Source organism: Schistocerca americana, chromosome 4 (genome assembly GCF_021461395.2).
Source record: "Schistocerca americana isolate TAMUIC-IGC-003095 chromosome 4, iqSchAmer2.1, whole genome shotgun sequence".
In the NCBI taxonomy this organism is placed as follows: Eukaryota; Metazoa; Arthropoda; class Insecta; order Orthoptera; family Acrididae; genus Schistocerca; species Schistocerca americana.
In genome coordinates this window covers 473,789,877-474,078,234 of record NC_060122.1, presented here as the reverse complement: position 1 = coordinate 474,078,234, position 288,358 = coordinate 473,789,877, and the positions used below count along the sequence as shown (strand labels likewise).

The 288,358-nt window shown below is 40.3% G+C and overlaps 3 protein-coding genes and 1 long non-coding RNA gene across 6 annotated transcripts in view; 2 read left to right on the top strand and 2 right to left on the bottom strand.

Moving 5' to 3' along the window:
• Nucleotides 1-95,079: 95,079 nt before the first annotated feature.
• On the top strand, nt 95,080-223,397 carry LOC124612632 (armadillo-like helical domain-containing protein 3). Of its 3 annotated transcripts, none has more exons than XM_047140930.1 (16): nt 95,080-95,102; nt 114,594-114,714; nt 127,765-127,827; nt 136,707-136,847; nt 137,001-137,142; nt 138,745-138,878; nt 138,968-139,123; nt 140,832-140,980; nt 156,358-156,576; nt 175,170-175,390; nt 190,708-190,940; nt 198,571-198,697; nt 209,485-209,560; nt 215,435-215,513; nt 215,689-215,805; nt 223,056-223,397. In XM_047140930.1, the coding sequence occupies exons 2-16, from the start codon at nt 114,601-114,603 to the stop codon at nt 223,146-223,148; spliced, it is 2,064 nt and encodes a 687-aa protein (XP_046996886.1). In that variant the 5' UTR covers nt 95,080-95,102; nt 114,594-114,600; the 3' UTR covers nt 223,149-223,397. The 3 variants fall into 3 exon arrangements, with proteins under 3 accessions (XP_046996886.1, XP_046996885.1, XP_046996884.1); XM_047140929.1 differs by lacking the exon at nt 95,080-95,102 and adding an exon at nt 105,797-105,820; XM_047140928.1 differs by lacking the exon at nt 95,080-95,102 and adding an exon at nt 105,801-105,987 and having other exon boundaries at nt 223,056-223,396.
• LOC124613558 (E3 SUMO-protein ligase ZBED1-like) lies at nt 100,569-103,533 on the bottom strand. The gene is made up of 6 exons (XM_047142271.1): nt 102,808-103,533; nt 102,028-102,696; nt 101,877-101,946; nt 101,636-101,706; nt 100,917-101,146; nt 100,569-100,768 (listed from the first exon to the last, which is right to left on the bottom strand). Exons 1-2 carry the CDS (start codon nt 103,531-103,533, stop codon nt 102,043-102,045), a joined length of 1,380 nt encoding a protein of 459 aa, XP_046998227.1. The 3' UTR covers nt 100,569-100,768; nt 100,917-101,146; nt 101,636-101,706; nt 101,877-101,946; nt 102,028-102,042.
• On the bottom strand, nt 103,682-104,808 carry LOC124612633. The gene is made up of 2 exons (XR_006979556.1): nt 104,759-104,808; nt 103,682-103,817 (listed from the first exon to the last, which is right to left on the bottom strand). It is a non-coding gene; the product is annotated as an uncharacterized LOC124612633 (long non-coding RNA).
• Nucleotides 223,398-271,805: 48,408 nt separating the features above from the next.
• The window catches only part of LOC124612965 (deoxynucleotidyltransferase terminal-interacting protein 2), a 24,646-nt gene continuing 8,093 nt past the window's right edge, over nt 271,806-288,358 (top strand). Inside the window, exons 1-3 of the mRNA XM_047141494.1 lie at nt 271,806-272,008; nt 276,947-277,220; nt 279,559-279,772. Coding sequence (XP_046997450.1) covers nt 271,897-272,008; nt 276,947-277,220; nt 279,559-279,772 — 600 coding nt within the window. The 5' untranslated portion in view covers nt 271,806-271,896. The remainder of the gene's footprint in view (nt 272,009-276,946; nt 277,221-279,558; nt 279,773-288,358) is intronic.

Sequence of the window (288,358 nt, the reverse complement as noted above, 5' to 3'; positions counted from 1 at the left end):
TTCCCATTTTTTGTCTGTATCCTAGATATTTATAGGCATCTGTTTTTTCCATCGCTTCTATGCAGTCGCTTTGGTTATCCAATATGTAATGTTCTTGTTTAGTGTGTTTTCCCTTGACTATGCTATTTTTCTTACATTTGTCTGTTCCAAAAGCCGTATTTATATCATTGCTGAATACTTCTGTTATCTTTAGTAATTGGTTGAGTTGCTGATTTGTTGCTGCCAGTAGTTTTAGATCATCCATGCATAGCAGATGTGGGTATGTTCCAATAATATGGTATCCATAATTCGTATTATTTAGCATGTTGGATAGTGGGTTCAGAGCAAGGCAGAACCAGAAAGGACTTAATGAGTCTCCTTGGTATATTTCACGCTTAATCTGTATTGGCTGTGATGTAATATTATTTGAATTTGTTTGGATATTAAGTGTGGTTTTCCAATTTTTCATTACTATGTTTAGGAACTGTATCAATTTAGGATCTACTTTGCATATTTCCAATATTTCTAGTAACCATGAGTGGGGTACACTATCAAAAGCTTTTTGGTAATCAATGTATGCATAGTGTAGCGACCTTTGTTTAGTTTTAGCTTCATATGTCACCTCTGCATCTATTATCAGTTGCTCTTTACATCCTCGTGCTCCTTTGCAACAGCCTTTTTGTTCTTCATTTATAATTTTGTTCTGTGTTGTATGTGTCATTAATTTCTGTGTAATGACTGAAGTTAATATTATGTATACTGTTGGTAGGCGTGTTATGGGGCGATATTTAACTGGGTTTGCTGTGTCTGCTTGATCTTTAGGTTTCAGATAAGTTATTCCATGTGTAAGTGTATCAGGGAATGTGTATGGGTCTGCAATGTAACTGTTAAATAATTTAGTTAAATGTGAATGTGTTGAAGGTGAATTTTTTTAGCCAGAAATTTGCTATTTTATCGTTTCCAGGGGCTTTCCGATTGTGAGTAGAATTAATTGCTTGGGTGACTTCATGTTGCAAAATTATCACTTCAGGCATCTATGGTATCATCTTGTACGTATCTGTTTCTGCTTGTATCCACCGTTATTATTATTATTATTATTATTATTATTATTATTATTATTACTGGCCTACATCCACTTGAAAATTCGCGCCAAATTCAAATTCCAACACGATAATGGCTGCAAAACCGTACTTCTCTTTATTATTATTGATTATTGTGTATTATCATTCATCATTTATTATTATTTATTATTATTTATTGTCTACCTCCACTAGAAAATTGCGCCAAATTCAAATTCCAACACGATAATGTCTCGAAAACTGTACTTCTATTTTATATTATTTATTATCATTTATTATTATTTATTCAAGATGTCCGATTTTCGCTGCGAGAAAGCCATTTGCTTTACACCTATAACAAAAATCTATCACAAGTTCAAATCCCAACACCATAATCGATCACACATACGAAATATTCCACATCCTACGAACTTTTGTGGTCACTTATCTTTTTTCACTGCTAACCTATCAAAATCGCGTCAAATAATAAAGTACACTTATAGTAACCTAAGTCATATCCTTTGATTTTGCAGGGGAAATGGACTGAAGTCATTATTTGAAGCAGTACGGTCATCACTTGTTCTCCAACACAATCAGTACACATCTTCGACATCGCGGCAACACCCAGTGCAGTTACCACGACAGCTGTGATAAAACTGAATTAATTCAAATCGTCGCCACCCCCTGGCCCAGCTGGCCATGTGTGGGCTGTTGCCGAAGGCGGTCATGTGAGGCGGCTGCTCGCGCGCTGGGGTTAGGCCCGCGCTAGCCTCTGGACCAGCGATTGCTCCCACGTCGTAAACATGTTTTCGCTGGACGCGCTGAAACTTTCTGAGGTCCCTTGTCCGATCACCACGTGTATTCGTCACCTCCGCACGTTTCCCACCAAATTTGTTTGCCTGGGAGTGGAATCACACAACGGTCGGCCGTTCGGCTCAGCATGTGGTTCGGCAAAGAACGCCCTGCCACACTTTTCGCGCGAAAGTTGTTTTCCTGGACACGTTCAAACCTGTCGATGTCAACTGTTCGCAATCCAGCACGTGTCTTTGTGCGACCGAGAACGCCGTGCTACACTTTCGGCGCCAAAGTTTGCTCAAGAGTGGAACCCTCCATGACTGTACTACAGCATGTTTGGTTGCCACGAGACACCTCACTAAGTTAATTGACTCTCTCTCCCGTTTATGTTATAACTGGACACGCGCCACGCCACCAACCCGCTGACATCCGACTGCTTACGTCACACACCCTCGATTGCCCCCTCCATACACGCAACGGACATAGTCTTCTGTAAATATGCTAACACTCACATCGCGCATCTAACCTATCAATTACGAAAGTAGTTAATTCTATTTCCATTTTATTTATATTAAATGATTCAATTTACAATTTTATAAATGTATGCAAATGTGTTCAACTACCTAATTTCAACTACTTTTCGAGGAGCAGACCGCCACCTCTTCCTAGGAACCCGCGCCGAGTTTAAATTCTGTCAGTAAACAAACGTCACTTGCGCTTTCGCTACCAACCTAAGAAAATTGAGCTTAAAGAAAGAGCACTTGCACTAACCTCATCCACCCAACCACCACTTTCTCCTAGGATCAGGCACCAAGTGTGAAATCTGCCAGTAAACAAAGCAAACTTGCGTCTTCGCTACCACTGTAAGAAAATTGCCGGAAACGAAGCAACCACACCACCACTACCTAGGGGGCGGGTGGTAAAAGGACTCAGCCCGCACTAGGCTGATGGAAGGAGGAACGAGTCTACTTTATTTATTTGGGAGCAGTTTGTTTAGGGATGGAGTATATGTATCACAGAATACACGCTCTGACATGCCCCTTAAGCATACAGACCTGCAAACTACTTCTACATAACTCATGTATAAGGCTCTACACACACGCTTGCTAACTGTAAACCGTCAAAAAACTCACTGCACAGCCTACAAACATTTGAAGCACACCTAAATAATTCAAAACCTTCACGCCCATAGAACCGAACAACTCTTAATTTCTCTAAATAATAATCCATCTAAAATACGCTGCTCGCTAATCGTCAAGTTTTCAAAATCATACACCTGTCCTTATTTAAACAATTAGAGAGAGATAGCACCACCACACTCAGTCCACGGTCCAACTGACTTAGTACACAGACCCATCTACACAGGACACCCCCCTGACATCAGATCATTACCCAAGTACAGTTATCCATGATGTCGGCAAACAGACTACTCTTTCATCCTTTTCTTGACGTAAACCAAGATCCTCTGCTTTAAAATAGCGCAGAAACCACTCAGACTGCGCTGTACTGATCGGGGAAGTAAAGAAGGACTGCACTCTATTTATTTTGAGCCCTTTTATTTAGGCATGGAGTATATTTGTCCCACAGTCACAAAACACCCGCACAGATCTGCCTGTGGTCATGTGAAACAGCCCACAAACACGTAAACAACTCCGAATTTCATCACACAATAGCAAACTGCTCTTAAATAATCCAGTACACCATATTCGCAGACGAACTCTGTACTCTTATATTCTCCAAATAACGCACAGCACAGTCCACAGACATGCTCGCAAAATAGTGCAACAGACGCGCCCAAACACCCTCACCTAATACCCTGCCCCCAGCTGCCAAACCGATCAAAAGTCTCCGCTCTGCCTCCCCCAAACACGACCTCGTCACAGTCGCATGCACGCTTAACACCAGAGAAATTCATATCTCCTATGCGCCGAAGATTACACTCCTAGGCAGGGGGCGCGCACGTGCGGTCGGCGGGAGGGGGATACAGAGCCTCCAGCCAAGTTCAGCTACCGCACGCTCGTGACAGCCGACCAGAAAGGGCACTCTCCTCTAACACATATGAAAGCTGTATTGTTCTTCTCATGTATACCGACGGTGTCTCAGGTCTGGACCTGCCTTCACGTCTGTTGTCATAATAACCCATAGCTCATTGACACACACGATTAATGCAGCCTCGAAAACAGTTACCACTCGCCTGCTCACTAAAAAAAAACAGCGCTCTCCGAATGTGGAGGTGACTAGATACGCCTGGGTTACATTTACAGCCAATTTTAGAACACAGAACGGTAGGTTATGTCGCGGTCGCATGTATGGATCTGACATAAAATCGAAAGAAATGCGAAAACTGATTAGGGCATACGTATAAACTAACCTAATATACGCCGAAATGCAGTGAAAATGAGGACATGCTTGCTTATCTTCTGGTTCACAGGGAGCAATTTGTGCATGGAGTCAAGTATGCGGCAACAAGAGGAATGTAGATTGAAGCGAGCGGAATCGGGAAGGAGTCAATTTTTTCTTTTTGAGATCGTATTATAGTGCATGTCTACTGAGATAGCAGTGACACACGCGAGTTGACTACTGTATTTGATGCTTTTCAGGCGGACAGAGAATCATTCACGTCTAAACTTACTCACATCTGTGTTAAAGGATAACAGAGAGTGTACGGGATGATCGATTAAGATAGAGCTGTAACTAGGTACGATTTAAACGTTGACTGATTTATTCTAGAGAATGACAAGTTGCTGAAGGTCAAATTTCTTTTCGAGTGCTCTACCTGGATGCTTTAGTCACGTGATATAGGCTGCGTTCTAGTCGTCTGCAGCTACGTGTTCCGTATGTGGCTTAAAGCACTGTCTACTTGCGATCGTTAATGGTGAACCAGTCGGACATCAGAGGACTTCCATCTCATGTGTGATGAAAGTTGACATATTCCTCTAAACACACTTTGATTTACGCGATCCCCACCTTGTCGCATCCTTGGTGTAAAATCGAGACTTCGGCGTTATAACTAAGTTAGCTGTGGGCGTTGTAATCATTGTGTACACATTTACCCGACAGATGGGTTGTTTACAGAGTTGGTGATGGAATGACTTGTAATTTTCACATGTTGGACGCTGCTGTTATGAGCATCTGTTTCCTTGTAGAATGTACCGCCCACTACTAACTATCATTTCTATGTAGACCTGATGGAGTAATAGTATCTACATCTACATCTACATTTATACTCCGCAAGCCACCCAACGGTGTGTGGCGGAGGGCACTTTACGTGCCACTGTCATTACCTCCCTTTCCTGTTCCAGTCGCGTATGGTTCGCGGAAAGAACGACTGTCTGAAAGCCTCCGTGCGCGCTCTAATCTCTCTAATTTTACATTCGTGATCTCCTCGGGAGGTATAAGTAGGGGGAAGCAATATATTCGATACCTCATCCAGAAACGCACCCTCTCGAAACCTAGCGAGCAAGCTACACCGCGATGCAGAGCGCCTCTCTTGCAGAGTCTGCCACTTGAGTTTATTAAACATCTCCGTAACACTATCACGGTTACCAAATAACCCTGTGACGAAACGCGCCGCTCTTCTTTGGATCTTCTCTATCTCCTCCGTCAGACCGATCTGGTACGGATCCCACACTGATGAGCAATACTCAAGTATAGGTCGAACGAGTGTTTTGTAAGCCACCTCCTTTGTTGATGGACTACATTTTCTAAGCACTCTCCCAATGAATCTCAACCTGGTACCCGCCTTACCAACAATTAATTTTATATGATCATTCCACTTCAAATCGTTCCGCACGCATACTCCCAGATATTTTACAGAAGTAACTGCTACCAGTGTTTCTTCCGCTATCATATAATCATACAATAAAGGATCCTTCTTTCTATGTATTCGCAATACATTACATTTGTCTATGTTAAGGGTCAGTTGCCACTCCCTGCACCAAGTGCGTTTCCGTTGCAGATCTTCCTGCATTTCGCTACAATTTTCTAATGCTGCAACTTCTCTGTATACTGCAGCATCATCCGCGAAAAGCCGCATGGAACTTCCGACACTATCTACTAGTATAATTTCTGACTCGTGATCGGATGTGACCAGTGGGCCCTACACGTGTCCGCAGGGCTATATTGCGCTCGTATCATACAAAGGACAAGTTTTACGATTGGGGGAAAGATAGCTCAGCGTAGGGGAACTGGAGAGAAGGATGTATGTCTGACAGGACGGAAAAGTAGGCGATCTAAGATTATCGTCCGTTTTTAAGTGCTGAATGTTCTAGTCTTAGGAGTGCGTGTGTTTATGTTCTCTCTCTCTCTCTCTCTTACCAGAACATTCGATGCAGCGATCCTAGACTCTAGAAGAATACTTTACACATGATAGATTGGATGATTTACGCGCCCTGCATTGGAGTGTAATCTTAAGCGCATAGGTGATATGAATTTCTCTGGTGTTAAGCGTGCATGCGACTGTGACGAGGTCGTGTTTGGGGGAGGCAGAGCAGAGACTTTTGGTCGGTTTGGCAGCTGGGGGCAGGGTATTGGGTGAGGGTGTTTGGGCGCGTCTGTTGCACTATTTTGCGAGCATGTCTGTGGACTGTGCTGTGCGTTATTTGGAGAATATAAGAGTACAGAGTTCGTCTGCGAATATGGTACTGGATTATTTAAGAGCAGTTTGCTATTGTGTGATGAAATTCGGGGTTGTTTACGTGTTTGTGGGCTGTTTCACATGACCACAGGCAGATCTTTGCGGGTGTTTTGTGACTGTGGGACAAATATACTCCATGCCTATATAAAAGGGCTCAAAATAAATAGAGTGCAATCCTTCTTTACTTCCCCGAGCAGCACAGCGCAGTCTGAGTGGTTTTTGCGCTATTTTAAAGCAGAGGATCTTGGTTTACGTCAAGAAAAGGATGACAGAGTAGTCTGTTTGCCGACATCATGGATAACTGTACTTGGGTAATGATCTGATGTCAGGAGGGTCTCCTGTGTCGATGGTTCTGTGTACTAAGTCAAAAAATGGTTCAAATGGCTCTGAGCACTATGGGACTTAACTTCTGAGGTCATCAGTCCCCAAGAACTTAGAACTACTTAAACCTAACTAACCTAATGACATCACACACATCCATGCCTGAGACAGGATTTGAACCTGCGACCGTAGCGGTCGCGCGGTTTCAGACTGTAGCGCCTAGAACCGCTCGGCCACTCCGGCTGGCTGTACTAAGTCAGTTGGACTGTGGACTGAGTGTGGTGGTGCTGCCTCTCTCTAATTCTTTAAATAAAGATAGGTGTATGATTTTGAAAAGTTGACGATTAGTGAGCAGCGTATTTTAGATGGTTTATTATTTAGAGAAATTAAGAGTAGTTCGGTTCTATGGGCGCGAAGGTTTTGAATTATTTAGGTGTGCTTCACATGTTTTTAGGCTGTGCAGTGAGTTTTTTGACGGTTTGCAATTAGCAAGCGTGTGTGTAGAGCCTTATACATGAGTTATGTAGAAGTAGTTTGCAGGTCTGTATGCTTAAGGGGCATGTCAGAGCGTGTGTTCTGTGATACATATACTCCATCCCTAAACAAACTGCTCCCAAATAAATAAAGTAGACTCGTTCCTCCTTCCATCAGCCTAGTGCGGGCTGAGTCCTTTTACCACCCGCCCCCTAGGAAGGGGTGGTGTGGTTGCTTCGTTTTCGGCAATTTTCTTACAGTGGTAGCGAAGACGCAAGTTTGCTTTGTTTGCTGGCAGATTTCACACTTGGTGTCTGATCCTAGGAGGAAGTGGTGGTCGGGTGGATGAGGTTAGTACAAGCGCCCTTTCTTTAAGCTCAGTTTTCTTAGGTTGGTAGCGAAAGCGCAAGTGACGTTTGTTTACTGACAGAATTCAAACTCGGCGCGGGTTCCTAGAAAGAGGTGGCGGTCTGGTCCTCGAAAAATAGTTGAAATTAGGTAGTTGAACACATTTGCATACATTTATAAAATTGTAAATTGAATTATTTAATATAATTAAAATTGAAATGGAATTAACTACTTTCGTAATTGATAGGTTAGATGCGCGATGTGGGTGTTAGCATATTTACAGAAGACTATGTCCATCGCGTGTATGGAGGGGGCGATCGAGGGTGTGTGACGTAAGCAGTCGGACGTCAGCAGGGCGGTGGCGCGGCGCGTGCCGGTTATAACAAGAGCGCGAGAGAGAGTCAATTAATTTAGCGAGGAGTCTCGTGGCGACCAAACGTGCTATAGTACAGTCATGGAGGGTTCCACTCCCGAGCAAACTTTGGCGCCAATGGTGGATGGCGAACAGGTGACATCGACAGGTTTGAACAAACAACTTTCGCGCCAAAAGTGTGGCAGGCCATTTTGTGTCGAACCACGTGCTGAGCCGAACAGCCGACCATTGTGTGATTCTGCTCCCAGGCAAACAATTTCGGCGGGGAACGTGCGGAGGCGACGAATACACATGGTGAACGGACAAGGGACCATTGTGACGTCAACCTCGGCAAGTTCCAGAGTGTACAGCGAAAACATGTTTACGACGTGGGAGCAATCGCTGGTCCAGCGGCTAGCGCGTGCCTGCCCCCAGCGTGCAAGCAACCACCTCACATGAGCACATGACCACCATTGGCAATGGCCCGCGCGCTGACCGGCAGGGACAGGGGGTGGCGACGATTTGAACTAATTCAGTTGGAGCACGGACGTCGTGGTGACTGCACTGGGTGTTGTCGCAATCTCGAAGATGTGTGCTGATTGTGTTGAAGAACAAGTGATGACTGTACTGCTTTAAATAATGACTTCAGTCCATTTCCCTCTGCAGAATCAAACGATGTGACTTAGGTTACTATAAGTGAACTTTATTATTTGACGCGATTTTGATAGGTTAGCAGTGAAAAAAGATAAGTGACTGGGGAAGTTCGTAGGATGTGGACTGTTTTGCACGTGTGATCGATTATGGTGTTGGGATTTGAACTTGTGATAGATTTTTGTTATGGGTGTAAAGCAAATGGCTTTCTCGCGGCGAAAATCGGACATCTTGAATAAATAATAATAAATGATAATAAATAACAAAAAATAGAAGTACAATTTTCGAGACATTATTGTGTTGGAAACTGAATTTGGCGCCATTTTCTAGTGTATGTAGACCAATAATAAAAATAAATGATGAATGATAATGAATATTAATCAATAATAATACAGAGAAGTACATTTTTGCAGCCATTATCGTGCTGGAATTTGAATTTGGCACGAATTTTCTAGTGGAGTTAGGCCAATAATAATAAATAATAACAATAACAATAATATTAATAATAACATATGCTAATAAATGATCATCAATAATAATAAAGAAAAGTATGGTCTTGCAGGCATTATCTTGTTGGAATATGAATTTAGCGCCAATGTTTTGTGCAGGGTCAGGTTAGTGGAGGTAGCCCAATTGGCCTATTTTCCCGCCAAAATTCAAATTTGCCGCAATTTTTCTGGAGGGTTAGGTTAGTGGACGTAGCACAATTGGTCTATTTTCCCGCCATCTTGGATAACGTCATGCACTGTTTCCAAGTCTACATGCCGCCATCTTGGATGACGTCATCGACGCCATCTTGATTAAATTTGGCAACAATGCAGAGTGGCATTGTACGACCCTTGTCCTACTACCACAGACCTCAGGCAAACATGACCTTCTAGTCCAGCATCTAGGGCGTGTGGTCACATTAGTGTGATTGGACCACACACATTCCCTTGTAAGTCCGCCTCCGGTAGCTGAGTGACATGCCGGCACGGTAGCTCAGCGTGTTCAGTCAGAGGGCTGCTCGCCCTATGTAATAAAACACTAAGTAAAGGAATCAACGATCAACGTGAATGGATGTCTAGTAACGTCCGCGCAGACCAAACGCAACGAAAAAGAAAGAAAATAGTGGTCAGCGTGACAGAATGTCAATCCTAAGTGCCCGGGTCCGATTCTTGACTTGGTCTGAGATTTTCTCCGCTCAGGGACTGGGTGCTCTGTTGTCCTAATCATCATTTCATCCCCATCGACGCACAAGTCGCCGAAGTGGCGTTAAGTCGAAGGACTTGCATCCGGCGAACGGTCTACCCAACGGGAAGTCGTAGTTAGACAACATTTACATTTTTATTAGTTCCCTTGTAAAATCGGATGGTTCTTTCGAAAGCTTGAGTCAGCAAGAAAGCTCTTCATAAGAAACCTATAAGTTAAACGAATGTGCTCTGATCATGACAGATTATTTTCAGAACACTTATTAGTTGAACAAGAGGTACCCGCAAGAGGTTTAATATTCTTCCGGATTCATATACGAGGGTTGCATCTTTAATAGTGGCAACTATTTATTTACAGCTCGTACAAAATAGATTCGTGTTCAAAGTTTCACTTACCTTCAAATTGGGCACCAGCATTGTGTATAACCCGTTGCCAGCGATGTGGAAGTCGTAGGATACTTTTAGATTGACAGTTCGAGCGGCGCGGTCTATTGCCCGACGAATCTGTAGCAGTTCTGAAGCGAATGCCGTGAAGTGTTTTCTTCAGTTTAGAAATCGAGTTGAACTCACGAGGGCTTAAGTCAGGGGAGTGCAGTAGGTGGTACAGCACTTAGCAGCCCCATCAGTCAGACAAATCAGTAACAGCTTGCACTGTAAATGTTTGAGCATTGTCCTGCAAAATGATGGTCAGGTCCTGCAGAAAGTGTCATCACTTCTGTCTCTATGCTGTTCATTTTTGGAACACAACCTACTACCAGCTGTGCAAGCTGTTAGTGATTTGTTTGACTGATAGGGCTGCTAAGTGCTATACCACCTACTGCACCCCCCTCACTTAAGCCCTCGTGAGTTCAACTCGATCCTAAACTGAAGGAAACACTTCACGGCATTCGCTTCAGAACTGCTACAAATTCGTAGGGCAATAGACCGCGCCGCTCGAACTGTCAACACAACTGGCACTGCTAAGAGTATCCTACGACTTCCACATCGCTGGCAACGGGTGATACACAATGCTGTTGACTACTTTGAAGGTAAGTAAAACATTGAAACACGTATCTATTTTGTACGAGCTGTAAATAAATAGTTACGACTATTAAAGTTCCAGCCCTGTATGGCGGAATATGCAAAGAGTAATTTGCTACCTGCTCATGCTCGAGATTTTACACCTCTATTCTCTCATACCCATACCTTCCCTCATACACATACTTCCTCCTTTCATATCTGAAACAAAAAATAAATTAAACAATGAAACAAAACAGTACTCCATGCAGCCAACCTGTCTGCTCTCGCCGGCTGTGTCAGCGTCCGCCTTGCTCTGTGCTACTCCTGGTGAATCTGTAGCCTCTTCCGACAGTGCCTCAGAGGTGCTGGCCCGCTGCCTGCTGAGAGCCACTGTTTCAGACCACACTTGTACAGAGAACTCAGAGTCACCAGCACCAGATCGCAGCAGGGACTGCTGAAACTCTGCTGGCGTCTCTTCCTGTTGCTTCTTCTTTCCAGTGTCAGATCCCGCCAAATGCCTGTCAGAACCAATTATAGATTGCTCAACTTTTTCGCTCACTTCCATCACGTCTCCATTGATGTCTATATAATCTTTCTTCTCACTAGAAAGTGGCGAGGCTGAACTCTCGACTTTCAGCTCCTCAGGTACACCCGGTTTCTCATCTGACGCGTAGGCGTTCACAGTCGACAGGCGCTCTTCTCTTTCTTCCGACTTTCCTTCGCCTATTGTCTCAGACTCATCCTTCTCCGAGATATTTTCTTTTTCATTCTGGTCTGTACCGCCTGCCTTGCCTTCAAGTGGTTCCGGTGGGGTAGAGATTGCTGTCTCATCGATTTCACTATGGTCAGAGCTTTCTTCATGGATTTCTCTGACGGGAATAGCAAATTCTTCAATATCGACTGGTTCATTTATTGTAACCATGCGGTCTGAAGTTTCACAGAAAGCAGAAATATTGCCACATGCATCTCCCCGCGTATATGAAGACTTTGATTCGTCATTCGTAGCTATATTTCCTTCAGTCATGGCAAATTCATCAATATCTACAGTACCTTTGGACACATCTATGAGACATGTAGTTGGAACTGAATCGATCGCGTTTGCAAACTCGACGAAAGGAGAAAGCCCAGGCGCAATCGTTTTTCTGAACTGATCAATGAGGCGCCTGTCCGCCTCCTGAACAAGTTTTCCTAGCTTAGCGCCGAGATCCAGAGACTCTTCGTCGTCTTCATGGTCTGCGAACTGTCCAGAACCAGGAGCTTCTGCGAGGTCGCTGTCGCTTTCTTCTGCAGTAGACGACCCTCCAGCCAGGTCGTGGCTTCGCGTGCTTTGCTCCCGAGATTTCTGTGGAGTCTCTTCCCAATACGGCCGTGATGTCCTGAAGACAGCTAGTGCGTAACCCACAATGAGCTCGAACAGGTGGCGCAGCAGCGTTTGTATTGACTTAAACCTGTAACAGATGGAGATCTGCATTAAAAATAGTACTACAGCAGACTCTTCGTGCAAGAATAATTATTTACTTACTAGCTGTTACCCGCGGCTGCGGTTGCACATCATTATTTTTGTTATCATCAATGATGGTGAGCAAGCAAGCTAATAATTTATAAATGACTGTGTATATGGTGGTGTAAAGACGTATGTATCCAAATTATGCAGTGATGGTATGTATGTACATAATGAATGTGTTTCTGTTATTTTGCTGCATGTCCAATCTGAAAGCATGTAATTTATTTCCCAATGACATTTAAAAGATTCCTCGATTCGTTACATTCGTACAGAAGTAGAGTTTTAGGGATTTCATTGGCTCTCACAGTGCTGGATGTTATATTTTTCCACAAGAGTAACAAATACCAGCCGTTCCTTCCTTCAATTTCAGTGCATTATGGTACCTACATTTTTGATCCATCCCCTAAGACGTCTAATTTATGATTATCATAGTCAATATACATTACTGGCCATTAAAATTGCTACACCACGAAGGTGACGTGCTACAGACGCGAAATTTAACCGACAGGAAGAAGATGCTGTGATATGCAAATGATTAGCTGTTCTGAGCATTCACACAACGTTGGCGCCGGTGGCGACACCTACAACGTGCTGACATGAGGAAAGTTTCCAACCGATTTCTCATACACAAACAGCAGTTGACCGGCGTTGCCTGGTGAAACGTTGTTGTGATGCCTCGTATAAGGAGGAGAAATGCGTACCATCACTTTCCGACTTTGACAAAGGTCGGATTGTAGCCTATCGCGATTGCGGTTTATCGTATCGAGACATTGCTGCACGCGTTGGTCGAGATCCAATGACTGTTAGCAGAATATGGAATCGCTGAGTTCAGGAGGGAACGCCGTGCTGGATCCCAACGGCCACGTATCACTAGCAGTCGAGATGACAGGCATCTTATCCGCATGGCTGTAACGGATCGTGCAGCCACGTATCGATCCCTGAGTCAACAGATGGGGACGTTTCCAAGACAACAACCATCTGCACGAACAGTTCGACGACGTTTCCAGCAGCATGCACTATCAGCTCGGAGACCATGTTTACAGCATCATGATGGTCGCATCCGTGTTTGGCGACATCGCGGTGAATGCACATTGGAAGCGTGTATTCGTCATCGCCATACTGGTGTATCACATGGTGTGCTGGTATGGGGTGCCATTGGTTACACGTCTCGGTCACCTCTTGTTCCCATTGACGGCACTTTGAACAGTGGACGTTACATTTCAGATGTGTTACGACCCGTGGCTCTACCCTTCATTCGATCCCTGCGAAACCCTACATTTCAGCAGGATAATGCACGACCGCATGTTGCAGGTCCTGTACGGGCCTTTCTGGATACAGAAAATGTTCGACTGCTGCCCTGGCCAGCACACTCCAGATCTCTCACCAATTGAAAACGTCTGGTCAATCGTGGCCGAGCAACTGATTCGTCACAATACGCAAGTCACTACTCTTCATGAACTGTGGTATCGTGTTGAAGCTGCTTGGGCAGCTGTACCTGTATACTCCTTCCAAGGTCTGTTTGACTCAATACCCAGGCGTATCAAGGCAGTTATTACGGCCAGAGGTGGTTGTTCTGAGTACTGATTTCTCAGGATCTATGCACCCAAATTACGTGAAAATGTAATCACATGTCAGTTCTAGTATAATACATTTGTCCAATGAATATCCGTTTATCATCTGCATTTCTTCTTGCTGCAGCAATTTTAATGGCCAGTAGTGTATCATAATCAAATGTAGCGTCACCAAAAGCCTCCCACGTTCCACATGCTTGTTGCACAGCCTTTAAATGGAGCCATTTTTGTGGGTCTTCAAGTGCCTTGCAAGCTGTAAGAGACGCTTGGCGCTCAGCGTATAAAATGCGACGGGCTTGTGACTGTTCTGCTGTCCCTGTAGCTCTTACGGCCCCATGGCGTTCTGCATCCAAGTTCCGGCGGACCTAAGATTGCTCCGAGGTTTGCTACGTTCGAGTAATTGCCACAACTCGTGCTCTCTTTGACCTATGCGCTAAATCAAACTTATCTTTTCAACGCGTATCGAAATACTCGCAGTTTTAAATATGGTTCTCACGCTTACCGTCGGATTTTACTGTTTTATTTCCACAAATAAAACCTCCAGTTATGTCAGATGGTTTAACAACTATCACAAACTGTGTGAACAGTACCATTGGATTCGTACTGTCACGGAATAATCTATAAACACTAAGAGTCGCCGACCATCGCGCAAGCGTCGTCTGTATACCACTGACGTGTACCACATTAAACATTTTAATAATACTCAAACAGATAACACTTCTTTCTAAAGTAGCCCTTGGTCTCCCTCAGGGTTCAAGCTATCTCATACCAAATTTCATCGATATCGGTTCGGCGGTTTAGTCGTGGAAACATAGCAGACACAGCTGCTTGCGCATTTATAGCATTGGTATGACAGTTTGGACTAGTAAGAATTAAACACGTTGAGAATTGTATAAGCACTTTATTCTAGTTGTTACCCGCCGCTGCGCTCGCTTGTCGGTAAAATGAAATGAATTGTGCGTACAGCTTTATTGGGCGATAGTCACCGGTCGGGATGTTCGGAAGCTTGATGCAAATCTTTTTATTTGACGCCACTTCAGCAACTTGCGCATCGATGAAGTTAAAATGATGGTGAGGGCAACACACACATTCAGTCGCGAGCGGAAAAAAAATCCGAACCAGTATCACATGACCAAGAGTCAGTAATGTAAACACATGACCACGAACTGCTCACGTAAATCGAAACGCGTCTTCGAAGCTATAAGAGAGATGTGACGTCCATCGGCTAAAAGGCAACGGGCTTTGGACTAATATTAGTAAGGAAGTGCGGATAAATACACAAAGGATTGCATAAGCATTGTGTTCATTCGTTGAATCTTATTACGTAGGGCACATGAAATAAAAAAACGTATTTTCACAAATGCGTTAAAGTTCAAAAGTCAAAGAGTAATTAGCTTTTTAAAAGAGTAATTATTGTTCCACATTTCGCGTTATATTTTCAAATCAATGAATATGTTATACTACACATTTGCTAAAGTAGCCTTCGTTCTTCCTCAGCTTCCAAACTATCAGCACACCAAATTTAATCAAAATCTGTTTAGCGGTTTAGCCGTGAAAGCGTAACAGACAGAGGTACTTTCGCATATATGTAGATAATGTTAGCATAGATTTAGCCTAACCGTGTTAGAACCTTAAGACCCTCTCTTAAATCGGATCAGGAACAACATATACCAAAAAAAAAAAATCACAGAAGCATTAGTAATTTTTATGCATACTTCTGGTTAAGTTGTGTATTCTGAGGAATTATTACCGCAATAATTATAATTATTAACACAAATGATTGTTGTTAATAATAAACCAATGACGACAACAAAACAACGACCCAGAAGGAAAGAAGGAACATGTGTAGAATCCATCTGAAGATGGGTTTGTAATGTGGCCAAAACAGTAATAGTTTTATTTAAATAAATTTTTTTAAACTGTACTTATGGTTGGTTGCTGTTTCAAGCTGTAAACCTTATACTACATCCACAGTTCTCATAACGTCTGCTTTCGACAAGATAGCAATAACAGTAATAATTGGCAATACTAATAACAATAATATTTTGAGGAATATCATTTCAAAGTTGGATTCCTTCTACAGAAAGTGATTTTGTTTCAATAGAGAAGATTTTTAGTTTGTTGAAATCAGTTTTTCTACTTTACTGTTCAGATATCAGTGTAAGGGGCGACGATAAAGTAGAGGGAATGTAACGACCGAGAAGACGATACAGCATACGTAGGGTACGATAGTCTCTACGATTATTGGCATGTAATCATGAGAATAGTCCGTAACCAGGAGCGATATGGCCGAAATAACGAACGTCTCAAATGTATCACACACAAGCATTCAATGCCAATTTCAGCTCGCCTGAGTTCTCGAGCAGAATCTTTTGGAGAATAGAGTCACCATAATCAAGTATGTAGAGTATTAATAATTCTACGAGTTTGTTTTTAAGCTCAAGAGGAAACAGTTTTTGTACACTGACTAATAAAAAATAAAGAACTCAGAAGGAGAAGAGGAAACGAAGTTCAAACTTCATGGATTGAAAGGGTATGTGACGTCATTTCAGTGATTACAAATTCGAGTCACATTTACAAAGAATCCCTTTATCAGTGTCACGTCGCACCCACTCTGGCCTCAATGCATGCACCGATTCAGTTGGGAATGTTGTCATAAAGCCATTGTCTTCTATCGTTAGGCAAGATGCCCCACAATTCTTTAAGCTTGTCCTTGATATGTGGAAAAAATCAGGGGATCTCGCACGCCACAAGAGTAGCTCAGAATCACGCAGACATTTTACAGAGACTGTGTCTCGCGTGCGGACGAGCATTGTCCAGTTGATAAATACCATCACGATACTGCTGCAGATAAGTAACATGTGAGGACTCACGATGTCCACGTCCTACCGTTGTGCCGTCAGATATCCCTCAATCGCTTTCAGTCATGTTCGGATGGCATCCTATACAATAAAGCCAAGAGTAACATCGTTATGCCTTTCCAACACATTGGAAGAACACAAACTCTCCCGGGTTGTTGCCACACTCCCCAATGATGGTCATCTAGGGTAGTGCAAATTGTGACTCATCGCTGAACACAATGCGACACCATTCATCAGCAGTCCGTGCTTCCCAGCCACGGCACTACTCCAAATGCAACTACACGCATCAAAAAAAGTTTTGGATCACCCCAGTTCCCAGAACTCCTGAAGATAGACATTGACTGTATCACAGGCACAGTCACTTTGACTGCTCAGAGATATCACTACACCCGCCCAAAGATGTAAACAACCATGCATGAGCAGCGCCTATTAGAAGGAGACGATCCGACAGCCGATAAGTTCCAGTCATTCCACCAGGAAGGAGGTACACGGCTCGTGTTGTCTGTAGTTCAAACATGCCTAGACGGTCACTACCGCGGTTCGATCGCGTCCGCGTTGTTACTTTGTGCCAGGAAGGGCTCTCAACAAGGGAAGTGTCCAGGCATCTCTGAGTGAACCGAAGCGATGTTGTTCGGACACGGAGGAAATACAGAGAAACAGGAACTGTCGATGATATGCCTCGCTCAGGCCGCCCAAGGGCTACTAATGCTGTGGATGACCGCTACCTGCGGATTATGGCTCGGAGGAAGTCTGACAGCAACACCACCATGTTGAATAATGCTTTTCGTGCAGCCACAGGACGTCGTGTTATGACTCAAACTATGCGCAATAGGCCGCATGATGCGCAACTTCACTCCCGCCGTCCACGGCGAGGTCCATCTTTGCAACCATGACTCCATGCGGTACAGGGGGGCCCAACAACATGCCGAATGGACAGCTCAAGATTGGCATCATGTTCTCTTCACTTATGAGTGTCACATATGCCTTCAACCAGAGAATCGTCGGAGACGTGTTTGGAGGAAACCCAGTCAGACTGAACGCCTTACAGACAACTGTCCAGCGAGTGCAGCAAGGTGGATGTTCCCTGATGTTTTGGGGTGGCATTATGTGGGGCCGACGTACGCCGCTGGTGGTCATGGAAGGCGCCGTAACAGCTATACGATACGTGAATGCCATTCTCCGACCGATAGTGCAACCATATCGGCAGCATATTGGCGAGGCATTCATCTTCATGGATGACAATTCTCTCCTCTGTCGTGCACATCTTGTGAATGACTTCCTTCAGGATAACGACATCGCTCGACTAGAGGGGCCAGCATGTTCTCCAGACATGAACCCTATCGAACATGCCTGGGATAGATTGAAAAGGACTGTTTATGGACGACGTGACCCACGAACCACTCTGAGGGATCTACGCCGAATCGCCGTTGAGGAGCGGGACAATATGACCCACAGGGCCTTGATGAAGTTGTGGAGAGTATGCCACGACGGATACAGGCATGCATCAATGCAAGTGGACGTGCTACTGGGTATTAGAGTTACCGGTATATACAGCAAATCTGGACCACCACCTCTGGAGGTCTCGCTGTATGGTGGTATAATGTGCAATGTGTGGTTTTCATGAGAAATAAAAAGGGCGGAAATGATGTTTATGTGGATCTCTATTCCAATTTTCTGTACAAGTTCAGGAACTCTCGAAACCGAGGTGATGCAAAACATTTTATTGGCGTGTGTATTTGTGGTATGTTAACGACAGTCTACATATGGGCCTGCTGCTAGTCTCTGAACATTGGTGCAAGATGACACGGGATGTTGCAGGTATCCCATCACTTGTTGTCAGATGGGAGGTGCAGGTGTGAAGAGATTATGATATGCTTGGTGCACAATATGGCAATCGTCGCTTGTGGTGATCAGACGTGGTCGACTGCAACCTTGATGACGAGTATGTTTGCTATCACTTTCCCATGCAGTTCAACATCAGGCAGTTGTCACATCTGAACGCCCACAAATGAGCATACTGCACGATTCTACTAACCAGTCAAATGGAGACACACAACTAGCCCCTTTCAGAATCTGTTTCGCATGACTATGCAGCATCTCCAAGTTCTTCACAGTGACCACTGGATACCTGATAATGCCGATATCCTTTAAATAACCTGTCAAGCTTGGCAACAACATTTCGCAAAAACAGTATTAATGCAATCTAGCGGCCATTCCACCATGTCATCGACAATTGCAGTTCTAATAATTTACATGCCCACTGAGGCTGTGTACGACCGTGTATGAAGTTACACTGACATCCAACCATGTCCTCTGGCAGCTTCTCTTTTTCTTTGTCGAGCATGAATTTCTGTAGTGAATAAGGTGACGCTGACAGCGTACAGGCTGCAGAAGGTGCCAGCATTTATAGAGATAACGTTCTTGACGGGTTGTCTAAACTGTGGAACAAGTCATACATTTTCAAGTTATTGTCTTGTAAAGCACATATTGCATCATAGTTCATTTTAAAATTGTCATATCACGGAACTGTTTCTCCTTTGCAGCTTTTATCAACACTCTGAAACGTCCCTATTAAATGAGAAGTAGAAAAAGTACTTAACTAACACTGGTCACTGGTTTTAAGAAGAGGGAGTAAACAAACCAGATGTAGCGCCATCATTATTTTTCGCTGCTGCTGCGTAAAATAGCAGCATTACCTTCTCGGTTGCTGCAAGAGGACTGCAGAGTAGTCGCATTCAGAGTAGATTGAGGCACTAATGCCACCAGACTTTTGCACGTGGCGGGCTGAGCTGGGCGATGGCATCGCAATATCATCGATGTGGCAGAAATGCAGTAAGACTGCAAGATCAGTAGGCCAGTTACTATCCCTCCGAGGTAGGGCCGTGTTTTGGAGTATGTGATTGGAATCGATGCTCTGCCAAAATAAGTAGTCCCTCAACCTGTATGAATGCCCAACATTTTTAGCCAAATGGATCTCAGTGTGGCAGCACCATATGTGAGGAAAGGACTATGCCAGGCATCAGAGTGAAATGGCTCTGCAAGCATCTGCCACAATGCTTGGCATCCACTAACAACACGCCCACTACGGGTTCTGAGTACACCACCATGGGCTTTTAGCTGGTGGTCACCCCCAGGCTCACTTCAGCGGCATCCCCACGCCCTGAGAGCGGGCAGCTGTCCGAGTACATGGTGTGCAGCTGCTTTCGTGGCAGCTGCTTGGGTGGTCATATGCTGTAACCTTCCGCTCTCAAGGACAGGCACTAGTGCAGGGTGCTGTCTTCTGCTACAAGAACCATGGCGGATCTCTTCATTTACTGGTGCGTCCTCCTCTGAGTTGCAGGGCTGCTCTGAGACGGCTGACGTGTGTTGCGGATTCCGCATGCCAGCAATCCTGCCGTGCTGCTGGCGTCAAGTTGGCCAATGGCCGCCTGTTACACAAGCGTAACAGCACTACATACTACTAGCATATGCCCAGGGGTGCCTTGCAGCCGCAGAGCTTTGCTATAAGAGTTGTAGTTGTTTGCTAGTAAAATTATGACAATTATGTTTCCTTACATAGTCACCAGTCATCGTCCTGACGTTAACCCGGCACCATAGGGGTCATCCACACTGGCTCTCCACACAGGGCAGGTGGAAGTTTTACAGCAGGCATCACGAACGCAGCTCAGGTGCAGAGGCCTCGGAAAAACGTGAAGCCCTCTGCCCCTCGACAGCACGTGCTCACTATGAACTAGACAATTCTAACACCACATTCTGTGTGGGTACTGGACTGACGGCTCTATTCCGCGCAGATGACACTTTTACGTGTCGTTTGAGGGTTCTATTTCTCATTTTGTTTTGTGTACTACCTTTGTAAAATAGCTGTCTCTCCTGTTTATTCCTGTATAACCTTTATTTTGTAAGAGGCTGAACTTGTTACAGAATTTAATTTCCTATACTTTCACATTCTTAAATTAATTCACATAATCCACATTTGTAACTTGTAATCTGATGAGTCTGAATTGTCTAGCTTTGTATCTTTTGTATACAACAAAGTGTTTGCATTATGGCAAACTTCAAAATCAGTATTAGCATTAGTTCTATTCTTTGTGTATGTTGTTTACATGAAGCTTAGATTTTTTTAGAAGTTCGTAGGTTACCGGTAAGCATTAAGACACAGTTCAGAATCGAAAAAAAGTCATGTAACGGCAGTGTCATGAAAAATATTTCCTTAGTAATGCGAGCAGTTATTACCTGGCAAACTGAAGGCCTGGCAAGGGTGACAGCAATATCCTGTTTATACCCAAGAAACAGAAAGTGTAGGTAGTATCAGGGTCAGTCAAAAAGTAGTGTGTCCTAATCTTTTATTTTTTATTTCGCAAAAAAGTAAATGCCATATACATAGGATAACAGATACAACATTTACGATTAATTCGTCATTTTTCACCTTGAAACAGAAGCATGTATAGGCCTTCCACGTGGTAAAACTCATGGTCTTGATTCCTCAGCTACTGAAAGATTGAATTTTCAGTCTCCACACCTTCAAAGTGGTGCTCCCAATTAGATTCTCTGCGCGAGCGAAACAGATGGTCGTCTGATTGTCCAATATTTGGATGTAATGTTGTTTTCCTTGACTGTTTATTTTGGTCAGTCAACATTTTCAGTATCTACCAAGTGTGCATATATCTTGTAGTAGCCCAGTTTTACTACAATGACCATCACATTGGATTTACCGATGGATAACTGACGACACAATTCATTTCTTGTCACCTGGTAGTCGCCACAGATGATTTGGTACACACCCAGGATGTTGTGGGAAGTCGTAACAGCTAGTTGCGGGCTAGCCGCTCTGCGAGCGCATTAGACAATTGTGTTCGCCCTGCATCTTCTCTACGGCGACGAGCTCATCGTATTACGATGTTGACTCCACAATACCTTTTCTGTAAACCAGCTTCAGTCTTTCATGTATGTGATTCGGCCTTTCTCTTTCTGCAGTAAGAAATTTAATCAAAGGACGCACGCGAAGAAGGCACGTCAGTGTCGGCCATTTTATAAACTTATACAGTGCTGCCATCTGTTGATGTAGAACGCTGCCAATGGAGGGGCTGTGGAAAATGGTTTGCGGAAGTGCGTCAAATTCAATTTACTACTTTACCAACTTTTAGAAACTTATACAGTGCTGCCATCTGTTGATGTAGAACGCTGCTAAAGGAGTGGGCTGTGGAAAATGGTTTGCGGAAGTGCGTCAAATTCAATTTACTACTTTACCAACTTTTATAAACTTATACAGTGCTCCCATCTGTTGATGTAGGACGCTGCTAATGGAGTGGGCTGTAGAAAATGGTTTGCGGAAGTGCGTCAAATTCAATTTACTACTTTACCAACTTCATGATGGGAAAAAAATAGAAGACAATACTGATGGCCCCTGTGATAGCTTATGCACACACTCCAGTTGAGCACTGCAACATGCTACAAGTCTATATGCCAATGACCTGCATAGCATAATAATTAAGCACTGACTGGCGCACAATTTAACAATAGTTATTCACAGCATCTACATCTACATCTACATTGATACTCCGCAAGCCACCCAACGGTGTGTGGCGGAGGGCACTTTACGTGCCACTGTCATTACCTCCCTTTCCTGTTCCAGTCGCGTATGGTTCGCGGGAAGAACGACTGTCTGAAAGCCTCCGTGCGCGCTCTAATCTCTCTAATTTTACATTCGTGATCTCCTCGGGAAGTATAGGTAGGGGGAAGCAATATATTCGATACCTCATCCAGAAACGCACCCTCTCGAAACCTGGCGAGCAAGCTACACCGCGATGCATCCATGTGATTTGTACGAATACACGTCATGTCTGTTATGAATCACTGCCTGCTTAAATTTTGATGCCTCACTTGTTCGTAAAATTTTCATGTGTTATGCCTTATTGAAATCAGAAACGGTCGTCTCGTTCACACGCAAGACGACTTGTTTATTCCAGCACCATCTGAAACCAAATCCCTTGGACTGAACCATGTTTTCTGTTTGTTTGTTTTTTCCTCTTGCTATCCATTAAAGGGACCACACCCTGCTTATCTAACCCATGTTAATTTAGGCAACTATTTGACCCATTTCTGAAAAAACTTTTTGATGCAGGACCTTAATATTTTTACTGTATGTTACATGATGCGAATAGAATCAACTGTACTTAAATCTACTTTATCCATTTTATAGTTTTTAAGAAATACTTTTTTAAATTTATTAACAAAAAATATTAAGTTTTTTCTACAGAAAATATTTTTTTATGAATTTCCTAATGGAGGAATATCAATGAATGTAGTACCAAAGGTGGCTTTTTATGTTATGCAGAGTCTCTGAAAATTTCATTCATTTATCTATGATAATATATAATGGGGCATATGTACTGAAAATTTTAGTTTGTGGGAAATTGACTTTAAAGAAAAAACTTTTGAAATTGTTACTTACAGGCAATTAAAACTGTCCTGCTGCATGTTATGGCCCTTCTTTGGCCTCTAACAGGTCTTCCAGCTTCTTCTCCTGTTTCTGCGTTACCAAGAGAATGACTTATTGTTTGTTTGATAAGCTGGATGTTTGTCTTGCATTCTTGGCCATATTTTCACCAGGATTAATTCCCAGGTTTTTCAGTACCCAACACTTTCCAATATTACCACCACTGTATGTAATAACAGCATCATGAACTCCTAGTTTCATTGTATGCATGCCTACAAATACAGTTTTAGGCAGGCGGTTCCAAATTATGCTGTTGAAACATTCATTTGGGTTCTTTTCTTAAAAGATCAGTATCAGGTAAGTCTCTGAAAATAGGTTTAATTACTGTAATAACAGCAGCAGGAAGAGAATGCTGATGAGAATAAGATTCTCCATTTGCCTGAGCCCTATTGTACTGTATTTGCTTCTCGAATTTTCTCCTGATGGACACAATCCATGACATGGCTTATCATCAGTAGAGGACGTTAGGCATAGGCTTAACTTGCAGGAGCTTCTATATAAATAGCTGTGAAAGAGGTGAGTACATTTGTAAACAAGCACTGCAAACGTACGTATAACAACTACTCGCAATCACACTTGAACAAAACTAACCGCGTGTTTGAAAGTGTGTTGTTCACAAACAGCAGAAACAAAAGAATAACGACCGTTGCATTCCAAGGATAGCCAACACACTCGGGGGTAAAAAAAAATCCCTAAAGTGCAGTGTAGTGGATATAAAGATCTAAAATATATGCAGAAAAGTGGGAGACAGAAAAGTGGGCGTGGTAGATAAACACACGTGGTAGAAAATTGCTCTTTAAATGTTCAAAAATTTTTTTTCAGCAAAATACTTTTCAGAGTACTTAAATAAAACCTTAACCTATCAAAATATGATGAAAACCGAAAATCGATTTTTTTCGACCTGAACCACAGTGTGGTCCCGTTAAGTCGGTTTCTGTTCAATGTTACAAAAGCTGTGACCCTTTCGCAAGGTTGGTAGGTGTTTTTTGTTGCCTAATAAAGCATGTATCCATGTCGCCAAAAGAATATATACTGTATGAAGACATTTCCCACAACGGCAAATCTACAGTTCGCTTTGTCGAGTAATATATTCGTTTTGTTGGTATATGTGTATTACGGGGTACATTAATTAGCTGTAGTGAGTCGGCGTAAGTTGATTCCTGACATGTGCGGCACGCTGAGCGTTGCAGTTTCACGGGGCTGCATCAACCAGTCGCGCAACATGATTTTGCAGCCACTAGCGATTCACAGTCGAATGTTGGCAACAGTGCTACTAGCTATCAGGTATCATCTTACGCAGCCTCGGCTATAGTACAGACTCACCAGCTAACGTCAGGCAGAGCATTGTTTTTGCTGTTGATTTCCTGTTGCAGCATGTATCCCGCAGCACACAGATAGCGGCGAGCGGCCCTGCAAAAACACATACACACTTTTCTCATTCCAAATGCGTCACTGGAAAAGGAAAATTTGTGCTAGATCAAAGGTGTGCCAGAGTGGAAACATGTCTAAGTTCCTCACGACGGCAACCACTACATTGTTTCTGAGCCATCTAATCGCGAACCCAAACCTTTGTTTTGCTTTCTTCTCCTGTTTCTGCGTTACCAAGAGAATGACTTATTGTTTGTTTGATAAGCTGTCCTGACTTTAAGCAGGCAATTGTGCTTAGTTTCTGTTCTTCCTAGATATTAAGCAAGTGCAATTGTAATTAGGCTCTCTACAGATGAAACAAAAAGACAGGACTGAAGCTGCACTTCAGGTCCCAAAAGTGTGCCCAAGCAGCTCCGCATCCGCAGCTGTCGGACAACGCTCGCTAATCTTACACGAATATTTTGTCCACTGCACTAACATAAAATTACATGCAACTACATAGCCTCTAGTATCAGTGCATAGGTTGGGTGTGATGGTCCTGGGGAGCTACATATTGAGACAGGTAATGCAGACACTTAGGGATGTAATGCAGGTATTGCACACACAGGTCGAAAAAGAAGACCATACCATTCGGTATGGTTGCTACGATGTGTCGTTCACGACGTGGTCGAGGTTCTGCTAAGACTGTTGATATTTTCTAAAAATATCAGGAATACGATATATCGATGTTTAAAAGAGCACGCTTATACGTTCGACAAGTCGAAAAATTATCGATATATCTAAGGAAAAATTTCAATGTACAGGCCTATAAAAATATCGGCTGCATATTGTAAATATACTGCCCGTTTTACAGCTGTGTATCTGCGTGTTGACTTGTTATTACACTTCAACAAGCTAGTTGCCTGCTTATTCCCCCCAGAGCAAGAACTGAGAAGAAAACGAAGCACGTTCACACTTGGCGATAATCACTTTGCTAACAATGGTAATTGCGTGTAAGTGCCACAATAAAAGGTGTCCGATGGGTCCGCGTTCGGTTTCGTCACATATCGGATTTGTCTGGAACACTTCACGTCTACTTCCCTCTCTTTTTTCATTTCTACGGAAACTTGGCGCCACGCGCTCTGATTGCCCTGTTGCCGGATGCTCTGGCCAGCGCATGACCGCGAATGCTTTGCCTGTCGGAGGTCGCGATGTATCCAAGGCGGTTCCGCACGCTCGGTGGTAGCGCGGCAGCCTTCCACTCTGGGGGCCTGGGGTAGAATCCGCCGGGATCCCGACACATCCATTGTAGTTTCATAATAAGACGTACGGGTGGTAGGGACAGAGCATCGAGTGACATTATACTGAGTGCACTATCCGAAAATTACCTCGAGCAATTAAACAGAGAACCGACTCGTGGAGATAACATCTTGGACCTACTGATAACAAACAGACCCGAACTTTTCGACTCTGTATGTACAGAACAGGGAATCAGTGATCATAAGGCCGTTGCAGCATCCCTGAATATGGAAGTTAATAGGAATATAAAAAAAAGGGAGGAAGGTTTATCTGTTTAGCAAGAGTAATAGAAGGCAGATTTCAGACTACCTAACAGATCAAAACGAAAATTTCTGTTCCGACACTGACAATGTTGAGTGTTTATGGAAAAAGTTCAAGGCAATCGTAAAATGCGTTTTAGACAGGTACGTGCCGAGTAAAACTGTGAGGGACGGGAAAAACCCACCGTGGTACAACAACGAAGTTAGGAAACTACTGCGAAAGCAAAGAGAGCTCCACTCCAAGTTTAAACGCAGCCAAAACCTCTCAGACAAACAGAAGCTAAACGATGTCAAAGTTAGCGTAAGGAGGGCTATGCGTGAAGCGTTCATTGAATTCGAAAGTGAAATTCTATGTACCGACTTGACAGAAAATCCTAGGAAGTTCTGGTCTTACGTTAAATCAGTAAGTGGCTCGAAACAGCATATCCAGACACTACGGGATGATGATGGCATTGAAACAGAGGATGACACGCGTAAAGCTGAAATACTAAACACCTTTTTCCAAAGCTGTTTCACAGAGGAAGACCGCACTGCAGTTCCTTCTCTAAATCCTCGCACAAACGAAAAAATGGCTGACATCGAAATAAGTGTCCAAGGAATAGAAAAGCAACTGGAATCACTCAATAGAGGAAAGTCCACTGGACCTGACGGGATACCAATTCGATTCTACACAGAGTACGCGAAAGAACTTGCCCCCCTTCTAACAGCCGTGTACCGCAAGTCTCTAGAGGAACGGAAGGTTCCAAGTGATTGGAAAAGAACACAGATAGTCCCAGTCTTCAAGAAGGGTCGTCGAGCAGATGCGCAAAACTATAGACCTATATCTCTTACGTCGATCTCTTGTAGAATTTTAGAACATGTTTTTTGCTCGCGTATCATGTCATTTCTGGAAACCCAGAATCTACTATGTAGGAATCAACATGGATTCCGGAAACAGCGATCGTGTGAGACCCAACTCGCCTTATTTGTTCATGAGACCCAGAAAATCTTAGATACAGGCTCCCAGGTAGATGCTATTTTTCTTGACTTCCGGAAGGCGTTCGATACAGTTCCGCACTGTCGCCTGATAAACAAAGTAAGAGCCTACGGAATATCGGACCAGCTGTGTGGCTGGATTGAAGAGTTTTTAGCAAACAGAACACAGCATGTTGTTATCAATGGAGAGACGTCTGCAGACGTTAAAGTAACCTCTGGCGTGCCACAGGGGAGTGTTATGGGACCATTGCTTTTCACAATATATATAAATGACTTAGTAGATAGTGTCGGAAGTTCCATGCGGCTTTTCGCGGATGATGCTGTAGTGCACAGAAAAGTTGCAGCATTAGAAAATTGTAGCGAAATGCAGGAAGATCTGCAGCGGATACGCACTTGGTGCAGGGAGTGGCAACTGACCCTTAACATAGACAAATGTAATGTATTGCGAATACATAGAAAGAAGGATCCTTTATTGTATGATTATATGATAGCGGAACAAACACTGGTAGCAGTTACTTCTGTAAAATATCTGGGAGTATGCGTGCGGAACGATTTGAAGTGGAATGATCATATAAAATTAATTGTTGGTAAGGCGGGTACCAGGTTGAGATTCATTGGGAGAGTGCTTAGAAAATGTAGTCCATCAACAAAGGAGGTGGCTTACAAAACACTCGTTCGACCCTACTTATACCTCCCGAGGAGATCACGAATGTAAAATTAGAGAGATTAGAGCGCGCACGGAGGCTTTCAGACAGTCGTTCTTCCCGCGAACCATACGCGACTGGAACAGGAAAGGGAGGTAATGACAGTGGCACGTAAAGTGCCCTCCGCCACACACCGTTGGATGGCTTGCGGAGTATCAATGTAGATGTAGATGTAGATGTAGGACTGGGAACAAACCCGTCAACAGCTGTTAGTTCGCGTACAGAAAGTGTTTTACAAATTATGTCGGCCCTGAAAAGAGCCTTTTTTGTAGCTAGGACATTGTTTGTTAAAGCAGGTGCTCGAACTGGCGACCCTCTGACGCGACATAGGCTTGGTAACGTCGAACTGTGTTTTACCGGACTCTTTCAAAGATTCCTGGCACTGTCCTGATGTGATTGGCAGTATGTTGAATGCGATCCATAAATTCCTCTTCGTTTCTAGGTGGTTCGCGTCCGGGTTGGTGAACTAGAACCTTGAAGAATCCCCACAGGAAAAAGTCCGTTGGCGTGAGGTCTGGTGATCGTGGGGGCCATGTCCTACGAGTACCTCTGCCAATTACCCGGTCGTTGAAGAGTTCCTTTAAATATCCGCGCATTGCACGACTGTTATGTCCGGAAGCCCCATCATGCAGCAACCACATGCGCAGTCGTATGTCGAGGGGAACATCTTCCAGCAGGCTGAGTAGAGTTTCTTGCAAAAAGTAAAGGTAATTTGCCCGGTAGGTCGAGGAGGTAGACGGACCGAACCAATCAGATGGTCACCCACAATGCCTGCCCAAATGTTGAGCGAAAATCGTTACTGGTGTCCTTGGATGTACGTGACGTGAGGAGTTCACCTCGCCCAGTAATGAATGTTTTAAGTGTTTTAATAGCCATTCGGATGGAAGGTGCACTCATGGGTACACAACACAATGGTGGTGAAGTCGGGATCTCGTGCAACACGTTGCAAAAGCCACTGGCAAAACCTTAGCCTGTGTTCATAGTCCGCCACAGGATTCAGGTCTTGGACAGAGTGGAAACTAAATGCATGCTGGCCATCATCCCGCAAAACCTTCCAGACTAACCGATGAGTGACCGCCATGTCGTGTCCAATCGCTCGAGTGTTTGTCGCAGGTGCTTCCTCGAAGCGCTCGAGAACAGTCTCTTCAAATGCAGCATCCCGCCGTGTTCGAGGTCTTCTAGCATCACCATGATATCCCGCTAACGAGCCTATTTCACTAAGTCGCCGGTGAATTGCTGTATACATCTGCGGGTGTGGTTGGCGTCTCGCTGGGTACCGTTTCTCATACAACCGTCGAGCTTCATGCGCATTACCGTCGTCTAGTCCATAAACAAAAACCATATCCCGTTGTTCTTCAAACGAATACTGTGCTACCATGCTTACTGTATGACTAAATCGCAGGTGACGTGTGTGTGCTCCGAAGCGAAGCTTATGAGTGAATACGTAATGCGTCTGACGTGAGGTGGAGACAAACGGCAAGACCCATTCGACACGCATGCGTATCACGTTGGGGTAATGACGGGGAGAGGGACGTGTGTATGTGTGAATCGACAACCATAGCGCTGCCCGTCACCCGACGAAAGGCAACAGGGCAATCCCACGGCCAACCGGAGTGCGTGGTGCCAAGTTCCCGTATTTAAAAATGGTGCACAACATTAGAAATTTTGGTTCCTACTGGTATCAGCTATCCAGCGTTAAAATTTCGTGACGCAATTTTTCTCCACCCTGTATGTCAAGGAAAGGCTGCTGCGTTTTGTTCACCAACAAAAACTTGATAGTATCCAGAGGTAACCAAAGGCTCCAATTGTAAAATAATCCAGGAAAATGTGAGTGTCAATGGTGGGTCAAAAATGGTAACTGGATGCATTTATAGACAATGTTTCTCAAGAGTTGCTCGGAGGTAAGATACTTTAGAGACAACTCGGAAAATATCAGACATAATTTTCCTTATAAATCTGGGGAAACTGAGGGAGGTTTCATCTTGATTGCTTTAGATGGGTAGAAGGGAATGCAGCAACGAGGGGAGGGACCGCAACGACAGGGTGAGAGGAAGCAATCAGATGTCGTAAGACTTGCTGCTGCATACCTATAGGTATTAAAATGAATGTTAAGAAAAGCAGAAATAAGTTTCTGCCTAAAAAGTCCCACAAGAAACGGATTGTCGGTTACCTAATCTGTCAACATAAAAAAATATTCATCTCTGTGGATGAAAATGTGGAGTAACATATGATAAAATTCAAGAGTGTTAGACAATAAACTTAAGACACGCACGTACCGTGCCCACGTGGTTCAGTAACCATGTAAGAAAGATGCTGCTAAAGAAAAGAGAGCATTTTTATGGATGTACACGAAGTCAAAGCATTATTGACAAATGAAAGCCGATGAAGCCAAAATGATCATCAGACGAGAAATTCGAGACACATCCAATCAATTTAAAAAGTGTTCTCTTGCCTATTGATGTAACATATAATTACAAGAAATTTTGATGTTATGTAAAATCATTAACCAGATTAGAGTCATCTACATATTCTCTCAGTTATCATACCCTCTCAGAAATGGAGGCTATCACAGAGAAGACTGAAATACTAAATTAGGTGTTTTGAATTTATTTCGCTGCGAAACATCGTAATACGGTTCATCCTGTTCATCGTTGCACAAAAGCCGCAAACATAAATACTATGAAAGTAATAGGGAAAGAGTTAAAAGTCTGACTGGAGGCTCTACAGCTCTGACTAAATTATCTGAAACTGCTCTCCTTCTATCAGTAATTTACCGTAAATCACTGGAACAGACGAAAGAGGTAGCTTACATTCGGCAGATTCTTCAGTATTGTTCATCACTCTGGGAGCCTTACCTCGTAGAATTAGTAGAGGAGTTGGAGAAGATATAAAGAAGAGTTGCACGTTTTGTCACGAGTTAATTTAGTAAGTGTGCGACCATAACCAAAAGCTGATCCAATTCCAGTGGCTGCCTTTGCAAGATAGTGGTACTTGCAGTATCGTCCACCACAAACTATAAGGTGCCTTGAGAATGACATATTTAGATGTAGTTATCTAATTTGTTGATCAATCGTGAAATACCAACAGTGTCCTAACATAAAGTAGAAGTCTTACCCATGGGTTGATCTCGTTCTGCGACATCTAGTCCAACACCGTACATTATTTACGTCTATACTAGCTTATTATCTAACTAGCTACAGTCACTGTAGAGTAGCAATAAAGTGTGAACATGTTTCAAAGTGGATCATTGTGTTCTAGGGTTGTAGGCATCCCAATTCCAGATTAGCATTTTGAACAGGTCATTGTAGTATGGGGCTTTTGCGCAATCACATCCCACAGCTCATGCTGCATCAAGTACCTCTTCATTTAGATGTGTGCGCTGAAATTCTGAACTTACCACTGATGAAATACAAAGAACAAATGCCTCAACAATACACTGCTGTTACAAATCAAAGGTAATGAAAGGGAGACAGGAGTTAAGAGTAGACTGAGACAGGCTAGTAGTCTCCCCCAACAACTTGTTATACTTAATCAGTATTTAAGTAGTATAGCTGGGACGGTACTGCCGTGTTTTCCATTTTTGCCGGATTTCTGATAATGTCATCAATGACGCCACCATGTGCTGTTGCCAGATTTCCCCCCTCCAAATCCTCTGGCATCACGAGCCAGCTGTTTTATGTATAAAATAGCTGTAAATTAAAAAATTGTTGGGGAAATGCAAAGCAGCCAATTGTACTACAGTATTTTCCCTCCCCTCTGATGTCATATCCCAGAGCCCAATTGTACTAAGTGTACACTGGCAAGAGATTCAAAATGAACAATTGTCCTGTTGGTAGGAAATCCTTGTAGTTCATTTGTGCTAAGTGTAGAGTTCATTATTGTTGACTGAAGATGCTGGCCCAGCCTATATGATTGTCAGATTCCCTCTGCCCTACGACATGAGAATCAAAAATGGTGAACTTGGTGGGTACTGGCCCAACCTGCGTGGACTTTGCTCTTCCAACTGCTTGCATCATTATCATCATCATCTCTCTCTGTCTCTCTCTCTCTCTCTCTCTCTCTCTCTCACACACACACACACACACACACACACACACACACACACACACACACACACACACAGATACACACAAATAAGCGCAAACTTTAGATGAAACTCCAGCATAGTAAGCGCATAGAGACTGTAGTTAGTACGAATTTTTGTCATAGCACGCAATTATTCTTTAACTAGCGTCGAGTTTTCTTATGTGACACAAGCCCTTCATAAGTTTCCAAAGGTATATGATGTCAAATGATTGTTGCAATAAGAAAAATTTTTTAATATTGATCTTGTTATATCAATGTAATTGTGGCTCTGAACGTCATCTTCTTGTTGTCTATTGGATGATGTGAAGGTCCAAATTTTTTCGTGATATTATGGTTTATTTCCCATCCACACACTACAAACAGTGGCACTTATGCATCAACTTTCTGCACTTTGCTAAGCAGAGTCTTCTTGCAGACTTCCACAGATTTCTTAATATTCACTGATTTGAATTAACAATTTCGTTAAATTTTTAGGTGCATATTCCATTAAAAATCACAGTTCCCAATGTACATGATGTACAATTTGTTCACAATATAAAGACTAACTTACTATGCAGTATCTAGACAAAGATTGTTCTATTCTATTCGAAACAAAGACTCACCAACTTTTGGTGCATATGACGTATGACGTATTACAACTTGAAGTCCTAATTTGTTTCAGAACTGATAATTGGTCAAATTAAATTTTGTACCTATCTTTCTGCATATATGAGTGAACATTTATAAAGCAATCACACGTCTTAGTGTTAGCAAAAGTTTTAAAGATAGAAGTAATTATTATTAGACATAATTTAGAAATAAAGTTTTGTTAAATTTATGGAGTATCTCACATTTTCAATGTAATAAACGTTTCGTATTTTCTTCCATAACACTGTTTTTATGATATATTGAGTTCACTTTTAAAAACTGATAATATTTCTTAATTTAATGAAAAATAAAATATTATGGGAAATTTCGAAACCAAAATATTTGCGAAGTGCGAAATATATTCTCGTTATAGTCGAATGAAATAAATGGAATTTTTAGGATGGTGCACTTCTTAAAATAAACATAATATTCCAAAGAATTACACAAAAGACTTGGAAAACAGATGAATTTAAACAAATATTTTCAAATGGTACATCGATTTGATAATATCCAATTCGGTACTTCAGACTTGCAATTTTAGCTGAAATACAGCTGAAGAAAGAATGTAGTCGCAAATTTCATCAAAAAAGCTTAGCATCACAATCTACTACTATTCATAGACCCCTATAATCCTGGTTTAGTATTAGAGCCACAGACACAAACTATCTAAAACGACAAAAGTAGAAATGAGCAGACACAGTATTCTGCATACATACAGCAAATCAGTCAATTTTGCTTCGAAATAAACAAATTTCGCGACGAAATCATTTAATTTCATGTTGAGATCAGTGAGTTTTAAAGAAATATGAGCAAATTTCTTATCGAAATTCAGCGGATTATTCAAGTGTTCCTTTGAAATCAGGGAGCTCAGTGTCCAAATCAATTTTGTTTTGAGACCAGAGACTTTTACACTGAAATAAGCAAATACTATGCCTAAAACAATGAATTTTATCTCTAAATCAACGAATTTTGTGGCAGATCTACACCACAGCAAGTGAACCAGTATAGCAAAGAATGCATGTAGTCATTTGTTCATTTTACAATCTGCAAATGACACCTCACAGCAACATGTTGCAGAACATTTACGTCTAAGTGTTCTTGCTTCACTACGTGTTTTACATTATACATATGACATCAGACGTTTCCGTAAGATTTCTGACGAATGCGTCTAGGACTGAAAAAGGAAGAGTTGAAACAGCCTGCTGGAGACATGTCTACTTGGTCTGTTCAGAAAATAATCGAACTTTATTTTTTAAACTTTGTTATTAATTTTACAGACTGTTGTATCTTGTTCCCTTTAAAATAATCCCCTCTCTTAGACACAAACTTCTCCCAGTGGTTTCCTCATTTCACGAAACAATGCTTCATATCATCAATTGAGAGGGCATCTAAGGTCTGGGACGGATTTGCTTTGATGTCATCAATGCTCTGAAAACAGTGTCTCTCAGCGCTGACTTTAACTTCAGGAATAAAAATAAATCACAGGGAGCCAGGTCAGACAAGTAAGGGGGCTGTGGGAGGTCAGTTATCTCATTTTTGGCGCAAAACTAACGAAATCACAAAGCTGAGTGAGCAGGCACATAGTCATGGTGCAAGAACTATGAGTTGTATCGTCAGAACTCTGGCCTCTTTTTGAGGATTAGCTCATCTAACAACTGTAAAATGCTTTGTTAGTACACACAGTTCATTGTTTCACCATTTCTGAATGTGTGAGTCATCAGGTGAAGTGGAAGGACTTACTGATCCACAATCATCTTCAATTGACTGACGACCACCTTCAAATTGCGAAAACTATTTGTAACATTGTGTATGATCCTGAGCATCATAATTGTAAGCTTATTTTAAAGAAATTTTTCCCAAGTTTTGAACAAAATTTTACCTTGTTACCTTGTGTTACTCCACAAAATCGCATATTTTAAAAATCGTCACCAACCCATTAAACACGTTGCAGTCAAATAATCTGGGAAATTAAACGAGATAGTAATAAACACATTGTTAGAAAGGAAATAATGCTCAAGGCAGTGCAACCACATATCACTAAATACTTCCCTTCACGTGTAATTCAAAATGTTCTGTTATTTTCTGGACAGATCTTATGTAAGTGCGACATAGACATCTGAAGTTTCTATTGGTGTTGTTTCAGAGAGGCAAGGGAGCTGCGAAGAAGTGCTTCAGCCACAGCACATGCTTGTGCTATGGCGAGATATAGAGCAGAGTTGTTGCGTGTTGTTCTCACGACACAAATTATGTTGTTTTCTAGCGCCGCAGCATGGGGAGAGGAGGAGAGAAGAAATTAGAAGCAATGAATGGGTTTTCGAACGTCGAACTTGGGGATTTTGTAGATCAACAGAGGAAAGAGGACTCCCTGTTCCACCCCTGTACATAAAATGCGGAGACGCGGGACGGTCAGAAATTTACGATACGATTTTCGGCAGCTGTAATCAGGTAGTCGGCATCAACTCAGATGCTGCTATCAAGCTGCAGGCAGCCACTATGGCCAGCGACATCGCACTCAAAGTACTGCGGCCGCCCTCACCGTGGAGGCACCAGGGAAGAAGTGGACGATGACGCCAAAATTGTGAAAGAAGATATCCAAGGCTCTTCTTCATGGGTTGTCTTTGGATCTGCGATGAGATAGCAGTCAACGACGGATTGTCCCGCTCTGGTTTTAGAAATGTGGCCAGGAATTGCATGTAACGAAAGCGGGCTACATGCACAGGGGGGCCCACCATCATGCTGCTTGACCCAGTGTAGAAAATATCCCCTTGTTATCTAATGAAGCAGTACACATCGACAGTCGGTGGCGGCGCCGACCTGCGCAGCCCCATGCCTGCCAGCGAACCGGAATGATCGAGACATTCTTTGCCTGGTTTCGGCGCTCCAGTTGGCTACTCACAGTAACGTTTCCAACCGCTGTACAGAACCCCAACGCCATTTTAAAAATAGAGAACTGGAGAAATCGGCAATTGCGGAGCACGGCCTCACGAAAAAACATAAAATTTTGTTCGATGAAACAAAAATTCTGTCCCATGACTCCACGTACTGGGATTCTGTTATTAAGGAGGCTGTTGAAATAAGAATGAGCCAAAATAACTTTAACTGCGATAGCGGATACCGTCTGAGCTGTCCATGGAAACGAGTGCTTGATGCCGAAAAGCATCAGAGACGTTCCTTCCAAAGTTTACGTTCCAACGGAAGCGGTGGCGCCACCAGGGGACGCAGTGACATCGTCTGCGACAGCAGTATGCAATCACCGACCAATCATAAACCGACCAATCAGAAGCCGTCCACGGGCTATAAATAAGGTTACCACATCTGCAGTGACGACAGTCAGCTCCTGACGATGACGATGGAGGTAATCGTTGAAAGCTCGAGATTTTATCCAGGATTGACACGGAAAGAATACGAGAATATTTTACATATAAGTGCCGTCGCGAAAAACTTCGTTCCCACCACCAAGATGTTCGCAGCTGCAAAACAGGCTGCAACAGCCCATGAGAGGGTGACCGCCATGCCATTGTGTGTTGAGGCAGCCGCACAGATCGAGCAGCCACTCACTATTGTGGTGCCTGCAGCGATACAGAAGACACAGGAGACCTTAGGGGCAGCGATTGAGAACTGAGACGCTGCAGACCTCAGGGCCTGAAGTTTAGACAGGGCTGGTGATTATAGAAACGTCCACACAAACGCCATGACAACTCGTCCCAAAGAGAGAAGAGGAGATGAAAGACATCATAGGTCTGCTCAAAGAACTCGACGCAAGAGCTCAGTTCCTCTCACTAGAAGCATAGGGCAATGAAGCAGCAGCCATCCCGTGTGAGATGGAGTGCTTCATTTAGTTCCCAGCGAAAGTCGCACTACAGAAAAGGCCTGAGAAGAGCTAGAGCCCCTGTCCCAACCTGCCCAGCTGTAGTCATCACCCTTCCCTACACAACACAATTGTGATTCCTAAATTGATCTTTCCAACCTCGTAGCTCCTCCTAGTAAAACAGGGAATTATCTTTAGATAACAAGGGAACACTCCCTGAAATTTGCCATCCAATACATCAAGAAACATATTTCCAGAAGTCAGACAGGCAAAGTCCCATGGTGCTTTAGAGGTGTATCATTAAAGATAAGCAGAAGTGGCTGTATCTACAGGATTTCTAAATAATTTATGACGAACACAGGTGTGGTTTCTTCAACAAGGCGCTCATGTGGGAAGTCTTTCACCCACAAAGATTGTGGCCAGTAATGCTAGTGAGGGCCTGCAGTTACAACTTACACCACACGCCACAAGACGGCTTAATATGTTGTCAGATCAAACACACTAGTGGAGCAGTGTTACAGTGAGTCTTCCATATTCGCAGAGGTTTTTGGCACTGCATGTTTACTCAATTCCTGTAAATTTTGTATGCAAAGCGGATGTACAGTGGCGCCCAGATGTATTCAGATCAGATGAAATTGATGGCTAACACATCAACATTGTAACGGAACTGCTCAACACATCACTTTTTCGTGAATTATCAAAGTACATGAACAATAAAGATTAAAGTATTAACTCTCACAATACATCGTTAATAAATTATTAATTGTATTCTACGACCATTCTCAGGAAGATAAAACTGACAAGGCAGATGCCTTTCTTAGTCCAATATTAAGTCTATAAACAGGGTCTGTTCAAGGACCAAGCTGCCACATGGAGTGCCAAGGAGAGAGAGGCGCCTTAACTATAAGATTTGTGTGCAGGACATATCACAATTAGGGTAGTGTTTGCTCAGGATACCAAGCTGGAAGAGAAGCCAGGGGCACCAAAGTGCAAAATCTGTATACAATGTGTATCACAATTAATAGTGAAAATTGACATGGGTGAAAGAATATGAGAGGAAAAGGCAGATGATGTTCCACATGATAAGCTGCTAGTGAGCAAAAATAGTCTTGAACCATCCCCGACTGTATCTCTTTGGCAAAGAAAAATCGATTATATCGACAGTATATGCATATCTTTGTATGTGAATTTTTTTATATCGCTGGAATAACAAACATGTATTTGGTTGGAAATGGCATGTAAGTAATGGTGGTAAGATGGAAGCAGACATGAGGTGCTGGATTGTAAATTCGTTTTGTAAATCACTTTATTAAATTGTAGACAAATATTCCGAGTGTTTTGCAATCTAAGATTTGATGATCATTAAAAGCTGATGTGAAATAAAATAATCTAGAGCATTGTATCATTTTGAAGCACATATGTATGCAACCAATCACCCTGTTGTCTTGCAGAAACAGACTTGTCGATCTAGATAAACAGTCATACAATAATTTCAGCATCAGTGAGTACAAAAGTAAGTAATTAACATCGTTAGGTTTCCACTTACTCATAATAACTTTCTAATTATCACACAAATGGGAACATTGTTTATACAATGCCTATCTTGATCATTTCTTTAGTGCTTGGATTATTGAAGTCAAAAAAGAGCGAGGGGGAGTTTAAATGTGAATGCTTCCAAAACCATTGTTGTCTGATTTGAGCATTAGATCATGGACAATTATAAGGACACTTTTGCAGGATATCTTTTACTAGTCAGGGTTGTAGATGGACACAATAGTGAATGTTGTGAGATGAGATGTGAAATGGCTACATGTGCACACTTGGGGAAATTCTATGTCTCCTATGTTGTGAGCACTACAATATACTTGACTATAGTTAAACTTTATGACAGTTCTCAATCTTATACAGTTATCAGAGGTCATGTAGAGTCTGATTTAGGGAAGTTACTCCGAAATGTCTTGAACGAGCTTCAGGCTTTGAATATTTTATATAAAGTGGGAATATGGTGAGAAATTGAACAACTTGTGCACTATACAATGGAGACTGCATAACACTTTACCCCCCAGATCTACATGGTACAGTACAACTGTAGAAAATTTCCCCACATTACAACAAAATTGTAACAAACAACACCCATGCTAGTGAAAGGGCAACAAACTGCCCCATGTTACAGTAAAAATTGTAACAATGTACTACTGTTACAGTTAAATATGATCAAAATGCTTCACTTTACAGCAAAAATTGTAACATAATTCGTGAGAGTTGTAGGGCAGATCAGAAACCCAAAATGATAAGTCAGTACAAGCTTTGCATCACTCACATACTGATCGTCATGCTAGGCAGATATTTACACTTTTTGATCCTATGTAATGTCGAACAGCAGCAATTTGAAACATGTTATCTATAGCTCAACCAACAGTGTAGATATTAAGGATAGGGGAAACTCGAAAGTGTGGAAACAGTACTGTGTGCTGACTTGAATTTCACGCCAACATGTTGGCTGCACTAATCAATGCTGGTAGCTCAACAATTGGTGCAGACATTGGATATAATGGACACTGGGAGTCAGGAAGCAGTTCAGCATGTTGACACATGTGCACACTAATGCACTGGAACCTGCACCAGAGAGCGTCTCTGCACGCTGACTTGATTTCCGCCGCTGTGCAAATATATTGCATTGTATATGTCAGGTAGCTGCTGTGCTGATGGAAAATAAATGGAACCCATGGAAACATATACATACACACCATAATTAATAAACATGAGAGAGTGGAATGGGTAAATACTGGCAATCGACTGTGCAAGTTTTTTTTCTGTCTGGAGGCAGTTCAACTCTGATGAGCCTTTCTGAAGACGATCAGCCTTTCACTATGGTGCGCAGAGAATGAGTGGTGAGTCCATCTGATGGCTAGTAAACTTGGACTCTGCAGAAGAGCAGTAGGAAAAGGCAACTGCAACATCACAGAATTTGGAAAAACTATTTTGGACTGGTAACTTAGCAGGCTGCATCCTTATCCCTAGGTCAGCCATCCTGGATCGCCATGTTAGATTCTTAAGCCATCTGTGACATCTTTGACTGTGACAACATAGAGGTTTAATAACTGCACCAAGCACTTGTCAAAGCTATGACGTTGCATCTATTAATAGCCCCCATATCAGCATGATTGGTATGTGAGTGATAAAGAACTTGTACTGACCTGTCAGGCTGGGTCTATGGTCTGCCCTACAAATCTCACTGAATCTTACAGCTTGCAGGCATTCAGGAAATTTTGCTTAACAAGGTAGTGTAATACAAGGTAATACATTATAATTTTTGCTGTAAAATGAGGCATTTTGCTCATATTTCACTTTTTTGTAACAGGAGCACATTGTTCCCATTTTTGCTGAAACATGGGGCAGTTTGTTGCAGTTTCACTAGCATGAGTGCTATTTGTTACAATCTTGTTGTAACATGGGGAAATTTTCTGCATTTGTACTGTACCATGTTAAGAGGTAAAGTGGTATGTAGTCACCATTGTATCCCACTTCACTTAAAATATTCAAAGTCTGAACTTAATCCCAAACATTTTGGAGTGGCTTCCATAAATCAGACTCTCCATCACCTTGAATAATTTCGTAAGTTTAAGGACTGTCAGAAAAATGTCAAAGTCTAACTACAGTCAAGTATATTGTACTGTTCCATAACATAGCAGACTTGCAGGTTACTAGCAGAAAAAACTTCCCGTTAGAGCACCTCTATAACTGGTCATGGTATAAGGTTCAAATTAGGCTACAGTGGTTTCAGGAGCATTCACACCAATGTGGTAGCCATCACATTCATCTGCTCTGAATACATCTGGGGCCCTATCAGGTATCAGCTGTGCATTCGCAGTTTGTATGAATTGTGTAAACATGCAATGCCAAATAACTCTGGAAACCTGGAAAAATCCACTATAACACTGCTTCACTTGCATACTTTTTTTGCTAACATAGTAAGTCATCATGTAGAGTGTCTTTGAAGTTGTAACAGCAGGTCCTCACTATCAAGACCATCTACAACCTTGGAAAGTGAAAGACTCACCACATGAGCACCTTGATGAAGGAACTACACCTTCATTCATGATAAATTATTCAGAAATCCTGTAGAAACATATGACATCTATATAACACTTACAGATGTAACTCCACCAGATTGATGCGACTCTTCTTTTTCAATCCTAGATGTATTTGCCAGAAATCCTATGAAAATGTCTTATGCCATACTTCCAATGTAAAACACAGCGAAGCAAGAACACTTAGATGGTAATGTTCCATGACATGTTGCTGTCAGGTGCCATTTGCAGACCAGAAAACTGAATTAACAACATAAGTTTCTTTGCTGTACTGACTCCATTAATTTACGTATAAAATTCATTGATTTAGACACAATAATTAATTACTTCAGTATAAACTTAACTGATTTAAACACAAAATTCAATGATTTCGACACAGAATTCGTTGATTTCAGTGCAAAAATTGATTGATTTATTGGATTTTAACACATAATTCACTGACTCAGCTATAAAATTCAGCGATTTCAACACGAAATTCTACGATTTCGAAGCAAAATTCGCTTATTTCGAAGGAAAATTGACAGATTTCCTGTATGTGTGTGGTATCTGTACATGTTCATTTCTTTTATATCGTTTTGATTAGTTAGTTACATCTTCTATGGATCATTTTGGGCAATAGATCATAATGGTGTGAAACAAGTCATTTTACATTCACTTTGCAAATTAATTTGTAGATACATTTACATTCTGAATATTTGAATATTTCTATATCTTGGTTCTTACAGCTATATATACATATATATATATATATATATATATACGAAATATATCCAGTGGTAATGTTACCACTGGATATATTTCGTAAACCACATCAAATACTGACGAATCGATTCCACAGACCGAACGTGAGGAGAGGGGCTACTGTAATTGGTTAATACAAACCATAAAAAAATGCACGGAAGTATGTTTTTTAACACAAATCTACGTTTTTTTAAATGGAACCTCATTAGTTTTGTTACCAGATCTGAACATATAAACAAATACGTAATCAGTGCCATTTGTTGCATTGTAAAATGTTAATTACATCCAGAGATATTCTAACCTAAAGTTGACGCTTCAGTACCATTTCTCCGCTGTTCGATCGTGTGTATCGGAGAGCACCGAATTACGTAGGGATCCAAAGGGAACGGTGATGGACCTTAGGTACAGAAGAGACTGGAACAGCACATTACGTCCACACGCTAACACCTTTTTATTGGTCTTTTTCACTGATGCACATGTACATTACCATGAGGGGTGAGGTACACGTTCGATGGGCGTTTCGTAGGACGTGGAGGACGCATAAATTGGCCAGCCCGTTCTCCTGATCTTACACCTCTGGACTTCTTTCTGTGGGGTACGTTAAAAGAGAATGTGTACCGTGATGTGCCTACAACCCCAGAGGATACGAAACAACGTATTGTGGCAGCCTGCGGCGACATTACACCAGATGTACTGCGACATTGATTACGTATTTGTTTATATGTTCAGATGTGCTAACAAAATTAATGGGGTTCCATTTAAAAAAATTTGATGTGGTTTACGAAATATATCCAGCGGTAACGTTAGGTGACTCACCCTGTATATATATATATATATATATATATATATATATATATATATATATAGACAGATGCGAGCTAGTAATTTCTACCCACCACACATTACAATAATAGAAATTCTTCTATGGAATAGAAGGAGTTGTCAAGGAGAAATTTTTCAGTTTGTTATCAAATTTTACTTTGCTGTCTGTCAGCCATTTATATCAGGTAAGTGATCAAAAGTTTTTGTTACAGCACTGTGTATTCCTTTTTGTGCTGAAGACATCCATAATGCAGTGTAATTAATGTCATTTTTCCTTCTGATATTGTAATTATGTACCTCATTGATCGTTTTGAACTGTAGTGGATAATTTACAACAAACTTCACAAGGAAATAAATATACTCTGAAGCAGCAGTGAGAATGCCCAACTCCTTAAACAACTGTCTACAATATGATTGTGGGTGAACACCACATATCATTCTTATGGCATGTTTTTGGACATTGAATACTTCCTTTCTTAAACATGAGTTACCCCAGAACATTTTTCTGTAAGCCATTATTGATTGAAAATATGCAAAATGTGTCATCTTACTGATTTGTCTGTCCCCAAGATTAGAAACGATTCTAAGCGCAAATGTGGCTAAACTAAGTTGTTTTAGGGGTTCCAAAAAGTGTTCTTTCCCATTTAAATTCACATTAATATGTACATCTAAGAATTTTGAAGTTTCCATCCTGTTCATTATTTGCTCACCAAGTATTACACCTATCATTGGTGTAGTACCTCTAGATGTGCAGAACTGAATATACTGTCTATTTTTAAAGTAGAGGGTGAGACCATTTGCAGAAAGTCATTCAATGACATTTTTAAGAACTTTGTTTACCATTTCTTCTATTTCTGTCAATATGGATAAATTGATTACAATACCATGTGTCATCCGCAAAAAGAGCTTATTCTGATTGTTACATACTAGATGGAAGACGGTTTACATGTATGAGGAACAGTAGTGGACCTAAGATTGAACCTCGGGGAACCCCAATGTCATTTCCTCCCAGTTAGAATTATGTCCCTGGACTGTATGCTGGAATTACTAAGTACAACTTTTCACATTCTTTTGGGGAGATATGACATCTATTCACTGGCTATTCCATCACTGAATTACTATTTACCTTTACAAAATACAGCTGTTATTGAAAAGTATTACACATTACAGGATGTATGATTTTACGTATTCCGCTCAATTCAAGACATAATGATGTCATCAGCAGTGACTTAACACCAATATTTCATCTTGTGTAACACAGAATCGGTACTGAATTCCATATTGACATGCTATTAAACAATCATTCACTATTTCAAGTACAGTCATCGAAGTGCTGGTTAAAGACTTATGCTGTTATCCATTAAATACTGTGTGGTCATTTCAGTACAGACAGTTGAAATTCTAGTATATCTAGGTATGAATCTACTACTACTACCACATCAAGATGCAAATATATTTTGACTCTATGGTACGAAATTTCATGAGCATGTTTCCCTCTGTGATTACTTCGTTGGAGTTTCATCTCCCTTAGGTTTACTCCTGTTCTCATATATACGTTGCTCTCCAGGAAACACACTTCACTAACGATCCATTATCCAAATCTTCCAGTTTACAGCGCTTTTTGTGAGAATGAAAAAATCGTTACTTCCAAACCAGATTCTGACATGAATATCGTAAGCACTTGGTGTCACATACCAAGGGCTTGTGTCATACAGAATAGACACTATATTGTGTGCAGAAGGTTGATCTAGACGCTGTTAAGCAGTCATTCCCATTTTTATGAAATGTCACAACGCTGATACAGACAACTATATACATATACTGCTAATATCAATCACTGTGGGATTTTGGGACATGCCTTATGCTCCTGTATCATGACCCTACAAGGAGACTGAATATCAACACCCATTCCATAAATAATGACTGTGTGAAATCAAAGTACCTGTATATGTTCAAGAGCCCTGAAGGCAGTAGATGCACTTGCCTAGCCATTCTGTCAGAATGACAGAAGAATACCATAGCTGCTGAATCTTAATCAGACGTGAATTTGGTAAATATTTGATACCATAAACCTCTAGAATCCTATGGGTGGCTTGTGACACACAAGGAAAATTGATGCTACATACAGAATAATGATGTCATATACAAAAAAAATACAACTATCAAAAAAATTTGTAGTTGTTGCAGGTTCTATGCGTTTACTATGTCAGAGTTTCACCTGAAATTTGCTTTTTTTGGTCTGTGTGTGAGAGAGAGTGTTTGTGTGTGTGTGTGTGTGTGTGTGTGTGTGTGTGTGTGTGTGTGTGTGTGTGTGTGTGTGTGTGAGTGTGTAGAAATAAACTTTGATAGGTTAATCAGTGGAATGTTAATAGCATCACAATTCAGATCTCTAAGAGACTAGAAACTGTCCACCTCTAAACAGAGTTAAGAGCAAAGCTGTGTAGTCTTAAAGTGCACCAACTGTGGTGGGGTGCGCTGTCCACAGTGTGCAGTTGCGTGTCACGCATCTGCCCATATTCCTAACTGCGTGAAGTGGCATTACTCTGCTGCAACAAGCCTAACACTGGTGAAAGTAGGATGATACATGAGCAGTGCCGAAGCCAGTGGGGCACATCGATGATGCCAGACGATGTGCCAGCTGCTGCCATATCCTTACAGCCTTCCCACACTGAGTTCCTGAGTGGTCAAGATGCATGCAATTGATAACTGCCTTGCTGAGTAGTTCATCACAGTATTGGTGTGGTGCAGTGCACACAAACTCTTAATGTATGTCATCTACCCTGGCGACATCTCTTGACATGTTGTACGGGGACTTGCGGCTGTGTGTAGCTAGTCATGGTACAGCCACCTGTCTGGGGAGGGCAGCAGCAGCTTATCTCTTAGTAGTAGAGTAGTAGGTGGGTGAAGTCTTTGGAAGTTCTGTGAGTGGACTGGCTTAGCACGAGTTCCAATGTTTGAACAAATAAAACATAAGTGCACAATTCTCCCATTCCTGTCCTATTACACTCAGTAATGACAACTGTTTTACAACCATGCAGGTTGCATCACTGATCTGCACAGTTTTCAAATAAGGAGAAGTGGTATAATGGTATAGTTCTAACAACTGTGTAGGTTGCACTTGTGGGCCTTCCATCACTTTAAAGTAGGGGCATTGATTTTTTAATTGCTTACCATTTTAAACTTAGATCTGGATTCTAAACTTAGCAGAAGTGACCTGCCAACCACGCAGGCTGGGCCATTATCCTCATTTCAGTAATTTTGGATTCTATACTTAGCACAAATGACGTAATTGGATTTTCTACTAATAGGACAATTAATAGTTTGCTTCCTAGCGCTATGTTGAGCTGTTGTTTGCATTTGTGCAAAATATTTCGATGACTGACTATTCAACTGAACACTCAGAAGCACGCTAGTGATTATTAACGCCAAAAAAACCTGAGAGATCACAACAGGACAGTTGCCCTTTTTGGCTGTCTACAATAGGTTTCCTGTGGTTATATCATTAAAAGCTGGATTAGTTTCTTACTAAAGTTAGGGCTGGATTCCTCACCTTCGTTATTCAGTCCACATCTGTGCTCAGTCTCTGAACTGAAGATGCAGACCTCGAGGCACAAAACCCCTTTTCTGGAACTCCATATGTTTCAGAAGGGCATATTTGGATACCCACAGAAAGGAAGATAAACTTCCACTGAATACCAATGGGTACTATGGTTTCTGCTGATATGTCACCCACTGAACACATCAGAAGTATTGTAGATTGGCAGCTAGTTCATGACAGTTCTCTGCCACTCACCATTAATTATCTGTGGACTCTCATTCAAGAAGTGTGGACAGAGTCGTATGTAATACAGAGTTCACGTCACTCATAAGTATGCATCTTGGTGTTAACAGTTATCACAAACATTAGTGTAGTGTGTTATGTTCTACGACCATTCTATTTCAATGGTTTACCTGAGTCTGCAGCTGTCGATGAAGCAGGCAGCGAGAGACAGAGCGGCGATGGTCCAGCGCCTCCGATCAAGGTGTGCAGAAGGCCAGAGGAGCTGAACACTAAGTGCATGTTGAAGGAAAGGCTGGTGCAGCACTTGGCATGTCATGCGGCCATGTCCTATGGCCAACAGCAGTAGTGCTGTAGAAACTGCCTCCCGACACTCCCGCTCGGTGTCACTGTCTCCCAACTGATGTCCTGTTACTAGGTGCAACAGCTGCTCACCATTTAGTTTGCACATCAATAGGCACTGTTCCTCAGCTTCTTTGTAGTCCTGCAGACCATCAACATGGCATGTCCAGTATTTCCCTGTTACTACCCAAATCTACATAGCATCAACAGATATAGTGAAATATCTCTCCTCTATAGAAGGATAAATAATCATAACAGGATTTATATCTTATCTATCTGTCAATTAACTAAGCACTGTTTAACAATATGTGTATCACTAATTCATATTTTTGGTACAAGTGAAATTGAAGAGAATATACCTAGTTTACTTTCCTACAAAACCTTACTCACAGGATGTTCCAAAAGGAAGACCTAATAGTCATTCAGAGCAAAAAGAAGTTCATATGAACATATGTTTACTCCGATTGCTTACCAAGACAGAATAAGTTTCCCATACATTAGTTTCATTGCAGGCGGTGTGAATTTTCTACCTTTCAGAAAATATTTGCCTGCTGGTTTTGGGAAACACAAGTACATTAGTTGAACAATTAGAATAACATCTGGTGGCCACATGAAAGTAATGTATCTGCAATGTGATGGAGGTCCTCCATATACTGTCATACATGGGATGCTACATCTCAATATTGTGTTTCTTAACAGGTGTATTATTTGTCAAGGAATGAAAGCCAGCACATTTCTGTTCAGATCGTTGATTAAAGAAAGAAGTATATAGAAGAGTGGAACATACATAAGATGGACTGTTTTGCCCTACCATCAACACTGCAGCCCTAATAAAAGAATATACAGGTACACTTCAGACAGAAGGAAGGAAGACAAGGGATTAACGTCACACATAAGACAGAAAAAGCAATATATTCTCCTGCAAGTACATAAGCACCGTGAAATTGATAGTGAACTTCATGAAGTTTTATTAGAAACTGTTTGAAATTTATTTTCTTACAAATTTACTGCACTCTCTTAAACTTATATTGTAAACATTCGTAATTTACTGTGCACTGTTGACAGTGTATTATAAAACATGATGAGTTTGAATCTGACTACTAAAAATAATTAAAGCATAAAAATAAAAAGCAAAATAAGACATTTCTTAATGTCAACAGATATTTAAAGGAATTTATCTTAGAAATCATCTGAAGAAGAACTGTAAATAAGCATTTCTGACATCTCCTTGAATATTAAACTTTCTAAATCCTACATACACAGAGTGAGGCACCAAAGGTAGACCATCCCAAATACATCCAGAAGGAATACATCAATGTGCGATTCTCGCCAAGTTTTACATGACAATATGGCAAAAGTCCTGAGGTTTGCAAGTAATTTTTATCATTCATAGTGACGAATTATGACTCCAACTGTGTTATTTTGGTATGGAACAAAATATTTTTCCCCATAGCACCTCATTAACTGGGGTACAATTCTCTTTAGTGATGAACTCTGCTTCGAAATGAGCCTTAATGAGAAGCAAAGACGTGTAAGGAGACGCCCCAGACACCAGTGGGATACCAACCTGACTGTCGCTCGCCATATGGCCTGACAACCAGGAGTGATGGTCTGGGGTGATATTACTTCCCATAGCAGGACCCCTTTGGTTGTCATCCATGTCACCTTTATAGCCCAGCTGCACATCGACGTTATTCTATGCCCCAATTTGTTGCCCTTCATGGCAAACAATCGTGGGATTACGTTTCAGCAAGATAATGTTCACCTGCATACGGCGAGAGTTTATTACTGCTTGACTCAGTGCTTGCCAAACCCTAACTTGGCCAGCAACGTCACTGAATCTTTCCCAGTTGAGAACGTTTGGAGTATTATGGGCAGGGCCCTGCAACCAGCTGGGAATTATGATGATCTAACGCGCCAAATGGACAAAATATGGTAGGATATCCCTCAGGAAGAGATCCAACAACCCTATTTATCAATACCAAGCCGAATAACTGCTTCCATAAGGGCCAGAGGTGCGCCACCACATTACTGACTTGCTCAATTTGTAAAGCTCTTTCTCTTGAATAAATTGTCCAATTTTTATAATATTGTAATTATTTTTTCATCTGTACATGAATGTCACATCTACTGATTTCCGTGCCATTTGGATAATTTCTTTGTGGTGTCTCTTTTTTTTTGTTTTGTTTTATAGTGTATTTAGTCATTATGGGTATATCTGGAGTACCCTGTTTAGCTGCCAGTCCTGTATATGAAATGACCATCACATCATTCACGAAATTATTTTTTAGTTTTTTTACATTTATTACTTTGGATGCATTTGTAATTTTTTCTTATCATATACTGTAAAAGTAAATGTTTATAGCTCTGCAGAGCAGTCTGTACCTCCACCATTTTTACTATAATTTGGCGAAAACCACACCTCAATATATTCACTGACATGGGCAGGAAATGTCTGTACAAGATCGTAGTCCATGGTTGAAGCACTCGCGAAGACATGGTGTATTGGATGTGGTATGCTCTGACTGGTGCTCACTGCACTCCAAGGAATGGGACTCTGATTGTAGATTCGCTTGCATGATCAGCTCCTAGACCAGAGAATCGTAGTTATGAACTCCCGATGTCAACTGACTGACGAGCAGTAGGGTAGTGTCCTATAAAGCCATTCTGCACAACAATACCTGGAAACCGTGATGTCATGAGACTTATGGAGGTGAGATAGTTCCAGCAATAGCAGTGCTGTATTTGGTGGCTGTGGCACCATCAGATACCACAATGGCTGCTACAGGTGTGACATGCTGCAGTTAAGTTGTGGTGCCTTTGCAGGGTGGCAAGCTATGACACTCTGCTGTGTGGCTGTTGGTTTGATCTAATTGTGTTTGCCATAGTTACTGCATCCCTTTTCCCCACAGAGGAGGTGGTGGAGGCATCTTGTCATGTAGTCAATGGGTATGCCATAGGTGCCTGCACAGTACACAGCATTCCGCATTCCCCAAGAGGGAGATGCTAGCACCATTGGGAAGCGGCGAACTTGAAAAACAAGAACCACATAAGGTCATAATGTAGAAAAGGGCAACAGTGGCTGCTTAAGTCTGTGTTACCTGGCAGGGCCTGGAAAGTGGCGAAATTTCCACAATTGGAGAACAGGAACGCCAAGAAAGACCAACTGAAGTCCCATGCAAGGTACCCTGAATGGAAGAGTCAGGCCTCTGTGGGGAACGGGAGACCCTGGATGTCACAGGAGACAACATGAACAGAGATATCGGGGACTAGTGACAAGGGCGGTGTGGAACAGAGCAGGATCCAAAAGAAAACACTTTGTGGGCTGGAAAGGTACTTGTTGAAAGAGAAACCAAGTGTATGAAGTGAATGTACTACACTCTGAAGCTAAAAAGCCTGGGAGAGGAAGCAGGGCTGTCAAGACATGGCTGAGTGGCGGCCATAGGCAGAAAGGATGGCTGAACCAAGGGCAATGCGTCTGGAGGGCACCAAGTGGGTTCATCGCTATTGACAGAGGATGGAGTGATGTCACCATCAGAAGGGCAGGTCACAAATGGGACAGAAGGAAATCACACAGAAAGCACAAGTGAGAGTCCAATGGAAGGGGGGTTGAGTGCAACAGAAGTAAGTGTGTCAGTAGTGCTAGAACCTGAAAGCTCTGGGATCAGTGGTGAATGCACCAGTGGTGCAGGAACCAGAAATGGTGCCAGAGCTGTAAGAGATGCTGGAGCTGTAGGAGGAACTCAAGTCTGAGCAGATGCTGGAGTCCAAGGCGGCTATGGAGCCCGAGAAGGCACTGGAGCACAAGTAGGCACTGCAACTGGTGGAGGTGCTGAGACTGATGGAGGTGCCAGGCCAGTGAAGGCACCACAACCAGAGGAAGCCCCAGGGCCTGTGTAGACACCAGGGCCAATGGAGGTGCTGGGTCCAGTGGAGGTGCCAGGGGCTATGGAGGTGCTAGGACCTGTGGAGGTGCTGGAGCCAAACAGGCAGCACAGGATACTGAGCTACCAGAGGAGAACAGAAGACAAATGACAGGGAACTTAGGGACCTGGGGCCATGACTCTTAAGGTGTTGTTATATTCCAGAGGATAATGACTCCATGACTACCATGCCAAGGCTAAGGAAGAGCCAGGGTGGGTGAGCTACCAGACAAGAAGCTCAGAGGCATGCTGTAAGAGCCTAGAGGAAGTGTGTCAGCCACACTTGAGCAAGATAGGCCATGACTCTTAAGGTGTCATGGTAATCCAGAGGAGATGGACTCCAAGTCTTCCATGGCATGGCTGAGGGAGAGACGAGGTGGGTGAGCTGCCAGAAAAGAAGCACAGAGGCATACTGCAAGAGCCAGACTGGAAGCAGAAGCTGGAATGGCATGTTCCACAGTTGATGGGATACACAATGAAGCAAACGAGTGAAGGTATGCGCCTCTGTGATTGCACAAGCATTCATAATACTTGTGGCACTGGATAAGTCATGACAAATGAGCAAACGATACTAGTCGCTTTGCCAACAGTGGTCTTCTTGTGCAGCTACTCAGTCATATAATGTCCAAAACCTATAAGGGCATGTCCAAAAACAGTTGCACAGACTGTCTATGCAAATACACGATATCAAAGTTAATTGTTGTCAAACCATCAGTAGCTACCTGTGATGAACCGTTTCATTTGACATTGTTTCGCCACAGACAGTTATCTCCAGAACAAAAAGGAATAGCTATAGCACATGTGGTAATCCACATCCATGTGGCCCACTAAAATGCAACAAATGTACACACAGAGTTAAGTCATGACCCACACAAAAGAGTTTGCAATATTTACATTAAAGCAACAGAAGCGGAAAGAGCACACTTAACATCACAAGTCTCTAACCCAGCAAAACACCATAACAAGTTATATAATGAACACTATCTCTAGACAGGAACAAGACAAAAGAAGTAATACTATGGTATATAATCGTGGAATGTGATAGAGCAAAAACTGTGCATACACAAATGATGAGGCAAGCACTCTGATCTAAGAGCAAATAGTAAATGGCAGGCATTGTACACAAAGCAATGTCTCTCAGAGAACATTGGGTTAACAAAGAATTGGAAAGCATGAAAGATGCAATAACCACATATAACTCAGAAGCGACAGGTAGTGAAACTAACTAGCTAAAATTCCGCAGAACCTACAAAGGGATGCACAAATGCAAGTAAGCCAAAGAAACCAGCCAAAAATTGGTCTATGCCTGAATGTAGAGCAGACTCACAGAAAAACCCTACACGGAGGACACACAAACAGCAGCAGGAAAGTTATCTGGATGAGCACAAAGACACAGGGAATGAAGTTTCAAAACCAAAACAGTCGTCCCTAAAAAGTTTACCCTCATCATCAGTGTTGAGATGAGAGCATTACAGAAAACAAGCTTTTACCTCGGCGTCACTGTTGAATCCCATTGTGGGAGGTGTAAGTATCGTTTCTGGCACTGTGGGGCTCTAGGGCAACCAAAATAACAATATAACTTTGGTATACAGTACCTAAGAAAGTACAACAAAAAACAGCTACCAAAGTAATTTAACAAGAACACTGCCCTGCGCCGGTAAACGTTGATAACAAACACAATGGAAGCTTCTTGAACATACAAGCCACGCCGTTGTGCTAATTGCCACTGAGTTATGTACACTGTCCATCCTAGCAAGGTAGTACTGACGTAATCAAGAAATGCCTATACATGAGCATGATTGATTGACTCTGGAAAACTCGGCAGTTTGGAAATGGAATGTGAGACTGTACCTTCCCAGTAGATTGCACCGCGCTCCGACGAATGGAACACTGATTGTGAGATTGCTTACGCGGTCAACTTCTAAATGAAGCTGTGAACTCCCGATAGCTACCAACTAGCGAGTGTCTGGGCAGCGTCCTATAAAGCTCTCCGGTGGATGAATACCAATAAATCGCGATAATGTGGCATGGCTTGCAGAGGCGAGCTAGTGCCAACGCAGGAGCGTCGTATTCAGCTGACGTGGCGCTACCTAATACTGCTGCTGCAAGTGTGATGTGCTGCAATTGATTTCCGCCGGCCGCTGTGGTCTAGCGGTTCTAGGTGCTCAGTCCGGAACCGCGCAACTGCTACGGTCGCAGGTTCGAATCCTGCCTCGGGCATGGATGTGTGTGATGTCCTTAGGTTAGTTAGGTTTAAGTAGTTCTAAGTTCTAGGGGACTGATGACCACAGATGTTAAGTCCCATAGTGCTCAGAGCCATTTGAATTGATTTCCAGGCGTCTTGACAGGGCGGTAGCCTACAGAACTCCGCTGTGTGGTTCGTGGCTGGATCAAAAGGTGTCAGATGCAGTTGCTACACAAATCATTCATTCTTAAAGTTTCCATTTTTGTACTCATTTGCCCTATAGTCCCACAATGCCGGCAATGATACATATATTTCGATGCAGTCTAATAACGACACTCTTTCATCTTTTGTTTTAAACTCATTTTCAACACAACAACAGTCATCACAAACACAAAGTTATCCAGAGACGGTAGCGCGTGAGAGACTTCGAAGGATTCGTCAATATTATCCACAGGTGGCACAATATTTCCAGCCTACACAATATATTTCAAACGTTTTTGATATAGTCAATATGATTGTGCAACCTCTTAATTTCATCCCTACCTCTTCAGTATTATTGCACATCTAAAAATATTGCAGAGTTGTATTTACCATCCAGGGGCCACTTGAAGTGTGCTTGTCTGCTCTTAATGCAAACATACAGAATTCAACATCTCACACTTAATTTACAAACATATCAATTATGGACCCATACAACTCTTTACCCTAAAATGATCTTGGAGAGATATATAATCTTAACAAGACAGTTGCCCACTTTCCAACATAGCTATTAACCCTGTCTTTTCATTCTGGCATTATTATCTGCAAATTTTTATTAATGGAGTTTTCAAGAGCATGCATTTTTGGGAAAGATATGTGAAACCTCATTTCATTCACAATCCATCGTTCATTGAAATATTGTAAATCCTTCCTTCATCTAACTTTTAGGTCAGCTAATGAAACCAGTAACAAAAAGCAAAAAGTAAGAGTGACGCCAGACTTAGTAAAACAAAAGCAAGTGTATTGATGAGAATCTATATACCATGTCCCATTAAAATATATTAAACAGCATAGTACTGAAACTTCCTGACAGGTTAAAACTGTGTATTGGACCAGAACTCAAGCCTATAACTTTACCTTTCATAGTCAATGCTCTTATCGAATTAGCTAAATTAAGGTAATTCACAACCTATCCTCACAGTTTCAATTCAATCAGCACATCTCTCCTACTTATGTAGATGTCTCAAATCGTGAAAATCTTTATGTGAAAGGTGCGTTTTCAGATTCAGATCCCACTCTGACACACAGTTTTCATCTCTCAGGAATTAGAAAAAGGAATACATCTGACTGCAAAGTGCAAGATTCATTATGGAAACATTATTATTAGTTTATTAATTTACTTAAATGTAGACAAACTTTAATATTACTAAATAAAATCAGTAACAATTTAATAAATAATACAAAAATAATTGCAACCTTTTAGAACATAAAATACGTGGTATCAACTATTAATGCTGCCCTGAAGATCGCTTAATGGAACAAGAAAGCAATAGAACATACCCTGTGCAACGTCAGGTGGCCGCAAATCACCTGGTGGCTGATCATTTCAAATCCAGACACAGTTGTAATGATTATCAGTCTTCACCCGAAAGTTTCATGACTGACTTTGAACATCATATATGTAAATACAGAATGCATATCCAACCCCAAAGAGGAACTCCTTCAAACCCAATGTCAAGAATACAAGTTTGATTGACATCTTACGTTTCCAGGAGACCCATAGGGACACAAAACAAAGAAGATATAAGATACAAGGCAAGAATCTTGTTACTGAACAGTATGGCAGAGCAATATTCGTTAAAATGACTTATTGGTGCTTCTTACAGTATTCACTGAGGAAGATAATACAGAAATCTTGAGCATGGAATTAAATAAATGTGTAGCCACCACGGTATACAGACCACCCAGTGCACGCTTCATCTTTAAGGAACCATCTAACATTCACAATCAAACAACCTTGTTAATGGCAGTCATAATAGTGTCTGGAGATATGAGGAGTAATACAGTGGTCTGAATCCAGCAACTTAAGCTAAATCCATGATAGTAAACTACTTCCAACAGTGGACGATAGAGGCAAGGATACAATCCTAATCTGATTTTCACCAGTGAAGAAACAGCTTCACAATGTGGCAAGAGCATAAGACATACATTTCAAAATATTCAACTTAGATATAGCGTATGTCAGATTATTGTGGCGCCTAACAGTTCAATTCACAAGATTATACATTTTCAAGAAAGCAAACTGGAATGTGTTTCCTGGGACTCTATACAGCACTGTGTCAATAATAAAGCCTTGTCCCGAAGCACATGATGATTCTGTAGCAGTCATTCAGAAGTCATCTAACATATCCTTCCCATGAGGATGTCATACCAACTACATTCCTATTCTTAGTAAATAAAACGTCCATCTGCTGGAAGAATACAAGAATTTTTTCGAAGAATTCTCTTTTATTAAGCATATATCAGGTGCTGCTTTAAAAATTATTCAGTCTGTGGCAGAAGGTAAGATAAATCAGTTGACAGAAATGGTAGACTGGTTAGACATAACCAAAAGTACTTCAATAGTTTTTTTAAAAATGACAGTACAGACAAATATGGCAAAGGGCCTAAGATTAGGAGGCAAGAATATCTAGAAACAAATCATCTCTCAGCTCCAATTTGCAGAAAGGAGTTGCAAAAAGCTGTACAACAGTGCAAGAATAACAAGGTAGCTTCCTCGGACGATATATGCATAGAGCAGATAAAGAAATTCGGAGCAACAACACTGAAAAAGCTTATGGAAGCCTACAATAACTGCTTAAAATAGAAAAATATTTCACAGCAAATGGAGCGAAACCAAGATAACGCTATTCTGAAGCCAGAAAACTAGCCTTCTGATCGCTAGAGCTATTAACCTGTCTCATTATGATGTCATCTTAATAACGTATTTGAAACGGTGCTTTTGAACAGTCTATCATGTGCTCACAAGAGCACTGGGAACATTTTCTAACTATTGTAACAAGAACCACTTGAAGTCAAACCTATGCAGAACTCCTACAAAAGAGAAAGGCAGGAAGAAAACAGAAAGTTATTCGGGAAGGTACTGAGTGGGAGCATTATTTTACACCCAGATACCTTGAAGTTACTTTGGAAAGATCACTCAATCACTGCCAGTGATGATGTAACACCAAACATAAAGTGTCAGTCCAATACCATATCATCAAGAAACTTATTGGTAGTAGTTGGGGCACCCCCCCCCCCCCCCCCTCCTGGCCAGCCCTTTTGCTATGGCACTTTGTTTCTCAGTCGGTGAATATACCTACCCAGTGTGACATAGACCCACCCACATGAAATAAGTAGACGCAGCCCTTAATGAAACTGCAAGGATCATTACTAGAGATCTGAAACCAATTCCTGTTGACATATTGTAATGCATGGCCGGCATTGCTCTTCCTGAGATTTTCTGCGAAGTTGCCGCTAATGCTGAAAGGAAGAAAGTGATGACAATGACTTACACCCACTGCATGGTTGAAGTCTAGGAAGTGCACTTTACAGTCAACATCAACAATAGATACATCGACCAACAGAGTAAGAGAAAAACTGTGGATAGTCATTTCCAAGCATGGGTAAAGCCAGCAGAATGCTTGCTGGCTGGGTACAACTTGGACTGGACCACATAGATATCACTGAACAGGTTAACGAAAGGGCACAGGTAAATCAAAGAATGACCTAATGAGCTGGGGATACTTCAAAGTGCTAACAATGTATGAATGTGGAAAAGCATGTAACGGGACATCCTCCCCTAGCATTACTTTTGCTCAACGGTAGTTGTCAATACCAGTATTATATCTCGAATTTTAGACAGGTCAGTATTATCTCAGCTGTTTTTTTGGAAACTTTCATGCAATTTTATACACAATATGTCATATATCAAGCTAAAATTCATGAAAGGTAATTACGTTATTTTCAATTATACAATCGATAAGTACTAGTTCTGAATGTACAGTTAAAATTATGATTTTAGAGACATTTGAAATTACAAATTATTTGGCACACTTAAAATTTCTATTGTCAATCATGCAATCTAGTTTATTATGTTTATTTCTGGATTAATAATAATAACAATAACCTAAACTAACAGAAATTCATTTGTCAAGAAAAACTGTAAACCCTTTGGAATATTGTTATTTCCTCTGAGTGACGCAGTAGTAAGCATGCCTCTGATGTGATCGGACATATTTTCGTATTTTGGATGAACAATATACACTCCTGGAAATGGAAAAAAGAACACATTGACACCGGTGTGTCAGACCCACCATACTTGCTCCGGACACTGCGAGAGGGCTGTACAAGCAATGATCACACGCACGGCACAGCGGACACACCAGGAACCGCGGTGTTGGCCGTCGAATGGCGCTAGCTGCGCAGCATTTGTGCACCGCCGCCGTCAGTGTCAGCCAGTTTGCCGTGGCATACGGAGCTCCATCGCAGTCTTTAACACTGGTAGCATGCCGCGACAGCGTGGACGTGAACCGTATGTGCAGTTGACGGACTTTGAGCGAGGGCGTATAGTGGGCATGCGGGAGGCCGGGTGGACGTACCGCCGAATTGCTCAACACGTGGGGCGTGAGGTCTCCACAGTACATCGATGTTGTCGCCAGTGGTCGGCGGAAGGTGCACGTGCCCGTCGACCTGGGACCGGACCGCAGCGACGCACGGATGCCCGCCAAGACCGTAGGATCCTACGCAGTGCCGTAGGGGACCGCACCGCCACTTCCCAGCAAATTAGGGACACTGTTGCTCCTGGGGTATCGGCGAGGACCTTTCGCAACCGTCTCCATGAAGCTGGGCTACGGTCCCGCACACCGTTAGGCCGTCTTCCGCTCACGCCCCAACATCGTGCAGCCCGCCTCCAGTGGTGTCGCGACAGGCGTGAATGGAGGGACGAATGGAGACGTGTCGTCTTCAGCGATGAGAGTCGCTTCTGCCTTGGTGCCAATGATGGTCGTATGCGTGTTTGGCGCCGTGCAGGTGAGCGCCACAATCAGGACTGCATACGACCGAGGCACACAGGGCCAACACCCGGCATCATGGTGTGGGGAGCGATCTCCTACACTGGCCGTACACCACTGGTGATCGTCGAGGGGACACTGAATAGTGCACGGTACATCCAAACCGTCATCGAACCCATCGTTCTACCATTCCTAGACCGGCAAGGGAACTTGCTGTTCCAACAGGACAATGCACGTCCGCATGTATCCCGTGCCACCCAACGTGCTCTAGAAGGTGTAAGTCAACTACCCTGGCCAGCAAGATCTCCGGATCTGTCCCCCATTGAGCATGTTTGGGACTGAATGAAGCGTCGTCTCACGCGGTCTGCACGTCCAGCACGAACGCTGGTCCAACTGAGGCGCCAGGTGGAAATGGCATGGCAAGCCGTTCCACAGGACTACATCCAGCATCTCTACGATCGTCTCCATGGGAGAATAGCAGCCTGCATTGCTGCGAAAGGTGGATATACACTGTACTAGTGCCGACATTGTGCATGCTCTGTTGTCTGTGCCTATGTGCCTGTGGTTCTGTCAGTGTGATCATGTGATGTATCCGACCCCAGGAATGTGTCAACAAAGTTTCCCCTTCCTGGGACAATGAATTCACGGTGTTCTTATTTCAATTTCCAGGAGTGTAATTTCGGTTTTGTTAATATGAAAATTCAGAAGATTGAATGATATACTAAAATCTGTCAAAATATATTAATGTAACAACAGAAATTCTGCAACAACAATCTTCAAATTTATTTAGATTCATTCAACCATGTGGACCTAAAATTTGAGAATTTTAGCTTCAAGAATCAGACCCCTAAACAAGAAGAACTGGAGCCAACTCTACACGAAAAGCTAAGTAAACTAGAAAGTTTATTGTAATTTTCACTCCTCTCAAATTTTTCATAAAAGACTTCGCTTATTTTGGACAATAACTGGAATTAGAAAGGAGGGGGTAATTACAAGCACAAGATAACAAAACATCTGCATCAGTGTTTATGTTGTCCTGACTTTTGGAGTGAGTAGGAGCTGTTCAAGGGACAAGGAAATGCGGCAGCAATTGTTTGTTTCTGGACAACTACAATTTCAGGGTATTCATTTCATTGTAATTTCAGTTCAGGTTGCTATGCACATAGATAAATAAATTCCTTCTATTTCCTCATCTGACATTGTAAATATTTAGAGCCCTGCATGCACGCTCCTCACTCCAGTAAACAAATAAATGCCTTATAAGTTGATGAAAGGAAGACATGTATAAAAAAAGACTATATTTTTAATTCTTAAAAGTAGTCCTAGCAAGTGAATTAAAAGAAACGTTAATGCTTAGTAAAAAATAAATAAACATATTTTGAGGAACTGCTGCTTCCAGTTTTTAAAAGACGAAATTAATAACAACAACATATTAGTATTCCAGCAGAACGAGATGAGTAAGTTCAGATCCATTAAACTGGATATTAAATAGGCCTCACATAATGTTTCCAGTCTAAATCTAGAATTGCAGCATTCATTGTGCTTTTACTTCAAAGATCCAAGTTGTTAATTTTTCCTACATATATTTTCTGTAATATGACTTCATTTCCCTATTCCCATACCTCCTATGGAATCAGCATTTTTATACAGACTGAGGCAATGTTAATTGTAGCTGGTGGCTGGATTCCCTTCCTAGCACCACCACATTCTCTACGACATAAATTGTGTACCTTATCTGTCTGCACCTAGAGTACACCTATATTCACCAAGTGACATGGAACAGTGGTTTGCATACTGGACTTGCATTTGGGAGGACGACTGTTCAAACCCATCTCTGGCCATCCTGATATAAGTTTTCCGTGATTTCCCTAAATCATTTCAAACAAATGCCATGGTGGTTCGTTTGAAAGGGCATGGCCAACATCCTTCCCTTTCCTTCCATAATCTAACGGGACCAATGACCTCACTGTTTGGTCCCCTCTTCAAAATCAATCAGTCAACTGACCAAATCTATGTTCAAGTGTGAGAACATTTTCTAAATGTTTGTGTAGCAGTCCATGGGTGCCAGCCAGGTATTTACCTGCTTCAATGTGGAAAACCCATAAGACCCACATACACGCTGGTTGGCTCATGTATCCCAGAATTGGCGCTTTAACATAGTCAGCTATCCTGTTGCTCCTGTAATATGTCAGGGCATATTATATACAATTTACTTAACTGTTAATGGTGTGACATGGTTTTCTTCAGTCTTGCACATTCAGTGCATTCAACCTACCTCGCTCATGTGTACAGAATAACACCAAATAGTATTATGATAAAATAAGACTAATAGAAATTAACAGTGCCAATAAAAATTTAAAAATTTTAAACAATACCTACTTTACTTATTCGTTTTGACACTAACAAATTTTATACTCCATGAATATTTATTACTGTCCCTAAGAATTATGCAACGCATATCGGCACAACAGTAAATTACAGAGAATAGTACATCACATTACATAAACTTAATTCCTAGATGTTCTAGTTGTTTCTAGTTCAATACATAGCTACTATGAAGTAATACATTGAAATTAAAGTCATATATTTATTATGCAGTTTTCTATGAATTTCTTCTCATCTACATGTACTGTGTGTGTTACATCTTATTTTTTAGATCACTGGTAAAAATGTACAAAAGAGGCATCCATTTTCCAGTGTTTGCTGCCAGAAGAGAGCACACCTTTTGCAGCCAATTAATTAATTAATTAATTATGGCATTAACTAGAAAGCTAATGTGGTGTGCTTGCCTTAAAGAGCTATTCACCAGGTCCTACTTCCCAGCTAATTTATCTTGATTTCAGTGTTCCAATTTTTATCCACATTGCAATTGAAAATCATTATATTATGTTTTAAACAAGTTTGTGCAGTATATCAGTTTCACTAATATTCAGTGCTAATAATGGACTCGAAAACGAAATACTTGATACCAATTTGAACATGTACTATGTCACAAAAAATAAAATGTAAATAGTACTGTCTTAAAGTTATAATGATTTGTTATTTCTAGATTGCTAAAGACTTAATAAAATTAAACAAGAATGATGCTTCTGCATTTTGAGTCATTATAACAGCAATGGACACTTAATCTATGTTCAAATAATCCTCTATCATTTAGTTACTTAAGCCTTCTCAAGTTTTTAGTTTTAACATATTGAAAACAATAACAATGAAGAACAAAAAACTCCTGCACAAGTAAGCTGTTCATCAGTAATCTAGAACATAAACCGATAAAATAATTGAAATTAACTTACAATTATATTGCATCTGCTCTAGTACACCTACAGTCAGAAATAATAAGTGCCTATTTGCTAGTTTAGATTAATATGATGTGATTAGCATAGAATTGTATTTAATGATTGTGGCATGTTATAAAACTGGGATTATAACTGATTTCTGATAAAGGTAACTGAACAGAGAAAAATTCATTTTGAGAGAAATTGTCTTTATATTAATCAGTGCATTTACTATCAATTTTTCTCTTTTCCAATACAACCCTAGGCAAAGCTACTGGTAACAGATTATTAATTAGCGATGAATTACAAACAATCCTGTTAGATGAACATCTGCAACTGAGCATTATACCAAAGGTTGAAAATACAAGGCACAGTGTGTTATCTATGAGCCTAGTACACGTCCACTGTGGGGCTCAGGGGCCACAGCACCAAGTTACGACATCAGAAGATGAGCGTACTAGAGCCCAAAATTGGTAATGTGATAATAAAATAACTTTACAACTGAAGTGGTATTTTCAACCTCTGGTAGCAATGGAGCGTTCATAAATTTAATTGAAGTATGTCAAACGCTCAGATCTCAATAGCTGCTATTTGCAAATACTGCAAAGGAAAGTATTTCTTTCTCTTTGAGTTCCCATCTTGACTACTTAATACTATATAATGCTTGCATTTGTATACATCTTCAATAACTGTAGTTCTTGATACCCTGCAGAGTACTTACTATTTCCTAATATCTCAAAATAACTCAGTTCTTTGTGGAGTGCCATACTCTTAACTGTACGAGAGCAGATATAAAGCATTGTAGCTGGCCCCTAGGCATGCCACTACAACCATCAATGTTACACATGCATCCTGCAGGTTTTCTGCTATGCTGCATGTGCACCACTGATAGTGGCACTGAGATCATGGAACAATTTTCTTCGTCTGGGATATCTGTGTGAACACCATCTATAATGACACTGCAGTTAGTCAGATGATTACACTCACATCTACTGCCTGCCTTTAAAGGCTATAACACGGCCGCCAGCAGGCAGATCGTTTTCTCATTCTGGGGAATTACACTAGCCACCACTTGTGACCCATCAGTCAGAGCTTCTTCGCCCATCTCGCTGGCCATTCGATATTGCCATGTCCCCAGAGGGCAACTGTTGGTACCCAATGCCTGTCGACGTCGTCACTGTCTCAACAGCTCGATGACATCACATTACGTCGGCCATTATGCATCTTCACGTCCTCAGGGGCCGCTGTTGGTTGAGCACTGCCTCCCACTGATCCCAAGGCCTACCAACGTCGCCGCCGCCTCATTGACTTAGTGACATCATCTCGCCGACATGTCGATACAGTCACTTCCTGGGTGGCGCCACTGGTCGAGTGCCATCTCCGAGCTGTTCATGACACCTGCCAACGGCGCCATCGCCCAAACTAACATCACCATTACTGGCCCATCGCCATCGTCACGTCCTGAGCAGTAGCTGCTGGTTGAACACTGCCCCCCACCGACCGCTGACGCCTGTCGACGTTGGCTCATCAAGTTACCAATACTGTCGGTATTGCTGGGGATCATGGCATGTCTAGACAAGTACCCGAAAAGGCCTTCTATACTGTAATACCACATGTCATGTTAATGTTAACCTTGTGCAATAAGCCGCTGCAGATGTTACTGGGAACTACTGTTTACTTACTGTGCTTGTGACACCGTGCAAGGATGCAAAATAAAGTTTAACTATGATCTCAGTAAAATAAAGTTACATAATTAATATTTTGTTTCTTCTCAGGTATATGTTTGTAATCCTGGTACAGGCTGAAATCACTGTACAACAGTGCTGTAGCACACTAGTGAAAGAGCCAAAACAAAATGGGGCAGCACTCTGGTCAAGTGGAGTTTTGTGCAATAATATATTTTCTGCTTTTGTTAAGGAACAACACCTGTAGCAATCCATGCTGAGTTGTTAGAAGTGTAGGGCAATAATGCACCATCATATGACATGGTGGTTAGATTGCACTGGCTATTCCATTGTGGTCATACAACTCCAAATGATGATGAACAAAGTGCTAGACAATTTCTCTGTGTAGAACTTGAAAATACAAGAGAAAGGTCGGCGAATCACAATTAAGGCAATAGTAAAAAGATGAAAGTCCGTGAACGATCGTTTTCAAGGTCTTCCATAACATTTTGAACAAACATTGCTGTGAGCTTTGTTCTGTGGCAGCTTATATCTATTCAAACAGCCAATAAATCCTGCAGCTATATTACGCCAATCCATACGACTTCTTCAGCCACCTAATCATCATAGAGAGCTGAGTGTATCACTATGAGCCAAGACAAAGCAAGCTGTGGAAACTTGGATTCAGAACTAACATTGCTGCCTACTTCATTCTGTTGCAGCTTATGTCTATTCAAAAAGCCAATAAATCTTGCAGCTGTGTCAGGCCAATCTATATTACTTCTTTAGTCATCTAATTATTATAGATTGCTGAATGCATCACTATGACCCCAGACAAAGAAGCAAAGCAAAAATGGAAACTTGGATTCAGAACTACTAGAACAGCCCAAGACAATCATCATTGTACAAGTGGTACTGGGTATGTTTTGTGACTGGCATGGTGTGGTATTGCTTATTTGGAGCAAACCGTCATAGGAACATACTAGCTAAATGTCGTCCTGACGCGGTCTCGCAAGGTAATCACGACTAAGCGTTGCATAAGTTGTCAAAGGGAGTGTTTTTACTTCAGTACAACACCTCAGCTCATTCTGCACAGGAACAGTCACATATGGCAACCCATTGATAAATGGCTGATTTTCAGGGGTAACAATAGATCCCATGGAAGTCATTCACCGAGTGCATCTTCTCCTTTGAACCTCCACTACAAAACTTTGCCTAACACGCCTGTTCCTCTGACACCCCACCCAATCGGTTTTTCGTCTTTGATCAGATGAAGAAACCATTCCATAACAGCTATTTCCATCATTGGAAATGTGGATTCATGACGATGTGATTTTCGAGGTTGAATATTTACTGGACAGTAAAAATACAGATGTCAACAACTAAAGCCTACACCAAGTCATCCATCATCGGGAAAAATGTTTTACATTGAGGGTGAATACATACAGAAGGACAAACGCTACCTCAAATTTCATGTTCATAGCTTGGTTTTTTTGATAATTTGAACGTCATGAGTTTCTCTCATACACGTTTCAAAACTGTAACACTGATTTATGGCAAACGTCCTCAAAGCGGAAGGCGCTGACAGTAATTGGGGGTCGGTGGGGGAGGGGGCGCCGGCTCTGAATGACATATTTAGATTTCATATTATGTAAGAAAAAGACAAAGTGAACAAATATTGCTAGTTTAAGATTCTCATTTCCATGACTCAAGTTAGGAAGCTGGGCAATCGTTAATTTGCTTCTTAGTTCACGAAACTGACCAGTAGATCCTGTCACAAGGAATGTTGAGAAAAGTCGCGAGATGTATTTCATCACACAGGCCCTGTCACCAATTACCAGCTGGATTAGCTGCTTACCAAATATTTACCAGCCACTAATGGCAATATGCCGCTTGACAATATGACCGCCACTTCTTTACAACACTGACTACAAGAACAGATTGTTATTCACATCCACTTTGACAGCCCACTCGATTTCAGCCAGGCTCTCGCAGTCAGCTCAAGAGTAGCGAGATAGGTAGCAATTGAATTCTGGAGCGTGTTCATTGGAAGCAATTAACCGGATTTAAAATAAAGTCATACAGGTTTCGTCCTTCCCATTGATAAGTGGCTGGTTTTCAGTGGTAACAATAGATCCCATGGAAGCGATTCACCAAATGTCTCTTCTCCTTTGGACTTCGAAAGCATGTAGTTCTAATTATGAAAAACATTCGAATTAAATGAAAGTACATTCTTCTTTCGCATCTTCCTCTACTCCTATCAGCAACGTTAGTTCTAAACGCAAAATCAAAGTGCGTAAATATCATGTTGATTGCCTGACATTAGGCTTTAGCAGCATTCTTCTGAATAATGGCAAACGATCAAAATGTGTTCTTTGTTTGGAGATTTTAGCTAGCGATAGTTTGAAGCCTGTTAAACTAAAGAGACATCTGGAGACAAAACGTCCAGACAATGTAAGTAAACCCATCGAACATTTTTAAGAGTCACGAGCAACAACTGAAAGGAAATGTAAGCTTTCTCAAAAAACAGATATCAGTTCCTAAGAAAGCCGTAAGATCATACACAGAAGCATCCTACCTCGTTGCAGTATTAAAATCACCGCACATTATTGGTTAAAAATTAGTCCTCCTGCAGCCGTAAAAATGTGCAAAATCATGTAAGGATACAGGTTTGGCGAGAGTCTGAAGTCAATCCCACTCTCACATGACATTGTGGCTCGTCACATTGATGCAGCAGTCGCTGACATGAAAAATAAAATGCTACCACACCTTCATGGCCAAAAACTCGATCAGCAAATTGTTGACAGTACTAATATCGGAAATCTTCGCAATCTCTTGTTTTTGTACGCTAATGTTATGAAAATGAAATGTATGAGGACTTTCTATTTTTGTAAATCTCTGGAAGGGAGGACTACAGGGTAAGATGTTTTCTTTCTTGTGAATTCCTTTTATATTGACAACAATCTGTTATCGAAAAATTGTGTTGGTGTATGTACCGAAGGTATGGCAGGATTTACTGGAACTAAAAATAGGTTCATGTGCTGTTTCTACTTCTCTAAAATTCACACACTGTTTGATACATAGGAAGGCATTAGCTTCTAAAGTAGTACAATTGGAAGTCAATTCGTTTCGAGGAGACGCAAGTACTAGCGGCCACAAGCGGATATTACGAAAGGCTCTACAGGGAGGCAATCGAAATCGCTAAACACCCAAATAGTTTCAACCGAAAGGAGGAGGGCGTGAAATTAAACGGTATATGGATGCCGGTGTTAAAGAAGATGTGTACCACCCGTCCACTACTGGGTGATGGCAACGGCGATCGACGGCGACGGACAGCGGCCAATTGCACTGACGTTTTCAAAACACGTGACGTCACGCCGCGGCACGGGAGCGCGCGGACACGGAATTTAACGGCAGTCAGTAGCGAGCCAGTGGGTGTGTTGGACCTTCCATCGAGCTACGGACCCCCTTGAAGATGTCTCCCGTAGTCGGAGACGAAACGTTGGGAATCACCACAGAATTCATCAACCGACCACGGCATAACAGCCTGGATAATTGTAATGGACATAATTATAATGGACATAATTATAATGGACAGTCAATAAAGTGCTGAACGATGCAGTCAGTGTTGTAAATTTGGTGAAAGCACGAGCTTTAAACAGTAGGCTATTTACCTGTCTTTGCGAGCAGATGGGCTCTATTCATGATTCACTTCTATTGCACTTGGAAGTACATTGGTCGCCTCGTGGTGAAGTTGTCAAGTTCTTCATCGCGTGGTGGAGCTAAAGGATGAATTTTGTGTTTTCCAATTGAACAGCAGTCCCACAATTGTGGCTCAGTTTCTGGATGAAAAGTAGTTTCTAATATTGTTCTACATGGCCGACGTTTGTGAGAAACTAAATGATGTTAACACATCACTTCAAGGCCGAATTAGTAAAATCATCTATCCAAGAAAGAAAGTGCTTGACTTTAAGAGAAAACTTGAACAGATGGAGAAGAATAACTGAGAGATGTTTTGTTATTTGAATGATCTCGTAGAGGAAAATGAGGTGGATGTAGGTAAAAGTAACAGAATTGGTGTAGTACTTCTCTAAGACCTTCGTCAATAATTCTAGAATAAATTTCCAGAACCTTCAACTGAATATGACTATATCCACAACCCGTTCGATACGATCATAACAGGCCACTTGTAACCAGTAGAACTGGAGTTAGTAGAATTCTCAAGTGAAAGAACACTTCTAAATGAATTGAAATCGAAATTTTTTGAAAATGTCTAGGTGCAGACTCGGAATGAATATCCCAATTTAGCAAGGAAGGCAGCAGATATCTCATTGCCCTTTGCATCAACTTACTGGCATCAAACAAGACGAATCATCGGTTTCTATTGTGGCTGGAAGGGGATCTCTGAGTTGCTGTTTCAATGATCCAACCATTACTGGATCTGCTTTCATCTTATGAAGAATTTTGACCCATTTGCATTTTTCTCTTGTTTATTTTCTTTTTTGGATGATCAGTTTGAATATAACATTTTTTAAATTGGCATTTAAATGTTGAACATTGTTCTGTCGTTATTTGAAAGTCATGATCTTTCCAATATTAAAACTTTCTAAATGAATTAAAATATAACATGTGTAAACAGTTAAATTTTAACTAACTAATGAATTTAAGAACTGATATGTAAAAAAGGACGTAGTGAAGTACACATATTTACTCAACTCCAATAATTACACTCACAGCCATGGTTATTTATAAACTAGTTGCATTTGTCATCTTACATGCCTTTGAATAATACAAATGTGTAATAATTTTTTAAAAAAAGTATACATTTGATGAGCTAAAAATGACACTAATTATTATTATTATTATTATTATTATTATTATTATTATTATTATTATTATTATTGTCATTGTAACTGACAGATGCTATAACTAGACAGAAGTAAATAGATAACATGAGCCATTTTTGTGCAAATTACAGGGTGGCTATGATTGAAGTGTGGCTACTGATGGAGGCCTAATGTGGGTTGTATATTCCACCTGAACTGCTGTGAGCAACTGTTGATCTCATAGTTTTACAGGTGCAGCATCTCTTTGTTGTCTCTGGTGCTCATATTGAACAGATTGTGTAAGTAGTGATTAATAATAAAATCGCCATTATGCCTTTATCACTTGTTTGACCTTTCCTGCCCATGTCCCACTTCTTATCAACACATATGGGAACATTTATGTATGTCTTTCTTGCATTCACAGCGCCAGATTTGCATCTGGTACCCGAAATTGGAACTACTTGTTTTCCAGTGTAAATCAGTACCACATTGACACATCAGAATATCTATCTAGTTTTGCTGCCATATGATAATTAGAGCCTATTCTTGGCCTCCATAAGTAGTTGCACTTTAATTATAACAGTGGGGTGGGGGGGGGTTAAAATAATATGTTTCAGAGAGGGACACTAAGGAAAAAGTTTGAGGATCCTTGGTTTACAGAATGATCGTAAAATTACAAGATACACAAATAACGTACCAACAGTATGGCAGTGAAACTTGGTAGATATGTTAATGCATTTATGAGGAACCGATTTATGCTCAAAAACAGATTAGTTCCAATTCTGCTAACCAGGTGCACATTTGGCATTCTGCACAGTTTTTATGATCGTATGACACCCATGCTGTTATCTGACAAGCCATAATGTGAGTGAACAGTATGGCTAGCGAGAAAAGAGACCATGTAATGTTAATAAAGAGTTTTATATGAACAGCAAAAATTAGTGCTGCATCGAGAGAGTATCGCCGACTAATAGGTCTGAGGCAAGGCCTGATGTCATTCAATGTACTTTAAAGAAGATTATAATGAAATTCGAAAATGTGGGTGGGCATGTAGTGCCACCTCAAAGAGGAAGGCATCATATCCTGATGGAAGTTATTGATGTTGCTGTTGCTGTAACTGACCATGCAGCACATGCACATGGTAGTGCTAGTGCTTGTGCAGTGTCACGAGAATTGTCCATCCCATGGCCAACAGTATGGAAAGCTTTGTGGTCTATTTAACAATGGCACCAGTACAAGATCCAGTTTGTGCAGCAACTAGACCTCTTGATCTGCAGCAACGTTCTGAATTTGCTTTTCGGTATCTGGCATGGATCGAAGTTGATGACATGTGACTGGGTATTATTCTATGGAGTTATGAGGCACATTTTACACTACAATTTGCAGTGAATACACAAAGGTGCTGAATTTTGGTTACTATTAAAGCAAGTGTCATGCTCGAAGAACCCTTGCAATTGCCATGTGTGACTGTGTAGTGTGGATTCACAAGCACCTATATCCTCAGACCATTCTTCTATGAAGAGAATACACCCAGAGGGCCTGTCAGGCGTACTGCGACGTCTGCACGTCATCGAGACCTCCTTTAGGCATGTCATTCCTGCTTTGGAAGAGCATAACTGTGTGAAGGCCATTGTTTTCATGCAATATGGGGCAACACCTATTGTCGCTCGCCCAGTGAAAGATCTGCTTAATGCAACCTACCGCATACGTGTTATATCCAGAGGTTTTCCAGATGCATGGCCCGCAAGATCACCTGATCTTAATTCATGTGACTTTTTGGCTCCAGGGACATCGAAAAGAACACGTTTACCAGGGATACATTTGGTCTCTACCTAATTTAATGCCAGTATACAGGAATATGTTGCTCATATTCCACCTGAACTGCTGTGAGCAACTGTTGATCTCATAGTTTTACAGGTGCAGCATCTCTTTGTTGTCTCTGGTGCTCATATTGAACAGATTGTGTAAGTGGTGATTAATAATAAAATCGCCATTATGCCTTTATCACTTGTTTGACCTTTCCTGCCCATGTCCCACTTCTAATCAACACATATGGGAACATTTATGTATGTCTTTCTTGCATTCACAGCGCCAGATTGGCGTCTGGTACCCGAAATTGGAACTACTTGTTTTCCAGTGTAAAGCAGTACCACATTGACACATTAGAATATCGATCTAGTTTTGCCGCCATATGATAATTAGAGCCTATTCTGGGCCTCCATAAGTAGTTGCACTTTAATTATAACTGGGGGGTGGGGGGGGGGTTAAAATAATATGTTTCAGAGAGGGACACTAAGGAAAAAGTTTGAGGACCCTTGGTTTACAGAATGATTGTAAAATTACAAGATACACAAATAACGTACCAACAGTGTTAAGATATTCAATATTGTTTTTCCATTATGAATGGTTTTGGTGATAAAAGGGTGTAAGCTTCAGCAGCTAGTGTCAATCTGTATATCATCATTTTGCACATTAGGCCACATCATTTTAAAACTGAAGCCACTATTAAAACTGTGCAGAGCTAGTTGGCATATAAACTTGTACTACTGAGCAGATAGTTATGTTTTCATTTTCGAGCAAGTGTACTTCTAACATGGACCTGGGCCCATAAGCGGCTGAGATTTACTGAACTACAAACAAACTTTCATACACTTGAAAAAACACATGAAGAAAACCTAACCTTTACATGCTTGAGCAACTCATGCTTTATTCAAAAACCGTGCCACACAAAGGCACGTGACAAAAGGCAAAAGATTACACACTTGTACTGCCAATTTCTGAATAAAAAGATACAAAGTTCAGTTATTAAATAATCCAACGATGGAAAAATACAACAAATGGAAGACATTTTTCCACTGAGGTTCCGTATCTTATTAACATATGGAAGATTTACAAGAAACAAAAATACTATCCAGACAGCTTATTTTTGTTCTTAACCGATCAACTTTATGATCATGATGCAAGGTTGCCCTAAAGAAAGTTTAGGATTGTTAGAGTACTAGTCAAAATAGTTCTTTGACTGAGAATTAATAAGGCTTTCTCAGGACTGCAGATGACGAAGAAATTGAAGAAATGTATGATGAAATAAAAGAAACTATTCAGATAGTGAAGGGAGACGAAAATTTAATAGTCATGGGTGACCGGAATTCGTAGTAAGAAAAGGGAGAGAAGGAAACGTAGTAGGTGAATATGGATTGGGGCTAAGAAATGAAAGAGGAAGACGCCTGATAGAATTTTGCACAGAGCACTGATGTTTTGACAGTTTAAACATCGCCTTTTATGGTGGTTTTAATTTCAAAATGTTGAAGCGTAATGCCCAAACGGTGTTTACTCCTGTTTAGTGACAAAGAAGAAGCTATATTGGAAATAAGTAACTGGAAGCTAATTAATGAACTTCAAGGTTTTTGTTTGAATTTGATATCAGATGCATACATTTCAGGTACTACAGAGTCATTTTTAATAGTACACAGTAATGTGGCCACCTGTGAAAAGCCGGTATAACCATCTTTTGTAGTGCGGGCTGTTGTGACACGTGCAGGAGTAGAGTCAATGAAGTTCTGGAAGGTACCAACATTGCTGTGCAACCATGCCAACTCCAGTGCCATGGACAGCTGTGCTGGGATTCTTGGCTGAGGATCCATGACACAAACAGTCCCATCAAGGTGGTCCTTCAGACTCTCAATTAGCTTTAAACCTGTGGAGTTTTGTGGCCATAGGAGTATGGTAAACTCATACTGGTGCTCTTCGAATCATGCATGTGCATTGTGAGCTGTGTGATATGTTGCATTGTCCTGTTGATATATGCCATCATGCTGCAGTAAAGAAACTGCATGTGGGGGGATATAGTCCCCAAGGATACATGGATACTTGTATTCATCACTTTTGCCTTCCAGAATGACGAGATCACCCAGATATTATATATATATATATATATATATATATATTATATATATATATATATGGGGGGGAGGGGTATTTAAAGAAGTGAAACCAAACTCTAAAGAAAAATTTAGTTTTTGATGGTTGTAGATAAATTTGTTGCATAGAGATCTAAACTGCCTACACTGCATAAAATACTCCTGGGACCAGTACAGTTTCTTTGTAAATATAGATGTAAACCAAGGTGTCTGCTAATAACAAAGCAAGCTCTTGAGCAACAGTGTCAGAACACACATTTTCTAAGATATGTTGTAATAAATTTTCTGTATTTGTCTTTTTATAACTTCTTTAGTAGGTACTTTACTACAAATATGTAAAATTTAATCGTTATGTATTTGCACTGACCCATTTCATCATAGTACAAAGAAACCTGTTTCATTTAAGAAACACTAATGATGTTTCACATGTAAGAAATACTAGGGAAAAACATATAGTATCAAAAAAATCAGCAACTTAAAATATTAAAATTCAAATTACTTTTTTATTATTTGTCCTATTCTGCTACAGCTTAAAAGACAAATTTGCAAGACTCCAACAAATGTTAATTATTCCCTGTTTTTGAATGATTTAAAGTTACTGTTTTAATAAACTTTTTAAAAATTTCACAATGAAAGAAGTTTATAATTTTTATGTCGTCAGTATTTTTATATTTACTATGTTATGAATTCATCTTGATATTCCTCCAAACAGGAAAACTGTCTTTCGTGTTAAATTGGTAGTGTTCTACATAATACTAACCTAATACGATGTGGTAGTAAAGTTCACTGGAAAGATACTGCCGTAGAATTGGTGGTGAACTCGAACAAATGGTATGGCATGCAGTTTTTGGTGGAAAAGATCATGCTACAAATGCAGTGTTCTTTTAAGAGGTTGCTGAAAAAGAGAGAAACTAGTTTGGGGTGACATTTTGCCGAAACATCAGGATGAACAGCTTAATTCTTTATTTGATACAATATTCATGACATCCATGCAATACCTGACACTCACTCTCTACACTGTTTGCAAGCCCTATTCTCTTAGAGAACGATTTATAAAGAGCATTCTATCCCTAAAAATACTTTTAAATTTAACTTTGTTTCAAGAAAAGTCCCAACAGTGACTTCTCAAAAGACTCTAAATATTGAAGTCAATAGTCAAATTGGTGACAAAAAGAAAGGTGCCAATGTTGGTTCCTTTGTTTTTATTAGATTAACTACCAAAAGTTCAATTAAGCTCGTCATAGGGCAATTTCTAATTGACATTGGTGATCTAGAATTGATCTTGTTAAGAAAGTACAATGTAGAGAACTAATTTACATTTAAAGCTGATGATAGTAAATGAGCCCCAATGTCTCTTCTTTGTCAAATTCTTGAGATTCCTGATATTGATCACTGACAAAAGATTTCATTTGTTTCCTTAGATATCAATATATTCCATAGGCTGGTGTATCTTAGTTAAAATGTAAAATCTATTTGTGTTGGAAACCAATATTTTCAAGATAAAATTGATTAAAATGAAAGTGTTCTGTATCAGTTCTATTCAGTCACAATGTATGTCCCATTCTGCCACTTGAAGAAATAATTTTAATGTTAAAATAATGGATCGAAATAAAAAATTACTAACACACACTGGTCTATTGACTCTACTCATCAAAACACAAAAAGTTTCAGAACCCAGTTGCGTATAGCTCCAATGGAATTTTTGGGCAAACCAAAGTTTGCAGTGTCACTCATCTGTTTTGACCAGTGACATAACTGTGTTGTGACATGTGACGTTCATTGTGGCGAAGAGCATTGGAAATGGTTTGTGTTCGCAGAGACCTTGTTTTAAAATGTGATGGCACTCTCTAACATAGTATGTTTATTTTTCTATATTGTTTTTGAGTGACATTAATGCTTCATTGGACTGTTTTAGTGCTGTTTGTAAGAATAATATTAGAAGCGTTTGTGGCGTTTTTAGTGAGTTTTCTTGACGCTGACAGTTACGGAAGTAGATTTTTTTTGTTTGAAGTTAATAATGTAGTGTGTTGCTTATGGTTGAAGATTTAATTTCATGTTATTTACTTTTTTGTTTTGCTAATGTGACAACAAAGCTCTCTAGCAGGTCGCTGCATCTCGCAATGGAGGATGACGTGTTGATTTCAATTAAGTTCCCACAGTTGTTCAGTCTAATCGACAAGTATGTGAAGTGTTGTGTATTTTTTACCGATATTGGTGTGCAATTTTGTTAGTTGTAGATAATTATGTTGGATTGTGATTGGTAGGTATCATGAAGTTTGTTTTACCTACATTGGTGAGATTATATCTACATCTATATGCTCCTCAAGCCACCTTGCGGCGTGTGACAGAGGGTACCAAAGTCACTTCCACCCATTCCCATTCCAATCCCAAATGATTCGCAGGAAGAGCAGTTGCCAGCAACCCTCTCTATGGCTTCAGGCCTCTCTAATTTTATGTTCATGGTCCTTTCATGAGATGTACATATGAGGAAGCAATAAATTTGTTGACTCTTCTGGGAATGTACTCTCTTGGAACTTTAACAGTAAACCACACCATGTTACAGAAAGCCTCTTTTGCAGCATCTGCTACTGGAGTTGGCTGTGTGACACTTCGTGCTTATCAAATGGACCTGTAACGAAATATGTTGCTCTACTTTGGAGCTTTTTTGTTTTCTCTTAAAATCCTATATAGTGGAGATCCCACGCTGATGAGCAATATTCAAGTATTGGTCGAACGAGAGTTTTGTAAGCCACCTCCTTTGCTGATGGACTACATTTCCTAAAGATTCTACCAATGAATCTCAGTCTGGCATCTGCCTCTCCTGCGATTGGTTTCATGTGATCGTTCCACTTTAAGCTGTTGTGTACGCATGCTCCAAGATGTTTTATGGATGTAACTTCTCCAGTAATTATTCTGCAATTTTGTAATCATACAATAGTGGGTCTTTCTGTTTCTGCAATTGTGTAGTCATATAATAATGGATCTTTCTGTCTATGTATGTGCAGTATATTATATTTATTTAATTTAAGGGTCAACTGCCACTCACGCAGCAAGCGTCGATCCCCTGCAGGTCTTCTTGCATTTCGCTACAATTTTCTAGTGTTGTGACTTCTCTGTACAAAACAGCATCATCCACTAAAAGCCTCATGGAAATTCCGATGTTGTCTACTGTGTCATTTATAGATATTGTGAAAAGTAATGGAGCTATAGCAATTCCGTTGGGTATGCCCACAGTTACTTTTAAGCCTGAAGACTTCTCTCCGCTGAGAATGACACGTTGTGTTCTGTTTGCTAGGAACTCTTTAATTCAGTCACACAGCTGGTGTAATATTCCATACACTCGTACTTTGTTCAACAGCTGGTAGTGCAGAGCTGTACCGAAATCAAGGACACATCATCTACCTGGAAGTCAGCATCTACGTCAACTGTACCCAGTGAACTCTGCACCCAGTGAATTTTGCAATCAGAAAAGTCGAGGAATGGTTGACTGATACCCTGGCTCAACTATGTGACCTGTCCCACGCTCCGCCCCTTTCCCCTGGCCAGCCTTTACTTGGTGTGCTGCTGAAGAGGAATGCTGTTCGAACAAGAACTGTAGCCCCTAAATTTTTACAGTCGGAAGCGATTATAATTCTTTTACTTACGATCAGATCTTCAGAAAATACAGAGGGAAAAATTAGAAACGAATTTTAAAAATCGTATCTCTTTTACTCGACAAATAAAATAAAATATGATTGACCTTGTATTACCATATGGTACATGTAACGTACATAAGATGTGCTGTCTTCTAACGAATAGGCCGTAATGTATTATACAGAGTGAACCAGAGCTCTACCTACAAAATTAGGATTTTGTCCAGGTATCTTTTTGGGTATTTTGGCGTATAGGACCGTGGCCTCTGCTGGCTCGTCACTGAGTAATTACATTTAGTTTTATTTCTACCCTTTGTATCTGTACTGCATTGAAAATACTTGCACAACTGTGAAAATATTGATGGTGTGAGCTGTGTATCTTATTTGGAAACAAACTTGTTCCATACATGCTGTTGACAACACTAGAGACTACTTTTTGTCCTCGTGCTTGCATTCACTACTTCTCGAGCGGCTAGTTTAATCTGGCAGTGTTAGTTGTACTTTAACATCGATACATAACAGTATGGATAGGTTAACTGGTGAAGAATCGGCAGCTGCGCATCTCGTGGTTGGGTTCACTAAATGCAATGGAAAAACGGCACGCCCAACATATGCTCAGCTGTTCCTGCAGCAACAACAATCACATAATAGTAGTTCCACATTTGTGCACTGTCACCCACGAACAACAGGATACTTTCGTGTTATTGGTGATTCGATATTACAGGTTTTTTCACTATAGTGAAAGTACTTTCACAGAAACAAAGTAATTCTGGTAACGAAGTCAAATGTCATAATTACATTATTACTTTGTCACGAGCCACCGGAGGCCATTGGTTCCTTACACCAAAAGACTTAAACAATATTCCTGCACAATCTCCAAAGTCTTGTCAGCCACCCTGTATAGGTTAAATGAGTCGGACGCAACTTCTTCTCACACTCCTAGCGCTCTGTGCACGTATACTCTGTATGTGATTTAAAAGCATGAGAACCATTTTCTTTACAATAATAATTCTACATCCACATCTGTACTAAGCAAACCACTGTAAGGCGCGTGGGAGAGGGTACTTCTCATTGTGCCAGTTATTAACATTTCATAACATTCCATTCAAATATGGAGTGCAGGAAGTATGATGGCTTAAATGTGTCAATGGGCGTTGTAATTAGTCTAAACTTGTCCTCGCGATCCTTACAGGACTGATACATGGGGTTGTAGTATATTCCTAGATTTCATCATGTAAATCTGGTTCTTGAAACCTCCAAAGTAGGCTTCTTCGGGGTAGTTCACCTCGATCTTCAAACATCGACCAGTTCAGTTCCATGAGCATCTTTGTGACACTCTGCCATTGGTCAAATGAACCTGTGACTATTAGTACTGCCCACCCATTTATGGTCAAATACACTCTACTTGTTCTTTTTGTATGGGTCCCACACACTTGAGCAGTATTCTGGATGAGTGACACGAGACTTTTGTATGCAGTCTCCTCTGTACACAGATTGCATTTATCTAGTATTCTACCAATGAACTGAAGTCTGCCACACATTTTACCTATGACTGAGCCTATGTAGTGGATCCATTTCATACCCTACCAAACCGTTATGTCCAGGTATTTGTATGAGTCGACCAATTCAAATTGTGACTCTTTGATATTGTAGTTGTAGGGTATCACATTGCTTTCGTTCTGTGAAGTGGACAATTTTAATTTCTGAATATTTAAAGCAAATTGCCCTTCTTTACCCCTCTGAAAACTTACCAAGACCTAACTCAAAATTTGTTCAGATTTTTTCAGATAGTACCTCATTATAGAGTGTGTGTGTGTGGTTTGAGGTTTTCAGGCACTAAACAGCATGGTCTTCAGCGCCCGAACGCATAGAAACAGGAACACATGCGGTGAAGGGACGAAGACGGACAGTGAACAAGGAGAACAGCTAAAAGACACAGACTTGATGCAGTTCCAAATCCTCACATGCAGAGGCAAAACAAGAGGAAAAGAAACGCACTAAAAAGGAAAGGAAACACAAGGAAAAGAGAACAGAAATCGAAGTGAAACAAGTAGGTAATCGTGACTGGCGGACCTCTTACCTAAAACCTGGATGAGCCAGTCACCCAGCAGCACATTAAAATCCTCTCCCTAAAATCCGAGGCAACAAATTGGACAGGACACGAAACTGTAAGACCTTAACCACAGTCGTTGTGTCGTCTTGCAAAATAGAGGGCAAATCCGGTGGCAAGGAAACCACCGCCCTCTGGTCAGAGAATAAAAGGCAGTCAAGTAAAATGTGACGGACAGTAATCTGGGCGCCATAAGCACTGCAGATTGGGGGGTCCTCCCGTCGGAGTAAAAAACCTAACGTTAAGGGACTGTGCCCGATGCGGAGGCGACTGAGGAGAACCTCATCCCACCTGCATGACTGGTAGGACGTACGTCATGGCCGCGTGGTGGCCTCGACCAGACACAGCTTATTTTCACCGACTGCCAGCCACTCCTCTTCCCATTGACGCAAAACACAAAAACGCAAAAGGGAGGTAACAGCATGGAGGGGGACGGCACATTCAACAACGTGAGGGAAGGAACATGCATCTTTGGCAGCCACATCTGCCAGTTCGTTTCCCCTAATACCCATGTGCCCCGGCACCCAGCAGAAAGAAACCTCCTTCCCCTGCTGTTGCAAGTGGAGTAGGGCAGCATGGATGTTCTGGACGACCGTATCCACTGGGTGCAAGTGTTGCATGGTCTGAAGGGTACTCAGGGAGTCAGAACAGATGAGAAACTTAAGACTGGGAACACATCTCATCTGCTCCAATGCCCACAACATCGCAAACAATTCGGCATCAAAGATGGTAAACGCCGCAGGAAGCCGTAACTTGACGACTCGATCAGGGAAAACAACAGCACAACCAACAGAGTCCCGCTGTTTATAAATACTGGTACATGGTCGGGATGCTGGTTTATAATATCGTAAAAGAAGGAGGTAAAATCAAACGCAGGTACTCTGACAAGTCTAAAAGGACGCTGGGCCTCTGGAGCAACTAGGGAGGCAGGCGGGTAAAACCCTGGAGTTGGGGTGCCACACGCTCCACACCAAGGGACTCTAGCAAATGCTTGGCACGAATCCCAAATGGTCTCGTTGCCCTGGGACACTACATCATCTGCAAAAAGGATGACTGTTACTAAAATATTGTCTGCATGGTAATAACTACACAACATTAAACAACCGGGCTCCAACACACTTTCCTGAGGCTGACTAGATATTACTTCTACATCTGTTGATGACTTTCCATCCAAGACAACTTGCTGCGTCTTCCCTACCAAAAAATCCGCAATCCAATCACAAATTTTGCATGATACCCCATATGATAGAACTTTTGATAGTAAGTGTAGATGTAGTACTGAATCCATTTCTTTCCGGAAGTCGAGATAAATTACATCTACCTGACTGACCTCATTCATGGCCTCCAGGGTGTCATGCGAAAAAACTGCGAGTTGGGATTCTCATGCCCGATGTTTTAGAATCCATGCTGTTTAGCATGAGGCAATATGTCATTACTTTCCTGTCTGATTTGTTATAAGATTCTACAATAAATGAATGTCATAGCTATGGGACATTAGTTTTGTGGTTCACTCCTGATACGGTTCTTGCAGATGAATGCTTTCTTCCGACTACTGCGCACAGGTTTCTTTTTTTTTTTTTTTCGAGAGACCTGTGATAGATTACGATTAAAGGAGGGACTGACTGGGATGGAAATATAGTATAGAGTCTGATGAAGTTTCCAACTGGTACTGAATCTTTGTTAAATTTTAACGATTTCAGCCATTTCAAAACACCACTTTGCACTGGTTCGAGGATTATGTAGGAGCAGTGCTCCAGGGTAATTCTGCATATCATTTTCGTTATTGCGAAATAGAAGATACATGAGTATTAGAGAACTGTATAGCAAGGAAGGTACACTTTAAAAGAACAGGGAATTGATCACAACTTACGTAACTCATAGCTTACATAAAAAAAAAAAAAATTTACGGTGACAAAGCATAACAGGTTTTCACATTAGAACGGAAAATGCATGGTATTGTTAGCGATGACAGTGCCACTAAAGCGGAGGTACTAACTACGGTTTACCGAGATTCCTCCAGCAAAGAAGATGAAGTAAATATTCCAGAAATGAGATCAAGAACTGCTGCCATCATAATTAGCTTAGAAGTGGATATCCTCAGTATAGTGAAGCACCTCAAGTCATTTCATAAAGGCAAGTCTTCCGGTCCAGACTGTATTCCAATAGGTTTGTTTCAGAGCGTATTGTTGTAATAGCTCCATATTTAGCAGTCATATACAACCACTCGCTCGACGAAAGATCCATACCAAAAGACTGGAAAGTTGCACGGATCACACTAATACATAAAAAAGGAAAGAGGAGTAACCCACAGAATCACAAACCTATAGCAATGACGACGATTTGCAGCAAGATTTGGAATATATGCTGTGTTCGGACCTTATGAATGACTTCCACAAAAACATTCTATTTACATACAGTCACCATGGATTCAGAAAAATTGTTCTTGTGATACACAACTGGCTCTTTGTCTGCACTAAGTAATGGGTGCTATTGACAGGGGACCTCAAATTGGTTCCATATTTCCATATGGCTTCCGTCATTGTTCCTTGTAAGTGGTTTATAATCACATAGCATGTTCAGTTGTGTGACTGCACTCATGATTTCCTTTCAGAAAGGTCACAATTTGTAGTCATCAACTGAAACAAAAGCGATATATGGCGTTTGTCAAGGAACTGTTTAAGATCCCTTGTGATCCTAATCTACACATAGGATTTGTGAGACATACCGTCTAGTATTGTCATCAGAAGGACAAACTAATTGCAAATAACAAGCAAATGGTGTGAAAAGTGGCAATGGTGTTCCTAAACAATGAAAAGTATACGACCATTCATATGAGTACTAAAAGGAATCCGTTAAATTTAGGTAACACTATAAATCACTCAAATTTAAAACTCTCCAGTCAACAAAATATCTAGGAATAAGAGTTATGAACAACTTAAACTGGAACAATGACACAGATAACGTTGTGAGGAAGGCGAACCAAAGACTGTATTGTATTGGCAGAACACTTACAAGACGCAGCAAATCCACTAGAGTGCCTACACAAAGCTTGTTTGTCCTCTACTATAGTATTGCTGTGTGGTGTGGGATCTGTTCCAGACAGGATTGACAGGGGACACCGAAGACGGTCAAAGAAGGGTAGTTCATGTTGTGTTATTGCGAAATAGTTGAGATGGTGTAACGGATATGATATGCGAGTTACGTTGGCAATCATTAAAACAAAGGTGTTCTTCGTTGTGGCGAGATCTTTCCTCGATATTTTAATCTCCAGCTATCTCCCCCGAATGCTAAAATATTTTGTTGACGCCCACTTACATTGAGAGGAATGATCATCGTAATGAAATAAGAGAAATCAGAGATCGCACGAAAAGATTTGGGTGTTCATTGTTCTCGCGCGCTGTTCGATAGTGGAACGGTACAGGAGGAGTGTGTAAGTGGTTCGATGAGCCATCTGCCAGGCACTTAGGTGTGAATTGCAGAGTAGACATGTATATGTAGAAGTAGATGTGCATCATAAAAGAAAGGAAAGTAGGATAGGAACGTTAGAATAAGGAGAACCAGTGTCATATGCTTATGTAAGAGAGAATATTGTAGTACGTTATGTTGACAGTTGTTGCCTCTTGTTGTTCTTCGGGAAGTAGGATGTTTTGTTTACGTCGTCCGTTTGCAAGGCGGCATCGACGCTGCTCTGACAGGGCCGCACAGCATCCCAGTGCGGGTGTAGCAAGGAGGTGGTGAACGAGGACTCGGGATGCAGGGAGGTGGTGACGTAGTGAGCAAGTAGTTTCCAGGTATACTGGATGCAAATTTCACAGATTTCTGGCTGGGTTCAAATTTCACTGGGTGCAGGTTTCATGTATCCATACCTACCTCCTTTCAGGTCTCGTGGATGAACAGAAAGCTGGGTTTCGCATGCGTGCTGTTTTTGGAATTCAAGTCGATTCCTGCAGATGAGATTTTCTGTCTCCAGAAATATCATGAAACGTGAGCATGAGAAATGCTCCAAAATTTTACAACAGAGCGACGTCCGAGATATAGGTCTATACTTACGTGCATCTGTTCGACGATCTTTCCTGGAAATGGGAATGACCTGTGCTTCTTTCCAATCACCAGGAACACTTCCATCCTCCAGAGACCTGCAGTACATTGCTGCTAGAAGAGGTGCAAGTCCTTTCAGACATCCTGTGTGGGATAGTATTGGTATCCCGTTAGGTCCAGTGGCCTTCCATCTCTTGAGCGACTTCAGTTGCTTTTTAATCCCACGGTCACCTATTTCGATAACAGCCATTTTTTCGTTCGTGCGATGATTTAAAGGACCCACTACAGTAGGATTTTCTTATGTGAAACAGTTTTGGTAAAATACGTATATTATTTCGGCCTTTTCTGAGTCGGCTTGCGTTTCTGGGCCATTATTGTTAAATTGTGTCTGGACAGATGGATTCGATCTGTTTCCTGATTTAACGTAAGACCAAAACTTCTTAGGATTTTCTGTCTAGTCGGTAGACAGAACTTACTTTCGAGTTCGTTGGACGCTTCATGCATGGCTTTGTTTGGTTTTTGTTTGTCTGTGAGGCTTTGGCTACGTTTAAATTTGCAGTGAAGCTCCCTTTGCATTAGTAGCATCTTTCTACAACGGCTGCCGATGCACAGCGGGTGTTTTCCATCTCTCACAACTTTACTCGATACATATGTGTCTAAAGCGTATTGTAAAATGCTTTTGAACTTCGTCCACTGATGTTCAACATTTTCAGTGTTGGAGATAAAATTTTCGTATTGACCTGAAGCCTGTATCTTATATCTCTTGCTAAATAGAGAGATATTCCTTCCTTTCCGTGCATTCCTATTTTCAACTGTATTCAGTGAAGCTGTAATGGCCTTATGCTCACTGATTCCCTGTTCTATGCTGAGTCGAAAAGTTCGAGTCTGTTTGTCACCGGAGATCTAAGATGTTCCTTCACTAGTCGGTTCTCTGATTAATCACTCAAGGGAATTTTAGGTTAAGGCATTTAGAACAACTCCACACGATTCCCCGTCCCTGTAGCCTCAGTAGCGGTCTCCCAGCATGTAGTTGGTATCTCCGCCTAATACTATAACATGGCCAGGAAATTTACTCGAAATATTCTCCAAGTCCCCATCAAATGTTTCTCCACTACTTCCCCTGAGGCAGGGGCCTATAAAAGCATCCGATGACGACGTTTGATCCACCTTTAACACTTGTCTTCATCTAAATTATTTTGCATTCTCCACCATCAGTCGGTGTGTAGAATGCCATTGCTATTGACATCTGGTTTCAGTCAGCTTTTTATCCCTAGTAGACTGTGGGCATCCATAGACGCTCCTGCAGTTAACTAATACTCGTACCCTGCTAGACACTTCATACGTATAGTCCACGTCTGGCATATAAAAGGGGCCCTACAGTTCTCCACCTTTTACCAATGGAGGAGAAATGCACATCGCACAATCGCCTGAGCCTCTGGTGTAAACCTTCCATTCAGCTCCAAAGCAGATCAACTGCCTGAAGAGATCCCTCCACACCTCAAACGAGATTGCCCATCAAGCAAATAGAGTGGACATTGGCCTTCTTTCGCGACCTGCTTGCTATTTCACTGGGAGGCTCTGTCAACCCCCCTACAATTGGAGCTCCAAACGACAAGCAGTCCTAGCCTCTGTGCTTGTCCAGATCTCACAGGAAGATTGGCCACAGTCCTCACAGGTGAGGCGCCCTGTGCTATCTCAGATATACTTTCTGCAGTAGGCAGTATCTCAGACCCGTTTTTAAGACGTAAGGGAACAGCCATGTTGCTGGTGCCCACTGCCGCCTTCCGTTCAGAGGTTTGCGACACCACCACTGTTCTCCAATCATCGTCAGGTAATTGGCAACCAGAGAGCATATGAATCGGAAGACGCAGCAGCATCAGCGATCTCAGGCAACGCTATATTCTTCAGAGGTACAAAAGCTATCATCTCATGTGCCCCAACGCCACCACAGCCCATGGCAGCAGCCTGAAGCCTGTCGACCATGGCCCACAAAGCTTCCAGCTATGGCCAACTCCCTCTGCATACTTGCACAATAGGTGTAGCCCCTATCCACCATTAATAAATTTTTGTCCATACCTCAGGTAATGTAACACTAACCCAAGAATTTAAAGTCAGTCTACACAAACAAATGAAAAGCAGGCGAACTCTCCCAAAAAATAGCCATACTAAAACAGATTGATAAACAGCTACTGTTCACTTCTACACAGAAACAAGTATGAATACCACTAAACTGAGTGATACGTATAATATGTATTCAAACAATAAGCTGCTGCTATTGAACTCTGCACTGCTATGAGTCTAGAGCTCTACCACTTAAGTTTTCGGTGTCAGGTATACGAGCAAGTTTTGTTGCTGTGGTACTGCAGACTTCAGTTTAGTTACATAGATCAAGTGAAGTGTTTGATACCAGATTTGTCGAGCTGTGAACTATATAGGTCAAGTGAAATTTCCAGTATCACTTTTTTCAGGTTATACTACTCAGGTTTTGTTAATTATAGAGAAATTCGTTTGTTTGTTTTTTGTGTAAGTAACTGTTTTGTTATGTCTTCATGTCATTTCTGCAGTTAAATATTTTTTGTGTAACTTACATCTGTTTGCATGTTGTATAAGGTTGAAATAGGGGCAGTGGGCGTCTGCCATCTTAATGATCTCATGGTTCAAAGCCAATGGGTAATACCACAACCTTCAATAATACTGGATTTCTATAATATATTACCACAGATGGATACTGTACCCTGCTTGAGTCCCATTCCTTTACACATCTCTTCTTAATTATCTGCACAATACTAAATAACATTTCTGTAATCTTGTCAATAAAATTATATGTAGGCCTGTACTATTTTATGGTCGGAGCAGAAAGTTCCTGCTTCAACAAAACTTAATTCTGAAATGCTAAACCCGTTAGAATTTAAAGTAAATGTCCCATTGCGTCACATGGCCCATTGTGTCGCATGGCCCATTTATCGGGTTTTTAAAGTCTTGGTGTCAAATGTGTAGGAGTGATAGATCACATAACGGGTCATGACTTTTACTAGAGACAAGATGTTCGCTGACACTTATCGGCGAGCCTAGGCATGTTTTATAAGTAGCAAAACGAAAAACCAGTCCAAGTTGCAAATTTTTACTTTTTATTCATTCTATGACTAGTTTTGCACTGAGACCTATTTTCAAACCATCATAACAAAGTTGAAAATGGCACTTTTTGAAGGTGTCAGCAATGTGCAAAGAACATTTACAGTGTACTGCAGATGATCATTCCATGTTTGTGACATCTTCAAAAAGTGCCATTTTCGACTTTGTTATGATAAATGAAACCTGGTCTTGGCCCAAAGCTAGTCACCAAATGAATAGAAAGAAAAAAAATTGCAACTTGGACTGATTTTTTGTTCTAATGGTTAACCAAAGTAGCTGACCCAAGCTACGCCATCATTCTGGAAGTTCGTAAATGTTTTATAATTGATTACGCCCCTGAGAGGCAACAGGATACAGATATTCTGTGGTATTCATAGGCAGTGTGTGTTGCCTATTATCAAGTCGTCTGCTCTGAGTGAAAGGTTGTAGTTGAAGCTTCTAAAATATCTTTCTCCACTTACAAACACTCATTGTTAAGGTTTCTTTGTCGAAAATCACTCTATATGTTTCCTGGGGTATGCAAATATAGTACGCCTGATTAGTAGACCCGGTTAATTAGCTGAAATCTTGTCTCACCCAAGCTAGGTGAATTCAATAAAATGATGCCTATCATCACTGGAAAGCATTAGTAAACATTTTGGCTTTAACAGAGGAGTTCCCAATGACAATATCAGTCACCACAGCATGTATGATGCAAATACAGTATATACAAATTAGGGTACATTTTACAAATATCTGGATGATTCAGGAGAAAAAGAGGGGGAAAGAAATTCTTCATAAAATCTGAGATAAGCTTTCTAGATAATAAAACAGTGTGGATGCTGGAGCTGTTAACCATTTCTTCTGTTCTTATTACAGTTCTTGTCTTAGAGCTGTTGCATAATACTACCGATAATATAATTCCGTATGTACTCTAAACGCTATTGTAAAGCATATTGTAAGAGTATTTGGTATCATTATTCACTCAGCACGTTCCTGGTCCATTAGTGAATGGAATGTTAAAAAACGAGTTGTTTATACACCTTCATACAACACTAAAAAATGTAAACATTCTTATTATCGTTCTTAAAAGTAGCACACAATCCAAGCAGCAGCTTTTTCTGTGTGTTCTGTCTCTTACTTCAAAGAAGAACTGGCAGACATAAAGCTGTAAGGGTGTCTAGTGAGTTGGACTAGGATAGCTCAGGTAGCAGAGCACTTGCATGCAAAAGGCAAGAGTCCCAGGTTCAAGTCCTGATCTGCTAAACAGTGTTAATCTGTCAGGATGTTTCTAAGTAACAAAAAATAGATTAAAATTGTTTCTTGGCCAAGACCTGAACCTGCAATCTTGTATTTAGTAAGCAACATTCTTAGCAAATGAACCACCCAGGTACAAGTCATGACCTGTTTTCAATTCTGCCATTAACCCTACTTCTCATTTTTATTTTTCATTCTTCAGATGGTAGAGAATTGCCTGCAAAAGGCAAAGCTCAAGATGTACGTCATGAGTCAGCATACAGTTTTAATTTCCCTGTGAGTTTCAAAACAACAAACACCCCTCTGCAGAGTTCAAGATTCTTCCTTTGGATAGTCCGCAATTAAGATATTGTAAAATATAGTTCTGGGAAATGGAGCTTCATGGTTATACGAATAATGATCTCTTGCATCATCCAGAAAAGATAATAAAATACTATACAAATCATATCAATAACAAAAATTAAAATTTTGCTCTATTTTAACTGTGTTTTTTTTATAGGAAGTTAACAACAGTGAGTGATTTATAGAGTTAAATGGTTAAGTTGTCCACAAAACAAAGACTGGTTAAAAACCAAAGTGCTTTACTAGGCATGGTACCACTTAAGATGATATTTCCTTGCCTTCCTCCAAACATCAAACTGACTTCGCCAGCTAGTTTCGGGCAGACCTAAGTTTAACATGATCTCTGAACCACAGTACCACTCGATGTTGTTGTTGATGTGGTCTTCAGTCCTGAGACTGGTTTGATGCAGCTCTCCATGCTACTGTATCCTGTGCACGCTTCTTAATCTCCAAGTACATACTGCAACCTACATCCCTCTGAATCTGCTTAGTGTATTCATCTCTTGGTCTCCATCTACGATTTTTACCCTCCATGCTGCCCTCCAATACTACATTGGTGATCCCTTGATGCCTCAGAACATGTCCTACCAACCGATCCCTTCTTCTAGTCAAGTTGTGCCACAAAATTCTCTTCTCCGCAATCCTATTCAATACTTCCTCATTAGTTATGTGATCTACCCATCTAATCTTCAGCATTCTTCTGTAGCACCACATTTCGAAAGCTTCTATTCTCTTCCTGTCCAAACTATTTATCGTCCATACATGGCTACACTCCATACAAATACTTTCGGAAATGACTTCCTGACACTTAAATCTATATTCGATGTTAACAAATTTCTCTTCTTCAGAAATGCTTTCCTTGCCATTGAAAGTCTACATTTTATATCCTCTCTACTTCGACCATCATCAGTTATTTTGCTCCCCAAATAGCAAAACTCCTTTACTACTTTAAGTGTCTCATTTCCTAATATAATTCCCTCAGCATCACCCCACTTAATTCGACTACATTCCATTATTCTCGTTTTGTTTTTGTTGATGTTCACCTTATATACTCCTTTCAAGACACTATCCATTCCGTTCAACTGCTCTTCCAAGTCCTTTGCTGTCTCTGACAGAATTACAATGTCATCGGTGAACCTCAAAGTTTTTATTTGTTCTCCATGGATTTTAATACCTACTCCAAAGTTTTCTTTTTTTTTCCTTCACTGCTTCCTCAATATACAGATTGAATAACATTTGGGAGAGGTTACAACCCTGTCTCACTCCCTTCCCAACCACTGCTTCCCTTTGATGTCCCTCAACTTTTATAACTGCCATCTGGTTTCTGTACAAATTGTAAATAGCTTTTTGCACTCTGTATTTTACCCCTGCCACCTTCAGAATTTGAAAGAGAGTATTCCACTCAACATTGTCAAAAGCTTTCTCTAAGTCTACAAATGCTAGAAACGTAGGTTTGCCTTTCCTTAATCTAGCTTCTAAGATAAGTCGTAGGGTCAGTATTGCTTCACGTGTTCCGATATTTCTACGGAATCCAAACTGATCTTCCCCGAGGCCGGCTTCTACTAGTTTTTCCATTCGTTGTAAAGAATTCGCGTTAGTATTTTGCAGCTGTGACTTATTAAACTGATAGTTGGGTAATTTTCACTTCTGTCAACACCTGCTTTCTTTGAGATTGGAATTATTATATACTTCTTGAAGTCTGAGGGTATTTCGCCTGTCTCATACATCTTGCTCACCAGATGGTAGAGTTTTGTCAGGACTGGCTCTCCCATGGCTGTCAGTAGTTCTAATGGAATGTTGTCTACTCCCACGGCCTCGTTTCGACTCAGGTCTTTCAGTGCTCTGTCAAACTCTTCACGCTGTATCATATCTCCCATTTCATCTTCATCTACATCCTCTTCCATTTCCATAATATTGCCATCAAGTTCATCGCCGTTGTATAGACCCTCTATATACTCCTTCCACCTTTCTGGTTTCCCTTCTTTGCTTAGAACTGGGTTTCCATCTGAGCTCTTGATATTTTTCACATATACAAATAACTAACAGAGGTGGAAGAAAAGATAAATGACAAGGAAAAAAATCCAGATAAAGACGAGCCAGCCGAAGTTGCCATGCGGTTCTAGGCACTTCAGTCTGGAACCGCGCGACCGCTATGGTCACAGGTTCGAATCCAGCCTTGGGCATGGATATGTGTGATGTCCTTAGGTTAGTTAGGTTTAAGTAGTTCTAAGTTCTAGGTGACTGGTAACCTTACATGTTAAGTCCCATAGTGTTCAGAGCCATTTGAACCAGATAAAGACGAATTTGTGCTACTTATCATCAGCCCGAACAAGTGACATTGTAAATATGTGACACATATTGTAAACAACATGGCGACTATAAAGCCACATCAATAGCGATTTTTTTCAAACATGAGGAACACAGACAGTTTTGATTACGAGAACTTGCTATATCATAAAACAAATACTTTGAATTACAACTGTTACGATCAATCACATATAAATAAGAATAATTTCGCAAAAAGAAAAAAAACGAATTTAGTACTGGTATCATAAAAACAAGCTCTACAGCTGTAATGAACATTACAACACATGGTACAAAATAAAAAGAAATAGATTTTGTAAGTAAATGGCAGCTAGAACCAGAAAATAGACTTTACAGTCAAGAGGGGAGAGCAAATACACAGTTCTGAATATATGTATTTTTCATTAGTAACTAGAAAGGATCTTGACAAGATGCACAATTATCTGTAATGGTGTTTCTCAGTCTCTGCTAGAGCCACATAGCAAAAGTGTAGTGTCAATTTATTTTGTTCATACTGCAAATTCTGGTTCCCACTACAGTTATTTATGTGATATTCGACTCAGTTTCTTAAATAGATGATGTGCATCTTGTCAAGATCTTCAATTTACTATTGAAAACTATGTATCTTTGAAACTGTGTATCACAGTCTTCTCTTGAGCTATACAGGTAAAGTACATTTTCCGATATTAGCTAATATTTATTTACAATAAATATTTTTTTTACCTCCTATAGTCTACTGTGGTTTCCACTATAGCTGTTTTTACAATATTCAAATCAGTTTTTCCACAGGTAGTTATACTTCTTTTCATGAAAATGTTTTCGATTTTCTACTGAAAAGTATATACATTCGAAACTGTGTATCGTCATCTGCTCTTCACTTACATACATGAAGTCTTTTATCCGATGCTAGCTACTGTTAACTTACAACACATATTTGTTTGTACTGTGTCATAATGGTCATCACAATTGTAGAGCTTGTTTTTATGACACCAGTACTCAAATGCTTTTTCCCAAGAAATGTTTCTTTAATTTATATGTAATTAATCATAACAATTGTAATTCGAAGATTTGTTTTTAGATATACTGAGTTCTCTTAATCAAAACCGTGTTATGTTTGAAAAAATCGCCTTAAATATGACGTTATAATCGCCACGTTGCTTACTGTGTTTATCACATATTTATGACATCACTGGTCAAAGTCAGTGACTAGTATAGCGGACTCCTCTTTGTCCCGCAAATGATTCAAGTATCATAGAAATAAGTTTGCCTACACAGCGTAAGAGGAGACTACTGTATGTATTTTCCAATACTTGTACTTTTTAGCAGTAAAACGAAAATAGTTTAACAACAACAGCTTTAACTGTGTGTTAGAAAGAAACCAAATCGATTACCATGAAAATACTGATACAGCTGTAGTTAGTACCATGACATACAGTACAATTTTTTAAAAAATCTATCATAAATATATCTACACTAGTATTGGAAAATCTGGTTTAGCTACATGGAGTCTACAATACACAGTTCCAAATATATACATGAAAGCACAATGGTTAACACAAAAGATGTTTAACTATTTATCAGAATTAAAATTAACTGAGTCTTCTAAGAAAACACTTCACCTGTAGTGAAAATCAGCCTAAACAGTTTAAATTAAGAAAATAGTTTAACGAAAAAACGACTGCAAGCCCATTCGCACTACTGTCATGTTGAGGTCCGTCACATTGAGCCACCATCACGTCAGTGTGTATCCACAGTGTCTGTCATGTTGCGTTACATCGATTCACTTAGCCCAGTACCAAACAGTGAAATTTAGGCTATGTGTTACCATCTGTGATACAAAAAGTCAGAATACAGAATTGGAATGGAACAACTACAATAACGTTTCTTAATGGTCAAAGCAAACTTCTTGACCACTTTCATGTGGTAAAATGCTGAAAAGTGAAACATTTCGAAACATCTGTGTGTGTGTGTGTGTGTGTGTGTGTGTGTGTGTGTGTCTGTATATACTTCAAACAATATTTATATGGGAATACATAGAAACTCTTTACCTTATCCATTGTTTTTTCGTTATTGAACTAAATATGTCATAAACAACCCTATTTTTCTCCTTTGTTAGGGCTGACTTTTTCACTCAAGAATGTTATTTGATAAAGATTACTTCATCAACTTATATTCTTATTCATACACAGTGTGAGCATCAGCTGTGTTCTATTATTGTAAAACCTAAATCTTTTTTTGCTTCAGATATTTAACCCCACTTGTGGAGGAACATTGACTGGAAAAAATATGCAAGTTGCCATGGAACACTTACAATTTACCACCAAAGCAAAGCACAATCATTAAATTAAGATTAAGAGAACACAAACGCAGGAAATCCTCTACAACATCAGTGAGTGCCGCGAAAATAGGTTAACTTCTAATGTTAGCAGATGACACCATGGTCAAAACGTTTTTCGCGACAAACCTGGACATGACGTGACGTGGCGTAACAGTCCATTGACACCCTGTGTGAAAGCACCATTTGAAATGCATTGTGGAATATTTTAATGTGACGTGATGTGACGGTTAAGTGTGAATTGGCCTTGATACCAGTAACAGACTAAATATTATTGTTTCCTCTAAGACAGAACAGTATTTCGTTTCTCTATCATGTCAAAGTTTAAAAATATAGTTTCTCCCACAAACATGTAGGTAGAACTAACAAAAATGTAACAACAGAAAGCAATATAAAGGACAGCAAATCAAAATGCACGCCAAGAAGTCACGCCACAGCACCGATTACCGTTATTTTACTGGTCAAAGCTGACGATTAGTACCGCACATTCCTCTTGGTCCAAAAACCCACAGATAGAATGGGGATTCAACTTTACAATGCCATATTTTTGCTACAATGTTTTCGGAATGGACTACCAAGCCACGTTTGCAGAACACACTGACTGCTGTGTGGTCGCCGCCATCCAAAGTAGAACCATATGCTTGACGCTGAGTGGCATCCAGTGTTCACAACAGAGCCTCATGCCTCTGTGCCTGGTGGCGAAACTTCCACCACTGTACTGCGATTAAAATTAGTTGCGACTTTTGACATTTGGCTCACCAGAGGAGTGTGACGCCATTGCCCAGGTAACATGAATGACAAGTCGGCTTTCGCTAGCACGCTGCGAGCATTTCAGTTGGTAAAGCGCCCCTGTTGCCATGCCATGCTTAAACAGTCTGACGTAGAATCACGTGTTAGATGCACCTATGATCATTAGCTCTCGTTGTAAAGTGCTACTTTCTGGCTTTGAAATGTTCTGCAGTCGTCAGATATTGTGAACAAGTGTTTCGTGTTGGCATTGCGTTAATCATAACAGTGCGGCACGTCTGAACGCGAGATTCGCAATAAAAGTGGTCGCTTCTGAATTCGACAATAGCAATAAACAACGCGCCATGCGACTCCATTGTGGTGGATAGAGCTCCAAAACTGCGGTGGAGGAGAATGGATATTTTGCTCTGGGTACAAAGACATGATCCACAGAATAAAGTTGAACTAGCTTATATAAAGTGAAGTTAATGAAACTTGTAGTGCGTCACAAGCCAAAACCTCCATGCTACCAGGTCTATGAACTGGCTTACGCTAAAGGGCATAGTTTAATCAGGCTTCTTCCATATCATGCTCATTTAAATCCGACTCTGAATATATGGGGCTAGGTGAAAAGAAATGTAGTAAAAAACAATATGAATTTACACTCAGTGAGGCTGAAATGCCGACAAAAGAAGCCATTGCAAATGTTGCACCACAGGGCTGGTCTTGACTTGTCAGCCATACCAAGAAGACAGTTGCCAAAACATGGATTCATGAAGGACTGTGACAAATTTTGAGTAATACGTAACTTCTTTTGTTGTCATGTTAAAATCGTCTTCTTTTGCCAAAACACAACAGAGCTTACGAATATTCTTTTCACTATCATTCTAGCATAGTTGAAATTGTGGGACTAGTGCAGCAGGGGATACAACCCGTCGGCTTTGAACAATGACGTCACAAGTCGCCAGAGAACATGTATTACAGAGATGAAAGAGCTGAGGAGAATGTTGAGAAACAAAGGAATGCGAGAGAGATAAACATTGATCTTGTCAAAAGCATAAGTGTTTTTTGACTTAAAAAAAAAAAAAATCTCACGAGATAGAATAAACTGATCCTACTTTATTAAGCAATATCTTGTCAAAAGCCGAGAAGCGATTGTTCTTAATGTTCTAGCTCCCTTCAGTACGTAATAAGTGTTTTTTGACTTAAAAAAAAAAATCTCACGAGATAGAATAAACTGATCCTACTTCATTAAGCAGCTCCCTTCAGTACCTAATAAGTGTTTTTTGGCTTTTTTTTAAAAAAAAACTCACGAGGTAGAATAAACTGATCCTACTTTATTAAGCAATATCTTGTCAAAAGCCGAGAAGCGATTCTTCTTAGTGTTCTAGCTCCCTTCAGTTCGTAATAAGAGTTTTTTGGCATTTTAAAAAAAAAAAATCGCACGAGATAGAATAAACTGATCCTACTTCATTAAGTAATCAGTAAAGAAACGAAACTGAAACATAACAGCAAAAGCTTTTAGATTTACATTCAATTATTTTAATGATAGTGCTTATTAGAACACAGAACTGCTTTATTGTCTATGCCTCGAAGTGAAGTCTTTACGATCTATGACTAAGGAATGACGTCATTGTTCAAAGCCGACGGGTTGTATCCCCTGCTGCACTAGACCCGAAATTGTGACAGAATTCTGTAACAGTGTCTTATTATTGAGCAACTGAGGGCCAGATAGGTTAATAGCTACGAAAAAACCCATTGTCAATTTAAAAATAAATGTGTAACTTCTTCACTTTTGTTGTTGCAAAACCCACAGCAATTCTCGTTTCACCAGCTATTGATGGTAATTAAAAATTACATTGTTTCATTAAAAAATTGTAGTCGCTTTAATATCGCTGTAGCTATGGAAATTTCGCATATTAATCATATGGCAAAATACTCTCCTCTCAGCATGCTATCATTTGCCAAAATCTTGATTTTAAGTCTCACACTGTTTATGAGATATGAAGGATTTATGAATACTTAATTCAGGCTTTATCATTGGCACATGCATTCGTGACAGAGTGGTTTAAATACATCTAATTTTCTCGACAGTGGAGACAGATAGCGATATCCTTCCAAGTTTAAAGAATAATTCAATATTTCATCTAAATTTCATATGCAACAATATACGACCCCCATTTTTCACTGTAAACTTTAAGAATTTCTTGCAGTAGTTTAACTAACATCAAAATATCACAATGACAATAACCACTGACGAAATGATATGCAATTCATCATGAAGCTGGCGAACGACGCTACAAAATGTGTGAGAATCGGAGTTTTAAAATCGTTTGAGAAAGACTGCTGATTGATCAGCTTCTGCGACTTCCAGCTAGCACAGTCGGGCAAGCCTGACAGGTTTTGCGCCGAGTGGGGCAGGCGTTATCTTAACCCACAGAGGTATATATTGTTAATATAGGTCTTTGTCGTCACTTGACGCGTTCAGCTTACACCTCCTTCCACTATCTCTGTACTGAACTTTCAAAAGTTGCAACTAATTTTAAACGCACTATAAACATGGGGCAGTCATCGCGTTAAACAAGGTCGCACAATAATTCTTCATGCCACCCCACCTCGCAATAAGCCCTGGAGTGAACGCTGTAATAAATCATCACTGACATCAAAGGAACAAAACACCCACAGTACTACATACTGTGAATATAATACCTTCGTAAATTAATGTTTCATTATAAAGGAAAATGAGGAAAACTCTTGATCTATTTGTTTTTGTTTTTTCTTAAACATGTGCAGACATAATAAGTACCACTCCGCTATTAAGCTGTAAACGGGGTGCAGCGGCTCTGGTGACAGAGGATGAAGTGCAAAGATTAATCTTGATTTGATGTAAGGACGTGTTGGTATTCGCATCCAGTTTTTTTTTTAAACAATGAAAATGTATCATTACCCTGAGAACGGTGATATCACAGATAAATAACACAAGACTACAAGGAAATTTAATATCATGATGAGCCAACGGTGGAAATGAAACGCTATTATCATAGACCGAAAGCAGACACCAAAAATACATGAGGGAGCTCGTTTGTAGGTTGTCAAATCAGCTGGAAAACATGGGTCATTGCGTGTTTAAACGCGTCGAGCAACGTAAATTATCTAATCTGTTTTGAAATACTTGATGAAATTGCATACTGTTTCTAACTTCAAAAGCTTTCTATTTTTAAAAAAGTGTTTTGATACACATACCTCTACTGCTTTTCTGACTACCGAAGCAGCACCTTCTACAGATCCATTGTCATGGTGGATGAGAAGTGCAGCACATACATTTGCTGCCCGGAGACAGATGAGAGGAAACTCGGTACTTCTTATTTCACTAGCGCGAATCGCATCAAGAAGAATATTTGCACCTTTTAATTCGTTACCACATCTGGTTAAAAATTTAGCTTCTTCAGTAGATATGTGCAACATTATCGCCTGAAGTCTCGATTTACACTCAGCATCTAGGTTGCCCAAATCCATCACGAAATTTAATTTGTTGACAATAGCTTGAAAAAGCACCTGAGTTCCTTTTAAATCATTGTTTTTGAAAAGTTCGTCCCCCTCATTCTGAAGAACGAATTTTAATTTTGAATACTGCTCTTCAATAATTTCAAACGTTTCCTTGACTTCTTCCATTTTTGTCCCGTTTTGATGAATCACATATCAATCATAATCTGTTGACCATAAATACACAATAATGGATTCTTAGTCACAACGACGTTTGTGCCAGAGATAAGATTTTGTAGGAGCATTCAAAATTATGCACTTAAAGTTCCTTCCTTCTTGCGTGCTGTCAGTGAGACTTGTGTCTGTGTGTTTTATAAGAAGCATATACCTGGCTAAATGACGGATATTTGCTGGAAGCCAAATAAACAAAATTGTACGCTTGTCTAGAAGTTTCTATGTATACCGAAAGAAACCGTCCTACATAAATATTTTTGCAGAACAGAGATGCAATAATAAAAGCAAAGCAACAAACATTTCACTTAGAAAACAGTATCTTGTTCAACTGATACAGATCGTATTTATTGTTAGACCTTATTCTCTCCTAACATTGTCCCCAGCATTAGGGTGCAAGATCACTCTAAATAGGTTATTCAACCGCACAGGCATACAGGAAAATAAAGATTGTCTGCCTTGAGACCTTTATTGTAGCATGGCATCTCGACAAGCATTCCAATTTTACAAGTAAAGATGTACCAGAGACTCATGTCTTTGCGACCTGTGATGAAGTCTCTGAACTGACATGAGCTTAGATAGTCGGTGTAAACATGCGGTTAGAGGTGGGCCAAACGGTTATTCTGGAGTAACCGTTATCACAGTTCCAGTTATTCTTTGATAACCGTTATCGTTAACGGTTATTAATAACTGCCAAGTTATTTTTCGCTAGCGAATACCGATAACTCAGACAGTTAAATAACGAGTAACGACATAGTTGGAATCCATCAGTTTAGTTATCAGTATAACTGCGAGTAGTGTGAAATAGCAGGAATGTCGTATGAATCGTGTCATAACCTCAGCTTATTAACTCCGGGTACATTTTAGTTGATGTTAGAACGATTATTAGTGTTTCATATTAAATGTATGTAGGTTATCGGCCGCTATAAGAAATATTATCTTCGCAGCTGCAACAAAAAGTACGCGGAACTTCGCCACAGCACTGTTTAAGTAAAATGTTAACAACGTGCGTTTTTAAGTGTGAAGAAATATGTAAACTGAATACTTTAGGTTAAATTCGGAGCTTAATTTCTTGTGTTGTTTACTTAATAGAATAAAGTGTACTGCCTTGTAATACAACACAAAAATATACGTAATGTGAAAGATTCGTTTACTCCTCTAAAAGATAGTCATATGGTTGAAAGTGTGAGTACGCCAGTTGGAAAACTGCTCGATTTCTCCAGCTGCAGCATGTGTATAACATAGGATGAATGGAAGCGTCCGATTCCACCCGTCTGCTTTGACCTGTGACGTAAGGTTCGGTAATCCCATAACATATAAAGACATGCAGATCGAAAAGATTTACAGTGTTAAATTTCTGGGATTATAACTCGATAATAAATTCAGTTGGGACGGGCTTACCACAGAATTGCTAAAGCTCCGAAACAAATCTGTATTTGCAGTTAGAATGGTGTCAGATGTAGGAGACACAAATGTAAAAAAGTTAACATACTTTTATTCTGTTATGTCATAAGGGATCATACTCTGGGGCAACTCATCAACGGAGCAAAAGTTTTTAGCATGTAAAAGCGTGTAGGCCTAATAAAAATCGTTTGTGGTATAAATAAAAGAACACCATGTTCTGTTCAAGGAACTTCATATTCTAACCACTGCTTTATAGTATATTTATTCTTTAATAAAATTTGTTGCAAGTATTTCCAACCAATAGCACCATACATAGTATCAATACTAGGAATAAGAACAGCTATCTACATAAAGATCTAAAATCACTTACCTTGGACCAGAAAGGGGTTCAATATTCAAGAACACACATTTTCAATAAACTGCCAGCAACCATTAAAAACTTGGTTTCAGATAAAGCACGGTTTACTGAGAGTTTGAAAGACTTTTTGATAGGCAACTCCTACTCTATAGATGAATATCTTAACAGGGACTGTTAGACCAGCTTAAGTAAAAATTCTGTTACCAGCATATTTCAGTTTTGACAGCACTTGGTCACAACAGTCAAGATCAGGTATTGTGTGTGTGTGTGTGTGTGTGTGTGTGTGTGTGAGATAAATTTATTAAATGTGCGTAACTATGTTTTGTTCTGGCAGTGTATTAATACTGTACATATTAGCAACTCCAGTTTACTGCAATATTTTGACAATCTCGTGACAGATGATGATGGTGGTAAGTATTATACTCAAATGCTTTATGTTATACTTTGACATGTTGCACATCCATGAGAATCATCTCATTTTTGTGTCCCTGGGACAAAAACAGGTTAATCTAATCTACAGTGAGGGTTTTGATTTTGTGGTGGGAGAATGACTAATGCGTATGCCCAAGCCTTCAGTTTGTTGTGTATCTCTCATGTTTGGCATTATTGTATACAGAATTCCAGTTCTGAATGATTAACATCTCATAAGGCTTAATGTATCAGATGTCATTACAATACATTTTCACTCTTTTATACAATTCTTCTTTGGATATCCAGATTGTGAGAGTATGAATTAATGGTATTGCGTAGGTAATACAAATTTGCAGTAATTTTTCAGAAATCTGATCTTGACTGTTGCAGTAAAGTGCTGTCAAAACTGAAATAATACTTTTTACTTAAGTTACTCTACCAGACCCTGTTAAAATATTGATCTACAGGAAATACAAAATTTCCTTTCCTGGGGAATGCTTTACCTGTGGATTCCACGTTTTGCTTTTTTTTTCTGTCTCACACGAGGCAATAACACGAATCCTTTCGAAACACTTCATCTGTCAATGCCAGCTGCTTGCTTTGATCTTTTTGCAGTTTAATATCATGACAGTTAACTGTCTGAATAGGTAAGACTAATTCATGAACAAGACAAGATTAGCACTCAAAATGAAGGGCTAAGTCTTGCATATAACAACCTCAACATAGCAATGAGTGCACCTAACAGAATTTTTCAGTGTTGCTTAACATAACAGAAAATAAACTGACTTGAGCTCTTTGAAAACAAAAAAGCATATTTTATTCAAAAATGTTCATGTAGTATGCACAAGTGTTAATAGGCCCAAATGTAAGTAAATCTATACTTTTATTTAAATACACTGACAAAGTATCTGACGTGATTATTGTAAGCATATTGTATTCATGCCAAATATACCTCTGTGAAATGCTTCAATTGCAATACATATGTTTGAAGTGTACACTGGACAATGTTCCTGCATAAAAGTGATATGCTCCAAACTATGTATAAAATGTTTCAAAGTCAATGGCCAAAAACTAATGAAATGAAAAAAAGCCTATTTGCAATGGATGTGTACAAATTGAGGAAACTCATTTTTCTCTCACTAATGCCACAAAGCTAAGTCTCACCAAATTACTTAAGTTTCTTTGTATTCAAGTTGACCTGATACAGCACTGGCACTTTTTCATCATGATGCTACCAAGCATTAGTGATGGGGGTATACTTGGAGAAGATACTCAACTATGTTCCATTTTTAGATCACCGCCAATACTCAAGGCATTTCAGTAAGTTTAAAATCCCTAGAAAGTATTAACATGTTGCACACACACTACTACACTTCACTTCATAGCTTTCCATACTATGTATGAGACAGCAAGTGTTTGTGCTCACAGTATTGCCACAAATTGACATTTCTTGAGAAGGTAGGAGATGTGATACATGTATCACTTGAGATAAGTTTCCTATCCTGCTCCAAAATTAAAATATATTCTTACAAGATTACTGCACAGCTGTTTAATTTCTGTATGTTCTATGTAAGACACCTATGTTCATGAGACAGTAATATCACCTCAACAAAGACATTACCATGCCACATGAGAGATTACCATATTTGTATATAAAATATATCCTAAAATGGTAGTAAGTGCTCGTCTTTGAGCTCATGGGTTTTCAACAAATTACTTAAAGAGTACAGGGAACAAAAGGAAGGAAGATAAGTTAAAACAAAAAATGGTAACCAACACAAATGTATGTACATGTGAGATCAATTTTATTCTGACTTTTCCACAATGATATGTAACACTTAAAACATTGCAGCATTATAAAGAGAATGAATAAATAAATATTTAACATGTCAGAGACTGAGCAGAAACTCAGATTGGAAATGGCAGGTAATCTGCAATGGCCTATTCAGTGGAACCAACAAAAGAATTTGCCTAAAGGAATTTAGGGTACCCACATAAAATGTAAATCTGGATGTTCAAACAGGCGAAGGGTCCCAATGCACCTGAATGCAAATTCGGTGCCAGAACCACAGTACAATTTTCTCAGTAATTTAACATGTGACCACAAATACAAATGTATGAACTTTTTTATTTCATCCAAGAATATCTCAACATAATACAACAAACATCAATAATTCAAAATTTGGGTATACACACAATGTTTAAAGGATCTCTAAGGTTGGGACAGGTGGTCAGCCGTGGCCTTGATGAAGGAACCATCCCGGCATTTGCCTTAGCGATCCAGGAAAACCATGGAAAACCCGAATCAGGATGGCCAGACAGAGCGAACCCCATCCTCCTGAATATGATGGTCAGTGCTGTTAATAGCTACACTGCCTCATTCAGTTGTTACCTATTGTACAATGTTCTGATTTACATGAAAATAGATCTTACCACTAGCAAAAATAATGATTAAATATATATGCAATTACACTTTAACATTTTTCTTTATCACTTTACACAAACAGACCACACAACACTTTGTTCACGGAACTTCAATAAACTGCCAGAGGCTGCTTCAGCAGTTGCTGCATATATGAGAAGTTATCTGAAACAGAAGAGCAGGAAACAAACAGCAGAAATATCCTTGTCTAAAGACACTTTAGAAACAACATAAAAACTTGCAGCAACTACTTAGCTGACTCACATTAGTAGTAAACATATTCACTTAAGGCATGTCTAGCAATTAATTTAATATGTTCTTCAAACTTCTAAATGTATGCTGATAAAACTACACTAGAGTGTGACCACAATGAAACTAACAATGTAAGGGATATCTTTTACACAAATTCTGGGATGTTAACATCTGAATAGCTGTTCTCTGCAAAACACTTTTTTATAGTTGGAGGGTCCAGCATGTGAAGCAAGATACTGAAACTTGCTAAAGACTTACTGAAATTTATCTTTTGATGCAGTTTTAGATTTGAAGTTAACATTTAAATACCTCGCATAATGACTGACTTTTTAAGTAAACAAAATGTCCATGAAAGCCTCTAATAATAATTCCATGTCCCACAATGTAATTTCATTTTTTTAAAGAGTGGAGCCCCTCCACACTGCCACTAGCAAAAGTTCTACAATCACCTCTGCATTGATTAGTTTTTTAATCAATACAGGTCCATCAGGAGATAGAAAATGGATGAAAAATGTAACAAGAATTGAGATTTTAAGGGCAGAGGGCAAAACATGTCATGGCAAGCACCAAGGGTAAAAAATCCTCCACAACTGTTGAACAGGTAGTAAGAGCAGTAGTGGATATCTTGCTGTCTGCAGCAGATCATGCAAGGGTAGGTCACATTAGTAAGTGGGTACCATGCAGTTTGATACTAGTGTTATAACCACCTGCACATCAGTACAAATGCATGTTGGAGCACATCAGGCTACAGTGGGAAAGGCCAGTTGCACCCTTTCTGTACTCCAACGTACTTACATTTAATGCCCGATTTAATAAAAATTATACTCTTCCATTTCTGGCACCCTTTCTAGAATACAAACTAGCAAAATTGAGAATTTGTTGTGTTCCACCACAAAGATAGGAAAACTTCTGTGTTTTGCAAATGAAATTTAGTATTGAGCACAAGAGGTTTCACCAATTCACATTTGGCATTTTCAGTGGTATTCCTTTCGGTCCTATTCAAAGAAACCATTTCTTCCAGTAAATATTTCTCAGCAGGTAACCTATACTGCAAGTCTACAAAGGCTGAAGTGTTGTTATCATTATAATAAAACAATTTCAGTTAACATCTGAGGAAAATAGCATATTAACAATAATATATGGATTAGTGTTAACACACATGAAACTGATGTCAGTATTATTTTAAGAAACTTGAAATTCAAAATAATTAAATTTTTAAGTAAAGCAGAAAACAAAATGCTACTGTACTTACAAACTTTGAGGTGCCACATGCCTCGACACAGGCTACCAATAACCCACAAGTATTTTTGACATCTCATGCCTCACAGGTACTAAACTGGATTGCAATCTGATGATTGCTGCTATCAACATGAAAGATAATATAGTTGTATCCAGTGACCAAATTTCAAAGCCGATACTGAAATTAAGTTCTAAGTTACAAATTCCAGTATTTACATATACATCACTGGTAATCCATTCACGTGTCATAACATTAAACTCAGTGCAAATGTACCTCCATTTTAAGTGAAAGGTCAAGTTTGCCATTCTATGCAAAACGCTATTACCTCATACTTCAAGTTTGCCTCTATAGGACTGTGTAACATTTGCTGCTGCTGGAAGACTATCGGAGCCATAACTGGAACAAAGAGCTCCGAGTTACCACCTGCCAATATAAACAAACTTCAATTTTAAACTGAAGGTGAAATATGTCATATGTATTCAAACCACTACCACATTATTCTTCAAGCTTCTCGCATTATGGCTGTGTGATGTCTGCTGCTGCTGACTTCTGGAGCTGTAACAGGAACAAAGAGCTTTGAGTTACCATTTGCCAGTTTGCTCTTAAGGACTGTAACTGTACCATCATTTTAAGTGAAAGGTGAAATTTGCCAAATGTGTATCCAAACCACTAGTACCTTATTCTTCAAGTTTCCCATTTTATAACTGTGACATCTGCTGCTGGTGGCGGTTTTCTGGAGCTATAACTGGAACAAAGTTCTATGTGTTACTGACTGCCAAACTACATTACACACTTCAAATGTACCTGCATTTTAAGTGGAAGTTGAATTTCCCACACATGTATCCAAACCATTAGTACCTTGTTCTTCAAGTTTCCCATTTTATAACTGTGTGACATCTGCTGCTGGTGACTGACTTCTGGAGCTGTAACAGGAACAAAGAGCTTTGAGTTACCATTTGCCAGTTTGCTCTTAAGGACTGTAACTGTACCTTCATTTTAAGTGAAAGGTGAAATTTGCCAAATGTGTATCCAAACCATTAGTACCTTATTCTTCAAGTTTCCCATTTTATAACTGTGTGACATCTGCTGCTGGTGACTGACTTCTGGAGCTATAACTGGAACAAAGTGCTCTGACTTACTGACTGACAATATACATTACACTTCAACACAAAACCACTAGTACTCTTTTAATGTAGCATAACAAATATATGTTATGCCGTACAGTTATATCTCCATTTTAAGGGAGAGATTAAATATGCTAAAAATGTACCCAAACTAGAATTACCTTACTGTTATAATATCCCAAGTATTAAACTGAGACTCATCTGCTGGTGTTGGTGTGCCTCTCGAATCCACTACTGAAACAAACATCTAAGATAAGAAAACCATATTTTGGGACCAGTAATCTCTCATTAAATACAATAAATAACACGTACCCTGTAACAGGAAATTCAGGAGTTAGTACTGTTCATATTTAGAAATATAAGTTTTTCAACTTTGGACGCCTTCAGCCGTGTTCGCCTTTCATTTATAATGATACCAGTTTTAGAAAATATTCTTTCGCACGGCACAGAAGTGGCCACTATATTGAATTTTTCCCTCACCACTTTAGCAATATGTGGGAAAATATATTGATTTTCACGCCACCATGCCAGTGGATCCTCACTTCTACTAATAACTGGGCTGTCCATGTACCTTTGTACTTCCACAATAGCAGCTGACTGAGGAGTGCCCTGGGGCTGTGTTGATTTTACAATTGCATCATAGACACCCCATACTGACAAGGGATCAGTGGTGGTTGAAGTTGACACAGTTTCATGGCTCTGGCCTGTGTTTGTCAGTCTTCTGTCACCCATCTTTTGTGCTACTAGTTCAATAAGCTGTTTCTTTGCATTATCTGCTGCAACTCGGCTTTCAAACACAAGAGATTTAAACCGTGGATCTAGTAGAGTGGCTACTCCTATAGATTTGCTCATCTCTACATTGTGGAAACGGTCCTTCAGGCCTTTTGTTAATTCTTCAATGATAGTCCTTGTCACACTGTTAAATGGCCGTTTCAAAAGTTCTGCACACACTGATAATAATCCCCTTGTCAGAACAATAACCTGAAAATTGGAATAAGTTCAATGTAACACAAACAGTACAGTATCTCAGAAATGATTATGCCATAATACCACAGCTAACATTTTAGCAAGAAAAAAAGCTGCTTAACTTACTTGGCTGCCAGTAGGATATGACTCAGCACTAAGCTGTGTTGAAACCTGTGCAAATGGCTTCAACACAGAGCAGAGTTCTGAGCAGATGTTCCATTCCTCGTCGGTAAGTTGTTCAAAATCAACTGTGAATAGTACAAGTGAAGTCTTCACTGCATCTTTAATTTCAACTATTCGCTCCAACATATACAGAGTAGAGTTCCACCTTGTTGGCACCTCCTGCACCAGTTTTTTAACATGACCTGCCCCATTATTTTGTTGGTATGTCAGCAGTCTTTCTGTTGCCTTGCAGCTTCTCTTGAAGAATGCTACAATAGTTTTCACTTTCTGCTGAATTGACACAAAATGTTTTAGTGCGTTCTGAACAATAAGATTCAATGTATGTGCATAGCACCCAAAGTGTTTCCACTGTAAAATGGATACTGCATTTTTAATATTTGGTGCATTATCCGTCACAACCAGCAAAACTTTGTCTGTCAGCCTGAAGTTATCTGTCGTGCCTATTAGAGATGCCGACAGATTTGGAGCAGTATGTGCACCAGACAATTGGGAACATCCTAACAACACCGATTGCAAGGTGAAATCTTCAGACACAAAATGCCCTGTCACCGCCATGTAACCTTCATTTGCTGCCGATGTCCAGCAATCTGTGGTCAAACAAACTGTCTTCGCAGCTGACAGTTTGTCTACCACTTTCTCCTTTGCTGCTGTGTATGCTGCTTGCAGCATTACATCTGAAATATGCTTCCTGCTTGGTAACTCATAACCAGGATTAAGGGCCCGCACAAAACCCCGAAACCCTGAATCTTCAACGACTGAAAATGGTTGGAAGTCTTTAGTGAACAGCTGAAGTAGTTGCTCATCTATCTTCTTTTTCTGATTCACTCCGATCCTTTTGGAGAGGTACGATGTCATAGAACTTTGAACACCTTGCTGCATTGAGGGGGCTGGAGCAGCTCGCTCCTCTTCCACACTACTGGTGCCAAGGATCACCTCTACAGGAAGGGATTCACCTAGAGAAAAATAGGTTTCATATCAGCATAAGCACAATAGAAATGATGCCATATTTTTGGTGATATATATTACATTGTTTGCGTACAGTATTCTACATGGTACTTGCAGCTTGAATATTTACTTCATGCAAGTTGACAATTGACTCAGTTTTAGTAATGACTATAGCTTCAAGTTTCTTCTTTAATCCTAGCAACACCAACACATTTTCATTTTCAATAATGTGTATTGGGGGGAAGGGAGGGTACTGTATTTCCACCCTAAAAAATATCTTAATTGTTGTTGACATATCATATTTTAAACAAATACTGATGTATAAGTAGGGCCCTGAACTTCAAAATATTCAATATGACTGTCACTGTGGAAAGTCACATGTACTATTAATGTGTCAAATTTTTGGGTTAAGTTTCACCACAAAATTTAAAACATTTATGGAATTCAGTTGAAGACTCCATTAAAAACAATTATCCTTTTCAAAATTTTAAAATATGAAACGGTATCTAATTCTCTCCCCTCCCCCCCCCCCCCCCCCACGGGCATCGTCAGGGTTACAAACAAATGATACACAGGAATGAGTGCTGATACAATCCGCTATCCGATTAGTTACTAATAATTGCGAGACGACAGTTCATATATCACACAGTGGAATTTTATTAGCACTATCGTTATTACACCTGTAACAATAACTTCGAATTAAATAATTAAGTATTCCGGCACCATATGCAACATAATTTAATGTTTGAAAATGACAAGGCAAACAGGTGCGGTGGTATCGACAGCTTAAGTAGTCACGACAAATGAAAACTTGCGTGTAAAAATGCACAAAGCACCACACTGTATAGCATGCTCTTATCTTAAAAAAATTAATAAAATAAAAAAATAAATGATTATGCATGCACTGAAATAACCGTAATTGCAATAAATATATTTTTTCATTACTCACCCAAATCTAGCTCCGAAGGTCTTTGTGAAGAGAAATCCACAATTAAATGTTATTTCTGGAGATGTTTCTTTAAATTCGTCGTCGTCGATTTGTACGATAATTTCTTACCGCACAAAGTACATTTCGCAAACTCTCGATCAAGAATTTCGAAATATGACCACATTTCGCTTGTCCTCGACCTCTTCATGTTGGCAACTATTGGTAGTAAGCAACAACACAAAGAAAAACAAGAACGCGGAACGAAAGTCAATACCCTCTAACGCAACCAAAGGCCGGAAAGAGAGTGACACCTGTTCCAGTGTTCCGGAACACCAAGAATTGCAGAGAAATGAGACAATAGATTCCCGTTATTTGCCATCCCCTCTCCCCGATGGCCCAGTACGAAAATATTTGTTCGCTCCAGTTACTACCCTCTCTGGAAATATCACCGGGATCTACGACCCTTAACTGAAGTCACCGAGTCAGGAACGTCTAGACACACAGTTATTCCGTTACCAACTTCCAGGTTATCTGTGGTGGTAGCCCGATAACTGCCAGAGAACTAGAACTGCGAGCCAATAACGATAACGTCGATAACTGTCAGAGCAGAGGAGAATACCGATCTCTGACAGTTATTTCCATAGTCGCTCGAATTCCTTAGTAACTCTCCTTGTACTACCCCTCCAAGCTAAATTAACACGTAAGGCGGTGGCTCAAGGTATCGACTGTACTTGTTAATGCCTGTACTGCAGCTCCTATCAGCCACGGCTCGGACATTAACTTTATTTAATTGTTTATACTAAAAGTAACGAAGGCCCACGAAATACTACACAGTTCCTATCAACAGATGGCGCGCAGTCTCACAGTTATTCCCATGGTCTATAGAACGCCTTCCAAATGCGCAGTACGATCTTCGGTCAACAGATGGCGCGAGGCACTGTTGACACTAAACAGTTATTGAAATAACTGCCAGAATCAGAGGAACGGTTATCGCAGTAACCGTTACTTCTCAGTAACCGGTTATTTCTATCAGTTACGTTATTTTTTGCCCACCTCTACATGCGGTACACCTGCGATAGTGTAGCAAGCCGTTATTGTTAGTATGTGGATTGCTGTAACCCTTTGATGACTATTTCATAATAAGACCACACACTGACTCGTGTAAAAAGTTGTTTTGTAGAGCGTGAAATGTTGCGCGTGTGCTGTGTTTGTTTACATTGTACCTAAATGTCGTGGGAGTGTGTGCAAGTGTAAGTTACACGAATACGTACGCAGGATTTAATTATTATAAATATCATCCAAGACACCCAATGACCTACCCAATCGTGATCGATTTCTGTCAACAGAACCGAAGGACAATGACTACCTAATGCCTCTTTTTAAAAAAGGGCGAAAGTTGTGTGCTCTGTAGTGCTTTCTAAAACTTTATTTCAGTCTAGAAGTGCAACAGCCTTCGTGAGATATGCAAGGAAGTTTTTATTTACCGTCGTTATTAGAAATCAGTTATTCGGGACCGAGAGAACACAGACTAAAGTCAGACATACAGCTGTTTAGCCTGTGAGCAACGCATATACTATAAAGTGAACAGAAAATTCATGTACTAGTTGGGGTTCTATTTAAGTTTAACTGAATTTTACTTATTGAAAAGACACGATGTAAAGTTCTTAGGAGATGATGCCACTCACGCCAGTGACCATAGTGCCCTGTCTTGTAAACCAAAACACAAGTATGACTCAGATTGTGTGAAAATTCTGCAATACATTTGAATCGGTTTCTCAAGCTTTAGAATAAAAACTGATATATCGCCTTTGAAATTTTTGCGCTGTTTTATACCCAAATTTTGCCTTTATTATTGGACAGAAAGCTCGTTTTTGCGAACTACTTGTAGTTTCATTTTATTGAGCTCTTTAATTTTTGAGTTAAATTATTTTTACTTCAGTGTCACGTTTCCATAGTAGCTTATGTCAGGAGAAAAACTAGCAGTGACTGCAGTGTTAGTGATGTTTCCAAATACAGTGAGTAACAGACAGACATCATATTCAGATGGTTTATGATGGAAGACCCCCATCATAGAGATTTAGGTTTTCTGTAGTTTTTCCGTATTGATGAAGGTACAGCGATGGCTTCTTTGAAAAGGACAGCCGATTTTCTACTCCTTCCCTGTCATATACGAGATTCTGCATCTGTTGATGTTGTTCATAACAAGATCTTGCTCTTCCTTTGAGTAACAATATATATGTAAATGTATAATTTTCTTTGTGTGGCGGTTAGAAATGGTGTGGGGAGGGGGGTGGGTCATAGGAAGTTGGTAACAGGATCATGGTTAAGTCAAGGCAAAGGGGTTTGCAGAAACCAAGCAAATATTACAGAGCAACATCGCACCATCAAAGTACTGGATCTGCAAGCAAGAATTAGAGTAGAGTTTGCAAAAGAAGATTACTTGCAGTTGAGGTTGGCTTGCGACAGCCGCTTCGCCCATGTACTTCCAGCAGTTACATAACGCAATTTTGTATACACATATGTGGCGATACTCTATAGACGACTGTTGTTTTCACTTGCAGCCATTTGCACTCCGCAGCTGAAAGCTGGCAACAGCGCTTCCAGCTGTCAGCATCTTCTGCTATAAACTGGTGTAAGGCTCAGTGTTGTTGTGTTGCAATGTTTACTCAGTGACAGGGCACAAAAGTACCAAAAATAATATTTAAAATAAGGAGACCAGTTAGGCCGTATCATGATGTGGATATTGCAGTTGTGAGAGTGATGTTTAAGTTGGAGAATGGCTTTGGGTGGAAGAAGGTAGGGATTTTTAGGGAGACATTCAGACATTGACCTGAAGTAATTTAGCAAACCTATGTAAATCTGAGATTGTACTTGCCAGATGTGTACAAGTTAAGTTTTTATATCACTGCACTATCACACTCAGTTTCATACATATAAATCTTTGTGTATGCACTCATTAACATATGGTATGGAAAGTTTGGCGTTACGGGAGTGTCCAATTCCACCTGTGTTCTTTGGTCCATGAGATCATCTAGATGGCAAGCACCCCTGCTTCCAGCGTATATAATATGGTGACTGTGAAGTCACCACGTACAAAAATAAAAATGACACGAGAATATTTCACTCCAGCAATGAAATGAAAATAATGGGACAGCTGCAGGAAATAGTGGGTTTAAGGTGAGGCAGGCTAAATATACGACAATATGATAACCAGCACCATCCTAAAACAGATATTATCCACAAAATCAAACATAAAAATTCTCAACATGTGATATTATGCTACAAACACGAAAACTTTAGGAATCATACATTTCACTTTTCCCATATAGCTCAAATGAAGCCATTGATACCTAGAAGCCAAGTACATGTCACAAATCTTTGTATCGTATATTTCACATGTTCTACATACCTCTAACAAAGCCAATGATACCAAAACCCCACACTCAAATCAAAAACCCAAAACCTTCAGATTCTTTTGACCGATTAAAATACAAACAAATAAGAAACTATACACCAAATCCATTAAAAACCAAATAAAACAAAAATTGTCCACTAACCAAAGCCACTGACGAATACAACTAGGTTGGCCATCCTTCCCCCACACATGCGCTATACTTCACACATCCAGTACGCACTTCCCTGCAGAAAGGAAACCGATCCAACACACATCAAGCACTCAATTCTGTCTCGTGCGTATAAAAATGTAAAGGATCGTTAACCTAGAGCTCTTGAACCAGATCCCCCATAGGATAGACCACCAAACATTGTCACAGTGACGCTGTTATATATACAAGTCTGTGATCTGAGTAGCCAGGGCACGCTACAACTTTCTGGTCGTGGTCATATCATCATCCATCGCAACCTAGAGTGAATAACACTGATTTTTCTGTTATATCCATTGCTAACAAGAATGAAAAAAAAACCTCTATTACATTTCGGTCAAAAAACAAAGTATTCATGCCTGACACAAACATGAGCACATGAATCCCCAAAATAATAAATCATAGTAAGTCATTGCCGACACAGCGCTCTCTTCCAACTACTAATTCAATGGATGATTACACAAAGCCAAATGACCAATTATCACACACATCACAAACAGTTACAAACATGAACATCCACCACAAGAGTGGCCACCAAATACACCAACACACCATCAGAAAACGTGCCCTGACTCAAAAACACCACACACAGCACAATGCATTACACTTATATCATGGGTCAAGGTGGTGGTGGTGGTTAGTGTTTAACGTCCCGTCGACAATGAGGTCTTTAGAGACGGAGCGCAAGCTCGGGTTAGGGAAGGATTGGGAAGGAAATCAGCTGTGCCCTTTCAAAGGAACCATCCCGGCATTTGCCTGAAACGATTCAGGGAAATCACGGAAAACCTAAATCAGGATGGCTGGAGACGGGATTGAACCATCGTCTTCCCGAATGCGAGTCCAGTGTGCTAACCACTGCGCCACCTCGCTCAGTCATGGGTCAAAGCAGGTGGGTAGAATTGGATGATTTAATTTAGAAGTGAAAGTAACAGCTCAGCAAATAGCATAGGCACTGAGTCATTGACAGGCGGATAAACAAGGCTGAAAAGTTTGCTAGCTTTCAGATGAATTCTTTTTCGTATTAGGGTACTCAATGCCTCTCTGTTCGATTAGTTGTTATCTTGCTCCTAAATTATTTACATATATACAAGCAGATGTAGCTGCATGATTGTCAGTTTGACTACTAGTTGGCTCCCGTTTCTTTCTGTCTTTGTCAGAGGGAATAACTAACATTTAATGATGTCAGTTACCTGCATCTTATTTTCTCTGGAGCAGTGTCAAAATTACAACGATGGGTGGAGATTACACGTGGAGGCAAATACATTAGTACTTGCACGTTCCCATTACCTCTTATCAGTTTGATTAACATTACTTTTTGCCATAACTTATATTTCTCAGTTTTGAGTCATGGTGTCTTAGAATATACTCTGAAAAAAGGAAGTATTGTGTATAACAAATACTTCCATATTATACTTGTGCAATGAATGGGCATAATAGCTCTCTTGTTAACTTCACCTTTCATAAATTTCATGGATTGGCATTCATGTTCGCTGCAGATTATGCTCATATGGATAATATTGGCAAACTCCAGGCAAAGTAGCCTCACTTCCTGTGTTTCTGAGAAGAGTCCTGGCCTTATTAAGAAAGGCAGTGATGACAGTGTTGCTGTGCTGCACTTTTTTTATCTACTATTTTTGTTTGATCAGGTGTCCTGTTTAGTCAGCATGCTTCACACACTTGTGGCTCCAGTCAGAAGACATTTAAAACTCAATCCCTGCAACACAAATAACCTAAAATACAGTAGGCAGAGTTTTCACAAAAGCTTGTTGATACTGTGGAGCAACAGATTTACTGAACTGCTACTATTTGCCACATAACAAGTTTGTATGTGTACACCAAATCACAATCTTGTGCTGATGTGAGCACAAGATCAGGAGTTTGGCTGTTGTCAGTGTTTATTGGTTTAATTCAAGCAGCAATTTCCTAAATGTAAAAAATAATTTTATATATGGAGGATCATCATTCATTCATCCATAGTTGACTGATGGAGGAAGGTCTCCCATGTGTTAAAGTCTTCAGCTGCACGTATTCATGTTGCTTCTGCATGCTTTCTAATGTCATTCACCCATCTCCCTGTTGATTGTCATAATGGTCTGTTCTTATCTTTTGGAACTGGCATAGACCTTCCTTAGCCAATTCACAATCCAGTTGCTTGGCTACATGATCTACCCACCAGCATCTCATTTTCATTACAATGAAAGTTACATCTTCCACTTCATGGAGTTCAGATATCCATTTTTTTTATTTTCCTTTCTCTCCTTAATAATTTCCAGTATGCAACTTATCTCTTATTTGCTAAATATCCCTCACTTTTTAAGTGACTTTCGGTTTAACAATCCGTACCGCATTGCTGTCAGCCAAAACTAGTAATACACACTGATTATAAATTTTCTTCATCAGATCCATTGAAAACTTAGTTCTGATGACACTATTTAGTTTACCAAAAGCAGTCTAGACCATTTTTACTATTTTGTGCAATTCTTTTGCTTTCTGTCCTGTTTTTGTCTTCAACTTACATTTTATCAGAATGTACTGTTAAGGCCTACTTTCCAGTATTTTTTCAATTTTCCATTGTTGAAATTTATCTGTACTATGAACCAACAGTAGGCCTATACAGTAGGCTAAAAAATAAAATTTTATGAAGTCCTATCCTTCTGCTGGCAGATGTTACACTGCAAAGATATAAAGAGTAAAAACCGACAATAATCGCAGACGAATTGACAGTGTGTTCTGTCAGTATAATGTAGCACAACAGAATGGTAGAGATCATACAAAATAATGTGCCCACTGTGCAGACACGCATTCATATTGTGAGTGCTGGGTGATTTCATCCTGTTGTTCCAGAGGGGTCACCCTGCCTCAGTTGACTGTCACCTGCACTCTTGCAGTGTTCTAATTGCTATCTCTTTACTATGTAGAGTGCATCACAGTTTCCTTGCCTTATAGGTGCAGGCAAAGTTCTTCATAATCATACATGTGTAATTATATCCAATGCCACTAAAGTTTGTCAGAAGAGGTAAACTAGGAAGCAGAAATCTTATTTAAAAACTGCTTGAGAGGGTGTGCAAGAACGACTAGCTATTTTAATCACACAATAAAGAGAATAAAGAAGGAGGGGAAGTGCAGCTGCAACTACTTACCAATGTTTCACTATTTAGGACAGATATGAACAAGGAAATATTTTATTTTTAACTAGCATAGTACTGGTGGACAGGTTGTCAGAGGACACACACACAATTTGCACATGACCTCTATTCATTGTTTTACATAGTCAGTATTGTAGTAAACAATGTTGTGTGCTACGCTACATTTTACCCCCTTTTTGCTTTATCTGATTTCCTTCTAGCACTGAGCTTGTTTCTGTAGCCTATGTTTTTTAATTAATTAATTTATTATTTTTTGTTATTTACTCTAATGAGAAGCTATTTGTCAGAGATCTATATTTGTCACATTATTGGTTGTACTGACATAAGCACTTACGCTTCAGCTGTTATAAACTGCAGCCACTCCCCCCCCCCCCCCCCCCCCCCTACAATGCCGTGGTCAGTCACACCAGAGCCCCCACTACTACTGCTGTCAATTCCCTAATTGTGCCTTATGCACAGTGCACAGGTACGGGCTAAGTTATTGTGGGCTCTCTTTGCCTATGACATTCCAGATCATATGGCACATAGTTAACTGTAAAACTGCTTCAGCCTCATAACCCATAGCCTCCTAATTGCAGTGGTACACTTACTGAGACTGTCTTGAAACAGATGCTGAAAGAGGAGATGTTAAATGTGTGTGCATCTTTATTGCTTCGTTACAATTTTGTTCTCACTTCAAATGCATTGTTTTAGAGCTATTGTTGCCTGTGATTTCCTCTTTGCGTAAAGTTTTGTGAATTTTGTTCATCACTTTTGTTTCACTGCTAGATGACATACAGATTAATTTGCTCAATGAAATGATGATGTGCTGGATACTGTTTAACACTTCTGTTACTTCAAGTCAAGCCTCAACAGCAGTAGTTTGTTCATGTGTCATGAGTCAGCACATACCAACTTGTCATCCTGTTGTGACATGTTTGTTTGAAGGTTTATTGAATTACATCCAAGGAAGCTGCCAAGCAGATCAAGAAATCACTTCACAGACTGACTTACCTTTCACAACATGTACCATAAAAGCTCTCAGCTGCTAACCATTAGTAGTCATCACATGATATGCCAAGTATACCAGTATCTGGACTGCAGTGAAGTTAATGTCCTCAAAGTGCTTTTTAGGTGACTGGAGAAGTAAGCAGATAGTTTGAAAGAGTTTAGAGTAGATAGGGTGGAAAGAGATCCAACACATTCCAGTGATTTTAAGCATTTTCCTAGACAGTGAACTTGCCAAAACAGCTGTGGCACACACTACTGCTGGAGGAGTTACATACCCCTCTCAACATAGCATGAGAATGAAGATCTCTTGTTTGCCAGAAGACTGACTTAGAGTGTAGGGAAATGAATGGGAGATTAAGCAGCACTCATATGAGAGAAAATCTACAGGTATATCACTTCCTTCTCTCATGCTAAGTCAAGAAGAGTAGGCCTTCATAACAGAAAGAATAACTATTGGCATGTATCCTCACTTACATGTTATTTGTAGTAGATCGTATAAATAAAAACATGAATAGTTGCAGAAAACCTCAGTGTAATACTGTCAGCAAGTAGGCTACTTGGCTTCATAATGAATCTTTCGCTCTGCTGCAAGTGTGTACAATTTAAAAACTTTTTGGCAGACTAAAACTGGACTGAATCTAACTCAACAAGACCATTACCGGCAAAGGACAATATTCTAAGTTTGAGTCTCAGTGCAACACAGTTTTGATCTGCCAGGAAGTGTTAAGGGTTTGTTTGTTTTATCATTTGGGTTGTGTGAATATTTCTCAACTCAGTTTTATTCATGCATTAATGGTACCAACTCTCTAGGTAAAAACCCTTAAGCAGATCCCTCAATCTCTCTCATTTCTCATTTTGCCTTATTTCCAAGGTTCAGGTCTTTCGTCTCTCTGTTTTTGTTATTTCATTCCCTAAAGTTTCCCCTTTCTCCGTATATCTAGTTGTTTTCAATAGTATAAACTTATGTCTCCTTTGTGTTAGTGTCTTCTGTAAATTAGTATGTGTTATGGGATTACTCTTATATTACAGGTTACTACTATATCTGACTCTTCCCTGTGTGTGATAGTTGTTCTGACATCACAAGCTGTCATTCCTTTCTCCTTGTGTGTTTTTCAGATACTTTCCTTTTAATCTGATGTGCATTTATTTTCAAATACAAAAAATCGTGACAGTTACACCCATTACTTAATATGTTAGGAAATATTATGTCAGAGTCATAGAGTTTGGAAAGTGGATATATTCAAATGATATTTACACAGATTGTAGCTTCATGATATTTGCATTCGGAATGCAGATGAAACTTAATAATTCCTTGTGGCATAAGATAGAAATGCTTTGTCATAGCTGTTAACACCTCATTTAAATGTAATCTTACTGTAACTACAGGCAAAAGGGTGGCACAAGTATGCTATAAGTATTTAGCAATTTCATTTGTGTAACAGCTACAGTTCGATGAGGCATTCTCTAAAGTGTATCATTAATGTGCATCTACATCTACATCTACATCTACATCTACATCTACATTGATACTCCGCAAGCCACCCAACGGTGTGTGGCGGAGGGCACTTTACGTGCCACTGTCATTACCTCCCTTTCCTGTTCCAGTCGCGTATGGTTCGCGGGAAGAACGACTGTCTGAAAGCCTCCGTGCGCGCTCTAATCTCTCTAATTTTACATTCGTGATCTCCTCGGGAAGTATAAGTAGGGGGAAGCAATATATTCGATACCTCACCCAGAAACGCACCCTCTCGAAACCTGGCGAGCAAGCTACACCGCGATGCAGAGCGCCTCTCTTGCAGAGTCTGCCACGTGAGTTTATTAAACATCTCCGTAACGCTATCACGGTTACCAAATAACCCAGTGACGAAACGCGCCGCTCTTCTTTGGATCTTCTCTATCTCCTCCGTCAACCCGACCTGTGCTCATAAAGTTTGCTAACATTTTGTCAAAGAAAACGTTGTAGCCTACAAAATTCCCTAAAAGTAATTTTTCAATTATAGTGACTCTTCTGTAAATGCACCCATCACATATTTCATAACTGTGGAGTCCAATAACATTTACTTGTGCTAAAGTTGAACCATTTTGACCTAATTTAACTCTTGTTATCCTGTTTTCTAGATACTAAATGCAAGTGAAAATATTTGTGAGTGAAAGTATGGCATCGAGAAAACGCAGTGGATCAGGTTCCAAAAGGCAGTTGAAGGAGAAAGTAGTCCAGATATACGAGTCTTTCTTTAGGGTAAGTTATGTCTAATATTTGAATATTCTCTTTCTTCATGATGATATTACAGACTTTCAGGGATGATGGACAAGGGTAAAAGTATTGATTTGAGGCAAAGGACCTAATACCTCTGGCAGTGGACCTCTTCCAATGCAAGCTCTTTGCTTTTAGTATTTTGTGAGTACGTAATATGGAACAAAACAAAGTCTATTTAACCTAGGGCCTGCAGTGCGTACCTTAAGAACCATGAGTGTTTGTTCATCCTTGCTGCTGTGAAACACATCTCTTCTGCTGAACAAGTGTTCGTAGTTCTTAAGGTATTCATTTTAGAGCTGATGTTTACTAGACAAGTTTTTCTTGTTTTGTTCCCTACTGGCTCCTCCCAAAATATGGAAAGCAAAGTTCTTTCAGTAGAAGAGATTGTCCACTGTCAGAGGTATCAGAACAGTTTACATTTAACTTTAGACTTCGCCAGTTCCAGAGTGGGCTCCCTTAACTCAAATTAATACATTTACCCTTTTCCATTAATTTTTCTTGATATCTCCCTCCTCTCCCGCTGTCCTGTCCTTTCTCTCATGTCAAACCTCCCCCCCCCCTCCCCCTCCCCTGTGGGTTTGGGGGTTAGAATAGGTCCGAGGTATTCCTGCCTATCATTATAGGTTACTAAGAGGAGTCTCCCACTTTTCAGTCTAATGAGTTATGGTCCCCTTTTAGGGTTTGAGCTACACATCTTTCCAAATTATCTGAAGTGCGGGCTATTTGGGGAAGGATGCCTAATGTGGTACGTCATATATCCAGTGTACAATTAGACCTTCCGCACCTCATATTGTCCTGGATCTGCAACTCCACCTGCAATCCAGTTATCTGGACAAGGACGCCATATAGGGTTAAATCATCTACTTCCATAGTCCACTGCCCTCTTTTGCCCCCATGACAATATTGGATTTTTTGGCACCTAACATACAGCATGATAGCCAATCAGTTGCAATGGGGCCATGATGTACTCATTTGGTGGTAGCCCCATGACAACACTGGGATCGCACTGCTGATGCCTGAGCTGTAAACTCACCACGTATGCCAAGGAGTAGATGCCCATCTTCTTGGGGCGTTGGGACTCCCAGCAACAGCCATCATGCCAGGTGGCCTTTGCTGTGGCTGGGTAGCACCCATGGGGAGTGCCGCTGATCGGAGTGGGTGGCATCAGGGTGGATGACCCACAATGAAGCAGACCAAGTCATCTTTTGCTGGGGACTGAATGGCCCCAGCACTCTCTAAAAAAGGAAAAGTCGACTAATGCTGAGAGATATGACCCTAAGTCGTACCCCTCCCTATCCACACCACTGGAGGAATGTAGATCTACAGACCAGAGGGAGCATTACTCACCAAGGTATTTAGTCTGCAGCAGAATGGGTAGGGACTCCTTTCTGGCTAGAAAACCTCAATTTTTTGTCAAACACCTGGAGGACAAGTTTGGGGTAGTGGCAGTGCTGTCGAAAATGAGAAGTGGGGCAGTCCTAATTCAGACAGCATCCCTGGCCCAGTCACCGGCATTGCTCGCTTTTGACAAGGTGGGTGATATTCCCATTTCCGTCATTCCCCATACAAGCCTCTACATGGTCCAGGGGATTATTTTCCGTCGTGACCTACTTTTGGAGTCTGACAATGAGTTCTGCGCCAGTTTAGAATGGTGGGGTATTCACTTCATGTGGTGCGTCTATAGGGGTCCCAAAGACAATAGGGTTGCTACCGGTGCCTTCATCTTGGCCTTTGAGGATGATTCATTGCCTGAAAAGGTCAAAGTGATGGTTTATCGATGTGACATAAAAGCATACGCCCCTCTTCCTATGCAGTGCTTTAAGTGCTGGAAATTTGGCCACGTCTTCATGCTGCAATTGCAGCGCCACATGAGACTGCGGACATACGCTACATCCAAATACTTCATGTGTGCACTTCCTCCCATGTGTGTCAGCTTTGGAGAGCACCACTACCCCTGCTCGTCAGGCTGCACAGTACTCCAAAAGGAGCGGAAAATTATGGAGTACAAGACCCCGGACCAGCTGACTTACCAAGGGGCTAAACGTAAATTTGAATGATTGCACCCCATTCACTTGAAACCTACATATGCTGCAGCTGTGTCGACATCGCCCTCACTTGTGACTGCAGTTGCACAATCTCTGCCGGGTATAGTGGTCCCTCTGGGCCATCCAAATACACCCACCCCCTTGGTGGTTGGGTGCACCTGTTCTTCCGTTGCTCCTAAAGCACCTATTTCAGGAACACTACCCCCGCCAAACTCCGGGGACATCGGGCCCCTCCCGAAAGCTGGAGAAGCCACAGCCTCCTCTTACACTGAAGGGATCCCTTGGGACTCACCCGCCCTGTGAACCCGGGGGTTAGAATAGGCTCAAGGTATTCCTGCCTGTCGTAAGAGGAAAAAGGAGTCTCACACCTTTCGGACTTCATGTGATGATCCCCTGTAGGGTTTGACCTCCATTTTTCAAAATTTTCTCGAAGAGCGAGCCAATTGGGGAAGGGCACAATACATGGTTCATTGTGTCCATTGTGCATTGAGATCTTTAGCCCACTTTCTTGTTCTGAAATTGCAGTCCCGCTCATCCTCCATCTCTTGAGCGAGGAGACCTTCTTGTGTGCATTTTCCTCTACCCTCTATGTAGAGTTGTTTCGCCCACATCTCGTGGTCGTGCGGTAGCGTTCTCGCTTCCCACGCCCGGGTTCCCGGGTTCGATTCCCGGCGGGGTCAGGGATTTTCTCTGCCTCGTGATGGCTGGGTGTTGTGTGCTGTCCTTAGGTTAGTTAGGTTTAAGTAGTTCTAAGTTCTAGGGGACTTATGACCACAGCAGTTGAGTCCCATAGTGCTCAGAGCCATTTGAGCCATAGAGTTGTTTCCTGCGCCGAAGATGACGATGGAATTCTTAACACCTCATATCAAGCATGGTAGCCAGTCCATTGTGGTGGGGCCACCATGTACCCTGTTGGTTGTAGCCCCCTGACTACACAGGGATCACTTTACTGATGTCTGTGACGTTAACTCCCCACCTATGTCAAGGAGTAGATGCCTGTCAGCCTGGGGCATTGGGACTCCTGGCCTTTGCTGCGGCTGGGTGGCGTCCGTGGGGAGGGCCCCTGGTCAGAGTGGGTGGCATCAAGGGGATGACGTGCGGTAAAGCATACCATCTTTTGCAATCTGACAACAAGCTGCGTGCCAACTTAGAGTGACGAGGAGTTCATTTCATCCGGCGTGCCTTTCGGGGTCTGAGGGATAATCACTTGCTGGTGATCAAACACCAGTAGTCTCTAAGCATTCCAAGTCTCAGTACAATGCAAGGAAGTATGATCCTAAATTGTTCCCCTCTTTGGCCACACAATGGAAGGAACGCCAGGCTAAGGACAGCAGCGAACCTTATTCGCCCCGGTAGCTCGTATGTACGTGAGCTGATGGGGACTCCTTTGTCTCGATGAAGCCTCAGTTTTTTGTAGAGCGTTTAGAGTACAAGTACGGAGAGGTGGAGGGCTTGTCCAAAATGCAGTCAGGGTCAGTCTTGATAAAAAAAATCCTCTGCCCAGTCACAGGCATTACTCGCTTGTGACAAGCTGGGGGATGTTTCCATTACACTTACACCTCATAAGAGCTTAAATATGGTCCAGGGGATTATATTCCACAGGGACCTTCTTTTGCAGTCTGACAATGAGCTGCATGCCAACTTAGAGTAACGAGGAGTTCATTTCATCCGACATGCCCTTCGGGGTCCGAGGGATAATCAGTTTGCCACCATTGCCTTCATCTTGGCCTTCGAGGGTGACACATTACCCGATAAGGTCAAGGTGATGGTCTCCCACTGTGATGTCAAGCCATATATCCCTCCCCCGATGCCATGCTTTAAATGCTGGAAATTCAGCCACATATGTCTTCCTGCTGTACTTCCAGCATCACATGTCAAGATTGTGGACATACATCCGATCCCAATATTCCATGTGCCCTGCCTCCCATCTGTGTCAGCTGTGGAAAACATCATTCTCCTTGCTCACTAGACTGCAGGATTATACAGCGAGAAAGGAAAATCATGGAATAAAAGACCCTGGAGCAACTGATCTACACTGAGGCCAAGAGAAATTGGAACACCTACATCCTGTGCCTATGACCTCTTATGCCACCGCTACAAGAATAGTTGTAGCCCCATCAGTTCCACAAGTTCCAGTCGGCCCTCAGAGCCGGAAGACTACACCTGCCCCCTTGATGGTGGGGGACACTTCCCTCCCTGTTGCTCCCGCACCACCTACCGTGGGAGCACTGTCCCCCCCCAACCATCGGGGACACAAATCCCCACTTCTCAGCTGGAGAAGCATAGGTCTTCTTTGGCTCCTCTCGCTAGGAAGGGGTTCCTTGGGTTGCTCCCTTCACAGGTTTCTGCTAGTGGGAAAGATGATACTCGCCTGTGGCTGAAGTGCCTAAAAGCAGCTAGTAGTAGGGCTTCAGGATCATCTTCAGTCCCAGCCAGAGAAACCCAAGAATCAGTGAGAGAAATCCAGGAAGAAGACCCCCCCCCCCCCCCCCCCCCCAAGACCAAGGGAATTGCGGTGGCACCCACACCACCACCGCTGCTGCTGCCTATAAGCTCTGCGTTTGAGTATGAGGTGAAGATTCTGGCATCCGCCGAGGACCTAGATCTCACCAGACCCTCAGACATAATGAATATAGCCTGTTCAGCAAATAATTTGGTGGCAGCAGGTGACCCTGAGGCATAGACTGCCTCATTGAGTGTTTCATGCCTTCCCAGTCTCACGATTACGCCATCCTCCAGTGGAATTGTGGCGGTTTTTTCCACCATCTGGCTGAGCTACGGCAGCTGTTAAGCTTTACACCTGCTTTCTGCATTGCCCTCCAGGAAACCTGGTTCCCGGCAATGCGGACCCCTGTCCTTCGTAGCTACAGGGGATATTACAAGAACTGTAATGAATATAATAGTGTGTCAGGTGGAGTTTGCGTTTATGTCCTGAACTCGGTATGTTGTGAACCAGTGCCCCTTCAAACTCCTCTTGAAGCTGTGGCTGTCAGGATACAGACAATGCAGGAAATAACTGTCTGGAATGTATATCTCCCTCCAGATGGTGTGGTATCCCTGAACGTATTGGCTGCACTGATTGATCAAGTCCCTAAACTTGTCCTACTTTTCGGAAATTTTAACGCCTATAACCCCTTGTGGGGTGGCACAAAGCTTTGTGGCCTTGGCAGAGATGTCGAAAATTTACTGTCCCAACTCGACCTCTGCCTCTTAATACTGGGGCCGCCACACATTTCAGTGTGGCTCATGGTAGTTACTTGGCCATTGATTTATCAATTTGCAACCCAGGACTTCTCCCGTGTATCCACTGGAGAGCACATGATGGCCTGTGTGGTAGTGACCACTTCCACATCTTCCTGTCACTCCTCCAGCATCATGCCCATGGACACCTACCCAGATGGGCTTTAAACAAGGCAGACTGGGTAGCCTTCACCTTGGCTGTCACAGTTGAATCTCCCCCTTGTGATGCCATTGATGTTGTGATTGAGCAGGTCACAACGATAATTTCTGCAGCGAAAAACACGATCCTTCGTTCTCTAGGGTTCCCCAAGCGAAAGACAGTCCCTTGGTAGTCGCCGGAAGCCACTGAGGCAGTTAAAGAGCGTCGGCGAGCTCTACAGCAACAGAAGCGGCACCCTTCCCTAGAGCACCTAATAGCCTTTAAGTGGCTCCATGCCCATGTATGGCTGCTTATAAAACGATGGAAACAAGAGTGTTGGGAGAGGTATGTGTCGACCATTGGGTGCCAGACATCACGTCCCCAAGTCTGGACAAAGCTCAGAAATCTCTTTGGGTACCAGACCCAAACAGGTGTGTCTGGGATTAACATCAATGGCATGCTCTCTACCGACGCAAACGCGAATGCTGAGCACTTTGCTGAGCACTATGCTTGAGCCTCTGCGTCGGAGAACTACCCCCCAGCCTTTCGCACCCTCAAATGGTGGATGGAAAGGAAAGTCCTCTTGTTCACTACACACCACAGTGAACCCTATAACACCCCATTTACAGAATGGGAGCTCCTCAGTGCCCTTGCACATTGCCCCAACACAGCTCATGGGCCAGATCGGATCCACAGTCAGATGATTAAACATCTCTCGTCTGACTACAAGCGAAATCTCCTCATCATCTTCAACCGGATCTGGTGCAATGGCGTCTTTCCGTTGCAGTGGCAGGAGAGCACCATCATTCTGGTTCACCAACATTCTCTGTAAGCTGTTGGAACACATCGTGTGTCGGCGGTTGGATTGGGTCCCGGAGTCACATGGCCTACTGGCTCCATGTCAGGGCGGCTTCCACCAGGATCGCTCTACCACTGATAATCTTGTGTCCCTCGAGTCTGCCATCCGATCAGTCTTTTCCAAACGCCAACATCTTGTTGCCGCCTTTTTTGACTTACGTAAACGACCTGGCGACGACATATCCTCGCCACATTATATGAGTGGGGTCTTCGGGGCCTGCTCCCGATTTTTATCCAAAACCTCCTGTCATTCCATACTTTTCATGTCCAAACTAGTGCCTCCCATAGTTCCCCCCGTATTCAGGATAATGGTGTTCCGCAGGTCTCCGCATTATGTGTATCTCTATTTTTAGTGGCCATTAACGGCCTAGCAGCAGCTGTAGGGCCGTCGGTCTCCTTTTCTCTGTATGCAGCTGACTTCTGCATTTCGTATTGCTCCTCCAGTACTGGTGTTGCTGAGCAGCACCTACAGGGAGCCATTCACAAGGCGCAGTCAGGGGCTCTAGCCCACGGCTTCCAGTTTTCAGCCACGAAGTCTTGTGTCATGCCCTTTTGTCGACATTGTACCGTTAATCCGGAACCTGAACTTTACCTTAATGACAATCTACTCACTGTAGTGGAGACATATTGATTCTTAGGACTGGTTTTCGACACCTGGTTGATTTGGGTACCTCACCTTCATCAGCTTAAGCAGGAGTGCTGGCAGCACCTCAGTGCTCTATGCTGCCTGAGCAGCACCAACTGGGGTGCAGATCACTCTACGCTGTTGCAGCTCTGCAGAGCCCTTGTTCAATCCCGCCTTGACTGTGGGAGTCTGGTTTACAGTTCGGCAGTGCCCTCATCATTGCATTTACTCGGCCTAGTGCACCACTGTGGCATTCTTCTAGCGACAGGAGCTTTTAGAACGAGTCTGGTGACCAGTGTCCTGGTGGAGGCTGGTGACCAGTGTCCTGGTGGAGGCTGGTGACCAGTGTCCTGGTGGAGGCTGGAGTCCCAGTGTGGGTCTGACGTGTGCAACTACTTGCCAGTTATGTTGCACACATTCGTAGTTTTCCTGAGCATCTGAATTACCGTCTCCTGTTCCCTCCCGTTGCAGTTCATCTCCCAAATTGGCAGCTTAGGTCAGGACTCATGATTGCGGTTCGTGTGCGATCCCTTCTCTCTGAATTGGAGTGCTTCCCTTTATCACCTCTACTTGGGGTCCATTCACGTACACTTCCATGGTGTACACCTCGACTGAAGCTTCAGCTGGACTTTTTGCATGGCCCCAAGGACTCCGTTAAATGCTGCCGCTCTCCACTGTCGCTTCCTTTCGATTCTTGACGTGTTCCAGGGCTCTGAAGTTGTTTACACTGACAGCTCGATGGCTCATGGTAATGTTGGTTTCACCTATGTCCACAGAGGCCATATTCAACAGCATTCCTTGCCCGCTGGCTGCAGTGTATTCACTGCAGAGGTTGTGGCCATATCTCGTGCACATCAGTACATCTGTTCCTGTTCTGCTGAGTTATTTCTTCTCTGTCCTGACTCCCTGAGCAGCTTACAAGCTGTCAACCAGTGCTAGCCTCACCATCCCTTGGTAGTGAACATCCAGGAGTCCATCTCTGCCCTGGAACGGTCCAGTCATTCAGTGATGTTTGTATGGACCCCAGGACATGTTGGAATCCCAGGCAACAAACTTGCTGACAGGCTGGCCAAACAGGCTATGTGGAAACTGCTCCTGGAGATGGGCATCTCTGAAACTGACCTGTGTTCTGTCTTACGCCGCAAGGTTTTTCGGCTTTGGGAGATGGACTGGCATAACAGTATGCACAACAAACTGTGTGTCATTAAGGAGACTGCGAATGTGTGGAAGTCTTCCCTGTGGGCTTCTCGCAGGGAATCAGTTGTCCTTTGTCGGCTCTGCATTGGCCATATGTGGCTCACACATGGTTACCTCCTCTGTTGTGAGGACCCACTTCAGTGTCGCTGTGGCTCCAAAATGACAGTCATCCATCTCTTGCAGGACTGTCCACTTTTAGCTGCTCTGCGGTAGACTTTTATCTTTCCCAGCACCCTACCTTCGGTGTTGGCCGACAATGCCGCAACAGCAGTTTTAGTTTTATGTTTTATTTGTGAGGGTGGGTTTTATCATATGATCTGAGTTTTAGCACATGTCCTTTGTTCCTCTGTGTCCTCCACCCTAGGGCTTTTAGGGTGAAGGTTTTAATGTGTTGCAGAGTGGCTGGCTCCTGCTTTTTTATTCAGCCAGCCATAGTAATCTGCTTTCATGTTTTTAGTCTCTTCTCCATGTTTCTTGCATCTCTCTGTGGTTTTCTTGTCCTGTTTTGTCCATTGTAGTGTTTGTTGTCCTGTCATTTTCTGGTTCTTCCTTTCTCCTGTTATTGTGATCCATGCCTTGGCCACAACTTTGTCTGAATGTGTTGCAAGGCCCAAAGGGGTCAGTTCCACCTGGGGCTCTCCTCCGGCAATTTTTCTCTCTTCTCGGTGCGTTCCAGGGCTCAGAAATAGTCTACACCAATGGATCAATGGTCGACAGTCTTATTGGCTTCGCTTACGTTTACATTGGACATACTGAACCGCACTCCTTGCCAGATGGCTGCAGTGTTTTCTCTGTAGAGTTGATAGCCATCTATTGCACTCTTGGAGCATATCGGCTCCTGCGCAGGTGAGTTCGTCATCTGTAGTGACTCCTTAACACTTTCACCGCCATGTGCATTATGTACGATGCACACCGCTTTTTCCATTTTCACCTTGTACATCATATTCGATCATGCAGGGGGTCATGAGCACTGTTAGCGAGTGGCTGTAATTCTGTCCCAGACTATTGTGCTCCTTCCTTTAGCAATAGTAGCAGTGAAGATGAAATAATTCTACTGAAGAAACAGAAGGTACACATGCAAGTTACGAATGATGTGGCCACAAATGGGCAAACAAAGTTTCATCTTCCATTGACACAAACAGTGAAAGTGAGCTTTCACCTGCAGAGATATCTTGTACTCGTGGGATTCCTACTTTACAAGGAAAATGGTCTAATGTGTAGGAAAAAAAAAAATATTCGTATTAGGGCCCATCTACTAACTGTGGAGTAGGCAATGCACTTTTGGTCGATCTAGCTGCAAACATTCATACCATTGAAGTTTAAAATTTTTCTTGATGAAGATATGTGCAGTTTCATAGTGAAGGAATCAAAACGTTATGGTGAAAAAAAGATTGTTAGCAGAATGACTGCAGAGACATTATTACTGTCATTAAGATTTACCTTATGGAGTGATATAAGTGCTGTTGATTTGAGAAAATTGTTGGGACTTATGTTGTGGATGGGGCTTGATCATAAGCCAAGAGTGGGGGATTACTGGAGCAGGAATCTGCTTTACAAAAACCAGGTGTCTTCTACTACATTTTGAGATATGTTTTGATTTGTTGTTCCATTGCATACATTTTAGCGGCAATGAAAACATAGAAAACATAGATGAACATGACAAGGTGTTCAAAATTAGAAAGCTTGTGAATCATATAAACACAAAATTCCAGCAAGCTTTCATTCCAGGTGAAGTTGTTTGTATCCATGAAACAATGATTCAGTTTTGTGGGAGTTTCCACGTTCATCACTACATCTCTGGAAAATGCAGAGTGAAATTATACAAAGGGTGTGCTGTAGGTGGATATACCTTGAATGTTAAAGTGTATTGAGGAAATGAAATTACTGCTATAGACATAATAACAAGAATTGTTTTGAAGTTAATGCAATCACTTTTGAATTCTGGAAGAACACTCTTTCTAGATAACTTCTACGCTTCTGTGAACTACGCACTCGTTCTCCTGGGGCGGGGGGGGGATGGAAACTGATCTGGGTGGGATCTCTCCACAAAAAAAGGAGGAGACATCCAAAAACTATTACTATAAAAACATTGAAGAAGGGGAAATGGCAGTTGTGGAAAGCAACACAAAGATGGTTGTCGGAAAGTTGCCTGATAAGAGGGAAGTCATTTTTTTTTGACAGTGAAGGACACACCTGAACTTTTGGCAAAGAATACAAGGAGAGGTCAAGTGAAGAAACCAAATTCAGTTCCGGATTACAATGCAGCCAAACACTTCAATGGTCTTTCAGATCAAAAGAAAACCTATGGCTCATGATTTAGGAAGTCAGTGAAGTGGTATCACAAAGTGGTTTTTGAATCACTATTCAGTATTACTCTTGTGAATGCTCATGCTCTATATGTTCAAATTACAAGACAAAAAAATGTGTATCATTGCTTTCCATTAGACAAATGGGTTACACGGGATCGACAGTGTTCAGGAGACACTAATGAATGGGAATCACAAACTGGTTGAAACTGCAGTGAGATGAAGTTTGAACGGCTGTTACCAGAAACCTTCCAATGCAGGTGGGCGAAAGCTTGCTATCAGATATAGCAAGCAGAGGCCGTTGAAATGCCAAATTTATCCTCAGAGGTTCATGTGATGTACTGTTTTCCTGTAATGCACAAATGTGTAAAAATGGAAGTTTTTATTTTGATAATTAAAGCAGTTATGTAGCAGTTAGTTGGCGTTTTTATTTGCCAACAATAATGTCTTCCTCAGGTATACGAGTATGCATCAGAAGTGCTGCACATGGGCATATAAAGCTTCTAGTTGCATTTTAAGTTTAAAATGGGCCATGTGCATCGTATTTGATCACACCATATTTTTCAGGTTAATACTGATTTCTTACAATTTCCTTCATGATCAGATATACTAGCCTAATTTTTTAAAATAACATGAAGGAAAAAAGTCACAGCCAAACTGAAAAATTTACGAAAATGCTGCTGGCGGTCAAAGTGTTAAGCGTCTACAAGGTCTCGACCAGTGCTTCCTCCTACATCCTTTGGTAATGATTATCCAGGAGTCTGTTTATGCCCTCGGCAGTAGTAGATGTTCAGTGACCTTCATTTGGACCCCAGGACATGTCAGGATACTGGGCAATGAACTTGCTGACAGCCTGGCCAAACAGCCTACTGGTAAACCAACTCTGGAGATCGGCCTGCCAGAGACTGATCTCCGATTGGTCTTCTGCCATAAAATTTTCGCGATCTAGGATACTGAATGATGCACCCTCAGTACACCAAATAAACTCTCTGTTATCAAGGAGACAACCAATGTGTAGTGGTCATCCATGCGAGCCACTTGCAGGGACTCTGTTGTCCTTTGCTGGCTTCACATTGGGCATACTCAGCTAACACATGGTCACCACCTCCATCATGAGGACCCACCTCAGTGTCACTGTGGTTCCCCTGTGACTGTCATCCACATTTTGTTGGACTGCCCAATTTTGATGTTTGGTTTGTGTGGCGCTCAACTGCGTGGTCATGAGCATCCATACAAAGTCACAATTTGCACACAGTCCCATTTTTTTAACAGTCCAGTCTTACCACTGTCAGGAATGATGATGATGACGATGACAACACAAACATCCAGTCCCCGGACAGAGAAAATCCCCAATCTGGCTGGGAATCGAACCCGGGACCCTATGATCCAGGGGCAGCAACACTAACCACAAGACTACGCGCTGCGGACTGCCCAATTTTAGCTGCTCTGTGATGGACTTTTAACCTTCCTAGAATGCTACCTGGTGTTGGGCATTGATGCCTCAACAGCTGATTTAGAGGTTTTTATCATACAATCTTAGGGTGGCCTCCACCCTCCCTCCATTTCACCTCTTCGTTACTCTTTCTGTGCATTTTGTTTGCCTTGGTGTTTGTCTTTTTCCTGTGTGTGTTCATCTCGCCTTGTCTTTTAAGCTGGAGATTTTAGTGTGTTGCAGAGTGGCTGGCTCATCCTTTTTAATTTTGTGATCAGCCAGCCCAAGATATCTGCTATATTGTTTTAATACCTTTCATTACTTTTTCCTTTTGGTGTACGTTTTCCCCTTTGTGTTAGTTTATGTCATTCTTGTCTTTCAGTGTGTTTTGAAGTTACTGTAGTTTTATGCATTTTAACTTCGCTGACTCCTTTTGGGACTGTTTTTAACTCGAGACCTGTTTGAATGAGGAAAAAGGGACTGCTGACCCTGTAGTTTGATTCCCTTACTCCCCAAATCAACCAACCAGCCATCTCAACCCCTCTCCCCCTACGTCCTACCTTTTACTCTCAATCCCTTTCTTGCTTCACCCATTTTCTTACCTAATGGTATCCTTAATTTTCAGTTGTGATACTCAGCCTTCCCTCTCCTCTGTACCTACCACACTAAGCTTTCATTTGTTTCCTTCTTAACCCAGCTGTTTACATTGTAACCTTTCTCTTTTCCTCCTCAATCCCTATTCACTCTCCATCAGTCTAGTAATTCTTGCTCAGCCTTTTTACTTTTTACCTCATTTTTGCCCTTCTACATTGCTTCCCCATCCATATTACAGTCTGTCTTTCCATGGTCAATCCACCCTCCTTTTTGACAACTGCCCCCCATCTGTCCCTAGACCCCTCTCCCTTTCTGCCTCACTCCTCAGCCTCTACTCCTTTCTCTCTCCTGAGCCCCAATTCATCCCCCTCCAATCATCTCCACCCCTCCTCAGCCACCCACCACCTCCATCTTTCCTTAATTCTTACTCAATTTTTTGTATCCTCTACCAGTGGGTGGAATTATTTTTTTCTGAGGAAGTCCTCTCTTTTAAATTCACTTCATTTATTTGATATTGGTAATTCAGTTTATGAGTATTAGTGCTCAAGGTAATAATCGGTAGCCAATTTAACATGGAACTGAAATTTTTTTTCCAGGGAGAAGATCCAACTGTGGGAAATCCAAATTTTTGGGAAGAATTTTTTCTTCTGAAACCAAAAGTGAGTGATATGTGATATATTAGAATAATGGAGATTCCGTGATGGAAATAGTAAACAAAAACTATGTACAGGCACTGCTCATCTTCAGATGTATGAGTATGTGAGCTTTTGAGATGTTCTGTATTTTTAAATGTAAAAACAAAACACACACACACACACACACACACACACACACACACAACTTACTTACACTGCTCTGCAAAACTTAAGGGCAAGACAGGTAAAGTAACATAACATGTATTAATCACTTGGTGGAATTGAATGAAAGTGTGTGAACATGTTGCCAGAGGTCTCCCAGTCATGCACAGACAGCTGGGGATGACACATGGTATGAGGTCAAAGGTAGTATAGAACTAAATGTGGCTGACACTGCAACATGATTCAGTTGAAGGAATGGGAAAAGACAGTGTATGCTAGTTAGGAAGTAGTTATGTCACAGTGTGTGGTGGTCTCCATGACATCACAGCTCTGTAACAACATTTGAATAACTTCAGACAAGGAACAATCATCGGGAAACTGAATGAAGGGTGCAGTGTAACAATTGTAGCCCAGGAGTTTGCTGTTGTGCACAACATTGTTTCATGTGGATGGAGAGTGTTCCGAACCACAGGTATTGCTGCCTTAAGAAGAGGAGGTGGTCATCAACAGTCAACTGCAGCAGCAGATGACTGCTACATTGTTCAGTTGGCAAGAAGGGATTCACATCATACAGGGGGTGCAATTGCAACTACATTTAACAGAACTGCAAGGCACGCAATCTCGAGCTCCACAGTGGCACAGATTCTGCATGTGGTTTATATCATTGCTAGATGACCATTATGTTGAGTTCCAATGACACCCACACCTCAGAGGCATCATTTGCAATGATGCAAGGAGCATAGGGACTGGGTCAAAGAGGAGCGGGGCTGTGTGCTCATCTCAGGAGTGCACTTGGCTCTCAGTTGAGTAAGAGGATATTCAGCGAATGGAGTAGCCTGCCAATTCCTCCATGACTTAAATCCCATGAGCCCACATGGGATGCATTGAGGAGATATATTGCAGCATGTCCACATGTTCTAGTGACCATCCAGCAGTTGTCAACAGCGCTGGTGGAAAAATAGAATGCCCTGCCATAAGGACATTGTATTGCCATCTGCAGTGATTACATCCTATTAAGAACCATGTCCACTTTTTCCAATATCTAGGGGGCCATCATAAATTGCAGTGGCATCAATGTAATTATTATCTTTGAATAAAAGTGTCATTTTTGTTCGTTTCATTGTGTATTTCTTTCAATTATCTTCTGTGCTATATTTTAGCAGTTCTTTCCATGTGTGGTACAAGTTTCATCAATTTATGTTAATTGGCAGTGACAGATTGTGCAGAAGTTACTTTTGTCCACACCAATCTACTTATTTTCAATAACACTACTACTATCATTATGTGATGTGATAGTTTTTGTCTTTCTGTGGCTTGTATATAACTTAAATTATCACAGCTTTTAGTTTCTATTCCTTTTGAAGGAGTGCATCATTTATTACCATGTATGGGCCCCAGTTCCTTCCATCGTCATTTTCCAAGTTCGATCTGGTGCTGTGGTAATAGGACCATATTTTTCTGATAAATGAACTGTTCCTCAACTTTGACTGTGAGTTATGGCATTACTCAGTCTGTCAACATATCAGGCTACACAGTTTGTGGCATTTTTACTGACTGAAGTGGCACCGTGGTTAAGATGCAGCAGCAGCTTTCAGGAGAGTTAGAGTTCAAATACAAATCAAGCCATTCACATTTAGATGTCTCCCTTAGACTATTGAAGGTGGATGATGGTATATTGCCTTTGATAAGGACACAGCTGATTTTCTTCCATATGCCCACATCTTGTGCTTTGACTGTAATGTGTAATGATCTCCTTGATGGAAAGTTAAGCATTTAACTTCCCCCCTTCATACCTCAGTATATTTCTGTTAGTCTAGAAAAATCAGTCAAACACATATTTAAAAATTGCATGAAACATGTTTGTTATTTTAACTGTCACAATTGATCTCAATAACAAGTGTTTTGTATGAGTCTCTCCACTTGGATATTATGCCTGTTGGCACAGTTAATGAAATGTCACTCACAGTAGCTTATTCTGACACAACGTCACTGTGTTCAGTAATTTCCATAATTTTTTTCCCAAAAAGATCTGTCTTGTTATGGGCTCACAGGCAAAAGTTTGTGTAGAATCCATTACAATCGCTTCCTTGAACTCTACCCCACTTTTGTTGACTAGAGCTGTCAAGTGGCTCTCTACATTGAATTGTATGGGCTCCTTTATGAACCATATCTTTTCATGCACTAATTTGCTGAGAATCCTTTAACTTCCACTAGTTAATTAATATCTATTTGCATGTAATAGCCCTATGTGGATTTATTGAGAGGGGAGTGAGATAGTAATTTTGCCACCTCAAATTGTAGTAAGGAGTCATTATTAATTCTGATGATGAATTTTTTTTTTTTTCCATTACCACATAATACCATGTAAGGTACAGTTTATTCGGATTCTTGGATACATTTTTAGTTTTTTAGATTGTATCTTCACATACACTTAACTTCCTCTAGCTACCTAGTAGATAAGAAACAAAGGAAACAAGTTTCCTCTGTAACAGTACCAACAAGTTGAATCTTGCGCACATTTCATAAAAATTAGTTGTGCTTTGCTACTAATGCTGCATTACTTGGTCCTACTCTGTCTATTTAATACTTTTCATAGCTCAGTGACTGTGTATACTGTTTTCCATAACACTTACTGTGTGTATGTAATACTTTTCATAGCTCATTGATTGTTAAATGTTTTGTGGCGGTGTTCGTAGCGACAAGCAATTCGCTGTAGAAACGGCTTACGAAGTCACCGCCACACTTTTAGTAGCGGGCCGACCGGTCCGCTGGAACAGTGAACAGAAAGATGAAAACCCAAACACTCTGATTAAATAAAAGTCGGTACTTATCTTTATTAACGAAGATACAGAACACAGTAGTGAACGCTGTGTCTACAGAGATCTGTCTAGTTAGAGTCGGAGCGGCTAGGTCAGCGTCGGCTGACGACAAACAACAACTCTGCTGCGATGAACACACAACTGACTAGCAAGTACACAATTCGGTGGCGAGTATACAACTGAGCGGCGAATACAGAACTGTCCTAGCGCTCGCGACTCCAGCGCTTAAGAACCCAGAAGCCAGCGGTGGCGCGCGCAGACTTGCGGCGATTTCCTGTCTCGCTGGCGCTGCTTATGCAGACGGCGTCCGGACTTTGATGCTGCCAACCTTTTGGCAGCGGGCTTGGGTGGCATTACTGGCTAGGATATAACACTCCTCCCCCCCCCCCCCCAAATCGCCGCACCGTCGTTGAATAATGACGTGGCGAGCGTCGACGGCAGGGGAGGGGTCTGGCCGCAGGCGTAGCGGACGAGACCGGGGCGGAGACTGTTGTCGGTGGCAGTCCCCGGTCCGCACCCCAGCATTGGCTGCGCGGGGCCTCGGGAAACACCGACGGAAAACCTAGGTCAGGGTGCACGCCTGTGACCACGGGCGCATCTTCTGGTACTGGACGCGACGGGGCGTCGGGACCCACGAAGAGAGGCAGCGTCTCCTGACGCTGCGTCGACGGCTGCTGAGTGGGCGCCGGACAAGGCGCTGCGGTGTCAGACTCCTTGGGGGCGCCCAAGGAAAGCGGCTGCAGGACAGGCGGCACAGCCACCGCTTGGGAAGGCGGCCCGGCGGAGGGGTCGATGTCCATCAGCTCCGAAGGCGGTGGCGACTGAAGAGGGACCGCAGGCGCCGGAGCGACCACCTGGGGCGCTCCCGGAAGAAGCTGCGCGGGAGGCATCAGCGGGACGGGCTGTCGGCGTGGTAGCGGCGACGGCTGCTGCTGCTGCCCTGGGGGCGGCAGCGAAGTCGGAAGGCGCGGCTGGAACCCGCCGCGGACCAAATCTGTGGACAAAGAACGAGCGGCAGCATCCGGGCGGCCAGCGCGGCGCAACTGGGTCTGATGCCTCCTGTGGACCCCAGTCGCACCTTGAACAGTATAAAAACCGCGACCCTGGACACTTATCACGGTACCACGTTCCCAACGACGGCGACCGTGATAAACTCTGAAAAAAACGGCGTCGTTGCCCTGAAAACGCGTGTGATGCTCAGAAGCGGCGGGTCGATCCGGGGGGTGCAATAACCGTAGTAGGGTGCGATGACGACGGCCGTGGAGAAGCTCCGCAGGCGAAGGGCCGTCGCGTGGCGTGGTCCGGTACGACGACAGGAACGTGATGAGGGCCTGCTGACGAGAGTGCGTAGCACGAAGGCGGTCCATATGATCCTTGAATGTGCGTACAAAACGTTCCGCTGCACCATTCGATTGAGGGTGGAACGGCGGAGTAAGAACATGGTGAATGCCATTGGCAGAACAAAAACTTTCAAATTCAGCAGAGGTAAATTGTGGACCATTGTCAGACACTAAAACTTCTGGAAGACCCTCAATACAAAAATTTGAAGTCAACGCCTGTATAGTTTGTGCAGACGTTGTAGACTGCATGGGCACAACAAACGGAAAATTACTAAATGCATCTATCACGATGAGCCAATGAGAATTCCAATATGGACCAGCGAAATCAATATGTACTCGCTGCCAGGGACCGGCAGGGCGTGCCCACTCAAAATAGCTTTGAGGCGGAGCAGCTTGGTGTTCGGCACACGTCGAACAATCTGTAGACATCTGCGTAATCTGCTTATCAATGCCGATCCATGTACAATGACGGCGGGCAAGCTGCTTGGTGCGGACCACTCCCCAATGACCTTGATGCAACAAGTCGAGGACTTTGGGTTGGAGCACTTGGGGAACCACTACACGAAGCTGGTCATTCTCGGTGCGTAACAGCAAAACTCCGTGCGAAACAGACAACAGATGACGTTGCGGATAATAGCGACGAACCACAGGATCCGATATGTCCTTTGCCTTGGACGGCCAACCACGTTGAACAAAACGTAATAGTAAACTCAGATGAGGATCCGTAGCTGTCTCACGTGCCACCTGACGATAATCAATCGGAAAATCCCGGAGGGATTGATGCTCATCGGCGTCAATCTGATGGCAAGAGTCGTCAGAGGAATCGAAGACATCATCCGCAGCAATCGGCAATCTAGAAAGCGCGTCAGCGTTTGCATGCTCAGCTGTAGGGCGATACAGTATCTCATACTAGTATTGTGATAACAAAAGAGCCCAACGTTGTAGTCTCTGAGCTGTCCGCTGAGGAACTGGTTTAGACGGATGAAACAGTGACGTCAGGGGCTTGTGATCTGTTACTAAATAGAATGGTCTACCATAGAGGTAGTAATGGAATTTTGTGACACCGAACACAATAGCCAACGCTTCCTTGTCCAATTGGCTATAATTACACTGAGCTTTGTTTAGCAATTTAGATGCGAACGCAATAGGACGTTCGGTGTTACCGACTCGGTGAGACAACACAGCACCGAGGCCGAAAGAAGAGGCATCACAAGCTAACACCAGAGGCTTGTTAGGGTCGTAATGGACCAGACAACGATCATTCAATAAAGCCTCTTTAAGCTGCTGAAAGGCTGATTGGCAATCAGCTGACCACACAAACGGAACATTCTTACAGCGGAGACGATGCAACGGTGCAGCAATCTGTGATGCATTAGGTATAAACCTAATATAATACGTCAATTTGCCAAGAACTGGTTGCAATTCATGCAGATTGCGAGGGGCGGGCAAATCACGAATAGCTGCTAAATGTGACTGGGAGGGATGAATGCCTTGAGCATTAATAACATGTCCCAGATACTCCATCTCCGTAAGGAAAAATGAACATTTATCGATGTTGCAACGTAGGCCTGCCTGAGACAACACTTTAAACAAACACTCCAAATTACGGAAATGTTCAGCAGGCGTCCGACCGGACACAACAATATCGTCTAAATAGTTGCAACACGATGGCACATTAGCCAGAAGTTGTGACAAAAAATGCTGAAACACAGCTGGAGCTGACGCACAACCAAAAGGCAAACGCAGAAAACGGAACAACCCCAACGACGTGTTTATGACAAAATACTGTTGTGATTGCTCGTCGAGGGGCAATTGCAAATATGCTTCACGGAGATCAATTTTGGAAAAGAAACGAGCTTCCCCTAACTTATCCATCAGCTCGTCCGGTCTAGGCAAAGGAAAAGAATCAATGACTGTCTGAGGATTAACCGTCGACTTAAAATCAGCACACAAACGTAACTTGCCAGACGGTTTCTTTATAATAACTAAGGGAGAAGCCCACTGGCTCGCTGAAACGGGTTGAATAACACCGTTGTTTTGCCAACGACGAAGTTCATCTTCTACAGGTGCCCGGAGGGCGTGAGGCACTGGACGAGCACGACAAAATCGAGGCTGAGCATTATCTTTTAACGTAATATGAGCGGCAAAGTTCGTAGCACAACCTAGTTCGTCTTTAAATATGTCACTGTATCGTTTACACAAATCGGTTATGCTGTCGTGAGGAACAACAACAGAATTAATTTACAACACATTGTCTTGGATAGACAGGCCAAACAAGTCAAAACAGTCTAATTCAAAAATGTTTACACTGTCTGTAGCGCGGAGCACTGTGAATGAAACTGTTTTTGTATTGCCACGGAATGTGGCTGGCACGCTACATACACCTAACACAGGAATTTGTTCTCCACTATAAGTAGCCAAAGAATGTTTTGCCGCTGAAAGTTTAGGGTGGCCGATAGCCGCATACGTAGCACTATTTATGAGAGTCACAGACGCACCAGTGTCTAATTGAAAATTGAAGGTCTTATCCTGGATGCGTAGCTTCACAAATAGTTTATTACACTGTCTCTGGATCGGTGCAGTGGAGGCGGAAGACACAAAATCAGCGCGTTTAGCGCGTGTTCGCTGCTTACGACAACTCGTGGGTTGGGCGGGTGGAACAACAACTCCTGCTTCACTTGCAGTCTGTACATTACTTTTTACAGCGTTTGAATTACGCTTGGGTCGCATAGCAGAGGGCTGGGTGGGTGGCTTATTGCGAACAAGTTTATTACCCACACAAACCGTGGAAGAGTCTTTAAACGCGACCTTCTGGGCAGGCTGGCTTTGAAGAACATGAATATCCATGGGCTGGGCAGCACTAGAATTGTTCTTGCGTTTACGCAAACAAACAGTCTGGATGTGTCCTTTCCTTTGACAAAAGTGACAAACCGCGTTTCTTAACGGGCAACGTTCACGAGAATGAGCAAGAACACACTTAGGGCAAGACTTAACTCTATCATTTTGCACACGCGGCTGACGAATGTGTTTAACACGACGCGGCCGGCTAGTGTTTACAGTCTGACTCTGCCGGTGGGGCCGCGGGCGTGACATAACTTGCTTAGCACAGGCAATTTGAGAAATACATGGCTGATCTAACTCACACTCAGCATAGTCAAAAGTATCTTGGGCTTCAATGATGTTCATCACAGTCTCTAATGACGGGTCAGGCAACTTTAAGATAGCAGCACGAATACGAGAATCTGCAATGTTTTGAGTAATAGCGTCTCGTAACATGACATCACTGTAGGAAGCTCCACACACACAATTAAATCGGCACTGACGGGTGAGGCCCCGTAAATCTGTTAACCACTGTTTATTAGATTGATGTGGCAGTTTCTTTAATCTGAAGAACTTGAATCTGGCTGCTGCCACATGAACTCGCGACTCGAAGTACTCAGCAAGCTTGTTAACAACAACGTCATAGTCTAAAGCTTCTGGCTTGGATTCCGGGAACAACTTACAAAGTAGTCGATAGACTTCCACGCCTGCAGTGGAAATTAAATAAAGCTGCCGCTCAGTACCTGTGATTTTGTAGACTGTCATGTGCGCCTGCAACTGCGCGAAATATTCTCGCCATTCTTCTCTGGATGCATCAAAAGCACGGAAAGGTGGTGCTGCCTGTGCTTGTTCCTTTTGTGTTGGAGGATTAGCCGCTTGTTTGGCGATTGCTTCCACCAGACTTTGTATTTGCTGACTCTGTAACAAGATCAACTGTTGTAATTCGGCAGACATAGTGAACACAAATTAAACCAGCCCCCAAAATTTTATCGCTATAATTAGTATAACCAGAAACAAGTTGAACCAGCCCTGCACACGAGTTCGGAAGTCCTCGTCGCCAGTTTTGTGGCGGTGTTCGTAGCGACAAGCAATTCGCTGTAGAAACGGCTTACGAAGTCACCGCCACACTTTTAATAGCGGGCCGACCGGTCCGCTGGAACAGTGAGCAGAAAGATGAAAACCCAAACACTCTGATTAAATAAAAGTCGGTACTTATCTTTATTAACGAAGATACAGAACACAGTAGTGAACGCCGTGTCTACAGAGATCTGTCTAGTTTGAGTCGGAGCGGCTAGGTCAGCGTCGGCTGACGACAAACAACAACTCTGCTGCAATGAACACACAACTGACTAGCAAGTACACAATTCGGTGGCGAGTATACAACTGAGCGGCGAATACAGAACTGTCCTAGCGCTCGCAACTCCAGCGCTTAAGAACCCAGAAGCCAGCGGTGGCGCGCGCAGACTTGCGGCGATTTCCTGTCTCGCTGGCGCTGCTTATGCGGACAGCGTCCGGACTTTGATGCTGCCAACCTTTTGGCAGCGGGCTCGGGTGGCATTACTGGCTAGGATATAACAAAATGTATACTGCTTTCCATAACTAAACTGTCAAATAACACCAAGCTCTTTTCATGAGATTCTTCAATACTATAATTGAACGGGTGTTAGTTGGTTGCCCATAATGAAGACCGTAGTCAGTTTAACTGAAGCGACTGTAGCCCATAATATGGTTCGTATGAAACAGGGTCAATTTTTTGTTTCAGGTTTCACATTTAGAAGCTGAAATTCAAAAATTAAGTGGTGAGCAATTGGTGGCACTTAAAGACAATATAAATACACTTTTTCAAAAGTGCATTGCAACATTAGACCATGAACATAACATCCGTGTTGTCTACTCACTACAGGTTTGTTTCAGTCATATTGTGAGAAGCATTAATAATAATAATAATAATAATAATAGATGTTGTACTTTGTACTTCAGCATAATCCAGAATAGATACTCTTTTTTTTTATTATTTCATTCTAGTGGTGTAAAAATTGTGATTATTTGTTTTTAGACATTATGTGCGGTCATCCACAGTATATACAAGAAAACATCTGGAGAATATGGAATTGATGTCATCAATGTTCTCATGGGTTTTGAAACTGCTGAACAGCTAATGCAAACACTACTGGATCATTGCAATAACTTTTTGATTGGTAAGACCAATATGTAAATTTTGATACATTCAGAAGTTATCTCCACAGTAGTTACGACAAAGACAACTATTGCTTTGTTTTACAGTCAGAGATTTAATATACAGTTGTGATGATATTGCATGGGAATCACTTATGGGGAGGATGTGGTCAGCTATGCCAGCTTATTTTATTTACCATATTTCAAAAGGACTGCAGTATTATCTGCATATGCTGACATCTGTGTTCTTCCATTTGTATTGACAAATTTCACAGTTCCATTTAGCTTTTAATGAAATTCCTGAAGCACAATCTTAACACCCCCATTAACCCCTTTTGTACTCCATATTCCCTGACAATTACTTTGTTAGCTCATCAGGTGGACCCTGTTACGGTCTGTGGAGAAATCCACAAAGATTGTAAAAATGTAGTTGTTGAATTCACACTAATCTCTGAAATCCATTGTATGCTAAATGTCTGTAAATAATCTTTATACTCAAAACCCTATGTAGTGATGCCAATCTGTCTTCATTTGGAATTCCTTTATATATGTCTACCAGTTTACTGAAAACTGTGCCTAACATTTTTATAAGTATCTGCCACCTTCGAAACTTCATATGAACTTTGTTTTCCATTTGTATTATTACCCATGGACACTTACTTTACATGTCTATATTTCTCCTAAGTTTTAATTGACAGAATAAATTAATCAATCTAGTTTTAACTGTTTAAGTGTTGTAGGAATAATTGTTATATTACAGCTGAATTATACTGAAAACAACAGGATTCATTGACATTATAAATTAAACTTTGTTGCTTCAGTGGAATTTCCTGTGATGCAAATAATGGAATCAGACACAATGGTTTTTTATCACAGCTCTTATTTCTACACCCAAATGTCTTTACCACATTCGTGTATCTCTATTCAGTATAACAAGCCACTTTCAGTAAAACGTGAAGCCACCATTGACAAGTCTGATTACAGATATATATCATTTTGGGGAATTTTAAAAGTGGATGTGCACACCTAGGTTTAGTTTTGTATCCGCTACTTAACTGGTTTTGTATGTTTGCTTCATTGTCTTCAGAATGTGATTATTGTTTCAGGATTTTTGTGTGTGTAGAAATCTGAAACTACATATGTAAAAGTTTGGTGGAAATAATACACATTCAGTTTTTTTAATTTCTGTATTCTTTAACTATTTAAACAAAAATAACTTCCATCTGTTCCCATAAACTACAAATCCCACATACAAAACTTGTCTACCCTATACAAATGACTTCACACAACTCCCTCTTAGAGTTACCCTTCCTGCAAAATGAGAGAACAGTGATTGTGTTTGTAGGCAAAAAATCTAATTATTTACATTGCGAGTGAAGATTAGCTGGTACATATTCTTTACATAAAGTTAACAGAATGTAGTGGTAATAATATTTACATAGTTTCATGTGAAATAGCTGTACGAAAATAGTTTTGCGTGAGGTTATTGTTGTACAAATGAAATGTTTGGTATCCACCAGTATCGGAGAGTTCATAATGTGCATTAGGCTGAATTACATCACAACATTTATTAGATTAATTTTTTCTGATATTATTATAATAGTAATAATTATTATTTACTCTAGGTGATTACTCATCTAGTCTTAAAGCCCTTTGTCTGAAGCTGTTGCTTGTTCTTGTCACGGGTACGGACAATGTCAGTCAAAATACACTCCTTGAATATGTTATGATCAACAGCATATTTGAAGCCTTGATTCAGGTAATGTTTGATAAGTTTTTGTTTATGATGATACCCAACATTATTATATTTTAATGACTTTTAAAATTTTTTCAAATTTTTATTTATAGTTATTATGTGACCCTAGCACAAGAGCCCAACATGGCCATGATGCAGTGCTCTTGTTGACATTGCTTGTGAATTACAGAAAGCATGAAGCAGCAAATCCATATATTGTGAAGCTCTCAATCTTGGATGATGAATTAGCTCTTAATGGCTATGGACAGGTTTGTAATTGGCTAGTTAATATAATTACATAATGTGTTACATAGCAAATGAATAATGTATAGAACTCAGTTATTATTAATTTTACTTCTGTTAGTCCATTTATAAGGGGAAATCAATAGGTTTCCATTTGAGGGTGTTGGTGCAGCATATATGTAACATAGCGCGACCATGATACAGGTATATAAGTACCAACATGTAAGTAAGGGATTAGCATGGAATTCATGTCATGCTGATGTGTGCACAGTAAATGTGGAAACTTGAACTGTGATGAGACTATTACCAAATGCATCCCAATAGGACCAGAGTGCTGTTAATTTTTATTTTTTTTTTTTTTTTTTTTTTTTTTTTTTTTTGGGGGGGGGGGGGGGGGGGCAATCCATTGAAAAATGAAGACTGTGTGTGTGGCAACATGTCTGTCAAAAACTGCTGTTGTGGAATGGCGCGCCAAGTTCTGTGCTGACCGCAGTTCAGCACAATATGTCATTCAATCCGAGACTTATTCAGAAGTTACACCAACTCAAGTGGGAGATACCCAAGCACCCACCCTAGAGTCCTGATCTCTCCCCATGTGATTATTGCTCTTTCGGTTCCCTAAAAAAGGCCTTGTACGTTCAACGTTTCCTGTCTGATAAGGATGTGCAGCAGGCAGTTAGAGACTTCCTCATGCAGCAGGACACAATGTTTTACCTAATAGGCTTCTTCAACCTGGTGCTTCAGTGGAATGATTGGCTCAGTGCTCACAGTGATTTTGCCTGTTTGGCATACTGATTCTGGACTGTACCACCTTTGAATGGAAACTCTTTGATCACCCCCTATATATGAAAATATGCCATTACTTAGTGACTAAAAAGAAAATCAACTTCCATTTTGCCATTTCTCTGCTTAATTTGGTTATTGCAATATTTGTTGTCTCAGAGATTTTCAACTTCAAGTAAATCTTCTTTAATTTGTCAGTATTTCACTTGCACTGTCATGTTTGTTTTTTCCTCCATTTTAATTCCCATTATCTTCTTTTTCACCACATGAATTAGACACTGGTTCTAGGTTTACACAGTGTCTCTGTTTATATCTTCTGAATTTCAACCCCCATTTGTCACTACTAGTTCCTGATTGAAATTAGTATTTCCATGTTGTTGTTCATCCTAGTTCATTATGTGGTTCATATCTCTCTTTCTGACATTGTTGTGAAACAAACTTCTATAGTGTCTTCTGGTTTCTTCCAAGTAGACATTTTATTGTTGTGACTTTGCAAGATGACGTTAGTTACAACTAGTGGAAACCTAACACAACTTGTCTCAGCTTTATCTCCTGTGATTTCTTTCCCCACGTCCAAAGTCTCCAATAATTTTCAGTTTCATGTCATTTCCTTCCCACCGCATAGCATTATTATCCCCCTTAAATTCTCTATCTTTCATCGTTGTCGGCTTTGGTAGGTGCATGTAATTCCATATCATAATCATTGTTTACTCTTTTTTGAAATTGTAGTAATAATGATAATACTAATAATGTAATAATAACAGTAAGAAGAAGAAGAAGGAGAAGAAGAAGAAGCCACTGTGTGGCTCACAGTAATTCACTTTTATGCCAAAGAATATCAGCAGGTTTCATTATTTAGTTCTGTAATCATATTCCATTTATTAAATAATAATGATATAGTTATTGCTTCTTTTTCGGGCACATTGTTGAAGGCCTGCAATTTTTGTACAGGTCATAACAGCATGCTTAACGGACTTCTGCAGACAATTCCAAGCACAGCATGCAGAAACTCAGTCTGGTAGCTGGCTTTCATCTATCACTAATATTGTTGGAAATATGTTTGTTTCTGAAGAGGGGGGTGTAAGAACGCAGCAAATCAGGTAAGCTCAAATTATAGAACAATAAGTTACAAACTCTGCAATTTGATGTAAGCTACACAGCTACTGATTTGTGTAAAAGGGAAGACTGTGATAATCTGTTAACATGTACACAAAAGAAAAGATCCAGTCCATGCTTAATGTACACAGTGTAAGTATCCTTGAAAAGGGTCAAGTTACATCGTAGAAATTCTTGATGGGGATTAGTAGAATGGCAACTACCAATAGGTATAATCCAAAATTGCGATTCTGACACACGACCTAATAATGTAGATGTTTTTCTATATGCATTTCATTTTTGTTTATGCTGGCTACCTCCTGTCGCCTTACTCTGTTATTTAGTTGTGCTCAACTGTGTAAGACTGCAAAAATTATGAGTTCTGGGATTGGGTAGTCAAAAACTTATCAGTTTTTCTCCTCTTATGATGTTTGCCAGTAAACACACTAAAACAAATATAATCTTAGCAAGTTAATGAAAGTTTACAATTAGAACTGTATCAATCATCTTGTGGTGTTGCAGTTCTTGTTACGTCCGTTCTTGCTAGAAATGGGAAGAGGAATTTCACCTTATGCAAGACACCTTTTCTCTGTTTTGTTTCACCCAGGCATGTTTCAGCACATTTTGTGCTGTCTGCAGTGGGTTCTTTTTCTTTAACAGAACCTACTGGAGATAGCACAAATTGTGTTGAAATATGTCTGGGTGAAACAAAACACAAAACAGAAAAAAGGTGTCATGCATAAGGCAGAATTCCTCTTCCCATCTCCCCTAGAACTGTATTCCTTCTTTTGTTATAGGCCTCAACATTAATCTGGACCTCTCATTAGCTATTTATCTGATTACACATGTCCATAGCTAAGGTGATTTTGGTACATTTTTTTTTGTGGCAACAGTTTCTCATAAAGTGCGAGGCAAGGAATCATTGGTATTGAACCATTTTTTTCATATCGGCAACTGAAGCTTCACACACACTTGCTGATATTCGAAAGGTAGATTAGTAGGACAGGAAAAAATTGTCGTGTTTTATGGCCAAATTCAGTGTTTATTTTTGTGTGTTTCAGTGTAATTTTTTGCCAATTTTGGTGTTATTTTTGTAAAATTCAGTGCTGTTTTGTTGTCTATTTTGATGTTATTTTTTCCTCTTCCATGTTATCTTTTTCCAATTTCAGTGTTATTTTTTTTCAAACTTTGGTGCTATTGTTTTCCAAATTTTGGTGATTTTTTGTGCCAAATATGGCAAACTTTGTTTACCAAATTTGGTATTATTTTTTGCCATTTTTTATCTCTTTTTACCATATTCACTGGCCTTTTTTATAATCTTGAACATGGTTTTTGCCAATTTTGATGCTATATTTTGCCAGGTTTGGTGCTATTTTTTACCAAATCGTGTTAGTTCTCCCATCTGCACTGTTTATTGCCAATTTTGGCGCTATAAAATTTCTCTTTTTGGTGTTTATTTTTTCCAATCTCAGTGAAATTTTTTGCTGAATTCGGTCTTATATTTTGCCAGATCCTGTGCCACTTTTTGCCAAACTCAGTGCAATTTTTGTCAGGTTCGATGTTACTTTTCTACTGGATTCTATGTACTTTTTTTGCTAGATTTTTTATCAGATTTGGTCTTCTTTTTTTTTTTTTTTTTTTTTTTTTTTTTTTTTTTTTTTGCGAAAATCAATGTAATTTATTTGACACTGTCACTTATTTTTTTGGTGTCTCCAGTGCCAAATTTGGTATTTTCTGCCAATTTTGGTGCTATTTTTAATGTCAGATCTTATTCCTTATGTGGTAATTGAACTGTTATTTGAGGATCCTTGCAGAAAAAAGAAGGCAAAAGGCAATTTCATCGTTCAACAGCCATCAGTTATGAAAATCGGTAAACTTTTGCTGTCAGATTTATGACATTTTTGTACACGGGAGGATGTCAGAGTGCACAGTGTTTCATAAAAATCGTCAGTTTTGCATTATTTTGCTAAAAAACACCAATTTTTTATATATTTTCCACACTTATCATTTTGTGAAATTTTCCTGTCCCTAAGGATTAGGCTATGTACCAACAAGAGGTTTCATCCTTTCATTTTCGTGGTCATTTGTGAAAACACACATAACTTTAGTATGCTATCACCCACACAACACAGGTTGTAGAGTTACAATCCAACCCTGCTGACAGTGGCTTGCCGATATAACAGTGCAGTTTTCCTGTTGAAGACCATATTACATGATGCACCTCAGGTGTCCACCTGTGCAGCAGCTCCATAAGCATACATGTTTGGAACGGCAGACTGGTTCACACCACCCGATTACGTGATACATATAGGATATTCCTGGTGTGAATCTGTGCATGTGCACTAGAAGACAATAATGTGAGAAATTTGAAGGGGAGTGTCTGCTTTCTTGAAAATTTGTTTATTCAGATTAAAAAGATTTGAGAGTACAAGGTTCCTATTAGTTAAGTAATTGTTTTATATTGTTATTGTTATTATTATTATTATTATTATTATTTATGTATTTATTTATTTATGAAGCAATTGTTATTCTCTTGTGTCGTGATCAGGGATTTATATTATTACTGTTTTTAATTATGGGGCTCGACTATTCATTTATATTATGGAACTTGGTTGCAAAACCATATGTTTGTCTATATTTACGTTTATACAGTGTTTTCACATGGAGAACACAGTTGTTCTCGGAGCTATTGCCTTGGCAGTGTGTATAATCCTTAAGATTAGGGCAGCACAGTGACAATGAAAAGCTAAATAGTTTTTCCTTTCTGGCATGCTGAAATAAATCAAAAGATGTGATCAAATAAGGTGTAAATTTTCATCTATTAATGTGCTATGTATACAAATTGAAAATCACACATGTAAAGATATATTCATATTTGTTCAGAAATAACGGCAATGTGTGAAAATGTAGGTTGCTACTTAAGGCAAAGTTAACATGCTAAGTTGCAGACAGGTGTAATTAAAAGACACTTTCACATTAGCTTTCATCCACAGCCTTTGTCAGGAAAAGAGAGACACACACACACACACACCATTCTTTCACACAAGCAAGCACACCTCATGCACACATGACTGCCAACTCCACCAATGCGGGTGAGAATCTTTTGTGCCCGAGCTGCCGGAGTTGGCAGTCGCGTATGCATGAGGTGTGCTTGCTTTTGTGAATGAATGGTGTGTGTCTCTCTTTTTCTGACGAAGGCTGTGGCCGAAAGCTTGTATGTAAGTGTCTTTTAATTGGACCTATCTATAGCTTAGTGTGTTGTCTGTACAGGAAGTAGCAATCTGTCTTTTCCTACATTCTTGATATTCCTACCTGGAATTTCCATTGTTTGGCAATATAACTTATCATGAAACAACAGGTCGTGAGGTTCGTTCAGTCACCTTTCCCCACTATACACCAAATTAGGTTGCTTAAAGCTTGTTTTGTCCAATTGATTTCTAGAACACAAAGCATTCAGTGCCTTTCGCAAACAGCTTGTATAAAAGAAAGCCTGCCAGCACTAAATATTGCTTTTGTTTAGTTACTGCAGTTATGAAAATTCTTCCACTGTAAAGTGTACAAAATCTCCAATATGGAAACCTGAAATCAGCTACTGTGGCCACAGATGTCTACAGTAACAGTTAAACATATCCAATAACAAGCAGAAGGCAGTTGGAGTACTCTCTTCTGTGCATGCATGCGATATTGGTATCTATTGCAGATTTACAGAAATTTAGAACTGCTGTCTGGTTCTGCACTCAGCTAATGTGTCTGCTATATCTCTTTTATTTAGTCATTGTGTTTCTAGAGCTTAAACAGCTTCTAGAAAATAGAGTATGGTTTTCAAAGTATTTATTTTTGTAGAAGACTAAATCTTCTTCAAATGCATCATTCTGCTGTTGTGAATGAAACTTGTGTTGCTTTTCTTGCAATTATTTCATAATTAGCAAGTTGTCTTGAAATTTTGTCATTCCTAGAATATATTTTATACTGCTGCAGGCTTTTTAAAATAATTCTGAATATTAAAATAATTCTGAATACTGCAATAAACAACACCATCAAGCATTTGCACAATTTATATGGAGAGTATTTTGCTCTTGTGGCAGTTCCATTATAATGACATATGTCGATAAAAGTGCTGCTGCTTGTGATAGTCATGCTCTGTAGATGTCATTATCACTTCCTTATATGAATGTAACTTATCTATCAATGATGCATGTGTTAACAGAACATTTTCAAAACACATGTTAAGTAGTTGATCCCACTGGCTTCAGCCCTAGAAACCTATCTTCAAAGGAGTTTGATATCTTTCTTCTATCAGCTTTATTGGAGATCTGAAACCCTCAAACATTACTGCTGATGAAATGTGTGCGGTAAATTAAATAAGTAGGAAGCTGAACTGTAGAAAGCTACTATTTTCAATTTTTGTGTTGACGAGCTATAAGAACTGTGATTTTGATTAACAGATACTGAGGAAATTAAGCATTGTGTTGTAGAACAAATATCTTAATGACAGTTAGACCATGGTTGTTTGTAGGAATAGTATAATAATGTCTTGAAAGTGAAGAATGTGAAGGGCCCTCAGGGGCTCAGCATTTGAAGGGCCCTCAGGGGCTCAGCATTCATTTGCTGAGCATGGGTGTGGCGACCCCGGGTTTCTGAGCTGGGGACTGATAAGTGCTCCCAGTTCCCTGTCACCATAAGCTCTGGGCGTGCTTCAGTGACCACTGTAAGGCACAACAGTGAAATATTGTGAGTCACAGGGAATGAGGATCTTGGCTTGAATGTCTGGATTGTGAGGATGATAAAAACCTCTATAAGGAAACTCTGTCTCAAGTTGTACCACATGCTGATGAGATGCATGGGTATTGAGGTGGAACAGTCGTTAGCGGGCAATCTCTGTGGAACCTGCCGTACCTCAGTTGTATAAGGCTTACATAGGCATGCGGGGCTCTGCCTAAGTGGACTTTTATTTCCCTAGCTGCTTGTGGGACTGAGATGGATCCTGCAAAGTTTTCTCTTCCACCTCCCGGTTGAATGGGTGGATCACTGGTAAGTACTAACACCCAGTCCAATAAGAGAGCCCATGTAGCCAATCTTCCAGATTCAGGGATAGTCAAGAATTCTAGTGTGTTTAGTAACAGAATGCTTGCTGCTGACCAGAGTGAGTTTCTATTATTTTCAAAAAAAAAAAAAAAAAAAAAAAAAAAAGGAAGTTTTGACGGTGTCACCTTGCTACATGTTGTTGTTGTGGTCTTCAGTCCAGAGATTGGTTTGATGCAGCTCTCCACACTAATGTATCCTGTGCAAGCTGCTTCATTTCCCAGTACTTACTGCAACCTACATCCTTCTGAATCTGCTTAGTGTATTCATCTCTTGGTCCCCCTCTGTGAGTTTTACTCTCCACGCTGCCCTCCAATATTGAATTGGTGGTCCCTTGGTGCCTCAGAACATGACCTACCAACCGATCCCTTTTTCTACTCAAGTTGTGCCACAAATTTCTCTTCTCCCCAATTCTATTCAATACCTCCTCATTAGGGTACGTGATCTACACATCTAATCTTCATCATTCTTCTGCAGCACCATATTTCGAAAGCTTTTATTCTCTTCTTGTCCAAACTATTTATCGTCCATGTTTCACTTCCACACATGGCTACACTCCATACAAATACTTTCAGAAATGACGAGTCTGCATTTTTACATTCAAAAGGATGTAAAGCGGATTGCAGGTACGTTAAAAGTCATTTAAGTGGTTATGAAACAGGACACTTGGTGGAGACGTCAAGATCCCAACAAGAGACAAACCTTCAAAAGGCCAAAATCCTTGGGGAATATGGCATTGAGACTGAGCTCCACACCACATTACTCTATAGTAAAGGTGTTGTGACATAGGGAGACCTGGTGGACATTCCAAAGAATACCTAATAGCTGAATGGCCTCAGGAGGCATTGTGGATGTGCAGAATATAATGAAAAGGGTGGAAGGCGATCTGATTACATCCAACTTGTTCATCCTCATTTTTAATAGGAGAAAACTCACAGAACATATTAAGGCAGGTTTTCTTTGCTTAACCATGTGACCCTATGTCTCCAAACCAATGCTCTGTTTTAAATGCCAGCAGTTTGGGCACACCACTGTTGGATGTAAAGAGAAGCCATTTGTGGAAAATGTGGTAAGGCTTCCCACAAAGGAATTGGATGTTCATCTCCTCCAAAGTGTGTGAATTGCTCTGGGGCTCACCCTGTTTGGAGTAGGGACTGCTGTGACTTGTTTGAAGAACAGAAGGTACAGGAGATTAAAACCACATGACAGCTCCCGTAAGGTGAGTCCAAGATGATTTATAAGTCCTTGCAGCCCCTGACATTTGCTACCTCCTTTGCTTCAGTTGCTAAACAACCAGTACAGAAAAGTGATGCTGCTACACAAACTGAGGTAGCTAGTGTCAGCACTAGTACCTGTGTTTGTCATTGTACTTCTGCTGCTGCAGTTACTTCACAGCTTACACTTCCTCCCAAAAAATTGGAAAAGTCTGTGATCGCTAACATTGCGGAGCTCCCTGGTCCCACTAAGGTTCAGTCAGGTCCACTGTGCAGCGTTGCCTCTACCACTGCTGTGGTTGTGATTCCAAAGCCTACCCAGGACAAAAAATCAAAAGCCAAGCATTACCGATGATGTCGACATCATACTACCCAGACCGGCATGAAAAAGGCTTCGATTTCTTACAAAAACTGAAATTTATTTTAAATTTGTGTCACTTTTATGACACTAATCCACTGTCTTATGATGGAATGTTGGGGTACAGTCCCATTTAAGTGTTCTACAATGAATAACTAAAGACAATTATAAACAAAATTTAACAATTTAAGCCAGAGATGCACACTTCAAGGAAATTTTTAGTAAGCTCGTAAAGGTAATGCGTGTCTGTTTTGATGTTATACACTTCACAGTTTACTTCACAGACCTCGGAGATGATTGAAGAGACCTGTGTTCGCATCATCAGAAGTGTGTATTGCCACCTCTTGCACCAATGGCGGCATTCTACCTTTCAGACATGTTCCTGATTAATGTGGTAATGTCCTGTGGATGAATCATATCCCATTCTTCCAGTAGGGCGTTCCATATGTCCTGTAGGGTCTCTGGATGGTGCTGGCAGGCTTTTCTCCCCAGGCAGTCAGTCCCAAATGTGGTCAGTAGGATTCAGATCAGGGTTTTGAGCAGGCCAACCCATAGCATGAATCCCTGTTCACCCTAGAACCCTTGCACAAATCTTGCAACATGTGGGCATGCATCATTGTGCATTAGTGTAAAATCATCACCAGTAAATGGAGCAAAAGGAACAACATGCTCCAGGAGGATTTCCTCCACATACCAGTGTGCCACAATGCTCCCGTGCTCCACAAAGACTATATCCATCCTTGCAACTGTATTGATTCCTGCAAACACCATCACAGAACCAACATGAAAAGGCGATCTGGATGAGAATGTGCAAGGGGAGTACGTTTCTCCTGGCCTTCCGTGGACCCTCTTACTTCCGTCAGGTGATCGGAGGCCAAATTGCAACTCATCGGCGAACAACACTTGAGCCCATTGTTGTATTGTCCAGCCAAGATGTTCCCTTGTGAAATGTTGTTGAGCTATGCAATGGTTGCTAGTGAGTTCCACACCTTTAGCAGGTCTTCTGGACTGAAGATTGGTTTCTTCCAGTCTTCTTCAAACAGTTCTCTCACTGACATTGACCCCTTGAACCTGGTGGAGTCGATTTCGTGCTTCAATAGGAGTTGTGTGGTGGTTGTGGAGAACTTGAATTGTAAGAAGCAGTCATCCCTCTCTGATGTTGCTCTGCCCAGGCCCATACCTGGTCTCCTTGCAAAACCTCCAGTTTCCCAGTGCCTTCGTACAGTTCCAGAAATTGTGGAAAGTGTAGTTCTCAACACTTCTGCAACATAATGCATGTTGTGGCCATCTTCCACCAAAGCAACAGCTTTTGCATCTTGTTCAGGGCTTAACGGCACGTTTACTCTAGAAAGCTGATTACGACAATCACAGAAAGATCCTACAAACATGTTTGATTGAAAGGGGGACAATTCTGGGTACAAAAATAAGTGTTACAAGAGTGGAAAAACATTATTCGCTTACATTCAGTGATGTGTTTTCCAGGTTGTGCAGGAAACAATTAAGGCTAGTGCAATAAACAATCAACACTTCATAGTTTGTTCGCAAAGCAGTGCCAGTAATGTACTCCATTTAAAAAAATGGTTGAAGTGCTTCACTTTGATTAAATAAACAATCACACAACATTTATTGAGTGTTGCATTTTTCATGCCAGTCAGTGTAAAAAAATGGTTCAAATGGCTCTGAGCACTATGGGACTCAACTGCTGAGGTCATTAGTCCCCTAGAACTTAGAACTAGTTAAACCTAACTAACCTAAGGACATCACAAACATCCATGCCCGGGGCAGGATTCGAACCTGCGACCGTAGCGGTCTTGCGGTTCCAGACTGCAGCGCCTTTAACCGCACGGCCACTTTGGCCGGCTGCCAGTCAGTGTAGCTGATGTCTTTTTTAACTCTGGTAGAAGTAATGGAGCTTGGTGTTGGACTGAGGGAATCATCTCGCCGCAGGACTGAGCCCCCACCCATTGTGGACTCCCCTAGCGGAAAGACAGAGTGAAAGTGCAATGCCTGTAATAGGTGGCACCCATATTACAGTGGAACATTAATGGGTTCAGGACACACGTGGTAGAACTGAAACTGCTAGTGCAGGAACGTCCCCTGTGCCTGTGTTTACAAGAAACACGTTTTAAAGCCACTGACACCCCTGTCCTACAGGGCTAATACCCTTCATCGAAAGGATGACCTGACTGGGACAGAGCCCCTGTAAACTGTTGCTGTCGAAATTCATGAGTGTTGAAGATCACCGTTTGCTCACTGTATCCATCTCCGCCAGACTCTGAAGCTCTCGTATATCTTGTGGAACAACTCCCCGCAACCATTTCTCCTACTGGGAGCCTTCAATGTCCATCACCTCTTGTGGGGCTCGACCCCTACTTGGGCTTGGCATCAAATTTTGGAGTGCCTCCGACATGTCTGATGAGCTGTACTTCCTCAACACAGTAACTCACAATCATTTCTGCACTGCTGATGGGCCATTGTCAGCCATCCACCTCTCTTTCTGTTCTCCAGCCCCCTCAGATTCTGTTCAGTTGAAAGTCCTTGGTGGCCTTCATTCCAGTGACCACTTCCAAATGTGCATTCACCTACTAGATGGAGCACTACCTCAAGAGAAGCCACCAACATGGATGGTCAGCAGGGCTAACTGGACGCCATTCAGCCAGCTGGCTGTGTTTGAACATCATAACAGCGTCTAGGAATGGATGGACCATATCACACAAGTGATCCACCATGCCCCTGACTTATTCATCCCAATGTCCTCAGGTCCTGGCAGACAGAAGAGTGCCATTCAGCGATCCGGGAAAGGCATGCGGCTCTTCGCCAATTTAAATGCCACCATACAGCAGACAGCCTCATAGCCTTTCGAGTCGCAGGAGGGTCAATCCATATGAAGTGGTCCAGTGATGGTTGCTTGACCATTTTTAAATATTTTAATTTTTTTATATGTGATTGCCCTATATTTGAGAAGTTCAAAACAGTTTTTAAAAATAATTTATCTTGCACCTTTACTGGATGGCACCCATTTTTACTTGTAGGCACGCAACAGTTTTTCAGTCTGGAGACATTACCAAAAATTTGAATATCTCTGCACTAGGTTAAGTTACAACATTGCAGTTGACATGATTGTTTTCAGAAAAGTGTCCTCTAAAACATTGTCTATTACACAAATTACCCTAAATTCAAAAATAACCAGTCAAAATGACCTCCAAAGTTTGGTATCCAAATTTTGAAAAATCCGCTTTTTAGGCTCATAAATAACAAACAAGGAGTGATTTGTGAGAGTATATTTTTTCCTATAGTTAGATGTCATACACTACTAGCCTCATATAAAGCAAGAACACTTACAAATGTTTCCTTAATTTTTCATGAATTTTGGAAATTTGAAAATTTTCATTTTTTTGTAAAGCTTGGGGTTAGTTATCTCAGGTGGGACTGAATATAAAAATATGATTTTTGCACAGTTTGTACACTAATATGATAGAAACATACTGTAAATATTTCAACATTGATATCTGACTGTGAACAAAGGTATGAATTTTTGAAAACAAGGAAATAATTCACATTACTCTACAATTGAACTTATGGATGTTGCCTATTTAAATGGTTTATTGTTTCATTGTAATAAAATTTAATTGTGACATATATTTAGTTAACACTATCACCCAATATTCATTCAGTTTATTTATTTTTAATAATGAAATATTAAACAATAGGAGCTTTCACTTTTGTTCTATGCTAACAAAAATGCCCATTTACGTTTAGGTTTATTGTCGCACACTCTGTATGTGTCTGTTTATATCATCAAAATGTCAAACTGATGATTGCGGGTGCAAAACACAGTGATATTAACTACAAAGAGTTACTAGATTTAATGGTCTGTGACACTAACAGTTATGACTGCATGATGAGTTTGTTTAATAAATGCCCTGGTAAGGAAATTGTTATTGAATTATTTCACGAATATGATGAGGAAATGCCAGACAGTATTACCTTCAAACAGTGGGTCACAACTGACAGGGCAGAAATGATAACAGTGGTTAAATCTCAGGAAGAGTGCTTGGAATCTTTAATTGATAACTTAACAGAAACTCAAAAGTCACCACTATGTTTCTAAAATCCAGAATAAGTTTTTGAAGGACAAAAAAAAACAACTTCATGAAACTGAATGCATAGTGCTAGATGATTTTGCAGAAAATTTTACATTTGTGATTCAGGATGCAATACAAGGGTACCACTGGGTCAGTGACCAGGCAACAGTGCATCCATTTATTCCTACTTTAAAAATGAGAAAGATGAAGTTTGCAGTTCTTCGATTTGCATTCTAATCGACTACTTGGAGCACAGCACTGTGGCTGTACATGTAATAAATTACATAAAAGAAAATTTTCCCAAGGTTGAGAAGCTGATATACTTTTCAGATGGAAGCGGTAGTCAGTATAAGAACAAAAAGAATTTTTCAAGTCTGTGCAACCACAAAGTAGACTTTGGGTTAGAGGCTGAATGGCACTTTTTTGCATCTTGCCATGGTAAAAATGCATGTGATGGAGTAGGAGGTACAACAAAACGTGAAGTAAGTAAAGCCAGCCTACAAAGACCAAATTCTCACAGTACAGTACGTGTATGTCTTTTGCAAGGATAATATTAAAGGCATTACCTATGTTCTGATCAAGAAAGAAGAAGTGGTTCTGCATATGAAAACAACACTTCAAACCAAATTTGAAAATTGTATAGCAATAAAAGGATCAAGACATTTCCACAAATTCCTTGGCATTGCAGAAAACTTAGTTCAGTGCTATGTAACATCAGAAACTGAAATTTATGAGGATCCTTGTGTCAGTAAAATTACATCTCTGTCTTTAACGTTGAATGACATAGTGGCATGCGTGTATGATGGACAGTGGTGGCTTGCAGAGATTGAAAGAATAAGTTTGGAAAACAATAATGTATTTGTGCATTTTTACCACCCTGCTGGCCCAAGAACATCATTCAAGAAATTTACTAGTGACAAATTTTGGATACCAATGAAAAATGTTTTAAGGAACCTTTCAGTGCTTGAACGTCCGCCCCCGGTAGCTGAGTGGTCAGCACAACAGGCTGTCAATCCTAAGGGCACGGGTTCAATTCCCGACTGGGTCGGAGGTTTTCTCCGCACAGGGACTGGGTGTTGTGTTGTCCTACTCATCATCATTTCATCCCCATCAACGCGCAAGTCGCCGAAGTGGCGTCAAATCGAAAGGCTTGCACCAGCGAGCGGTCTACCCGACAGGAGGCCCTCGTTGCACGCCATTATTATTGCAGTGCTTGAACTTACCACAGCAACTGGGAGGTCTTACACTATATCGCAGAAACTGTCTGAGGAAATAAGAGTCCTTAACATTCACCACCAGGTTTAGGAACAGTCAAATCTCGAAGGATGTTAATTGAAAATTTTTATTTCACATATGTCAAAGTAATATAAATGTTAATTTCAGTGATGTTTCCACTTTTTGTATATAGTTCAGTACCTTACTTCAATAATAATTGATTATATCCCGCCAATATCACACATGAATAGGCAACAGCCATAAGATCAGTTGTAGAGTAATGTGAATTATCTCCTCATTTTCAAAAACTCGTATCTTTGTTCACAGTCAGATATCAATGTTGAAATTTTTACAGTATGTTGCTATCATATAGGTGTACAAACTGTGCAAAAATCATATTTTTATATTCAGTCCCACCTGAGATAACTAACCCCAAACTTTACAAAAAATGAAAATTTTCAAGTTTCAAAAAGTCATGAAAAATTAAGGAAACATTTGTAAGGGTTCTTGCTCTATATGAGGCTAGTAGTGTATGATATCTAACTATAGGAAAAAATATACTCTCATAAATCACTCCTTGTTTGTTATTTTTGGGCCTAAAAAGCGGATTTTTGAAAATTTGGATACCAAACTTTGGAGGTCATTTTGACTGGTTATTTTTGAATTTAGGGTATTTTGTGTAATAGACAATGTTGTAATTTAACCCAGTGCAGAGATATTAATGTTTTTGCCAACGTCTCTAAAATGAAACATCGTCACACACTTACAAACAAAAATGTCCGCCATTCAGTAAAGGTGACAGTTAAAATTAAAAAGAAAAAACTGTTTTGTACTTCTCAATTATAGGGTAATCACACATAAAAAATTAAAATATTTAAAAATGGTCAAGCAACCAACTTAATTTTTACTGGACCACTTCATTTGGACTGAACCAAGAGCCAAGGCTCAACGCATAATTAAGGAGAGCAAGAAAAGGGCATGACAAGTGTTCCTGGATTTTGTCAACTGTTCCACTTGTTCTATGAAAGTATGGGAACCCATCAGCAGGATTTCTGATAAAAGCAAGCGTTTACCAATAGCAGCAGTGCTGAAACAGAGACGTCTCCAAACAGCATCTGAGACATTGATGCTGGCAGAGAGTTTTGCACAAACTACTACCACTGCCAGTCAGGATCCAAAGTTTTGTCACTACTGTGCGACTGTAGAGGGGGGGGGGGGGGGGGGGGGGGGGGACAAGGGACAATTGGACTTCAGATCCAACAATTCTGAGGCTTACAACTACCCTTTCTCCTTGTCGGAGCTGGAATCGGCTCTGCCTGAGACTCATGATACTGCACCCGCCATGACCAAATCTGGTACTGCATGCTTTGACATTTGCCAGCAGCATCAAATGAAATACTCCTCGAATGTTTTAATCTTATATGGTAGACAGGTAAATTCCCCAACTTGTGGAGAGAGACACTTTTGATACTTCTCCTCAACCCAGGAAAGGACCGCACATGTCCTACTAGTTACTGGAGTATCACTTTAACAAGCTGTGTAGGAAAGACCCTAGAGGGAATGGTTAACCTTTGTCTGGTCTGGTTGTTAGAGACCAGGGAACTCCTTAGCTACTTTCAGTGTGGTTTCTAGAGATTTCGTTCCACTGCTGACAACCTGATACTGCTAGAGGTGGCTATTCAGGAGGGTTTCCTATGTAAACGTCACTGTATTGGCATATTCTTTGGTATCAGTGAGGCATATGATATTATTTGGAGACACTCTCTCACAACTGCATTCATCACCACCTCCCCATCTTCAAATGATCTTTTCTTTTCAGCGGTTTTTTTAGGACCCGAGTTGGTGATACGCTGTCAGATCGTTCTGAGCAGAAGAATTGTGTTCCTCAGGGCAGTATTTTAAGTGTTGCCCACTTTACCAAAGACATAAACAGTCTGGCATCTAAGGTAAGGAGTCCTTTACAGGGCTCCTTATTTGTGGACGATTTTGCTGTTTTCTGTTCCTTCTCCAGTGTTGTAACAGCCAGCTGTCATTTGCAACTTACATTGGAGAGGTTATAGGAGTTGGTGCAAAGACAAGTTTCCAATTTTCTGGAGATGAGTTAATGTGTGTGCATTTTAATTGTTCTCATATTTTTAATTTACCTGTCTTGCAGATGAGGTACACCATCCTACATTTTAGTGACTCAGTAATGTTTCTGGGCCTCATTTTTTACTGTTAATTGTGGTTGCCACAACTGAGACACCTAAAAGCCAGAATCCTGAAAGCACTGAATATATTAAAGGGCCTTAGCCACAGATCTTGGAGAGCAGTCAGGGTGCATCTGCTCTAGTTTTATAGGGCTTTCGTGCATTCACAGCTGAACTATGGGTGCACAGCGTACGGATTTAAGATTGCAATAAAACACCTTATACATTAAGTATTATATGACATACATCATAAATTTTTCAATGGATTAAAAGCAGTTATGCTGTAAATATGACTTTAGAGATTTTCCGAAGGTTTTGGCCTCAGTAATAGCTTTTATGTTTTCAGGAAGTTTGTTGCAAAGTTTAACTCACATGTGGAAAGTAGCTTTTTGGCACAGAGATGTGTTGATTTGGGTTATATGTAAATTTTTGTTTTCTCGTGTAAAGTGATCATGTATATCACAGTTTTTATGAGTAGTCTTTCTACTAAACTTTGTGGTGCCAGTTCACAGTGTGATTGAAGTTCGTAGATGACATTTATGCTGAATGAAATCTTACATAATTTTCCATTTTCAATTTTTTTTTTGTATCAGTTTAACCCTATTACTCTAGTTTAAGTTGATGCACTTTGTCAAAAACTTGTGCAACATTCTGTGAAGTTTGCCTTTTATTAAGTGAGAGCTTTTGTCATACTCCCATAGTTATTGAAGTATACAGTGAAACAATAGTATCAGCATTTCATGAGAATGTAAATTCCAGGATGAATAACGAGTGTTGCAAAGACACACTTACGCCTCCCCTCTCCCCCCCCCCCCCCAACCATCATCACCACCACCACCACCACCCACACACACACACACACACACACACACACACACACACACACACACACCTATTTTCCATTGTTGTTTTGGCAGTAATTGTTCCCCGTAAGTGCAATTTGTTTTCTTTTTAAAACCAAGAAGTATGAATTTAACAAGGAATTTGTGATACAATAACTAAAGAAGAAAACAGAATTCGAGCAAAGTATATGTGCAGAAGTAAATCAGCATGAGTTCTGATAAAACATAAACAATCAAGTAAGAGTGAGTTTAATGCAGTATATGCTGTTTATTGTGTGATATTGTGTGTGTAGTTGTCACCTTTGAAAGAAAATGTTCACTTACTGTAATGTATCTGTCTGTTTTGTAGGTTTATGTTGCCTTCTTAATATTTTTACTGTACACAATATGTGTTTAGAGCAAATAATGCAGTGCTGGTGGCGCTATACGAAGCTGTGCATCTGAACCGTAACTTCATAACAACACTTGCACACTCCCAGACTGAGACAAGTGCCCCACCATCGCCGAGCAACACTCTGGGCTACAATCAAACGGCCCCTGCTGCTGACCCAAACACTAATGGCGATCTCATCACAACACAGCCATCTAATCTCCTTGTCACGTTCTTCCAGTACTGGTGAGTATTCTGCCAAAGACATTTTGTAGAAGCTGATGCCAAGTGTAATGGTTATTTCAGATTACTTATTTTCCTGTCATGGCTCCAATTGACAGAAATAATTCAAAGTAGTTTATACCAAATTATGAGGTTCATTCAAATGAAACCTGGTCAATGTGTTTACCTTCGCCTTATGCGTAAGGTGGCACCACATAACTTCGGATGTGGTAGCTCCATCTTTTGGTAGAGAGACTGACTTGTGCGCGCTGTTTGATGTTGCATAGCACCAGTGTGGTTTCACACCGAAGAGAGGGTGGTCACACAAGTTATCGTACATGCAGATGAGTAAGCAGGAACAACGAGGAGTGATTCGATTTTATGAAGATGGTATCTGTTCTTTCGGACATGTCCAAAAGAACAGATACCATTGGTGACTGTGCAGCTCTCTAGAATGAAATGATAATTAAATCAAGACCCTAAGCTACTGACAGGCATTGATATACATCAACAGGGACAGTTGAAAAATTGTGCCCCGACCGGGACTCGAACCCGGGATCTCCTGCTTACATGGCAGACGCTCTATCCATCTAACCCACCAGGGACACAGAGGATAGTGTGACTGCAGGGATTCATCCCTTGCACACTCCCCTTGAGACCCACATTCCCAACTTAATGTCCACACACTTGATTCTCGTAAGAGTTCGGGACTCTGTAAGATGGTCTGCCGCGAGTAATGAGTGTAATGGGCAGGGGCACTACAAATGTAGTGTGTGGACATTAAGTTGAGAATGTGGGTCTCACGGGGAGTGTGCAAGAGATAAATCCCTGCAGTCACACTATCCTCGGTGGCTCAGATGGATAGAGCATCTGCCAAGTAAGCAGGAGATCCTGGGTTCGAGTCCCGATCGGGACACACATTTTCAACTGTCCCCATTGATGTATATCAATGCCTGTCGGCAGCTTAGGGTCTTGATTTAATTATCATTTGATTCAATTTTTTGTGGCAGAGGGAGCTGCAGGCCATGAACTGTATCGGCGGATGAAGGCTGTATACAGTGAGTACAGTCTGAGTCGTTCAAGTGTTGTGGAATGGTGCAAATGATTCCTTGTGGGGTGCAAGTCACTGGAAGACAATGCTTGTCCTGGACAGGCTCATCGTATCATCACACCGGGAATGATTGCAGAAATGAATGCTTTAGTCTTGGGCAACTGCAGAATCACCGTGGACGAGATCCATCGGTTACTGGGTATTAGCGTGGACACCGCCCACACCATAATGCATCAACACTTGAACTTTTGAAAAATCTGTGTACAGTGGGTTCCCCACCAACTGACTGACAAACAGAGCAATACTCTAATGGCGCTGTCTTTGAGTCATCTGCAATATTAGCATGAGGAGGAATACGGCTTTCTGTTGCGTATTGTCACAGGATATGGTGTCACCATTTTGAACCGGATAGCAAGTATCAGAGCAAGCAGAGGAAACATGTGACTTCACCACCTCCAAAGAAATCGGAGGCCGTGCACACCAGTTCTGGTGAGGTCATGATGTCCTCCTTTTTTTACCATAGGGGCCAAGGGCCAACTGCTTTTCAAGTTCCTGGAACGGGGAACCACCATCAATGCCCATTGTCATCAAGCCACTTTACAGAACCTTAGACAAGCCATTAAGTCCAATCAATCACATTTTCCAGTGGCGTTATCCTCCTGCGTGTTAATGCCCGCTCATACACGGCCAATGCGGTGAAGACAACATTGCAGCAGTTTTGGTGGGAAATGCTGGAGCATCCACCATACAGTCCTGATCTTTCACCATGTGACTTTCATGCGTTTGGACCTCTAATACGAGCTATTCGTGGACATCAATTCACAACGGATTGAAGTGTGTGACTGGGTCCAGGCCTGGATCCGATAGCATCATACTAGCTTCTTCAAGGATGGAATCGACCTGCTAGTGTAGCAATGGTGTAAATGTGGCAACAGCTTTGGTGACTATTTTTGAGTATGTGTACTGTGTATAACTATATTTTTGAGTTAATAAAATCTTTACTATTACTTTACACTAGTGGCCAGGTTTGATTTGAATGGACCTTATATTTGCTTCCATGTCAGTCAAATTTGTTTCATGTTAAGCAAATCAGTTTCTGAATTAGCTAGTGAATTAAATAAAAAGTTAAGTTTTAGAGGGAATCATTCAACTCTCTTAGAAATGGCTGTCCAAGACTGTTGTCTTAAATACACCCCAATGATGGTGACAATGGGGAGGCTGGATCAATAATTAAACACTGAATACTGAGGCTGCATCTTACAGAAGTGACCAACTGTGCACAACTACTACAGGTGACAAAAGGTGACCTCAGGTGTAGTTGCAGAAGTGTCCTAGGTTAGTGACACTCGTGACAATGCTTGTCGTCCACTGTAACTGGGAATGTTTGAATTCAGCTGTTTGAATTTTATCACTGCATCATGTGTGACAGTGACAGCAACATCTGTGACTCTTCTCAGCGAAGCACTGGAACAGGCACATTGGCTGCAATGAAATACTTATTATATTTTAAGAAAAATATGTGGTGAATAAAATTAATTCTTTCACATTTTACAGCCTGATATCTTCCCTCAATAAAGGACTGTATTTCTTTTCATTATCATCTTAATAACTACACTGCATATAACTAAGTAAATAATTGCATAAAATTTTTTAGGAGTTGGCAGAGGTAAAAATGCATTGCATAGAATTTGCATGTGGTTCTCTTTAGATCATATATTTGTGCATATGAAATGCAGCCAACATATCAAAATTGTGTTTGAAGTTGAGAACAGAACAACATCTGTCTTAATTCTCAAGATTTTGGATTTTAAATGTGACAGGCGGGTCAGGTCGGGTCACATCCATTTCTGTCACTGCACACAGGGAACTGTGTGGTTGTAAAAATAATCATATTTCATAAAGAGTTCAAGATATCAAAATGATAACACACAAAGAGGCATGTATTTTATTGTATGATTAAAACTCAAGACTTATTGGTCAATTGTTTGAATGAAACAGAAACGAGTCTTCCTGTAAATTACGCAATGGGCTTTGTGTGAGTTTTCATATCCAAACAAAGAGTGTGAAATGGACAAATGGATATCAAATTGACCAATGTGAGGTCTCGTTCTGCAAATAAATAAAAAAAGAAAGAAAGAAAGAATGGAAAACTAAACAAATGTTCAGTTACTTGAGAGTAATCAGGGTAATTACTTTAATTTAATGACTTGAGGGAAAATAGAAATATTTCATGAACAACTGCTGCTGCTAACTGTGTAACTGAAGTGTCAAAACATTCATCTCTTCAAGGCCTAGCTATTTTGCACATAAAAAGATACAGTGTTCTGTGATTTTTAACTGTCAGAAAGGCTTCCATGTGCCATTTATGCCATTGTTTAAAATTTTACTAGCACATTTGTGTTTGATATATCTTAAAGGGGAACACGCACCAAAAGAACAAGCTTCAAGGTTAGGTTTTCATATTTATTTTAGTTCTTTCATAGATTACAAACTATGCAATTATGAATGACAGAAAGTGTATGTATCCTTCAAAAAAAAGTATGAGGTGAATTCTTGAGCAATTTCACACATAATTGGCTTTTCTATGAAAAAGTCAAAGTGCTCAACGGAATGTGTATTCAGTCAGATAACCCATGAGAAGTTCGGTGCACAGCAGTGAAATTTATAATCATGCCTGTCAGAAATATTCAGCTGCGGCAATTTAAGCTGTGCTCTTAGGATCCTGCTCAGTGACATCCTCTGGGGGGAGGGAGGGGAGGGGAAATAAAAAGTAAAAATACCGCAAAAAATTTTTGACAGGAATGTTATATGTGGAAGGTTAACTTTTCTTGTGGCTACACTGTATGTATATTAATTTAAACCATTAACTTTTCCTGTTTGTGTGTTGGTGCTACTTAGCATTGTAGTTGCTATTGGCCGACTACATCACTTATCCTATGCTCCGAATATCGATGGTATTGTCTGGCAAGATCACGTGACATAAGCTATGATCGGCTGACAAAATTACAACATGCAGTGCGATCTCATTCAGTGATTCAATAGGTAACGTGTTGTAGTTGATTGAATTTGCATTAATACTTTCAAATATGTGCAGTGTTAAATGTTGCCATGCATCAAATATCTTTCCAAAATGTGTTGTTTTTTCTGGGTTTCATTTCCTAAATTGTCAGGTAGATCCATGCCGGTGTACAAAACCTTTACCATTCAAAGGGTTGATTAGTTTTACGTCTCCAAGAGGCAGTATACTGTTGCTTAACATGGAAAAAATGTACTTTGGCCTGGTAAAAATTATATGTTCACCCTGTGAAAAGTGTGTTTTTAAATGGGAACTCCAGGAAAGATCCAGGAATTTTTTTCTCTTGTCTTCGTATATATCCTGAAAGAGTATGGATAAAACTTAGTACACACAACAGGTGATAGGACTGTAACTGAGTCAGCTAAAATATAAGAAGTAGCCGGGTGTGAACGTAGGACCCATAATGATCCAGATTACTAGCCTAAGACATTACCACTAAACCACAGGCACCTCGATACTAGTCTTCTGTACTTGTTATGGACAAGCTTTCTTCTGTACTTAATGCCTGCTGAAAGTTTGTGGTCACATAGGAAACACTCATATTTAATTTATTGATGAGATATCATATGTACCCGTGCTCACCTCATATATTCAAAGAATGTAGTTGGTGATCTTCATAGTTGATGATATAAATGATGGAATTCTCCATGAACATGCCTCCCTCCATAAGTTTCATGCACAGTGCTCTTTTTCCCCTTATTTTCTTGAGTAAAGCTAATTTTGTTGCCTTATTCTCGATCTACAACATTCTACAGTTTATGTGCGCCATTGTTTCGGGATACCCATGCATATAGCCTGATACTGCTGCGAGTAGCAGGAGTGATGTGTGTCCAGATGTTGCGCGCTGTTGGTCACTTCTGTCACATACATAGAACACACTCTATGGACTTTCTGGATATGATCGGGTATCTGGCAGAGTACTATAGCTCTGTGCTGCATATGTTAGCTTAGTAATCAGCCACATTTGTATTTTTTCCTGTAGGAATGCAGTTTACTGAACAATGAAAGTACTTGATAGTGAAATCAAGTTTATTATTATTATTATTATTATTACTATTATTATTATTTATCTGGAGAGAAAGGGATATTGTAGGTAGCCTTAGACTTATTTCTATTCCATTGACATTTGTTAAAGTTATTGAAAAGGCTGTATTTACAGGATTTCCTTTGAGAAATGGTCAATATTCAGGGATATGACAGGAATGATTATTTGAAGCAAAAATGTTTACGAAACATGGGCTTTAAAATGGATGCCTTAAGAGATATAAGCAGTTTGTCATCTTCAGTATTGCAAAACAGATTACTTCTGCAAGCTTTTTGCTTTCCATATTTTGAGAGGTGGTAGTATGGACCAAAACAAGAAAGAAGTGTTCAGTAAACATCGACTGTAAAATGTAAACCATAACAGTTATGAGCACTTTTTCATTTTCACTACAATGAAACACATCTCTTCTTCTGAACAAATGCTCCTAGCTCTTAAGGTATGCATTTTAGAGCCCATGTTTACTGGAATATATTTTTTTTTTTTTTTCGTATTTTGTTCGACACTGCCTCCTTCCAAAATATGAAGTAATGCTCATAGCTCTTAAGGTATACATTTTGGAGCCCATGTTTACTAACATTCCTGTCATATCCCTGAATATTGATCATTCCTCCTGGGAACACTGTTTAAGGGTAAGTAATCAGTTCAGCTCACATAATTTGTTGTGAAACATACAGTTTGGCTTTAGAAGTGGCATTGAAACTGGAAATGTTATATTCTCTTTGCTCTGTGACACACAGGGTGGATTAAACAAGTTGCGAACACTAGGCATCTTCTTTTATTGAACTAAGACATTTTATTGTGACACAAAATAATACTGTAGAAGTTGGACCATTATGGAAAAGAGTAGTAGGTCACAATTGGTTCCTCTATTACTTTGAAAGCAGACAAGAAGAGAACATTCTCTGCAGTAATGAGTATAGCTAAGTTCATAGCTTGTAGATAGATGCTAAATCACCATAAGACTTAGTTTTTACAGTTTTAACCAGAACTGATATTTTGGTGACACAGAATGTGTAAATGATTAGTGAGTCCGAACAGTGAAAATTCCTTGATATTCAAATAGATGGTAAGCTTTCATGGAAAGCGCCATGTTCAAGATCTTGTTCACAAAAAGAATGCTGCTATATCTATCATTAAAACATTATCTGCAAATCTCCACATCCATGGAATGTTTAAGTACATGAAAGTAACATCATAAAAGTTAGTCAGAGGTAAAATAAAATGTGATAGGCCAACACGAAAATTAGTTTTCTTTGCTTATTTTAATTCACTTATAACATAGGGCATTATATTCTTAGGTAACTCTTCCTGCTGACAAAGGTTGTTTTTCGCTCAGAAATGGGCAGTTCGAGCAGTATGTGGCATATGTTCGCAAACCTCTTTGTCAACCCCTGTTGAGGAGGCTGGGAATTCTGACGTTGGCCTCTGAATACGTATTTGTTTTAATGTCATCTGTTGTTAACAATATAAGCTTGCTCTCAAGAATTAACTGCTTCTACTCGGTTAATTCTAGGTGGAAATCCAATCTGCATTTGGATTGCATCTCGTCAACTCTTGTCCAGAAAGGTGTGCAGTGTTTTGTCGCATCCATTTGCAATAAGCTACTACAAAAATTTTAGCAATGGTCCGCGCTCTTTTAAATCGAAATTTAAGAATTTATTTATGCCTCACTTCTTTTATTCTCCTGGAGAATTCTTTGAAAAAAAATTAAGCAATTTCCAGTGATACATTGTTCTATATGCTGTTATATACTCAACATCTTGTTGTCTGCATAGGATTTATGTAAATTTTATTTTACCTCTGACTAACTTTTATGTAGTTACTTTCATGTAGTTACTTTCATGTACTTAAACATTCCATGGATGTGGAGATTTGCTCCTCAATTTGACCCCATGAAAATTAATACAATGATCAATGAAAACCACCTCAGTAGTATAATTACATATTTATTGTCCTGCAACCAGTTTTGTTCGTAGAATATCTTCAGATTGCCTGCAGTTAAACAGAATAGAAGTTATGCTAATGCTGTAGCATCATAATGAATAAAATAAGCAACTTACAATGATAACAATCTTATATCAAATCCTCACTGAGTTATGCTAATCATGACGTAAATGGTGTGGTTGTCATATGTAATGTTAAAGATCATACCCAGAAACAGTAATCACCTGCCAGAAGTATTGCGAGCAGGCATAGCATGCTACGTACAGTAAACTGTACAGACAGGCCCGCTCCAGAAGGGAGGTAAACATGTGAATACAGTACTTGGTCTCTGTTGAGTGTGATACACTCCTGGAAATGGAAAAAAGAACACATTGACACCGGTGTGTCAGACCCACCATACTTGCTCCGGACACTGCGAGAGGGCTGTACAAGCAATGATCACACGCACGGCACAGCGGACACACCAGGAACCGCGGTGTTGGCCGTCGAATGGCGCTAACTGCGCAGCATTTGTGCACCGCCGCCGTCAGTGTCAGCCAGTTTGCCGTGGCATACGGAGCTCCATCGCAGTCTTTAACACTGGTAGCATGCCGCGACAGCGTGGACGTGAACCGTATGTGCAGTTGACGGACTTTGAGCGAGGGCGTATAGTGGGCATGCGGGAGGCCGGGTGGACGTACCGCCGAATTGCTCAACACGTGGGGCGTGAGGTCTCCACAGTACATCGATGTTGTCGCCAGTGGTCGGCGGAAGGTGCACGTGCCCGTCGACCTGGGACCGGACCGCAGCGACACACGGATGCACGCCAAGACCGTAGGATCCTACGCAGTGCCGTAGGGGACCGCACCGCCACTTCCCAGCAAATGGAGACGTGTCGTCTTCAGCGATGAGAGTCGCTTCTGCCTTGGTGCCAATGATGGTCGTATGCGTGTTTGGCGCCGTGCAGGTGAGCGCCACAATCAGGACTGCATACAACCGAGGCACACAGGGCCAACACCCGGCATCATGGTGTGGGGAGCGATCTCCTACACTGGCCGTACACCACTGGTGATCGTCGAGGGGACACTGAATAGTGCACGGTACATCCAAACCGTCATCGAACCCATCGTTCTACCATTCCTAGACCGGCAAGGGAACTTGCTGTTCCAACAGGACAATGCACGTCCGCATGTATCCCGTGCCACCCAACGTGCTCTAGAAGGTGTAAGTCAACTACCCTGGCCAGCAAGATCTCCGGATCTGTCCCCCATTGAGCATGTTTGGGACTGGATGAAGCGTCGTCTCACGCGGTCTGCACGTCCAGCACGAACGCTGGTCCAACTGAGGCGCCAGGTGGAAATGGCATGGCATGCCGTTCCACAGGACTACATCCAGCATCTCTACGATCGTCTCCATGGGAGAATAGCAGCCTGCATTGCTGCGAAAGGTGGATATACACTGTACTGGTGCCGACATTGTGCATGCTCTGTTGCCTGTGTCTATGTGCCTGTGGTTCTGTCAGTGTGATCATGTGATGTATCTGACCCCAGGAATGTGTCAATAAAGTTTCCCCTTCCTGGGACAATGAATTCACGGTGTTCTTATTTCAATTTCCAGGAGTGTAGTTGATTTTTTATCACAATTGTTGCAAGCAGTGGCAGAACATTAAGTTCAGAACTGATGTTAAAGAGTAAAAAGTCACTAAACAATTAATTATAAATAGCTATGAACAAATGTTAAAAACAGAGTTATGTACACTAAAAAGGGAGTAGGTGACTACTTACACCAGACTGCATTGTCATTCAAAACGTATGACAGTAAGTGAATAATTATAAAAGAAAATTCCAAAGTAATTATGTAAAATATATCAGGAGTGGTAATTATGATCTCACAGAACAATTATAAGTCATGACTAACAAGATGCACTGGCATTGAAAACGTAAAAGAGCTAAAGCAACCAAACTGGTGGTTTTTGTCATACGTTCCTTATAAAATTACAAGCAAGCTGTGTTAAACTTGTTACAGTTATTTGCAATGGAAGAGAACACATGCCATTGATTACATGAAACTATATCATCACTAGATTGATGAAGCCATTATATGTATACGGCCAATTGCGTATTAATTTCATACAACATAACAGAACCAGTAATTGTGATTATACAAAATAATCATGACAACAGAATAGAAGCAGCTACAACAGACAACATGTCGTCATTGAACACATAAAAGAATTAGCAATAACTAAACTGGGTAAATAGTTCTTCTGTGCTGCTAACAAAAGTGAGCTGTGTTGAATTTTCTACATATCTGTATAATAAAAGAAGAAAGGCCAAAGCATATACAATATTGCACATACATTAGACAGGTGGAATAGTGAGTAACTGGTTACACAAATGATCAGGAATATTTCACGTGGAACTAGACAACACCTCGCAAACATCACAGAACCAACTCTGGTCCGAATCACAAGCTTCTTACTCTGTAGGTTAAATGTCTCATTGGTATGTGGGTGTACGAGACATCTTGAGTTGTTGGAAAAGAGGCAAAACCACGACTCATCCAGTTTCTGTGTTGATTGGCCAATTGAGGACATTCAGCTTTATGTGCCACTGTGAGCAATTACCTTTTGTGAGGTATCAGACTACAAATGTCTGTTGCTTGTCCCTTAGCATTGTTTTTTCAGAACCTAGTTAAATTAGACTTACATTCCGGGACAACTGCAATTCCTGTTGAATTTGAAACCAGTTGTCATTGACAAGGTGTGACGCTCTTCCCTGTTTTTTTATACAGCCACTGTTCTTATGTGGAGTTGCATGACTTAGTGATACACCATTCAGTGAAGGCACACTACACGATTTGCATTGACACACAAACAAGTTGAGCAGTTCATTCATAGTGAGGCTTTCACCATGTCCCAACAGAATAGCTTTTCTGGTTTCATACAACTGACTGGCACATGCATACTACTTCACTGAGTGATAGAGTTGTACACCATCTGTAGTGCCGGCCGAAGTGGCCGTGCGGTTAAAGGCGCTGCAGTCTGGAACCGCAAGACCGCTACGGTCGCAGGTTCGAATCCTGCCTCGGGCATGGATGTTTGTGATGTCCTTAGGTTAGTTAGGTTTAACTAGTTCTAAGTTCTAGGGGACTAATGACCTCAGCAGTTGAGTCCCATTGTGCTCAGAGCCATTTGAACCATGAGTAGTACTCCACATTGAGCTGTGTGCTTTCTTAAGGGAGTGTATAATGTTTGGTCTGTGATCATCTGCATTACAACTGTTGAGCAAGACCTTTTTATTTGATGGGATTTGAATGATACTCGTTAAGTGTTTTAATAAAGGGTTACAGCTGAAAAAAGTTTATCAGCTAATTGATCTAAACTTTTATGATTTCTGTGAGCCACTGTTCTGTTATTATACTAGATTACCATAGCAAGAAAAAAATTGCACCCACATTTGTAATGTGCTTCTCATTCCATTTGATAGACAAATTTTCATGCATACCTGGGAGTTCAAGTGGTTAAAAGCTCATAACTTTTTAATTATGCAAAAGGAAACTGGGCCTTTTTGAACACAGGTTAAATATGGCAGTGGAAAAATCTAGATGGAATACAAAGATTGGAAGGAGTGAAGATAACAATTCACCATACTGTGGAGGTGTTGAGCCATCTATAAGCAGAGAAATAAGACTAAAGATGTTGCTAAGCTTTTTAACAGTGTACTACTTCAGTGCTAACAGGCACAAAACACATATACAAAACATATATACACTATGTCCTGGCTGACTAAATTGTACTGCCTTTGCATCTTGTGATGGAAGAGGGGCTGTGTTGGAGAGAGTTGGTGAGAGGAGAAAGTAGGTGGTGAGGGAGAGGTGAAGAGGATGGTTGGAAGAAAGGCAGCAAGCAGAAGGAATGGGAATGTGGTTATCAGTGAGTATGCCAGACACGGGTAGGGGTGTTGCATGTGGAACATGATGGAGTGACAGAGTGGACCAGGAGATATGTTTATTTGTTTCCTTTAGTACATTAATATCTGAATGCAGTTTTGCAATTCTTAACTTATTTTGTGTAGTTGCCAATAAATATAACATCATGAAATAAAATGGATCTACACACAGGCACAGAAATAAGTCAATAATGTCACTTGTTGGTCATCAAGCTTATTGTGCCTGTAATAGCTGTTCACGCTAGAGTTTTGAAGTTCCCTTGCATAAGCAAGCATATAGTCCATGACACTTTTGCCCTTATTTTTCACAAATAATTGATAATTGTCTGGAGGTGATGGTTATTCAGTAGAAATGATTAAAGTAACGCAGACATAACTTGCCGTATGCTTTGAAGAATGTCTACAGAGGAAGACAAGTCCTCAAAATTGGAACAGTACTATAATTATACTCCACAAGAAAAGAGACAGCTTAGAAAAAAAGTTACAAACCACTGTCTCATCTCCATAATGTGCAAGATATTCACTAAAATTATCATGAATTGCTTAGAAAAAATACTGGATTATAATCATACAAAGGAACAAGCAGCTTTTAGAAATGGATAGCACAGCACACCAATTGTGAACTGTGAATGGCGTAATGAGTATGAATTACAAAGTTGTCTGGTACTGACAATTTTGAGAAAGCTTTCAACTCCGTATCATCGTATCTCTACTTAAAACCATAAGGAGCATGGTACTGATTCAACTATGTGAGTATACTGAATAAAATGTATATCAGTGCCACTGCTTTCATTAGACTTCATCAAGTTCGTGAGAAAATTACTACTAAGGATTCACACAAAGAATTTTCATATCACAAAAAGTATCATAAATGAAAAGCATTAAAATTTGGCTGTTCTGCATTATTAATGCTGTAGAACAGGACTGTACAAGAGGTGACTAGGTGAGGACAGGCACTCGTGCTCGCTTGTCACATGAACAGTGAGCAGTCACAGTAAAATGCGACAATTGAACATCGTCAAGTAATGCAGAGGAAATGCAAACTGTGCACTGTCTTTTGAGAAATGATCGTGTATTACGAGGGTTGTACCAAAAGTAAGGCTCCCAATGAGCTACAACCTCGAGGGAAGGTGCTAGGCTAAATCCGAGAACAGTGCCTTGTGCAGTTGTCCCCCCACTCTTGAGCTCACCCGTCTGCAATTCACTACATCACTCAGTGTTGGCTTGGCAGCCATCAGAGATGAAAGTGTTGATCATCGCTCCCGCCAAGTGCGAGGTTCGTGCAGTAATCTGGTTTTTCCACACAAGGAAGTTACCACCCATGGAGATTCATCGGCAACTGACTGAGGTTTAAGGTGAAGAATGCATGACCATTCAGCAAGTCCACAAATGGTGCAGGGCTTTTGCTGAGGGTCACACGGAAGTTCACGATAAAGAACGGAGTGGAAGACTGCCGGTTTCAGATGTGATTGTCCACAAGATCAACAATGAGCTGCTCAAAGATTGGAGGGTCATTGTCTGTGAACTTGTTGAACGCATTCCTGAAGCTTCCCACGGCACAATTGAAAGAACTTTAACAGGAGTGTTGGGTTATTGCAATGTGTGCTCGTTGACTGACAGACACAAGGAGCAACGTGCTCGCAAGTTTCTTCAACAGTGTGAGGGGGCAGGCAACAAGGAGAAGTTGTTGGACCCTATAGTAACAGGAGATGAAATGTGGGTGTTTCATTACACCCCCGAAACAAAACAACAATCTTGTCAATCGCATCTTCCGGTTCACCACCATCAAAAAATTCAAACAAATGCAGTCGGGAGGAAAGGTTATGGTGACTGTGTTTTGGGATTGGAAGGGGGGTTCTCCTCATGAATTTAATGCAACCTGGGATGACAATAAACTCAGATGGATATTGTGAAACATTGACCAAAATCCGGCGAGCAATCCAGAATCACCGGAGTGGACGACTGACAGAGGGAGTAGTGCTTCTTCACGACTATGCTTGACCTCACGTTACTCGTCAGGCACAAGAGCTTTTGAAGAGATTTGGGTGGTCTGTTATACCCCATTCCCCATGCAGCCCGGACTTAGCCCAAGTGATTATCACCTCTTCCCCAAGCTAAAGGAACACTTAGGTGGCAAACATTTCAATAGGACGATGAAGTTCGAGCAGAGGTCACTGGAGCACCGTCTTAAAAAGTAGACTATATTGAAATATAATAGAGGGAAACATTCCACGTGGGAAAAATATATCTAAAAACAAAGATGATGTGACTTACCAAACGAAAGTGCTGGCAGGTCGATAGACACACAAACAAACACAATCATACACACAAAATTCAGGCTTTCGCAACAAACGGTTGCGTCACCAGGAAAGAGGGAAGGAGAGGGAAAGACGAAAGGATGTGGGTTTTAAGGGAGAGGGTAAGGAGTCATTCAAATCCCGGGAGCGGAAAGACTTACCTTAGGGGGAAAAAAGGACAGGTATACACTCGCACATACACACATATCTGCTTGTGTCTGTGTATGTGCGGATGGATATGTGTGTGTGTGCGAGTGTATACCTGTCCTTTTTTCCCCCTAAGGTAAGTCTTTCCGCTCCCGGGATTTGAATGACTCCTTACCCTCTCCCTTAAAACCCACGTCCTTTCGTCTTTCCCTCTTTCCTGATGAAGCAACCGTTTGTTGCGAAAGCCTGAATTTGTGTGTATGATTGTGTTTGTTTGTGTGTCTATCGACCTGCCAGCACTTTCGTTTGGTAAGTCACATCATCTTTGTTTTTAGACTATATTGAAAAATAGACCAAAGTTTAAGTTTTTTAACAATGTGTAAATTAATAACAATAAACAATGTTTTCTATTTGTAAAAAATTTAGGAACCTTCCTTTTGGTACAACCCTCGTAGATGTACAATAGCCTTAGACATGGACATATGTACTTATGGTGCAGGGCTTAAAGTGGAGAATAGCTCTTTTCAAGTTGATGAAAGTAGCAAGATAGCCAGGATAGGAACTTTAAAGTGAAGACTAGACATACCCTCATCTATTTACAACATGTCAGTGGAAGATGCCCTTACATTTATGGTATGCAGTGGTGTCTTGACATGCTCTAAAAACAATGAAAAAATGCAGTTTACAGTGACATTACAATATCTGCTAAGCAGATGATTATGGACACTTCAAAGATGGAGAGTGAGAAGTGGGCTGCAAAAATTTAATAAAGCACTGCTAAACAATGTGAGTGAAGTAATTATTCACCTGCAGTAGCAGAGAAATAAATACCTGAATAATTTTATCCAACATTTTCACGATTGTTATTGAAATATATTTTTGTTTTCAGGTCAAACGCTCAACAGATGAATCTGCAGTTTGAGCAAGTTTTCATATATCTTTTGTAGCTCCACAGGGTAGGCGGGGCCGCTACAGTGTAGAATTGGTGAAATGGCAGGGTATTAAGGCCATTGTGCTGGCCAGTGGTGGCTTGGAAAACTCAGCTGCGAAGTAAAATGTGTCTATACATTTTTGCGCTACAATGATTGAAGTGCAACGGCACCACAGACATGTCCCCAAGCAGGGGCACTATCTGCTGGCTGCACTATCAGTTGCAGAAGGCCTTGACGGTGTGCTAGACATAAAATGTCTGCCTGTTTGGTCACTAAGCAGCTCGTGGCCCAGTTAGCACTGTGTGGCCGTGAATTGGGAGTGTCAGCAGTGTGGATGCATACCCAGATTCTCCTACAGGTCCTCTGCCACTGCAAAAGAAACTCACCGCAGTGTGGGGTGATGATTGTAGTCTGCTCTGACCACAAACCACTGCTCTCCAAGGCAGAAGTTAGGTGATTGCTGTAGAGGCTAAGATGGCTCCTCCATTGTATTGCTTCAAGTTGGCAGGTGCAGACTTAAGCCCATAAGCTGGTCTAGTGGAGATGGCTGCCCAGACTGGCATCAATTGCACACTAATCCATAATGTAGCGGAGACTTGGATTGCTGTGGCGTCATGGAAGGTGCTGCCAGACTGCACATAACTGTGCATGAATCAAAGGGTGTATATAGGGGCTAATGGCATGTTTGTTGTGCCAATATGTTGCTTACAGGCACATACAGATCAACACATTTGGACACAATGATAGCCCATACTGGAAATTTGCAGTTCAAACACTTTACTTGCACTTAGGTGTTGAATGAACTGCTGTTTATAGCCAGATCGTGTCTCATTACTTTAATAACAGCAGATAAATGGATAGCCACATACTACACTCACTTATTGTCCTGTAATGTTCAAATGCAGTAGCCCAACCCTGAAGTAACTATTGACAGAAGTTCAAGAGTGACAAAATATTTGACACTCTTAAATCACTGACTTCCAGATCCAATATGCAAATAGGTACAAACATTTTGTGCACAGTAACACAGGCCAACGATGGAAAAACTTTTTTGCTGAAAATACCTTATTCTTATATTTTTCGGGGTGGGAAATCCAAATATGATACTTAAAAAACTGTATCACCCACCAATTCTTCACATTTTACAGTTAAATTTATTAAATTAAGTGATTTTTTAAAGAATTTAGGGGCTTTTATATCGATAAAATAATTTAAAAAGGAGGTGTAATGAATATAGATGATGTTGGTAGCACCGCTGAAAAACATTTGCTGGGAAAAAAAAGGTTGATTTTATTGTTGTGTTAACAGATGGCGTTCTGTTTACTGTCAACCTAACCTCACTTTCCCGTTTCCTGTACATGTGCTCAGTACAATGTCTAATCATGGTTGTAAAAACTCTGCTGATAGTTGTTGTTGAATTTGTGATTAACAAGCACCAAAGAAACATTACAGAATTTGTGAAAAAGATTTATCTATCATACGTTAGATCTAAACTTGGTGATCAAGATAAATCTTGGGCGCCACATAAGGTATGTTATGTGTGTGTTGAAGATCTGAGAAAATGGTCCAAAAAGGAGAAACAAGCCTTTAGATTTGCTGTTCCTATGATATGGAGGACCCATGAAATCATTCCGATGATTGCTACTTTTTCAGTGTTGATATTACTGGTCATAATTCGAAAATGAATGAATTTGGTATTGAATACAAAAAGGAAGACTGGAGGCTGCTTATTGATTCATCCAAAACTTGTTTAAAGCCTGTTTTATTACACAATGGTAACATGTATGCATCTATACCTGTTGGAAATTCAGTACATATGAAAGAAAGCTATGAAAACTTAGAAATAGTGCTAAATAAAATAAGCTATTCTGCTCATGGTTGGAAGATATGTGGTGATCTAAAAGTAAGAGGCATGCTCCTTGGTCAGCAAGTTGGCTTGACCAAATTGCTATGTTTCTTGTGTGAATGGGACAGTAGGGCTGCAGATCAACACTGGTGCAGAAAGAACTGGCCTGTGAGGGAGTCTTTAAAACTTGGTGAGAAGAACATTCTACTCAATAACCTTGTAGATACAAAAAACTCCTACCACCTCTACATATAAAGTTAGGCCTAATGAAACAGTTTGTAAAGCCCTTGCCTAAAGATGTACTATGTTTTGAGTATCTCTGCCAAAAGTTTCGACACCTTTCAGAAGCTAATCTAAAAGATGGCGTCTTTGTCGTACCTGACATTGGAAAATTGATGTTTGATGTTAACTTTGAATCCACAATGACCTTAAATGAAAAAGAAGCATGGGCATCATTCAAGCAAGTAGTTACAAAGTTCTTAGGATATGAAACAAGACCCAGAATATGTATCTGCTATAGCTCCAATGTTAAAAAAATTTAAAACTTTGGGATGCTTAATGAGCCTAAAAGTTCACTTTTTGAACAGTCACCTTGGTTACTTCCCGGACAATATGGGAGATGTTAGGAGGAGCAGGGAGAGCATTTTCACCAAGACATTAAAGTGATGGAAAAGTTCTACCAAGGCTGCTGGAACACCAACGTGATGGAGAACTACTGTTGGTCACTTTACTGAAAAGTTCAGCAAGCAACTCATTATAGGAAAGGCTACACAAGAAGCTTCCATGAAAAAAGAGAAAGAAAATTCAAACCAATTCCAGCTGACAAGTGAAACCTCTATTAAAACGTATCATTGTTTTAAGTAGCTTACTGTAAATACAAACCAAACTTATGTTGTAGCAAAGTGTTTCATTAATTTCCCCGTTTACCGTTTAGCATAGAATTTTTATGCTATATAATAAAAAGCATATTGCTCAAAAACTATGAGTGATACAAAAAAACTAAGGCTAGATTTGGATTCAGCTCACAAAAATCTATAAAGATCAGCTATCAAAGTAAAAAGTTTTTAAAAAAAATTTTTCGTTGGCCTTTGTAATTATCATTTGGAAATAACACAGTTTGCAGTCCGATCCTACTGACACAGTAAGCATTACTGAAGTTTGACACAGTTTGTAATAATAATTACAATTCATTGTCCAATTAATCATTTAAAACAGTGACTAAATTATTAAATAAACTTCCATTCATGAAATTTAGGTAAACCACAGTACATTTCCCTGAATTGGTGGACATGGATCTTGTTCGTTTCATAATACCCCACAAACTGACCTAAGATGGCTTCCAACATGCCTCTTCTATAAGTTTACAATAATTAAAACTGAAGTTGTCTGTTGTTGTTTACCAGGCTTTTACAAATAACAATTAATTCTTTCCACCCCAATGGTGAGCAGTGCACAACATTGCAAATTTTGTTTTCCACTCCAGTGTCAAGCCTGATGCAATAATAAACATATTTAAAAGAAAATAATCTGAAGTTACAAGCAATTACTAGAACCAGTTGGTGAGTTTTTGTATTTAGGACAGTTGAAGATAATGACTGGATGGCCGCAAGAGAAATAAGTGGATGAGTAAAAATTCCTTGAATGCTTTTGACAAACTAAGTGTTTTCAAGACAAAGTTTCTGTTATGTCTGAAAAGGAATGTTATAACTGGGTACATTACCGGTTTTTACTTTTGGTAGTGAGACATAGACTTTAAATGTAAACATCGCTTAAAAACTAAGGGTTGCATAGTGGGCAGTGGAGAGATGCTTTTTAGGAACTACTAAAACAAAACGGGCAAATAGATCAGGGTGTCAGGCTGGAGTGAAATACATAATTATGAAGGTAACAAAGATAAAAGTGAGATAGGTGGGATGTGTAATCAGGTGAATGGATTGTAGGTGGACCAAGGATGTGCTTTTCCGTATTCCAGAAGGTAAGGAAAGACTGATAAAATGACTAGCAGAAGGTGGGTAGATGACAGGAAACATGCAAGAGCAACATGGTTGCACATAGCTGAAGACTTAAGTCTAGAGAGGCTTCTGTCTAGCAGTGGGTGTCAAATAATTGAACAGTGAGGTAATAATTTACAGATGAATTTTGTAAAAATAGTAGTGATGTAACGAACGAGGGTATTTCCGCTAGAGCCCATAACAATAAAAATGCAACTTTAATTTGGTTTTCATGCCTAAATGCTATCATTAACTTGTGTCAACTGTTGCATTGATCTAAAGCTAACAGATGTCATTCATTCCAGGAGTAAACATTTATATAACATACATTTTTCTCACATATGAATTTTTCTTCCCAGTTCGATTGTGATGCAAGATACAAAGTCTGAGGCCAGTACAAACAATGTAAAGTTGTGTTTCCTCATCCTTACCTGTATTTCGGAAGACCAGTATGCCAATTCTCTGATGCACGATGCAAACCTCATCTTCAAGGTGCAACTGCATAGGTTGCCAATGCGCCATCGAAAACTGGCAGTGGACAAAATCTCTCCGGCTCAACCACTGGCCTCAACATTGCTTGGTTAGTAAGCTTTCTACATTATATTAATATATTTTAACAAAAATAGTGAATGTGTGCCTAGCAATAGTTTTCGTAGACATGACTAGTTCATATTATAATTAGTAGCTTCTTTGTTAACAAATGTAAATGTCCCATACTGTATTTACATCTAAGAGTATTAACTCAGACTCTTGTTTGTCAGATAATGTATGTGCCCTATTTATTCCCATTTTTATATGACCTGCAATATAGATGCTATCGCAGGACATACTTCCATCAATAACAATATTACGTGCATAGTAAGTAGAAGAGAGAGTGTGCTGACTCCCCTAGTTCACCAATTTCACCACAAGATGTCAGTTGCTCCAATTGTGACCCAAGACAGCACATTACTACGGCAGTTGCAAGAATTGACCTCATTCATTCATGAACATAAATTTATACAATGAAATCAATGAATATATGGGTTTCATTAACTTAATTCATTGAACATCAGCTATCAGTTGGTTTAGATAGTTTCCAGGCAAACTTTTCCACAAGTATTCAAATATTTTTAAGCTAATTTCAGTAGTTACCCTTAGAAACAGGTGAGTTGTTTCAGGGGCAAAGGTTTTACTTTTATTGCCGCAAATGTTTCTAGATTTTATTGTGAGCCTCTGGGTTGTTACACAAAATACTGTTAGGAAAAGAAGAGTTAAGTGCACTCACTGAATTGTTCTTCTCTCTTATGAATGATTTCATTGACTTCCTGCATTTTGAATTGTACAGCTTATATTTTTCTGAAGATTTCTATTCTTTTCATATGTGAGTTACTTCGCAGTAGATTGGTTTTGGCATTGGCTGCGTAATTTCGCAAATTATAGTTTCTTACACTTCACTCTTCCTTTTAATGACACCATTTCTGTGTCCAGTACCAGCTTCTTTCATACATTTTCTTGAGCAGAAGAACCACTGGCAGATGATGTAGCTTCTAGCAGTTTATCATCATCTGTGCCTTAATTTCCCTTCAGGTGATTTTCTATTATGTAATATTTTGGATAGATATTTCTGTAAATTTGGGTATAAATTGGAACAGCTCCTGTTTTTAAAGACCATCTTTTTTCAGAAGTTCATGTTTACAATAAATGATAAACAAATCTGCTTTTTTTTAATAATTTCCTCTGTAAAATATGAATCACCCACAAAACATTTTTCAGTAAAATTGCTGTACGTTCCTGGATTTTATCTTACCCATTTTGAAAATTCTACTTCCTTCTTATTGTCTAAAAAATTATTCTCTTTTAAGTGTGAGTAGCTAGAACTGTTAGTACTACATTCTCACCATAGCCTACACGTAGTAGTCAACATTCACACAATACTGTTAAAAAATTGTAATTTGAGTGTCAAGTGACAATACTGGTACTAGCTTGCAGGAATGCCACCTGTCTTATGCTACCTGTGTTAATGCACGGCAAGACACTGCACTTCTCTCTTGTACTCGCTTAGTGAATGTAACCCAAACAGTAATCTTTTTTACAAATATTCCTTAACAAAAAATTGTTAATATAACAGAAGAATTTTGCCAAGCAATTGATGTTAAAAACTAGTATTTTAATTGAAAATCTTGAGGATACGTATGTACCTCATGGAAAAGACATTTTATTGATATTTTTGATTACTGTTATCTCCTAACCTCAGTTTGTAAATCCTTGGTCAACAGCAGTTGTATTTCTTTCTAGTGAGATGGAAATGTTTCTTCCATGATGTAAAATTGCTTCCAACTTCGTTGCAGATATCACTACGAAGATGTTTAATGTCTACATTTATTGGTACTCTTAGTGATCTAGAAAGTGAGCTATCATAAAGTCTCTCTTCCTCTCTTATGTTCTGGCATACCTATCCCCCCCTCCCCATCCCGCCCCCTTTCTCCTCAACCTCTGTAATCACACATAACACTTAGTCTTTTGTTTATTTCATACAAATACATAAATTATGGAGCAGCTCTCGTCACAAAAAGAATTTTGCATTTGAATGTGGGCATGTATCTTATTCTTTAATCCTTCCCTCATGTCTGGCAAGAGCATGTACCATACTTGTGGTCATATATCTATCTGTTGATGTTATATCTTATTGTTGATTTTATTCTGAGTATGGCCTCTAGTGGTCTATTGTATTCTCATATCTTCACGTAATATGTGACAGCAATTATCCCCACTTATATTGAGAATGTAGAGAGAGAGAGAGAGAGAGAGAGAGAGAGAGAGAGAGAGAGAGAGTGAGTTGCATCCTTAGAATTAACTGCTGGCATTACAAGTCTCAACATTTGTGACCCTACACATCTTCCAAAGTCCTCAACTGATGAAAGGACAGTTTCATAGTAGAGATAAATTGCACTTGTAGCAGTTCAAACCTGTTCATCTTAAAATCAGGATAGCTTCCTGCCATCCTGAAATCCAAACACTTCTTGAACAACAATATCTGTTTATCAAAAGTGTGAGACCTTACTGTAAAATTTTACACCATTTTGTCTTAACTCCCTTCTGCATGAAAGGACCCACCTTTTCATATTAGAAATAAGGCATTATTTCTGTTTTTCCATGAATCAATTATAAACATTATTTCATGACATTTAAAACTCATTATCAGTCTGTTGTTTTGAGAACAAGAAGGCAGTAGCAGTTTTTTAAATTTTAAATGCATTATTCCATCACTGGTTGGTATAATTATTCATATTTATCAATTGAAACAGAAACTATTGTACAGGATTAATGTACTTTTCCAACCAGTTTTTGGCTTTAATGGCTGCTTTTTGTGTCCATATGGGGATTTTTGTTTTATATGCCACCTTCAGACAATTACTGTCAGTCATTAGTTTTCAGATAGTGATGAACAACTTTCAAAAGGACTTACACACAACATGTGAGATGCAAAGAACAAAGTAAATATCGCCTTTGACAGTGCAAATATGATGTAATTATATAATATAGTAGGGAAGCCAAATGGTTGACTTTGGTTTATTGGTAGAATTATAGGAAAGCACGGTTCATTTGTAAAGGAGACCACATATAGGACACTAGTGGAAACCATTGCTGAGTATTGTTCGAGTGTTTGGGATCCGCATTGGGTAAGATTCAAGGCAAGCTGCTGGATTTGTTACCAGTAGTTTCGAACAACACACAAGTATTGTGGAGATGCTTCTTGGGAACTCAAGTGGGACACCCTGGAGGGAAGGTGACGTTCTTCTCTGAGGAACGCTATTGGGAACATTTAAAGAATTGGCATTTGAGCCTGACTGCAGAGTGATTCTACTGCTAACGGCATACAGTTCACGTAAGAACCATGAAGATAAGATATGTGAAATTGGGCTTATATGGAGGCATATAGATAGTCATTTTTACCTTGCTCTGTTTGCAAGTCAAACAGCAAAGAAAATGACTAATAGTGGTACAGGATACTCTCTGCCATTCGCCATATGGTGACTTGCAGAGTACATATGTAGATGTAGAAAATACACAGATGATCCCTTCATGCTTGATGTCTTGCCCCATTGCAGTGGTGTGTTCCATCAGGCTAACTGTCCCTGTCACAAGGCCAGAATGATGCTAAATTTGCTTGAGAAGTATCATAGGAAACACTGTTGATTTTGTGGTCACCAAATTGGCCTGATCTGAACCAGATGGAACATGCCTGGGCCACAGTGGTGCCAGCTCTGTGCCCACAAATCACCGGTCCATAATTTCCAAGAGTTGCATGACGTGTGTAGACATTGTGGCCACATGCCTCCTCAAACCTATCAAGGACATGTCGAATCCATGCTATGCCTAATCACTGCTGAACCAACACTTTATTAAGCAAGTGTTCCTAATGTTCATCTACATCTACATGACTACTCTGAATATCACATTTAAGTGCCTGGCAGATGGTTCATCAAACCACCTTCACCTTCTGACTATTTCTCTACTATCTAGTTATGAACAGTGCACAGGAAAAACGAACACACAAATCTTTCCGTGTGAGCTATTTCTTTTATTGTATTACAATGATCATTTTTCCCTATGTAAGTGGTTGTCAACAAAATATTTCCATATTCAGAGAAGACTGTTAGATATTTAACTTTTGTGAAGAGATCTCGACACAATGAATAGGTCTCTGTTTTGACAACTGCCACCCCAACTGGCATATCATTTCAGTGACACTCTCTCCATTATTTAATGATAATACACAGCAAATGGCCCTTCTTTAAACTTTTTCAATGTCCTCTGTTAGTCCTATCTAGCAAGAATCTGATACTGTGCAGCAATATCCCAAAAGAGGGTGGATAAATGTAGTGTAGGCAGTCTCTTTAGTAGACGTGTTGCAAATAAAACACGGTCTTTAGTTCACCTTCCCCATAACATTATCTGTGTTATTGTTCACTTTTAAGTTATTCATAATTGTAATGTATAGACCTTTAGTTGAATTGTCAACCTTTATGTGTGTGTGTTTTTATTGTGTAACTGAAATTAATGCATTCCTTTTAGTACTCATGTGGATGACTTCACACTTTTCATTATGATGTCTCTTCACGCCATACAGATATGCAGAATGAGATTCTGCAGCGGAGTGTGTGCTGATATGAAACTTTCCAGCACACAGTTTTAATCTGCCAGGAAGTTTCATACAGATATCATCTCTAAACCATTTTACTGTCGGTTTTGATCTTCTGACAACTTTACTGATTGGTAAATGACAACATTGTGTGCAAACAGAGTCATAGCCCAGTAGAGATAGCTCTGAAAATGGAGTTGGGCTGTAAAGGGTGGAGTGATTTCATTTTCAGATTTGTTTTACGTATTACCAGTCTTGTGAAAAGTCCAAGTTTTAAACCTTCTATCCCTTGTGTGATATCTGCTATTTTGAAAAAATTGCGAAGAAATGTTACCTTTTACAGTTTCCTCCTCATTAACTTGTTTACAGTGCGTTTTAGGCAAAAAATGCCATTATCAGTTTAAAGAGATTTAAATTTTGTGCATGTTACATATATAACATGGAAAATTCTGAACAGCTATTGAGATACCAGACTTCAAACATGTGCAGATAGTCATGAAATACTAAAGGTTAGATATGTCAGTGGTTTCACCTTAATAACTTTTTTGGTGCAGTTTTCTGCACAGTGAGCTATAACCTTTGTTGTAGAGGATTTATTCCTGAATGTAATATCATCTTTAAGCATCTCATGAACTCATGAGATTTGTGTAATTTCTAGGGAATACATCCACAAAAAGACAAAGGCCACTTTGTACTCTGCCTTCACGCTTTTACTAAATGACATAGAAATGGGAAAGAACAAAGTTGATGTAATAGATGGCGGCTACCTCCTACACCATGTTCACTGGAATCAGAATGAAAGTTTTTTTTGCTATTTTTGAAAAGATTTGTGACTTACATACTGGGACATGATGGCCAAAATGGTGTGGTACTCTTCAATGGGTACCCCACAGAAGAAAACAAAAGAACACAAAAAGCACCGAAAGAGCTCATCATTCCAAGCTACAATCTTGTACAGAAATTTACTTTGAGGGTACCATGTTTCTGCAGACGCCAAAGGATAAATTGTTATTGAATGAAAAAAATAAATGAACAAACCTGCTTTGTGTCATTGCTTCAGAAGGGATTTCAGAGTACAGATGGTCACCAAACAAGCAATAGAAGATAGAAATATGTTAATTGTGAAAGCTGCCATTTTGTTGTGTTTTTAACATGCATGGTTCTGTTTTTGTTATAGCAGAAGACATTGATCTTTTGATTTTCGTAATTGCTTTAACACGAGACAGGTGTTGTTTTGAAAATTTGGAAGGGGTAACATAGGAGATATGCTATCTCCCAAAACATACTTCAGATATAACATTCTATCCCTCCATGTGATAAGTGATCGCAATACCACCTCTGCTCTGTTTCTACAATGTAAAATTAGATTTTGCACTATGCTTGAAAGTGGTGCTTGCCACATTAAAAGTGTTTCAATTTTCAAAGATTCAGATTTGGAAAAAGAGATCATGAAAGCAACTGAAAAAATTCCTTGTGGCTCTGTCGAGGAGTCTCGAACACTTCTGTAGATGAGTTTTATATCTTGCTTTTCTAAAGCTGCTACCAACACCAAATTCGATTTGACATGCCTACCTCCAACAAGGGATGCACTGTAGTATCATGTACATAGAACTTATCTGCAAGTTCAAATGTGGATGGGGTATGAAAACAACACCCTCAAGTGGGAACATGAGGAGGATATTGGTCGTCTAATTCCAGTGCCAATGAATAAAGAGACAGCTCCACAGCCTTTGCTTAAACATGATTTCAAGCCAGTGCAAAAGACCTGTGGCTGCAATTGCAACTGCAAAAAGCAGGACTTTGATCTCCATTGTGTGTGTTCATTGTGGATCCAAATCATGTGGAAATGCACCAGAGGTGGAATTCAACAAGGAAGATGAATTAGATAATCCACTACCTATTGGTTGAAGTGGTGAAGCGTAAACACTAACCTCATCTGAGGCAAAACAACAGAAGTTGATGAACTTTTCACTTAAAATTTTGTGTACATCATCAAAATAAAATTTAAGATCTATTTTTAAACTGTATTTTGTTGAAATATACATATGTATAAAAGTGTTGAAAATTGGTATTTTTATTTTCCAAAAATACTTAATCCCTAGAAATTATATGTATCTGACCAATTAAACATATATATTACATACATAATGGCTTAAAGATGACGTTATATTCAGGACTGTTATTTTTGACTGACTTTTGAGTCAACTTTCGCTAAAATTGTTAATGCAACATTTCACAGTGTGTACAGGGAGTAATTACAAGTACTTGGTATGACTAGAAGAAAATTAAGTCCTCTACATCATTGGTTATTAAGCACTGTGCAGAAAATGATACTAAGAAAAGTTATTTAGGCGAAACCTCTGACGTATCTTAACTTTCTGTAATTTCATAACATTTTTGCAGGTGTTCACAGCCTGTTGTGTATGAAACTTGCAGTAAATGTAACACTGTTTAAAGCTGATAATGGTCTATTTTTGTCTAAAATGCATTGGAAGCGAGTTACTGAGGGAAAACTGTAACTAGTGGGTTTTTGTTTTTTTTTTTCCTCAGGATGATGGATATCACACAAGGGGGCCAATATCGGAAAATAAGATTCTTCGCGAGAAGGGTATTACATACAACATGCCTGAAAATGAAAATTACTCCATATTTTGCAATCCAAAATGCTATCTCCATTGGGTTATAAGAAAGCTGCACAGATCATCATCAGATAGGCACCACAGAAAGGCAGCTAAACGTGTGAGCTTGCAGCCAGAAGGCCTTCTTCTGAAGCAGACAAAACACACACGCGCGCACACACACACCTCAAATACATATGACCCCTGTCTCTGGTCACTGAGGCCAGACTGTGAGTGGCTGCACAAGGGGAGAAACAGTCTGGCTGGTGGGGGCAAAGCGAAGGTTATGGTGTGGAGAAGGAGGGATAGCAGAGTACTGGTGGGGGATGGCAAAGTGTTGTTTGTCGGTGCATCTGGGGATGTGGTGGGACAGGTAGGGCACCTAGGGCAGTCAGGAGGTCAGATGGGGGTTGCATGTATAAAGAGGTAGTTGAATTTCACAAGAAATATACTTTCTAAATTTGTACTGACCAGTATCAGCAGATCATTTTCTTCAAGGTAATTCATAGTGATCAAACACAGTATATGTTCCAAATTACTACTGCAAATCGACATTAGTGATACGGGCCTGTAGTTCTGCCGATTACTCCTATTTCCCTTCTTGAGTAGTGTTGTGACCTGTGCAGTTTCCCAGTCGTTAGAATGGATCTTTCATCGAGTAAGTGGTTGTGTATGATTGCTGAGAACAGAGCTGTTATAACAGTGCACTCTGAAAGGAAGTAATTGATACACAATCTGCATCAGAAGACTTGGCGTTATTAGGTTATTGAAGTTGCTTTTCTACATCAAGAATATCTATTTCTAAGTTACTCATGTTGGCAGCTGTTCGTGATTCGAATTTTGGAATATGCACTTGGTCTTCTTTGATGAAGTAATTTCAGAAAGTGTGTTTAATAACTCCGCTGTAGTGGTACTGTCATTGGTAACATTACCATTGACTGTGCGTTGCCGCTGGTCTACTTTACTTACGACCAGAATCTCTTTGGATTTTCTCCCAGATTTCAAGACAGTCTTGTTGTGAAAACTATTAAAAGCATTTCACATTGAAGCCCGTGCTAAATTTTGAGCTTCTGTGAAACATTGCTGGGCTTGGAGGTTTTATGTTGCTCTAAATTTGGCGTGCTTTTTCCGTTGGTTCTGCAACTGTCTCTTCACTGTTTTGTGTACCATGGGGGACTAGTCCTGTCTCATATTAATTTATTTGGCATACGTCTCTCCATTGCTGTTAATACTATTTCTTTGAATTTAAGCCATACATAATTTGTTGGGAAGGAGTGGAGGTCGGCTAAGTCCTGTATCTCTCATCATGCTCCGGGTTATTTGTTGCTAATATGTCAAGCTCGTTTTCAAAACTATTTACACTTCCAGTAATTTTTGGCTCATCAGTGTTTGTAAGCCAAACAGTACCTATATGTAGAGGAAACAAACCAGAAAACATTAAGACATTAATGTGTGTGTGTGTGTGTGTGTGTGTGTGTGTGTGTGTGTGTGTGTGTGTGTAGAACATCTACAGTTTGTATTTATCATTAGTGAATTTCCTGGATATTACAGCCATGAGAATGAAAACAGTAATTCAATTTGTGTACCATATTTATTGGCAAACCACTATTTTCATAGCAGTTGTGCAGTTATCAGTAGCATTGTGCTTAACTCTGGCAACAGATTCTTAACATTACAAAAATTGTACCTTATACTGCGAACAAGTTATTTATAAAGTAGTTAACTAAGCATTGCAATTACAGGAATATATGTATATCAGGGTATATACGACCCGGGAGATCCAGGAAAAACCTGAGAATTTTTTCATCCGGGAGAAAACTGGGAAAAACCCAGGATATTTTTGAATTCCGGGAATGTTTCATTGTTTGAGTTTTCAGTTATATTTTTGAAATTTTAACTGGTAAGAGTCAATACTCTAACAAAGGATATTACTGTACCCTGCTACTGCAGAATAATACTTCAACAATAAAACATAAACGAGAGAAAAAACGAAAATAACTTAAATTGCAAAGGAAATGCGCCATATACAACAACGACACACAGTGCTCATGCAAGTGTCTGCCAATTGAAAATGTATTGAAGGTTTTAGGAAGACTATGCAGTGCTTCATAACAACAAATTGCCTCCAATGAGCGTGAATTTGCAACTGTTTACATTCGATTTGTTTTAGCAGTTACGCGCGGGCTCATGTGCATGCTCTGTTGAGTCATGTTTGAGTAGTAGATTCTCCCGCTTCTGGCTACAGGAATGTGGCCGTTGGCTGTGCAAGCAGTCGCAGCAAGTAGCTAGATGCTACCGGGAAAAGGGGGCACCAAATTCATATTCTTGAGAAAAAAAAAACTTGTTTCACAAAGCGCCTAGCATCCAGCACATGTTTGTCTATCGATTATTCATATGATTTTGAAAGACTTCCCTGTTAGTTTTTGAACATTTTTGAACACATTTTAAGTTGATTTCTAAATGAATCATAAGTTGACTTTTGAATGCATGCATAGTGTATGTGATGTATCTGTCAGGAAATCCTCATCGCATCTAGAAATAAACTTTCCACAGACAAAGGGGGCGGGGCAATACGAGCTGAGGGAGTAAAGCCGAACGGATGAATGCCAATCGCTCTCTGATTATGTGGTTGATTGCGTTTGCGAATGATCAGCATTGTTATAATTACTAACGATATCCTTAGGTTCAGACTACCAGAATGGAAATAAACGAGTAACAGGAATAACAGGTGAGAAAGATTACGTATTATCTTCTTGGTGTATCCAAGAAAATGAAATTTTTACAGAAAATTTTTGGCCAGATCGCTACACTAGTAAGGACCAGTAGTACAGTCCCTGGCTAGCAGACGCGTAAGTTCTATTCTGGAAGTAATGCGGAAAACGTGTTGTTAGAACACATAACAACGCCTAACCAGAAAATAATCGCGGGATAACTAAACCTGTGATTCTGACAGGGTTAGTGAAGTTAATCGGCGAACAAATCTTGACAATGGCAGCAATAGCTATAGAATTGGTGATGACAAGATTGTTAGAACGAGGAAGGAGAAGAAACGGGGTCATCACACAAATTATGCAAGAATAAAATGATTCAAAATTTATATAAAAATTTTGTAATGCTACTTGTCGATCTCATGCTTGAAAAGTTGGTGCGTGTGAATGAAATGCTAACATAAAGGTTTTTGCTTGTAGTAGGCCTAATAGGCATTTGATAATGGTACTTCGTGAATTATATTCTGTCGTGTTATAAAAATGGCCATTTGTGCCAAAACAGTCTCGTTTATTTGGTGTGTGACAAAATTGCTGCCATTTTAGAAAGGCCTATTTTGTTTTATCTAGCAGACAGTGACAAAATAGACATAATCAGATAGAGAAACCACACCAGTCTTGGATATTATTTGTATTAACAGCTTTTTCAGTATTAGATAACGACATTTCAATTTTTCATGTAGCAAAACATTTGACGAACTTTGATGAGGTAATAGATTCTTTCACAGAAAGGAAAGTACGCCACGTAAAGCTGTAGCAAGAAAAAAATGCTAGGAGCTAAGGTTTGAAGAAATGTGTAATTTCTTGCTTATCTCTTGTCAGTATTGGTTTTATATATCCTATATTTAATTTTATGTCACACAAAACAGCAAGTTATTAACTAATAGGCAATAAAGAGTTCAGATTTTCTGAAGAGTTCTTGTTCGCTCGATTACAAATAATTCCATCCGTTCTTAATTGTGAGATTTTTTTAAGAGGGGCAGGCTGTCAAACCGGCTGACTGGAAGCAGGAGAGGCACCAAAGGACATTTCAATTTCCACTCGCCTGAATATAGTTTTGGCGTGCGGTAGAAAAATGCTTTATGAAGAGGCGTGGCACTGCAGTTTGGCACACTTAAGACCAAATAATAAGTCTTAACATTTCCTCGAACACACATGTTTTATGTTCCATTTTTCAGAATATATGCGCTACAAGAGGAACATATTTTTGAAAATTAGATTTTTTTAGTATTGACCCGGTTCGCAAATATCGTCGATCCGAGGCTGACGCGCAGAGCGCTCTGAGCTATAGTGGGTAGTCTCCATGTGACCCGTGTTTCCTTTTAGTGATTTTGCTGTTTCCTCCTCGTTTACTCTCACATCAGATGAAAACAAAACGGATATCTGTGGCCGGGAGTTATCAAGTGAATTAAAACACATTCACATAATTACGGAAGGCTAAAATACGTCATTAGTTTCAGATTTTATTTTATTTCCACCTTTCTGACAGTCAAGCATTAATTGTCTTGCGGAACAATGAAGTTTGCTAAATAAATTTGACTTTCGTTAACCTTTTCCGCAGAGGCAGTCAATGTATTTGAAACGAAATGTTTCATTCCACAGTACTGGCTAGTTTCAACTGTTCGCTGCATTTCAAGTGCACATTTTTATTTTCTATCATGTATGGCATTATTTCATAATAAAGAACCAAACATGATATAATACAGTACTGGTACTCCAAGAAAATTTACATCCCGAAAACCACACTGAAAAGCTTAATATCAGGTCGAGGTCTACTTCATTGGGAATCCGGATATACGAATGTGCACTGTAAGTATGCACTCTAAATGTGTACATTTTAATATTGTTCGCTGAATTCCGATGCTCTTGCAGTATCCTCTGATGTCTTGTTTCTTTTATGACATAATGTATGATCTTTCAATGTTTTACACGTACATACATACGGGCTTCCTACGTCATGACAGCTACCCAACCTCAGTGTCGCCTGTTATCTGTGCTTTCTGGCAACTGCTGAAATGAACGTACTTCTAACAGGTCGCGGGAAAATATTGCGAATAGTGGTTTGAAAAGCGTTACTTTCAAAGTAAATATCCTTTTACGTAAGTTGAACTGTGTGCAAGAATGTACCATGAATTTATTAAATCACAGAGCGTTTGACTCGCATTTAAAAATCACCTCTTTGATGACGCTTCATTTAGAAGAATTTCGAACCCTGAAGATCAGACATTTATGTCATTATTAAAAATATTACTGGCACATTTGTGTGATATGTCTTAAAGTGTAACACGCGCAAAAAAGATCAACAGTATATTCGAAAGCTTAGCTTCCCTTGCAGCTTGAGAATAATATTATATGTGAAAACTTTGCTTTTCTTGTAGCTGCACTATGTATATTAATTTAAACTATTAACTTTTCCTGTTTGTGTGTTCATGCTACTTAACAGTGATGTTGCTGTTGGCTGACTACATCACGTGTCCTATGCTCTTAATATCCGCTGTCATCGGCTGGCGAGATTACATGATATGAGCTACAAACGGCCTACAAAAGCGCATCAAAATCTCGATTTCAATGATATGGAAAGTAACATGCAGTGTTTGATGGAATTCCAGTGTATACTTTCGTAATACAAAAATATGCAGCGTACATGTTGCTGCGCATCAAAGATGTTTCCAAAGCGTGTCTTTTTCCCTGAGTTTCGTTTCCTAAAGTGCCGGGAAAATATACTGCCACCTGGGAGAAAGTGTATTTTTAATCGGGAAACCCGGGAAAAATCTGAGAATTTTTTTTCCTTCTCCTCGTATACACCCTTTATATGCTTCCTATATTTCCTAAAATCTCTGCAAGGTGTATTTCTTAATAATTAACTGACTCTGAGAAGCAGTCGTTTAATCTGGCCAGGATTACAAGTTCCTCGAAAATAAACGCCATATTTCTTATACCCAGATGTGTTGTCACACACTAAAAGCAGAGTTATCCATTGCTGATGGGAGATGGGAGAGTTCTTTGGTGCCAACTTGGTTTATAGTTACTCTCTTTCTTAATAGCTTTGTGACTTTCGACCAAGCCGCAGTGTACTTGCTCAGTAGCTTGCGTGGGCATAATGATGACATAATCTTGTTGAGAAGTTAACTGTATTTGCAATGACTGTATACTTCAGCATCTGCCCTACCTGATGTGTAAGGGCTTTTAAAAAGTTAGGTCATCACTGTAAAAAATGCCACACAGGTATCTTTATCATGTATGCAGTTTCGTTCATAAATGCACCATTCTTCCACAGATTACCCCCCCTTCCCCCCCCCCCCCCCCCCCCCAAAAAAAAAAAAAAAAAAATCCACATCTGCCTTTTGTTTTACCTACTAATGGTTTTCTTTGTTATTTAAGTCGATACAAGGCCCCAGGAATAGACAACATTCCTTTAGAACTACTGACAGCCTTGGGAGAGCCAGTCCTGACAAAACTCTACCATCTGGTGAGCAAAATGTATGAGACAGGCGAAATACCCTCAGACTTCAAGAAGAATATAACAATTCCAATACCAAAGAAAGCAGGTGTTGACAGATGTAAAAATTATCGAACTGTCAGTTTAATAAGCCACAGCTGCAAAATACTAACGTGAATTCTTTACAGACGAGTGGAACAACTGGTATAAGCCGACCTCGGGGAAGATCAGTTTGGATTCCGTAGAAATATTGGAACACGTGATGCAATACTGACCCTACAGCTTATCTTAGAAGCTAGATTAAGAAAAGGGAAACCTATGTTTCTAGCATTTGTAGACTTAGAGAAAGCTTTTGACAATGTTGACTGGAATATCCTGGAATATTCTGAAGGTGGCAGGGATAAAATACAGGGAGCGAAGGGCTATTTACAGTTTGTACAGAAACCAGATGACAGTTATAAGAGTTGAGAGACATGAAAGGGGAGCAATGGTTGGGAAGGGAGTGAGACAGTGTTGTAGCCTCTCCCCGATGTTATTCAATCTGTATATTGAACAAACAGTAAAGGAAACAAAAGAAAAATTCGGAGCATGTATAAAAACCTTAAGGTTCGTCGATGACCTTGTAAGTCTGTAAGAGACAGCAAAGGACTTGGAAGAGCAGCTGAACGGAATGGACAGTGTCTTAAAAGAAGGATATAAGATGAACATCAACAAAAGCAAAATGAGGATAATGGAATGTAGTCGAGTTAACTTGGGTGATGCTGAGGAAATTAGATTAGGAAATGAGACACGTAAAGTAGTAAAGGAGTTTTGCTATTTGGGGAGCAAAATACCTGATGATGGTCGAAGTGGAGAGGATATAAAATGTAGACTGGCAATGGCAAGGAAAGCATTTCTGAAGAAGAGAAATTTGTTAACATTGAGTATAGATTTAAGTGTCAGGAAGTCGTTTCTGAAAGTATTTGTATGGAGTGTAGCCATGTATGGAACTGAAACGGTGACGATAAATAGTTTAGACAGGAAGAGAATAGGAGCTTTCGAAATGTGGTGCTACAGAATAATGCTGAAGATTAGATGGGTAGATCACATAACTAATACGGAGGTATTGAATAGAATTGGGGAGGAGAGGAGTTTGTGGCACAATTTGACTAGAAGAAGGGATCGGTTGGTCGGACATATTCTGAGGCATCAAGGGATCGCCAATTTAGTATTGGAGGGCAGCGTGGAGGGTAAAAATCGTAGAGGGAGACCAAGAGATGAATATACTAAGCAGATTCAGAAGGATGTAGGCTGCAGTACATACCGGGAGATGAAGCAGCTTGCACAGGAAAGAGTAGCATGGAGAGCTGCATCAAACCAGTATCAGGACTGAAGACCACAACAACAACATCACTTCATACTGTTATCCCTGGATATTTAAATGCTATTAATCTCTAGACTAACTATGTATTTGTAACATACAGGTTCCCAAGTCATAGTGTCAGGGACGTACTTGTGAAAATACTACATATGAACATATCGTGACTATCAATAAGGAACATCCTATGGAAATTTAAAATGACATGTATGTCTATTACAAGCAGAATACTATATGCAAAGAATGTGAGTCAAACTATTCTATTTCTTCGAGAAAATCTTTTTTCTGCTGAGAACGTCATACTGTCTGAGCTTAGAACAATCTCTTTGGTCCTGCGGTCACCTTCAGACTTTCATTCTGTGTGTGTGTGTGTGTGTGTGAGAGAGAGAGAGAGAGAGAGAGAGAGAGAGAGATTAGTTTAGTGAATATATGGGTACTGATGAACTAATTCAGATAAAGGAGAATTTAGAAATAACGAAAAATTTCTTCACTGAATTTGGAATGTGCTCTGTATCACTATCCGTATAATTCCATGTGCATATTTTTCATGTCCTCAATAAGATATAATGAAAGCAATTGTCTTTTGTGTGTAGACCTGCTGGTGGAGTTCATTATGAGCCACATGATGAAGAAGTTGCCAATGGAGTTGTACTTGCTCTGCGTTGGTGTTGTTCATCGAGTTCTGTGTTACCAGAAAAGATGTCGTGTTCGTCTAAATTACCAGTGGAAAGAGCTGCTTACAGCATTAATTACGTTGCTAAAATTTGTTCTTGCAAATGAAAATCACCTTGCCAAAAAAATGAATATCTTTCATCTTACTTTGCAGGTGGGTCATAGCAAATTTTTCATTCTATTTTTGCTTCATATCTATAAAAATCGCTACTAACACAACATAATGGTTTTGCAAATCCATGTTGACACCCTTCCCCCCCCCCCCCTCCCCCCCCCCCACCACCACTACTGTCTCTCTCTCTCTCTCTCTCTCTCTCTCTCTCTCTCTCTCTCTCTCCCCCTCTCCCCCTCTCCCTCCCTCCCCCCTCCCTCCCACCTCCCCATTCATCTGTCTATCTCTAGCTGGCCTGTGAAGATGTATTTTGTACTAAACCAAGAAAATTTTACAGCTATCCATCACCAGATTGAAACATGCAGAAAGTACCTTGGTTACCAATATCCAAGCAGTTTGTAATTGTTGGAAGGCATCAGTATTTATGTGCATGCATATACACATTAACACTCTGTCGTTTTCTGCATATGTTAGTCACATAACAATAATTCAGCCTTAGTCATAAAACTGTAATATTTTTACTTGGCTGCCAACAGTATTCAGTGTTCACTGCAATTGTTGCCATGGCAACACTAAAAATATGTGCCTGACCACTGTTTGATTGAATGCCATATCAACACTTAACATACTACATCTCTCAACCCAAGACAATGTTATTTCCCCCGATTTTCATGCCCGGAAGTAGGGAGTGTTCTTGTCTTCACACCATTTCATGTGGAGTTTTTCTTTTCGTTACCAATTAGAACCTCGAGCTTCTGTTAAATTGTAATTTTACTCTCTGCCACACATGCTGCTTTAATCTTGAACGTATGCGTACGCTTTGAACACTGTTGTACGATAACAGAAAGTGTGGCAATGTTTTTTATCATTTGTTGCTCGACTGTAGAGATCACTCTTCTAAAGTGAAACAACATGGTTCAGCATTGAATTTCTCAACACGATGCAGGTGTTACTGTGACACAAAGTTCAAAATCTGGTTGTTCAGCATGCAGAAGCAACAAACAATTATGCGGCTTCAAGGAAGCATGGAGTAACAGAAGCCAATGTTCGGTGGTGGCGAAAGAACAAAAGGTGTCTGAAAACTTTCAGTGGCCCACAGAGTGGATGTTTCAAAAATATTGAATTGGAAATACTGGCATTTGTGAACTAGAAACATAAAGAAGGGAAGACCGTTTTCTGCGATGTCATAGAGAGTAAAGGATGTGAATTGGCACAAGCACACTGTGTGCAAAGGATGGTGTGACACAGTGAACTTGTGCTGTGATGTGGAACATACCTTGTTCTTCCAGCATTGTACATGGAGAAGTGGATCAAGTATCACTGACACATTATAGGACTGAGGAAGGAACATGCTTACCTCTTAGTGCACATTGGAAAGACTGAGAAGACTATTGTTTGTTTCGACATGCCATATAGTACAATAGTTGAAGAGAAAGGTGCCAAAAGTGCATTGGTTCGTATCGCAGACAATGAGAAATCGCAAATTACTGTGATATTATGTGTGAAATGGGACAAAAATGTTATGCTACGTCATCCTCACTCATAGAACTATGCCAAAGGAAAAGCTACCACCTGGTGTAATATTTTGTTTCATTGGCAAAGGATGAGTGACCAATGAGTTAGTTATAGATCGGCTCCCTACTGCCTGGAGCAGGCAGTCAGGTGCTCTTGTAAAGAATCATAGAATGTTGATCCTTGTTGCTTTCAAGGGGCATTTGACACCAGCATTGAAGGCAGAAATCATGAAATTAAACACAGATCTTGTCATCATTTCAGAAGCCATGACTTTGCAACTACAAGTGTTAGATGTGGTGGTGAATATGCCACTTAAAGACCATCTGAAGCAACAGTACGGCAATTGCTTACTTCAAAGTGGTCAAGCTTGACTCCTACAGGGAATTTGCTGAAACCTTTGGTACCTCTAGTTGTGGAGGGGATTCCATTTTCTTGACGTGCATATCCAGTGCATCAGTTGTGAATGGCTGTAAGAAGTGATGTGTAACAGATGTATTAGATGGGAGTGAAGATGATCTACAGTGGAATGAAATGCAAGATAATCATGAAATAGGCAATAACACTGCAAATTCAGTGTACCATGCCAGTGAGGAGGACTACGTGGCATCTGTATCTGATTAACGTATGTCTTTGTTTAATTTTATTTTCTGTGTACCAGTACTTTTATTATCTCCTTCAGTTACCTGTAATACGGTAAACCATTTGTAAGTCATCAAAATAAACCTAGTATACGTATAAAACAATGGAAACTCCAGCAGGTTGGAATTTCCGACAATGTTAGGAAAGGAATGGATGGCTACTCACTGTAAAGACGACACATTGAGTTGCAGACGGGCACAATGAAAAGACTGTTGTACATTTAGCTTTTGGTTAAAACTTTCAGAAAAGAAACACACACACGCAGCAGCATAGCATACAAGTGGGGATGGGGGGGGGGGGGGGGGGGGGGTGCACAGAGACTAGATGAAGTCATGAGAAGACAGTCAGGCACAGTGATGGGAGGCCAAGGCACGTGCCCATCTTCCCCTTCCCTACTCTTTGAATAGAACATTTCCTATTGTCATTGTTCCAGTCAGTTTCATCCTATGTTACTTAATAAGAGCGTTAACGAGGAAAAAAACCTAGAATTTTCCATAAAGCTGTAAGATCCCCATTGTGGAAGCAGATGATACCTCTGAAGAGGCTCAGCTAGTAATGGCCAGATCCAGGAATGGTGAATCTTGGAACTCTGAATAATGGGTTTGTCAGCACTTGACAACCCTTTTTACTGGGTAACTGTAATTAAACTGAAGGTGTTCAGAGTGCTGCCATGCAGACCGTATATATTGCAGGACACTGAACCGTCATAGGTATGTTCATTAATCGGTGTGGTCACAAAGTATGCTGAAAAAATAATTATTCCACTTCCTGCCACCAATTGAAATTATTGCACTGTAAGCAGTCAGAATGTGAAATGTTTTGTGTCTTTACATCAGTATGTTCTTTGTCGCATGGTGACACTTGTTGATTTCTTTTGTAATGTGACTTTTGGTGTAAAGTATTAAGCAATAGCTACTGAGAAGAAGGACTGTGCAATGCTTGTAAAATTGTTTGATGAGAATGGTAGTAATAGCAGTGCTGCGTTGGGGGAATATCACTGACACAAACAGCTGCAAAGAGCCCCGTCTCAATAAATGAGCCAAAGAATATGATCAAGAAATTTAAAGATACAGGTGACTTCGGTGATGCACCAAGGAGAGGGAGGCAGCCCATTCTTATGGTAGTTGTTAAGTTGCTGTAACTATACCCAACCATGCAACATACACCTCAGATTCTGCAGCCACTGCTTGAGCTGTGTCATAGGAATTCCACTGAGATTTTATGTTGCCTGCATGTCATTGTTGGTTGTTGTATGGTACGTAATAAACTTTGAAATGGGATCCGACAAATATCAACCCTATTTGCCCTGCAAAAATATACTGATGGACCTGGTGGATGCCTAAATCTAATTCTGGCATCTCCCTGACTTAAATTTATAATTTCAGTAAGACCGATACACCAACAGAACAGTTTACTTTCGAGGAGTCAGCAATAGGTGTTTGCACACCAGAAAAATTAAATTTCAAAGTGTAGTTATTGTCACTGCTAACTTTTTTTGTGCACAGAGTATTTGTTGATAAAGGACTGGTGGAAACTTTTGAAACCAACCACAGTTTTTGATTTTGTAAATCACTCTCACAGATTACTTCTTGTAGAATTTATTTGTGTCTTCTATATAAAAAAATGGGAGTTTAGAAAATTTTCCTCCAGTAAACTCATTTCTTAGCATGAGAAATTTGCTCCTTTTGTACAGTCCCTGTCACCATCCATTTCACACTGCTCCCAATACTATTACAGGGTGATTTTCTATGGCTTGTTAGAAAGAAATACCATGTGACAATGATTCCAAAATCAACCTTGTGATGGCACAAATTCAGAAAAACGTTTGCACTTTTTGTATTGAGCACTGCACACATCTGTAAAATACTCTGTTTTATTAACAGTAGGACAGCAATGCGTAATTGACTCTGACTGAATATTTTAGACAAAAGCAATGTCATAGTTCTTCAATATCAGGATTTCAGAAAAACGTCTTGTAGAGTATGAAGTATAGCATATGACATGGAAGACCAATGGTAGGTTTGTGTTGCATGTTGTAGCAAAAAACCATAATTTTCAGCAAAATCCATTAATACTAATGCCTCATTTTCATTTATATTATTTTTTTCTCGCTTTCAAATATGCAACTTGACGTTTTGCTATATGACAATGTGGAACTAGAGTTTCTAGTTTACTTACTGACAGACCTGTAAATCCATTAAATGGTTGGGTTATATCAGTAATCGAGTTCCTTTGACTGATACCCACTCGTGGAAATTTATTTTGTCATATTCTTCAAGTTGAAATTTAATTTCAATGCAAATTGTTAATTTTTTTCGTGCTACAAACAATTTTATCTGTGCATCATCTTTCGTATTTAAATTTAGGTCCTGTAAAAGTGACATCATTCTGGTGTATGGTGCATACACAGCATGCATTCCTGTTGAACCAACAAGTACACACCATTTATGATACATTTGACAAAATTTTGAAAATCCAAGTTTAATGTTAGGATAAATTTTCTTATATATCTGCACACAACTCTTCTAAATTATGAAATATTAAATGTTTCTGAGGATGAACAGTGTTGTGTGATTCTTGAAATTTTCCTGGCATAAAGAGTAGTCCATGAATTTTCGGGATTGCAGCCAGACAACATCGACTTCCTGCCACAATATTTCAGCTGACAACTGTTCAACCATCTTCATGTGGGTGTTTTGCACTAGAGGTTGTTAGTTCACATCACTACCTTTATACCATAAATAGGCACAAAGACGCATGCGCAAAGGCAGCCAGCCACTGCATGAGTGACCTTGGTTGATTTACGTGCTCTCTTCAAATACTGTTCCATCTGTGGTGCACAGGTGCATGCTTAATGGGATACTACATGTGTGCGCTCTGTTGGAATGCGCACCCACAGAGTTAGGATTCAAATGTCAAAATAATAAAATTAAATCTCACTGTACATGTCATTGGTCATAAAATATTTTCTTTCTGAAGAAATCAAAGAAATCACCAGGTCCTACGACTTGCCCAGTTGAAAGCCACCATCACAATCAAAAAGATCTTGCACTAAACATATTTCCACCAGTTCCTTAATAAGTGAAACTCAGAAGGATCCTGTAGAAGCAAAGATATCCATGGTAGAACAATCCATGGAATGTCCTGTGGAAATACAGTTCTGCTTTGGTTGACTTATTGGGCTGCGAAAGGTGAGTGTGACGATCTTGTTCAATGGATCTTTCACGAACTGTGTGCATTGTCTGACCAATGTAGGCTTTGCCATGCTGGCAAGGTATTCTGTAGATTACAGTCTTCCACAATCCCAGATACTCCTTTGCCTCCTAACCAAGAAGAGCGCTAATCTCTGTAGGGGGGTGAAATGTTACTTTGACATAATGTTTTCGATCCTGCCTGATTTTGAGAAAATAGTGTCGTCGTACAGGAGGAACACCCTGGTCCTTAAAGTTTTGCTGATTTTATGTGGATAATATGCATTATCTTTGAAAACTGACTGTAGATGTTCCAGCTCTCATACAAGCCCGTCTCCATCAGACTCAACATGTACCCAGTGCACCAACGTTTGAAGGATGCTTATAGTTTGTGATGGGTGGTGGCAGCTAGATGTTTGCAAACACAAGACTGTCTGTGTGGGCTTGCGTGCGGTAGATGAAATGCCCCAATGACCCATCCACTTTGCATCTGATCAAGACATCCAGAAATGCCAGACAGCCATCCTAAAAATGGCTGAGTGGTTGTCAGCGAAAATATCATGACAGGAAGTCAGCGTTATCCAGCTTCAGTCCCAAAACTTTATGGAATATGAACATTCTTTTTTATGCTAATGTAATTTTTTGTACCAGGCATAAGATGACAGTGCTCATCATCTGCATAAAAATTCCTGACACATAATGTTGTTTCATTAGGTAGCTTCCAGCATTGTGTAGGCCCAGACAATGAACAGATTCCTTTCATATTAGAAATCTCACTAACTTCATGCACCATTCTTTGTAAAACACCATTTTTCTCTTGTCCATAATGGAAGAACAAAAGTAAGAATACAAATCTTTTCCCACCTACTAGTCTATATAAGCGATTAGCTGTTTGTTTTTCCTCATGTTTACTTGCTGTGCTTCAGGATGGGAAGTACTGTCTTCACATAATTTTTCTCCTGGAACATGAAGCATACAAGCCTCTTTCTTTAGGATATATTGGTTCGCTGTATTTTATTTTATGTTTGCTATAACATTTTTTGGTTTGGAACTAGAGAACTTGTTTCTGTTTTTTCATTGGTGAATCATATACCAGTTAATTTGTATCAAGTTTATCCCGTTCTTCTGTATTTTCTGCTGCTTCCACTTCCGCACAGTCTTCATCAGTGGTAGTCTGTACTTCTCTGTTTTTTTCACTGCTGTCTTAAGTTTCTCTCCTTTTGATCTACACTTAAAATTTCACTTAAGGCACGCTCAAAGCAGGTTGAACACAACTTGTGCCATTGAAAGACGGTTGGAATAACATACAATCTCTCACAGAACTGATTAGTGAAATCAAGTGAAGCAACTCACAAAATAATGCTTTATTGTTTTTGTGTGTCTTTTAAATGGATCATAACAACACTCATGAGCACAACTTTCATACTGATCCAGATACTCTGTTTACTTATATCATCATGTTGCTCAATTCGTGTTCACCAAAGCAACAGTTCTTTTTGTACATCAGTGAACGTGGTAACCACAATGTTTATCACATCAGGTGAATGGATGGTCTTATGGCACTCCACGGAAAAGTACAAATGCTGCGTAGTTGGTAACTTTTGCCATCTACGGGTCTGCTTACCATACTTGTGCACCTAAGTTAATTTTTTACAACAGGGCTTTACTTCTCCTATAAAACAAACAACAGTAAATTAATCTTGCTGCATTATGAGTATTGAACTGTATCTTACCAATGTAATGAAAATATAATGTTCAAATTATGCACTAACCACACTAGCTTCAACTTCGCATGTCAGCCATCTTGAAAGATGCATGATCATTAGTGATACCTGGTGTGCGAGGGAAATTTGAAAAGTCTCCAGTGATGAGGATTTTTAAATAATTTACCCTGTGTATTTCTGTAACAGGCCTGGTTGTCGTTTATAGCCAAGTGTTTTAAAGCAAAGTTTCTTCACTTTTTTCCACCCTTAATATTGGGTCACTGTAACTACAGTCAGTACACAGGAATTTGTAATTTAAGTTGTGGTCTTTTAAAGGAAAGTAATATTTCTATATTGAATGCCCATGTGACCCTTTACAATGTGTTTACAACAAATCTGACACAATATTTGAATTCAGTAGAAAATTTTACGTGAAGTGTTGAAACTTTCAAATCTCTTCTACTTCGATTGGAAGGGGGGGGGGGGGGGGAGTAAGAGGGTTATAAAAGTGTTATTTACTGTACTGTAATTTACCATTATTTCCCCTATTATGTAATAAAAATAGCAATTTGTTTAGGAAGAAATACATATTATATTTTGTTCATGATTGTTGTTTCCTTCCAGGTGCTGAATATATTTAATTTGTTTATAACATATGGAGACACTTTCTTACCCTCCCCTGGCAGCTACGATGAACTATATTATGAACTCATTAGAATGCAACAAGTGTTTGAAAATCTTCATTCTATGTGTGAGTATTCTGTTTTTTTTGTACAGAATTATAAGCTATGTTAAGTAGTTCAGGTGTACATATGTACTACCAATAATTGGTTGCTAGTGCTTTGAGGCTTTCTATTCATCTGTAAAAACTAGCTACAAGAAATAATTTTCTCTCCCACCAGCAGAATGTATGAACTGTAGCAAAAACTAATCAGTCCAGATTGCAAATGGTGTCTGTTTACATGGTACGGTAACCGTGGTGTGGGGGTAGTGTCTTTGATTAGTAATCAAAATGTCCTCCTGGGTCCAACCTCCACCACCACTTAAATTTTGAATGAAAATCATCATTGGTGGCTAAAGGCTTCCAATGTAAGAAGTCACCCTCATTCTGTGTACTGCCTTGTCAGAGGGGTGGAGGTGCGGTCAGAGGTTCAGGGCATTCTCTTGCCCATGAGGTGGGAAGCTGCCCCTAAAAGCAGACAAATCAGCTATGATATTCGGCATGAGGATGCAGAAGGCAATGGAAACCACTGCATTAAAGACACACATTGTGTATCCGGATGAAGTGTGACCTGTAATTGAAAAAGTTTCATGATGATCTCTCCATTGGCAAAATATTCCGGAATAGTCCCCCATTTGGATCTCCAGGAGAGGACTGTCAAGTGGGAGGTGACCATGAGAAAAAGACTGAATAACCAACAAATAATGTTCTACAAGTTGGGGCATGGAATGTCGGAAGCTAGAAAATCTGAAAAGGGAAATGCAAAGGCTCATTGTGTATATAGTGGGGGTCAGTGAAGTGAAGTGAAATGAAAATAAGACAAGGAGTATAGGATGATATCAACAGCAGCAGAAGATGGTATAACGGGAGTGGGATCTGTTATGAATAGAAAGGCAGGGCTATTCTCATCAGAATCGATAGCAAGGCAACACCTGCAACAATAGTTCAGGTATACATGTCGACATCACAAACTGAGGATGAAGAGGCAGAAAAAGTATATTGAACAGGTAATTCAGTAACTAGAGGGAGATGAAAATCTAATACTGTAGTCATGGGGGACTGGAGTGTGGTTGTAGGGGAAGGAGTAGAAGAAAGGGTTACAGGAGAATATGGACTTGGTACTAGGAACAAGAGATGAGAAAGGCTAATTGAGTTCTGTAATAAATTACAGCTCATAATAGAGAATACCCTGTTCAAGAATCAGAGGAGGAGGGGGTATACTAGGAAAAAGCCAGGAGATAACTGGAAGATTTCATTTAGATTACATCATGGTCAGACAGTGATTCCAAAATCAGATACTGATTTGTAAGGAGCACTCAAATCACAGTGTAGTAGTGATGAATAATAGGCTAAAGTTTAGAAGATTACTCAGTGGGATGTGGAAATATACACTTGAAGTCGTCTAAGGCTATAGGTACTGCAATACGAAATAGCTCAGTAGGCAGTACAATTGAAGAGGAATGGATACCTCTAAAAATGGAACTCACAGAAGTTGGAAAGGAAAATATAGGTACAAAGAAGGTAACTGCAAAGAAACCATGGGTAACAGAAGAAATACTTCAGTTGATTGATGAAAGAAGAAAGTACAAAAATGTGAACGGAAATTCAGGAATACAGAAATACAAATCACTTAGGTACAAAATAAATAGGAAGTTGAGGGACGCTAAGCTGAAATGGACACATGAAAAATGTGAAGAAACCAAAAAAGCAATGATTATTGAAAGGCTGGATTTGGCATAAAGGAAAGTGAAAACTACCTTTGCTGAAATTAAAAGCAAGAGTGGCAACTCTGCTGTTAAATGTAGAGGAGAGAGCGGATAGACAGAATGAGTGCACTGAAGGCTTCTGTGAGGGGAAAGATTTGTCTGATGAGATAGAAGAAGAGACAGGAGTAGATATAGAAGAGATCGGGGATCCAGAATTAGACTCATAATTTAAAAGAGCTTTGTGGAGACTTAACATCAAATAAGGCAGAAGGGGTGGATAAAATTCCATCAGAATTTTTAAAATCAATGGGGGAAGTGGCAACAAAACAACTATTCTTGTTGGTGTGTAGAATGTATGGGTCTGGTGATATACCATTTGAGTTTCGGAAAAATGTCATCCACACAATTCCGAAGACTGCAAGAGCTGACAAAAGTGAGAATTGTCGCACAATCAGCATAACAGGTCATGCATCCAAGTTGCTGACAAGAAAAATATACAGAAGAATGGAAAAGAAAATAGAGGATGTGTTAGATGATGATCAGTTTGGCCTTAGGAAAGGTAAAGGCACGAGAAGGCAGTTCTGATGCTGTTGTTGGTAATGGAAGAAAGGCTAAAGAAAAATCAAGACATGATCATAGGATATGTTGATCTGGAAGAAGCATTTGACAGTGCTAAATGGTGCAAGATGTTTGAAATTCTGAGAAAGTAGGGGAGAGACGGGTAATGTGCTGTACAAAATCAAGAGGAAATAATAAGAGTGGAAGATCAAGAATGAAGTGCTCAGATTAAAAAGGGTGTAAGGCAGGGATGTAGTCCTTTGTCACTACTGTTCAATCTATACTTCAAGAAGCAATGATAGAAATAAAAAGAAAGGTTCACTATTGTGAATCAAAATTCAAGGTAAAAGGATGTCAATGATCTGATTCGCTGATGACATTGCTATCCTGAATTAAAGTGAAGAAGAATTACATGATCTGCTGAAAGGAATGAATAGTCTAGGAAGTACAGAATATGGATTGACAGTAAATTGAAGAAAGGCAAAACTAATGAGAAGTAGCAGAAATGAGAACAGTGAGAAACTTAACATTAGGATTGATGGTCTCAAAGTAGATGAAGTTCAGGAGTCCTACTACTTAGGCAGCAAAATCACCAATGACAGATGAGCAAGGAGGACATCAAAGGCAGATTAATACTGATAGAAAGGACATTCTTGACCAAGCGAAGTCTACTAGCATCAAAAATAGGTATTAATTTGAGGAAGAAATTTCTGAGAACATTTGTTTGGAGCTCCGCATTGTATGGTAGTGAAACATGGCCAGAGGGAAAATCGGAACAAAAGAGAATTGAAGCATTTGAGATGTGGTGCTACAGACGTATGTTGAAAATTAGGTAGACTGATAAGGTAAGGAATGAGGAGGTTCTGCACAGAATTGGAGAGGAATGGAATATGTGAAAAACACTGACGAGAAGGAGAGACATCTGCTAAGACATCAGGGAATAACTTCTGTGGTACTAGAGGGGGCTGTAGAGGGTACAAACTGTAGAGGAAGACAGAGACTGGAATGCATCCAACAAATAATTGAGGATGTAGGTTGCAAGTGCTACTCTGAAATGAAGAGGTAGACCTAGGATAGAAATTTGTGGTGGACTACATCAAACCAGTCGGAAGACTGATGACTCAAAAAGAGAGAGCAACAGTTTCAGTCATACATAGACCATCTTCAGACCATTAATGTCTCTAAAATTAATGGAGTAGGCTTGGAATAATACAGCAATAATGGAGCCTTGATTATACGTGTAGAGAGAATGCATTAATGGTTCTCCTGATGGTGAAACTATTTTTAGGAAAACTGCTGTTATAGGATTCCATTCCCTCTGTGTGATATAGCATTCCAGTTTGACAGTTGGATGGAGAAATTCAGCATCGTACAGAGGTTTACCAACAGTTGTTCATCATTCACAATTTGGACACGAATGAACAAAATAATAGCAGTATTTGAAGTACATTCTACCACTCACCATATAATAATCTACGAAAAACAACATTAACATAGTGAGTAAGGTCCAGAAGACCACAAAATCAGTAGATGGCATGTGACTACCGTGCAGAGGATCCAGGTTTGATTCACAGTACTGGCAGAGATGTTTCCTTGATGGGAGGACTGGAACAGGATGATCTCAGCCTTATGAGGCCATTTGAGGAGGTGGCTGAATTGAGAAATCATGATTCCCAGGTTTTGTAGAATTGACAATGGGTGGGAGACTGGTATGCTAACCACATGTCCCTCAATACCGCATCCAATGATATTATTGACGCCGCGCTGGATTAGCCGAGCGGTCTAAGACGCTGCAGTCGTGGACTGTGAGGCTGGTCCCGGCGGAGGTTTGAGTCCTCCCTCAGGCATGGGTGTGTGTGTGTTTGTCCTTAGGATAATTTAGGTTAATTAGTGTGTAAGCTTAGGGACTGATGACCTTAGCAGTTAAGTCCCATAAGATTTCACACACATTTGAACATTTGATACCATTGACAGAGGGTGACAAGGAAACTGGTCTGGTTTGCATAGTCCTGGGGGCCTGATTTCCAGAGTGTGTGTTTTTTTTTTTTTAACTTGTGAAATGATAAATCTATTCCAATTATTGCCCTTTTGAGGAAACTTATGCCACTGCAGAATAGGTTGCTAGAATAACTGGTCACTTGCTGTTCAAAAATTCTTATTTCTTGATGCATTTTGGACATCAGAAAATCTGCATGGAAAAAATAAAACCATGCTCAAGCACTAACGACAAAGGTCACTTTAGTTAATTTACAAAAGGCATAACAAAAAATGCTTGAAGAGAAGACATAGCAAAAAGACAAGTCTTCATACAGGGTATGGAGTCACATGTATGAGCCGTCAGCCTCAGATCTCAACTAATAAAAAGACAACATTACAAAGCTTAACTTGTAGAACTTGTCACAAGATGGCATGAATGTATATGAACAGTGGCACAATATTGTGCCCACAGAAATAATTGAATGACCTGATATAGAGACCAAAGAGTGTATAATAGAAATAAAGACCTGAATATGAATCTAAAAGTATTAAGAAAACAAAAGTATATGAAACAATGCATAAATCTTACAAGGTTCAATTAGTGGTTTTGTAAAACTTAGTTGACAGGAACTGCTGTCAGAAAGTGAGACTAAGTTGGTACAGTGGCACCATATGTGACCACTTAAGTACATGAACAACTTCAGTATATTACAAAAACTGTGGTGAGGAGAGGCAGCTTTATTGTGTAAGTTGTACCACACCGACTGAATATTAAATACATCAGTGAATGCATTTACAACAAACACACAACACTGCTACATTACAAAGTGCATGTGCAGTACAGTGCATGAGAACAATGAAAAAAAAAGTTGACAGAAGCCAAATAACATTAAAACATTCCTAAACAAAGCATACATCTTCATAAATACTCCACAAGCCATCATACAGAGCATGGCGGAGGGTACCTTGCACCATGACTATTCGTTTCCTTTCCTGTTCCACTCATATATGCAATGAGGGAAAATGGACTGGCTCTATGCCTCCATATGAGCCCTAATTTCTTGTATATTATCTTTATGGTCCCAACACGAAATGTACGTTGGTGGCAGTAGTACTAAGGATTATATAATACTGAAAAATGGATAGCATTCATCATTGAGAGCCTATTCAGGTTTAATAATTGCAAGACTCAGGATGAATGTTATCCACAAGAGTAAAGAAGGTACAATAATACAATATCTTGCCCCCATGCAAGGACAGTAGGTTCTGCAAGGAACAGTTTACATGCATAACAACCAAGTGTTAGGACAATGACATGAACGAGGCTAACAGAGTTGAACAATCAATGAAGACTTTTTCAAAAAGAATTTTTTTTTCTTTATAAATTACGAACTTCCTAAAAACCTGAACACAATGTTGCTTACATAGAATAACACTTTAATGGAAAGAACAAAACCCAAACTTTCTTTAGGTGAACAGTAGCCAATCAAAAAACACCTACATATAAAATAACGTGCTTAAACTAAAGAAGTCTGGCCGAGCCAGCCAAAGAATGACAGAACTGAGCATATAGCACCACTGTACTAACTCAAGTGACAACACCAGATGACAGTTCCTATCAACTAAGTTTTCTGAAGCCATTAATTGAATCCTGTTTGCTTTATCCACTGTTGTACACAATAAAAAAAAAAAAATAATAAAAAAAGTCCTCGAGGAGGATGCGGATAGGAGGGGCGTGGGGTCAGCACACCACTCTCCCGGTCGTTATGATGGTTTTCTTGACTGAAGCCGCTACTATTCAGTCGAGTAGCTCCTCAATTGGCATCACGAGGCTCAGTGCACCCCGAAAAATGGCAACAACGCATGGCGGCTGGATGGTCACTTGCACATATTAATTACAACCTCAGAAAAATTAAGATACAATTATGAAACTTCGTAGTGTTATTAATCCTTCTCCACACTGTCATCCTTTAATGCAATGCATATTTCCCAACAAGTGATTTATCTGTAGAGACCTTGAAAATCACTTTGTCATCATTCTGGAAACGCCTACCAAGCAATGGTTTCTTCATCTGAGGAAGGAAGAAATAGTCACTTTGTGCCATGTCAAGAAAACAGAAGGTATGAGGCAAAATTAGGTACCCCAAAGTAGTAGCATATGTGACTGTGTCCCACGTAGATCGAGTTGGTGCATTGTTGCGCATCAGACACAACCCCTTGAACAGCTTCCTGTGACACTTAACAAACAAATGTGTTAATACCATACAATGGTGGTTCCAAGAAATACTTAGCATCATGTTGCCTGATGATGGTTGGGTCTTTTTCTTTTCTGTCGATGGCAAATCCATGTATTTCCATCTCTTGCTTTGTTGATTTGTCTAGGGGGTCATAGTGAACAATGGTACACATCCTTTTTGATTAGGCAGCTAATGAATTATTCTGTATTTGCGTGATACAACTGCAATGTTTTAGTCATGAGACCCTACAGGTGGCAACTTTTGCTATGTTCAAAATTTTGTGCAGGGTCCTTGACTGATTTTTGCTTTTTGCACTATCACCTCATAATATGTCATTCTTTGCGCACCAGAGCTTCTAGTTTTGGTGTGATTCCAGTTTCTTCATAGGGAGATGGTCTGCCACTTCATTGTTTGTCAGTCAGACTGGTTTTGCAACCCTGGAAGAGTCTGTACCATCTAACCGCTGTGTCATATGATGATACATTGTTGTCATTCCAGCATGGATTCGAGGAGCGTTGTTCCCCTTCAAATACAGAAAACAAATTACTGCATGATATTCTAGATCATCATTTGTTTAGGCTACTTTGGTGGTGTGCTGAGGTACCCTGATATGGGGATTTCAAACTACATGACTCAAATAAACAAAATCTTTATTATTTAACTTTCTTGTACTGTTTTTTTCTCCCTCAGTTGTAAGTTACTGTCTAACCTTAATCCCCAGAACTATTTAGAACAGTCTTTCATCTGCAGTTGGAATCATTACTGAAAGTACTTATAATTGTGAAAATCCAGCCACATCTGTCTACTCATGTAATTAGATCAATTCACAAAGTAATGATCAAATTTGGATGAGTTCTAGAGTAGCAGTGAACAGTTCCATGTGTTATGTGAATGAGTTATACTGTTGTCCAGTAAATAGTGGTTTCATTGTATAAGTGTCTAAAGGAAACTAGAAAATACAAAAAATGAAGCAAGTTAAGGGGGATACAGATTTTAAAAATGAGGCTGACAGAAAATATGTCACCTATATGAAAATTAAAGAGACTTTTGGATAAGAGAGAATCACCTGTATGATTATAAAGTCAGTTCTAAGCAAGGAAGGAAAATCTGGAAGGTGGAAGGAATGTAGTGAATGGCTACACCAGAAAAATTAATTTGTAGCAAGGAAAGAGAAAGTAAATAGAGATAAGATACTGTGAGAAGAATTGGGCAGAACAGTGAAAGTGTGAAGTCAAAATAAGGCCAATGGGGTAGACTCATTCCCTCAGAAACCCTTGGGAGAGCAGGCCATGACAAAACTGGTCCATCTGGTATGAAGATATCTGAGGCAGGTGAAATACACTCAGAATTCAAGAAGAATATAATAATTCCAAAAAAGGCATGTGCTGATGAGGGTGAATCCTAACAAACTGTCAGTTTAATAACTTATGGTTGCAAAATAGTGATACAAATTATTTACAGAAGTATAGAAAAATTGTTAGAAGCTGACTTTCTCAAAAATCAGTTTTCTTTCCAGAGATATGGAGGAATGCACCAGGCAATATTCGACCCTACAACTTCTCTTAGGAGATATGTTCCAGAAAGGCAACACTATGTTTGTGGCATCTGAAGATTGAGAAAAAGCTTTTGACAATATTGAATGGAATACACTGTGAAATTCTGAAGGCTTCAGGGGTAAAATACAGGGAGCGAAAGGTTATTTAGAAGTGATACAGAAACCGGACTGCAATTATGTGAGTGAGTGATATGGAAGGGAGCAGTCATTGAGCAAGCAGTAAAGGAAACCAAGTAGAAATTTAGAGCTGGAATTCAAGTTCATGCAGAAGAAATTAAAACTTTGCTGTTGGCTGATGACAGTGTAATTCTGTCAGAGACAGCAAAGGACTTGGAAGAACAGTTGAATAGAATGGATACTGTCTGGAAAAGATTCTACTTTATGAACATCAACAAAAGTAAAACAAAGGTAATGGAATGTAGTTGAATAAAATCGAATGACGCCGAGAGAATTAGGCTGGGAAATGAGACGCTAAAGTTGTAGGTGAGTTTTGCTATTTTTGCAGCAAAATAACTTACTGATAATGGCCAAAGTAGAGAGGATATAAAATGCAAATGGTTAATAGCAAGACAAGTGTTTCTGAAAAAGAATTTGAATGTTTGGAAGTCTTTTCTCAAGGAATCTATGCAGAATGTTATCTTGTATGGATGTAAAATGTGGGTAATAAGGAGTTCAGACAATAAGAGAACAGAAACTTATGAAATGTGGCACTACAGCAGAATACTGAAGATTACATGTGTAGATTGTGTAACTAATGAGGAGGAACTGAATCAAATTGGCGAAAAAAATTATGGCACAACTTTACTAAGGGAAGTGGTTGATTGTTAGTCTGCATCCTAGGATATTGAAGAATCATCAGTTTGGTAGTGGTTAGTGGCAATGTGGGGAACAAGGGGGGGGGGGGGGGGGGTGTAGAGGTTAAATTTATGGAGATAATGTATTAAGTTGGTTCAAATAGATGTAAATTGCATTAGTTATTTGGCAAGTGAAGAGCTTTGCATAAGATAGGGTAGTTTGGAGAGCTGCTTCAAACCAGTTTTCGAATTGAACACAACAACAACAACAATTGTCTCCAATACTTGTCTTGTTGCTTATTGAATTCCTTAATACACTGTCCAGCCACATTAATGTGACCACCATCTACATTCGACATCAGCTTGAAGTAACTGTGACTCACAGATACCACTAGCAATGGAGGGTATATAAAGTGTGTTAGGGGGAGGGAGCGGAACACCATACAGTCATTGTCGTAACACAAGGGATTATCTTACTTTGAAAAGTGCACGATCATTTCCAGAGGAGCCAAGTTTGTAAACTGTTCACGTGCCACCGTGGAATAATGTGCATGGCTATTCAGAACCGTGACGAGGTACACCATAGGCAGTAGATGGCAGAGGTGAACGAGGGCTGCGAAGATGTGTACAGGCTACCATCGAGCAACTGACTGCCCAGAACCACCAAACGGCTGCCAACAGTATCTCCTTAGTGACAGTTCAACGAACGTTGCATTGTACGGGCTCCTGCAGCAGGTGCCAGGTTCACGCACCCATGCTGACTGCTGCGCATTGGCAATGAAGGTTGAAATTTGAATTCCAGTACCACAACGGGGCGTCCACTGAGTGGTGACAGGTGGCCTTCTCAGATGAATAAAGTGTTATGCTCCATCGGACAGATGGCCAGTGGCATTATGACATCGGATGTCTGAAAGCAAACACCCTGTAACAATTGCTAGAAGGATCCATGCAAGAGGAGAGAGCGATATGATCTGGGGAATGTTATTGTACCATTCTCTATGTGATCTTGTCATTCTGGAAGGCACAATGGATCAACAGAAGACTGCATTTATCCTTGGGGACCACATCCACCCCTACGTGCAGTGAACTTTTTTCTTGACATGATGGCATCTACCAGCAGAACAATGTTACGTGGCACACAGCTTGCAGCGTATGTGAGTGGTTCGAAGAGCACCAGGATGAGTTTACTGTACTTCACTACCACCAAACTTCCTGGATTTAAACCCATTCAAGAATCCAAGGGACCACCTTGATCATGCTTTCGCATCATGGATCCTCAATGGAGAACCCTGGCGCAGCTAATGATGATGCTGGGGTTGTCATGGCTCCTCATCCCAATTGGTACCTCCCAGAACCTCATTGATTTTCCTCCTGCACATCTCACAGTGGTCTGCACTTCAAATGTTGTTATTCATGCTTTTGGCAGTTGGTCACATTAATGTGACTGGGCAGTGTATAATCATTAACAAAGGAAGTGGTATGTTCATAAACTCTTCCCTCTTTGTGTGTTACATGAATCTCGTATCTTTTCATGAATACTTAAGAGAGAAAATTCATGAAGACAGTTTACTTTTTTTCCATTTTTCGTGACTTAGTGTTTGAGGACTACACAGTTGCTTTCAGCAATTGAGATTAGACCCATCAGAAAACGTGTACCATGTACAGACCTTTTTTATATGAAAGTCAAATCTTCAAGCTGCCAAATTAATTTTGCCAACCTTTTTTCCACCCTTTAACATTATTTGGCATTTACCAGTGGGGCCTTCACATGATTTGTATGCATGTTTGTAGTTTTGTTAGCCACACTTCTGAATATGGCAAAGAATCATCAATGTGGCCATCACAGTTAAATTTCTACAATAAACTGTATAATTTGAAATCAGTTTATTTTCTGGTACCTATTTCTGAATACTTTCCATGCTGAATTTATTTTTAAATATATAAGTGAATATAATTTTGATGTAATTAATTTGCTCTGTTTTGTTTGTAGCTCTGAGGTATTTAACTATGGATGGAGAGTACAAGGATTACGCTCTGAAACTGAAAAATAGTTTAATAAATGTTAGGTAAGGATATTGTTTTACAACTTAATTTTAAAAACTTTGTACAGTATGTAATAGAAGATACTGAGCACAGTTATGAAGACTTCCTTCCTCTTTCATTCAAGCACAGAATGTGTCAGAAATAACTCTTTGTAGCAAATAGTTTTCTTTCCCCCCATCGACTTCTTCTTTTTCTTCTTGTACTTTCTTCTTATGAACTGTAGATTAAAACTGAAGAAACTGCAAAAAGGTGGGAATTTAAGGAGATAGGACCTGGATAAACTGACAGAACCAGAGGTTGTAGAGAGTTTCAGGGAGAGCATTAGGGAACGACTGACAAGAATGGGGGAAAGAAATACAGTAGAAGAAGAATGGGTAGCTGTGAGAGATGAGATAGTGAAGGCAGCAGAGGATCAAGTAGGTAAAAAGATTAGGGCTAGTAGAAATCCTTGGGTAACAGAAGATACTTTGAATTTAATTGATGAAAGGGGAAAATATAAAAATGCAGGAAATGAAGCTGGCAAAAAGGAATATAAATGTCTCAAAAATGAGATCAACAGGAAGTGCAAAATGGCTAAGCAGGGATGGCTAGATGACAAATGTAAGGATGTAGAGTCATATATCTCTAGGGGTAAAATAGATACTGCCTGCAAGAAAATTAAGACCTTTGGACAAAAGAGAATCACTTGTATGAATATCAAGAGCTCAGATGGAAACCCAGTTCTAAGCAAAGAAGGGAAAGCAGAAAGGAGTAAGGAGTATATAGAGAGTCTATCTATACAAGGGTGATGTACTTGACGACAATATTATGGAAATGGAAGAGGTTGTAAATGAAGATATGATACTGCGTGAAGAGTTTGACAGAGCACTGAAAGACCCAAGTCAAAACAATGTCCCCGGGAGTAGACAACATTCCATTAGAACTACTGATAGCCTTGGGAGAGCCAGCCCAGACAAAACTCTACCATCTGGTGAGCAAGATGTATGAGACAGGCGAAATTCCCTCAGACTTCAAGAAGAATATAATAATTCCAATCCCAAAAAAGCAGGAGTTGATAGATGTGAAAATTATCGAAATATCAGTTTAATAAGTCACGGCTGCAAAATACTAACACGAATTCCTTACAGACAAATTGAAAAACTAGAAGAAGGTGTCCCCAGGGAAGATCAGTTTGGATATCGTAGAAATGTTGGAACATGTGGGGCAATACTGACCCTACGACTTATTTTAGAAGAAAGATTAAGGAAAGGCAAACCTACATTTCTAGCATTTGTAGACTTAGAGAAAGCATTTGACAATTTTTACTGGAATACTCTCTTTCAAATTCTGACGGTGGCAGGGGTGAAATACAGGGAGCGAAAGGCTATTTACAATTTGTACAGAAACCAGATGGCAGTTATAAGAGGAGAGGGGCATGAAAGGGAAGCAGTGTTTGGGAAGGGAGTGAGACAGGGTTGTAGTCTCTCCCCGATGTTATTCAATCTCTATATTGAGCAAGCAGTAAAGGAAACAAAAGAAAATTTTGGAGTAGGAATTAAAATCCATGGAGAAGAAGTAAAAACTTTAAGATTCGCTGATGACATTGTAATTCTGTCAGAGACAGCAAAGGACCTGCAGGAGCAGCTGAACGGAATGGACAGTGTCTTGAAAGGAGGATATAAGATGAACATCAACAAAAGCAAAATGAGGATAATGGAATGTAGTCTAATTAAGTGGAGTGATGCTGAGGGAATTATATTAGGAAATGAGAGGCTCAAAGTAGTAAAGGAGTTCTGCTATTTGGGGAGCAAAATAACTGATGATGGTCGAAGTAGAGAGGATATAAAATGTAGACTGGCGATGGCAAGGAAAGCGTTTCTGAAGAAGAGTAATTTGTTAACATCGAGTATAGATTTAAGTGTCAGGAAGTCGTATCTGAAAGAATTTGTATGGAGTGTAGCCATGTATGGAAGTGAAACATGGACGATAATGGTTTGGACAAGAAGAGAATAGAAGCTTTCGAAATGTGGTGATACAGAGGAATGCTGAAGATTAGATGGGTAGATCACATAACTAATGAGGAGGTATTGAATAGAATTGGGGAGGAGAGGAGTTTGTGGCACAACTTGACTAGAAGAAGGAATCGGTTGGTAGGACATGTTCTGAGGGATCATGGGTTGACCAACATAGTATTGGAGGGCAGCGTGGAGGGTAAAAATCGTAGAGGGAGACCAAGAGATGAATACACTAAGCAGATTCAATATGATGTAGGTTGCATTAGGTACTGGGAGATGAAGAAGCTTGGACAGGATAGAGTAGCATGGAGAGCTGCATCAAACCAGTCTTTGGACTGAAGACCACGACAACAACAACTACTATGTGTAGATGGTATCTATTCTTTCGGACATGTCCAAAAGAACAGATACCATTGGTGACTATACAGCTCTCTTAGAATGAAATGATAATTAAATCAAGACCCTAAGCCATCAACAGGCATTGATGTACATAAAAGAGGGCAGTTGAAAATGGGTGTCCTGACTGGGACTCAAACCCGAGATCTCCTGCTTACACTACATTCGTAGTGCCCCTGCCCATTATACTCATTACTCGTGGCAGACAATCTTACTGAGTCCCTTAAGAGGTCGGGCAATGTGTGTTCATCCAGCAATGAAGGAGGAGATCAGTGGCCGGTGACATCTCTGAAAGAACAGATACCATCTTCATACAGTTAAGGCTAACCGGCCGTTGACCTCCTCCTCCTGTGATGGATGCACATGCATTGCTCAATCTCTTATGGGACTCAGTAAGATTGTCTGCCATGAGTAATGATTGTAATGGGCAGGGGCACTACGAATGTAGTGTGTGGACATTAAGTTGGGAATGTGGGTCTCACGGAGAGCATGCAAGGGATAAATCCTTGCAGTCGCACTATCCTCTGTGCCCTTGGTGGCTGAGATGGATAGAACGCTTGCCATGTAAGCAGGAGATCCCGAGTTCGAGTCCCAGTCAGGGCACCCAGTTTCAACTATCCCCGTTGATGTAAATCAATGCCTGCCAACAGCTTCAGGTCTTGATTTAATTATCATTTCACAACAACTTTCTTCTTCAGAAGTTATTCTGTATAACGTGTCTGACCATTTTCTCTTTCAGATACACTTACGAGACTTCTTGTTAAAACATTAATGTACAAAGAAAAACATTTTTTGCAAGAAAATACACATAATAAAATAACATAAATTAAAAATGCAGTCATACACATGATCAAGAGTGTGTCGCCATTAGAGAAATAGCACACTCTGAAGGTTCAGAATCAAAAATAAATATAAGTGGACAAATACCAGTAATGTTTCCAGGGTGGGCGCACGTCTTCAAAAGCTGTTTCCAGTCTAGTGCAGAAGTTTTGCTGGGAAAGCTTCACACATCATCCATACAGTCCCAATCTCTCCCCATGTGATTTCCACATGTTTTGGTGCTCTGAAAAAAGACATTCATGGCCATTGATTTGCTTCAGATGAAAAGGTTCAAACCCTTGTATGATTGTTGTTCCATAGACAAGCAACTTTTCATGAAGGCACTGACCACCTTGTCTCTCAGCAGAATAAATGTATTTATAGTTATGGTGATTACTTTTGAAATGATAAACAGCTTACTTACTTTTCCCAGCTACCTCATTTGACAGAATTTAGAGGCCATGATTCTAAAAATTAGTTTATGACCACACAAAAGACATTTATTGCTGAATATCAGTACAGCAAAAATATCCGCATCATAATGTTTCCATACATGTACTGAAATGATTGTTTTTAGTGTATGCTATCAAATATTCTCCAGAAATCAATAAGCACAAATCATCTGTGTTGTTTAATTCAATAATTTTAAATAAATCCATCTGCTGAGGAAGATGCTATCCTCAGAAACAAATAGTAAGCATAAATAAAGGGACTGGTAAAGGGCAGATTTATCTGGTTGACATTCACAACTGTCATGGTAAGAACTAACCTAAAAAAAAGTGTTCATGGAAACTGCTAGTAGTTCTGTCTGAAGCAACATTAAAGAGGAAGTTGTTAATGAAACTAATGTCATGAAGTAAAATGAGGACAGCTAACTATGCATCTGTTTAGGTGATTGATAAGTTTTCATCTAGTTCATGAGTTTTTGATGTGTGGAAAGTGCATATTCTCGTTACCCCAGACTACCGTATTTATTCGAATCTAAGGCGCACTCGAATCTTAAGCCACACCTGAAAAATGAGACTCGAAATCAAGGAAAAAAAAATTCCCGAATCTAAGCCGCACCTGAAATCTGAGGTTCGAAATTCAAGGGGAGGGAAAAGTTTATGGCTGCACCTCCAAATCGAAACAAAGTTGGTCCTTTGTAATATGAGACACAATTTAGGTCGAATGAATGATGACACAGCTACAGTAGTTTGGTTCGAGTCGTAAGCTTAGCAGTTAAGCTTTACCAGGTAGCCATTGCTATGCTTCAGGCGCTCCGTCCGTATTTATACGGGTACCCTTCCTTCTTCACGTGCTTCGTCTCGTTTGAATTCATTACTTATTTTTCTTTGATCTGATATGTGCCGTTCTCTTTGTTATCGGTGTTTACGTCACTCTAAACTGAAAATGCCTTATTGTACTGTGTCATCCATTGTTTGTCGCATTCTGATGATGAGTGTTTACGACCTGTCGCCGCTCGCGGCATGGCTTGCTTTAGGGCGCGCTACCGCCGCTTACAATTAAAAGGAAAAAAAAAAGAGAGAGAGAGAGAGAGAGAGAGAGAGAGAAAGAGAGAGAGGAATCGTCTCATTAGCGAAACAATGGCAAGAGACTGCTATTTGTTGTTACTTACACTGCTGGTTTCTTTGATAATGATCAACAAGAACAAAATAATAGACTGCGTATGATAGAAGATGTTCTGAGCGAGAGTTTAGCAAAAACTTTTCTCAATATGAAAATCTTTGCAGGCGTCTCTTTAGTACATTACATTCTGCACAGAAATTAGAGTCATCTTAGATTTAAAAATCTAGTCGATTGCCGTGCTTCATTTCTGACTGTATCACTATTAGGCATAAGAATAATACGAATATAAACATGACATGATATGTATATTCTTCCGCATTTGCTGTTATCTCACTCTAGTTTCGTAGTTTATTAGGCAGACAGGATTTAAACGAGATAGCAGCAAACATGAAACAATACATGGCAAAATGTTTATATTTGTTTTATTCTTACGGTGAAGAGAATACTGCATGTGATTCACAATTCATAAAAGTTCCTGTTAGCAACCATCTCTTCTCACAGGTAGGAAAAAATTCAGACCGTAGAGTTGGCCATTTTGATTGACAAACATCCCAAACAGTCTTGCCAGTGGATTTTCATAGTACATTGAAATGCTGCTACATTCGAAGATGAACAATACGGAATTTGTATTTACTTCGTTGGATAATGTATGAAAATGCAGTGGTCGAAACTCGGGGTGGACAGGTCGAAACTCGAGGCGGAGAATAAAGCTCGTCTTCCACCTTTTTTTTTTTTTTTTTTTTTTTAATTTATTTACTGACGCAGAGGTTTTGGCGCCAGTATTTATCTTTGTGCCTGCAAAGCATGCATGTGTAGCGCTACATATATTCGAAGGCAGAAGTTAGTTGTGGCGGCAACTACCAACATTTTTCAGAACTTCAGCTTGCTTTGCACTCGATTCTAAGCCACAGGCAGTTTATTTGGATTACAAAAACTGGAAAAAAGTGCGGCTTAGATTCGAGTAAATACGGTAAACTGAGTCAAGTAAGATTATAGTAAAAACTTTTATGTAATTAACCTCTCCTTACAATTGATGGTTTGTTTTCATAATGTATTGATTAAGAATCTCTGAAAAAGCTCTAGATATAACTACATTAATGATTCTGTTGTTATTTCCAGAGCTATTATAAACCATTTTCAACCAAAAATTGAATCATGGTTGGCTAGTCAGGGTCTCTCAACACCATCTGAAGAACAGGTGAGCAAATGAGGAATAAAGTTTACCGTTTTGAATAACACTAGTGACAAGAGCCACTAATGCTTTTTGGTGGCACACATTACATGTCTTAAAAAAATGTCATACACAATAGTAGTGCAGTTATATCAAATTTTAAAATATCAATTGTCTCATTTTTTTGTGCTTTTTCTTCCAGATTTTGGAAGTCGTGCGCAAAAATTATGACAGTCTGACACTGAAACTTCAAGACAGCCTTGACCAGTATGAACGATATTCAGAGAAACCAAAACATGCTGCCTTTTTCACTTCCATGGTAAGAAAATGTTAGGTTAAGCCTGTATGCCAACCTATGGAAAATCTCAAATTACGTTCTGAAGGCGCCTTTTCCACATACCAAACTGCACAGGCAGTCTCCTGGCTGTGGAAATACAGGCTGGAAAATAGCGCTTATACTCAAAATGTTCATGTCTTCATTAACTTTAGGATGTTCTGTCAGATTTCCTTCTGTATTCAGTGATGTGGAAGTGTTCTGTGTATTAAGTGTTTTATCATTGTCTCTGTTCTACATATGCATATGATGTTCTAGTCACTACCCCATACATCCTCTGGTCCAAGCCAGTCAGTCATTTAAGTTGTCAGCCCAGCATTGAGTGCCGATTTCAAACCATTCCTGCTCTTCCTCGCTCATGACAGTACACAGCATGTTTCATCTTCATTAGCAGCACTAGAGTGGTCTGACAATGCTTCAGTACTAACAATTCATTGTGGTTCTAATACCCATCTTAACCCTAAATAATAGTCACAGTTGAGGATGTAGGAGAGAAGGGGGGGGGGGGGGGGGGGGTTAGACTGACTTTTCCTGGTTCATATACACACTCTCTGCCTCAGAAATATTTTTGAATGACAAATGAAATGTAACAGATAACAGTATCCTCCTTTGATTATAAAGGTTAAGGGAACCACACCCTGCCTATCTAACTCATGTTAATTTGGGCACGTATTTGACCCATTTCTGAAAAAGACTATTTGATGCAGGACCTTAATATTTTTTCTGTATGTTACATGATGGTAATAGAGTCAACTGTACTAAAATCTACTCTATCCATTTTATAGTTTTAAAGAAATACTTTTTTAGATTTATTAACAAAAAATATTTTTTTCTACAGAAAATATTTTTTTGTGAACTTCCTAATGGGGGAATATTAATGAATGTAGTACCAGAGGTGGCTTTTTATGTTATGCAGAGTCTCTGAAAATTTCATTCCTTTTTCTGTGATACTTTCTGATATAATGGGGCATATGTACTGAAAATTTTAATTTGTGGGAAATTGACTTTAAAGAAAAAACTTTTGAAATTTGTTACTCACAGTTAATTAAAACTGTCCTGTTGCATATGATAGCCCTTCTTTGGCCTCTAGTAGGTCTTTCAGCTTCTTTTTCACCTTCCTGGATGTTTGTTTTGCTTTCTTGGCCATATTAGATGCAGAGCTGTCAGCATCGGCTATCCTCATTTTATCGTAATGTTGCAGCCCAGTGATCATATTTTCACCAGGATTAATTCCCAGCTTTTTCAGTACCCAACACTTTCCAATATTACCACAATTGAATGTAATAACAGCATAATGAACTCCGAGTTTCATTGTATGCATGCCTACAAAAACAGTTTTAGGAAGGCAGTTCCAAATTATGCTGTTGAAACATTCATTTGGGTTCTGTGTCTGCCCATGAAGACATTTCCTTAGGAGGTCAGGATGAGCCAAGTCTCTGAAAATAGGTTTAATTGCTGTAATAGCAGCAGCAGGAAGAGAATGCTGGTGAGAATAAGATTCTTCAGTTGCCTGAGCCCTATTGCGTTCGCACCACGAATTTTCTCCTGATGGACACAATCCATGACATGGCTTATCACCAGTAGAGGACTTATGGAAGGATATGGCCCAAACATCTCTCTTCATTGCCTCCAGATTTTCTTTATTTCTCCTAGTTGCCTGCCCATAGTATACCTGCAAGTTTTCTATTTCAGTTTTAGGTAACCGACCCTGTCCGTTCAACAATTTTCCATCTTCTAATTTTTTTCCTCTCATATAAACAGTTAGTTTTCTCAGCCTTGTTCCCAAACACTTTTGAACATGGCCTACACATTCTATTTTGCTAATAATGGCATCTCCATATGGCTTAGAGTTCACCACATTGTTGTATGCCTTACTGTCACCATCGCCCAAATATTTGATGTACCGTACGCCTCTTGTTTCTACGGAGTGATGAAATATTTGTTGTACTCCATTAACTTCCATACCACCACTTGTTCCTCTAAAATTAGCCACACAGTTGTGTTCTTTATGTTCATTGACTTTACAACATTTGCAATATTTAGACATTATCTCCACATCTAACACTTTACTGATGTCTACACTTGTGGCAGTCACTACTCCATTCAGAGAAGTATGTCCTCTTTTCTGCCAACTTCCACCAAGTGCAACTGCAATATCCAAACATCCATCATTTTCTTCCACTGCTTCCCTAGCAGCCAGTTTCATGGTTTCCTCACTGACTGCACATACAGCTTCCTCTAATATTGCTGTTCAAATTTATTTGCTGGTTGATGTAAGTTCATCACTGAACAAAATGTTCTCCCTGCAGCCATGCCGTTGCTAATGGATCATAAGGCGTAAACTAGTCTAGTATTGACTTCATAAGGGCCAATTGCATCTGGTTTTGAAGAATTCATAAATGAAATCACAGCTGAGCATTTAGTGCAAATTAAATCCAAAGCAATTGCTAGGCCTTTTCTCCCACTGGCACTCTCACAAATTTTCACACTCTATGACTCACCACACTGTCTACATTGTACAAATTTAGAAATTACCTCTGATAAGATTCTCAAATTTATAATAATGTTACTGCACCCCTTGTCACTTACGGTAAATTCATTGTAACTCTCCTGAAATGGTGAGAGCTTCTTTGATGATGCACTTGTTGAAGAATTACAATTAGAAACATAGTTGCCAGGCAACATAACCTGTTGTACAGAAAGCTTTCTAAACTAGTTTCCTCTAAATTGCCGTTTCATGAAAATGCCTGCAAATGTAATATAACAACTACTCGCAATCACACTTGAACAAAACTAACCGCATGTTTGAAAGCCTGTTGTTTACAAACAGCAGAAACAAAAGAATAGTGACCATTGCATTCCAAGGATAGCCAACACACTCGGGAGTTAAAAAAAAATCCCAAACGTGGAATGTAGGGGATATAAAGATCTAAAATATTTGCAGAAAAGTGGGAGACAGAAAAGTGGGGGTGGCACATAAACACACGTGGTAGAAAATTGCTCTTTAAATGTTCAAATTTTTTTTTTTTTTTTTTTTTCAGCAAAATACTTTTCAGAGTACTTAAATAAAACCTTAACATATCAAAATATGATGAAAACCGAAAATCGATTTTTTTCGACCTGAACCACAGCGTGGTCCCCGTAATTGTAACTTCAGCAGTGACAACTAATGTTGTAAACCTAACATAGGTAAAAGATGCTCTCTCTCTCTGTATTTGTGCCAAGCATGCCTAAGTGGCACTTTAGAGATGTCTAATACTATTTTGAATGTGGACAGAAGTCATTTGATACCATAGCTGCTAAAGAGGTCCATAATAATTTTGCATTTACTGGAGTGCAAGAGAGATTTTATACCAGCTGTTTTACCATGGAATGGTTCTACTGTAAAATAATCACATGCATTAAGACATGTATCCCACTGGGAAATGAGATTGTCAATCCCTGTTTTGTAGAATGTGTTCGGCCACTGATGGATGTACAACCGCACCTACTGTTACACATGCTCATCCGACTGAAACTGACATCCACACATGACACTATTTATGTCACTGAAGATGTGGAAATCACAAGGTGAACGATTAAGGATGTATGGAAGATGTTGCAGTGTTTCTTAACCAAATTGCTGCTGCATAGCCTTCATCTGATTGGCCATGTGGGGGCAAGCATTGTTATGCAACTTACCGGAACTTGTTTGAACAGCTTTGGATTTCTTTGGTTTGTTGGCATTGCCATGTGTCCCCAGGCTCTAAATGATGGCACCATGTGAAGTCATGATGGCCTCCTCCTTCAACTGCAAGGTTGGTCTGCTTGTTGAATTTCTCAAATATGAAGCCACTATCAGTGGGCAGCACTATGAAGACACTTCACAGAAACAGTGACATTGCAGGAATGCTGTCAGACTGAATTGCACAGGAATGCTGTCAGACTGAATTGCACAGGAATGCTGTCAGACTGAATTGTCCTGCTCCACAGTGACACCCACTACCACACTGCCTATCGGACAAAGGCTACACTTCATAGAGTTGGTTGGGAAACACTGCAATGTCCCCCATACAGCCCAGATCTTTCACTGTGTGATTTTCACATCTTTGAAAAAAAAGCATTAGTGGACATCGGTTCCAATGGGGCAAGGAAGAGCATTAGCAGGTGCAGTTGTGGATCAGTCAGCATTCGACTGCATTCTTCGGAACAGGAACATTGATCATCTGTTGGTAAATGCCCTAACACTTGGGGCGATTACTTTTGAATGGAACCATTCCATGCTCCCTTTGTGGTGGGTGTTCAGTTTTCGTTTTACTGCCCTTCATATTTAGAATGAATTTCACAAAGATGTCTAATCAGAATAACAGAATAACTACTCTTCGTAACCAATAGCTATGCAGAAGAGCTTTTGTGAAATTTAGAAAGGAGGGGATAAGTACTGTCAGAATTGAAGCTGTGAGTATGAGTCATAAGTTGTACCTGGCTAACTTAATTGGGAAGATCATTGCCTGTGGAAGAGAAAGTTCCAGTTCAAGCCATTATTTTTACCTGCCATGAAGTTTCATATTGTATATTATTGTTACATAGCACTCTGTGTCTACTCCAATCTGCTAAAGTGCCCTTCTAATAATATGGCACATAAACCCAACAGCTAAATGACTTTGAACATCCAGGAGAAACATTTCCATCTACAGAAGAAGAAGATGTACAATTCTACTTGGTACTAGTGCACATAGAAATAAAGAGAATGGAATTTGCTAATCCAGCAGCTAAAGAAACTCGCAACTAGCATTTTTTATAGTACAGAATGCTGCCCTGTGACAGGCCACAGTCTCACTACTGAGTAGCAGGGCAGTCATCGGTGAGAGGACTGTTAGCTGAGAAAGAAGGAAAACAAGGTGTTACCGTTGCAAGTCTGTCACACAACTTTGGCATGCTCCATTTTAGCTTGTAACATACAAATTTGAAATGTCCACTTTAATAACAAACAGGTCTTCTTTAGGATCTTCTAGGAATGTTACACTGTTCATTTCTCATTTGTCTGACAGATGTCACATCATATTCCAGATGCTAGTAAATCTGTCAAATTTAGCATGTATCTGTTGTCAGTTTGCTTCTATTTCTACATTTGTTTGATTGTAGTTTCATTCTATATTATTATTATATTAGTAAAAGATTACTTGTAATAAGTAAAACATGAAGAGGTCTGGAATATATCTGTAGCATTTATATAGCGAAGAAAGGTGTTGGCAGAATAAGTGAAATAAAGTATATCAAATTGGGAGCAAAAACCAAATAAAAAGGCAGAATACAGTATTTATAGATGCCAAATAATAATAGTTAACTAAAACAATCAAGCAGTAATTTGAGTAAAACATTGCAGCATGTATTTCCCACATGGACAATTCAGAAAAGCGGGTGTTGGTAGGAAGAATCCTAATGGCATAGGCTGCGAAGCAGTCATTGAAGTGAGGCGAATAATGCTGGGCAGCATGTTTAGCAATGGGTGATCCAACTGTCTCTTCCCCACAGTTTGGTAGTGGCCATTCTTGCAGACAGACAGCTTGTCAGTTGTTATGCCCACATAGAAAGCAATACAGTGGTTGCAGCTTAGTTTATAGATCACATTTCTGCTTTCACTGGCAGTGGGTTAGGAGACGCCTGTGACGGGACTGGGGTAGTTGGTGGTGGGAGGATGTATGGGACAGGTGTTGCACTAGATTTATAGCAGGAATGTGAGGGAAGGAAAACAAGTGTGGCATAGATCAGAGAGAGTTTTCTACAACAAAGGAGAACATTGACCTGATTGTTGTGCAGTTAATTTTCTAGAGACTCCATCAGTAAGATAGAAGAGTCAGGAAAAAGACAGTGGACGTACTGATACGGTAATATGAGTACATAATTTTATGGCAAATAAGGATTGTGTAGATTCAGTTGGTGTTTGTAGAAAAAGATGTATTTGAACACTACAAGAAAGTTCTTAGGAATGTATGAAGACATCAATTAGCAATTTGTTTGAATATAGAGTAAATAGTACAGCTCAAGTATTTTGCAGTAATTTGAATGTAGATGTTTGTAGTACACAGTACCAGTGTAGTAGAACTCAAGCAAATGATGTAGTTGTCCTCCCCCTCAAAAGAAAAGAAAACTAAACAAAAACACCTATCACTGCCGCCACCAGATTCCCATCCTCCCCCCCTTTCAACAACCATTATAATCTTGTAATATTATATTTTTAGGTTGCTAATGAGTAATTGTAATAAGGCAGAAGTTGGTTCAGTAAGAAAAAGAACAACTGCAAATTAACAAAGTGTAGACTTAAAGGGCATAAAAAAGTTGAAATTTTTTCCTGAAATTAAACTTAAATGTGATAGGCATAGATTACTACCTAAAGCAACATATGAAAATTTGTGGTGGACTGGGAGTCAAACTCAGATTCCACCTCATCACTTAGGCTGTCTGAGCATCCTCCCCAGACTGACCCAAACTTCCACATGTCTCACACCTACCTATTCTTCCTCATAGATTGGTAATTAATTTTAATTTCTACAACACTTTTACCGTGTACCTGTAATTCGGTCAGAAATTTAAACCACTGAGAATGTGAACAGAGAAAAAATCTAATTTGTAGAAATTTTCTGAATTTCCACCCATAAATTAGTGCGCCGTATGTTTGTGCTTAATTCACTTATGTGGTAGAGCTGGCTTTGGTAAGTCAGGTTATTATTTCATCAAATTACCATCCATCAGGAATGTGGAATTCACCCAGTGACTGTGACCTGAGTTTCAAAATGATGGAAAGCAGCAGTCAGTCATTTCCTTTCTGGCTTTATGAAAGAAAATCCAGATTGCGACTGGTAACTAGCCATTATCAATGCCTATTTTGTCAAGCCCTGTTGTTTGGACTCCTGTAACAGTTCATTCAAGACTCAATGAATGAACTCCGACAGGAGCGTGAACAACAGGGTTTCACATACTAGGGCATTGATAATGGCTAGTTACTAGCCAAAATATGGATTTGCTTTAATGAAGCCAGAAAGGAAGTGACTGACTGCTGCTCTCCATAATTTTGAAAGGTTATTATTTATTTGCAGTTGGAAGGCTTGTACAGAATGCAAAGCATTGGGGAACACTCAGATTAATGTAACTGCTACTGCTAGCATAAAACTTGTAGGTCAACCTGTTGTGATTGCAGTTTTGTATCAGTAGCATGTGATGCCAGTGTTATAATTTTTATGTTCTTTCTTTTACAGGTTCGAAGTGTAGTAAATGATACTCGACAGAATATAGATTTTGCATCCATGGATTCACAGCTTATTCTACAGGAGTTTTCATCAATTTCCTAAGATGGATATTTTTTCTATGGAGTACTTTTCCAAAAACAAAAACTGTAAAAATCGTGTATGAAAGCGATTACTTTGCATGTTTCAGCCTGAAATACATGTTGTTAATTTGTTAAAACAATTTTATAGTGAATTGTGAGACATAAGTAATGACCAGCAGACAAAGACTGATAAAATTTGTAAAAAAAGAAAAACATATCATGTTGTTGTATTATATAGAAGTGTTACTGCTTTGCTGACAATTACACTTCCTCATTTTCATAATGAGTTTTATTGTGAAACATGTTCTATAACTTTTTGAAATAATGTAATATGATGATAACTATTTTGAAAAATCGGTTTGAATAGTTCTTCGTAATTCCATTTGTCAATCATACTTGGCTTTGTTAGTGAAACAATATGTTGTTCTAAACGTGATTCGCATGTGTACGGTTAAGTGTATATGTACTCTATTGCGTCTGTAAGGTGGAGGTTTCTGAAATTAGAAGTGAGACTGACTCCAACATTGCAGTCAAAACATCCAGAGGGAGCAACGGAATCAACATAATCCTCAAAATATGTTGTAGTAAGTATTAACAACAATATTAAAAAGATAGATTGCTTCTTATCACCAAAGAGAAAGTTGTAAGTCACAGAAAATCACAGTCAAAAAGAATGCTGGAAGTATTTCAACTTTCAGGCAAAGTGTTTCAGAAGTAGAAACCTCACACAACTCACATACACGGCCACTTCCCTGGGCACTAAGGCCTGACTGACTGTGTCTGATGCGAGGAGCAATCTAGTTAGGGTGGGTAATGGAGGTAAGGGAGGCTTGGGGTGGGGAGGAGGATGGATAGCAGGGTAAGGGTGGGCGAAGGTGCTAGTGCTGCCTGTGGGAGTGTCCAGCAAGTGATAAGTAGGTATTCATATTACTAGGATTCAACTTGGATATATTTCATAAATAATCAAAGTTATTGGGAAGAGGAATGAGTTCATTGATGCAGTTTGCTGTGAGTAGTTGTCAATGTTTCTATGAAGCAGATGTAACTTTGAACTTAAATGGCTACATGATCTCAAAACAGGAAGGACTGAGTTTCTCAGAATGGTGAAGGAAATTTAGAAACAGATGAAATTGCATGTAAACATGCCGTGTACAGATAATGTACTGGTATGAGAGAGATTTGTGGCAGTTTCTAATATAAACATTGAAGGCAGGAACCAATTTAGAACAAGATATTGCAGAGATGGCTGTATGGGCTAATATAATTTACACATTGATTCACAGTTTTTGGTGTGCAGTTACTTTTTTTATTGCAATTGTACAGTAACAGAGGGCCTATAAAATACTATTAGCGAGCAGTTTCAAAGTCAAGTTGCAAAAGAGATTGAGCCATAAATTTTGTAATGTTAGAGATGACAAGTACAATGCATGTTGTTCAGTTTTAACTCATTATTGATACGCACATACTTGCGGTCTAGGAAATTTTGTGCAGAGGCGTTACAAGTGCAACAGCCATATTGCAGGCAGCAGAATACATTTTACTGAATGGCACTAATCTGTTTATACACATTTGGCTTGTCTCAGAGCTGCTTTCATAGAAAACATGGCTAGAAGTTTGCATGCATAATGTCACATAGCCAAAATAGTGTGGAATTAAAACTCAAACAAAAAACGAGGTTTTTAGTAACTAGGATGGACTGCACAAGCTCTTGGTGAGCCTTGTCTTCTTCAATGATCTTTCCCACATTTCTCGGTTGTTTGTTGCTCTTTTCTCACCCCCAGACTCCCATACCAGTGATGTCCACTATTACATCATTAGTCCATAGTCTTCTAGGTCTTCCTTTCCATCTAGGTAAATAAAAACCTTAGTTGTTACTTAATTGTTACTGGAATTCAGTTTTACTTTATACTTATGTCATTACAGTGTATGATCTACTGCAGCCGTAATTTTATTGTTACATTTCATTATCAGTTATGTATCTAGAAACAGACAAAAAATTAACAAAAATGTGATCAGAATTGCTCGTAACAAACCATCAGAAAATAAGATATTAAAAAAAGAATTGGAACTATGATTGGGGAGCTACAACTGACAACTCTTGTGTCGATAATACCAAATAGCTCAAAAATTTTGTTACATTTCAGTGTTTTTTTGGTCCATCATATGACAGGCCTTATACTGAGGGATTGCTTGTTTGGTACATCAGATGACAGGCCCCATACCAATGCTATATTTTTGTTGGTCCATCATATCAACGTCTCATCCTCAAAGGATAAAAAAATTGAAATGGTAATGAAATAGACACACCATAAAATAGCTGTGACAGAAATGATGAGACGTTGAAATCACTGACTACCAAATTCAATTATTACTCTTTTTCACATTGGCAGCATACATTGTGTGGTGTCTAGGAAGCCTGCATACTTGATTCGATACCCAAAAAGTCAAACAAATCATATTAATTAATTTTATTACTAAAAGATGATTACAAAACTTAACTTTTGCAATTATACAGACGTGTGTCAAGCAAAGGGCGGCATACAAAATAATCAATCTTCTTCAGTTTAAACAATCCCAAGTCTATGCTTCATAGAGAGTACAAGCGAAGTGTCTAGTGTTGATGCTGCTATTGAACTGGGCCGTAACCAGTTGGTTGGGGCCTTATGTACTCTTCACATAGGGGCCGCTGCAGTCGCATTTGTAATCCTGGAGGGAGGTCTGGCCAGCATGCGATTGGCAGACTTCTTCTCACAGGCTTCTCTTCCGTGTTGTTCCCGAATGGCATGCTGGCGCTTGACTTTAGACAATGAGATTCCTCCCCCTGAAAGGGACAGAACTTCATCGTATAAGGAGCACTACAATGAGAGGGAAGGCAGGGATGTGGATGCTCTGAGGGACTGGAAGCTATGGCTGCAGGGGATGTCCAGCTTTCAGTCCTACCCCGCCATCCAGCCTCCGCTGTGGTGGAAATGTCCCCCAGAAAATGCCCAGAATGGTACGTGTCTACCTTCTGAGGCCCACAACAAGATGTAGAAGGCGTCAGCTGCTGCGGCGTGGGTGGGTCCAGCTCCTTCAATAGGACGAGCGGAGGTGGAGGAGGTGAAGGCTCCATCTCCATAGGGTCATCCCACGGTGCTGCACTGTCCTCAGGATCTGTTAATCTGGGGAAAGAGATACAGAAAGATCACTGTGCACATGACAGTGGCGAATTTGATTGTGACATCAGTGCTGTAATCCATCTGGGCCTGAAATGAGATACATGCATGTGCCAAGTCAGCGAAGGATCTTGCCTCATGCCCACCATCTGCCGCTGCCAAAAACAGTGAAAAACACAATATCATGCAGTGCGAAGTGATACTTGTGACCTTCCTTCAGCACCAGATGCTGAGGAGGATGGAGCAGGTGAAACAGTGTCCAATGGCGATGGCCACGAAGCAATTCTGCCGGTGATGGTCCATCTCGTGGATGCAAACAATAGGAGGTGAGAAACAGTTGCAATGCTTGATCCCTGGTGTGTGCGGTGCGAAGTTTGGCCATGTGTTGCTTGAAGGTTCTGACAAAACATTCCGCTTCTCTGTTTGACTGTGGATGGAATGGTGCACTAGTTAAAAGCTGTATGCAATTGTGTTCACAGGATGTTTCAAATTCATTGGACGTCAACTTAGGGCTTCTGTCTGACATAATGACTTAAGGTAAACCTTCGAGGCAAAAATAGAGGACAACACCTGAATTGTGCCATGTGACATCGTCAAGTTCATTGGAACAGCAAAAGGAAACTTGCTATAAGAGTTGACCACAATCAACCAACAAATGTTCCCAAAAGGTCCCGCAAAGTCGATGTGCACATGTTGCCATGGTGATTGCAACATAGGCCAGGCAGAAAATTTTTATGGTGGGGAGGACTGATTTTTTGCAGATGTGTGACACTGTGACATCATCTATTCTATTTGGGTGTCCATATGCTGCCAAGTACAGTGTCGATGCACTAACTGTTTCATACGAACAATCCCGCACTGTCCTTGAAGTAGCTGCAACACTTCGTTTTGTAAATTTGGGGATCAACACAAATCACTGTCCATTGTCATTTTGAACAAGAATCACACCTTTCTGTATAGTGAGGCTATGCCAATGTGCAAAGTATCAGCACACTGCCGAGTTCTTTATGCTATGCAATGAGGGAGGCCAAGCTGTGCGAATGTATTTTAGCAAAATGTTCAAATCTAAATCAGCTTTCATGATCTGTGCAATTTTCCTATAGTTCAGAGGAAAGGATTAAAGCAGTTCAGAATCATGAACTTCAATGTGACAAGGTGCAGCAGAAGTGTCAAAATCTGTCCAATTGGAAGACGTGAAAGTGCATCCGCATTATCATGTTGAGCTGTCAGACAATACTAAATCTCATACTGGTGTTTAGACAATAACAACGCCCATCTTTGCAAATTTTGGACATTTCATACAGGAACTGGCTTCATTGGATGAAGCAAGGAGAGCAGTGACTTGTGATCCGTTACTAAGTAGAAGTTTCTGCCTTGCAAATAGTGCTGGAATTTGGTGACACCATACACAATAGCCAATGCCTCTTTCTCTATTTGTAAATAGTTACTCTGAGCTTTGGACAACACTTTTGATGCGAGAGTAGTAGGCCTGACTTTATCACAAAATCTGTGCAAAAGCACTGCACCAATTTTTTGGTATTTGAAGATACGTGTTGCGCAAGTCAATTTTTGAAAAGTATCCGCCAGTGCCTAATCTGTCCACGAGATCCTCTGGGCATGTATCAATGACAGTTTGTGAGTTGACTGTAGACTTAAAGTCAACACAGAGGCAAATGCAACCTGAAGGTTTGGGGAGCAAAACGAGTGGACTTGCCCACTGACTAGCTTGTATGGGCACAATAGCTCCACTATCTTACAATTCATTAAGTTCAGCAGCTACTTTGTTCCATAAAGCAATGAGAACAGTTCCGGCCCAGCAAAATTTTGGCTGAGCAATGTCTTTCATAGTAACATGTGCAACTCAATTGCTAGCCTTGCCTAAATCTACAGAAAAGAGCTCAGGGAATTGTTTCCGCAAGCTAGCTACACTGTCTTTTGCATTGAATGCAGTCACTGACAACACATTGTCCTGAATTTTAAAGCCAAACAAATCAAATGAATCAAGGCCAAATATATTCTCTTAATTGCATGATTGTAGCACAGTGAAACTCATAGTTCGCGTTTGCGAGCAATACATGGCAGGCAAAGTACATTTTCTAAGAGCAGGAATGTGTTGTCCATTACAAGTTGTCAGGTGCATGCTAGTTTTAGACAGGTGTGGGGAGCCTAACAGTTCATATGTGTTATGATTCAGCATTGTAACAGAGGCACCTGTGTATAACTGAAATTTCACATGTTTTCACTAAGATGCAAATGAACAAAAAACTTGGACTGGCATAGCACTGAGGAAACTGTTTGCTTGCTAGTTTTGCTAATGCCTGGAGCAGGCTTTTAATACACTGCATTGATTACATGGGCCTTGTGATTAGATTTTTGTGAGTGGGCAGATTTCTTATGTTTGTTCTGTTGCAAACATGCGGATTATATGTGACCTTTCCTACCACAAGTGTAACACTGTGTCTGCACGGGCATCCATGGCTTTTGTGCCCTGAATAGCACCAAGGGCATGACATAATTCTATGTGCCTGTTTAGAGAATTGTTTATGGGGCTTTGCGTGCGTGAGCTGTTGCTGGCTACTATGCCAGTAGTGAGCAAGGGATGACTCAACCTGATAAATTGGACACTGCTCAGATTTATCAGTTGCTACGGCAACTGAATCCTACTGATTTAGAATTTGCGCTATATGCTGAAATGATGGATCGGACTGCTGCAGAATCTATTCTCTAAGTTTGACATTGCAACAAAAGAATTGGTGCCTAGCTGCCACCACATTCACTTGTTGGTCATAATAGTTAGTTAGAGAATCTACAATCTGATCATAGGAAAGTTCACTCAGAGTGGCGTTAGGGAACAGTTTCTGAATGAGATGAAGTTGACATTTCCTACCATTGACAAAAAGTAATGTAGTTTCACAGCACCTGACACTTGTGAACTATGATGTGGGCTTCATGCTGTTGCAACCACTCGAGCCACTCCTTTTTCATTAAACTGGAAAAAAGGCAGTATAGTAGCACTTGGGGCTACAGTTGCTTGTGGCGCTGCGTTAGTGGCGTGTTTCGCCAGGAGCTGCTCTACTGTGTTTAACTGGGCGGATATCGGCTGTGCCTGAAACTGAAAAATCTGTGTTAGCTGTGTTGCATCTATCGCTTGCAGCTGTGGCGCCTGACCACGGAGTGGAGAGGTGGGTTGCTTATTTTGGAATGGGCAAATGCAAGAAAAGACAAGACAAGCAAGAAAAATAAGCACATAAGCAAATAAAATTTCTGCTACACCTACCTAAAAACACTGAATAGAAAAAAACACTGTAAGAGACATTGTTATAACATGTAAACATACCCCAACAAAAAAAACAGGCAGGTTGAACTGAGGCACCAGCAAAACACAAAAGCTCATGACAATACAAAATTATGGCAGCCAGGCTCTAGGTTGTTACTATGGGAGTCATCCAATCCTCGTCACCAAATATGTGGTGTCTAGGAAGCCTGCATACTCGGTTCACTGGACAAACATTCAAATAAATCGTATTAAGGAGTTTTATTACAAAAAGAAGATTACAACACTTAACTTTTGCAATTACACAGATGCATCACAAGCAAAGGGCGACATAAAATAATGAGTCTTCATCAGTACAAACAATCCCAAGTCTATGCTCCATAGAGAATACAAATGAAGTGTCTAGTGTTGATGCTGCTATTGAAATGGGCCGTCACGAGTCGGTTGCAGCACTTATGTCCTCTTCACATAGCGGCCGCTGCTGTGGTGGTGGTGTCCTGGAGGGAGGTCCGATCAGTTTGTGATTGGCTGACTTCTTCTCAAAGCCTTCTCTTCCCTTTCATTCTCGACTGGTGTGCCAGTGCTTGACTCTATGCTGTAACACATTGCACCCCGTTATAAACAAGCAAATACAGACACTTTATTTCAGCAATCACTACATACAACAGCAACAGGAATTAGTTCCAAATGCACAACCCCATGAAGATGCTACAAAATTCATCAGGTCACTAAAAATTAGCAGTTCTGCTGTATATGATCATGTGTCTAGCAGAGTACTAAAATCTTGTGTTGCTTTGATAGGACTGCTCTTGAGCTATTGGTACATTCAATCCATTACTTGATGCAAAGTTCCTGACCATGTTAAGTATGCTGTAGGAATGCCCATCAACAATAGTGGAGATTAACAAAGTACACATACACTCCTGGAAATTGAAATAAGAACACCGTGAATTCATTGTCCCAGGAAGGGGAAACTTTATTGACACATTCCTGGGGTCAGTTACATCACATGATCACACTGACAGAACCACAGGCACATAGACACAGGCAACAGAGCATGCACAATGTCGGCACTAGTACAGTGTATATCCACCTTTCGCAGCAATGCAGGCTGCTATTCTCCCATGGAGACGATCGTAGAGATGCTGGATGTAGTCCTGTGGAACGGCTTGCCATGCCATTTCCACCTGGCGCCTCAGTTGGACCAGCGTTCGTGCTGGACGTGCAGACCGCGTGAGACGACGCTTCATCCAGTCCCAAACGTGCTCAATGGGGGACAGATCCGGAGATCTTGCTGGCCAGGGTAGTTGACTTACACCTTCTAGAGCACGTTGGGTGGCACGGGATACATGCGGACGTGCATTGTCCTGTTGGAACAGCAAGTTCCCTTGCCGGTCTAGGAATGGTAGAACGATGGGTTCGATGACGGTTTGGATGTACCGTGCACTATTCAGTGTCCCCTCGACGATCACCAGTGGTGTACGACCAGTGTAGGCGATCGCTCCCCACACCATGATGCCGGGTGTTGGCCCTGTGTGCCTCGGTCGTATGCAGTCCTGATTGTGGCACTCACCTGCACGGCGCCAAACACGCATACGACCATCATTGGCACCAAGGCAGAAGCGACTCTCATCGCTGAAGACGACACGTCTCCATTCGTCCCTCCATTCACGCCTGTCGCGACACCACTGGAGGCGGGCTGCACGATGTTGGGGCGTGAGCGGAAGACGGCCTAACGGTGTGCGGGACCGTAGCCCAGCTTCATGGAGACGGTTGCGAATGGTCCTCGCCGATACCCCAGGAGCAACAGTGTCCCTAATTTGCTGGGAAGTGGCGGTGCGGTCCCCTACGGCACTGCGTAGGATCCTACGGTCTTGGCGTGCATCCGTGCGTCGCTGCGGTCCGGTCCCAGGTCGACGGGCACGTGCACCTTCCGCCGACCACTGGCGACAACATCGATGTACTGTGGAGACCTCACGCCCCACGTGTTGAGCAATTCGGCAGTACGTCCACCCGGCCTCCCGCATGCCCACTATACGCCCTCGCTCAAAGTCCGTCAACTGCACATACGGTTCACGTCCACGCTGTCGCGGCATGCTACCAGTGTTAAAGACTGCGATGGAGCTCCGTATGCCACGGCAAACTGGCTGACACTGACGGCGGCGGTGCACAAATGCTGCGCAGCTAGCGCCATTCGACGGCCAACACCGCGGTTCCTGGTGTGTCAGCTGTGCCGTGCGTGTGATCATTGCTTGTACAGCCCTCTCGCAGTGTCCGGTTCAAGTATGGTGGGTCTGACACACCGGTGTCAATGTGTTCTTTTTTCCATTTCCAGGAGTGTACTTCCCAGTTTTTGAAAGGCAGTTTTCGCAAAAATGACCATTTACAGACTACTGACCTCTTTTTTCGGTGTGGGAGGGGGGAAACAAAGTCTATTGATTACCCCTCACTTTGGCTGTCATAAATGATTCCTCAGAGAGAAAGCCATACACAACTCATCTGATTAAGTACTACCTTAGTTAAAGAAGAAAAATTATCCTTTGATTCTATTCTGTGACCTTGCCAGTGCCTTTGTGTGGTTCACAATATACTACTTAGCAAAGTAACATACTATGGCGCTAATGACATCTTTTTTGTACATCTGAAGCTTTACATTCACAGCAGAACAGAGAGTCAAATTAACAGACTGCTTAATAGGAATGAAATTATGATCAGAATGGGTGAGTGTAATGCATGGTTCCTTTGAAAGGGCACACCCAGTTCCTTTCATCAGCCTTGAAACAATTTGAGCTTGTGCTTCATCTCTAGAGATCACATTGTTGTTGGGACGTAAACCTTAATCTTTCTTCCTTGTGGGGGGAAAGAAATACTAAGGGTCCCACAAGGGTTTGTGCTAGGTCTGCTCTTGTTCTTGATCTACACAAACAATCTTCCAGTGACTAAAGCGTATTCAAAAAAGTGTAATATTTTCCACTGACACAAGTATAAAAATCGAGGGATCAAACCCAACCTTAGCAATCACAGCTCAGATGATAACTGTTCAGGCCTAGAGTTAGTTTACAACAAACAATAGGAACAGTTTATTGTTAATATAGTGTTTAGCTTGAGTTTCTATAACTTGCTTATCTTTTATTAATGCATACCTTGACTTTTTTCACATCATTAAAGGTTCTCCCTCTTGTAGAAGAGTTATAATAATGCCATATGGCTCAAACATCCTGGTCCAAGTCCTTCAGTTTGACGCCACTTCAGTGACTTGTATGCCCCCATTCCTAATCAGTCCCAGAAATACTGCTGGGGAAAGGGAACCTACCGCTTAACATGGAAACTGAACCATGTGTTGTTCCTGGCAAATCACCTTGTCATTGAGAGGTAAAAAGTAGGTTAAAATCAGACTAAAACATTTGGTGGTCCAATCAGAATTCACAATACAAGATGGTTGTACATGTTCACTTTTGTGAATACATTTAATTGGACTCGCATTCGGGAGGACAATGGTTCAATCCCGCGTCCGGCCATCCTGATTTAGGTTTTCCGTGATTTCCCTAAATCACTCCAGGCAAATGCCGGGGTGGTTCCTTTGAAAGGGCATGGCCGACTTCCTTCCCTAGTCCGATGAGACCGATGACCTCGCTGTCTGGTCTCCTTCCCCAATCAACCCAACCCAACCCAATACATTTAATGATCAGAATTCAATCCTGCAACCTTTTGATTTCTAGGCACATGCGTTACCACAACTCCACCAACCAGAAATCTTGTTGGGGTGTGCCAAATTCAGTGAATGAATAAGTAAGTTTATCTACACAGGCAGCTCTGCAGATGCTCACTGTCTTCTGTCATACCTGTTCAAACTGCATCAAATATTTGTTGATAAATGAACCATACTTGTTGTCAGTGTTCCCTTGTTTTTTTAAGTAAAATATTACTTTTTAAGAAGAATAACAAACTGAAAACAACAATAATTTTATATAATTTATTTTTGAAATATCTCAATAATACATTTTGTAAAATGACTGAATAAGACTGACCTAAAATTTCCAGTATAGCAGTAAAAATATAGTAAAGCAGCAGTTCCCAAGCTTGGGTAATTATTACATGCGGGAAGGAGGGAGGGGGGGGGGAGGGGATGATGATATTTTCAGGTATGAAACAGCAAAAAGTTTTCCGTTAAAGTTGCTTCTTTTACTGAAAATTAATCCTGTTTGAGACAGAGTCCACTGCTCCCAAGTTTGGCAGGTGGATGCCCTCTTCTCGCTGCATAATTTAGTAACAACTCTAAATAAAAAATGCACGTCACTACTCACCATAAATATGACCTATTGAGTTATAGAAAGGCACCACAGAAAGACTGTCACACATAATGGATTTCAGCCAGAGCCTTCTTCAGCATAGAAAACACTCACACAAACAAGTGTACCTCACATACACATTACCACTACCATCATCAGCTCTGGCGGAAATGTGACTGTCACATGAATATGAATCTGGAGTGGGGCAGGGAAGGGGTAGGTGTAGCTGGGTCAGGTAGAAGGAGAGCAGAGGGTTGTCTGGTGGGACGTACAGGGAATAATCTTGGCCTGATGGGACTACCACATGCAGTATCAGGAGCTGGGGGGAAAATTGAGAACAGAAAAGAAGAGGAGCAGGGAAGGGGAAAGGATGGGTGGGTGCATTGGCAAAAGGCAGCATACAGTGAGGGTGGGGAATGGGAAAAGGGAAGAGGCGATGGGACAGAAACTGTTGGGTGGAGGGTGTGGGACCAGTACATTACCATGGGTCGAGACCATGATAATTTCAGGAGCAAGAAATGTGTTGCAAGGATATGAGGGAGGAGGTGATAGGATAGAGGGGGCAGAAACTGTCGGGTGGAGGGTGTGGGGACAATATGTTACCACAGGCTGAGTCTGGGATAATTTCAGGAGTGGAAAACATGTTTTAAGGACACAGCCATGGGCACCCACATGGCACCCTCGTATGCCAGCAACACATTCTCCACTCTCAAAATTATCCCAGTCTCAACCTGTGGTAAACCATTGTCCCTACACTCTCCATCCAACAGTTTCCGCCCCCTCTGTTGTATCACCTTCCTGCCTTTTCACATCCTTCACCCTTATTGTTGCTGTCCTCTGCCAATGCACCTTGCCAGTGCACCTGCCCATCCATTCCTTCCCTGCTCCTTTGCTTTTCCACACACTGTTTTTCCTCCCGCATCCCACCTCCTGGCACTGCACCTGTCAGTCTTGTCAGCCCATGTTCTGGTCCCTGCACACCTCACCTGACAATGCTCTTCTCTGCTCGCACCCATACCCTGCTATCGCTCCCCCTTTCCAACTCCACTCCAGACTACTGTTCATACAACAGTCACAGTCTCGTCGGAGCTGCCAGAGGTAGCAGTCGTGTGTGTACAAGATGTGCTTGATAGTGTGAATGTTTTCTTTAATGAAGAAGGCAGGCTTTGGCCGAAAGCTATAATGTGTAACCTTTTCATCGCGCCTATCTACAACTCAAAGGGTCATCTTTGCGGTGATTAGAAATCTACCCTTTTCCTAATATTGCCAATATTCCAACCTGGAGTTTCCATTCTTTAAACATTACCATCTCTTTGGAATCTAATGCTTAAATCTTTATCGTCATCATCATCATCATCATCATCATCATCATCATCATCAGCTATTTGACACTCATGATTCAATGCAGGCCTCCTTTAGACTTTCCCATGTACTGCTGTCATCATCACTATGCATCTGTGATGCATTTCAGGCTTTTCTTATCTCTTGGAACACAGCAAAGGATTTCCTTGCTCCATTTACAATTGACTTGGCCACCTACAAATCTGGCCCAACTCCATTGCATTTTCATTAGGGACATATTTTTGTCTTCCAATCCACTCCGTTCCCTGATCCATTTGGCTGCACTCCTATCTTAGTAATTTCTAACGTGTGTCTCTCAATTGATCTCAGAGTGATCACATTTTTTGGATATGTTTTCACATTTAAAGTTCACATCAAACTGCCGTAGGTCACTACTGACAGTACTCACTGATGGAAAATTTTCAGGCTCAGTAAGAGATTCTGCTTAGTAACTATTTTGTTTGCTGAAACCACTGCATGCCACTTTCAGTTGTATGTTTATTTCTTTTGCTGTTCAAAGTCAGCTCTTGTCAGCAGTGATACAATCTATTAGTAACTATTTCCCTGGTTTGCAGAATCTGTTGATTTCTGCAGTCAACATTGCTGTTATTTCTGTATGTCATTAGTTTACTAGGTTGTTGTAATTTTTTCAAAGTAATGTGAACACTTGTTCTTTGCAAAAACATGTTACTTGTCTACTGCACCTACACTCGTAAATTTACAAAGACCATCACATAAAATAAAATATTAATTATTGAAGAAAAAACAACATGGAAACCAACAAAACAATTCACAGCCAAAAGCAATGACATTTTTTTCTAAAACAGTTACATTAACGTAGAAATCAAATGATGAACATAACTAACATAGCAGTGTTTGGAGTATGAATTAATAAATAAATAACAGAAGTAAGACAAGTAACATTAACAAAGAGCATTTTAACCCTAACACCAATTAGGTTAATGTTTAGACATACCTTTTCTACTCCATCTCAAGTGCAGCATTTGTTAATTGACTATGAAAAACTGTATTGAAATATCGACTAGAAGTCCCTGTTGCAAGTGATAAGACGTTTTTGTTACTACTGTTTGAATATAATGACCAAAATTCCAAAACTATATGTATTCTTATGTAACAAATTATTTATCGCGTATGAGAAAAATAAAGAGAACCCACTGGTGATCATGAAATATGGGTGGGAAAAGAAGAAGAAATATGTTTTGCCCAATGGAAAATCTTTTCAAAACATAATGTTTGTTTCTGCAGACAGCACCTTATGGTGAATATCAGATCAAGATGGCACAAGTATTTTGTAAGGAGTGGCTGTATTGTCAACAGACTCAAAGCCAAGAACAAAAATAATAACATTTTTAAAAAAAGAACTCTTTCAGTGAGAATGTTCAGTTTACTTGCATTGTTCACTCATTTGTCCTTTCATTTCTGAATGTTCTCAATTAGTTGCAATTTTTGTGAGAGGTTGATACGTTGTGAAGCTCTAAAGGAGCACTGCATAAGTGTTCATGTACACACTTAATCCTGAAAATCCATAAAACTTGTCAAATTCTTTAATATGCAGTGTATGTGTATTTTTATTTATGTATGTTGCTGCATGCAATATGTTCCCACCATTTCCCATAATATCATACATTATTTTCTCTTGACTGCTGAAACAAATTTGCATTCTTAGTCACTAATTAGTTAAACATGTACATGATGCGAAGTCTTTCATTATTCTTGTGTAGTTGCGTAGGCCATTATGTAGTTGTTGTAATATTAAAAATTTATCTTTGATGTGTCCAGTCTTACATGCAAGAATTGTAGAATGTTGCTATTCACCATATAGCGGAGATGCTGAGCCACAATAGGCACAATAAAAAGATTCACACAATCATTGCTTTCGGCCATTAGGGCCTTTATCAGCAGTAGACACACACACACATGCGCACACACACACTCACGCAAGCGCAACTTGCACACACATCTGCAGTCGCAGAGAGCTGAAACTACATTGTTACATTCCATCCTGGAGTTTCCATTGTTAAATTGTTGAATGTTGTGATTTCTCGAACGTGGTGTTGTTGTGGTCTTCAGTCCTGAGACTGGTTTGATGTACCTCTCCATGCTACTCCATCCCATGCAAGCTTCTTCATCTCCCAGTACTTACTGCAACCTACATCCTTCTGAATCTGCTTAGTGTATTCATCTCTTGGTCTCCCTCTATAATTTTTACCCTCCATGCTGCCCTCCAGTGTTAAATTGATGATCTCTTGGTGCCTCAGAACATGTCCTACCAACCTGTCCCTTCTTCTTGTCAAGTTGTGCCACAAACTCCTTTTCTCCCCAATTCTATTCAATATCTCCTCATTAGTTACGTGATCTACACATCTAATCTTCAGCATTCTTCTGTAGCACCACATTTCGGAAGCTTCTATTCTCTTCTTGTCCAAACTATTTATCGTCCATGTTTCACTTCCATACATGGTAATTTCTCTTCTTCAGAAATGCTTTCCTTGCCATTGCCAGTCTACATTTTATATCCTCTCTACTTCGACCATCATCAGTTATTTTGTTCCCCAAATAGCAAAACTCCTTTACTACTTTAAGTGTCTCATTTCCTAATCTAATTCCCTCAGCATCACCCGACTTAATTCGACTACATTCCATTATCTACGTTTTGCTTTTGTTGATGTTCATCTTATATCCTTCTTTCAAGACACTGTCCATTCCATTCAACTGCTCTTCCAAGTCCTTTGCTGTCTCTGATAGAATTACAATGTCATCGGCGAACCTCAAAGTTTTTATTTCTTCTCCATGTATTTTAATACCTACTCTGAATTTTTCTTTTGTTTCCTTTACTGCTTGCTCAATATACAGATTGAATAACATCGGGGATAGGCTACACCCCTGTCTCACTCCCTTCCCAACCACTGCTTCCCTTTCATGCCCCTCAACTCTTATAACTGCCATCTGGTTTCTGTACAAATTGTAAATGGCCTTTCACTCCCTGTGTTTTACCCCTGCCACCTTTAGAATTTGGAAGAGAGGATTCTAGTCAACATTGTCAAACGCTTTCTCTAAGTCTACAAATGCTAGAAACGTAAGTTTGCCTTTCCTTAATCTTTCTTGAAAGATAAGTCGTAAGGTTAGGATTTGCCTCACGTGTTCCAATATTTCTACGGAATCCAAACCGATCTTCCCTGAGGTTGGCTTCTACCAGTTTTTCCATTCATCTGTAAAGAATTCGCGTTAGTATTTTGCAGCTGTTACTTATTAAACTGATAGTTCGGTAAATTTCACATCTGTCAACACCTGCTTTCTTTGGATTGGAATTATTATAAGTCTGAGGGTATTTCGCCTGTCTCATACATCTTGCTGACCAGATGGTAGAGTTTTGTCAGGACTGGCTCTCCCAGGGCCGTCAGTAATTCAAATGGAATGTTGTCTACTCCCGGGGCCTTGTTTCGACTCAGGTCTTTCAGTGCTCTGTCAAACTCTTCACACAGTATCGTATCTCCCATTTCATCTTCATGTACATCCTCTTTCATTTCCATAATATTGTCCTCAAGTACATCGCTCTTGTATAGACCCTCTATATACTCCTTCCACCTTTCTGCTTTCCCTTCTTTGCTTAGAACTGGGTTTCCATCTAAGCTCTTGATATTCATACAAGTGGTTCTCTTTTCTCCAAAGGTATCTTTAATTTTCCTGTAGGCAGTATCTATCTTACCCCTAGTGATATGTGCCTCTACATCCTTACATTTGTCCTCTAGCCATTCTTGCGTAGCCATTTTGCACTTCCTGTCGATCTCATTCTTGAGACGTTTGTATTCCTTTTTGCCTGCTTCATTTACTGCATTTTTATATTTTCTCCTTTCATCAATTAAATTCAATATATCTTGTGTTACCCAAGGATTCCTACTAGCCCTCGTCTTTTTACATAATTGATCCTCAGCTGCCTTCACTACTTCATCCCTCAGAACTACCCATTCTTCTTCTACTGTATTTCTTTCCCCCATTCCTGTCAATTGTTGCCTTATGCTCTCCCTGAAACTCTGTACAACCTCTGGTTTAGTCAGTTTATCCAGGTCCCATCTCCTTTTTGAATGTATAAAACCCAATATAGTTTTATTGTGTAATACTTCCTTATAAATAGTGTCATCATCTGTAGAAAGTCTGCGACTAGCATTATCTTTGAAGTAACATCTATGATGAATACTAATAGAGAATGCCAACATAAGGCCTTTTGTATCTATCTAGACAAAAACCTTTGATTGGTAAGCAACATTAATTTGAAATGGGGGAAAATTAGCAGTGGCTTATACCTGCTCAAACTGCTCTCAAAAGTAGCCTAATACCCAGTAAAACATTAATATTGGTGTTATTGAGATTGAATTTACCCAAACCTTAATCACATTCTGGAAGTATGTGACCGTGCTACAGACATGTGTGTCAGTAGTACATCAGAACTACAGGAGAGTGCAGTTAGGCTGATGCATGGATTAGGACAAATAGTTTCCTTGTAATTGTATAAACTGATAACTTTGATTGTGTAAAGCCAAATGGCAGCAGGCAAGTTCAGTGATGTTCATGTTTACAACACAAAGACCAAGTGAAACCACTTTATGTGTATAACAACATTAAGAATAACATGGCATGATATACATATCAGTGACCAAATTCAGTTTAACAAGTTCCTAATCTATTAGTACACATGTAACAAAATTATTTAGAACAAAATTAAAATTCTTCCCAATAAAAAAAAATGAATTTCAGTAAGCAAGACTAATAATTTACTTCTTCAGGATAGGTTATTAATTATATTTCAGAATGGAACTAGTTTCTGACAAAAATGTGTCATATTACTTAATTTGTGTAAGACTGCTTTCTTCTTCTTCTTCTTCTTCTTATTATTATTATTACTATTATTATTACTACTTTAGCAATTTTATGTGCAATAAACTACAAGACCATTTTAAATGTTATCAGTTTTTTTCATTTTTATCAGTACTGAGTTTCAGTTTAGTAAAGTAAATCATTATACATCTAAATGTGATATTTGCCAAAATCAATCTGATTAACGCATACAATAATAAATTGAATCAGATAAATAGCTCTCATTTCCACATGCCCAATATCATTTCTGCCCCTTTGAATGACTCATTTGGGGTGAGTTTACTGTGGTTTGAGTGTGAAAAAATCTTTATCATCTAAAATACCGGACAAGATGTTTTCTGCAGCTTATGCCAAGAGCACCTGATTTATTAATTTTTATTTCATTCCATTTGACTACATTGTATGCATGTAATATGAGGCAGATTAACTTACTCTAGTTTAACATTTAGCCTACATATTACACTTTAAAACAAATAAATGATAAATATGATAGAAATTTTATGTACTGTACATTTATCTATAGATTAATATATCTAAAAACAAAGATGTGACTCACCAAACGAAAGCACTGGCACGTCGATAGACACACAAACATACACACAAAATTCAAGCTTTCGCAACAAACTGTTGCCTCATCAGGAAAGAGGGAAGGAGAGGGAAAGACGAAAGGATGTGGGTTTTAAGGGACAGGGTAAGGAGTCATTCCAATCCCGGAAGCGGAAAGACTTACCTTAGGGGGAAAAAAGGACGGGTATACACTCACGCGCACACACACATATCCATCCACACATATACAGACACAAGCAGACATATTAAAAGACAAAGAGTTTGAGCAGAGATGTTAGTCGAGGCAGAAGTGCAGAGGCAAAGATGTTGTTGAATGACAGGTGAGGTATGAGTGGCGGCAACTTGAAATTAGCTGAGATTGAGGCCTGGTGGATAACGGGAAGAGAGGATATATTGAAGAGCAAGTTCCCATCTCCGGAGTTCGGATAGGTTGGTGTTAGTGGGAAGTATCCAGATAACCCGGACGGTGTAACACTGTGCCAAGATGTGCTGGCCGTGCACCAAGGCATGTTTAGCCACAGGGTGATCCTCATTACCAACAAACACTGTCTGCCTGTGTCCATTCATGCGAATGGACAGTTTGTTGCTGGTCATTCCCACATAGAATGCGTCACAGTGTAGGCAGGTCAGTTGGTAGATCACGTGGGTGCTTTCACACATGGCTCTGCCTTTGATCGTGTACACCTTCCGGGTTACAGGACTGGAGTAGGTGGTGGTGGGAGGGTGCATAGGACAGGTTTTACATCGGGGGTGGTTACAAGGGTAGGAGCCAGAGGGTAGGGAAGGTGGTTTGGGGATTTCATGTTACTAAGGTTAGGTGGACGGCGGAAAGACACTCTTGGTGGAGTGGGGAGGATTTCATGAAGGATGGATCTCATTTCAGGGCAGGATTTGAGGAAGTCGTATCCCTGCTGGAGAGCCACATTCAGAGTCTGATCCAGTCCCGGAAAGTATCCTGTCACAAGTGCGGCACTTTTGTGGTTCTTCTGTGGGAGGTTCTGGGTTTGAGAGGATGAGGAAGTGGCTCTGGTTATTTGCTTCTGTACCAGGTCGGGAGGGTAGTTGTGGGATGCGAAAGCTGTTGTCAGGTTGTTGGTGTAATGCTTCAGGGATTCCGGACTGGAGCAGATTCGTTTGCCACGAAGACCTAGGCTGTAGGGAAGGGACCGTTTGATGTGGAATGGATGGCAGCTGTCGTAATGGAGGTACTGTTGCTTGTTGGTGGGTTTGATGTGGACGGACGTGTGAAGCTGGCCATTCGACAGGTGGAGGTCAACATCAAGGAAAGTGGCATGGGATTTGGAGTAGGACCAGGTGAATCTGATGGAACCAAAGGAGTTGAGGTTGGAGAGGAAATTCTGGAGTTGTTCTTCACTGTGAGTCCAGATCATGAAGATGTCATCAATAAATCTGTACCAAACTTTGGGTTGGCAGGCCTGGGTAACCAAGAAGGCCTCCTCTAAGCGACCCATGAATAGGTTGACGTATGAAGGGGCCATCCTGGTACCCATGGCTGTTCCCTTTAATTGTTGGTATGTCTGCTCTTCAAAAGTGAAGAAGTTGTGGGTCAGGATGAAGCTGGCTAAGGTAATGAGGAAAGAGGTTTTAGGTAGGGTGGCAGGTGATCGGCGTGAAAGGAAGTGCTCCATCACAGCAAGGCCCTGGACGTGCGGGATATTTGTGTATAAGGAAGTGGCATCAATGGTGACAAGGATGGTTTCTGGGAGTAACGGATTGGGTAAGGATTCCAGGCGTTCTCATTCCACATCAAACGGTCCCTTCCCTACAGCCTAGGTCTTCGTGGTAAACGAATCTGCTCCAGTCCGGAATCCCTGAAGCATTACACCAACAACCTGACAACAGCTTTCGCATCCCGCAACTACCCTCCCGACCTGGTACAGAAGCAAATAACCAGAGCCACTTCCTCATCCTCTCAAACCCAGAACCTCCCACAGAAGAACCACAAAAGTGCCCCACTTGTGACAGGATACTTTCCGGGACTGGATCAGACTCTGAATGTGGCTCTCCAGCAGGGATACGACTTCCTCAAATCCTGCCCTGAAATGAGATCCATCCTTCATGAAATCCTCCCCACTCCACCAAGAGTGTCTTTCCGTCGTCCACCTAACCTTCGTAACCTCTTAGTTCATCCCTATGAAATACCCAAACCACCTTCCCTACCCTCTGGCTCCTACCCTTGTAACCGCCCCTGGTGTAAAACCTGTCCCATGCACCCTCCCACCACCACCTACTCCAGTCCTGTAACCCGGAAGGTGTACACGATCAAAGGCAGAGCCACGTGTGAAAGCACCCACGTGATCTACCAACTGACCTGCCTACACTGTGACGCATTCTATGTGGGAATGACCAGCAACAAACTGTCCATTCGCATGAATGGACACAGGCAGACAGTGTTTGTTGGTAATGAGGATCACCCTGTGGCTAAACATGCCTTGGTGCACGGCCAGCACATCTTGGCACAGTGTTACACCGTCCGGGTTATCTGGATACTTCCCACTAACACCAACCTATCCGAACTCCGGAGATGGGAACTTGCTCTTCAATATATCCTCTCTTCCCGTTATCCACCAGGCCTCAATCTCAGCTAATTTCAAGTTGCCGCCACTCATACCTCACCTGTCATTCAACAACATCTTTGCCTCTGCACTTCCGCCTTGACTGACATCTCTGCCCAAACTCTTTGTCTTTTAATATGTCTGCTTGTGTCTGTATATGTGTGGATGGATATGTGTGTGTGCGCGAGTGTATACCCGTCCTTTTTTCCCCCTAAGGTAAATCTTTCCGCTCCCGGGATTGGAATGACTCCTTACCCTGTCCCTTAAAACCCACATCCTTTCGTCTTTCCCTCTCCTTCCCTCTTTCCTGATGAGGCAACAGTTTGTTGCGAAAGCTTGAATTTTGTGTGTATGTTTGTGTTTGTTTGTGTGTCTATCGATGTGCCAGCGCTTTCGTTTGGTAAGTCACATCATCTTTGTTTTTAGATATATTTTTTCCCACGTGGAATGTTTCCTTCTATTATATCTATAGATTAAGATTTATATCTTACATTATTTAGATGCGCTTTCACATAGTCATCTACAGTATAGACAAATAAAACATACCAAATTTTACATTTTTTATGTACAGACATGTGACTACATTTTATGCACACTGATGATAAAATGTGTCCCTTTACTTATACACATACACCTCCATTCAATAAAATTCCTTTTGCCCTCAAATAATCATTAAGACTTTTTGGAAGTACCTTCTCACTTATACTGGCCCATTGTGTCTTTGGAGACACTAGGTGAACAGCTGAGTGTCAACAACCCTCAGTGTGTTGTCCTTCACAGTTGGTCTTTATTTCTTGTTACACTGCAAAACACAAAATCAGTTTACAACATTTATTTCCATTGATCACTATACTGTATTTGGGATATGCAGAAGTCAGATTGTATATAACACATTATTTGACATTATTAATAACTTACACTGAGGCTATGGGATAGTGATATCCACATCTACATATGGTGGTAGTATCACATACACAAGGTACAAAAGGGGTTGCACTGATGGAGCTGTCATTTGTACTCAGGTGATTCATGTGAAAAGTTTTCCAGTGTGATTATGACCACACAACAGGAATTAACAGACTTTGAATGCTGAATAGTAGGTTAGCTAGATGCATGTGACAGTCCACTTGGGAAATCATTAAGAAATTCAATATTCCAAGTTGCACAGTGTCAAGGGTGTGCCAAGATTACCAAATTTCAGGCATTACCTCTCACCAGGGACAATGCTGTGGCCAACAGCCTTCACTAAGGACTGAGAGCAGCAACATTTGCGCAGATATGTCAGTGCTAACAGACAAGCAACACTGCATGAAATAACCACAGGACTATATGTGGGATGTACAACAAACTGTTAAGGCAATGCGGTGAAATCTGGCATCAATGGGCAATGGCAGCAGACAACCAGCACTAGTGCCTTTGCTAACACCATGACATTGCCTGCTTCACCTCTCCTGGGCTCACGACCATATTGGTTGGACCCTAGACAATTGGAAAACTGTGGCCTGGTAAGAGCTGATGGTAGGGTTTGAGTGTGACACAGACCCCACAAAGCCATGGACCCAAGTTGTCGACACACCACTGTGCAAGCTTGTGTTGGTTCCATAAGGATGTGAGCTGTGTTTACATGGAATGGACTGGGTTCTCTGGTCCAACAACCAATCATTGACTGGAAATGGCTATGGTCAGATACTTGGAGACAATTTGCAGGCAGTCACGGACTTCATGTTCCTAAACAATGATGGAATCTTTATGGATGACAATGCACCATGTCAAAGGGGAACAGTTGTTTGTGATTGGTTTGAAGAATTATCTGCATAATTTGGGCGACTGACTTGGTCACCCATGAAACATTTATGGGACATAATCAAGAGGCCAGTTCATGCATAGAACCCAGCACCAGCAACAGTTTCACAATTGTGGATGGTTATAGAGGCAGCATGACTTTGTATATGTTGAGTCCATGCCCCATTGGATAGCTGCACTATGCTGAGTGAAAGAAGGACCTACATGATATTAAGAGATATCCCATCACTTTTGTCACCTTATTGTGTACATCAATTGGTTCTATCTCAGATCACAATTTTTTATGTGTGATGAGGTTCTACTAAGAAATCCATCAATGTAGTTGACTGCCAATAGGGCCTTTAAGCTATTCTTGAAGTGAACTTTGTTGGCAACTAAACTTGTTTTTGTCTAGTACCAAGTTCTGAAATGTGGGTCCTGAATTATGGTCACCTTCCTGTACCAAAATAAGTTCAAATGGTTCAAACGGCTCTGAGCACTATGGGACTTAACATCTGTGGTCATTAGTCCCCTAGAACTTAGAACTACTTAAACTTAATTAGCCTAAGGACATCACACACATCCATGCCCGAGGCAGGATTCGAACCTGCAACCGTAGCGGTCACGCGGTTCCAAACTGAAGCGCCTAGAACCGCACGGCCACACCGGCCGGCCCAAAATAAGTAACTAAATTTTTATATAATAGAGGGAAACATACCACGTGGGAAAAATACACCTAAAAACAAAGATGATGTGACTTACCAAACGAAAGTGCTGGCAGGTCGATAGACACACAAACATACACACAAAATTCAAGCTTTCGCAACAAACGGTTGCTTCATCAGGAAAGAGGGAAGGAGAGGGAAAGACGAAAGGATGTGGGTTTTAAGGGAGAGGGTAAGGAGTCACTCCAATCCCGGGAGCGGAAAGACTTACCTTAGGGGGAAGAAAGGACAGGTATACACTCGCACACACACATATATCCATCCGCACATACACAGACACAAGCAGACATTTGTAAAGGCAAAGAGTCTGGGCAGAGTTTCGTCTTTCCCTCTCCTTCCCCCTTTCCTGATGAAGCAACCGTTTGTTGCGAAAGCTTGAATTTTGTGTGTATGTTTGTGTTTGTTTGAGTGTCTATCGACCTGCCAGCACTTTCATTTGGTAAATAACTAAATTTTTATGAATATAACTCCTATTGCTCTTACTGGTGCTGATTTATGAACTGATCTGTTGGTTTGAAAAAGACATATATTTATGAGAAATTTCATTACGGAATACATATGTTGGGAAGCAGTGGTTAGTATCCTTCAAGAGTCTTCTGCAGGATGATCTTGAGTTCACATTACAATTAATTTTTATTACACACGCTTGGACTCAAAAAACTTTCTTGGCTTGATGAGTTACCCAAAATAATGATGCTGTATGACATTTTGGAATGAAAGTAAGCAAGGTATGCTAGCTTTTTTGTATTTATATCAACTGTGCCTTATAGCACATACATCAAAAATAAAGATCAGTTTAGGCACTTCATCAATTCTGTGGAATTCTCCTCCCACTGAATTTATTATTAAGCTGTAATACCAAGAATTTAACATTGGCAAACTCTTCTGTCTGGATGTTACCATATTTTTAGGCAATATAAGTTCTGAATTGCAATAGCGTTTCTCTTTAAAGTTTAGTGACAAAGAATTAGCTGATAACTATTTGATAGTATTCCATGATTTTTTAAAATTATCTTTCTAAAAATAGTCTTGGTTTGGTATTTATTTCAATCTTTGTATCATCTGCAAGCAAAACAAACTTAGCATCTGGTAATGTTTCGGGTGAAAAGTCACTAACGTCCAAGGAAAAAAGACAGGCTCCAACATGGAACCTGGTGGGATACCACAAGTAATTAGTTCCTATTTGTAGACATATACCTCTCACCTGTTATCAAAGAGATCCAATTTGATTTTTTTTAATATTCCCTGTTACATCATAATATTCTAACTTACTTAAATGGATGTTGTGATTTACACAGTTAAACATCTTTTACAAGAAACAGTAGATGCTTTGTCTATATATTGAATTCGTGTAAGATTTTAGTGTCACTTTCTTCTTATTGACTGCCGTGCTGTTGAAAATATATGTGGGAACTGCAATCATATAGAGATATTTAGTTGTTAGCGATTTGTAAGACTATAACTCAAAACGAGTTGCAAAATAAGGGACTAGTTATGTTGCTTCTACTGTATTGTAGAAACAACCATGCCTTTCATTAACATACAAGTGTTTCAGTTATAATTGTATTGTACTTTAATGTTCCTTTAGATCGTACATTATATAGAAAGTACATCATGATATCAGACAGGTCAGCGCAGGTGATATGATTTCAGGTGATGAGGAGTGGTGTGAAGGTTACATTTAATAGGTACTGTACATGGCTGCACATAGCAGGTATTAATTAGAAAATATGTAACTAATAGATCTTTTTTTTTTCACAAAATGAGTTTTTATCTGAGAGGAAATGTATATTAAAGAGTTCAGAAAATAGTAGCTGATAGATATTTTTAAAAAAGAACACGCATGCATGCGCGCGTGTGCGCGCGCGCGCGCACACACACACACACACACACACACAAAAAATAGCTAAGTAACATCTGAACCCTGCAGACAGTATCAGTATTACATTGTTCAAGTAGGTTGCAGCTTGTAAAATTTACAACCACACAACTTATAATTATCTGTCCTTTTACATGTATACCTTTTGTTGTTCAGATGTGGTTCTGCTTGTCATGTCAGGTCTGCTGAAGAATTCCTGTATGCTGTAAAAGCAGTGCTTTATTTGGCATAATTTTAGATTTGTGAACTTCTTTATTAGTGTTTGGAGATGATTATGCAATTTTATTCCCACATATTTAACACCTTTGGTGTACAGTTTTGTTGACAGTGAACTAACCTTAGCGAATTTTTTGCTCTTGTGTCATATAGCTTGAAATCTTAAGTTCCTGCCCAGTTTATTGATGGTTTTATTTGTAAAATATAGCAGGCTAGTGTGCATTGCCAAGGGAGGAGTAATATACTCCATTTCTTAAACATCAGTTTACATGTTTCCTTTTACTATTTGGGTAGTATTATTCTCTCTGCTTTCTTTTGGAGTTTAAACAACTTTAGTGGTCCCAATAAATAACTCCTTAACTGTTACTGACAAAAAAAGGAATAGACATCTATATCAGTGTACCACACTAATATTTACTAAATTTGTTACTGTTTCATGATATACTTCATTCAGTTTGGTATTGGTTACGTCAATGTGGCATTTCCATGTGAATTTGCCAGTGCTGAAAACTCTTAGGAATTTGGTTTCATTGAGAAATTCATCGTGGTTATCATTCAGTGATATAGTGAGCAGTAGTGGAGTTTTATTTTGAGTAGTACAACGTAACCTTTCATAAGCAAACTCTTTCATTTGCATTAAGGAACACTTAGTTTGATTAAGTCATGAGTTTAGTTGGGCAGTGTTTCTATCACCACATTCTGGACTGGCGCTTTTGTGTTATATATGAGATTTGTGGTGTCATCAGCAAACAGAAAGGTTCTATCGGTGGTACAATTAAGGGAGGATCATTTTTTCCATTTATGCAAAGCAAGAACAATAAGGGCCCTAAGACTAATCCTTATGGAACCCCATGTTTTGTGTACACGAAAATGCAGTTCTGGCTACTTCTGAAGGCTTAATCTCGTTTATTTGAACCTAAAGATAGCATTTCAAATAAATTTTGAACCAATCATAGCTAGTTCTTATTTCATAGCTTAGGTGCTGACTATGGGTATGCTCAGTCACTCAAGCAAATCACAAAATTTGAGTGGGTATGCACAGCTCATTGAAAACTGTAGTATCATTTTTTCATTATGTTACTATTCTGTAAAAAGTTTTCCTCGTACCCAACTGGCACTATAAAGTTTGCTTCTTGACCATAATTAAAATGGACTCGCTCATCGCATTGATGGGAGGCTGGCTTTTGTAATACACCACTGCAAAAATGTTATTTTAAAACAAATGGCTAATTGAATTTGTAGGAATTAAAATGCACATTGTCGTATAAGTGAAGTGACTGTTTTCTAGCCGGCCAGTGTGACCGAGCGGTTCTAGGCGCTTCAGTCTGGAACCGCGCGACCGCTATGGTCGCAGGTTCTAATCCTGCCTTGGGCATGGATGTGTGTGATGTCCTTATGTTATTTAGGTTTAAGTAGTTCTAAGTTCTAGGGGACTGATGACCTAAGATGTTAAGTCCCATAGTGCTCAGAGCCATTTGAACCATATGAACTGTTTTGTAAAATGTTCGAATATTAAGGGAATGCCCTTAAGTGAATAACGTAAACTGAAGGCTGTAACCTTTAATTATTATTATTGTATTAAATAAACAGAAATGAAACTGGTTGGGTATGATATGAGAAAATGTTTACTATGAAGTATGAATTCAGTTTGCTGCTTCCGACACAACCACATACATTACCAATGAGTCGACATACCTGCTGCAGAGACTGCCTCATTCCTCCTAGCTAAAACATTCAGTTAATGGACGTGCTTTAATTGGCAGGTCTGGAACAATCATGAAAAGCAACAGCCAGTGAGAGATTTTTCCTTGTCAGAATAACGTTGGATACGGTGTTAAGTTCTACTGAATTTGAATTTCCAGAGTTCAACAATTGAACGAATAATGGAGTAGTGACAAGTCAGAACGTGTAGACTGATAGACGTTAGTTTGTGTTCTGTTTAATCTGTGTCACATTGTGACGAAGCAAGATGGGATAATTTTACTTCCCCTCTTATTTTGCCATATAGTATCTTAAAATTAATTTTTTCAATTTTAACTAATTACCATCAACATATGCAAGTATAACCAACATTTTCATAAAAGAGAAAGGTTGGCCCTCAGATTTAAAGAATATAACACCAGATCTAATTTTGTGCTTAGTTTTATGTATGTAACTGATTTTTTAATTTATTTTGACTATTACTAGCTAGTATCTTTCATTATAGGGCTAAATCAGTATCTGTTTTGTAACTTAAATTCTATTGTTGACATATAAACAAATATAAATTCTGTACTAATTATAAACTTTTGGAGGAACAATTAATAGTAATCTTAAAGTATCTATTTGGTTCTCTTCAAAAACATGTTAGCAAAGCCAGCCCTTAATTAATTCCAAAGTAATTAACAGGTTTCTCCAAAGTATTGTTTGCGTACTTATATTTGTTAATTTCATGATTTAAACAAATAATTCAGCCTAACTCTTGTAGTAGAAGAAACTATTAAAAAGACTGAATTTTTTGATGTATTCAGTTAATTTAATGAGTTTAGTTTTAATTGTAATTTCCATAAATTTAACTTCGAACAATGTGTAGTTTCAGCACCTATTATTATGAGGATATATAAGGGCCCAATTTTTGGTCCCAAGACAGTCAGTCCACGGCCGAGTTTCAGACAAGGAACCTTTGTTGGTTAGAATGCCAACAATGCATCAACTTAACAGTGAAATAAGTGTTAACCAATAGGCCATGTGTTGAAGCAAGACAGTATCTATTCCATACATACCTGATTATTCCGAAAGAACTGTGAATTATGTGGTTATGTTTTGACTGCTCGTAAACATTCAGCAGTAAAGTATTGTAGTAGTATGTGGAGGTTCCCCTGCAAACTATTATTGTGGCTTATTAAAAGTTAAACAACAGTGCACTGGCCATATAACTGTGTAATACTTGAGGGGGGAGGGGGTTTGTGAACTGTGAAACCAACTGTACATCTGTCAGCTACATTATTTAAAGTAGTCAGTGTTGTACTTCCACATCACATTTTTCGGCCAGTGTAGCAATGCAGTACGTCGACACTGAGGACAACAAACAAAGAAATAAATAAAGCAGGCAGAACCGCTACAACCTATGCTTGGAATTATACCTTCACATCACTGCATGTCAAATCATTAAAATGGATACTGGTAAGTATATAGTGAAGTACAAAAGGACTTTGATAATTGTGTTGGTGATGGTGACATTGAATCGACAGCATGTAACAGTAAATGTGACCCATCTTCGGCAGTTTGTGAGAATGAAGTCCCTGTTACTATTTCTACAAAAAATGACACCTGTACTGAGAGTGGCAGCTGAAGGAGCAGGACTTTTCAAAAACATTGGGTAAAAACATACATGTATTCAGTATCATGAAAAGGATGACAGAGTTTATTGTTTTTTTGTTTAAGGTTATGTGTCAAAATAAAGAGATTGCTTCTTGAAACTTTTACTGCAAACAAGCATGCCTATAATGAATTCGTTAAGTACAGCTTTAAGAACAGATCTGTTGCTCTAAAATGATTCAAATCTCATGAAAAAGCTACTTGCATATTTGTTCAGATAGTACAAATGAATCTATGGAAAAAGGTGTAAATTTTCTGTCATCAGTTATTCATTCTAAAACAAAAGAAGTGCAGACAGCTACTGTTTGTTTAAGGAAAATTTTTTACTTCAATATTGTTCTTGATTTGCCAAGGATTGGCCTTACATGGTCATGTTGATGAGTCTTCTAATTTTGTCAGTCTTCTAAATTACGTTCTGAGAATGTATCTGAACTGAAACTATGGCTAAATCAGACTAGTTACAGATAGATCTCTCATGACATGTGGTAATTAATGAAATTATAACATTAATAAGCATGTCTCTTCAAAGAATTTTGATTCAACAAATAAAAGAATATGATTACATTTATTAACATTGGACAAGGCATCTGATATATCAATTAGAGAGCAGATGTCTTTTTTATCTCATACTTTTGACAAAAATTTTGCTGTTTATGAGTTACTTTATTGTTTTTACGAGCTCACATTAACTGATTCAAATACTCTGTTTAAATCTGCTAAGGATATGTTGTTAAGACATTCTAATGACTGATTGATTGATTGAGAGGTTGTACAGGACCAAATGGCAAGGTCATCAGTCCTGCAATTCTGAAGTTACACACAGAAGAAACGTGGTCCACTTAAAGTGGACAGATCAGTCAGGGGAGTGAAATTACAAAATAATGAAGTTAAAACACACAGAGTAAAAGACATAAAAAGTGAGATCAAATCTAAAAACTGGAAAAGAAAACAGACAGCCTTTCCATGAAGGAGTGGTCATGGGATCCCAGCCTGGGATGAATGAAGAGAGGTTCCAACCATGACTACCATGCCCCTGCTCCAAGAGTAAAGGAAAACCTTATGTTTGGAAATAAAAACCACTTTCACAGAGAAACAGAGAACCATTCAACCATCCATGAATCATCTGCTAATATTAAAATTAAGGAACCGGGAAGACTATACTTAGCATGAAGGCCAAAAGAAGGGGACATTCCACCAATGTGTGAGATACCATCAGTCTGGCTCCATAACCACATTGTGGAGGTGGTTCGTCACACAGGAGGAAACAGTGAGTGAGCCTTGTATGACCAACACATAGACGGCATAAAACAGTGAACTCCTTGTGAGAGGAGTGGAAGGAAGAGCACCACACAGCAGTAGACCACTTCATTGTGTGGAGTTTATTACTGTGAGCAGTAGTGCACCAAATGTCATTCCACTTTTGGGCAAAGAGAGATTTGATGTAGCTGGAATCATGAAAGGGAAGGGGGATAAGTATCTGCTTCTCTAGCCAAATGATCAACCAGTTCATTCCCTGAGATGCCCACATGACTTGGGACCCAGAGGAAGACAACTGAGCAGGCAGTACAGCCAAGGGTAAAGTCGTCATGGATAGCAGAAACCAAAGGGTGATGAGAGTATCATCAGTAAATAACCTGCAGGCTGCTCATTGAATCTGAATAAATTAAAACACTGTGGAAGGAGGCCCGAGGAACAAAATGGAGGGCTCTGTGAATGACTAGAAGCTCTGCTGTGAACACACTACATGATCCTGGTAATAAATGGTGTTCTAAACCAGTAGGAGATGTGAAGGCGTATCCCACCTCATTGATTGTCTTAGAACCGTCACTGTAGAAGTTGATGGCACCCTGGAATGCTGCAAAGATGGCACATACAAGACACTGGAAAACCATAGGGACGACAGAGGCCTTAGGACCCTGGAACAGGTCAGTCCTAATCTGTGGTCTAGGCACCATACAAATGAGAGGGGGAGTATGGGAGGGAATGCACACGATGCATTCCAGTGAGTGGAGATGGAGATCCCAACAGGGGAAAGTGAGATGCATGATAATGGCAGTCCCATGTGTGTGTGGTTGTCAGGAGGAAGAGATCCATTGTTTACAAAGAGGACAGGATACACAGGATGGTCAGGAAACTGGCGAATGGTGATTATGTAAGAAATGGGGAGTTGGCTCTGTCGTATTTGTAGAGGGGGAATCCCTGCATCTATGAGGAGACTGTCAATGGGACTAGTGCATAACGCACCCACAATGGTGAACAGTGTCGGGTAGTTGCGAAGTGGAAGGAGCTGCTGAGCCATATCCCTGACTGCCATAACCGAGTCTGCATGAGACCAGAGCATGGTAAAGATGGAGAAGAGTGGTACAGTCTGCACCTGAAGATGTTTGGGCTAAGAGGCAGAGAGCATTAAGCTTCTGCATGCATGTAATCTTTAGGTGGTGAATATGGGGCAGCCATGTCAGCTTTTTATCAAAAATGAGGCCCAAGAAATGGGACTTTACAACATTGAGGAGCTGGTTGCCTAAATAAAGTTCTGGATCGGGGTGTACTGTGGGTTTGAGCTGGCACTAAGCAGACGCTGCCAAGTGGGAGCTGCACCAGATGCAAAAATAGTCAATGTACAATGCTGGAGTAACCACAAGCCCAACACAGGTGACAAGCCCATTGATGGCTATGAAGAAGAGTAAGACACTTCACACAGAACCCTGTGGGACACTGTTCTCCTGAATCCAAGGGGCACTGAGCGAAGTGCCAAATCGAACCGGGAAGAGTCGGTGAGACAAAAACTCTTGGATAAAAATTGTTGGGGGGGCATGGAAGACCCAGTCATGGAGGGAAACTAAAATGTGATGGTGCTAAGCCATGTTGTATGCCTTACATAGGCCAAAGAATACCACAAGGTGCTGGCAGTTAGTAAAAGCCTGTCAGACGGCTGTTTCCAATCTGAGTAAGTGGTCAATGGGAGATCATCCTGCCCAGAAGCCACACTAATATGGGAGTAAAAGGCCCCAAGATTCGAGTGCCCAACATAATCTGAAGCTAACCATCCTCTTGAACAGTTTACAAAGTACATTCATCAGTCTAATCGGGCGGTAGCTGTCAAGAGACATTGGGTTCTTCCTGGGCTTAAGAATGAGGATAACTATACTATCTCGCCATTGTGATGGAAAAGCACCTGTGAGCCAAAACTGGTTGAAAACACTGAGGAGATGTTGCCTCTGGGGAATGTACAAGTGTTGGATCATCTGATTGTGGATGGAATCTGGACCTGGGGCTGTGTCTCATGTAGATGTAAGAGCCTGCAAGAATTCCCTATAATGAAGGGCTCAGGGTGTTATGGGTTGAAACAGAGGGGGGCATGTTCAACTCAGTGTTTCTTCTGGAGAAAGGTAGCAGGATAGGAAGAAGACGCTGATGCCATTGCAAAATGTGGTCACGAGGTGTTCTGCAAGAATCAATGGATCAGTGCACAGAGCATGGACTGTTGGCTGTTGCTGGGAGCCCAGAAGGCTATGGAGCTTGGACCAACCCTACGATGAAAAAGCATACGTCCACAGGGAGGAAAAAAACCATTCCCAGCATACCTTTTTACTCTGCTTAATAAGGTAACGAGCCTTAGCATGGAGATGCTTAAAAGCGAGGAGGTTGGTCTGTGAAGAATGTCATTTAAATCACTGCAATGCCTGTCGGCGGTCCTGGACAGTGACTGCTACATCCTTGGTCCACCACTGTCCGCTCAACAATGAGGGGGACCTGTGGATGATGGACAGCAATGTCAGCAGCATGAAGAATAGTGGCAGAGACGTCTTGAATGGCCGCATCAATGGAATTAGAGATGGAGGTATCAAAGTGCACAGCAGACATATATAAAGGCCAATTGGCCCTGCAAAATGCCCAACATTGGACCTGTCTGCCTGACAGCAGGGGAACAATGGAATCACCGGAAAGTGGTCACTATCACAAAAGTCATCACTGAATGACCATTGTAGGGAAGCCTCGAGAGCAAGGGAGGAGATCATGAGATCGATAGTAAAGGTGCCATGAGCAGCACTGAAGTGGGTAGGGGAACGATCATTGAGGCGAAACAAATTGAGGTCTGTAATAAGTTGGGCAATTAGGAGACCCCTATCTGTTGAAGTGCCACTCCTCCACAGTGGGTGGCAGGCATTGAAGTTCCCAAGGAGGAGAAACAGGGGCAGGAGTTGCTGTATTAAGATAGACAGTTCAATGTAAGAAAATGGCCTAGCTGGAGAGTGGTAGGCAATGCAAACAGTAATTGCCGGAGTTGCTTGCACTCTAACCACTGTTGCTTCCAGGTTGGTTTATAGGGGGATCCAGTTACTAATGATATCAGAGAAAACCAAAGTGTAGATCCTGCCAGGTGCTACCCTGGGGCCGACACAGTTCCAAAAGAATGCCCGATAACCATGAAATGGAGAGTGGTCATTACGGAAATGTGTTTCTTGAAGAACAAGACAGGACGCAGAATAGGAGGGGACAAGACGTATTTCTGGTAGGTGACAATAGCAGCTGTTGCAGTTCCATTGGGTGATTGTGTGGTGAGAATCCAGGTGAGACATAAAGAAGCTGAGAGGAGGTCATGTCACTCAGTCAGTGATCATCACCGACAAGGATGGGTTGACATCCATAAATAAGATGTCAGACTCAGGTCATGAAGGAGAGGATGGCACACCTCCAGGGGCATGGGGGGGGGGGGCGTTTGTATTGGAAGTTATGTTTTTTCTTCTTCTCTTTCAGAGGTGAAGGAGGGCAGAATGCAAAGGAAGCACAGGCATCTGGAACCAAAAGAGAGCAGCTGACCTTGCAGTGCACAGATAGTGCATCTTGTGGCCAAGTTGTGGTAGAGGCTTCTGGCCTGAGGGACGCCAGGGAGAGGGATCTGGGGAGGGGGGGGGGGGGCGGGAGGAACCCCATCACCAGCAGGTGCTGAAGAAGGGGGACACTTCTTCTGTGGATGGGGAGTGGCTCCCAGCCCAGATGGGAGTTTGTGGAAATTGAAGGGGAGGGGCGGAGGGAGGGGAGATGGGAATGGGGATGGGTCATGACAATTGACACACACAGGTAGCGGAACACAGGGGCTTCCCTCATGGAGTGGGTGACCACAGTCGCCACACAGAGGGTCCGCCATACAGCAGGAAGACATATGCCCAAAACACAAGCACCAAAAGCATCTCATGGGTGGTGGGACATACGGCTTTATGTCACATCTGTAGCACATAATGTTGACCTTCTCTGGGAGAGTACGCCCTCGAAAGCCAATGAAGGTGCCATTATTGGTGGGGTTGTCTTTCTGACCCTTCTGCACATATCTAACAAAATGAATGCTGCATTGCTCCAGATTAGTGAGCAGTTCCTCATCAGTTTGCAGGATGAGGTCCCTATGAAAAATCACTCCCTGGACCATATTCAGAGATTGGTGAGGAGTAATACACACTGGGACATTGCCAAGATGATAACAAGCCCGAAGAGCTGGTTGGTAGAAGCAGCTTTGATCAACAGGGAGCCCAGCCACATCTTACTAAGAGACTCCAGTTCACCAAACTTGTCCTGGATATTCTCCACAAAAAACAGTGGCTTTGTGGTGGTGAATGTATCCCCACTTGTACTAGTGCAGACGAGGTAGTGGGGAATGTGTTTCCTCCCAAGACAGCAAGCCTGGCCCTTCTCCCAAGGTGTAGCCAGTGGAAGGAAGGCTGCTGGGTCATATGAAACAGCATTAAGTGATCCTTCACTATTCGAAGAGATGGTCAGACTTTTGAACCTTGACATGTTTCATGCACCAAGCATCTGCCACAATACCACACACTCCGATCAGGGGCTATCCCTATGGGCGCCACCCAGCCACAGCAAGGGCTGCCTTCCATGGCAGCCATTGCTGGGAGTTCCGATGTTCCAAGAAGACAAGCAACCACTCCTTGGGATACATGGGGAGGGAACAGCTCAGGTATCAGTAGTGTGATCCCTGTGTTGTCAGGGGGTTAGCCAGATGGGAACATAACAGCCCTACCACACGAACTGGCTACACGTGCTGGTGACCTATCAGGGTGGAAGGGGGCTGCAGTAGGGAAGGGAGAGGGGAAGGAAGGGGAGAGAGGAATCCTTGCCATAGAGGCTAGGGAAAGAGTTCTTCCCCAAATAGCTCACACTAAAAACAGAAAATCTGAAGTGGAGGTCAAACATCAAGTGGGGACCTGAATGCCAAAAGGATGAAAGAACACGCAGAAGGAACAAAATTGCAAGCAATACAGGGAACCAGGTGGATAATCAGGTTGATATAAATCAGAACACAGAGAGGGGAAGGAGGGGCCAATGGGGAAGGAGCGAGGATAGGAAGGGAGGGCAGGGTGAAGGAAATGCAGCCAGGGAAAGAAAAATGGGCTCAATAGCTCGGGGCCCTGGGTGTGCCACATGAACTCACGAAAGAATTGTGAGCCCCTGGGAGGGGAGGGGGGGACGTTTTATCTGTGAACAATTGTTGTGGGCAATGCTATGACAGAGCAACAAATGTCAGTGATTGTCTTCAAGGATTACAGTCATGAATAAAAGAAACAGAACCCAGGACTATTTATATTCACTGCTTGGCTCATTCCACAAATTTAGTTGTTCAAGAGACATTTAATAACATTCCAGTATTAAGAGACAGTCTGTCAATTCTCAAAGATTTGATTTCATTTATTCGTGGTTCACCCAAGAGGCTAGGAAAATTCGGAAATGTTAAACAATTGTTTTCGGTTTCTCATGACATTGAATCAGGTCAATGTTTAAGACCCGTTCTGACTAACAAGATGGTGCATGCATGTTGTGTCTCTGTTGTGTACAGATAGTAATTATAAAGCTCTTTTGCAATTTCTTAATGATACGCACAATGGAAGAAATGAAGCTGGTGCAAACGCTAATGGATTTCTAAAATCTCTGAAAAATTTGAAACTCTGTTTCATGTCAAGATGCTAATTTTTGTACTCCAAAGAATAGAAAAACTTAATGCTCTACTTCAAAAAATTCCACTGAATTTCCATCTCGATTGGAATTCTTTAGATGCTGTTTTGTCTTGAAAAGAAGGCACCAGAAATACAGACCCACATTTATCACTTTTGAAACATGCTAATGAAAAGTGTGACCCATTGCAATTAAGTCACCCCATTGTTTCATGTCCTTGCCATTAAAATTAGGAGATTGTGAGAAGCATAATTCATCACATATTTGAAAGTTAGGAAGTGGTGACAAGCATAATTCATCAGATATTTGAATATCTGATGAATTATGCTTGTCAACACCTCCTAATTTTAATATCATTTTTCTAAAGTGTGAATTTTATTTTCTGAGATAGTGGATCAAACAGTAAGCAGCTCTAAAAGTAAGTTTCCGCCAGAAACAATGTCACATCTTGGGAAATAGAACAGATTTTTTTTTATGGCGACTGAGTATAACTGACTCTTCATAGAGATATTTTGTTGGAAGTGGTAAAACGGCATAATGTTACACTAGATAGCTTTCAAAGTGTAGTGCAATACATGTCTAGGCCAGAACATGATACTAGAATATGTAAAATTATTGCGACTTCTTTTAACGATACCTGTAGTCACGTGAACTGCAGAACATTTATTTTCTGCACTTCGAAGACTGAAAACTTACACAATAGCCACCAAGCAAGGAAACTGTACCTGGTACCACTAATCAACGAATTTATCAGCAAAACAAGTGACAGGAGAAGCACTTTCCAGTCTCCCTATTTAGGTGAGTGACAATGTATTTTAAGTTACTTTTGTACCACTTACATTCACTGTAATTGCGTAGGGGGTAATTATGAGTTTTAAAGTGTAACATGATGAGCATAGTCCTAGATTTTCAAAAGTTGGAGCCTATTTCGTAGGAGTAAATGTTTTTCAGCAAGGAGGTGAGATTAACTGTGTCAAAGGCATTTGTTAGATCTAAAAAATACCAATGGTTAGTAGCTTCTTGCCAAGAAGAGTTAGAGTAAAATCTAGGAATTTCTCTGTTGCATAAGCTGTAGTTTTCTTTCTCTGACGACCAAATTGTACAGGCGACAAAACTTTTCTGTTCCTCAGGAGTGTGTTTCCTCTAATGGCCATGATACATTTACATATTTTACTGACTACTGGGAGTTCTGCAGCTGGCCTGTAGTCAGTCCAAAATTACTTTATGCCTGAAATTTTGGCAGGAGCACGTGCAGGCGCGGAACAGAGTTGCCACATCACACACGGAATCTTCCATTTCATTCACCTCGCTCAAACAGGCAAACTACTCACTTTATAAATATGGAACTTGCACATGTGTTCTGAAAGAGTTACATTACATTTTAATTTCGGTTGTATCTGCGACAACAAATAACTGCAAAATTGGAAATTGGTGGCATATTCCTATGGGACAAAACTGCTGAGGTCATCGGTCCCTAGGCTTACACACTACTTAAACTAACTTACACTGGCAACACATACACCCATGTCTGAGGCAGGGCTCGAACCTCTGATGGGGAAGCCGCGCGCACCATGGCAAGGTGCCCTAGATCACGTGGCTACCCTGTGCGGCAACTAATTATTAAGACGATATTAGGACAGTTTACGAAAGTACGTTTTCTCACAGCGTTATCAAATTTTCGACATGCGGGGAACTTTTTTGTTGTTGAAGTTAGGTGAAGACATTATGGGAATGAGCTCTTGAGAGTGCATCACATTTTCATATGTTCGAAACCAGAACTCTGTTGGAGATATCTAATGCGAGATAATTTGAGTTAAATGTGATGCACTATGGTCCGTTCGCGTGTCGGACTACTAATAGTTCGCCCTTGCAGTTTCTGCACCAGAAACAGATTGCTGTAGATTTAGAGTGAAACTGTTGTTAATTTTTATGAATCACCTACGCAGAAATGTTGGACCACGTGAGGCAATACTGACCCTATGACTTATCTTAGAAAATAGATTAAGAAAAGGCAAACGTACGTTTCTAGCATTTGTAGACTTAGAGAAAGCTTTTGACAATGTTGAGTGGAAGGTGGCAAGGCTAAAATACAGGGAGTGAAAAGCTATTTATAATTTGTACAGAAACCAGATGGCAATTATAAGAGTCGAGGGGCATGAAAGGGAAGCAGTGGTTGGGAAGGGAGTGAGACAGGGTTGTAGCACAGTCTATGTTAGACTGTGGTTGTAGCATATCCCCGATGTTATTCAATCTGTATATTGAGCAAGCAGAGTAGGTATTAAAATACATGGAGAAGAAATAAAAACTTTGAGGTTCGCCGATGACATTGTAATTCTATCAGAGACAGCAAAGGACTTGGAAGAGCAGTTGAATGGAATGGACAGTGTCTTGAAAGAAGGATATAAGATGAACATCAACAAAAGCAAAACGTAGATAATGGAATGTAGTCGAATTAAGTCGGGTGATGCTGAGGGAATTAGATTAGGAAATGAGACACTTAAAGTAGTAAAGGAGTTTTGCTATTTGGGGAGCAAAATAACTGATGATGGTCGAAGTAGAGAGGATATAAAATGTAGACTGGCAATGGCAAGGAAAGCATTTCTGAAGAAGAGAAATTTGTTAACATCGAGTTTAGATTTAAATGTCAGGAAGTCGTTTCTGAAAGTATTTGTATGGAGTGTAGCCATGTATGGAAGTGAAACGTGGATGATAAATAGTTTAGACAAGAAGAGAATAGAAGCTTTCGAAGTGTGGTGCTACAGAAGATTGCTGAAGATTAGATGTGTAGATCACATAACTAACGAGGAGGTACTGAATAGAATTGGAGAGAAGAGAAATTTGTGGCACAACTTGACTAGAAGAAGGGATCGGTAGGTAGGGCATATTCTAAGGCATCAAGGGATCACCAATTTAGTATTGGAGAGCAGCGTGGAGAGTAAAATTCGTAGAGGGAGACCAAGGGATGAGTACACTAAACAGATTCAGAAGGATGTAGGTTGCAGTAGGTACTGAGAGATGAAGAAGCTTGTGCAAGATAGAGTAGCATGGAGAGCTGCATCAAACCAGTCTCAGGACTGAAGACCACAACAACAACAACTTCATTCTAACACAAGCAAAAATAAGATTAAGCGTGTTTATCACAGTGGGAAAACGTATCTTAAATAGACCAACTTCTGTTGTTTAGAAAGAACAAACGCGATAAAAATAACAGTGATTCTGTATCACGGCAGATATATTTATTTAGTGCGATGCATACTGAATGCCTGAAATCAACTTCTTTTAAAATTAGTTGCTATTAAGGCCTTATTATTAAAATTTCAAAACTTAAGACGATATATATTTTTTTTGTAGGCACTTACAGATGTAAACTGCACACGCCAAACATGTAACTGGATCTGTCTGTTCTAATTTTCAACGGTGATAATGGACAAACTCCACTGATGCTCTCTTAACTATGATGAATTCTTTAAGTGTCACTAACACTGTCACTGTTATTGCCACTGTTTTCATTTACTGAAATTATCATCTCTTCCACTGAATTTTCCAAAAGAGCTTCATTCCGCCATGCCCTTTCTATGATGTTCTGTGTATGTTTGATGGCTTTCTTTCAGTCTTAGGAGGTGCCGTTCCTGACACCTTTTCTTGTGAGTGGTTCAACTGCAGCGAGGGTAATTTGTTATTATTCCTGGCAAAGCAACCTTTAATTTGGCCACTTATTAGCTCTACTCGGTTGAAATGGCAGTGGTAAGTTGGTAACCTAACGACTGTATGCCCATGTTTCTTGCCAGTCCGTCGATTTCGTGTTGGGGAACAGCGGCTTACGGAGAGATTTTTTTCCATGAGCTCCACCTTTTTAAGGTCATCTCTTACATCAGTATTGTGACACTGAAGCCAATCAGTATTTCCTTCTTTTGGTTTGCCATGGTAGGTGCCTATCAACAACAACTGAATGGTAAGAAGCATTATTTAGTACAATTTTTTGGCTGTTTTCCTACATTTGATATTAGTGAATCTTCGAACCATTTTGTAGATGTAACGTGGTTAATTACTTCACGATAATCTTCTGTTTTCTTTGATTTAAAATGCAGGAGACTGTTTGGAAAAAAACTCTGTGAGGTGCCTGCATGGGGAAGTTGCCACACTCGCCAGAAAGCATTGCCATTGTTCCTTTAGCTGTGTCATCTGGCCAGTCCTGCTTGACAACGTGTGGAGAACTGACCCACATTTCGTCAAGCCACACCACTTAGTCGAATGTATGCTACGGATGCGCCTCAAATATCGGTATCGCTATGCGGCTGTATCCTCCCTCTCCATCAACAGCTTATGGGCACAAAAATGTCCATAGTAAAAGCCAAGGTTTTAAAGCTGTTGACAAGAATGTGCGACTGCCTTGAAAAAGCCCTGAGTCTTTAAGTGTGTGGCCAGTACCTTCCTCAGCATCGGATGTTCCGTCCTACGATAGTAATCATAAACATGACGACGAATCGCATCCTCTGCAAACGAACTGATATTGGTAATCTGCTTATTCATGTGACTTTTTTTCCCAAGGGTGCTAAGTTTCGACGGTTCTTCAGCTTCCTTTCTTTGTCGAACATTTCCTTTCCAATCTTCAAAACAGTGATTTTGTTTATATTCAAATCTGCAGCAGTTCTGTCGATCAGTTTGGAAACAGAGAGCAATGGGCAACCATTAAGTTTTTCATTCTCTATAGTAGCCACGTAAGGCGCAAAACATTTCTCTTGACCGCCCTCGTGCGGCAATCTCCAGGCCAAGAGAACGACGTCGAACTTTTCCACTTATAAAATACTTCGCGCTGAAATCACTGAGAACCAAACAACGAGTAACGCTAACAACGAATAACAGTAACAGCTCCTACAACCTTAGAAACAAATTCACAGAAAGTCACAGGGCGCAACGATCACACAGGACATCAAGCTGACTGCAACTGAAACACATTACAAGTTGGAACTGTTGCGTGAGGTAAAGGTTTGGTGACTTCGAGTGGAAAGTGGCCCAGCCCTTCCGCCTGGGTTTCCCTTTCCCCCCTCCCCTGCCACCCTATCAAATCGCTTCCGTCCTCAATGTCAATCCCAAAGTAATTTTGGACATACTATAGTCTTTATTTTCTTTTTTATGTGTTGGTACGACTTTGGAAATGTGCCACTCAGGAATGAGGAGTTTATAATGGGGGACAGAGGTTTATTTATAAACTTGTTGCACAAATGGAGCAGGAGGAGGCTCGAGACTGTGTCTGGTCCTGCAGATGACTTCTTCTTTTTTGTGTGAATTATTTTTTCTATCTTTGGTGCTAACGTCGATGCCAAGAACAGTGATTAAGAGTCCTTGAGCTAATAGGTAGGAGCAGATATTCAGGTCTCGTTAGGGACATCTCCGAAGGAAAAGACACTTCACATATGCATATACGCGCCTTGACGGTAGCTCATGATTATTCAGTGTTTATGAACTCTTCACCCTGCCTGTTTCTGGAATCACTGTGAGGATGCGAGAAAGAAGGGTAGTGGATAGGGGTCACTTTTATGCAGTGTGAACAAGTCGGAAACTTGGGCTGGTCAGAAAACGTGTTCGGGTATCCGAAGTTGTTAAGGCGTCGGTACGCGTAAATTCGGTTTCGAGGCCAGGTCCGACATAAATTTTCAATTGTCATCATCGAATTTATTTCACTACCCGAATGCGGGTAAAGCCCGGTCCACACGCAACGATCTGTCTGCGCAGACATCGGCGCAGATGTCTGTACACGCAAAAGATCGCTGCAAATGTGTGTTCACACGTAGAGGTGTACATGTCCCGCTTTTAACCCGCCCATGCTTGCCCGGTGGCCAGGCGGGCAGGCCGCCGCTCGCTGTCAACAGAACGGTCAGGCTGCTTCACTCCCAGCCAAGCCAAGCAGAACCCAACCCGGGCAGGCTGCGGGAAACTTGCTTGCCTGCTCATATTACTGCTGAGCTGCGCTACGCAGCCGTTTAGTCCGCGCGTCATTGTCGTATTATGAACGTTAATCAAAAGTTTTTATTTTACCTGAGCACCAAAAGACAAACCCCAACATTATATATATGCATTAATTTCAGGTAAAAAAATATTGGTTTTATTTGTATATTCTTCCTTTACGCGTATATTTCGGGCTTCTTATCTATATAAATAAAAATTAATTGCCAAATGTGTTGATAAGCGTAAAACTCGAGAACGCCTGGACCAGTTCGGCTAAATTTATTTTGCTGTGTTCGTAATTCTCAGGACAAGGTTTTTATGAAATAAAATTTTTCGAAAATCGACCGAAAAATTGGAAAATTTGACAAAAACTGAAAGTGCGTTTTCATTGTGTCCGTGTGTTTGTATTGCATACAATCTTGATGAAATTTTGCACACTATACCTTGAAACCAAGAGGAAGGTCACAGTCTACATAAAATGTCATATGGTGCATGGCAGAGGTTCCTTTACATAACGGAATTCGACAAATTGTACGTATTTATTCCGATCTTGATGAAAATTGGCACACTTGATATTCAAAGCAGGATGAAGGGCGCTGTCTGCTTAAAATACTGAATGGTGCATGGCGGAGGATACTTTACTTACACACTTCTACACCAACCTACAATTTTATTCCGATCTTGAAGAAATTTTGCACTCTTGACCATCAAGAGGAACATCACTGTCTACATAATATTTCGGACAGTACATTGAAGAGAGTACCACTATGTACGCATGTTTCCATGGAGAAGGTTTTTGAATATTTACATGTGCATGTGTGTGTATATATATATATATATATATATATATATATTTATATTATGTATGTATATATATGTATGTATGTATATGTATGTATGTGTGTATATATATATGTGTGTATATATATATATATATATATATATATATATATATATATATATATATATATATATATATATATGTGTGTGTGTGTGTATGTGTATGTGTATATGTATATATATGTATTTGTCTATGAGTATATATATATATATGTACACATTTCTTTTAAACGAAATGTCTATGATCTTTTTGAAATTTGAGAGCTGTCTGACACATTCACAGTCATCGTGTTGGACAATTTGCGCACAGCAAATGTCGTTTAACAGTTGCAAACCATTTTTGGTTGAGTGAACGTGTTATATTGGCTGCAAGAAACCTTGATGTTAACGATATGAATTATCAGATTCCAAATATAATACCTGGCGAATTGCTGACATACAAGTCGGTTTATTCCGTTACTAACCAAGATGATGTAGTCAACTATCCTACGGAATTTTTAAATTCGCTGGATTTCCCCGGATTACCGCCTCCCAATCTGTAATTAAGTCAGATCGGCAATCATGTTGCGAAAGGTAAACCAGCCACGTCTTTGTAATGGCACCCGGCTTGCGGGGAAGAAGTTAAGGAACAACGTAATCGAAGCCACAATTTTAAAAGGAAAGTACAAAGGTGAGGACAGTTTGATTCCAGTATCACTAAGATTCCGACCGACATGCCATTCGACTTTAAACGGTTATAATTTCCAGTGCAGCTTACATTTGCCATGTCGATAGATAAATCGCAAGGGCAGTTGTTATATGTTTGTGGCATCAATCTTGAAAATCATGTTTTTCACGTGGCTATTTGTATGTCGCATATTCCCCTGTCAGGACACCTTCAACTTCATTTGTTTACGCACCAGAAAACAAAACTATCAATGCTGCGTATCAAAAAGTATTACAATAAATGCTACCTAGCAATAAACTTTGACATTGATTCACTGATCACCACAAAAGTTGACAGATATATATGAGTTTTCATAGATAGGTGAAGAGGAGATGAACTGAGGTGGCGGAATCCAACAGAGAGAGGACGAGGAGATGGATAGAGGGTGGGGGGGAGATGGGCCAAGGGATGGGTTCAAAAATGGTTCAAATGGCCCTGAGCAATATGGGACTTAACTTCTGAGGTCATCAGTCCCCTAGAACTTAGAACTACTTAAACCTAACTAACCTAAGGACATCACACACATCCATGCCCGAGGCAGGATTCGAACCTGCAACCGTAGCGGTCGCGCGGTTCCAGACTGTAGCGCCTAGAACTGCTTGGCGACTTCGGCCGGCGAAGGGATGGGGAGGGGGGGGGGGAGGTGATCAAAGAGATAGTGGGAGAGGTCTAAATGGATAGAGAGAAAATACGGGTGGGAAGATGGACTACGAGAGTATGGAATAAATAAATGCCCAGGCAACGCAATGCAGTCTGTGCTGCACTTTTCAACACCGAAACGGATGGATATTTGTACTAAAGAAGTGAACCTCCACCCCCCAAAAAGAAGATTGGTCACCTCCCCAGAAGAATAAATTATCTACGCCCCTATTAACCACTGTACTGCAATGAGAACCAAATTAAGATTTTGGAAGTCTAGATTCTTTAACTTTAGTATGTTTCAGCCAAGTATGATACCAATTATATAAATATTTAACTACGTTTCCAGGATGTATTTTACTGGCTCTGTGAATTCATTCGAAGTTGGCAAAATCATTCTAAATTGCCAAAATGCATTTTAACAAAATCGAAGGACTTGTTTCGTATCCAGTTCGTCTAAAAACTATAGTTCTGGGAATACAATGGCGACCCTGAGCCATTTTTCGGGGCTCCTACGATTGCGTCATGAGAGTCCACACTTGTAGTATAGGTCTGCATCATGAGGGACCATATTTCGGACCATCATGATGCAGACTAAGACGAGGAGTGTTTACTTGCATGATGCAAATCTAAACGACGACTGTAGACCCTCATAACACAGACCTAAACGACGAGTCTGAATCCTCATGACGCAGATATAGACGCTGTGGAGAGTGGCTCAGAGTTTCCATTATATTCCTACTACAATACATTCATGGAAAAAGACGCTCTTCATTTTAGGAGTATTTGTAGTGTCTATGTCTTCAGCATCTTGACTCTGCATGTGGGATTCCCCTTAATATAGAAATACAAGAATAAAATTACATTTTGCAATGTGTGTGGAACTCAACAAAATAAATTGTAATTTAAACTCATAATGTGTATTGCCTTACTCCACAAATGAATATTTTATTTTGCAGAACACTTTTCAACATAAAATCTTTACAAATTTTCCTTCAGTTCCCCTGAAAGCATTATTTAGGCCAAACCAGATACTCCTAAAAATATTTGGCTACTTTTGCAAACCCAAGTAACAGAAAATGGTTTACAAACAATAATTGTCACTTGGGAGGATTGAAATCAAAAAGTTTAGTCTAAAATAAAAATGAACTGTATGCATTACAAAATTTCTATCTCAGAAATTGACGCCCAGAAAGCACAAGAAAGAAATCTGCACTCTTAATTAGTAAATTTGCGCTCAAACTCATAGTTTCCCGTTTAATGTTCTACTGTATTTTCAATGTGTCTGCTGATTAGTGTTTGAATTAATTATGACGAGATCGTTAAGTCTGTCTGCATTAAGACGTGATCGTTTTTCGCTAATTAGGTTTCCAGCGCAACTAAAAATTCTCTCACTAGACGCACTAGTGGCTGGTATATTTAATATTTTTCTTGCCACACACGCAAGTCGAGGAAGTCGTTGGGAGTTATTTTTCCACCACTGTAGAATATCTCCCTCGTTCACACAGTGTTCTTGCAAGTATCTGCTGACTTCATCATGTAGGAGAGGAGGCTCTTCTGCCCAGTCCTCAAATTTCGCCATTTTGTACGGCCCTGGATTTGTTTCTTGGTTGCTGTGATTGGGCACTTGTACTGAAACTGTACAGGTTCCAATTAATATTTGCAGAATAATGTGAAGATCGTACTACACATAGTTGAAATTATAATAGGTTTTAGATGATGCTATCATTTATCGTCCTGTAAAGTCACCAGAAGATCAAAACTAACTGCAGGACGATTTAAATAAGGTATATATTTTTGGTGTGTAAATTAGCAGTTGGCAATAAATAATGACAAGAGCGAGTTTATCCCTGTGTGTACTAAACTAAGTCCGTTAAACTTCGTTTACAAGATCAACCAGTCAAATCTAAAGGCTGTAGATTCTACTCAATACCTCTGATTACAATTACGACCTACTTAAATAGGAATGGACACACAGAAAATACTGTAGGCGTTTTAATGACAAAACACTCTTTTGGAGCATTGCTACGAAGTTTGAGAGCCTTACTATTGACGGAAGAGGTCGAAAGAGTCTAAATAAGGGCAGCTGGTTTGGTATTATCGTAAAACGGGGGAAAGAGTGTCGCGGAAATTACACAAGAGTTGGGGTGGTAATCATTACAACAATGGCGTTTTATGACGTGGCGCGATCTATATATGAAATTTCGTTCACCAACTCACACCTCCGAATTCGAAGAGATATTGTTGAGTCCCATATACATTGGAAGAAATGATTATCAGAATAAAATACAAAAAAGCAGCGCTCAGACGGAAAGCTGTAGGTGTTCTATCCCGCGCGAAATTCGAGAAAAGGAGACAAATAAGTTGAAAGTGGTTCGATGAACCCTCAACTAAGCACTTGTGTGTGTCTTGCAGAGTAACCATGTACATGTAGATGAAGAATATATGCATTATCTTAGGAGCTTACCTTCAGCACACATCTGTCGTGCTGCTTGGTAAACTTCAATTTTTTCATCCTCGGTTAACTTTCTTAATGTGCGGTAGTTAGCCACCATAAACGTTGCAATTTTATGCAACATACTAACGCACATTTTCTGTTCTAGGAAGGCATCAGCGGCTTGTTTCAAAGGTTTCATGTCCTGAAAATACATTTTCTCAACATACATATTTCACAAGTGGTTCTATAATATTCAGATGGAATAAAATTACAAACCTCTTCATCGTTATCCCGTACAGTACAGTGAGTTTTTAAGGCATAAAACCACGGTAGAACTAAATGTAGGGTTGGATCCTTGTCATTCTCTAGATCAACTGTGGCTTCTTTAAACGGCTTAAGAAATTCTATAAGCTGGCCAGTTATATGGTGGTCATAACCCAGCATCTTATCAGAGTCACCTTCATTATGTAAAACAGCCTTCACTGAATCAATCTGAGAATGGACTGATACAAGCATGTCAAAATAACTATTCCAACGAGTTGAAACCCACTGCTTTAAAGATGAGTTCAGTCTCACACAGAGACCTCTTCTCTTGAAGTACGAAACCGTAGCCCGCACTGTATTAAGAATGGCTAATATATTTGGAACATTTTCTTTCAAAAACTGTTCGCTCAGAACATGTTTCAAGACTGTGTTTATACTATGAGCCATGCATGGAAGACACTGATATACTTCGAGAGCTTTGACAATGTTAGTGCCCTGGTCTGTGACAAACGTAATTTTGGCAATGTCTTCACGAGAAACACCCATAGTTTCTAAGCCATCTTCCAACTCGTTTCGAATATTCCAGCCAGTTTTTGGGCAGTCAGGAAACGCAGAGCACATCAGTACATATTTATTCAAACGCCAGTCTGAATTTATGTAATGCATTGTCACGGACATGTAATGCACCCCTTTGTAATTGTCTGTCCATAGATCAATTGTACTGGCACATATACCAGAACGAATCGCATGCACTATATCTGGGAGCATTTTGCTGCGCACTTTATCAGCTAAGGTTTGAACTTTCCTAGCTACTGTCACTCGGGAAGGCATAACATTTTTAATATCAACTGAGCCATATTTTTTACCTATGTCGATCAGTGTCTGCCCTAAATTAAGAAATCCTTCTCCCTCTATACTGCTAAATGGTCTCAGGTCCTTAGCACACATTTCGACGCACTTTTCGGCCACTAAATCTTTGTCCTCTTTCAAGATATTTACGGAGTGAGGGAACTGCTTGTCAAATTTGCACACATGTCGTAACATACTCGAGGTTCCCGAATAAGTACTTAAGAGCTTTTTACATAGTTTGCATTGAGACATACCTACCGATTTATTTGAAGCGGCCTCATAAACACACGAAAACGTTTCCCATGCGGCACTTGTGCTCTGTTTCGTTACCAGCATGTATTCGCCAGTTGTCAATTTTTTTTCAATCTCACTAAAGTTCGACCTATTCATTGTGCTGCCTCCACCGTTGCGATAAATGAACTGCGGGCTAACTACCTGGCTACTCTAGTCACGGTAGCTTGACAGCGCAACCTGTTGTCAGGCGCAGCAAGCTGAGCGGGTCCGGTGAAGCTTGGCAGGCTTGCGGGAACCCAGGGAGCCCGGGCTTGCGGGAGCCCGTATCGCCCGCATTGCCCACTATGCCTCAGTACACGCGCACTCTTGTGTTTACGTCGCGGCAGGCTGACCTGCATGAATGGTTGCAGAGGAGCTAGGGGCAAGCAGGCTGCAAGGGGAATTTGTACACCTCTGTTCACACGACACAAACCCCAATCTACTACTCGCCCGCCATCTGTCGGTGTAAAAAAGAAATCAGTAGCAAGCGACTACGCTCCCCGTAAACGTCAAAAATTTAATTCAGTTATTTTGAAATATAGAAATGGAGGAAGTTCCGTTGTGGTCTGTGTTCGCAACTTGTGTTGCAAAAAACATTCAGACCAACCGTAGGAAACAGAGAAAGCAGTCAAAATGATGCAGACAGTGGCTGCTAAAGCGAAAGCAGTTTTCTCACGTAAATTTACTGCGAGAGTTGCAGGGCGAACCTAACGACTGGCGAAATTATTTGCGGATGGATGTCGAAACTTATAATTATCTCTTAAAGCTTGTAACCTCTCACATTATGAGAAAAAGTACTTGTATAGAGAAGGGCAATTTCTCCTCATGAACGGCTGGCTGTAACATAAAGATTCCTAGCAACAGGAAGGAGCTACAAGGATTTGGAATTTTCAACTGCAACATCGAAACAAGAGTTGAGTGAAATAATACCCGCAATTTTTCAATTAGAGCATTGTATGCTCCTGTCTTTTTGTCTCAGTCACTACATTCTTTACTTTAATCTTCCACAAACATGGGTGGTTTCTATATATTTCAATGAATTCACTTACAAACTCTCGAGAACACTGACGAGTATCAGCCATTTTAATGCCCTGTGCGCACGAAAACAAACACTAGACTGAACAAACAGCTGTTTCGCGCCAGATTTGCGGCGTTCTCCTGTCCACACGCTCCAACTTGTCTGCGCAGATGTGGCTTGAACCCACAGAGGTTTCGCTCAAACCTCCAACTCCAACTTTCAGGTTTGCACACACCTCACATTGATGCAAATCTTCTGTCCACACGCAACGATCTGTCTGCGCAGATGTGATGTGCGCAGACATTTGCGCAGACAGATCGTTGCGTGTGGACGGGCCTTTAATGTCGGAATTTCAGTTTCGTAATTTTGCAACTTTTTGGCTATATGTAGTGAAGTAACTTACTTCTTAAATTCTAAACTACTACCAAAATTGGTTTTACTGATGGAGATTAGTTCTTTCTGTCTTTTACCTTGCGTAATGATGGGCTACTTGTGGTCGTTTGTTTGGAGGATTACTTTTGCTATTACTGAGTCCAGTCAATAATTTATTCTTTACGCGATTTCATTGAGTGGATGAACATAATTTGCAAGTGGCATTTATAATATGTTTGTTTTCATTTTTAATGTTCAGACTTTCAAGATATTTTTCAATGATCATTTTCCAAGCTAGCATCTTTGCTTTGTGCACCACGAAATTTTGTTTGCACGAGGAACTCTGATATACGTTTGTTTACAATCTCCCGTGCGTGTTTTGAGTTAGCGTGGTGTCGCAGTATATCTTACAAGAATGAATTTTGAGCAGTTGATAGAAAGTGAACTAGCAAATTTGAACAATAAATTATCATCCAAGAAAAGGCTTTATGATATTGGCGTGTATGAAGATGTACGGGGAGCGAAAGGTGAGCTGACGCGAAAATACAGCTGTTTTGGTGTGTGAGGGAAGAAAATGCTGATTTGTAGAACACAATAAATCAGCGTGATGCCGTGACACAGTCAGGAGATTTAATATAGTTCCGCGAGAACTACATGATACACATTTGTCGTTTTCAATTATAATGACAATCTATCGTGAAGCAACAGGTGTTCTTTTATGTAATTTTGTTTAGGCCTAGTTTATCTATTGATCTTAGAACGTATTTTACTTTTATATGAAGCATTTCATGTTGCCAGTTTTACACAGACTCAACAAATTACATAGAAATTTGCCACTGATTAAAAAAAAAAAAGTTTCTAGTAATGGTGTTAACAGATAATTAGAGAAACAGAGAGAAAACAACTTTTTTTAGTTATGCATTGTGATGATAAATTCTAATAGCCTACATTAACTTATGCAGCAGTCGTGCTTATGTAAGGGAAGTCTACACATATTTATTTATGCAACACTACAGATAATACTAATATAGTTACACAAACTGAAAACTAATTTTTTTTTTATCATACTGCAGAAAACATTTATACATTAATATACGGTCAAAATTCGTGAAAATCATATTAGTACCAGTATACAGAATCGGGAACACATTTTTCACTTAGTCTGTATGACTTTTTCTGTATTGTGAGAACAACATCTTGTCTTCCTTTTTTTCTTATTCCAGAAATTTTGTTTCCGCATGCTAAAGGAAGTATTTTATTCAATTTCCAACTTTGAAGTTACACTTGCCCTATGAATTTGCCTGCAAGTGGGCCGTACAGCTTCACCTTAAACCAGCATCCAGAGATAAAATGGTCCTTCAGTTTTCTTTTGAGGATGTTCAGTTTATTTATGGTCTCTGTGCTGGATGGCAGTATGTCATGTAATTAGCCTCCCACATTCTTAGGGTCTGTCATTTTTAATCTTTTGCTACAGATACAGTAATTTTCTTTAGTGTTGTGTCATTGACATAAATATCTCTGTTTAGAGGCACTGAACAATTTACCATTGAAAGAAGTACCATCCAATATATTTACAGATTTCTTATAATTACCATTTCTGATTCATTAAATTTGTTTTTGCAAGATTCCTGTGGTATTAGTTTTGTTGTGCATCTGATGACTTTCTTTTGGAGTTTTCCAATTCTCTGATTGTGTGCATCTGTCTCTGCTCCCTGTATTGATGTATGGTACGATCTACCGCTTTCTACTTATTTTCATTCCGTTTTATTTGCTGATGATACATCAGTCCTAATTGAAAATGAGGTCCCTGAAAGAATTTCAGAAAGAGTAAAAAATACTCTGGAAAAACTTGAATCTTGGTTCCATCAAAATAGACTAAAATTAAATTAATGGGGGTTAAAACCAAAATGAATCATTGTTAAGCTAAATCATTGGAACAGAGTTAAATTAAGGTAACTTGCAATGATCAGTAAATTGCAGAAGCAAACCATGTAAGTTCTCAGGCCTAAGTTGTGATAAAAATCGAAATAGGAAGGAAGGCCCCTACACATTGAGTACTTGGCAATAAACTCAATAGCTTAGCATTTGCAATGTATTTTTTAGCAAGTGCCACTAACATAGATGCCAGAAAGATATTGATCACTACTGCCTTGAGTCAGTTTTCCTTTATGGTACAATCTTATGGGGAAGCTTAACAAATGTCATGTCACCAGACTCTTAGTATTATAAAAGAAAATAATTATGAACATGTGTTAAATTTTACTTACACCAGTGGTGGTGCTGTGTGCTGATATTGCCAGTGACTGTTGAATCATGGAAATTATGTGATCTTCATATTAGTGCAAATGTTTTGTTATGAAATGTTTGCTTTATGAGGATACTTAATTTACTGAATGGACAAGGCTACATACAAGAACCTTTCAACAATAGAATTGGAACAGCATTAATTATTTACTCCATGGCCAGTCGTTGCCAGTATCACCACACTATTACACTGCTGCAGTAGGCTAAGTAAAGTATTACCAAAAAGCCTATCTATTCTCCCTTTACATATATGAGGTGTTGTTATTCTCATATAAAACTCAGCATAGAGTAAACTCTTTCCGTTTCGACCGCAATTACAGTGTTCGCACAGAGAAAATTTTAAACTTCCAGCACAAACAGTGTAAAACTCTTATGCCCAAACACCAGTGTGTATGGGGTTTAAATTTTACAATAAAATAAAAGGCAGTGATATATTTAACATGGGGTATGGTTCACAGACAAGATTACCTTCTACTTTCCAGGTGGAAAAGTAGTATTATTCTATTGATGAATTCATTGAGAACAGTTTCACAGGGTAATTATACATTTTATCTTTGTATTCTGGGAAGTGCAGTGTCTCAGAAATGTGTATAAAATAATGTAAACTATTGTATTTCTTCATGGAGGTGTGTTCCATGTGTGCAACTAAATGAAAACCAGTTTGTTTTTTGCCATACTCATTTCGCTTCTTTTATTTATGAAATATATTCAGTGTTGTATCGTATATGTTCCTTTTTAGACATATAATGCATGTATCGTGTAGTATCATGAATGCATCATCATACCATTTGGCAAAACACATGACCAAAATCATTATGCAACACTATGAAATGAAGAACAGCAGGGGGGGGGGGGGGGGAAACCTCATAACACAAATAAAATTGTTACACATTCCACAAACAGCTTTGGTCATCTTTACCTGCAGACAGTATTAATGAAATAACCAAAACCCACTCATAAAAGGATGGGCTTCAAACGGGATCCCCAGTATCAGGAACACTGGCAAACATATTCATCAACCACATAGAAAACACAATCTTTGATTCAGTCATCACAAAGAAAGGCTACAAAATTGTTTACTGGTACAGATATGTGGATGACCTAATCTGTATGGTAGATGAACCAACAGAGAAAGTAGACAAGCATCATACAGATGTAAACAATATACTTAAAACATTCAATTCACCATGGAAAAAGAAACACAAAATCAAATACATTTCTTGCATATAAAGATAAAGAGAGACAACAACAAGTACGCTTTTGACTTGACTTCTTTGGAAAGCTAACAGCTACAGATGCAATTATACGTTCATCATTCAACCACCCGCAAAATCAAAAATGTTCACAGACTAAATAATATCAAACTAAAAAAAGAAAACGGTGAAAAAGATTTACAAACAAAACTCATAGCCACAAACAATGGTTACAACACCCATGTAGTACAAAATCTCAACTAAACAATCAAAATGAAAACAAGCAGAGAACGGGTGCACCATAGAACCTCACAGACACTGCAGCACACATGGAACATGAAACAGTAATAATCATGACATGACTAACAGAAATAAATGATACACTTCAATATACAAACACAAATCAGCATACACATTAGCAAGCATATTAAAGAAATGGAATTACATGTTCCTTACAGAACAAGAAACTCTCCAGCCACATTTACAAACAACAACAGACAAACCAAGTAAATACCAAGGAGTAGGTATACACCAGTTAGAATGTCAGGAATGGAATCAGTATATCCAGAGAAGACAGACAGGAATTTCAAAAATAGGTATAAAGAACACATAAGGAGCTGGAAGCATGAAAATAGCCAGTCTACCTTTACTGAACACCTAATAAAAAATTGGACTGGGACCATCCAACATGCAACAAGACATAAAAAGTATTAGATTGAATGATTGCAACAAAAATCTCCTGACATTACAGAAAAACTTTAATATACAAAGAGCCCTTGCAATGAAAAAGAAAGTCCAAATCCTTATCAGCCATAACTCTCTCTCTCTCTCTCTCTCTCTCTCTCTCTCTCTCTCTCTCTGTCACACACACACACACACACACACACACACACACACCCCTTACCTCACTCACTCTGCAAACATATTCATAGTGTTTTAATAAACGTGGGTGGAAAAGTGTCATAGCTGGAGCATGTGGGGACCGATTGAACACATTTTCAGGACTGCACATATGGACTAACAGCATTAGAAATTTTAAGTAACACCAAGTGATAATTTAACCTTATAAAATTTTTGCTATGGAAGTTGTTTGTAATCTGAAAAATGAGAAAAGCATGAAGAACTGTAACATTGTAGCATATTGTAACTCTACATAATACATTTATTATATTATAAATAGAAACACGTAATGCAGGACACTGAAGTTGCTTCATAAGTAAAAGAAGCGAAACGCATATGGCAAAAAACAGGCAGCCTTTCACTTAGTTGCAAAGACGAAACATACTGGCATAAATTCTGAAGCAACTAAGGAGCAACAGAAAAGGGGAAAAAAGTGACAATATTGTATCTCTTTTAAAAAGTTTATTATTTTAGATCTTGTCATGCCTTTTATACATGAATCGGGTGACTGAGAATTGTGCGTTAAGAGGTAAATAAACCACATTTCACAGATAAATGTATTAAGATATAGTTGTACTTATTTTAGAACAGATCTTATCAATGTGGTTCCGATGTCAGAGATTTGTTCGCCTCCATTTCCAGAAACCTATTGCAGTCCTCTTCTACCTTATCTCTATCCCCAATGAAATCGTTCAAACTGTTATTTTTTTCTGTACACATTGTTTCCTGCCTGTTGAGATGTAAATTATTTTCTCTAAAATATTCTTAGTCCTAATACTTAGGCATATAGTCAATGAAAGCAACTTCTTGCCAGTCAGGGCATCTTTGTACCACTTAAGATTTTTGTTTCAAATGACTGATGTTCTGTATTCAGACACTAAGAGTAACAGAGATAATAAAACTATGGTTACTTTTTGGACAAAATAGTGCCAGTATGTGGAACATCAACCATTTGAAACAAAAATGTAAGTACTACAGAGATAACTTGACTGCTGAAAAGTACCCTGATTGTGTATCTAAATGTGGATATGGTGGTAAAATTATCATATTTTCTTTTTGTAAGCATAGGTGCAACAGTACAAGAGGATCGTTGTGGCAAATGGGAAGAAAGTTACACATTTGGAGAATGTGTTGGGAGTGGTGGTGGCGATGACGATGATGACGACGACGATGACGACGACGATGAGGATGAGAGTGAGGGCAACGATGATGATGGTGATAGGAAATCGGATATTGGTGAAGTAGCTGGATGTTCCCAAAATGATGCTAAGCGAAATTTAATTGACACTGATCTCCAAGAATTATTGAATATAGATGCAAATACTTCAGAAGTAAGAAAGAAGTAAGTCAGAAGAAGTAAAATTTGGTCTTTCTTTCTTCTTCTTCTTTTTCCCCTACTCTCCTCTCTTCAGTCTTGAACTTAACGATAACAAATAATAATCACCACATCACACTTAGAAGAGTGTAAAAAACATGATTTTACAGTTTGGAAATGCAGTTTGTTTTTCTTGGAGCAATTCTTGTTTTTTTTTTTCACATGTTGTGCTCAATATGTTGTCCTCCCTTATAACTAAACTTTTGATGTCTGCTTAGGGCTCTCTCTCATACACAGATGTTTTCTTTCCTGATTTAATTAAAATGTAATGCGCTCATGATGTATAAACCACACCTGTAATAAAGTAATTTCTGTCATATCCACTGATAAGTATATTTATAAAACACTGTGTTCTCGTACCTACAGCCGTACTTTACAAACTACTGTCAAGTGCATGTTATGAACCACATTTTATGATTTCTTTCCATTTCATTTGTGTAAAGAGTGTGGGAATGAAGTGTCTGTGTGTGTGGTGCCCACATGAGCAGTATATAGGAGGCTGTAGTATATTTCTAGATTTCACCTTTATACTGCTTCTGAAGTTTTGTTCTAGGCGCGTCAGTCTGGAACCGCGCGACCGCAGGTTCGAATCCTGCCTCGGGCATGGATGTGTGTGATGTCCTTAGGTTAGTTAGGTTTAAGTAGTTCTAAGTTCTAGGGGACTGATGGCCTCAGCTGCTAAGTCCCATAGTGCTCAGAGCCATTTTTTTATTTTGAAATTTGTAAATATGATTTTGTTGGATAATTGATACCTATCCTTAGGCACCTACCAGTTCAGTATTTCTAAGATGCTCTTCTCCACGTCAAATGTTTGCTGTCCCTCGTTATATATGCTTGGTATCCTCTTTTAGTCCTATTTGCTGTGGGTTCCAAACACTCTTCCAGGATGAGTCGCTTGAGCATTTTGTAAGCAGTCTTTTTTGTAGAATGTAATTTTCCTTTACCTAACCAGTGAACTGAAGTCTACCACCTACTTTGCTGCAGTTGGGTCTGTATTATCATTCCATTTCATACCCCCAAAAATGGTTGCAAGTAATTTGTTTGTGTTTACTGAGTACAATAATGACTCATTTATATTTTGGCCTTAGTGCTAAGACATGTTTCTGCATTTTTTGAAGTTCAAAATTTTACGTATCTGAACATATAAAGCAAGTTGGCAGTCTTTGCACCACCGTGAAAGCTTTTCGAAATCTGGCTGGATATTGATGCAGTTTTTTAGATCGTACTTCATTATAAATGTATGCAAAAAAGTCTGATACTGCTATTAGTATTGTCTGCTGGATCATAAACATATGAACACCATGAGTCCCAACATATTTCCCATGGGCATACCTAAAGTTACTTCTACATCTTTCAATGACTCTCCACGCAAGGTAACTTCCTGTTTTCTCCCTACCAGTAAATCCCAAATCCAGTCACAAATTTCATTCGATATCTCTTATAGTAGTATGTTCTTTAATAAGCGTTTGTGTGGTACTGGGTCAAGTGCTTTCAGAAGTCAAGAAATACTGCATACATGTGATTACTTTAATCCATGGTTTTCACATTGCTGGTTGACTTGGAGATAGTACATTGGGTTTGAGTTAAGATATATGACTATTAAGATTCCACATGCAACATATGAATATCAGTGAAATTAAATGATCATTTTGTGGCCCACATCTCGTGCCCTTAATGTGGAATGGTTTGACGTATGCTTCTTACCAAAAACTATACACTTATTTTTGTTCTAGGTGTCTACTGTATATTATGATTAAGAGAGCGGGCAACTCTGCTACAAATTCCTGTATATCATCTGGCAGTGAGTCTGCAGGGCCACTGGCATTTGAGATATTCATTTTTTTTATATTACAGGTGTTTCTCAGCACCACTGACATTGATATCTATAGCACTCATTTTTTTGTGTTGTGCGACTTAATCTGGGGTAGTACTCCAGGATCTTCCTTTGTTTTTAGAACATTGGTATTGCAAGTTCAGCATTTCTGATATTGCTTTGCTACTCTCAGTTCTGACACACGTGTCATCCTTGAGTGCCTGGACACTCACTTTGACAACACTGAAAATCTAAATATATTACAAGAACTTCTCTGTACTTTGTGTGGTCTTTAGATAAGAGACTGCTACAGTAATTGTTGAACACTCCATGTACTGCACTTTTCGCTTCCATATGTGTTTCATTTGACATCTTTCTATCTATAAATGTGTACTTTTCTTACATCTGTTGTGCAGTGTCTTTGCAAAGATTGTATTTTGATGCTTCATTTGCAGAAAATTATGCTGATGAGTTATTTTTTTCTAATTTCAGAGCAGCTCTTCTGATCGAAGAGATACCAGGGCTCGAAGATATGCCATCTTACATTGATATGAATCTGAAAAGAGGTACAGGAGTTGATGAATCATGTAGGAAATTAACATCAGTTGATAAACTGTTACAAAAAAGTGTTATACAACCTGGATTTGAAAAGCAGCATGCTATACCACATGAAACCAGTGAGAAACGATTGAGACTAGAAAGAAAGGTACTTACTGGAAGGTCTGCTACACTTCCATTTTGTTTACTTGAAATAGAGTTACTGAACTGCCAACAATTCATAGATATATACATTTTATTTGTAAGATATGTTTCAGTAATAGTACTTCGTGCTCCTATATTTTCTTTCCTTGTAGGTTTTAACTTGGTATTACACAAATAAATAAAAATGGAAGTACATGGATGTTTGCATGAGACAAAACTACAAAACTGCGGTGGAATATACATTGTAATGAATAGATGTATTGTTACTATGCTGTTTAGTGATGTTGACTGCTCAGGTTTTGATCAGTGTATACTGTATGCTTTTTCTGTCATATGACAAATAGGGGAGGAGGGTAATACAGTCTTTAAACAAAAGTTTGTTGTAATATCATCTCTTAGAGATGAAGTAAATTCTTGTCACGCAGGCTACAATTTCTCTTATTTTAATTTGTTGTAGTTTATATATTCCAAAGCACTGTAATATTCTATTCATTTTGATTTTCTGCTCTGTACAAATTGCACTGGCAGAGAGAGATTTTGTATATCCTGTGTGCCAAAGATCAACACTGAGCAGAGCAAATTTGAAATGTATTCATGGGACTCCCAAAACTTCATTTCATTGTATGTTAGTTCTGTACAGTCTTTGACATAAAATGTGGCTGCCAGTCAGCCATGGTAGAGATGTTGTTCACTTAAGATGCGAGTAAAACTTGCTGCCCTCTCAGAATTCTAAGTCTGGCCATCTATATGATCTGGCAACATGGTAGGGTGCAGCAGTTACCGGAGAAAGTGTTATCTCCCACTCAGGTTGTTGTAGTGCTGAATCTGCTCATTGTCTACTGGTAAACATAGCACAATGTAGATGAAGTCGCAAGTTTGAGTCCACTGCTTCCTTTATTTTCCAAACCACATTTAAAGTGTGTGCTAAAAGTATCAGTTTGATGGAACCCTTTTCCAACTCACCAGTTATGGCAAAACCTCCCAGAAACATTTCCACAAAGAACTCGTGGCCACGGCAAGATCAGAACAGTTCATTCTCGAAATTTTCTGCAGCATGCTGTGGCTAACAGTTGACTGACACCAGCTTGTGATTGTGATGGAGTGCATGTCAAACATGTTTCTGCTCTCATTTGGCAAACATAAACTGATCATTATTGTAGTTCAACGTTCTGCATGAAGTAGCTTTGATACACCAAGTGAACAAAGTGCAGTGCCAGAACGTGCGTACATGTGCATACATCTGTTTACATTCTCTGTAAGCTTCCGTGCAGTGGAAGGCAGAGAATTTCTTGTATGGTTACTAGTCATTCCCTTTGCTCTTTCACTAGCTAATGAAACAAGAGTAAAAAGGCTATGTATGTATGCAATTGGGGATATTCAGCCACCAGATAATAGTTAAAGCCCATGGTGAAACCTTCAGCTATCATTTAGTTTGCACAATTAGCAACCAGTTTGGGTCAGTGACCATTATCAAGCTTTGCTGCCATAAATGGCAGGGAAATTAAAACATAATTTGAACAAAAGTAGTTTGCTTTTTTAAGCCAACCATAGTACATAAAAATGTTTCACAATAATAACTCTCCAATAACTTTGTGCAGAAGCAAGTCCAAGTTGACAGCTAGTGATGTCAGTTCTTTATGAAAATTTACTCTTGTTCAAATTAGGGTTTACCTTTCCTGCCATTTATACCAGCTAAGCTCAGTAATTGTCATTGACCAAAACTACAGTCCGATCCATGAACGATGTTGGTTCGCACAGGTCGGGACTAGGATGGTGATAGCATTGTTGCTGGTTCCAAGTGATGGTTGCAGTATGCACATATATATGCTTTGTGCTTGATGAAAGCGCGTATCCCACAAATTATGTGTCTTGTTTACCTAGGTAGCACTTGTCACTTATCTTCATTATTAGCCATGACAACGTGCAACAAATGGAATAAAAATTCACTAGATAATGTGCTACAGTCGAGTATAATGCTCGCATTGCATACAACGTTCATAGCAGAGTGCTCAGAACACTACTGAATGCTTATTGGTTGTCGGAGAACGCATGACACAGGTGCGCAGAACAAGCCTGAACTTGACAACCATCGTTCTTGACTCCAGCTGTAGTAACGAATTGTGCAAAATAAATGACAGCTGAAGGTTTCACCATAAATTTTAACAAAGAGAGAGAGAGAGAGAGAGAGAGAGAGAGAGAGAGAGAGAGACCGTATGCCTCTGTACAAGCCCAAATTCTCTTACCTTGCCTTTGATGTTCTTATGTGAAATCTATGTTACTGAATTTTGTCAGTAGTTCTTTGTGAAAAAACACCATATTCCCTCCATTTGAATTTACAAAGCACTTCCGTAAGATTCACATGTAGATCAAACCTGCTAGTAGCAAATCTAGCAGCACACCTCTGAATTGCTTCTACAACTTTTTTTAATCTGACAGGGTGGGGATCCCAAATACTAGCATTACAGGAGAATGAATTGCACTAGTTTTCTGTACCCAGTCTCTTTTGTAGAACATCTACTCTTCCCTAGAATTCTCCTAATTCATCTTCCCTATTATTGACCTAGTGAGGTGGCGCAGTGGTTAGCACACTGGACTTGCATTCAGAAGGACATCAGTTCAGACTCGCTTCCGGCCATCCTGATTTGGGTTTTCTATGATTTCCCTAAATTGCTCCAGGCAAATGCCGGGATGGTTCCTTTGAAAGGGTATGAGCGACTTCTTTCCCTGTCCTTCCCTAATCTGATGATCTCACTGTTTGTTCGCCTTCCCCAGATCAACCAACCTATTACTGACTTCCCTATTACTGCTTGTTCCATCTCATATAACTTTGCAACATTAAGCAAAGATATTTACTCAGTGTAACTACATCAAGCAGCACAACCTCCAGTACTGTATTTGGACATTACAGGATTGTTTTTTCCTACTCACTTACATTTTTCTGCATTTAAAGCAAGTTGCTGTTCATCATGACAAATAGAAAGTATGTCTTAAGCAATCCTGTGTTCTCCTGCACTTAGTCAATGACGAAATTTTCCCGTTCACTACAATGTCATCAGTCAGTCAAATGTTGCTGCTCACCCTGTCTGTCCAATCATTTACGTACATGAAAGCAAAAGCTGTCCTATCACACTTTTTTTTTGTTTCTGATGAACACTCATTGGGGAGAACAATGTTCTCTTACTTAAGAATTCTTTGAGCCACTCACATACTTAGAAACATTCCTTATGCTCGCACCTTTAAAAATTTGCAGTCACACACTGTGTCAGTCACTATCTGGAAACCTAGATATGTCTACATGTACATATATACTCTGGTAGCCACCAAGTGGTGTGTGGCAGAGGGCACTATTCACACCCCAAGGCGTATTTCCCCCCCGTCTGTTCCACTCGCGGATCGCGCGAGGAAAAAATGACTCTCTGTATGCCTCAGTATGAGCTGTAATTTCCCTTACCTTTGGAAGGTGATCATTGCGCTGTTTGAAAGTTTGTGGTAATAATATAAGTTCTACATCCTTGACAAAGATCGGATTTTGGAATTCAGTGAGCAGCTCCTTCCATTTAGTGCGTGTTTATCTGCAAGTGTGTCCCACCTCAAACTTTCTATGAGATTTTTAACACTCTCACGATTGCTAAATGTACCAGTCACGAATTTTGCCGCTCTTATTTGGACCTTCTCAATCTCTTGAATCAGACCCAACCAGTAAGGGTTCCATACAGATGAACAGTACTCTAAGACTGGACAAACTAAAATATTGTAAGCAATTTCCTTGATCGTTCCATTTGAGATCATTTTGAATAGTCACAACCTGATATTTGACGGATGTTACTGCTTCCAAAGACTGGGCATTTATTATGTACTCGTACATTAATGGGGATTTTCGCTTTGTTACACGCAGTAGGTTACACTTACTAATATTGAGAGATAACTGCCAGTCATTACACCATGCATTTATTTTTTGCAAATCCTCATTGATTTGTTCACAACTTTCATGGGATACTACTTTCCTGTTGACTACAGCATCATCGGCAAACAGTCTTATGCCGCCGTCAGTACCATCAATCATATCGTTTACGTAAATCATAAAAAGCAGCGGACCTATTACGCTACCCTGGGGCACACCTGATGTTACGCGTGTTTCTGTTGAAGCCTCCTCATTCAGGATGACATACTGCCCTCTCTCTGTTAGAAAACTTCCTATCCATCTTCATATGTCATCGAATAGACCATAAGCACGCACTTTTTGGAGCAAGCGACAGTGCGGAACTGAGTTGAACACCTTTCGAAAGTCGAGGAATATGGCATCAACTTGGGAGCTGGTGTCTAGAGCCTGTTGTATATCATGCACAAAGATGAGCTTCTCAGAGTCTAGAAAGGTCAATATGCCTGAACACAAAGAAAGGTCAATATGCCTGAACACAAACTATGTTCCATGATTCTACAAAAAATCGATGTCAGTGAAATTGGCCAGTAATTATGTGCATCCGATTTTCTACCCTTTTTATAGATTGCCATGAACTGGGCCTTCTTCTAGTCCCGTGGAACTTTCCTCTGTTCCAATGATTTCTGATAGATGATGGATAAGAATGGTGCTATATGTGTAGCATAGTCAACATAAAATCTTACAGGGATACCTTCTGGGCCAGATGCCTTCCTGGCGTCTAAGGATTTTAACTGTTTTATAATCCCTGATACATTAAACACTATGTCAGCCATCCTTGCGTTTGTTCGATAATTGACAAGGGGAATGGTGGTGCAGTCCTCTACTGTAAATGAGTTTTTGAAAGCTAGGTTTAGAATTTCGGCCTTCTGTTTATCATCATCTGTTACATTGCCCATACTGTCAGCAAGAGAAAGTATTGAATTATTTGTAGCATTTATAGAGTTTACGGACCAAAATTTTTTGAGGTTATTTTTAGAATCTGCAGATAAAATATTGCTTTCAAATTAGTTAAAAGAATCTCTCGACATTTTGACAGCTGTTTTCATTTCGCATCATTTTTGTTTGTCAGCGGGGCAGTGACTATGTTTAAAATGACTGTGAAAAATTATCTGCTTTCTCAGCAACTTCCTAATACGTTTGTTGAACCAAGGTGTATCATCTTGCCCAGAAATGAGGGATTTGCTACTGACAAACCTTCCCACCCCTGCTAAAGTGGTATTCTGTCACCTACACACCCAACACAGCATCCTGGTCCTTATCTATACCACTCCCAACCCCCTTGCCACATGGGTCATATTTCTGTGGAAGACACAGGTGCAAGACCTGTCAGATTCATCCATCGAGCACAACCTACTCCAGTACTGTCACAAAGGTATCCTATTCTATCAGAGACAAGGTTATGCATGAAAGCAGCTTTGCTGCAATTGCTGCACAATATTTTATGTTGTACACCAACCAGCTGTCCTTCAGAATGAGTGGCTGCCACCATATTATGGCCAAGAACAAAATTGACCACCCACTGGGACATGCTACTGTGACTACATCTTGCTCACGTTCAGTGGCTGCTTCCCAGCTGTGCTATCTGGATCCTTCGCCCCAGCATCGGGTTTTCTGAACTATGTAGCTGGAAGTTAAACTTGCAACACATTCGTTGCTCCCATAATGCTCTTGGTTTCAGTCTACAGTAACCCACTCTCACTACACCCTTTACACAACAGTTTCCTCTTCCTCTGTTCAGTCACTTTCTACCAATTCATGCTTCCACATCATCTTTGTTGTGCACCTCACCTTACCCTCCCCCGTACCAGTGTTTTGCATGCCTAGTCTGTACACCTGCCATACCTCGCACTGCATTCCTGTCCTACATTTATACACGTCTGCTGCCTCTCACTCCAAGCCACTAGGAATAAGTGTGCCATTGCAGACAAATTGCCTCGTCCCATAAAAGAGCAGTAATTGTACCCAATTGTGACTTTAGTATGAAAACAAAATGCACGGAGTATCTGGAAAACAGCTGAAATAATCAGATAAATTAACAAGATAACCACAACAACAATAGAAACAAATTTGTGGTACATCATATATCACCAAAATAACAATCCATAGTAAGGGTGAGGTGTACGTAACCTGTGATCGCTGACTGTCTCCTGAGTAACTATTTGAACAGTTCACTAAATTTAGTAGTGTGTCATGTTGTATTATCAAATTTGTTGACTTCAAAGACTCACTATCAGGCTGCCACCTTTCACCATAACATAGACTTAGGGCTGCACTAAAAATCAGCCTGGTCACAATCTTCATTCAAATTTTTAGTAAATTATGTTGAAGCTGTGAAGTGAAAATTTAATCAAAAATGGCTCTGAGCACTATGGGACTTAACATCTATGGTCATCAGTCCCCTAGAACTTAGAACTACTTAAACCTAACTAACCTAAGGACAGCACACAACACCCAGCCATCACGAGGCAGAGAAAATCCCTGACCCCGCCGGGAATCGAACCCGGGAACCCGGGCGTGGGAAGCGAGAACGCTACCGCACGACCACGAGATGCGGGCAAAATTTAATCAAACCACAAATATCATGTGAGGAAATATTTCTTTTTTAAGGTCTTTCTGTTTACGAGGTTGTACTCCAAAAAAACCGGAAAAACATTGCCGTGGGTGGAGTTTGTGTAGTACTCATTTTGGCCACTAGGCATATATAGCGCAACTTATTGCCAGTTCAGTGCTGCCTGTGTTCTCAACCTGGCTTGTTCTGTTCATTTGCAGTGATTGTTTTTGCTAGTGCTGTTTTGTTCTTGTTCCGTTTTTTATGACGGCAAATTTAAGTGAACAAAGTGCAGCAGTGAAATTTTGTTTGCTACTCAGTAAAACTGCATCGGAAACTGTTGTCATGTTAAAAACAGCTTACCAAGATGACACTATGGGAAAAACTCAAGTGTACGAGTGGTTTGCTCGATTTGAAAAATGGCGACATGTCAATTGGTGACAAACCTTGTTCTGGACTTGCATCAACTGCCCAATAATTTAGAAGAGTTTGTTGCCCCCCAGCTCAGACTGTCAATCAAACCTTTTATTTGGAAGTTTTACGAAGACTGTGCAACAGTGTTCATAAAAAAAGGACGTGATTTGTGACAGACAGGAGACTGGTTCTTTTGCCATGGCAATGCACCTGCATGTGAAACTATCTTCCAATTAGTCAACATACTTGCTATAAGGGGAAGTACATTGTCTTGCAATACCCCTGTTCCAATAGGAGAGAAGGAAAGTTGCTACTCATCATATAACGGAGATGCTGAGCCGCGATCAGCACAATAAAAAGATTCACACAATCATAGCTTTCGGAAGTTAAGGCCTTTGTCAGCAGTAGACACACACACACACACACACACACACACACACACACACAGCGCAAATTGCACACACACACACACACACACACACACACACACACACACACACACACACTCTCTCACGCAAGCGCAACTTGCACACACATCTGCAGTCTCAGAGAGCTGAAACTACACTGCGAGCTGCAGCACCAGTGTATGATGGGAGTGGCGACTGGGTGGGGGTAAGGAGGCGGCTAGGGCGGGGAGGAGGAGGGATAGTGTGGTGGGAGTGGCAGACAGTGAAGTACTTGCAGTTTAGACTGAGCGTAGGAGAGAAGGTGCAGAGGGAGGGAGGGGGCAAGTAGTGCAAAGGAGAGAAATAAAAATAAAAATAAAAGAAATTAAAAGACTGGGTGTGGCAGTGAAATGACGGCTGTGTAGTGCTGTAATGGGAACAGGGAGGGGGGCTGGATGGGTGAGGACAGTGACTAACCCCTGTTCTGTGTTTCAGCTGACCATATTTTATTAAAAGTGGATAGCAAATGAAGACCCTTCTTTACTAACAATAAGGGCTCAGTCAAACAGCCCAACACCAGCAGAATGTGTTGTTGTCTGCCATGACCATACAGAGTGCGGACAGGGTATAGTGATCCAGTCATTGAATGGTGCTCATTGGGAGTGAGTCACTTGCTGTCTAGTAACCATGAGTAATAATTCTAATGATGATGACAACATATTGACTTTTAAGTGAACTGTGCAAGAGAACTTAAGTGGAGGTTGAAGAATGTTTCTTCAATTATTTTCATATTTCTCATGAATATAATGTGTAATAAATTTTTTTAATGCGAGAAGACTATGCGCACAAATTGACCGAGGTTTAGAAAGTATTGCTCATGCAAAACTCAGTGTTCTCTTATCTTGCATGACATCATGTGAACCAAGGATGAAGGGCAATAGACAGCTTCCACTATCCTAGATTTTCGAAAGCATTTGACACTGCACCAATGCAGACTGTTAATAAAGGTCCGAGCATACACATTAAGTTCTCAGCTATGAGAGTGACTTCATAAGTAGTAGAATCCAGTAAGCCATATTGGACAGTGAGCGTTCATCAGAGACACTGGTATCATTACGAGTATTCCAGGGAAGTGTGATAGGATTGCATTTGTTCTCTATTTACATAAATGATCTGACTGCAACTTTTTGCTGATGATTGGAAAATTATTGTCTTTGAGTGACTGTAGAAGGTACTGGAAGGCTTAGACAGAATTTCTAGTTGGTGTGATGAGTGCCAGCTTGCTCTAAATGTAGAAAAATG

Excerpts from the sequence above, each read along its gene's own strand:
- LOC124613558 (XM_047142271.1), bottom strand. The coding sequence starts at position 103,533 with ATGCTGCAAGCAGCATACACAGCAGCAAAGGAGAAAGTGGTAGACAAA. Across the intron at positions 102,697-102,807 it reads CATATCCTACTGGCAGCCAA|GTTATTGTTCTGACAAGGGG; the intron begins GTAAGTTAAGCA and ends TCCAATTTTCAG.
- LOC124612632 (XM_047140930.1), top strand. The coding sequence starts at position 114,601 with ATGCAAGTGAAAATATTTGTGAGTGAAAGTATGGCATCGAGAAAACGC. Across the intron at positions 137,143-138,744 it reads TTGCAATAACTTTTTGATTG|GTGATTACTCATCTAGTCTT; the intron begins GTAAGACCAATA and ends TATTTACTCTAG. Across the intron at positions 140,981-156,357 it reads GTAAGAACGCAGCAAATCAG|AGCAAATAATGCAGTGCTGG; the intron begins GTAAGCTCAAAT and ends ATATGTGTTTAG.